The 288,358-nt window shown below is 42.4% G+C and overlaps 2 protein-coding genes and 1 long non-coding RNA gene across 4 annotated transcripts; 1 reads left to right on the top strand and 2 right to left on the bottom strand.

The window, feature by feature from the left end:
* Positions 1–15,337: 15,337 nt before the first annotated feature.
* rspo2 (R-spondin 2) lies at positions 15,338–85,539 on the bottom strand. Of its 2 annotated transcripts, none has more exons than XM_069920989.1 (5): positions 84,992–85,539; positions 48,904–49,092; positions 34,107–34,250; positions 32,596–32,784; positions 15,338–16,036 (listed from the first exon to the last, which is right to left on the bottom strand). In XM_069920989.1, exons 1-5 carry the CDS (start codon positions 85,083–85,085, stop codon positions 15,915–15,917), a joined length of 738 nt encoding a protein of 245 aa, XP_069777090.1. In that variant the 5' UTR covers positions 85,086–85,539; the 3' UTR covers positions 15,338–15,914. The 2 variants fall into 2 exon arrangements, with proteins under 2 accessions (XP_069777090.1, XP_069777091.1); XM_069920990.1 differs by lacking the exon at positions 84,992–85,539 and adding an exon at positions 60,042–60,137.
* On the top strand, positions 16,119–24,815 carry LOC138755285 (uncharacterized). The gene is made up of 2 exons (XR_011352163.1): positions 16,119–16,397; positions 24,329–24,815. It is a non-coding gene; the product is annotated as an uncharacterized lncRNA (long non-coding RNA).
* Positions 85,540–132,788: 47,249 nt separating the features above from the next.
* LOC138755282 (eukaryotic translation initiation factor 3 subunit E-A) lies at positions 132,789–288,154 on the bottom strand. The gene is made up of 13 exons (XM_069920988.1): positions 288,031–288,154; positions 282,791–282,908; positions 268,197–268,314; positions 237,887–237,929; positions 237,422–237,526; positions 229,719–229,844; positions 229,416–229,540; positions 204,811–204,937; positions 191,513–191,614; positions 168,390–168,499; positions 150,034–150,136; positions 142,100–142,234; positions 132,789–132,978 (listed from the first exon to the last, which is right to left on the bottom strand). Exons 1-13 carry the CDS (start codon positions 288,118–288,120, stop codon positions 132,940–132,942), a joined length of 1,341 nt encoding a protein of 446 aa, XP_069777089.1. The 5' UTR covers positions 288,121–288,154; the 3' UTR covers positions 132,789–132,939.
* Positions 288,155–288,358: the final 204 nt, after the last annotated feature.

Here is a 288,358-nt window from a genome sequence, read left to right as displayed (position 1 = left end):
TGTTGCTGGCCCAGCGCAACTCCTGTGGGCCCAGATCTTTTGGAAGATGAATCTGGCATATTGATGAAAATACAAACTTTGACCACTGTATAAAACAATAGTCCTCAACAGGAGAGGCAAGTCTCATGTTGACTGAAGTCGTACCAACTCAATCCTCCTCAGATCACACCATCCCGCTTTCCCTATGTCAAAATGAGAGTCTGAGATGTGAGACCTTTATCCGAATAACGAGGTAGCAGAGCGAGGAACAGAAATCCCCAGATGCTTCGTGAACTGGCTCCTTGGCAATCCACCAAAGGCTCACAAACTCCTCGAAGGTAAAGCTGAGGCTCCCAGGCCTTCGAGGTGGTGTGGAAAAGTCATCAATAATCGACTACCAAGCTAATCAGTGATGAAACGGCGGTGGAGTCACTGATGTTGAACATTTAAGTAGCAAATTAGGTGAAAGATAATAGTTCTGCAGTGGAGTAAATCCACCCTGGCAAACTGCCAGTTAATTGCTTGAACTGCATAGTTGGAGATAATCATGTTGAGGAACTTTGGGGGACATCCGATGCGCTCTAGTATTTGCCAAAGCCCTTTCCTGCTCACGGTGTCGAAGGCTTTGGTGAGGTCAACAAAGGTGATGTAGAGTCCTTTGTTTTGTTCTCTACACTTTTCTTGGAGCTGTCTGAGGGCAAAGACCATGTCAGTGGTTCCTCTGTTAGCGCGAAAGCCGCACTGTGATTCTGGGAGAATATTCTCAGCGACACTAGGTATTATTCTATTTAGTAGAATCCTAGCGAAGATTTTGCCTGCAATGGAGAGCAACGTGATTCCCCTGTAGTTTGAGCAGTCTGATTTCTCGCCTTTGTTTTTGTACAGGGTGATGATGGTGGCATCACGAAGATCCTGAGGCAGTTTACCTTGGTCCCAACAAAGCTTGAAAAACTCATGCAGTTTGGCATGCAGAGTTTTGCCGCCAGCCTTCCAGACTTCTGGGGGGATTCCATCCATACCTGCTGCTTTGCCACGAAAACCAACAAGGTCGGGTCAGATACAGCAATGAGCTCTCTGAACCCTTCTCCATTAACAATGGCGTGAAGCAAGGCTGTGTTCTCGCACCAACCCTCTTTTCAATCTTCTTCAGCATGATGCTGAACCAAGCCATGAAAGACCCCAACAATGAAGACGCTGTTTACATCCGGTACCACACGGATGGCAGTCTCTTCAATCTGAGGCGCCTGCAAGCTCACACCAAGACACAAGAGAAACTTGTCCGTGAACTACTCTTTTCAGATGATGCCGCTTTAGTTGCCCATTCAGAGCCAGCTCTTCAGCGCTTGACGTCCTGCTTTGCGGAAACTGCCAAAATGTTTGGCCTGGAAGTCAGCCTGAAGAAAACTGAGGTCCTCCATCAGCCAGCTCCCCACCATGACTACCAGCCCCCCCACATCTCCATCGGGCACACAAAACTCAAAACGGTCAACCAGTTTACCTATCTCGGCTGCACCATTTCATCAGATGCAAGGATCGACAATGAGATAGACAACAGACTCGCCAAGGCAAATAGCGCCTTTGGAAGACTACACAAAAGAGTCTGGAAAAACAACCAACTGAAAAACCTCACAAAGATAAGCGTATACAGAGCCGTTGTCATACCCACACTCCTGTTCGGCTCCGAATCATGGGTCCTCTACCGGCACCACCTACGGCTCCTAGAACGCTTCCACCAGCGTTGTCTCCGCTCCATCCTCAACATCCATTGGAGCGCTCACACCCCTAACGTCGAGGTACTCGAGATGGCAGAGGTCGACAGCATCGAGTCCACGCTGCTGAAGATCCAGCTGCGCTGGATGGGTCACGTCTCCAGAATGGAGGACCATCGCCTTCCCAAGATCGTATTATATGGCGAGCTCTCCACTGGCCACCGTGACAGAGGTGCACCAAAGAAAAGGTACAAGGACTGCCTAAAGAAATCTCTTGGTGCCTGCCACATTGACCACCGCCAGTGGGCTGATAACGCCTCAAACCGTGCATCTTGGCGCCTCACAGTTTGGCGGGCAGCAGCCTCCTTTGAAGAAGACCGCAGAGCCCACCTCACTGACAAAAGGCAAAGGAGGAAAAACCCAACACCCAACCCCAACCAACCAATTTTCCCTTGCAACCGCTGCAATCGTGTCTGCCTGTCCCGCATCGGACTGGTCAGCCACAAACGAGCCTGCAGCTGACGTGGACTTTTTACCCCCTCCATAAATCTTCGTCCGCGAAGCCAAGCCAAAGAAGAAATAGTTGGAGATAGCTGAGTTTTACTCAGAAGCAGCAGACTTCTTCTGAACAAGAAGTCTGCCCGAATACTCCCACACCATACACAGAAAGCCCCTTTTGATTCAAATCCCATTTGATTCCTACACCACTCCCCCACTGTGTACTCCAGGGTTACTCCGATAGCATCTCCCATTCCTGCGATCTCTTCCATCAGGGAGGACCAAAGCAGCAGCGCAGGAGAACACTGCCACCTGCAGGTTCACATCAAGTCAGAAACCCTCTGGCTTTGGTAATATGTTGCTGTCCTTCACTGTCAGTGGGGCTGAACCCTGACTGCATGCAAAAGGAACCTCCATATTCAATAGTTATTGCAAGATTCACAGATTGATTGTAATCTGAGCTAGGCAGTGGCCATTCTCCACACTCTCCCTCTGCTAGCTCTCCTTCACTCGTCTGTTATACTGCCTGCAGTGATTACATCTCCTCTCTGCTGAGAGGGTTAAACCTGCCCTTTGAAGTTGCCTTCAGAAACACATCCCCTTTGCTTGCTTAATATCGAAGATGCGAGAAAATCCAAATATGGGAAAAATTGAAAGCAGATGAAGCCTTTAGAAGCCTTTAGATCCACATGAACGTGTGGGAAATGGAGGGGGTGCTGTAGAAACTCAGCAGGTCACACAACATCCACAGGAAGTAAGTAAAAGGCAGTCGACATTTTGAGGTTGAGTCCTTCCTCAGGCACAACTATGGATATTGCATTCGCAAATGAGTTTCCCCAGTACTTTTGTGTACTGTACTAAATGCCAGCATTTATAGATTTTCTTGTTTTACTTGAGCAGTCAATGGTAATGTCTTGAGACCAGTTGAGGAGGTGCTGAAGGTCCTGATGCATATGAAGGTGGACAAATATCTTAGGCCTGATCAGATGTATCCAAGGACACCGTGGACACTTGAGAGGAAATTGCAAGTGGCCTGGGTGAAGTTTTTGAGTCGTTATTAAGTACAGGTGAGGTGCTAGAAACTGGAGGGTGGCAAATGTTGTTCCTCCATTCAAGAAGGGCTGCAGGAAAAGCTTGGGAACTATAGACTAGTGAGCCTAATGTCTGTGGGTGGTAAATTACAAGAGAGCATTCGGAGAGAGAAGAAAAATATGCACTTGGATAAATAATATCTGATTAGGGAGAATCAGCACAGTTTTGTAATTGGAAGGCCTTGTCTTACAACTGTGATCAAGTTTTCTCAAGCTGTGACCAAGGTTTGACAAGGGAAAATTCATAGATGTATATATGGATTCAGCAAAGCATTCGATAAGGTTCCGCATGGTAGGCTGCTCTGAAAGGTAAATCTCATGGGATCCAAGGTGAGATAGCAGAATGGATAGAAAATTTGTTTCTTGTAAGAAAGGAGAGGGTGTTGGTAGAAGGCTGTTTTTTAGGCTGGGGTCCTGTAACTAGTGGTGTGGCATAGGGTTCAGTGCTGGACCCATTGCTGTGTCATATACAGTGTATCAATGATTGAGATGAAACATACATGGTTTGAATATCAAATTTGCAGATGACATTGAAGTGTCTGGTATTGTAGATAGTGAAGAACGATGCCCAAAGTTGCAGTAGGATCTTGATCTGTGGAGCAGATGGGTAGAGGAATAGTTGATGGAATTTAACACCGAGAAATGTGAGGTGTTGCATTTTGGAAAATCTGACAGGTGGAGGACTGACAAGGTGAATCTGGGGAGTGTTGTAGAGCAGAGGGATCAAAGAGTACAGGTACATAGTACCTTGAAAGTGGTGTCATGGGTAAATAGAGGGATGAATAAAACTTTCAATACATTGGCCTTCATTAGTCAGAGCATTGCATATAGAAGTTGAGAGGTCATTTTGCAGTTGTACAAGATGTTGCTGAGGCCCCAATGGGAGTATTGTGTACAGTTTTGGTCACAATGCTATAGGAAAGATGTTGTGAAGCTGGAGAGGGGCAGAGAAGATTTACAAGGATGTTGCCAGGATTCATGGTCCTGAGCTACAGGGAGATGTTGAGCAGGTTAGGACTTTATTCCTTGGATCACAAGAGAATCAGGGGTGTACAAAATCATGAGAGGAATAAATTAACCAAATAGCCATATAACAATTACAGTTTGGAAACAAGCCACCTCGGCCCCCCCTAGTCTGTACCGATTTGTGGTCTTCTCTAGTCCCATCTATCTGCTCCCTGTCCATAACCCTCAAATCCCCTCACATCCATGCACTTATCCAACCTTCTCTCAAATGACAAAATTGACCCTGCTGCAACCACCTCTTCCAGAAGGCCATTCCACTCAGCCACCACTCTCTGAGTGAAGAAGCCCCCTCTCATGTTACTTCTAAACTTTTGCCCCCTAACCCTTAACTTATGACCCCTCGTTCCAATCTCACCTATCCTCAAGGGGAAGAGCCTATTCACATCTACTCTATCTACCCCTTCATAATTTTAAATACCTCTTTCAAATCCCCCCTCAACCTTCTACGCTCCAATGAATAAAGGCCCAATCTACTCAATCTTTCTTTGTATTCTAGATACTGCAATCCAGGCAACATTTTATTAAATCTTCTCTGCACCCTCTCTACATTATTGATATCCTTCCTATAATTTGGGGCCCAGAACTGCACACAGTATTCCAAATTTGGCCTCACAATGTCTTGAACAGTCTCAACATTACCACCCAGCTCCTATATTCTATGCTTTGATTTATAAAGGCCAGCATATCAAAAGCCTTCTTTGCCACTCTATCCACATGAGAATTCACTTTCAAAGAATGATGAACCATTATTCCAAGATCTCTCTGTTCCTCTGCATTCCTCAATACCCTCCCCTTCACCGCATATGTCCTATTTTGATTATTCTTCCCAAAATGAAGCACTTCACATGTATCGATATTAAACTGCATCTGCCACCTTTCAGCCCACTCTTCTAAACAGTCCAAATCCTTCTGCAGTCCCCGAAAACCATCCTCACTATCTATAACTCTCCCTATTTTTGTATAGTCTGCATATTTACTAACCCAATTTACCACTCCTTCAGCCAAATCATTAATGTAAATGACAAACAACAAGGGACCAAACACCGATCCCTGAGGCACACTGCTCGTCACTGGCTTCCATCCTGACAAACAGTTATCCACCGTGGCTCTCTGGCATCTACCTTCTAGCCACCATTGAACCCATCTGACTATGGGACATTAATACATTCCTTACAAACCTTCCAAGTGGAATCTTATTGAAGGCCTTACTGAAATCCATATAGACTACATCTACTGCTCTACCCTCATCAAACTTTTCCTTGTCACCTCCTCAAAAAATTCAACAAGATTTGACAAATGTGACCTTCCCTGCACAGACCCATGTTGGGTGTCCTTGATTAGTCCCTGCCTCTACAGATACTTATATATATTATCTCTAAGAATGCCTTCCATTAGTTTACCGACCACCGATGACAAACTTACTGGCCTATAATTGCTGGGCCTACACCTGGAGCCCTTTTTAAACAGAGGAACCATGTTTGCCACACGCCAATCCTGCAGAACCAAGCCCCCCTCCAGTGACTGTTGAAAAATCACTGTTAGAGCCTCCCCTATTTCCTCCCTGACTTCCCTCAAGGTCCTGGGGAAAATCCCATTGAGACCCAGAGACTTATCCACCTTTATATGCCTCAAAAGTTCCAATACCCCCTCTTTCCTAATCCCTACATTTTCCATAATCATCCCTTTTGATTCTCTTATCCTACACAATTTCATACCCTGTTCCCTTCGAATAGTGAAGAGAAGAACTCATTCAATATCTCCCCCATCTCATTCAGCTCCACACACATTTGTTCGCTCTGATTCTCTAAGGGAACAATTTTATCCTTCACTCTCCTTTTGCCATTCACATATTTGTAATATTCCTTTGGATTTACTTTCACCCTGTTTGCTATAGCCACCTCGTACCTTCTTTTCCAAGCATCTCATCCATACCTTGCTTATTGTATTTAATGTAGGTCTCCCTTTTATTTCAAACCAACTTTTTATTCTCCCTTTAAAACCATGGCTCTCTCGAACATTTGGCCCTGCCTTTTATCTTAACAGGAACATAAAGATTCTGCACCCTCAAAATCTCACTTTTAAGTGACCTCCAATTCTCCTCAACCTCCTTCCCATAAAACAAATCAGCCCAAACCAGTCCTTGCAAATCCCTTCTCATTTCATCCAATCTGGCTTTCCCCCACTCAAAAACTATCCCTTTCCATAATTATATTGAAACTAATGGTTCCATGATTGCTGGATTGCTGGATCCAAAGTGCTCCCCAACGCACACATCTCATTCCCCAACAGTAGATCCAACACTGCCCCTTCTCTAGTGGGTTCCTCAACGTATTGCTGCAAAAAAACTACCCTGCACACATTTTACAAATTCTAATCCATCCAGCCCCTTCACAGATGTGTTTCCCAATCTATATTCGGAAAACTAAAATCCGCCACTAACACAACCCTGTGCTTATTACAAATCTCAGCTATTTCCTTATAAATGTGCTCCTCTATTTCTTGATCGCCACTAAGTGGTCTATAATACACCCCTATAATTGTAACTTCTCCGTTTCCATTTTTTAATTCCACCCATACTGCCTCCCTTGATGAGCCCTCCAATCTATCTCACATCAGCACTGCTGTAATATTTTCCCTGACAATCAATGCCACACCACTCTCTCTTACCCCTCCAATTCTATCACACCTAAAGCAGTGAAATCCCAGAATATTTAGCTGCCAGTCACACCCCTCCTGCAACCACATCTCACTAATTGCCAACACGTCATACTGCCAAGTGTCTATCCACACCTTCAGCTTGTCCACCTTCCTTACAATACTCCTAGCATTAAAGTAAATGCATTTCAGAGATTTTCCACCTCTTACCTTCTGCTTATCCCTATCTTTATGGACAAATCTATTATTTATTACCATCATCCCCCCCTCCATCACGGCACTAATCCTTTTCCTTCTCGATCACCTGTCTTTCCACCCCCAAACTTTGTCTACAAGCCTTCTCTATATTTGTGGACAACCCTTCTCTTTCCTGTTCTCTTTTATATGGACCCCTTCCCCCAACCATTCTAGTTTAAAGCCCCCTTAGTAGCCCTAGCAAATGCCCTTGCTAGAATTCTGGTCCCCCTGGGATTCAGATGTAACCCATCCGTTCGGTACAGGTCCCACCTCCCCCAAAAAAGGTCCCAGTGACCCAAGAACTCGAATCTCTGCACCTTACTCCACCCCTTTAGCCATGCATTCATCCTCTATCTGATACTCTTGACCTCATTGTCGCGTGGCTCTGGAAATAATCCAGAGATTACCCCCTTTATGGTCCTTTTTAGCTCCCTACGTAACTCCCTATATTCCTTTTTTAGGACCACTTCACACTTCCTCCCTATGTCATTGGTGCCAATATGTACCATGACCTCTGGCTCATTACCCTCCCCCCTTAGGATGTCATAGACATGAGAAATTACATCCCAGACCCTGGCACCAGGGAGGCAAACCACCATCCGGTTTTCTTTATCGTATCCACAGAATCCCCTATCAATCCTCCTGACCATCGAATCCCCAATAACTATTTCCCTCCTCTTCCTTTCCCTACCCTCAGGGCTTCAGAGGCTGACCTTGTGAAGGACAGATTCAAAAGAAACTTGAGGGATGACTTTTATACGGGTGTATGGAACAGGATGCTGGAGAAGGTGGTTGAGGCAGGTACTATTCCACTATTCCAATGCTTGAGAAAAATTTGGATACATGGATAGGATAGGTTTAGAGGGATATGGACCAAATACAGGCAGGTGGGACTAGTGTGGGTGGAACACCGGACATCATGGGAAACCTGGGGTGAAGGGCCTATATCCTGGCAGTATGACTCTCTATTTGCTTATGCCTTTGATTTCCCATGCCCCTGTGAGGAATGCCACTTGATCTGACTAACCAGTCCAGTTACCACTGCTGGCCCTCCTTCAATTGTCCCTCCTCCTGATGGTCCTCCGCAGCGGAAGCTGTTCCTCCTGCAACAGTGGTGATGGACGTTGGGGAAGAGTGTGAAGCGGATGGTGGGGAGGGGTGTATTCATGTTACAGGTAGAAAGGCAAGGAGGAGAAGGAGCCAGTAGTCTCCTCTAGTCTCAACCTGAAAGGCCCAATAGTCTTTGGGGTCCATCAGGGCATTGAGGAAGTCTGGGGGAGGGATGGGTACTAGAGCCTGAGGATTCCTCAGAAATGATGGACACCGTGCCTCCACATGACAGTGGCACAAAAACAAGGAGGCATGTGTCTGCAGGGGTCTGAAGGACAGGTGTCGCCTGTTACGAGCCCAGAGGACTCCAAAAAAAACCAGCAGAAACAGAAATTCACCAAGACAATGGTTTCTTAAACAAAAATGTTTTAAATTTTCTTCATACATTATAATAAGATAAATATTTAACTATTAATTTAACTTAACTCCCTTCTAATTCTAAGCGCATGCGCATGTAATGTTTATGTGCTCAGCAAAGTTCTTTGTTTCATTCACTTTTCATTTCTCCAAGTTCACTGGTATCAGGCAATTTTCCATACTGTGCACAGAATTTAACGTTTATGATCACCACCAGGCTCTGGTGCTTTAACTTACATTGTTACTGCTCAGGAAGGTCTTTGTTGGCTTTAGAGAGATAATCATTTGTTTGTTGGACAACCACAAACTGATCTCCTTCAATCAGCCACTTCAGTGTCTTGCCGAAGAAACTTCCCCCCTTGTAGGTTTTTCCAAAAGATAACTTCTTCTTCTTGGTTACTACAAAGAGTTCTTTTTTTTCCCCTATTTTAGAAGAAACATTATTACCAGCCTCGTAATTGACTACAAGGGTTTAGAATAGGCTGAAGTCAGAACTCAAAACCCATCTTGAAATTGGGTCTTGCAGCAGGTCTGCAAAACTTGCAGTTTCACCACAAACTGCTGCAGTAAAACTGACTCTCTCGTTTGCTCTCTCTCCCCAAAGAATGGCATGTTTTTTTCTCTCTGTTTCCAAAACCACCTGACCCCTCCCAGAACAGCAGACCAACCAGAAACATGATCACTGGCTCCAGTTTAGCAATAAAAGATTAATAAATTTCTGAGCTTGGATCTCCAGTAAGTGGTCTATAATACACTATATATTTTCAAATATGTTGTTCCTTTAAAGACAATAGTCCATTTCAATTCTACAACATCAGTCCAATTAACGCCTACTTGTGAAATTTTCACAGGCACACTCAGACAGCATAGATGGAGAGAAGTGGTCAGTTAACATTTCTGGCCAGGGCCCTTTATTGAGGCTAAACTAGGAAGAGGAGATATCAAGAGAAGCTGAGAAGGGGCTAAAAGGGATGGAAAGAGACAGGTTAAGGGTGAGACCATGGTGAGGGAGGGAGGAGAAGTTAGAGAGAAAAGTATGAACAGGAGGGTAAAAAAGAGATGGAAACAGTGGAACCAGATAGTGATGGGGGTTGTCTAAAATTAGAAAAATGGATGTTCATGCTGTTGGGTTTAAGGCTGTTCAGGAGGACTAAGATATGCTGTTCCTCAAGTTTATATTTAGCCTGATCCTGACAATGGATGAGGCCTTGGACAGATGTCTACGTGGGAATAGTGGGGGGAGCTGAAACAGTGAATACTAGGAAATCCAGCTTCAACCTACACACACCGGTACTTGGTGAAGCAGTCGTCCAATCTGTGTTTTGTCTCACCGACATAGAGGAAGCCACACCAAATCCAATTGATCTGGTTGGGTGAAATGCATGCAAAATTCTGGCTCACCTGGAAGATCTTTTTGTGGCCTGGATAGAGGGGGGGGGGGGGAAAGATACAAGGACATTTTACATTTTCTGTGGTTAAGCTGGAAGTGGGTGGGGGTGGAGGAGCAGATGAGGGAGTCTCCCATGGAAAAGTGGATATGCCACAAGTAGGTTGGTGGACTGGGATATCTCAGGGTTGTACAGCAGTCTCATTCATGGTCATGGGTCTGACCTTCAGCATTTGGTTTTAATACACACTTTATAAACTCATCTATTGTTTCCACTTTCATTGTTTCATTACCCATGTTGCTGCTTCCTTCATATTTTCAATAAGAGATCAGGGTTTCGAATCCCAAGGTTGAAAGGAACATCTCTGAAATTCATGGCACTTTTCTAAAACCAGTTGGGCGAAATGGAATGGAAACGTAGAGATCAGTCACTAATGGAGGAGCAGAGGAGTGAACAATTGCACCTTTACTGGGTGTGCAGTGTTAGCCTAGATGTAAAGAAGGAATTGATTCACAGCCATGGAAGAGAATGGATCAGTGGGATGAGTCTGGGATTGATATAGTGCCGTGGGGAGTGAGTGGGGCAGCAGAATTAGAATGGGGTTGATGTAGGGCTGTAAAGAAAGAGTGAGTTAGAGGGATTATTATGGTGATTGATACAGGTCTGTGAGGTGAGAGGCAGGTTGTGGGATTAGTTTGAGATTGATATAGTGCTGTGGGGAGTGACTGGAGCAATGGAATTAATTTGGAGATATGTGTGTGTGTGTGTGTGTGTGTGTGTGTGTGTGTGTGTGTGTGTGTGTGTGTGTGTGTGTGTGTGTGTGTGTGTGTGTGTGTGTGTGTGTGTGTACTGCAGAATATTTTGAAGAATGAATTAGACAGATCTTGATGAGCAGAGAGGAGGAGATTTAGTGATGGATTGGGATACAAGAAGTTCAACCATGACCACACAAAAATATGGAGCAAGTGTGTGGGCCGGGGGGCTGATGCAGCTCTTGTTTATATGTTTTCACATGCATGTCTGTGCATAAGTGTGCGAGGGTGAGAGTACACAAGTGGACAACTGATCCAATCCAGTTCACGACCACCCAATAGGTGTGCTCTCGATGTGATGGTACTTCCTAGTAATGTGATCACTGATGCCCAGTTTACAGTTTGTGTTTCATCAGCACCACTGAGCTCACAACTTTGTCGTGCATTGACCCAATCATGGAACTGGTATCCAAAATCCAGAGGCGATACGAGACATAAAGAAGAGCCGGCACACCTGACGATAATGTGCACCACAGATTTGAGTTGTGTCAGGACATCACTGCAGGAGTCCCTCAGATCTGTGTCCTAGGACATCACGGCAGGAGTCCTCAGATCTGTGTCCCAGGACATCATGGCAGAAGACCGTCAGATCTATGTTGTAGCTTTCCAACACTATTGGCTAGAAGAGCTATTTTATTTAAATGGAAAGATTCTAATCCACCTACTTTAACTCAATGGTTCTCTCAAACGATGTCATGTTTAATTTTAGAGAAAGTTAGGAGTCGTACATTCGATATTTCTGTTAAATTTGAAGAGACTTGACGATCTTTTATAAATTATTTCCACATGACTTAGTATAATTTTATTCCCTTCTGGACTATATTTAATTTTATTTATTTTCTCTTTGTTTGTGAAGACCAGATGATTAATTTTTATTAATAAATTCTCATGATAGGCTGACCAGTCTTTTTATGCTGTTGTTTTTCTTAGATTAGGTGGGGTTTATAAAATAATTTTTTTGAAGTATTGTTTGAGGAGGTGAGAACATATTCATTAATTGAGGTTTAATGTCATATGTTATATATGATATCATTGTTTTTTCCACTTCTTGATCATGTATTCCTATTCTCCTCATGTATTAGTTACCCTATAATATGATTAATAAAAAGATTGAAAAAGAAAGGAGTCCCTCTGATCTGTGTCCCAGGACATCACTACAGGAGTCCTTCAGATCTGGGTCCCAGGACATTACTGCAGGAGTCCCTCTGATCTATGACCCAGGACATCACTGCAGGAGACCATCAGATCTGTTTCTCAGGATGTCACAGCTGGAGTCCCTCAGATCTATGACTCAGGCCACCATCTTCATCTTATTCCATAATTACCTTCATTCCATTATATCGAGGGACATTTACTGATAACTGCCCAAAGACCATGCACATTCCTGGCTTCTCGGCAAATGAAGCCACTTGGGTCTGTTCACCCCAAGGACAGATCTTGGCAAGAAGATTCATGTCACGAAAGTGCAAGTAGAGAGGTCATACCTGACAATGCATGTGACACAAATGTCACCTGCTATTGACCATCCCTTGCTATATGCTTCATTTGTATCTACCCTTATCATTTAATGGCATTAATATCCTGTGAGATCCACCACAATGCCTGGAGATCAGTCTTGTGAGTCCCTCAGCTACTAGAGCAGGCCAGAGGCTGGGTGTCCTGCAGTGAGTGACTCACCTCCTGACAACCAAAGGGCTTTCTTCCATCTGTAAGAAGGTGATGGTACTCTCTTCATTTGTGGGATGAGCAGAGCTCCAACAACTGTGAATGAATTCTATTTTATCCAGGACAAAGCAGGCCACTTGATTGGCTCCCAGACTTGAAACACTAGTGCAGTGCCAAATGTTGCAACCTAATTTTCAGCACCATTTTGGTCAGAATTTGAATGTACATGAATTTTGTACAATGGATATTACAATAAACACATTTATCATCCAACTTCCAATCTCCATTCCAATGAGACTGACTACAAGTTACAAATAATCACCTAACATTGAAACACACCACTTTCTTTTGAGAACTGGCTTTGCAATATTAAACCTGTATGCCAATTGAATTGAAAACATAGAAGAGAAATGGATAAAAGCATACAAAAGCAACTAAATGTTAATTCAATTATCAGCCTTTATGGATAAACTCTGTGTGGGGCATTAAAAGGGGGAGCTAGGTTCAGGGAGTGTGAGGCATTGGGATGGGGATGGGATTTGGGGAGTCAGGCATTGGAATGGTGGGAGTGTAGGGCATTGGGATGGGGATGGGATTTGGGGAGTGTGGGGTATTGGAACAGGAAGGGTTTGGGAAGTGTGAGCCATTGGGAAGGGGTGGATTTGGGGAGTGTGGAACATTGGGACAGGGATGGGGTTTGGGGAGTGTGAGGCATTGGAATGGTGGGAGTATGGGGTATTGGGTTTGGGGTTTGCAGAGTGTAGGCATTGAGATGGGGAGGTTGAGAAATATGGGGCCTTGGGATGGGGGTGTGTGGAGTGTGGGGCATTGGGAAGGGTTGGGGAGCATGGGGCCTTAGGACTGGGGTGGGGAGTGTGGGGCATTGAGACAGGGCTGGGGAGTGTGGGGCATTGAAATGTGGCTGGGGAGTGTGGGGCATTGAGATGGGGGGTGGTTTGGGGAGTGTGGGACATTGTGATGGGGATTGGGGAGTGTGGGGCATTGGGACGGGTTGTTGGGTGAATATAAGGGCTTCAGGTTGCAACATCCAACAACTATGCAGCTCAGGTTCATTACCAGAAACCAACCAATCCCGCCACCATATTCTCTGTACAAATTCTTTCTGGAAAGGAAGTGAGTCATATGATGGAATTCCTCCTTGGTGTCATGGCCTTAGATTTTTTAGTTTAAGCTACACTGAATCTCAGATCACTGAAGATCCCCTGTATTTTGAGAGATTTGAGGCACAGAGTGCATTTCCAATTCCGAAGATTGGTTAACGTTTACATGTGTATTTTCTGTTCTGTCAACACTTCAGTCTGTGAAATAAACTCTGGAGTCCAATCTGGGATGTGGCTGTGACCCCACCACCACTCACAACAGCTTTACAGGTCATTCAGCTTATATGCTCAGTGCTGCTCTTCTCATTCCATCCTAAACTTTTATTCCCTTCTACTTCATGCATTCAACACTCTCTCTGGATTCCTAATGAGGTTTATTTATGACCTTTATAAATTAGTCCCAATGGAATAGAGAGGTGGAATAGATGGGCTGAATGCCTGATGAATGGCCTGATTCTGCTCTCCTATGTCTTATGGTTTTATTTTATAGTGTAAGCATTCACTCCCCTATCACACAATGGATGGGTTTGCATTTAATGTGATCCCTCTGTGATCTTCCCTCTTCCACAGACTCTCCTGCAGAAGGTCATTCATACATTGATGAAGCTGGTTAATATTTTGATTCTCATTGTTCAATTCAAAATCAGTTCCCAAGACATTGAAACATCTCAGCACAGGAGTCCTTTCCTGCCATTGTGCCTGAACGAGCTGTGTGACAGAGCTCACTAATAAGTCCACTTCCCATTCTTTCTCCACACAGCTCAGTAAGTTTTCCCCTTGTATCTTTCCGCCTCCGTCCTGAATAGTTCTGTTGACTTGACTCCCCATAGCCTTCCCTGAACACAGCAACATCATTGCATGAAATCAGTCTCTCTGCCTCCTCTGTTAATCCTTTTGCTGGTCTCCTGGCCATTTCTCTTTATCCTACCCAATTTGAACCCTACCTCATTTTGAACAAGAAAATATGGCCTGCACAATTCGATGACTATGACTGACTCATAGAATTATGCAGGCCTTTCTGCCAAACATTCATGGTGACCGTGATATTTCTGGAGCTGGTCCCATTTGTCAGCATTTGGCCCTTATCCTTCTAAACTTTTCCTATGCATGTACAAATGTCTTTTAACAGTTGCAATTATTCCTGCCTTTACCACTTCATGTGGCAGCTCACTCCATGTACTTACCAGTCTCTGTGTGAAAAAGGTGTCCCTCAGTTCCCTTTTAAATCTCCCCCCCCCCCCCACCCCTCATTTTTAATGCATACCATCTTGTTTTACATTCTACCTGGTAAAAAGACTGCGACAATCCTGATTTTAGGAATCTGTGCAAGGTCACCCCTCAGCTTCCTAATCTTCAGGGAAATCAGAACCAGCCTATCCAGACTCTCTTTCTCAGTCAAGTCCGCCAGTCCCAACAACATCCTTGTGAATCTCTTCTGCGCCTTATTCCAGAACAGCTTTCAAAAGAAAAAAGCTTGTGAGTGCAAAAGGTTGGAATCAGCCAAAAGACTTCTTTGTGTTGAATTGACCTACAGCTTGGTCTCCGCAGATCCGAACCCCCCCCCCCCCCCCCCGGGCGATTGGAGTGGGGATCAGAAGTAGTGAGGCATTCCTCGACAGGCACTGCGGGGGAAGGGACGCAGCCCCGGCAAACGAGAAGCAAACTGTCAACAATTAAAGTGCAGATATGTACAGTGAATAAGTTTATTATGGATAGACTCAGCACTGTGTACACACCGTACACGGGGGGAGGGTGGGGGTGGGGTTGGGGAGCAGTCATTGCTTGGATTATATACAGTTACAGCTTTAAAGCATTTTACGTCGGTGATATCACTGAGACCTGCGCTGAGCGGCAATGCAACTGGGCAGTGGTTTGACACATGGGGAGGGGTCTTCCTGGAATGTCAGACAAACGAAAAGGCAGTCTCCATGTAACGAACAGTCCTCATCCTGCATATAAACAGACACGTCCAGTTCTCCACCTCGACAAGCAGGGGCTCACGTCGCCTGTATTAAATGGCGTTCCTGCCAACTTGCTGGACCAGTGGGTCTTCTGTAAAAAGTCTTCGCCACACCAAGCTTCACTGTCAGGTCGGACGGCGAATAGCAAAGGACTGATGTATAAATTAACAAAAAAAGCTCACGGACTTTCTCTCTCTCCCTTTCTCATCACCTGCCACTAACATCGTCCAGAGCAGTGGCACTGCCAATCGCGCAGGAAGGACGAGCAGCTTGAGGTGTTTTGTGGATTAAATGGTTGGTCCTTTTTATAGGTCAGTGATCTCTGATGGTTGCAGTGCCACAAACTGCTTCTGCTTCTGGGCCTTGCCACGAACTCTCTTCTTCCTCCTTCTGCCAGCTCCCCTCGCTTTAGCTTTAAGCTTTCTTTCTGCCAATGAAACGACCGACAGTCAGTGCATCACAATGGAGAGCAATTCACCCCACCACCCACTTCCTGTCTGAATCCCCCCCCCCCCCCCCCCCCCCGCCCACAAGGTAGTGGAAGGATTCGGACCCAGGAATCTTCCAACGATAGAAGACACCCCCCCCCCCTCCACCCCCCAGCAATAGAGAGAGAGGTTCCCCTCCAAATGTCACACGATCCCTACTGGGGAACACATTACTGTTCCTTCATGGCCCTCTGCATCCTGGCGCACCTGCTACGCTCGAAGCTCCAGCTGACAAGGAGTCCACGGACAAACGGGGCCACGATTCGTGTGTTCTCAACTCCTTGGAGCAATGGAAGCACGGTGAGCGTCGCGGTTAGTACAACAGGGCCAGCGACCCAGGACTGAATTCAGCGCTAACTCTAAGGAGTTTGAACGTTCGACCCGTGTCTGCGTGGCTTTCCTCCGGGTGCTCCGGTTTCCTCCCTCGTTGCAAAGACGTTCGGGGTTGGTAGGTTAATTGATTAAAACGAATGCAATGTGTCCACTGCCTGCTGAGAAACTCTAGGTCATTGCAGATCAGAGAGGAAGAGATTGGGGTTGGCAGGGAGTGATCTTGTCTCACAGTCCTGGTGGTCTTGACAGAGCTATGGACTGCCTCATGGTTCTGTACAACCTTGCTTGGATGAAGAGGTTCAGACAGGAGGAACCTGCCTCAACGCTAGTTTAAAAAAAGGTGTAAAAGGTGATCTCGTTGAGATCTCTCAGGGGGCTCACAGGGCGAGAGCTGAGAGCAAACTTCTACCTTTGGGGTGGAATGGTGCCACCCAGAACTAGAGGCAAAGTTTGCAAACCAGGGCAAGAGGTGGAGGACTTTCTTCCCTTAGCAACCCTTGGATAGGGGCCTGTGGAGACACTGAACATTTCGCTCTGAGACAGATGTTTGCCAATGAACTTGCCAGTGCTAATTGAGATAAAAATCACAGTCTATTTGTCCTGGGACAGAGATGGATTGGCATCCAATGGGTCCTACTAGACCCATTCTTTCCAGCTGTGGATGGGGTGGGGAGAGCAGGATGAGGGGTTTTCAGGGAGTTCAATGTGACTTGAAAGCAAATTGGCATCTCACATTGAGTGGCCCTGCCTGGAGGAATGAATTTGTAATTCACCTGACACAGGACTGTGATCCCACCCCTCACCCCTTCCCCGGGTTCACTTGTAAGCAATCTGAGGTAGCCCAGTGGGACACTCAGTTACTCCAATTCAAGGGGATTGCCTCTCAGGACATCTGACGATGGGCAGTGAAGTCTCTTGCTCCATGGAATCAGACGTAGCCTGGAAACAGAACCTTTGGCCCACTGAGTCAGTGCTAACCATTGACCACCACCCACACTAATCCCACACCAATCTCATTTTATTTTCTCTACATCCTACTCAAATGCCCCCATCTCCTGCCTATAAAAACTTATAAAACACTATGTTATATGGGAGGAAACTAAAGCACTCAGATGATCTGGAAGAATGTGCAAACTCCACACAAACAGCATCCGAGGTCAGGACTGAATTGTAAGCAGCAACTTCACTACCGTGCATAAAGCATTGGGTTCACTACCAGTCTGGGGAAAATTGGAGGGCCATTCCCCACCTTCTACTCAAGCTTCTCCTGTGGTCTGGAGGTGCAGTGAGGTATGGTACATTGGGATTCTCACACTCTGCTCCCTGCAGTGGGGACTTGGTATCAGCAGAAAACCACTAGGTGGCGACATCCTCCAGTGTCTGAGTACTGGCTTCACAGACCTGGCTCAGATTCCCATTCCCCATCCCAGCCCTAACATTCTCATCCCACTCCGACCTCTAATCCATTCCCACATTCTCACACCATACTCCAGATCACCCACAACATACACATGCAGGTACAATTCACTAACACATACATAAAGACACAAACACACACACACACACACACAAAACTAGCAGATATACACATGTACACTCACATACACATACATTGACACGTGTAGAATACAAATGTGTATGCACATGTGCATAGTTACACACTTGCAGAAACATATGCTCACACACTCACAAGCATACACACACACAAACACATACACATGTAAATGTGTTTGGAGATCCTGGGTGATTCCTGTCTGCTGTGATCCACACTTGCTCTGAGGAACTCATGCTAAGTTACATCTTGGATTCTGGGCCAAGTGCAGAGATTCCCCAGCTGTCCTGCACACTCAGAAGGAGCACTGATGAATGGCAGCAGGAATACTGAACAGGCTGGTGAGAGATCTGGCCCAGTTAGGATGGGGACAGAGAGATAGATATTCATGTCTGTAAACATTGGGACCTATCCTTAGGAGCATAGAACTCAATCCGGAGGGAATGGGGGGGGGGGGGGGAAGAGGAATTGATTTCACAAATGATAGGGAAGGATGGAGGGGAAAGTGCACCAACACTGAGCAGAAGAGCCCATGTCAGCAGTGCAGTCTGCTTCAAACACCCCAGACAGCCAGGAACCCACAGCTGCACTCACAATGCCTCCTGGCTCCTATATCTCACATAGCTGAAGAGGTTTCACCCTATGCTCAGCATCCCATCCAATCCAAGCTGTGAAGTGTCCAAGAACTATGAGCAAACAATGAGTTTTCAGAGGAACTCAGCAGGTCAGACAGCATTCATGGATACAGATGGATTGGGACCCATTATCAAGGCTAACATGGAAAGGTGAGGTTATGAATAAACAGGGGAAGGAGGCTCAGGGAAGATGGGGCACAGGACAAAAGGTGCAGAGTTGGAAGGGACAGAAAGACAGAGAGACCATTAGAAAGGGAGGAGGAGAAGAATAGTTAGAGAGGGGGGTAAAAGGAAAAGATGTTCCTGAGCTGTGCTGCTCTATGTTCATGATCTATTTTTACACTAATTGTGCTCTTTTCACAGTGTAACTCTTGTCTGGTGTCCAGTGATAACACCAGTAGCTCCTCCCAAACCCATGTTCCCCCATCTCTAAGAAGAGCAAGGGCTGCAGGCACAGGGGAACACCACCACCTGTAGATTCCCCTCTAAATCACCCACTGTCCTGACATGGAAAAGTGGCCTACTCCTTCATCATGTGGGTCTAAATTATGCAAATCCTTCCCCAGATGGACCACCTTGACCAGAAGATTAGGCAATTTCTGATCTTTCCACACAATGTAGACAAATTACCATAGTAAGGTGGTTACCAAAGATTGCAGCAGGCTCTGGATTTACAATGGGCAGAGGAATGTTTTATGGGATTTAATACAGAGAAATGTGAGATGCTGCATGTTGGGATGTCTAACATGGGTTGGACCTACACAGTGAATGATAGTGATCTGAGGGCTGTTGTAGAGCAGAGGGATCCAGGAGTACAGGCACATAGTACCTTGAAAGTGATGACACAGGTTGATAGAGCGGTCACAAACACCTTCTGCACATTGGCCTTAATCAGTGAGAGTACTGGCCACAGAAGTTGGAAGATTATGTGGCAGTGAAGCCTCGTTTGGCGTATTGTGTTCAGCCTCAGTCACCATGCTGCAGGAAAGGTGTTGCCAAGCTGGAGAGGGAGAAGTGAAGATTTACGAGGATGTTGCCAGGACCCAGAGCTACAGGGAGAGGTTGAGCAGGCTAGGGCTTTATTCCTTGGAGTGCAGGAGGATGAGGGGCGATCTCACAGAGGTGTACAACATCATGAGAGGAATAGATCTGGTGAACGCAGAGAGTGTTTTGCCCAGAGCAGGGGAATCGGTAACCAGATGACAGAGGTTTGAGATGAGGGGGAGAGATTTAACAGGAACATGAGAGGCAACTTTTTGTATATATAACGGGTAGTGGGCCTATGGAAGTGGATTGCAACATTTAAGAAACTTTTTCTGGGCCAAATGCAGGCAGATGGGAGGGACATTTGAGTTGGCGTAGACAGTTGGGTTGAAGGGCCTGTCACCACAATGTACGACTCGATGAGTCCAATGGGTATAAATGTTGGGTCCACATTTAAGCTGAAGGAACCTTAGAGAAAAGAATATCCCAGATGGGTTGCTGACATCAGCGGTTGCATGTCGTCTAGGAAGAGTGAGAATATGAAGATCCAATCACAAGTAAACACCTCAGCAAACACCCAGAGCTTTGTAATCTCTGTGCAAACGCAGAATAAAATGGGAAGGAAAATCTAGGTGGAAAGTAAAGCATTCTAATTGGAATACTTCATAAATAAGGATAAAAACAAAATGCAATTGTTCTTAATTCAATGCTCCTGTTACATTGGTTAAGTCAATTTTGTTCAAATGTTTTACTTCTTCATCTTTTCCATTGTTATTGGGATTTTTTTTTTAAACAGTGTCTAAACTTGTAAAGATTTGGAAAGGAATCCTGAAACACAAACTGTCAGTGGACATGAGGTCGTGGGACACCATCCTAAGGGTTAAATGTTCCACTCTCAGGGAAGCAAATTTTAAAAGCAAGTGGGTCTGTTGGGCAGTAGGAGGAGGAGAGAATGGAAACGCTTGCTGCTCTTGGGTCCCAAGCATTCAAATGGCATACTGTCAATGAAAACAAAAATACCAGGGCTGCCACGATCTTGCAAAGAAATACGCTGTGATTCTGATCTTCCTTCCCCCTCCCAAATTCCCCTCCAATTGCACGCATCGCAAGAAGATTGTGTGCCAAATGGTTGCTTTGAAGAGTTACATAATCCCTGCTTTTTGTTTTGAGTTATAACCCACATACTCCAGGAAGAGAGGAAAAAATAGGTACATTTGCGTGAATAACAGTCCCTGTAACTATAGGAATATTTGCACTTTCTACTGCCACAAACACAAGTGCTCCATGGAAAATTTAATCGGTCATTTGGCGCAGATTTATTCTTAGTCTCAGTGAAGTTCAGCAGTCTTGTCATGTGTTTTTGAATTTTGCAAAAAATCAAATCCATATATGGAAGTGTAAGCTCTATTCACCATGTGGAGGGTCCTATTTTGGAGAGAGCGAGGCAGAACAGAACGCATTATAGGTTTGTCAGATGTTGACATCACAACAGGATTCACAAGTGAAAGGAGAGGAGGGACCTATTGTCAGGAAAAGAGACGAGAGAGAGAGAGAGTAAAAAAAAACAAAAAAGAGTGGATCGGAGGGAAAATGATGAGACAGGCATTGATTGGGTCCAAGTGAGGGAGAAAAGTGATTCAGAGAGGAAATAGTAAAGGAGAGAGGGAAAGAAAGAGACCAAACTGAACATGTAAAAGAAAGATGGATGAGTCCCTCAGGATGTTAAGGAATATTGCATTTGAGAGAAAAGCAAGAAGTCAATAATCACAGCAGGGGAAAGGGAATGTAAGGCAGGCAGCATTCAAAAAATATGTCACATGCACGTTCACAGCCAGAAGAGACAGACAGAAACAATAACCAGCTCTATTAAATTGGAACAGAAACAGAAAACGTTTTCCAATTTCCAGCATCTGTAGTTTTATTTTTGGGGAGCAGACCTGCACTCCCCAGTTCACACAACTCACACAATGGCCAAAACACTCCTTCCTCTCCTGTCCTTCTACACTAGCAAGAGAAACACCACAATGGTTCAGGGAACAGGAGGATTTCCCTCAGCAAGTCCCAACATTCACTGAGTTCTTGACTAATTTTTGCCTCCGCTCTGTACGTAAAGGTCCATCTTGACAGATGTATGCAGTCAATTCAACCTTCTTCATTCTCAGAAGTCCAACAACCTTCCTCATCTTTCTCCTCAATATCCAACCACTACTTCTCTTCCTCAATAATCTAACAGCAACCACCTCTTCAAGAATCTGACAGCAAGCCCCTCCTCATTTAACCAATCACTACATCCCCTCCTCAATCATTCAACCACCCCTTCCTGAATCATCCAATAACTACCCCATCTCAATAATCCAACACCCCCACCCTCCACTCCCCAATCCCAACATGCCAGGTTCCTCTCCCAATCCCACAAAGGCAAGGTTTATCTCAGTAATTCCCATGTTGTGGGTATAATGGGACAAACTAGTAGAAACTAAAAGATGGAAAATGTGGTTAACCAACAATAATGAGTCAGTCATGTGAGGGACTTTTATTGCTGATAAAGATTAATCAACTACACCGTGAGTGTTGCTTGAATTCAGTTTGTCCACCACACCAATAACACACATCATAAACAGATCCACCAAACTCAGTCCCTTGCAGTAAAGACAAAGAAGTACAGAAACTATATCCACTCCTCACTACACCACCCATTCAAAGAAAACCATTTCAGTTTTGGCTTGCCCAAAACACACAGCTTCAACCTTTCAGAGGGCATTGAGTCCAACAAGTATTTTCTCTTGAAGCCCTCCGACCAGCTGGCTGCCTCACCACATTCTGCACCTTTGCACTGTGCCAGATTCCCTGTTGTAACACATCGAGACAGAGGGGGCTCCATCTTTTAATAAGTCTCTCCTCGCTGTATTTCCATTTAGCATACCAAGAGAGCATGGCATGTGACTGTGATCCCACTCCCCCTTTCCTGTAGTCATTCATACTGTTTGAAGTGGTGGTGGCACGGTTAGTGGAGCGGTTAGCACAATGCAGTTACAGCGCCAGCAATCAGGACTGGGGTTTGAATCCCACTGTGTCTGTAAGGAGTTTGTACATTCTCCTCATGTCTGCATGGGTTTCCTCTGGGGCCTCCGGTTTTCTCCCACCACTCAAAAATTTACCAAGAGTTGTAGGTCAATTGGGTGAAATTGGGCAGCATGGGTTTGCGGGCCGAAAGGATCTGTTGCCATGCTGTATTTCTATATTTAAAAATGGAGCACCAGAAAATCCTTCTGCAGCTAGCAACAGATCAAGGTGTCAGCAGGAGGTGTCAAAGCAAACCTTTGGTGGCAAGAGATCAGAACTTATGAACATCACAGTCAGCTCAGTGCTTAATTCCAGAGCTGGTCCTGGACCCCATCCCCATCTCAGCTGCCCACAAATTTCCATCAATCACTAAAATCAGTGTAAAATCTCCTTTGAACCTTGTTTTTTTGAGAGCCCTGCTTGAGATAGTCTCCATGCCTGGAAGGGAGAGAGTGGAAGATTTAAAGTTAGCCAGCCTCTTGCCCAGTAATGGTCAAGAGTGTGAAGGTGTTGAGTTTGCCCCCCCCCCCCCCATCTTACCGTATACTCCCACACCCAGAATTAATGGCAGCAGCTGGCTCAGGCCACAGTTACATGGGCTAAAAGCTGCATATAAGTGTCACAACTTCTGAAAAATGAGCTACATTATATGCATTCGGCAGCAACACGAAGTTGGACCATCTGCCCAAAAGGAAATTTGCAGGAATTAGCCAATTGAGGGAAAGGTTCAATAAAGGGTTAGCAATGTAAAAGTCTTGTGTTTCACCCAGTGAAGCTTTCATTAGGTTGTCTGCATGCGTGGTTGGTTCCTTTTAAGCACTCAACATTTGGAAGACTCACTGCAGCAGGGATAGAGCTGGTTCATTTGTTCCAATGCACTGGAGCATTTATTTCTGTGGGACAATGCTCATGATAGGGAACTGGTGAACTAGCCTGAGCTCAAAGAATAGGAACAGGAGTCAACCACCTGCCCCAACAAGCCTGCTCCACCTTTCAAGAATATCAGGGTTGATCTAGCTGTGGACTCAGCTCCACCTGCCTGTCTTCTCCCCACAACTCTTAATTCCCCTACTATGCAAAAATATATCCTACTTTGACAAATATAAGTAATAAAGCAGTATCTTCTGCTTCCTTGGACAGAAAATTCCACAGATTCACCACTCTCTGGGAGAAGTTCCTCCTCATCTCCATCATAAATCGAGCTCTCCTGAATCTTGAGGCTATTTCCCCTAGATCTAATCTCACCTATCAGTGCTCTCTTGTCTATCCCTCCCACAATGTTATATCTTTCTAGACACGAGTTTCCTCTCATTCTTCTGAATGCCACTGAGTACAGTCCCTGGCAACTCCTCATAGGCTCACCCCATAATCTCTGGAATCAACCTGGTGAACCTCCTGTGCACTGCCCCCAAAGCCACTATATCTTTTCTCAAGTAAGGAGACGAGAACTACACAGAGTGCTCTAGGAGCAGCCTCACCAGTACCCTGTACAGTTGCAACATAACCTCCCTGCTCTTAAACTCAATCCCGAGCCTTCTTAATAACCTGTTGCACCTGCAAATTAACCTTTTGTGATTTATGCACTAACACTTCCACGTCCCTCTGCACTACAGCTTGTTGCAATCTTTCATTATTTAAATAATAATCTATTTTTTCTTTCAAAGTGTGTTATGGACCATGGACTGGTCTTTTGGACTGTGGATTGTCATTATAAAGGATGGATTTCTGCTCAGAACTCTGTGCAACTTATGGTATAGCTGGGTGCTGACCCACCAATTGCTTGGAACTTTCGAGAACCAAGGGATAAGCCAGCTGTGAAGCAGAGTGCGGCATTTGGAGTGGCAGAACTGCAGTTGGAGGGGCAGAGGGCAGCTGGAGAGCTGTGTAAAATGCACATGCCTCATAAGTGAGGATTCTGAAGTTTACTGCAATGCAACATCAGTCATTTCTCCAACATTCAATATGATGTCCTTTGTTATCAGTTAAAGAACTGAACTTGGAAGTTGAACTTTGAGATTGAATACTGTGGACTGTTTTTTTTGGACTGACTGACGGGCTTTTGGGGATTTTTCCTTTTTGAATATTGGGCACAGACTGTAATGGTCTGAGTTTTTCCACATACACAGTGTTTATAAAGATATGATATCTGAATATTTGCTATAGATATTTATAGTGGGGTTAATTGTATTCAGACATTATATTGTTAATAGTCATTAATAATTATAGTGTTAAAATTTAACCCCTTTGAATTGCATCTTCTGCTGTTGCTAAGTTTGAGACAATAACAAAGTGGGGTCTCGTCTGGGATACAAACAAATTTTGGAAGCTTAGAGGTTGATTGATTAGTGATCAATCATCTGAGTCTGAATCAAGCTAGAGCTTGTTGAATGATGGAATTCCAGTCTGGTCTAAGAAATTCCTTTGGTAAAGATAATTAAAAGCTAATGTGTGCATGAAATAAACATTTTGACAAAAGGCTAAAAAGCACAAGTAGGTGACTATTGCCAACAAGTTGGCAATTGCTTCAGTTGAACTACAAATGAAAAAGGTAGAGAATGGGAGGAAAATTGCAAAATACTACATGGAAGAAGGAAGGTTTGACAACGAAGTGTTAGAGCAATTTCCCAAGAGTAAAACTTCTGAGATTAGAATTGGATGCAGCCGAGAGACCAAACAAGATTGGAATTAAGGATATTAGAACATGAGGCAGAGGAGAAAATTAAACTACCTGAGCTGGAAAATGACAGAAGAAGAGACTTGAGATCAAATTCTTGGTCATGGTGAGGGGTTTATGGCCACTAGAGAAGCAAGGTTAGTTCTTCCATTTGAGGAAGCTGAGATAGATAAATATTTTTAGCACTTTGAGAAAGTGGCTACGAATTTAAATTGACCACAAAACCAATGGTCTCTTCTGTTATAGAGGGTAATTAAAGGGAAAGATCAACAGATTGTGGAATCCCATTGTGGCCAAAGGGGTCTTGTTGCATCCCATCATGGTAAAAGGTGACTTGTAGCAAATAAAAGTCACTTCTAAAGGGAATTGTTGAACCGCATTGTGGCTAAAAGAACTGTGTTGGCCCATTGCCCAAAACCAAAGCTGGGAATCAGTATTTGTTGACAATTATGTGTGTAGCCACAATGTTTCCGGAGGTCATTCCTCTGAGAAACATTAAACCAAAGGTAATTGTGAAGGCTTTGTTAAAGCTTTTCACCTTGGTTGCCCTGCCTAGAGAAATTCAGTCAAATCCAGGAAGTAGTTTCCTGTCAAGCTTATTCCAACGAGAGGTTTATAAATTGAGAGTTAAGCAGATTGTATCTTCTGCATACGATCCAGAGAGTCAAGAGGCCTTGCAAAGGTTCCATTTGGCCCTGAAAAACATGATGAGAACTTATTGTTTTGAGAATGAAAAGGATTGGGATGAAGGGGTTCATTTGCTTGTATTTGCAGTGAGGGAGTCTGACCAAGATTCACTTGGTTTTAGTCCATTTAAATTAGTTTTTGGACATGAGATGAGAGGTCCTTTAATGTAATTAAAGGAACAGTGGGTTAATAATGATGTGCATTTAAATTTGTTGGATTATGTCTTTAAATTTAAGGATTGGTTGCATAAAGCTTGTGAAATGGCAAAGGAGAACTTAAAGGCCACTCAACAGAGTGGTATGATCGCAAGGCAAAGATGAGGAATTTTAAACCTGGTGACAAAGTGTTGGTTCTGTTTGCTACACATTCAAATCCCTTTAGGGTTAGGTTTTCAGGACCATATGAAGTTAAGTCTAAAATTAATGAGGTCACTTATGTTATTGAAACACCTAATTGCAGATGAGAAACTCAGGTCTGTTGTATAAATATGATTAAGCTATGTTTTGAGCAGGTGTCTCTCAGTGAGACTAAACTTTCACCAGAGGTGATGGTTATTGACCAGGATAATGAGGAGACAAACAAGTTTCAGAAAAAGTCACGGGACACAAAAATTGATAAGCCCGAGGTTTGAAAATTCCATGGTTTTGCAGGACCGGAAACAAAGTTACCTCATCTCCAAACTCCAGAAAGAAAAAAAAACGAAACAGATACTTTTAAAATTTGAGAATTTATTTCCAGATGTACCTCAGAGAATTTCCACAGCTTATCATGATGTGGATGTAGGTGATGCTAGACCTATTGGATTAATGTGGAAAAGCACAGACTAGTAGATCAGGAAATTGACTACATATTGAAGAATGGTATCATTAGAAAGTCTATTCAAATTGAAGTTCACCTTGTGTTTTAGAACTGTTAGGTTTTGCACTGACTATAGGAAGGTAAATGCTGTGACAAAGACAGGTGCTTATCCTCTTCTGAGAGTTAATGATTGTCTTGACAAGGAGAGGAAGGCAAATGTTCTTACTAAAATTGACTTGTTGAAAGGTTACTGGTGTCTTCTTTTAACAGATAGAAGTAAAGAGATTACTGCATTTGCAACACCTTCTGGCCTGTATGAGTACAATGTCATGCCCTTTGGAATGAAGAATGTTCTGGGGACATTTCAACAGATGATTAATTCTATAATTCAGGAGTTTAAGCCTACATTGATAATTTAGTTATAATGTCCTTGAGTTAGAAGAATTGTTTAATCGACTTTCAAAAGCAAATCTCACAGTTAATTTAAGTAAAAGTGAATTTGGTCATGCAACTGTTACTTATTTGGGTTATGACGGAGGACAGAGGCAGTTTGCGCCAGTTGAGGCAAAGGTTTTGACTGCCTTTGAGTTCCCTGTTCCAATTGGTAAGAAAAATCTTTGAAGGTTCCTGGGAATGATTGGCTACTATCACAAGTTTTGTAAAAATATTGGGCACAGACTGTAATGGCCTGGGTTTTTCCACTTACACAGTGTAAAAATATATATCTGTATACTTGCTATAGATACTTATAGTGAAATTAATTGTGTTAAACATTATACTGCTAATAGTCATTAATAAATATAGAGTTAAAACTTAACCCTTTTGAATTGTGTTTTCTGTTGTTGCTGGTTTGAGATGTAAGAAGTGGATGAATTCCTATTTACTCACATCTTAGACCATCTGCCCACTATCCACATCTCTTTCAGACTCATTTGCTTTTCCACTCAATTTAGTGTCATCAGTAAATTACATTCTGTCCTCTCTTCCAAGCTGTAAGTGTACATCGTGAAAAATTGTGGGCTCAGCACTGACCCCTGCGACACTCTGCTCACTACTGATTACAACCAGTCACACATTTTTCCCAACTTTCTAGCTTCTATTGGTTAACTAATCCTCTATCCATGTTGATACATCACATGGACAGTCCAATCCCATGCACCCTCATCTTATGCGGAAGCCTTTTATGCAGCACTTTACTGATCATCTTCTGGAAATCCAAGTGTACAACATCACCTGTTTCCCTCTGTCCACTATGTTCATCAAACGACTCCAGTAATTTTTTCAAACATGACCTTCCTTTCCTGAGTTCATGCTGCATCTGCTGAATGGAATCATTTCTATCCAAATATCTCACTATTCCTTCCTTAATGATTGTTGCAAACATTTTCCTGATAATAAACATTAATTTAAACGGTCTATAGTTACCTGTCTTTTGCCTAATTCCTTTTCTAAATGGCAGTGTGACATTCACTGACCCACACTGAGTCCAGAGAATTTTGATAAATTATCTCAAAGCCATCTATTATAACTTGAGAATCAGGAGTCAAATCTACCTTTAGACTCATTAGTTTGCTCTGCACTACCTCTTTAATGGTAGTAACTGAATCGAGATCCTCACCTCCCTTTGCATACTCAACATCTCTCTTTGGCATGGTAGAAATGTCCTCCACTGTGAAGGACAACACAAAATAATCATTTGGCCAAGGCCATTTCTACATTACTCAGTATTAATTCACCCTTCTTATCTTTCAAGGGACTTGCATTCACTTTAGCCACTCTTTTCCACTTCATATAATTATTAAAAAATACTATCTTTTTATATTTTGTGCAAGTTTACTTTCATAATCTATCTTCCTTTGTTATTGTTTGCTTTGTGATTCTTTGTTGCTTTTCTCAACCTTCCCACCACTACTGGCGAATTTCTACCCTTTTTTTGAATATTTTATCTTTGAGTTTCAAGGACTCATACGAATCCAAACAAATAACACAATCTTTCAATAATAGTATATAACATATGGAGCCTAGTTTTCCCCTACCCCTTTCCTCTCCCTCCCATACCCTAATACAACAAATAAAAAATTATATAAATTAAACAAATATAAAGAACCAAATATCGGTAAAATCACAAACCCTTAAGGGAACTTAAGAAAAACCCAAAGAAATCTAAGGAACAAAATACAAGAGCACGTCATCTGCGTCATGATCCCTTCATTGATCTCAATCATTTCATTTCACAAGTGGCATGGATTGTTGCATTTCCTTTATTCAGAAGGGGTAGAATTATATCCGCAAACTAATGTGTTATAGATGGGGATGCCGCACCCTAATGAATGTGCCATATTTCTTCCTTAAATTGTACGTGATTTTCTCCAGGGGAATACAACTCTGCATTTCCATATTCCATCGTGTAATATTTAGTTGAGAGTCAGACTTCCACATGACCGCTATACATTTCCTGACTACCGACAAGGTGACCTTCACAAACTGAATTTGGTATCTGGACAGTTTAAAGCTCGTGTCCATAATGTTCCCCAGAAGGTACACAACTCCAGATCTTGTGGAAAATCCACTTTTATAATTTTTTTCAGAATGTCCCCCAGGTTCTCCCAGAAGGAGAACCTTTGTACACTGCCAGGTTGAATGGATGGAGGTTCCAATCTCCACACCACACCTAAAGAACATTTCTGATTTAGATTTATGTAACTTTTGTGGTGTGAGGTACAGTTGATGCAAGAAATTGTATTGCACCAATCTTTGCCTGGCATTAATAACTGCTGTCATGTTGTCCAGACACAGGTCTGACCAGCACTGCTCGTGGATTGTTGTGCCCAAGCCCATCTCCCATCTTTCCCTCAATCTGCGTAAGCCTGACTTCAGGCCCTCACTTGTACATATTCCCCTTTCAAATTAGAATCTCCATGTCACTACACATGGACAGGGCCATAGACCATCCCATATTATCTGTTAAGAAAGATTTTAGCTGAAGATAGCAAAAGAATATTTTATTAGATAAATCATACTTATTCCTTAGCTGCTCGAATGACATAAGCTTCCCTTGCTCATAACAATCTTCGATAATCCTGATCCCCTTCCAACACCAGGTGTCCAGGATCTTATTATCCAGAGTCAGGGTATTAAATTTGTTCTGGGTTAAGGGTGCTTTAGGAGATATCCTCACCTTTATTCCAAGCGAATTTGTATGCTTGGATTTTTATTTAGGTGCCTTCTTTTATTTCCAAGGCTGGCTCTCCCCCCCCACCCCCCTCACCCACTGTCCTTGCTTTTTACTGGAGAATACTTTTGTTGAGCTCCCTCCTCCATGAATTTGGATTAGAAGATGGAGATACATGTTGAAGAGAAAGGAAATAGACTTGCTTCACTGTTTCAGTTAAAAAAATGCATAACTCTGTGATGCCAAGTGAAGAGCTGCAATTCCAAGACAAGAACTGCTCAGGGCCAAGTCTGGAAAAATGAGCAAATGCATCAATCGGACAAGGATAAACGTTCCCAAACTTGGCTAAATGACTTAAAGCTGTTTCATTGTCTGATACATCCTCAACTTTACAACAAAGTGGTCCGCACTCCAGCATATTCACTGGCCCCGAGAGTGACCAAATTAGCAGGTAGCAGAAGGCTGTTTTGATGACTATCTCCACTCTCTGAATGTTACCTCCCTGTTACCTGGGTATTGAAGTCATTTCTTTCAGCAGAGATGGAATTCTCTGCCAGTTGGAAATGAAAGGATAAACATTTCCAAAAAGAAGAGCTCTGGATATATGCTTTCCAAATCTGCCTGACTCCAGATGCTTTCTTCAGGAGTTACCATGACAGGGCAGCAAGCTTTACACCTGCGTTGTGTCATTGACCACCCTCTATATCCATCTTCCTCAGGAGGCCAAAAGAGGTCAAAGTTCTCTTACTCTACATTTATCCATGATCCAGGCTTTATCCTTCTAGAGCAGTACTGAGGGACTACCACACTGTCTGAGGGAGTGCTGCACAGGTAATGCGATGAGAAGGAGAGATGGGGTTCCCACCTTTGAACAAAGGCTCCACTTTTATTCTCAAACAGAAATAATATTCCATACTTCAGGAATATTGTCCTGGCTAATATTTTGTTTTAATCAAAGAGAGAATAACCCCTTGGAGTTTGCTCTGTGAAAATTAGCTGCTGCCCTTGTTAAGTGATGCCTACAGTTCACGGGATGAGATGCACTGAAATTATAGAGTTGAGTGAGCTGGTTCTGCAGACTGCCTTATATTTCCTCCCTCCAGGCGCAACTCTTCCAGGCATGATTTGGATTTTGTTAAGGAAGTATTGAACGCAGTGTGGTATTTGTATTGAGTCCCTGTACAAGTCTGAGTGGGATGAAGTGTTCTGGTAGGGACCACAGTGACCTAAATTCAATTGCATTAAATCTGATCTCACAAAAGACTGCAAATAAAACAAGCTTCCACTCCCCAGTCTTGGACAAAGGAGAACATGAATATAGCCATTGTATTTATGGGAATAAATACATCCTAAGGTGGAGAGAACAAACTCAACAGGGCCTTAATAACAGTGATCCTGGTTGGAACTTTGTTCATATCCAAAAATGTGCTGGAGAAACTTGGCAGGTCATGCAGCCTCGAAGAAGAGTAAAGGTAACCAATGTTTCCAGACTGAGCCCTTCATCGGGAATATATCTGGGTGAGCTCATGATTGTAAAGCGTGAAAGCAGAGGGGCTCTCACAGAACTCCCTTTGAAGGGAGGAAGACATCTGGGTAGCATCCCTTGGAGAGACTGGAGGTCAATAAGAACATGAGCAGCAGTGGGGTCAAGTGCATCTGACCCCAGCATTTGCAGATTTTCTTGTGTCACTCTGCTTGGAACCTTATTCCTTTACTAGGAGCACTAATACAGCCTTTGTCAGTAGGAGAGGTGAGGTTCCCACATAAATCTGTGTGCAGTACATTTTATACCTCAATGGTGGAATGATGTCCCAGTATCATAGCCCAGTGCAAAGAAATAACTGATCCAGGGAGTGAATGAAGAGAACAGTCTGCGAATTGAATTCAAAATCAGAGAAGACAAAGAGAATGGAAAATAAATCAATTGCATTTGTATAGTGGCTTTCAGAAGCTCAAGATATTCCAAGCCACCAGGTCATTCATTTGGAAGTGTACTTGGTATTATTATACAGGAAAATTTCCCACAGACTGCAATGGGTTAATGACCAAATATCTTTTTGAGTTGAGGTCTACGTATGTGTATGCAATTTGTACTTTCCCTTTACATTTGACCTCTCAAAGTGCAAACCCTCACACGTGTCCAGATCCCAATCAGTGCAGATTGGCAACATCACCTCCTCCTTACTGACCATTAACTGCTTTATTTCCTCTACAATCATAATTGCATAACCAAATTCAGCTCCAATGCAATCTGAGGCAGCCAATCCCATCGCTCTTTGGAGCTCCACATTACCACCAGAGAAAGCCACAAACCCCTGGACAGTGCTTACTCCCAGCTACAGCAAGGCCTGCAGACATATCATCTCCTCTGCCCACTGAAAATCAAGATTGGCACCCTAAGCTCTGCCCCTAGACTCTGTATGAGCAACACCCCAGCTGAGACCTCACTGAGAGGGTGAACTTAAAAAAACTGCAGATGATTAAAAATCTGAAATAAAGACATAGAAAATGGTAGAGACACTACAGGTCAGGCAGCACGTGGAGGGAGAAAGTCATTGTTTCAGTTAGAAGGGCTGCTCCTTCTTGAGAATCTGCCTTACCTCCAGGACAGTGCCGCTTTCCCATTTTACATCTCCTGGATTCTGCGATGGTTGGACAGGGAATCGTGTCCCTCGCTGGCTTCTTCACAATCTGCCGTCTTCTTGTTTCCAACCCCCACTTGTAGCCACATGTTTTGTCATTCTTTATGCAGGTTCCCCAGCTGCTCCACGGTCCAACCTCACAACCTTCTGAAGACAGGAGATGTGCAGCATTAAGAGTGGTCACAATGTATGAGGGAGTGAGGGTCCAGTTGCAACTTAGCACATTAACCAATCAAGCCCTCCCCTCCAAGGTGTGGGTATCCCAGGTGTCAGCGTACCAGACAGGGTAGGAATGAGGCAGCTAAATCTTAAGCAAATTAGTTAATGGCATGGTTAGCATTGTGGGTAGTGCAACTTGTTACAGTGCCAGCAACCCGGGTTCAAATCCCACACTGTCTGTAAGCAATTTGCATGTTCTTCCGGTGTCTGCGTGGGTTTCCTCCAGGTGCCCCGGTTTCCTTCCACTCGTCAAAACATATGGGGGTTGTAGGTTAATTGGGATATTTGGGGGCATGGGCTCATGGGCCAGAAGGGCGTGTTACCGTGCTGTATGACTAAATGTTTAAAATAATTTTTTTTTTTTTAAAGTCCTTTCATCTCGCACAACATTTGGAGCTAAATATTCCAACAGAGCACCAACAAAGGCAGGCGATTTGTCCTGCAACAAGACTCGTAGCTTTGATTTCTGAAAGTCAGCCACTGTCTCAGAAGCATTGGAGCTGACAGAGAGGAAGGAAGCAGAAGCATTATTTTATATAGCCCAGTATACGCAGCCCCAATATATGCAAGGCAGATAATACACATCCTCAGTATATGTAACTCATGTAAATGCTATCACCAGCCCTTGGGAGAAGAAGATTGGCTGTGGAGAAGGGAGAAGTTTGGACCATGAGAGAGTGCAGGAACTTGCAGGGGCTTAGAGGAGTAATCATGGTTTCATCAGCTGGGTTTTTATGCTCTCAGTTTATTAAACCATTTCAAACGATGAAGACAATCTAAAAATGAGACAGAGAAATGTTTCCTGTGTTTCTGTGAAGTTGGGCCATTTGGAGCAATGTCAGGAAAGACTTCTCCACGTAGAGAGTAGTGAGAGTTGGAACTGCCCCCTGTGAAGCTGTGGGAGACAGGGAATTTAGATCGTTCAGGGTCGATAACTATAGACTCCTGATCTATTTAGTAACTCTGAATTGTAACATGATTTGTTACAGATGTGCATTCCAGCTGTTCTGACTTTATGACAAATTCCATTCACAATATTGTTAAAACTTTAATACCAAGTCCAAATCACACTATTATCATGGCCACTGAAGTACTAATTTCCTGACTGAGCAAAACCACCATTGTTGGATGGGGCCAATTGCAAGAAAACACAACTCAATTTATTAGTCTGAATAGAAGGGTTAAACAGAACCAGTTGCTGGAAACATGCAGTATTTTCTCTGTAAGGGGTGTTACATGAAATCACTCACCCACACATTCCATGTGGTCTTGCAATGGTACAAATGCTTCAGGGCATTCTTCAAAGCAACGCCCCTTGTGCAAGTAAGAACCAGCTTTGCACTTTGTACAAAAGTCTTTGCTGAAACATGTTTCGCAATGATCTATTTTACACCCTGGAAGAGAAAGTAAAACAAATTTAAATCTACTATTGGAAGGCTGGAACAATCACGTTGAGTTTCTTGCAAGAATAAAAAGGATGAGAGAGAGAGGGGTGAGAGAGAGAGAGAGAGAGAGAGAGAGAGAGAGAGAGAGAGAGAGAGAGAGAGAAAACAAAAGTATCACCAGGTACTGAAATGGAAAGCAGCTGTTGTCTCTACCGTGCAACTTTAACTAAGCTGACCTGTCTCATACAGTATATGTATCCATGCTGCTACATCCCAGGCAGACCGACAACCTCTGGCACCACAACTTTGTAATTAAGGAAAATGGGGCACTCAGCTTTATTTTAAAACAAAAAGAGACCCGGTTCCCCTGTTCAATGCCAGTCCATGTTTAGTATTGTGAACCTGTAGGGCACTACCAGTAACCACAGAGACAAGCAGAGGAAACGATACGCTTTAATACACAGAAGAACCTTGCTGGCCCGGATTCCAGGATAGTTATGGCGGCAAGGGAAAGGTGTCTCGACCTTTATGGCCCAGGACCATGGGGGAGGAGTCATTCATGGGCGGGCCAGTTCCATATATACAAACTACAATGATAACTATATACGATGGAGGAAACATATCACCACAGAACCATCCTGGTTCTGAGAGCCACAGTGGGTAATATAACCTAAGCCATGGGCAGAGTGCAGGTCTAAGGAGCATCTCACAGAGGAAAGGGAGATGAAAGGGTACAGGGATGGGCTCCTCCAGCTTATGACCTAGAAGTGATTAAATTCAAAGTATCGATAGACCACTATTAGAAGTGCTCAGATATCGCAGAGAGCTGCAAGGATAAAGGAGGTGGGAAATGGACAGGGATGGGAATTAAAACACCAATGCATGTGCCAGACAGTGAGGGATGTGCAGGTCTATGGATTAAACACTCTTCCCCATGGTTCGAGAGGGGTGCAATAATATAGTGAGCCTGATTGGCATCTGATAGTCCCATCTGGATGGGGGACAGAAATATAGGACCCTTCTATGGTGCTAGGTGAACTGGCCATCAGCAGCCCTCAACTCCGTGGAATCTCCCTTTTTCACTGAGGCGATGGTAATGGTATGAGCTGTGCGGTCATCTCCGGCTCCTTCAGCCTCTCAGCCTCCTGTTCTCACCTCTGTGGAGAATACCAATGTTATCCACATCCAGAATTAGCAGTGGGAATGATTGAAGGATCTCGGGGACCAGTTTGAAAAGAGCTCATCACAAACTCACACATCACAGAAAAAAGCCCTTGGGCCACTGTCCACTCCAACAATCAAACATTATTCCTTTCCACTTCCCCTCATTCAACCTCTCACCCACACCCCAGGGGCAATTAATAGGGGTTGGTTAACCTACCAAACTGCATGTCTTTGGGATGTGGGAGGAAACCGAAGCACCCAGGGAAAACCCACGCATGAAAACATGCAAACTCCACAAAGTCAGTGCCTGACTTTGGGATCAAACCAGGGTCTCTGGAGCCGTAAGGCAGAGAGGATACAGGAGGTATGGAGCTTGTGTTGGATGAGATTGTGGAGGATGGTAACGAATTGGGATGCACAGTACTGAAGACATAGCTTCATTGACAGCCAATGAAGTAATGTGAGAGTGTGCTCATGGTTGAAATGGTAGGACTTCTGAAATTCAATCTGTGTAATGCAAGATCCCACAAACAATCTGAATTATAACCAGAATGTTTTGGTGATGCTGGCAGAGGGATAATAGTCTAGGTTTCATTACTCTAATAAAAGGTCTTTGGTGCCAGTGTCTCCACAGATGCTGCCTGACCTACTGAGTGTTTCCTGCCTTTTCTGTTTTGGCTTCATATTTCCTGGTGTTTCAATTTTCAGAGCTCCCATGCCTCCTGACATTGTGCCAAGGAAACCAGAGGCTAAATGGGCTAAGGGTCACCCTCTCATCTGACTTCAGATGATGCACCAATCACAGGGACATGCACTGAACAAGCCCATATCCTTCCGACAGAGTTGAGAGCATGGACCAACAGCATACCAATAAGCTCCAGAGCAAGATCAAAACTTAACATAGTTACAAGGAAGGCCTAAGATGGACTTTCACAGTAATGGTCATTCCTTGTCCAACTCCTAAATCATCTGACATGATTCAACAGACTATTTGGCACAGTGAAACATGGGCAATCCCCTACAGAGAGACATTAAAGATATGAATATAAATAGAGAAGGGAAGGGCAGGGGAAGATGGAAAAGAGTGTGTAACAGAGAGAGAGAGAGAGAGAGAGAGAGAGAGAGAGCGAGAGAGAGAGAGAGTGAGAGAGGGCGAGAGAGAGCGAGAGAGGGCGAGAGAGGGCGAGAGAGGGCGAGAGAGGGCGAGAGAGGGAGAGAGAGGGAGAGAGAGGGAGAGAGAGGGAGAGAGAGGGAGAGAGAGAGAGAAAAGTGCACAAGAGAGGTGGATAGAGAGAGTATTTATTTGAGTGTGAGTGTGTGTGTGTATTTATATGAATGTGAGAATGTGTGAGTGTGAGAGAGAGAAGAGATTAAGCAACAGAGAAATAGAGAAACAGAAAGACAGAGAGAACAGAGGTGGAGGTGGAAGGAGATTTTGAGGCAGAGAGGAAAAGAGGAGAGATGAGTCAAGGTGGGAATAAGTAATGAGGAAGTACTGTAGTTAAAAGCAAGGTAAAACACTGGGACAGCAGAGAGACAGCAAACACCACCAAAACCTAACTCTATTATAGTGCAGCTTGCAGCTGGTCTATACTTTCAGCACTGACAGTGACCCCCATAGTGACAGTGACCCACACATTGAGTGTCCGCTAGTGTGACAGTATCCCCACAGCGACCCACAGTTACATTGTCCCCCACAGTGACAGTGAAACACAGTGACAGTGACCCACTCATTGACAGTGACCACACCGTGACAGTGTTCCCACAGTTCCCCACTGTGACAGTGACACCGGAGCAACAGCAACCCCACAGCGACAGATACCCCCACAGTTAAAGTGTCCTCACTGTGACAGTGCCCCCACAGTGACAGTGCCCCCACAGTGACAGTGCCCCCACAGTGACAGTGCCCCCACAGTGACAGTGCCCCCACAGTGACAGTGCCCCCACAGTGACAGTGACCCCACAGTGAGAGTGACCCCACAGTGAGAGTGACCCCACAATGACAGTGACCTCAGAGTGACTATGTCCCCACAGTGACAGCGATCCCACAGTGACAGCATCACCCACGGTGACAGCGACCCCCACGGTGACAGCGACCCCCACGGTGACAGCGACCCCCACGGTGACAGCGACCCCACGGTGACAGCGACCCCACGGTGACAGTGTCTCCATAATGGTAGCGACCCCAGAGTGAACAGTGTCCCCCACAGTGAAAGGGTCCCCCACAGTGTCAGTGTCCCCACAGTGACAGTGTCCCGACAGTGACAGTGTCCCAACAGTGACAGTGTCCAGACAGTGACAGTGTCCAGACAGTGACAGTGTCCCGACAGTGACAGTGTCCCGACAGTGACAGTGTCCAGACAGTGACAGTGTCCAGACAGTGACAGTGTCCCGACAGTGACAGTGTCCTCCACAATGATCGTGCCCCCTATACTGACAGCATCCCCAGTGACAGTGTCCCCCACAGTGACAGTGTCCCCCACAGTGACAGTGTCCCCCACAGTGACAGTGTCCCCCACAGTGACAGTGTCTCCTCAGTGATGACGTCCCTGCAGTGATGACGTCCCTGCAGTGATGGCATCCCCACACTAACAGTATTCACCAGAGTGACAAACATCCCCAGTGACAGTGACCCACAGTGATATTGATGGAACACATCAAATCATACTTACCAGGACATTGGACCCGTTCCAGTTTACCTGCCATCTAAACTAGTCCACAGATTATGCTAATAACATTGTCCCTCCACTCTGTCCTGACCCACCTAGAAAATGATGCCTTGTATGCCAGACTGTTATTTATTGACCTCGGCGCTGTGCGCTCAGCCGCTTTGGTTCACATTGTTGACTCATAACTGCACTGCCAGATTCAGTTCCAACAGAATCAACTTTGCAAATGATACAACAGAGGTGGGTCTCAACGGCAACAACGATGAGAGGATGTTGAAGGGCTCATAAAATGATGCAAGAATAATAGCCTGAGTCTGAAAGTGGACAAGACAAAGGAGATGATTGCAGACTTCAGGAGAACAAAGGTCAACTACACTAGTTCAAGTATGTTTCTGTCATGAGAAAGTGGAGAGCACAAAGTTCCTTGGTTTGTATTTCAAGGAAAGACCTATCCTGGACCCATAACACCTCCTCATTAATCAGGAGGGCACAGCAGCACTTACACTTCCTATGGAGGTTGAGTACGGCAGGGATACCCGCCTCCATCTTGATACCATTTTATAGGAGCACTTAAGTGTGTTCTGTTTGGCAGCATCATTACATCATATGGTAGCTGCAAAGCATCAAGCTTGCAGAAAATAGAGGATAATCAAAACAGCTGAAAAGATCACTGGAGTCTTCCTTTTCTCTATTGCCGACATTTACCTGGAGTGTTTCTATATAGGACTCAAAGAATTTTTGAAGACCCTTTCCATCCAGCACACAGTATATTTGACTCATTCCCATCAAAAAGGAGGTACAGGAATGTAGATTGTGGAGGGTTATGTGACCTCCCTGTCTGGAACCTGGTCGGAATGTGGATTATGGGGTCATGTGACTACTCGACAAGCCTGACATCGGAAGTGACTTCACCTGCCAATCAAGAATTAGATCTATCCAGTTAGATCTGATCTGGCAATGGGCCTATTCCCATTCCCAAGTAGCAGTGATACTGAAAATCAGGTCCATGTGTATGTTCTTGTTTAGTTACATGGTATACAGTGCCTGTGGGTGGATGGTACTATGGAAGTTTAACCCTTGTTTATTCAAGGTGTGCGTGTGTGTGTGTGTGTGTGTGTGCGTGCGTGCGTGCGTGCGTGCGTGCGTGCACGTGCAATTTTTTTCCCCTGTGCGTAAATGATGACCACATGTCCAGCCTTGATTTTCTTTGTATCCATTGAACCTATTCTGAACACAACAAAGAGCATCAAAATCAGGACTTCCAGGCTGGGAAATAGCTTCTTCCTGCAGCTGTGACCACGTGTGTGTTGGGTTGTATACATGCAGTCAGATGATACACTTGAACCATCCAGTCAAGTCAAACATATCTAAGCTTATAAGAACAGCCTCCACCATCACATAAATGAGATCAACACAGAGCCTTGGACTATTTACTGAATAAAATTGAATCTCAGTGAACAATTAGCTAAGTTCTGGTGCAGATCAGGGTGAGGGGCTTCCAAACACAAAAACAGCCATCCGTCCTCAGCTAATGCTCCTAAATGTTCCTTCTCACTCGTACTGAACTTCACTGGGCTGCTGAACCGGAATTTGTGTTCAGAGTGTATCATGCAGTGTACAGCTAGCATGTGACCCCAGATGGAATTCCCTCCACAAGTCTGAAGATGTTTGACACCAATGATCTCTTTAACATATCTTCAATCATTCTAAACATTTATCCCCTTCATCTTCGTGATTACAGTGTTGAATCATTCTCTAAAATGCATTCAGACACTTGCCCATACTACTCTAGCCCAAACCCAGGCTCTTCAATAGGAAGCAGGTTGAGAGTAATACCACAGTGCCAGCCTCCCCTCTGAGTCACACACATCATGCTGACTTAGAAATGTATCACTGTTCCTTCACCGTTACTTGGTCTCAATCCTGAAACCCCCTCCCCAACTGTGCTGTGGGAGCACCTTCACCAGAGTTCAAGGTGGATCACTGCTTCTCCCTCAAGGGTTGTTAGGGGATGGACAATGCATTGGTCCGTCCAGAGATGCCTATACTCTGTTAAAGAACTACGTAAGAAGCAACCACAACAGCCTTGTATCAGACTCTCTTCACTAATGTTTATGAATCCCTTCCTCAACACTAATCTCATCACCTTGCTTCCTCAGACACCTCTCCTCATATCTGTCCCTGTTGACACTATTTCAGCCTGATGCTCTCTCCATCCTTCACAACTCCCATCTCACTTCCTCACAAGACCCAAGGCTGGCCATTCTCCATCCACACCCCAACCAACTTCCCACCCCATCAAAATGGGTACACCCATAGTGTCTATCCTGGACCAGCCTCTGGCATGTAGCTGCTTGTCAAGGTCATTAAATGTAGAAGGTATGGCAATTCGCAGCCACTCTCCAGGCATACCCAATCATGGGAGCAATGATGGTGCAGGGCTGTGGAAAGGAGCTGGGAAACCAAACACCACACAGCAAATCTCTGCATCTTGCAGCAGCTGAAACTATTGCCGGTGCTCAAAGCACAAGAGCACGTGAGCAGGAAATTCCCAGGCTCGCCGTGTCTCTGAAAGTGATGTTGTGGGGGGGTGGGGGGGGGTGGTTGTGATGCTGAGGTCAGTGACACAAGTCTGAGAACCCGCACTTTGGAAACCACTAACTCAGCGGTTCTCAACCTTTTTCTTTCCATCCACCTACCACCTTAAGCAATCCCTTCCTAATCACAGAGCACCGATGGCATAGGGAATACTTAAATTGGTTTGTGAGTGGAAAGAAAAAGGTTGAGACCTACTGCACTAACTTTTCCTCAGTCAGTCATTAACTGAAATCAGATGCCTTCTCCTTTGAGTGGCCCAAGCTCTGGGTGAGCAAGAATTGGTTTTACCCTTGACATGGGAGCCCAGGATGGGAAGTGTGCACCTAGTCATGAGGGAGTGGACAGTGTCAATCTGACTGTATGTTTGAACAAAAATCAAACATCGAAGTACTTTTGCTTATATTTGTCCTTCTGGACACCAGTTAGTTGAAGAAGAATCACAAAATAGTGAGAGGAACAGATGAAGTGAATGCATAGAGTCCCTTATGACTCAATGTATCTATAACTTGACTTCATGGCTCTGTGACTCCGTAGATCTGTGGCTATCACTCTATGACTCTATAGCTCTATGACTCTCTGTCTATGGCTCTATGGCTCAGTAGCAAACCCTACTGTTACAAAGCTGCAGATTCAAAGCAGCTGTTGCAGGATAATAATAAGGGGGCTTTGCCTTCTGAAGTTATTTAGCAGGCCAAGCAACCGTGCAGTTAGATGGGCCAAACTGCCACCTCAGTCGACTGACTCAAAATGGTCCCCCTTCACTCCCAAGGACAACAACATGTGTTGCTCAGAGGACATCACCACTTCCAGGTGGCGTACCACCGGTCAGGAAGTGGCGCTGTGACATGCTGACGTGACTTCCGGAAGCCGGCGCACACGTCACCGGAAGTGGGTGTTTCCCTGCACACAGAGCGAGGAATTCAAACAATAAAGTCAGTTACTAGTTCACCCTCGCACTGTGTGGACGTCTCTTGATTCCATAGCACTACCGTAGTAGACTCTACAATGGTGATTCTGACTGTTCCAACATTTCTGGAACCCACCTCGAACGCGACAGAATGCAGGATGCTACTACCACTGCAGTCACAATGGCTGCAGTCAACATGGTGGGTGGGCATTTGCTGCCCTTTTGGGCAAATTAGCTGAGGAATTGGTTACAACTGGCCGAGTCACAGTTCCACATCAGAGGCAATGTCTCGGAGGATACCAAGTTCTGGCATGTCATCAGCGCCCTGGACGCCACCATTGCAGCCAAAGTAACTCCTTCGCGGAAAATCCTCTCATGGAGTATAAGTACGAGCAAATCCAATGTTTCCTCCTCGACTCCCTGGAACTCAGTCGGCACGAATGTGCCGTTGACATCCTAAATATGCAAGGCCTGGGCAATAGAAACCCCTCTGAGCCCATGCACGAAATGGTGGCCCTAGTGGACAGACACAGGAACAGTTTCCTTTTCAAGGCCCTGTTCCTCTCCAAGCTGCTGGTACATATTTCCTTGACAATTTCTGACATGGATTTCAGAAACCCACCATGGGGATTATCTGACATTCAAACAGCTCCTGGGCCTCCCTACTGCACATGGTACAGAAGAGCTCCAGCGGCTGGCACCTGTGCAGCGACTAAACGATGCTACAGTCCCAGATAGGTACCCTATCCCAGACTTCCATGATTTCATCACGAGGTTTCAAGGTCTTTTCCAAGGTGGACCTCTCAAGGGGTGTCACCAGATTCTGGAGCATCCCAGTGACATCCTGAAAATGGCCATCGCCTTCGGCCTTTTCGAGTTCCTTCGGATGCCGTTCGGGCTAAAGAATGCAGCCATGACATTTCAGCAGCTTATGGATGTGGTCGGCAGGGACCTCGACTTCATCTTCATCTGTGCCAATTTGGCCTAGAGATAATCAATTTCCGGGGACACTGTATCACCTGATAGGGAGCAAAACCACTGTCGGACAAGGTGGAAGCCATCCAAGCCAAGCATGAACAAAGGCCTGCAAGAGTTCCTGGGGTTGGTCAACTTTTGTTATCGCTTCCTCCTGGGAGCGGCCACCCTCATGTAGCCCCTGTTCAACCTCATCAAGGTCAGCAACAACACACTCCAGTGGACTCCAGAAACCACAGAAGCTTTCCAGACCACAAAAGCAGCACTAGCACGGGCCACATTCCCAGCCCACTCAGATTCTACCTGTCAGACAGAGCAGTGGGCGCGGTGTTGGAGCAATGGGACAACAAGCAATGGCATCCCTGGCCTTCTTCAGCAAACATCTCTGGACACCAGAGCTCAAATACAGTGCGTTTGACTATGAGCTGTTGGCCTTGTACCTGGCAACGACACTTACTGTACATGTTAGAAGGAAGGGTTTTCACTGCCTATACTGACCACAAAGCACTCACCTACACACTCTGCAAGGTCTCAGACCCATGGTTGGTGAGAGAACAGCAACACCTCTCCATTTCGGAATACACAACAGACATCCGCCACGTTGCAGGCAAGTCCAACGTGGTGGCCGACACATCATCCAGACCCACAATCGCCGCCACCTCAGAGGGGCTCAATGTTGCTCAGCTGGCCAAGGACCAAACGGAGAATGCAGATGTCCAGGCCTACTGGACTCCCATCACCAGCCTGAAGGTTAGCAATTTCTGCCCCTCACTTGGGGGGGGGGGGGGGCGACGTATCCACAGGTTTCCCCAAACCCATCCTACTGCAACCTGGCGATGGCGGGTGTTCGACCAAATCCATGGCCTGTCCCATCCCACCACAAAGTCCACAGTCCACTTGCTGTCCGACAAGTTAGTGTGGCATATCCTCCGCTGCAACGTGACCCTGTGGGCTAAATCCTGTTTGCAGTGCCATTGTGCCGAAGTGCATAGGCACACCAAGGCCCTACTCCAGACTTTTGAGCAGGTGCAGCACCAATTTGAGCACGTGGACATCGTTGGCCCATTCCCCATAACCCAAGGTATGCGGTATCTGTTCACAATAATAAACCATTTTATCCATTGGCCAGAAACCCACATGCGACACAGAGCCTTGCGCCAGAGCCTTCTTGTCTACTTGGGTCACATGTTTTGGAGTCCCAACCCACATCAGCTTGGACTGAGTGACCCAGTACACTTCCTCGCTCTGGGCTGACCTAACCACGTTCTGCAGCGGCCAGGTGCACCACATCAGGGCCCACCATCCTCAGGAAAACAGTGTGGTCGAGCGTTTCCACCACCACCTGAAGGCAGCCCTTAAAGCTTGACTACAAGGCCCAAATTGGATGGACGAACTTCCATGGGCGCTGTCAGGCATCCGCACAGCACCAAAGGAAGCCTTACCAGCCTCGTCCGCTGAGATGACATAGAGCTTCCCACTTAGCATGCCCAGGGATGTTCACTTTAATTCCCCCCACCCCCCCCCCCCAGCCCACAGCTTAGCACCCTAGATGTCCTCCAGTGATTGAGGGTGCAACCGGGTAAACAGAAGTCCCCGCCACCTTCCCGGCACAGATCTCCACCTTGCCACATCCCCACCAATCTACAGCCAACTGACTACATTTTCATGCGGAGAGGACAGCAAGGAATACCCCTACAGTGCCCCTACGAAGGCCTATTCAAGGTGTTGCAGCGGGACAGTGTCATTTTTACACTGAACATTGGCAGGCAACAGGACAGCTTCATGATCAACCGCCTCAAAGCTGTGCATCTGGACTCAGGCCAGCCTGTCCCGGACCCCCAGGTTAGACACAAATGCTGCCCTCTCAACCTACTCAGAGGGTGGCAGCGATTCTGGATGGGATGGCGTAGTGGGCTGAGTGACCGCATGGTTAGATGGACAGTATAGCTGCCCCAGTCATCAGACTCAAAATGGTGCGGGTCCCCCTTCACTCCAGAGGAGAAGCCTGCAGTTAACGACATGTGTGGACTAGGGGACATCACCACTTCTGGGTGGCACACCACTGGTCAGGGAGTGACACCGCGACACGCTGATGTCAGTTCCAGAAGCTGGTGCACATGTTGTCGGAAGTGGGTGTTTCCCTGCACACAGCACGAGGAATTCAAACAATAAAGACAGTTACTAGTACACCCTCGCATCGTGTGGATGTCTCTCGATTCCGTAGCACTACTGTAGCAGACTCTACAGTGCCTTCTTTTGAGTGAGGTTGCAAACTGAGCACTTGTCTGTCATCAGCAGGGTTTTCCCCTCCCAGCACCTATTTCTGTATTAACATCCCTACAATAGATCAGCTCCTTTTCACCCTGATGTTTTGCAGTTCCTTCTGTGCACATAACTTCCTTTCTTCATCCTCCCACCTACATTCACCTATCACCTTTTAGCTCATCCTCCCTCCCCTCCCCTCACTCACCCATTTCTTATCAGGCAAGATAAAGAGTTCCAGTTGATTGTCCCATGAATGTTGCCTGACCTGCTGAGTTCCTCCAGCATGTTGTGAGCTGTTCCTACATCTTCCACTGACCACTGTGACCATGCTTCCAGCTGTGGGTTTAAGGCTCTATGGGACACCCTGAGATCGGGGATTGTGTGACCAATCACATGTTTTGGAAGGGACAAAGTCTACTTCCAGGAATGTGCTGGGTTTGACTCAGCCAACCAATCAGTTGACAGCCTCTGTCTTCAAGGATTCCCATCTGGCAACTCGCGTTCCGAATGATTCTTGGGATAAAGATGTCACCAATAAGCCTGACATTTATTGCCCGTCACCAATGCAGGGCAGACTGGAGAGCATGACTGACAGGCATGGCCCTCAATTGGAGTCCCATAAAGGTCTAAACCAGCTGCAAACTAGCTGTGTATGCCACATCAACCAGGGAGCAAACACTCAGTAACAAGTCCAGAATCAGAATCAGGTTTATGGTCATGAACACGTGTCATGTAATTTGTTGTTTTGTAGCAGCAGGACTCTGTGTGTTACAGGTGCAAACATCGCTATAAATTACATAACCGTAAATACGCTGTTTAAAAATAAATAAATAATGCAAAAGATGAGAAAAAAGTGAGGTAGTGTCTGTGATTAATGATGGCAGCCTGCCAGAATGACTACATTTCCTGCAAATACTGTCCACTCAAGCCAATAAACTACACATTAAAAGCATGGAGGAAATGATTAAAAAATATATAATTTGAATTACAAGGAAGCAAGAAATCAATGTAGGAAAGACACTGTTGTCTGCGGAGATGCCCATCATCCTGAGACACAAACGAGTGAACTGAGGGTGCTGAAGGAATGGTGTCAGGTAGAAGGGAGGGCAGGTGTGGGTGTGGGCATTGAGTCAGACCACCCTGGGTTCCGTATTCTTCCTGAGCCATGGGCATTTGGAGAAATGGAAATGAAGTCAATGCTTCCACCCATTGCTGTCACTTTGTCAAGTCTGTTCCCTCACAAGGCGGTAAAGGAATTAGAAATTTGAATTCACCCTTATTCAGGGGCTAGCACGATACCCTTCCATGGGAAAGTAACTACTGGCTGTCCAAGTATATTTGCTGGCAATGGCCATCACCCTCAAGACAGGCAGAATCTCCAGGAACCAATGGCAGGGAACCCAATGAGTAAATTCAAAGGGGGTTTAAATTAACAAAGAAAAGGGAAAAATAAATTAATACCCTTCAAGCATATTCCACTTGGGAAAGAAAAATGATTTGATTGTCTATCAATTTGTATCCAGTCAGGGAAGGAGAAGATTCTGTCTATGAAGAGGAGTCACTATGGACAATTGTTAACTTGACAATGTCTTGAAGCAAACCTCCAACTAGAGACAGCATACCAAGAGTAATATGATTAAAGTCCAACCTCTGCCAAAACCAACAAGGATAACATATTTCTTGATGTGAGCCCTGGGCTCAATGCTGATACTTTATCATCAAACATATGGGACTCCCAGAGCTAGGTTACTAGTCCTGGGACTTTGTTGTCTTCAATAAACAGTCCAAAGGAGACAGTGGTTCAAATTTGTCCTTAATTACTTGTACTAGAGTGGTACAAAGGGTTCTGAGAATGCTGGACAGAAATCATAGGAAGTTGACATGTGGGCACAACAGATAATTGGCAAGCTACTGAACATTAGAATTAATTGCAAGGAGATTTGAGTTTAAGGGTAGGGAAGACGTTGGTTTTGGGCATGATCCCTTCGTCAGGAATAGTAACGGGCCCAGGCCCAAAACTTTGGTCATCTTTTACTTCCTATTGATGCGGATGACACGAAATTTGGAAGTGGACAATTATGAAGGCTTTCAAATCTTGCAGAGGGATCTGAACCAGCTGGAAAAATGGGCTGCAGCAGATGGAATTTAATATGGATAAGTGTGAAGTGTTGTGCTTTGGAAAGACAAACCAAGGTAGGACATACACTGTAAATGGTAGAGCGCTGAAGAGTGTGGCAGAACAGAGAGATTTAGGAATACATACATAATTCCTTGAAAGTGGCGATACAGATAGACAGGGTTGTAAGAGAGCTTTTGGTACATTGGCCTTCATAAATCAAAGTATAGAGTTTCAGAGTTGGGATTTTATGCTTAAAGCATTGGTGAGACTAAATTTGGAGTATTGTGTTCAGTTTTGGTCACCTAACTACAAGAAGGTTATCAATAAGATTGAAAGAGTGCACAGGAGATTTACAAGGGTGTTGCTGGGTCTTGAAGACCTCAGTTACAGGGTTTGGACTCTATTCCCTGGAGCATTAAAGAATAAGGGAGATTTGATAGAGGTTTACAAAATTATGATGGGTATAGATAGAGTAAATGCAAACTGGCTTTCCCCTTCTGAGAAACATTAGGGAAAACTTCTTCACAGAGAGAGAGAGAGAGAGAGAGAGAGAGAGAGAGAGAGAGAGAGAGAGAGAGAGAGAGAGAGAGAGAGAGAGAGAGAGAGAGAGAGAGAGAGAGGGGATGAGGCAAAACAACAGTTGGACACAGACTATAAGGCCCAAGGGGACTGTTTCTGTGCTGTGGTGTTCTATGGTTCTATACTGCGTGTCCTGCTGAGTTTCTCCAGCACATTTGTGTTGTGTAAAGTTCACAGCTTGGGCCTGAACTCCGGAGTTTAGAAGAATGAGATGACTTGATGGATAATGTTCTGAAAGGAACTGACCAAGTGGATGATGAGATGATGTTTTCCTTATTGGGGTATCTTGAACCAGGGCATGGGTTCAGAATAAGAGGTTGCTATTCTCAGATGAAACTGAGGAGAAATTGTTTTACAGAATGGTTTAACTCTTCAAATCCTTCACCTCAGATGCTGAAGAGCACTTTGGGGAGTTGATGAAATGGGAGCTGGCAGCAAAGTGAAGGTCAGGCCAAGATCCGGTCACCCCTGGTACTGAATGGTAGCATAGCTGGAGGGGCCAAATGGCCCACTTTGCTCCAGATTCTGATGCCCTCTTTGGGTTCACACAACAGGAAGAACCAAACACAACAAACCCACTCAAGCATCACCCTCCATATCCCTGCAGCCATCCCCACTCCAGCATCACTGTCTTTATCCCTAGACCCATACAATCCCCACTCGAACATCCCCCACTATATCCCTAGACTCACCCAGCCCTACTCAAGCATCACCCTCTGTATCTACTGCTACCCGAGCCCTCTACTCCCAGCTTATTTTTCTCTGGAGACACCAACAATTAAACATCAAATGCTAGAGTCAGGGACACCAGGAACTGGAAACCCCTCAGTTTAAACATCTACTGAGGGATCACGTTGTCAGCAAAAAAATTTCAAAATGTTCAATGCCCATTTTTAACTGCTCTGGAAATGTGCCAAGTGAAAATCAGCTTCCAAACCTCATCACTCCCCAAGGAAAAGACAGAGGAACAAGCAGGTACATCCCACCATTGGAACAAGATCATACAGACCATCAAAAATATGGCAAACACATTAAGAAGGAATAAACTACCTCCAGGAATCCACAGCCCAAGAATCTAGATCGCTTCCCACCAAAACATTATGAGGGGTCTGATCAGGGCAAAACTTGGAAGCTTCTCAGGATAAAAATAGGTCAAAATATGAATAAGAAGCTGAAACAAATCTCAGAGAATTGATCTGTTCCTCTCTTCTGAATTGCTGCCCGACCTGCTGAGTATTGCCCATGTCTTCAAAAAGATTTGCTTCTTAACCGAAAATGAGAACTTTATATCTGTTTAGTGCGAAAAGTGAGTTGCCTGCAGAAGGCACAACCACAATATTAGCAGAACAAAGCTTTCCTTCCCAAACACAATAAAGTGAGACCTACTTGCACATCTGTTCATCTCTGGTGCCCGCAGACCATAGTATCCCGAGGGGCAAGAGTGAAGGCATTCACCAAACTGACGCATCCCTTGACGGCGTAGGAAAAAGAACAGCTTCTGCTGGCAGCTAAGGCATCCATTATCCTTCGAACAAAGGAGACAGCCCTTACAGATTGGGTATAGTCCAGTGTTCACTGCAGAATAACAACAAGGAGATAATCCAACAGCAGGGTCAAGAGTTGAAACAAAAGCTCACACTGAAACCACATGTAGACAAGCGTGCTGAAACCCTGCAGACAGTGCCGAAAGCATGGACAACAGGCCCTGAGTGCCCAAGGTGGCAAGGCTGTGCCTTCACACAAACCCAAGCCACATCTGGAGGCACTGGGGCAAGATTCGAGTGCACAACTGGAAAGTTGGGTTTTAAGTGGCAGCTTCAAATGTGACCGCAAAGAGGTCAGATGAAGGCATGGCTGACAATGGTGGAGAGATGGGGATCAGGAGGGTGGGGTGTGGTTTGGGGGGAGGAGTGATCGGGTGGGTGCAACAGGAGGACTGCAGTGACATGGGAGAGTTACAGGTCAGGTGGAGGGTAAAGAGATGGGGAAGGAGAAGGCAACCAGTTACTGTCAGGAAACACTGTCCATCCACCACTGGATGCACATCTTTTAATACTCTGCACCCTGGGACACAGACAGGCTTGCATTGAGAAAATGAGAGCCTTCATCTCTGGGTTTGTGAACAGTCAATGTACAGCACTGCTCTGGGTCACCCGTTCAAAAAAGCCCAGAAGAATGACTGAGAAATGTGGTGGGAGACCAGGAAAGATCTACAGGAGCAACAACTGTGAACCTGACAGGTGCAGGACCATTCTCAACTCCTTCCCCAGAGCTGGACCATGAACTTTAAATCAACCTTAAGGGGTGAATTTGGATCATTTGACTTACATTCCACTTGCATGTAGGCTTATGGAGATTGGACCACAGGCCAGAGCAAGTCAGGGTCAGGGACACAAGGGGGGGGGGGAGTTGAGGGGGGTCAGCAGTGTAGGGGGTTACACCTGCATCTGCAGAGCTTGTATATTTTATTTGTTCCATCTACCCCAGAATAGCTCCCAAGAGTCCTGGAGAAACACAGCAGGTCAGGCAGCATCCATGTAAAGCTAGGCAGTCACCGTTTTAGGCCTGAGTCCTTCTTCAGGAATTTTATTAGGAATAAAGGTCTCAGGCTTCAAAAGTTGACAGCCTATTGCTTTCCAAAGATGTTGCATAATTGCTGAATTATCCCAGCACTCGTGTATTGCTCTAGTTCACCAGCATCTGCAGACTCCTTGTTTACCTCAACTTTCCCCAATATTGCCCTGTATCCCTGCAACCTATGCTCTCCCAGACATGCCCGTCAACTCTCCTTTGCATCTTTATGCCAGTTACCTACAAAATTTAGAACAGCCATCGTCAATGGGGGTTCTACGAACTCCCCCGTCCCTAGGGGCCACAGCACATTTTTTTTTCTTTTCACCTCACGTAACACAAATATTTTTTGTTTTTTATGTAGTCGGTAAGAGAGAAGTCCAGAAGAAACCAAGACCTGACTGCTTCAAAGGGAAGTGGGGGGGGTCCTATAAACTTTGAGCAGAGCCCTAGGGGAGGATAACCGGAAAAAGGTTGAGAATGGCTGATTTAGAATCCCAAATTAAACTATCAGCACATCTCAGGATGCGGCAGGAAACCAGAGCACCTGGAGGAACCCCTCCATGTACAAACTCTACACAGCCTGAGATCAAGATTGAACTCTCTCCCTGTGACCTCGTGGTTTTCCTCCACATCGCAAAGACATGACCGATCAGTAACATTCCTCTGTGTGGGAAAGTGGCAAAAAAGATTCAAAGAAGAGCTGAAATGTGTACTAGAACATGAAATTGTGTAAAGCAGCACATTGTGCAAATCTGGGAAAGCCTGGCATTACTTAGCAGCATTCATATCCAGTTGAAGTCATTGTGAGAGACCAAAGGGATGTTCCGGAGTAGCTGAGGGTATGGAATGCACTGTTGAAGATAGCTAACAAACGAGATTCAGTAGATTCACTGAAAATACACCCATTTGACACCTGAACAGATGCAGCAAAGTTGCTGCCCAGGAGAATGTTTTGGGAGATGTGGTGAGAGTTAAACAGAGGAAACAAGGCAGTCATCATGGAAATTCAATGCAATCTGATCATTGATCACATTATATAATCCCAAAAATAGGCCAGAGGTTCATCAGTGTCAACAAGGAGATTTTGGAAAAACATGTCAATGGCTTCCAAAATAAATCAGACTTGGTCTTTGAGGCCAAGACAATAATAAAATGCACAAGGTTTGGTAACTTGTGAAGTATTGAAAAGGACAAGTAGAATTATTGAAAATAAAAATCAGTAAGCAGATATTTAAGCACTATATCTGCAAGGGCCACTGTAGTGCACCATGACACAACAGTAATGACCTGGGGTTGATTCTTATCTCAGCTGCTGTCCATGTGGAGTTTGCCTGCTCTTTCTGTGACCACGTGGTTTTCCTCTCACATTGCAAGGACATGATTGGCCAGTGTAACATGTGTCTCTGTGAGAATGTGGCAAAAAAGATTTAAAGGGGAGTTGGGAAATGCAATAGAGCAGAATTGGGTGTAGGAGGGTGCAATGGGACTGATGGGATGTCTCTTCTGCACATAATCGGCCAAATGGCCTGAATCTGTTCATTGTTGGATTAAATATATTGGGATTGTTTCTCAGATTTTATAAACAGTCACTGTTGTTAGAGTATGACACACAGCAAGATTGCACTGTTCCTGCCTCCACCACCTCCTCTGGCAGCTCATACTACATACCCCTACTCTTGATGTCAAAGATTTAACCTATCAGATTGTCATTCTCACCTTAAACCTGCCCCCTCTTGTTGTAGACATTCCTATTGTCCACATAGGGCTTAGGAAGACAGCGTGGAAACAGGCCCTTCAGCCCAACTTGCTCACACCAACCAAAATATCCCACATCCACACTAGTCTCACCTGCCTGTATTTGGCCCATATCCCTCTAAACCCATCTATCCCTCTAAAGCCACCCTATCCATCTATCTGTCCAATCAAACATTGCAGAAGTACCTGCCTCAACTACCTCCTCCAGCAGCCCATTCTATACACCCACCAGCCTCTGTGTAAAAAAGTTACCCCTCAAGTTCCTGTGAAATCTCTTTCCCTTACACTAACAGGGTGCTCCAGGGATCAGGTCTGGGATCCCAGCATTTTACAGTATATGTTAGAGACTTGGAGAAAGGAACAGATGGATGATTGCCAAACCACACAAGGATCAATGTGAAGACATAATTTGAGAAGGAATAAACAGTTGACAGAAAATTAAATCTGAAACAAAATAAAGAGGCTGATAAATAAATAGATAATTAAACAAATAGATGGAAAGGATTGCAAATGGAACAGGACTCAAATTTAGGGAATCTTGCACACAAACCAAAAAAAAAAACCTCAGGAGTGCACCAGGTAATGGAGACAGTGAAAGCAATGGAGATCCAGCAACTGGACATGCAGCCCAGAGGCAGTGGTGGAGGGAGAGACATTAGAGTTTAACTGGAAAACCTCACATCTATAAGAATTGATAAAGTATGTTATATTCAATCTACTATCTAAAGAGTTTGAATATTAATATTGAATTTCATGACTGCAGATATGTTGAATATATAATATGTTGACACTAAGATTGGGGATGTAGTGGACAGCAAGGAAGGCTCTCAAAGCTTGCAGCAGGATCTGAACCAGCTGGAAAAAAGGGGTGTAAAATAACAGATGGAATTTAATGTGGACAAGTTGAGGTGTTGCACTTTGGGACTACAAACCTAGGTAGGACATACACATTAAGCACTAGGATACTGTGTAGAGTAGCAGAACAGAGGGATCTGGGAATTCAGCAACATAATTCCTTGAAAGGGGCATCACAGGCAGATAGGGTTGTAAAAAAAGCATTTGGTTCATGGCCTTCATAAATCAAAGTATTGAGTGAGGTTCCAGGATGTAATGCTGAAATTGTATAAGAATTGGTGAGGCCAAATTTGGAGAATTCTGTGCCGTTTTGACCAGAAAAGATATCAATAAGATTGAAAAACTGCAGAGAAAATTTGCAAGGAGGTTTCCGGGGCTCGAAGGAACTGAATTGTAGGAAAGGTTGAATAAGTTAGTGCTTTATTCCCTGGAGCATTAGAGAATGAGGGGAGATTTCAGAGAGCCAAACAAAATTTTGATATATAGATCGGGTAAGTGCAAGCAGGCTTTTTCCACTGAGGTTGGTTGAGACAAGAACTAGAGGACATGGGCTAAGGGTGAAACGTGAAATGTTTAAAAATAATAGGGGGAACCTCCCAAATGGTGAGAGTGTGGAATGAGCTGCAAGTGGAGGTGGTGGATGCAGGCCAGATTTGGACATTTAAGAAAAGATTGGATAGAGACATGGATGGGAGGAGTATGGAGAGCTAGTATCTAGGTGAAGGCTGATTGAACCAGGCAGAATATTAGATTAGCATGATCTGGATGGGCTGAAAGGCTTGTTTCTATGCTGCACTGCTCTATAAAGTAGACAAGAGATGTTTTGTGTGAGATACAACTGTAACATTTACCCTGTTCTACTCTCTATCTCCCAGGCATTCAGTTCAGCGGGATCAGTTTAATGTCTCCAGAACATCTCCATCACTGGTGCACCCAGTCATTAAATGGCTGGCCTATCAAACCACTGTTAAATAACATAAGGCACCAAAAATAAAGAGCATGTCAGGCCACCTGGTGATTGTACAGCAGCAGAAGGTTTGTCCAGATGGAGGTGGCACCAGCTTAGTTTGGAAGCAAGACCTCTGTGTGCATTCTGTTCTACAAAGATAGTTGCTGAGAGAAAGCATGACCTGGACTGAAGCATGACCATTTCCCACCCATGCTCCTGTCTCCATCCTCCCACCTTCACTTTCCACCTTCACTCTGCCCTCTTCTCCTCAGGCTTCTGATCCGGCATTGGCATCCTCTCTCCCATCACCTCCACTCCAAGTCTAAAGTCACCCCGGCTTCACTCATGGAACTCATGCTGGCACTGTTTGCTGTTTTGTTCTCTGGACCAAAGGTTCTCTCCCAACCTTCCCCTCATCGTACAACTCAGTGCCATTTCTTAGATGTCAGCTCCCAGGGTGGTGATGACATTCGCCAGTCAAGACTCTGGTTTTCTAGGAAGCAGTTCTCAAACATTCCCAACTCAATACAGCAGCTCTCATGGCAGAAAGCTCACTGCCTCAAGTCATAAACATCGCCACGTATGCTGGACGTGAAAGATGCCGTGCATTGTCCAGCACAATTTGCTGGAGGAACTTGAGCAGCATCATTGGGAGAGAATGGCTGGTCAGCATTTCATCAAGACTCTAGATTCCGGTGATGAATAGATTCAGCCTGAAACAGAGACCATTCTTTTTCTCATGCGGATGCTGCTCAACTCCGAGTTCCTCCAGGAGATTGTGCATGGCTTCATATTCCAGCATCTGCAGTGTATTTAAAGAAATTAGATCTGCATCTGTATATCACTGGTTTCCTCATTAGAATCTGGAAACCCATAAGACCATAAAAGATAGGAGCAGAACTCGACTATTCAGCCCATCAAATCTGCATGCAATTCACGGGTGATCCATTTTTTTCTTAACCGCATTTTCCCGCCTTCTCCCATTACCTTTGACACCCTTACTAATCAAGAACCTATCAATGTCTGCTTTAAATACACCCAGTGATTTGGCCTCATCAATTATCTGGAGCAAAGAAACATTTCAAAGCTCTTTTGACTGTTGGAATGTCTGAACTTTAATGGTGTTTAAAAAAAATAGCCAGAGCAGGTCATGAATGAAGGTAGGACGTGCTGGTGGGGTAAAGGCCGCTGACCAGTGATGGTAAAGAATTAAACAGTAGCAATTGACTTCAGTAGCAATATTAAAAGAAAGCTACATGTGTGGACTCCTGCCCAGATATTGCTTTAGTTCAAATGAGGCTAACTCCAAACTCACTCCACTGATCTGCCTGTTATATTCCTTGTGTGACTCAGTTTTCATAGCGCAGGCTAATGTGACTTCTCTAAATTGAAGTTCAGGTCACACCAGGGAAGGTGACTGCCAGCAACCATTAACAGGCATATAGTTAGGATCTGGTTTGAAGGGCTGGGACATGCAACAAAAATTGAGGATCACAAAAGTCCACCAGAAATTGGGCCTGTGGGTGTGGCGCTCCCTCTCAACAACAGGGAAGACCCTGGTAATTAGGTGTGAGGTGCCCTTGGTACTCCTATAGGTGGCGCAGGTGTAGCCCCACACCTCTGCCTGGAGTCACTAGAGCAGTCTTCCAGTTCACAAAGTGGAAAGGATCTCAAGCAATGGGGGAAAGGGTGTAAACAATGTGGCCTTATTTCCTACCAGGTGCCCAAGAATCAGGAGCATGGGGCTGAAATGCAATCACTTTAAGTACATGCGCAAGGACTACACCCTCACCCACTCCATATCTCCACGAAACACATTCTCAACCAAGTTGCTGAAGTGACAGGCAGCTGGTGAATCCATGAATCAACTCTATTCAAGAACTAGATCAGCTGCCTTGTGTTTCATAGGCAAATCACAGATTTCCCCTCCATTTTCACATTCGCTGTAATGGCCGGGGTGCCACCTTTGCCTTTGTGTGTTTTCCAACTGTGATAGTTGGGAACAAGTATCATAATTGCATTCTCAACTTCCAGTGATGCGAAAGAATTCCTGGCCACAGGGATCATTGAAGTCATTAGCCCAGCACCACTCCTGCAGAGCCCAGTTCTTTTGGAAGACAAGCCTGGCATATTGATGAGAAACAGACAAACTATACTGCTGCACAAAACAAGTCCACAACAGGAGAGGCAACTCTTATGTTAATTGAAGTTGTGCTAACTCAGTCCTCCTCAGAGCACACCATCCCGTATTCCCTACATTGAGATGAGAGAGCAAGATGTGAGCCCTTTTCCCAGGCAATGAGATAGCAGAGTGATGAAGAGAAATCCCAAATGCTTCACAAACCGGCTCCCTGGAAATCCACAAAAGCCTCTTGAACTCTTCAAAGGTGAGCTGAGGCTCCCAGGCCTTCAAGTTGCTGTCGAAAAGTCTTCAGCAACCAACATAATCAGTGGTGAACTGGCAGTGGAGTCATTGATTTTAAATTCTTAACGAGAAAATTAGATGATAAATAGTAGTTTCGTGGTGGAGTAAATTCACCCTGGTAAGCCGCCAGCTTATTACTTGAACTATGTAGTTGGAGACAGTAGAGCTTTACTCATTAATAGTAGACTTCTGAACAAGAAGTCTGCCAGAGTACTCCCACACCACACACACAAAACCTCCTTTCAATTCAAATCCCATTTCAGCCCTTTAAATCGTTTATCTTCCTCCGTCTTCCCGGCAGCGCAGACTGTGACTTTTGCACCACTACTCCCACAGAGTGACACTTCCTCAGTACCCCATCCCAAAATGCAACACTCCCCAAAAACAGCCCCTCCCACAACACAAGGGCTCCCTTCCACTCCTCCTATAATGTGATTCTCTAATACCATATATGTCACATCAATAGCCTCAGATTTCAGAATCTCCTTCAAGAATGTGGCATCATTCTGAGTTTTATAATTGGGTCCAAGATGTTGCAGATGACCTAAAATGTAAGACAGTAGCTGGAGACGGGAGTTGTGTCCTCCAGTATCCTAAGACAATAGGTGACAAAGCCAGGATGAATATCTCTCACTGGTTACTACAGTGAACAAATTCTAAATGCAACCCACAGCAGGAGAACCTGGAACACTTTAAGCCTGAAAGCTGCAGACAACATTCAGCGGGCCAGGCAGCATCTGTGGAAAGAGAAAGGGTGAATGTTTCAGGCTAAGACCCCCGACTGGCCTGCTGAGTATCTCCAGCAATTTCTGTGCTCATTTCAGATTTGCAGCAAGTGCAGTTTTAAAAAAATATATAACCTTCTAATTTACATGAAAACCGCAATCAGTTTGTTACACAGGTCTTAACTTCAAGGTTCCAATTCAACATAGCAAGCATGGAATTCTTCCCAGTATTTTAAGGCTGCATTTGAAGCATTCGCTTGGAGATTTAGATATCTTTGCTTTGAAATATTACACAGAACCAAAAGGGAATTTAGGAATTCAGAATTAGAATTGCAATTTAGGTTTTGGAACATCACTCACTGATTGGAACCAACACATATCGCTGCAAAAATAATTCCTCAAACTTTACTTCAATCCAAATTACTAGCAAATTCCTTTGAGTTTAATCACAGGATTACAGAAGTTACTCCACACAAGGAGACCATTCAGCCCATCATTGAAAAGTACCTTGTAAGGACAAACCAGCTTCTTACTCCACAGTCCTCTCCCAATACAATTCTAAATGCTTCCCTTCAGACACCTATCTGGCTCTCTTCTGAACACATTTCAATCTGGCTTCCCTACTCCCCTATGCTGCAAAGACTGGGTTTGGAGAACACCCTTCTCCTGTGTCATCTTGAGCTCCTTTGCCAGTCATCTTTCTTTCTCTCCTTCTTCCCAACCTGTCTGCCAAAAGGAACAATTTTTTTCCCCCCAAGCTATGTCTGTACACTTCATGGTTTGACTACTTCATTCAGATCCCCTCAGAACTCACTCTGTTCCAGAAAGAAACTCTAGCTTCTCCAGACTAAAGCTCCTCTTCCTGGAATCATTCCAGTAACTCTCTTTGGCAACTTTTCTGAAGACTGATTCAAATGTTCCCTTTCCTTCCACTCCCTTTAAATTCACCACTTGCATTTGCTACTCCTGATAAATTCTGTTGATTGATTCTTTCATTGTTTCCTTAAAACTCACTGAAAAGCATTTCATTTAATTTTACTCTTTTTAAGCTCACCATGTACTGTTTCCCACATCTTGTAACCCCACTGGGACCTTTCTGCTGAGTTCCCTTTAAACTTACTGGGGCACCATTGTCTTTGTTTTAAAAAAAACTCACCATGATTTCTTTGAAACTCATCACTTTTCTTTATCCACATTCCATTTACATTATTAATATACTTTTAATGCACTTGCCAGAGATCTGAAACAAAAACAGAACATTCTGGAAACACCTAGCTGGTCAGACAGCGTCTACGGAGAGAAGAACAATGTTAGCATTTCAGGTAGAAGATCCTTCATCAGAACTGGGATACAAGAAATAAAAGTTATTTTTAAATTGAAGAGAAGGTGGGGAATGGAGGAATAGGAAACAGGAATTTCTGTGATATGGATGAAGCCTGACTTGCTGCATGGAAAAGTTGTTGTTGATGCAGTTATGACCAAAAATATGATGCTTTACAAATAAGGTCAGGCTGTGCTAATGGAGAGAGGGAATAATAACAAATAAGGTCAGGCTGTGCTAATGGAGAGAGGGAATAATAACAACCTTAAACTGAGCCAACATTACCGACAGACCTATAACCAATTTGTAATATAGCCAAAGAAAATTAGCTACCTAGAGTAAAATAATTCAATACTGACCATGGAAGACTGCAACTTCCCCAGATTGATGATGAGGTGCTATTCTTTAGCTTGTGTGGTCCTCATGATAACAGAACTGGAGGGTAGTTCAGGGAGGTGAGAGTACAAGTGGGATGGGGAATTAAAGCCTCAGGCAATTGGAAGTTCAAGGCTGTATCTGTGGATTGAATACAAGGGTAGCAATCTGCCTTCAATTTCTCCAGGACAAGGAGACCACAGCATAAGTGGAGCAGTGAACGAGGTGTACCACAAGCAGAAGTGCAAGTCAGTCTGTGTCTCACATGGAACAACCACTTCACCTAGAGGGTGAAAGGCAAGAGGTGACAGGACAGTGGTGGCCTGGGTAAGTGTGGCATGCTGGGGAGAGGTGGTGGGGATGAAAGAAAAGAATGTCGCAGTTGATGGTGGAAGCTTGGAGCTGGTGGAAATGGTGCAGAATGGAGCATTGAATGCAGAGATTGTAGGGTGGGAGGAGAGAAGCCGGGTGAACTTTATCCTTGCTCTCTCTGGTGGAGTGAAACAGTCTGCCAATCTGATAAACTTTGCTCCATGTTCACACTCTTGTCTCCTTGAATTGAGTAGGATACAAAGGACCCTGAGTTTCATGTTGCCTTTAATCCTCTATCTCCTATTCTGATCTGTCTGTCTGTGGTCTACTGAGTGACATAACAATATCTACATAAGCTTAAGGAACACACCCCGTACCATCTGTCTGGACAGACTCAATATCAAATTCTCCAACTCCTGATAACTCACTTTCACTGCCCCCAGCAGGATTAGCTGGCTTTGTCTGTAATGTTGGATGAGGATTTAGGGGGTATTTTATTTTACCACTCTCTATTAGCATAAACTAATCCACCAATTGCAACTGAATCACACCTTCTTGTCACTCTTGAGAGGCTTCATCACCATGGCATTGCTGGTCTCATCCTATCACAAATTTTTCCCCTGTCCTTCCCCCATTTCCTTCAAGATTGTTCTCCATTTCCCAAAAACACAAGACACTGGAATCTTGAGCAAATGATAGGAAGTTCTCGGACTCAACAGGTCAGGCAGCATCCATGGGGAGAAATGAACAGTCAACATTTTGGGTCTGGACCCTTGGTTGCATTTTGAAACGTTAACTATCCATTTTTCTCCACAGGTCCTTGTGGAGTCCCCTCAGCTTCTCATTGTTTTCCTCATCCTTTCCCAGTTCTGTTGAAGGATTGTCACCCAGAAAGGTTCGCCTCGATCTTCTTTCCGACCTGCAGATTCTGCCAGACCTGCAGAGTGTTTCCAGCATTCTCTGTTTGTGGTCCCTTTAATCTCACCAGGCTCTGCACCCACACTCCTGTAAAGCTTCTGTTTCTCACTCACTTCTCAATTCAGCAGGTTCTGTTTGCTTAAAGTCTCTGGGTATGTACTCTCAATGTGGTTCACTTTCCATTTCCACTCTTTGACTGACAACATCTGCTTCTTGCTGCCTTTATATTTGCTGATTTGCTTACATCTCCAATTTCTGCTTCATGCTACCTTTAAACTCAGCACGTTCACTCTCACACACTCCCTTTAAACTCACCTGTTTTCTGCATATCGTATTTTTTAAAAAATCACCATGTTCTGTTTCCCGCTCAAATAAAACAGAAAATGCTGGAAACACTCAGCAGGTCAGGCAGCATCTGTGGAGAGAGAAAGAGCGTTAACGTTTCAGGCCAAGGCTCTTAGTCAGAACTTGGAAAAAAGTTTATTTCTAAGTTTTAATGTGTAGAGAAAGTGGGGTAGGGGCAGGTAGGAAATGCCTGTGATGGAGTAAGACCCAGGACGAGTCACATCGGGGGCAGTTAGAGGGTGACAAAGAAGTGGGGTGTGTTGCAAATAACATGCCATGCTGTCATTATGGAGAAGGCAAATAAAAGCAAAAATAAACTGAGCCACAACAAAAACAAATTATTCTGCTTAGGCAAAGGAAACCAATCAATTAATCTGATTTTAAGATTGGAAGGCTGAAATGTGCCCAGACAAAAGATGAGGTGTTGTTTTCCATGCTTCTGCTGGCCCTCATCATATCGGTGCACAGATAGAAAGGTATGAGTGGGAATGGGGTAGTGAATTAAAACAGCAAACAACTGGAAGCTTAGGGTAACTGGACCGAGCTGAGGTGCCCCACAAAGTGATCACCCAATTTACATGGAGAGGAGGCCACATTGTGAACTCCAAATGCTCTACACTGGATTGGAAAGTGCACCTGGAAGGACCATTGGAGTTGCTGGAGAGTGAGAATAGAACAGCAGGTGTGGCATTTCCTGCATTGGAATGGGATGTTCTACAGCATGGGGTATCATTGGTGGGCACAGAAAGTGGGGGAGGGAGTTGCGGAGGAAGCAATCGCTTTGGCAGGGATAGGGTAAGAAAAAGTGTGTCAGGTGGTGGGATCTTGTTGGAGCTGATAGAAAGAGGGATCAGGTTGACTCGATCCTTGACCTTTCCACAAGATGACAGGAAATAGGTGAGATGCCATCAGAGAATTCTGATGTTGAGCTTTCCTTCCATTGTCTAAAATGCTAGGCCTATTTCTTTCACCAGGAGTCTTCAACCTACACTGAGAGCCATTTCCCCATCTCTATAATTCCTTCTGCACTTGGATGTCATCCTCTGGCACTCTTTAGCTCTATACATTGCTGGCAGCCAGTGAAACCTTGTCTGCCTGAGTTTTTTTACTCCCCTTACTCGAATGCACCTCACCCTGAATTTACAACACAGCCAAAATCACTGACAAACCTGCTAACAAGGGCAATGTCTTCATAGCCTGGCATATTGAGACCAAACCCTAGCTCTCAAACATATCCTCCTGGATAATATTGTTTCCAGCACTGTCACATGTGATTTCTTCAGAAAATCTTCTATACATCACTTCCAGTTTTCCAGTGGCTCAGCCCTGCACTGCTTGCTTCGACCTCCTGCCCAAGAATCTCAAGCAGGGCTGTCTGGGCAAACCTGTTCCTTCAGCCTACCCCTGAGCTAATTCCTGTCTTTGCTGTACCCTGTTGCTTCCCACTTGTTCCATGACCCTTCAGATGTCCTTGACCACTTGACAGCATCCAAAAAGATTTGCTTTCTGTAAAAATAAATGGGGATTATGATAGACAATTTAAAGCTGAACACATAAATTACTTGAGATTTGATATATCACGAAGAAAGTTGGAAATGAACGCAATGTGTCAGCATCATTATGCAATTAAACATGCTAAGTTCAAAATAACAGTTTGGGATGGGTCGGAATCAGGATCCAGGGAATTTAAAGGGAACGGGAATCACATATGAATAGAATTGCCTATTGTCATATGTACTGAGATGCAGTGAAAACTTTGTTGCATGTGCTATCCAGGCAAATCCACTTCTACAGGCACTATAATTAGTGCAGGAATATAAATACTAAATAACAAGCAAGGGACAGGGCAGGATGTAGCGTTGAAGGGAAAAGTATAGTTAAACAGTGCAGCACATCACCTTGTACTCATGGAAGGTCCACTTAAGTCTGGAAAATAAATCTATGACTATTTGAGCACAAAGCATCATGTGATTTAAAGATAGGGGAAAGCAGACTCAGACCAGTTTCAAGGAAGAGACGTTAAGTGGATAGAGTGGTAAAGAAAGGGTATGGCTTACTTGCTTTCATCAATTGGGCTTTCAGTATACATAGTAAATAGGAGCAGGAGTGGTCCACCTGGCCTGTCGTGGCTGGTCTGGCCGTGGACTCATCTCCACTTACCCGCCTTTTCCACGTTAAACTTAATTCCCCAATTCTTCAAAATTGTACCTATGTCTTAAATACTTTTAATGAGGCAGCCTCCACTATTTCAATGAGGAGAGATTTCCACCGATTCACCACACTCTGGGGTAAAGCAGTTCCTCCTCACCTCTGTTCTAAATCCACTTTCCAAATCTGGTTTCTATAAGATCCCCTCGTTCTTCTAAATTCCAGTGGCACCACTCCAGATGACTTAATCTCTCCTCATAGGCTAAACCCCTCACCTCTGGAATTAACCTGGTGAGCCACCTCTGCATCACCTCCTTCCTCAAGTAAAGAGACCAGAACTGCACACAGTACTGCAGATGTTACTTCGCACCAGTTGCACCAGAACTTCCCTGCCCTTACATTCAATCTCATGAGCAATGGCCAACATTCCATTTGCCTTCTTGATCACATGTTGCTCCTACAAACCAACTTTTTGTGATTCATGCACATGCATTCCCTCTTTATAACAGCATGCTGTATTCTTTCACCAAGTAAATAATAATCTGCTTAACTATATTTTATTCCAAAGTAGAAGACCTCACATTTACCAGACCCTTGTCCATTCACTAATACTATCTATACTATGCAGACTGCCTTTGTCTTCCACACAATTTGCTTTTCAATGCAGTTCAGTGTCATCTGCAACCTTAAATATGCTATATTTGGTCTCCTTCTTCAAATCATTAATTCAGGCCCAGCTCCGATCCCTATGGCATTTCACACACTACTGATTGCCAACCAGAGAAAAACACTCATTTATCCTATTGGCTAACCACTCCTCTATCCATACAAGTCGGGAAGTCATGCTGCTTAAAAGTTCGGTGAGGCCACATTTGGATTGTTTGTGGATTTCTGGTCACTGTATATCTGTATTAAAGGAAGGATGTGGGAGGTTTGCAGAGGGTGCAGAAGGGGTTCACCAGGATATTGCCTAGATTAGAGAGTATTAGTTGTAAGGAAAGGATGATGAGCTTGAATTATTTTCTCGAGCATCAGGAGGCATAGGAGAGACCTGATAGTTGATGAGAGACAGAGATAGGGGAGACAGTCAGTCTTTTTCCCAGGATGAAAATGTCAAATAGTAGAGGACATAGGTTTATGATGAGAGAGGAGAGTTGAAAGATGTGTGAGGCAAGCTTTATTATCGAGAGAGTGGTGGGTGGCTGGAATGTGCTACCAAGACTAGATGTGGGATAGATCCAATGGTTAGATTTAAGGGGCATTTAGACAGACACATAAACATTCAGGGAATGGAGTGATATAAACAGGCAGCAGGATTTGTTTAATTTGACATCATGGTCAGCACAGATATTGTGGGTCAAAGAATCAGTTTCTAGGTTGTATGGTTTCATGAGCTGTATAAAGTTGTGAGTTCAAGGGGAGAGAGAACAAGTACCCTCTCAAGGGAGTGGGAAACAGCATTCGGTGAGTTTAAACGGAACAGGAAATGCTATGCGGTTTGAAGGGAAAGAAAAGAGAACACAGCAACTTCAAAGTGGATGATGAACAAAACCCTGTCATTTTAACAGAGCCCAATGAATATGAAGTGTGGGGGATCAGTGCCTCACAAAACAGAATGCAGGGAAGGGGACTGTGAAAGTGAAACCAAGGAGATTAAAGGGATTGGTAAACAGAGCCTCAATGTATTTAAACAGAGCATGATGAAAAAACTGCATTTAAAGAGCAATACAGAAGATGTTGAGTTTAGACGGAGTGGGAAAGAGAAGCTGCTGAGTTTAAAGTGAGGAGTAGGCAAAAATGGTCATTCCAAGGAGAACTGAGCTAGGGCCTTTTGTGTTTTTTTTCCACATGGATGTGGGGATATGATTAGAAAGTATGCAGAAAATCTATCAGTAGTGGTGGTAGTGTAGCCCGAGGCTACAGAATGATCATGATCAGATGGTAAAATTGGGCAGAGTAATGGCAGATGGAATTTAATCCTGGTAAGCATGAGGTGATGCATTTTTGGAGGATTAATATGGGTAGGCGTGCATTTTGCATGGTCGGATCCGAGGAAGTATTGATTGACAAAGGGATGGTGTACAAGCCCAAGAATCCAGCAAGGACTGTATTCCCTTATCCCAATCTCGTTGTGAGTTGTCTCAAGGATGAGAATTTCTACACTCGATTTTGAAATGCCTACCTTCATTCTGGACAGTGGTTTACTTGGTTGGTGAGGATGGAAAAGTGGATCAGGGAGATGCACAGGGAATGGTCCCTTCAAATTGTAGAAAGAGTAGGGGAGGGAAGATGTGTGTGGTGATGGAATTGTGTTGGAGATGATGGAGAGAATGATCTGTTGAATGTGGAACCCAATAGTATAGAATGTGAGGACTAATGAAATTCAATGGTTGCTCTCTCTGGGACAGCAGAAATGCAGGACATAGACAAATGCAGTCAAGGTTTCTACGCTCTGTGATTACAGAAAGAAGGTAGACAATTGAGATAGCATGGGAATCTATAGTTTGGAATTGATTTTTGTAGCAGCCTGTTTCCTGAGATGGAGATGGAGAGATGTGGGATAGATCCGATGGTTAGATTTAAGGGCCATTTAGACAGACACATAAACATTCAGGGAATGGAGTGATATAAACCTTCTACAGGCAGCAGGATTTGTTTAATTTGACATCATGGTCAGCACAGATATTGTGGGTCAAAGAGTCAGTTTCTAGGTTGTACAGTTCCATGAGCTGTATTTAACGTAACACTGTGAGTTCAAGGGGAGCAAGAACAAGTGCAGTCTCAAGGGAGTGGAAAACAGCATCCCGTGAGTTTGACCAGAACAAGAAATGCTCTATGGTTTGAACAGAAAGAAAAGAGAACACAGCAACTTCAAAGTGGATGGTGAACAAAACCCTGTCATTTAAGAAGACATTATAACAAATTTTATGGCCCAAAGGGCAAGAGAGATGGCGTCTTGATGGATTTCAGTTGCTTTGGTGTTGTTGTCTGCTAGCTCTGGGTAAGCTCTGAAGCTCTCCTATGAGTTGTTAACCAGAGTCTGAGATGGAACATACAAAGGTGAGAGCATGATGGAAATTGGCAGCAAAGGGATGATATTTTCGAGTTCTACAGAAGTGCAATGGCTGATAGATCAGAAAAAGACTTTAGAGAGTAGGTCCACGTAGGACTAGGACAAAAATCTTTCCACAAACCCCATAAAAAGGAAAGCATAGGATTTGTTGTACCTTTTATCTGGAGAGTTGAATTGAGCAGAAGGAGAAATTGTTCAATTTGTGAATGAATTCAGCCAGGCAGTTGGTGATGGAGGAGAAGGATAGGCTTCTGTACAAGGAAGGAGGAGACAGCCATTAAAGCCTCTTGATATGGAGTGGAGAGGTAGAGGGATTGTACATCTATGGTGAAGATCAGCACATTGGTACTAATCATACTGGCAATGAAGATTTTGTTTCCTGAAAACATTTGCCTGTATTTTATGAATTTTGAGCTGCTGTTAATGAAAAACACCTTAAAATTTTCCGATCATATATTTTTTTTTAGCTATAACCTATTGTTGTGATTTCCTGTCATATTTTAAGTCTACCAATAAGCTCTTTTGGTCAGTCCAAGCATGTCTGTACATGCACTCAGTGCAGGTGCTAGTAAAATATTGTCTTATGTTTAAATATATTGTTAAGAATTTTCTTGACAACTGCAGAGCACCAAACTACATCCAGCTGATTAACAACATGCTTCAAGCATACAAAACCATGAGGTCCACGTCATTGACAATTCATTTTCTGTATTTGCGCTTGGACTTCTTCCCTGCTGATCTTGGTGCAGTCAGTGACGAACATGGTGAAAGTTTTCACCAGGACATTAGAACCATGGAAACGTGGTATCAGGGCAACTGGAATCCATCAATGCTGCCCAACTATTGTTGGACATTGACACGAGAGGCATCAGATGCTGAATTCAAATGAAAATCAACAGCAAAACATTCTTAGGTCAGTTTCAGGGGTCCTCTACTGAATCCGGAGCTCTCGTTGTAGCCTCCTCTACATTGGAGAGATTGGACTCAGGCTGGAAGATTGCTTTGTTGAGCATCGTTGGTCTGTCCACAGCAAAAACAAGTTATTTCCAGTGGCCAACCATTTCATTTTCAAACCCCATTGCCACATTGACTTGTCTGTCCATGGACTCATGCACTGCTAAACCGAGGCTACCCGTAAATTGGAGGCACGCTCTTCAACTAGATGGTCTTAACATGGACTTTACCAATTTCCATTAACCCTCTCCCCAGTCTCTCTTCCATGTCCCTCTGTCTCCTTTTCTCCAGCTCACCACCACTTTCCCTTCTCCTGAGAGCATCTATCTTAACCATCTGCCCAGGGCCGGTGCCAGACTATTTTGCACCCTGGGCAAGGCCAACTACTTGCACCCACCCCCCCCCAAAAATTAAAGTCTTACCTGCGAATGTTCAGAGGGTCACTGCGGAAATCGGAACCATCCACCCATGCTTTAGTGTTGAACAGGAGGTCCAGGGGGAAGCAGGGAGGAGGGAGCGAGGAGAGGGGGAGTGGGGAGGGGTTAGCAGGGGTGGGGGGAACCAGGGACTGAGGAAGGATGGAGAGGGGACCAGAGGAGAAGTGGGGGTGGGGTGGAAAGCAGAGACTGGGGGGGGGGGAGAAACAAGGTGGGAGAAGTAGGGAGGGATGTGTGGGGATCGGGGAGGGAGAGGGAAAAAGAGACCAGGGAGGGAAGGGGAAATGGGGACTGGGGAGGGAGGGGGAAGCAGAGACCGGCAAGGGAAGAGAAGATACCAGGGAGGGGGGGAAGCAGATATCAGGGAGGGAGGAGCTGGGAGAGAGGGAGGGCTGCAGCGGCCAGGCATCGAGCCAGTGTGGTCTGAGCTGAGCAAGGATGTTTGCACACACCCCCCCCCCCCCCACTCTCGTGGAGCCGTTATACCGTTGCCCTCTCCGAGCCCCTCACGCACTGGACAGTGTATCCCCCCAAAAAAATTAGTCTTACCTGATCGGTGTATTGGGTTGGGAGTCTGGGACACTCCACCAACACATAGCCTCACTTGAGCTGAACTTGTCTGACAGCTCAGTGTAAGTAAAGAGTGTCAAGATTTTGAAAACATTCCAAGTTTTCAAACCAGTCAGCAAAAAAGCCTGCCATGTAGGCCCAAAACAGCTGCCTGGGCCGAGGAGCAGAGCACGCACGCGTCCCAGCCTGAGAGGCAATTTCAAACCAGAATCAGTCTCCGGCAGTGAAACTCTAGCGAGGGTATAGGGCACGGAGGGGGAGGGAACCACCTGGCCCCAACAACATCGAACCGCTACTCTCACACTTACTCTTGCAGAAACATATAGACTCTGGAAAACTTCAAAGTCAAAAGCCGTACTGTCCAACCTAATGCAGGACGTCTGGCCACCCTGACTGTGCCCCTCTGAGGTCTGTGCTCTAGGTGGGTGCCTAGTTCATCTAATGGTAGCGCCGGCCCTGCCTCTGCCCCGATCACTTCACACTTTCTTTCTCTTGTTCACCCCAACCCTCTGTATACATCTATCACCTGCTAGCCCGTGCTTCTCCCCCTTCCCCATTCCTCTACATCCCGACCTTTTTATTCAGCCATCTGCCTGATTTTTGGCACTCCTGTTGAAGGGCTCATGCCCAAAACATTGCCGGCCTATTGCTTTCCTTGGATCCTGCCTGACCTGATTTTTTTCCGGCTCTTCTATAAACTGTCTTAAACTGAACCCTCATGTTCTCTGTTGATATAAAGAACTCCATGATACCAGTGGAAGAGATGGGGAGTGCTCATCAAAACGAATCCCTCAAACAACATCACAGATTTGGTGTCAGCTCAATATCACACAGCCCTTTGCTCGGGCTTGATATACACAGCTTGGCCACAAGGTTTTCTGTGTCACTCAGCAACCTAGACTAAAGAAACCCCATAGCATTTCAGGGATTCTTTGTATTTGGAATGGTAGGGTAGCAGTTAGTGCCACGTTAGTAAAGTGTCAGCAAGGCAGGTTCAAAACCAGCACTAGATGTAAGGAGTTTGTACATTCTCCTCCCATGTCTGTGTGGGTTTCCTCCGGGTGTTCTGATTTCCTCTCACATTCCAAAAACATACTGGATTTGTTGGCTAATGGGTGTGTTTGGACAGCATTGGCTTGAGGGCCAGAAGGGCCTGTTATCACGCTGTATCTCTAAAAATTAAAATTAAAAAAATTGCAAGGTTGCTACAAGTTTGGTGAAAGCTGCTATAAGCAGAAATTATATTTACACCAAAGAGCAGAATTCTGTCATTCCAGTCTCAGTTGCAAGAACAAGCCATTCACAGTGCTTTTCTCCAAACCTTGTGGAGTTTTGCCCATCCCTAAACCCTTGCGTGAAGCAGGGAAACAGTTCACGTCCCACTTGGAGAACATGGATTCTGGATGGAAGCTGCTCACAGAAAAAAATTCTTTGAGACCAGCTCAAATTAGACACAACTATATCAGTAAACAGCTTCAGAACTGTTTAATATCAATGCAGTGGGTTCAGTTACATTTCTGATCATTGATGACGGCATGTGCACATTTGGGGGTTTCAGGGATGCCTTTCATTGACTTGTGTCTAGTCAAATACTTAAATATTTTCCCTTCCCATTGTTTCCCACAGGCCACTGCCCCCAGTGTGCGCGTTGCCTATCTTGTCCATTGTATTGTGGTGTTGTAGGGAAGAATTCATGGTTTATTTCTGGAGACCTGCACATCACTTGATGATGTAAAAGACAGCCATTCCTATAACCAGATGCCTCTCATTACAGCCTTTTCTATCTCGAGTTGGAGATAAAAAAAATTTCCATTGTTATCCCCCCTAGAAACTTCTGCTTGGACTGTTACAAAAGCCCATCCACTTTTCAAAGGGTCTCTGGAGAAGGAAGTCTCACCTGGTCTGAACCTACACAGAGCCATTGAGTGATACAGGGCAAACAGGCCTTTCAGCTCACTGAGTTTATGACAACCATCACTCATTTACACTCATCCCGTGTTTGACACTTCTTAGATTTTACCCCCTCACCTAAATACTCGGGGCAATTTACTGCAGCCAATTAACCACTGACGTCACACATCTGCATATAATTCCAGCTCACCCCCAATTGCTTGACATCAAACTGACCCAGAAAAGCCATCAGGTATATTGGTCTCTGTAACACCACCTATTGCTAACCCAAGCTAGCGGTAGATGCAGTGCACAGGCTATTTCAATAGTGGTAGGCACCAGTGTTACTCTCCAGACGGATGGCATCAGCATAAACTTTTCCGGTTTCTGCTAACCTGCACCCTTATCTCCCTTCCTTCCCTTCCCCCTGTCAGCTCTCTACCCCTTTCCCTCTCCATTCACTGAGCCATCCCTCCTCCCCTTGATTGCTGCTGTGCCCTTCTTCACCTATTACCTCCTGCCTTTGCGACCACGCCTCCCTCTTACCTTTTTTATTCAGACACCTGCCAACATTTTTCCATACCTCGATGAAGGGCTCAAGCCCGAAATGTTGGTTATGCAATTTTATCTTTGCTATCTAAAGGACATTGTTTGACCTGCTGAGTTTCTCCAGCTTTGCGCTTTTACTTCAACTACAGTGTCTGCAGACTTCCATGCTTTACCAGTGTTACATTATCAATTAATTTGAGTGGCCTACTATAATATCAGCTCTATGTAATATTATAATTAGCCCAACTGTCAAGGCTTGACTGGGAGCTTTGATCATCCTGAATACCACTGGCATCCACAGAACTGTGTGACTGTAGCCTTTTCCACTCCATTCTCTTTGCAAACTAGCAAGCCTGTGAACCCTTTGGATATTTCATGTGGCTCCACCTTTGCACCAACTATTCTTGTCCACTTGAAGAGACTTTTGTTCCCAATTAACAGCCCCCACCATCCTTCTCTGTGCAGACAGAAGTGAGCAAACTGTATTTCCTTTGCACCTTCCCCAGCTCTAGGATATCGTAGGATAGCTAACAGCCAGGATAACACCAGTTGAAGATGGCCACTGTAGTTGTTAATGTGCACACAGAAAGCTCCCACTAACAATCAGTGCAGTGAAGTGGACTGAAGGGTAGATATTTGCACCAGGGCATTAAGGAGAAATCTTTTTCTCCTGGTGTCATTGGTACGAGGATCTCATATTTCCACTAAGAGAAGCGATGGGGGCTTGGCTAATGACTCTTCCAAAAGTTGGAACCTCTGACAGTTCTAGAGTATAGCTATGGGTCCATTGAGCAGCGCAGGGTGAGACTTGACTTGCAGAACACACAAGTACTGGAGAAAATCAGCAGATCATGCAGCTCCTAGAGAAAGAAAAAGTCAGTCAACATTTCCGGCCTGGGGGGACTCGACTTTCTGACTTCAAAAATATAGAACTCCCAGGGGTTAAGAAATGCTCTTCAATGGGTTTTTTTAAACTTACTTAAATTGAATGACAAAAGAATACAGTTCCAAAAACAAACACATGGGTAATCTGGACATTCAAATGTAGACTCACAGCTCAGTTAATGAGTTCCACAAGATGCTTGTGTTTGTATCCCAACTGTGACAGGCTGTTAAATAAGAACATTCTAAAAAACACCAGTAAGCCAGTGCATTTCAAGAGAAGATGGGCCAACCCTCCCTCCCTCGTCTGAGGAGATATTGTCTAATACTGGTGTGTGCTACAAGTTAGTGGCACTTCTTAGCCCACGCCTGAATGTTATCCAAGTCATACTGTGTGCATTTGCTTCATTTGCTGAGGAATTCAGAACAGAATTGAGCCTTGTGAACATCCCCTGGCCTTGTGATGAAAGGAGGGTCACTGGTGAAGCAGCTGAAATTAGTTGGGCCCAGGGCACTGCTCCGAGTTTGATGAGCAAAAATTACTCAGAACTTTGCTTTTATAACTGCAAAACAGGAAGGGGAAATACTCTGCAGGACAATATGATAAATGGTATATGGGGCATCAGCCTCTCCCCACCTTCCCCGGATAAATGGACATGGAAATGCAGTATATGGAAATGCAGATGTATCTTTAAGAGCCAACGAATCTTCAATGCATTCACAAATACTATACAACATTCCTCAGGCACAGGGACCAGATTTATACACAATATTTCAAATGTGGTTTTATCAGGCATTCATATTATTTCAAGGAAACATTTTGACTCTAATTAATAAAGGCCATCATAATATTTGATACAATTGCATGTTAACTTTCAGTGTTCTGTGCAGGTCTCTCTGATCATCAACGTTTTTCAATCTCTCATCAGTTTATAAATCTTCTCCTCTCCTCTGTTTTTTTTCCTACCAAAATAATCATCTGATATGTTTCCATATTATGTCTGCCTGGTCTTTACCCATGCATTTGCACATCTATATCCACATGAAGCTTCTCTGCATTCTCCTCAGAACTTGCATATGCCAGCCAGCTTTTTATTCACCAGGCTTGTACATATGTCACCTGATCTTCTCCTGCAAATCATTGATTCAGATTGTGAGCATCTGGTACCAAAGAACCAACCTTTGCAGCTATCATAACTATGTAAGGCATTCCTTAAACCTTCTCTCTGCTACCTGACTAAATTCAGAATCAGAATTTATTGTCATGAACAAGTCATGAAATTTGGTGTTTTGTGGCAGCAACATTGATTGTGCAGACATTCATATTATAACCATCTTATGATATTACTATAAATAATTAAAAATAGTAAATGCACGAAAAGTAAGGCAGTGTCTTTCAGGAATTGATCATTCAAGAATCTGATGGCAGTGGGGAAGAAACTGTCCTTGTGCTGTTCAGTGCTTATCTTTAGACTCCTGTACCTTTTACCCGATGGTAGCACAGTGAAGAGGGCATGATCTGTGTGGTGGGGGTGGGGGGTCTTTGAGGATAGAGGGTGCTTTTTTAAGACACTGCCTCATGTCAATGTCCTCGATGGAGTAAAGTCTGGTGCCTGTGATGTCGGAAGCCGAGTTAACAACCCTCTGGAGTTTATTCTTGTCCTGAGAGTTGGCACCTCCATACCAGGCAGTGATGCAACCAGCCAGAATGTTCTCCACAGTACACCTTTAGAAGTTTTCAAGATCTTTCGGTAACAAACTGCATCTCCTCAGACACCTCACAAAGTACAGCCAAGCCGCTGGCAAGCCTTCTTTGCGATTGCATCAAAGATGCTAACTTCTCAGTTGCTTGACTACCCCACCCCATGTGTTCCAATTCTTGTTTAATAACCTCTTGGTTTAAAAGCCTTCTGAAAGTCCAGATATACCACATCCATCGATCCTCCCTTATCTATCCTGCAGTTACAGGTTTCTCAAACATTGCTGTCATAGATCTATGATTCCAGTCAATCTCATCATTATTTTCTAATTTGTCTTTTTCTGCTACCTTTATAATAGGGTCTAGTAGTTTCCATTAACAATAGGCATTGGGGTAACAGGCTCCTGCTTCTCAGTTCTTTTCTTTAGTCATGGATTTGATCTGTTATTTCCAATCCATTGGAATCAGTCTCTAAGCTATGGAGGTTTGGAAGATTAATGCTTGCGCATTCACTCTCAAAAGTGCTTTCTTTAAACTCTTAGGATGCAAGGGTTCTGGGATCTATTACCTTTCAGTCCCATTCATCTCCAGTTTCCTGGCCATTCCCGACAAAGTGCTCAGGCCTGTGTCATCGACTGCCTTTTGCATCCTATGGATGCTGCATGAGCTGCTGAGTTTCTCCAGCAGTTTTTGTGTACTGCACTAGACCTCAGCCTCTGCAAAATTTCTTTCACTGATCCTCTCCCAGATTGTTACCATCTGGGACCAGAGAACCAACCTCTGCAGAATCCCATCAGTTGCGGCCATCCCAACCATGTCAGCTCCTTGTTCCTCAAGATCCATTGTCCACACCTAGCAAGTGGTAGTGGTGGATACAATTACATTTAAAAGATATTTCCCGGTGACTTGGATAAGAAACGTCCAGTGGGATAATGGCCAAACGCAGGAAAATGAGACTTGCTCAGGTAGACAACTTGGTCAGCATAGATGATTTGGGCTGAAAGGCCTGCTTCTGTGCCATAAAACTCCCTGACTATCCCTGCATACTTTGTATACTTTATAAGAAAATTAAATTATTCTGAAGATTTAATCAGTCCTCTACATTTGTTTCTAATTTCTTTATTTATGCCATGGTTTATATCAATTGAGTGCAGGTTTCTTCTTTGGCTTGGCTTCGCGGACGAAGATTTATGGAGGGGGTAAAAAGTCCACGTCAGCTGCAGGCTCGTTTGTGGCTGACAAGTCCGATGCGGGACAGGCAGACACGATTGCAGCGGTTGCAAGGGAAAATTGGTTGGTTGGGGTTGGGTGTTGGGTTTTTCCTCCTTAGCCTTTTATCAGTGAGGTGGGCTCTGAGGTCTTCTTCAAAGGAGGTTGCTGCCCGCCAAACTGTGAGGCGCCAAGATGCACGGTTTGAGGCGTTATCAGCCCACTGGCGGTGGTCAATGTGGCAGGCACCAAGAGATTTCTTTAGGCAGTCCTTGTACCTTTTCTTTGGTGCACCTCTGTCACGGTGGCCAGTGGAGAGCTCGCCATATAACAGGATCTTGGGAAGGCGATGGTCCTCCATTCTGGAGACGTGACCCATCCAGCGCAGCTGGATCTTCAGCAGCGTGGACTCGATGCTGTCGACCTCTGCCATCTCGAGTACAGGTTTAGATGGATGGAAACAGGTGTAAGATATAAAATAAAGGTGAGATAGAAAGGGTCATAGATTCTAAATGCTTTGTGCAATGCTACTACAGTGCCAGCAACCTGGGCTCAAACCTGGCGCCGTGTGTAAGGAGTTTGTATGTTCTCCTCATGTCTACGTGGGTTTCCTCCAGGTGCTCCAGTTTCTTCCCACCCTTCTAAAATCTACGGGGTTTGTAGGTTAATTGGTGTATTTAGGTGGCATGGGATCATGGGACGGAAGTGCCTGTTACATTGCTGTACGTCTACATTTTTTTTTAAAAGGAGTAATAAATGGCGGGGGGATACAGGAAATTTTAATTAAGTAGAGGCTGGAGGGCTTAACAGTGAAAGAAGGGAGCAGTTGCATCAGAGGGAGTAGTGTAAGGGAAAGAGGGATTAGAGTGAGGAAGTAAAACACAGAAGTCTGCAAAAATAAAAACATAATGCTGGAGAAACTCAGCAGGGCAAACAGTATACTTTATATAGCAAAGATAAAGATACATAACCAATATTTCAGACCTGAGCCCGTCATCAAGGTATGAGCAAAGTGTAGGTAGGCGTCTGAATAAAATAGTGGGGGTGGGGGAGGGGCACGGTGGGGAGCATAGACCCACAGGCAAGAGGTAATAGATGGATAAGGGAGGGAAGGTACAACAGCAAACAGAGGGAGAGGAATGGAGAGGGAAGGGAGTGGAGAGCTGGAGGAAAGAAGGCAGAGGGATCGGGAAGAGAGGCAGAATGGGGAGTCGTCTAGCAGAAAATGGAGATATCGATATTAATGCCATCTGGTTGGAGAGTACCCAGATGGAATATAAAGTGTTGCTCCTCCAATTTACAGGTAGCCTTGATTTGGCAGCACATGAGTGGGGCACAGAATTGAAATGGTTGGCCACTTTAATTGATGTGGATAAAGCGAAGATACTCAGTGAAGTGATCTCCAAGTCTGTGTCCAGTGTCTACAATCTAAGAAGGCCACAACGGGAGCACTGGATGCAGTAGATGAGTCAAGCAGTTTACAAGTTAAGAGTTGCTTCACTTGGAAGGGCTGTTTGGGACCCCAAATGGTGCTGAGAGAGGAGGTGTGGGCCCAAGCGTGGCACTTCCTGTGGTCACAGGGGAGGAAGCCAAGGGAGGGGGGGAGAAGTAGTGGGAAGGGATGAGTGAACAAGGGAGCTGACCCTATGGAAGGCAGAGAGGCGAGATGTGTCTGGTGGTGGGATCACGTTGCAGGTGATGGAAATTTAGAGAGGGAGGTCTGGAGTGGGTGCAGAGGAGTGAGGCAGTAGGTGCTGGAGGGGATACAAGGATGGGGAGGGCAGTAAGTGCTGAATAGGATACAAGGATAGGAGAAGTGCAGAGAATGGAGGGATGGAAGTGCTGGAGGTTTACAGTGTAATGCAGGACTATAGAGAATGAAGGGGTTACAGGGATAGGGAGTGGTGTAGGGGCTGAAGGGTTGACAGGGATCAGAATTGCTGGAAAATGTTACAGGTTTATGGAGGGAGTATGAAGAATGGAGGGGTTACAAAGATAGGGTGGGGTATAGGGGCTGGAGGGGTTTCAGGATTAAGAAAGGGTGAAGAAGTTGCAAGAAGTGTGAAGGATGGAGGAGGTGACAAGGTTGTAGAAATAGAGGTGTGCAGGACTTGCCTCATCCTGAAATGAAGTCCATTCCTTTGCATCTGCTGCCACACTTGCTGAGTTCCCCCAGCAGTTTGTTTTATGATCCAGATTCTTTGTGTCTCTGCACTGACAAATCGGCTAATGTTAACCAGGAAGGGTTTAAACCAGCTTGACAGTGAGAAAAGCAGCAAATGGAGGGGTTGAGAGGAAGGTAGAGGTTAGGTCGAGTGAGTCTGAAAGGAAAGCCAGGCAGGGCTTGGTTAATGAACACAGTCAGACTGATGGGCTGAAGTGTGTTTATTTCCATGCAAAGAGTATGACAGGTAAGGCAGGTGAACTCTCAGCCTGGGTTCATAGATAGAACTATGATATATAGTCTTTATAGTAACTTGGTTGAGAGAGGGGCAGGACTGGTAGCTCAACATTCCAGAGTTCAGAAGTAAAAATGGTGAGGGTATGGCATTGCTGATGAGGGAGAATATCACAGTGGCACTTAGATGGACAACCTGGAGGGTTCATCCAGTGAGGCAATATGGGGAGAACTCTGGAATAAGAAATGTGTTATCACTATGATGGAGTTTAGCAATGGGCTTCTCAACAGCCAATGGAAGATAGGACAAGGGATATGGAGCAGGATATACAGAAATGTAAATGTGTCAGGGTTGTTGGTGTTGAATTGTTTATCAAGAAACAATGATAAACCTCATCTGCCAAAGTTTCCATGCATGGTGTATTGTAATGTGTGATTTTAATTTCCGCAGCACTGAGTATCAGAAGTTTGGAAGGGGCAGTATTTGTTCATTGCATAAGGGAGGGTTGCTTGAAACAGTATGTAGTCCAACTAGGGAAGGGGACTTACTGGAACTTATATTGGGAAATGAGCCAGGCCACATAATCTGAATTTCAGTGGGGGAACATTTTGGGAATAGTGATCATAACATTGCATAATTTCAGATAGCTTTGGATAAGGATAAGTGTTACCTTTAGAGAGAAGGCAAATTACATTCATAGGCAGATGTTAGAGGGAATAGGTTGGGAGCAGGTGCTAGTGAGTAAGAACAATCTGACATATGGAGTTGTTTGTAGACCAGATGGTCAGAATTTAGGACCAACATGTTCCAATCAGAAAGAAAGACAAGGATGGCAAGATTTTGAGAATCTTGGATGATGAGAGATCTTATAAATTTCATCAAAAGAGAAAAAGAAGCATGTTTAAAGTTCAGGAAGCACAAATTCAACAGGGCTCGAGGAATGTAAAGGAAGCAGGAAAAAAAACAAATTGGGTGAAACACGAAAGTATGCAGACACTGTGATTGCAGTCAAAACACAAGAAATGCTGTAGGAACTCAGCCATCTTGCAGCATCTATAGGAGAAGATATATTACCAATGTTTTGGGCCTAAGCCCTTCCTCAAGGTATGAGTGAAAAAAAACAGGCATAGAATTTAAAGGCTGGGGTGTAATGGAATATTTGGGAGATAAATTGGTAAAATTGGAGTAGGTTACATATATACACACACTTTAAAACAGATCTTATTTGAAATATTGAAGAATTAATATTCAGTGAATTTACAGAAACTATGGAGAATGCTGTGCTCATTTCACAAATAGGTGCTAATTGAAATGACATCATTAAAGCAACAAGCAGGAGACGGTCTGGCTGTTAAAAGCTCTTTGCAAAAGTTTTGACAGACTGCATAGAAAGGTCACTCCTTGGTTTTTGTTTACCTAAAGACAACAGCTTGAGCAAGAAGATCAACTCCCATTGTTTATTGGAGAAGGTCAGGGGTTTTGCAAGTGAGAGAGTCACATGGGCTTTGAGAGAGAGAGAGAAAGGGGGACAGCTGAAACAAGCAAACAAGCAGGAGAAGCTGGTTGGAACTGAAACAAACTCCAGAGCGCCAGATGGCTGGAAGAGCTATCTGTCTGATGTTTCTCTTGGAATAAGAGGAACAGAAAGGAACTCTGTGATAACATGAAAGAAAGAGGTTATCATCTGGAGAACCCTGATGGGGCAAGTTTCATCAGCAAGACATTGAGGTGATATATGGCTGTACCTCAGTTATGGAAATCCTAGAACAACAAATCTCTCTGCAAACCCTACGAGAACCTTCCTGAGCAGTAAACATTTACCTTTCGAGCACCAAAGCCTGGTGAACTTTATACATGTTAAATTCTGTGCACAGTATAAGAATTACCTGCAACCAGAGAACTTGGAAGAATGAGAAATGAGATTGAACTGGAAACCAAAGAACTTTTCTTACATTTACACACACATCACATACATGTGCGCTTAGAATTAGAAGGGGGGTTAAATTGGGTTTAGTTAAGTTAATAGAGATAAGTTAAAGTTTGATTCTGTTTATATGTTTAAAGATAAATAAAAAATTTTTGTTTAAGTAACTACTTGTCTTGGTGAATGCATATTGCTGCTGGGTTTTGGAGTCCTTTGGGCTCGTAACAGGGGAAAGAAAGGGTTAAGAATGGGGGAGGGGGAGGAGTACAGACCAACAGATAAAAGGTATTAATTGAGATATGATATGAGGAAAGGTGAGAATTGATTTTACCTCTGTGAAAGGAGACAGGGAAAATAGAAGTGAGAGAGAGAGACAAAGCTAGCTAACATCAGTAATATTTATTTACCTCATATGGACACTGTGAGACCAGCTGAGCTCCTGCAACATTTTTGTCTTTTGAACCACAAATGGGGAATTAGGAGGGTCAAAAGGAACCATGAACTGTCCTTGGTGAATCAGATTACAGAGAATCCCAAGGTATTAAAATCAAGAGGGTAACTTATGACCATTCCAGACAAGGAGGGAATTTATGTCTCTGAGCAGAGGAAGTGGGAGAGTTGCTAATCCACATCAGAATTAACCAACGAGAAGGACATGGAGGGTAGTGACATCAGAGAGAGCTATGCTAATGTCCTAGGGCATGTAGATAAGAAGGAGAGGTTCTGAGCTCTTGAAGAATACAACTCCCCACGATTTTATGTGATCTATCTCAGGTTATTGAGAGAGGACAGGTTGATTCTGGTCAGAGATCTTTCCTTTCTCTTTAACCACATGCAATGCCCCAGAGGAGGGTAAATAAGCAATTTTGTTTATGTAGGAAGGGCAATAGGGGTAAACAAGAAGATTATAGAAAAGTGTTAAGTAAATGACTGGAGAAGATTGAAAGGGATAGGATTTACTCACATGTGGACAAGTTTTCATCAGTGGGACAGTCTTTTTATGGTACCTCTGCATCCAAAATATTATCCTCTGCAATTTCCAACACCTACAACATGATCCCACCATCAGGAACATCTTTTCCTCTCTTCTCTGCCTTCCACAGGGACTGCCCTATCTATGACTCCCTTGTCTTCTTTCCTTCCCACGAATCGCCCCCTTGGCACCTATCCCTGTGACCACACAAATGTTATGCTTGTAGTTTACAGGGGGGTTGGGGGGGGGGGTGGATTAGATGGGATAAAATATGATGTATTTACTTGTATTCTTATTGTAGGACTTATTTTGATTAATAAATAAGATTTGCAAAATAAATAAATCCTATGCTTGTGCCCATACCTCCTCCTTCACCACCATTCTGGGCTTTAAACAACTCTTCCAAGTGAAGCAACACCTCAACTGTGAAAATGCAGGGGTCATCTATTGTAGCTAGTGCTCCTATTGTAGCTTCATCTACATTGGAGAGACTGTACACAGACTGGGAGATTGTTTTGCGGAGCATCTTCAATTTCAAAGATCCTTTTATTGTCACGTAACAATACACAAAAATATTGCATACATGATTTACTTCAACTTTTGTCTGCCATAAGGCAAACAAAGAGTCACCATGAGCAATGCCCGCCACCCTAACAATAAGAGAAAGAGAAAAAGAGAGTCCCTTTAGCAACACCGAGTGTCCATGGATTTGCCTCCAGTGTGCAGTCTCATGGAGTCCTGTCCAAACCATTGGCAGCCTGAGCTCCAGATCCAAATCTCTGACATGATCAGAAAGCTTCCAGCACCTGAGGCCCTTTGGGAGCCCTTCTTGACCTCAGCACTCTCTTGAATCCCGGTTCTGACACCTGGTTCCCAAGAGCCAGTCTCCAGCAGCCCGCTACCTGTGTGAATCCTTCGACCATAAGTCACCAGCCACCCAAAGTCTACATGAATCCTTCATCCTCTGAGCCCTTCACTCATCTACTATCATGGCTATCTTCCCTGTAGGGTTGTCTCCCATGCTTCTTCTCAATAGGGAGAGTTCTCTCTGTTTCTGGTGCCCTGTACTGGTCCGTTGCTCCCCTGGAGTCTGCAACTGCTCATGTATGCTGCCCAGCACAGGCACTGCTATCTTGGGCACTTACCTATGGGCATGATTTAAAATAAAACCTTGGTTCTGTCAGCTGCAATAGTAAGAACTTCCCAGTGGCCAACCATTTCAATTCCACTCTCCACTCCCACACCGATATATTTTTCATGGCCTTAAGCAGTGGCAAACTGAGACTAACTGAAGGAACAACACCTCATATTCTGTCTGTCTGCGCACTTTCCAACAAGATCTTATTAACATCGACTTCTCTGCTTTTTCTGAGGCCCCTCTCCATTTCTCTCTCTTTATTTCCCCTATCCCTCTGTCTCCTTTTCTCCATCTCTCCACCCCCTAACCTCTCCATTAAGAGAGTTTATGCCTTACCCTTATCACTTCCCAGCTTTTTTCCCTTCTGCCCTCAAATGCATATCCATCTATGACCTCTTGCCTGTGGGCCTGTGCTCCTTCCCTATCCCTTACACCACCATTTTATTCAGGTACCTGCCTGCTTTTTGCTTCTACCTTGACCAAGGGCCCAGGCCCAAAATGTTGATTATGTATCTTTGCTACATAAAGAACGCTGCATGACTTCTGAGTTTCTCCAGGACTTTTGTGTATTAAATTACAATCACAGCATCTTCAGACTTTCTTGTCTAACTTCGATAGGGGTTGGTAATGTTTTATAAATGATTGAGTTTATTAAATAGCTGATGGATGAGGATAGGGCAGGGGATGTTCTTTACATGGACCTTAATAAAGCACTTGACAAGGTCCCTCATGGTAGGCTGATACAAAAGATTAAGGCTCATAGGATCCAAAGAGACTTGTGTACACAAAATAGCAGAACCTTTAGGAGCAATGATGTAGAGGGATCTTGGAGTGCAGGTCAATGGATTCCTGAAAGTGGCCACCACAAGTAGAGAAGGTTATAAAGAAGGTTTTATGGCATATTATCCTTCATCAGTTGGGGCATTGGGTGCAAGAGTTAATACGTCATGTCACAAATATATAGAACTTTAGTTGGGACCACGTTTGCAGTATTATGTGGCATTCTGCTCACTCCATTACAGGAAGGATATAGAGGCTTTGGAGAGTCAACCAGGATGTTGCTTGGATTAGAGGATTGACTAACTTGCATAGGTTTCTCTGAAAGCTGAGGGGAGACCTGATAAATAAAATTGAGAGGCATTGATAGTGTTTTACCTGGGATGAAGATGTCAAATGTTATTAAAGGAGGTGTGTGAGGTGAGTTTTATACAAGTGTGTGGGGTGCAGCTGGAATATTCTTCCAGGACTATAGAGGTTGGACAAACTTGGATTGTTTTCTTTCGAGCTTCAGGGGCTGAGGGAAGACCTGGTAGTTTATAATAGTGTGATAGCTCATAATAGATCATGAGATTTTTTTCCTTGGGTTGTAATGTCAAATAGCATTACAGGTGAGACATTCTAGAGTCATTTCGAGACAGATGTATGAACAGGCAAGGAATAGAGGGATATGGAGCTTGTGCAGCAGATGGGTTAAAATCAGCACAGACATCATGACCACAGCCCTCTTCTTATGCTGTACTGTTCTAGACATGGAGGAGGCTGCAAAGATAGAAGAGGTCACAGAGATAAGGAGAGGCGTAGGGGCCAGAGGAGGTTACAGAGAGGGGGGAGGGGGGAATGGAGGAGCCAGAGTTGGTTAGAGAAATAGTGAGAGTGTACGGGTAAAGGGTTACAGAGAGGGAGAGGGTTATGAGTTGGAGGTTAAAGAGCGAGTGATGAGAGATGGAGTTGGAGGGACTGGAGGGGGTTCACAGAGAGGGGTGCTGGGAGTTCACGAGAAACGTAGAGGCTGGAATGGGTTCACAGGGAAGGTGTAGGGGCTGGAGGGGGTTTACAGGGAAGGTGTAGGGGCTGGCGGGGGTTTACAAGAAGTATAAGGCTGGAGGGGTTGACAGGGAGCAGTGTATGGGCTGGAGGGAGTTGACAGGGAGTGGTGTATGGGCTGGAAGGGGTTGACAGGGAGCGGTGTAGGGGCTGAAGTGGGTTACCAGGGAAGGTGTAGGTGCTTGAGAGGGTTCACAGGGAAGGTGTAGGGGCTGGAGTGGTTTACAAGAAAGGGTTTAGGGGCTGGAAGGGGTTCAGGGAGAAGTATAGGGCTGGAGTGGGTTCACAGGGAAGGTGTTGGGGCTGGCGGGGGTTTACAAGGAGCGGTGTAGGAGCAGAAGAGGGTTTACAGGGAAGGTGTAGGAGTGGAAGAGGGTTCATAGGGAGTGGTGTAGGAGGTGGAGTGGGTTCACAGGGAAGTTGTAGGGCTGGAAGGGTTCACAGGGAAGGTGTAGGGGCTGGCGGGGGTTTACATGGAGAAGGGTAAGCCTGGAGGGAGTTCACAGGAAGCGGTGTATGGACTGGAGGGGGTCCACAGAGAGCAGTGTTGGGGCTGAAGTGGATTCACAGGGAAGGTGTAGGAGCTGAAGAGGGTTTGCAGGGAAGGTGTAGGGTTGGAGAGAGTTCACAGGTAGAGGTTTTGGGGCTGGAGGGGTTCACTGGGAGGGTGTATAGACTCCTTGGGTTCACAGGAAGAGGTGTAGGGCTGGAAGGAAGTTCAGAGGGAGAGATGTATGGGCTGGAAGTGGTTCCATTGGGAGTGTTGTTGGGGCTGGAAGGAGATTCTCAGGCTGTGGTGTAGGGGCTAGAAGGGAGTTCACGGCAAGAGGTGTAGGGGCAGGAGGCAGCTGCAGAGATAGGGAGGCCGTGTCAGGGTTGCAAGGCTAGTAAGGGAAGAGGAGAGTTATAAAGCAGTGCTGTCTGGCCAGTTTGAATCATGAACTTCTCAGACAGTCTCACAAACTAAGGAGCTGGAGCCATTTAAAACAAATATTATTAAATTGTAAAACAATCTGATTGGTGTATGATATGAATATATTTAATGGTATTAATATTAAAGGATGAGTGATGAGAGCTGCTTTCAAAAACCACTGGCCAAATGATACACTGGGATCACTGCAAGCCACTTGAGGGCAGCTGAGAGTCAGGCTCATGATATATGCCTGGCACCATAAACAGGCAGAGCTTCCTCGTGAGCACACTGCCTGTAGCTCCACTGCCACTAAATGACACAAGCTACATAACAGCGAGAAGTCCTGCCCCATATTTATCAATGGGATAATAAGCACCACACTATAAATACACATTCAATATCCAACACCTCACTCTGCTTCCATGGTTACAATAAGGACCCCAAAGCACTCTACAAATACAGTCATTACATTGTAGGAAATCAGACTGCCAACTTCTGCATTGAAAGATTCCATAAATACCCATGTAACAATGACTAGACTGTGACATTTATTCTGCAATAAATGATGGCAGTGATAAAGGGATATCTGCCTGTTCACTGTTAACAAAGTATCCTGGGATCAATTACACTCATATGAGTTGGCAAACAGGACCACAGCTAACATCTCATATCAATGACAGAACTCTTGACAGTGCAGCGCTCCCTCAGTACTGTCCCTCCCACAGAGCAGTGCCCCCTCAGTACTATCCTTCTCTCAGTGCAACATTCCCTCATTAATGCTACCTCCCATAGTGTGGGGCTCCTTAGGTATTGTCCCCCCCAAAGGACAGCACACCCTCATTCAGCCCCTCCTCCAGTACAATGCTCCATCAGCAACGCCTATGTTGCGAGGTTGGGTCCCATCCTCAATGCCAATGAACATTTTGGCCTTTGGATATCATCACTCTGCAGAGCTCACAGCTGATCACTGTTGAAAGAGCTGTAATGCTGGGAGCTGATCCCAGAAATTCCTGGCAGGGAGTGAGTACGGTACATTCCTTCATTATGGTCCTGATTGAGTTCCAACACCTTGGGTACCACTTTGAAGAAATCATTCTGTTGGAACTTTTCAGGGTCAATATTATCCATTGTCCATCTCTGAACCCACAGTGCTTAGTGGGGAGTAGGCAGGGTCTAGGGCAATGTCGAGAGGAAATGGAAGGTGGAGAAGGGATTGGAGACAGGAGAGTGGAGAATACAAGGAGCTAGTGGGAGAAGAAAGAAGATTGGGGAGAGGGAAATGGGAGCTTGATGAAGGGATGGGCAGGAAAGGTGACAGGTGAAAAGAAGATTGGACTGGAATTAAAAAGAAGGGATTGAGGAGGAGTGAAGAGGCTGAAGAAGAAGAGAGGGGGTGGAAAGTGTGGCTGACATGAAGATTGGGGAAGGGCAAGAGTGGTGTTTGGAAGGGGAGGTTGGATTAGGCAAGGGGATATCAGATTGGGGAGAAGGGGTTTAGGAACAGGAGTTGGAGAAGAGAAGAAGGGATAGGAGAAGAGGGGAAGGGGGTTGGGGAGAGGGGAAGGGGGTTGGGGAGAGGGGAAGGGGGTTGGGGAGAGGGGAAGGGGGTTGGGGAGAGGGGAAGGGGGTTGGGGAGAGGGGAAGGGGGTTGGGGAGAGGGGAAGGGGTTGAGGGAGAGGGGAAGGGGTTGGGGAAGAGGAGAAGGGGTTGAGAGAGGATTGGGGAAGGTGGTTGTGAAAGGAAGTGATCAAATTGGGGAGAGGAGAGGAGATTGGGATAGAGGAGGGAGGATTAGGAAAGGGATGAGGAGATTGGGGAGAAGGATTAGGGAAGGAGAGAGGATGTAAGGGAAGGTGGTTGAGGAAGAGAAGGTTTGATTGGGAAGAGGAGGGGATTAGGAAAAAACAGAAGGTAATAGGAGAGAAGGTTGAGAAGGATTGAGAAATCCGAGAGGGAGTTCGAGAGGGTGGTTGAAGAAGGGATGATTAGGCTGGGGAGAGGAAAGGGGATTGGGGAAGGGTGACTTGATGTGGGGCAGCCTTGGGTCGAGAGAGGTGAGGTTGGCTCTCGCCCCTCACTCGCCTTCCGTTCGGGGTAAGTGGTCGTTCCCAATCGGGGTGGGATCCGCAGCGGCTGCTGAGAGGACGGGTTGGATGCGTTGCTCAGATGGGAGGTGAACCGAGATTTGGGAGCGGAACAAGAGCTGGGTCGGCGAAGCGGGGGCGGGTGGGTGGATTCCTTCAGACACACACACACAGAGCTGCGTCTTGGGCAAACTCTCCGCGTAAATGCCCAGCGCGCTCGGTGGAAGTTTGCGGGCTCTGCCGTCAACACTGACCTTTCCGGCTCCGTTTCTCTCGGGGGTTCAGGCACTGGCCATAATCCATGCAGTTCAGTAGAAGCAGGGCAAGTGAGAAGAGTCGAGAATGCATCTGTGCTCCCTGGCAATGGGGTGAGTCGGACCTCTGCGCCCCGAGGAGTGTCCTGCTCCTTCTGAGACCCAGTCACGGGAGGTGGGAATTCTGGCCGCTCTCCCTCCGCACACAGTCTAGCGACTCCCGCACTCAAACACCGCCTCGCTGCCACATCCTCGGGCGGGAAGCCGGCGCCGAGCCTGCAGAGAAGGGCTATGGGGAGGTGGGTGCCCACCGTACGCTCAGGCTCAGTCCCCCCGAAATCCTTCTGGTTTGCCGACTGGGCGGGGAGTTGGGTCCGAGTCTGCAGCGGACACCGGAGTTTGAGGAGTTGCCTTGGGCCGCACCAGGAGCTGCGTGTCCGGAGTGCCAGTCAGGACCACACCAGCAGCCGCTGCAGATGTGACTGGTCCCTGTGGCCAGCTGTTGTCCGCCCTGCCTCTTGTAGCGGCTCCTCGGATGACGCTGGGAGCGGTGGTACTCAGGGCGGGGGGAGGAGGGGGGGGAGGAGGGGGGGGGGGTGGGGTGGGGAGCGAGCCAGGGCTTTTGATGCAAGGTGCAAAAAGGTTTCAGGACTAACGGGGGTGCTGTGCTCCCGTCTCCACCAGTTCGCACTCCAGCCTTCCTCCTGTCCGCGGGGGCGAAGGCAGCCCGAGTGATCCCACCCCCGGCTGCCTCGCCGTCGGAGCAGCCGATTCAACCACACATGCCTAGCGCCGCGTCAACGCGTGCTGAGAAACTGTCAGCCTGGAGAGGTTGGGGCTCAAGGCCGGACAGCTTCCTCGACAGCTTCCACGGTGATGGGCTCCCCACTCGCCTGGCCTCTAGCAACTTCCCAGAAGCTTCACACCATCCAGGACAAAGCCCATCTCCCCCGGACACCCACCCCCACCGTCAGCGACAGTGGCTGCCGTGTGAACTGGTGACCAAATGGACCGCACTCACACGGCGAGACACCACCTCCCGAACCCAGCCCTCACCCCCTCCCCCCACCCAGGACGAGGACAGCAGGTGCTGGGAGACACCACCGCCTGCACGTTCCCCCACTCCTGGACAGCGCTGTGTCGTCACTGGGTCTTGGTGAAGGCCATTCAACGCTTCAGGCACCCCATCCCCTCCCCTTCTTCACCAAGGGCTTCAGTGGTTCTGATTCCCACCTTCACCGGGGCAATGAAGAATATGCAGTAAATGTTGGGTTAGACCGGGATCGGCTCATTAAAATGTGCCTCAATCTGCGACCTTCCAGAACCAACACCGATCAGTTAGCCCCACAACTCCCTCCAACATTGACTGACATCCTTGGTTTTTGAGGGATTTGGGGGTATGGTTCAGAAGAAGAGGGAGGTGTATAGCAGATATAGGCAACATGGAGCAAATAAGGTACACGAGGAGTATAAAAAAGGCAAGAAAAACCTTAAGAAAGAAATCAGGAAGGCTAAAAGAAGTCATGAAGTTGGTTTGGCAGATAATGTGAAGGAAAATCCTAAGGGTTTCTACAGGTATATTAAGAGCAAAAGGATAAGGGACAAAATTGGTCCCCTTGAAGATCAGAGTGTTCGGCTTTGTATGGAGTCAAAAGAGAGGAGGAGATCTTAAATGTTTTTTTTTCATCAGTATTCATTCAGGAAATGGGCATGGGAAGTAAGGAAAACAACCAATGAGGTCATACAGATTAAAGAGGAAGAAGTGCTTGCTGTCTAAGAGCAAATAAGGGTGGACTTGAAGGAGGCTAAAATAGAAATTGCAGGGGCTCTGGCAGAAATATTTGAAATCTCCATAGCCACAGGTGTGGTGCCGAAGAATTAAAAGGCTCCAAAATTAACACAGGAAATTATTGGTCAGTGAGCCTGACATCAGTAGTAGATAAATTATTGGATGGTGTTCTAAAAGATCGGCTATACAATTATTTGGATACCCAGAAAATGATTAGGGATAATCAACATGATTTTGTGTGTGGTAGGTCAATTTTAATCAATCTTATGAAGTTTTTCGTGGAGATTATTACGAAGGTAGATGAAGGAAAGGCTTGTCTACGTGGACTTTAGGTGAAGTAGTGAATTGGATTTGACAATGCTGGATGGGAGAAGCCAGAGAGTAGTGGTGGAGGGTTGTTACTAGTCCTCAGGGATTGGTGCTGGGACCATTGTTGTTTGTTGTCTATATCAATGATCTGGATGATAATGTGGTAAATTGGATCAGCAAGTTTGTAGATGACACTAAGATTGGAGGCATTGTGGACAGTGAAGAAGGTTTTCAAAGCTTGCAGAGGGATCTGGACCAGATGGAAAAATGGGCTGAAAAATGGCAGATGGAATTTAATGCAGATAAGTGTGAGGTGTTGCATTTTGGAAGGACAAACCAAGAAATGAGTTGCACAGTAAGTGGGAGGGCATTGAGGAATGAAGTAGAACAGAGGGATCTGGGAATACAGATACATAATTCCCTGAAAGTGGCATCACAGGTGGATAGGGTTGTAAAGAAAGCTTTTGGCATATTAGCCTTCATAAATCAAAATACTGAGTATAGGAATTGGGATGTTATGGTAAAATTGCCTAAGACATTGGTGAGGCCAAATTTGGAGTATTGTGTGCAGTTCTGGTCACTTAACTACAGGAAAGATATCAATAAGATAGAAAGACTGCAGAGAATATTTCCCAGGATGTTGCCTGGACTTCAGGAACTGAGTTACAGGGAAAGGTTAAACAAGTTAGAACTTTATTCCCTGGAGTGTAGAAGAATGAGGGGAGATTTGATAGAGGTATTTAAAATTATGAGAGAGATAGACAGAGTAAATGTAGATAGGCTTTTTCCACTGAGGGTAGGTGAGGTACAAACCAGAGGTCATGGGTTAAGAGTGAAAGGGGAAATGTTTAGGGAGAACATGAGGGGAACTCATGAGTTCCTCAACTTGCTGCGGGCGAGATCAAGGGTATTTAAGTCCAGGTATCTCGATCTCTACATGAAGTCCAGGTACGACCTGCGGAAGATCATCTCTGAAACAAAGTGGCAATTCCAGAGGATGCTAGAGACAGAGACATGCCAGCTATGTCAGGGAGTGCAGGCCATTACAACTACAAAGTGAAGGTGAACACCATAAATGGCTATGATGCTTCATTACCCGATGAGCTGAACACCTTCAATGCTCGCTTTAAGAAGGAGAACCCAACAGTGCCTATGAGAATCTCTGGAAAAGTTGTGGACCCTGTGATATCTGTCTCTAAGGCCAATGTCAGAACATCATTCAAGAGGGTGAACCCTCACAAGGCATCAGGCCCTGACGGCGTACCTGGCAGGATATTGAAAATCTGTGCCAACCAACTAGCTGGAGTGTTCACAGATATTTTTAATCTCTCGTTGCTGTAGTCAGAGGTTCCCACCTGCTTAAAAAAGGCCCAAGAAGAGTAGAGGGAGCTGTCTCATTGACTATCACCCAGTAGCACTAACATCTACTGTGATGAAATGCTTTGTGAGGCTGGGTCATGGCCAGAATTAACACATACCTAAGCAAAGGTCAGGACACACTGCAATTCACTCATCGCCACAATCGCTCCACAGCAGATGCAATATTGCTGGCTCTCCACTCAGCTCTGGATCACCTCAAAAACAACAACTCTACTAATCTTCATCGACTACAGCTCAGCCTTCAACACCATTATTCCTTCAGTGCTGGTCAAGAAGCTACAAACTCTGGGCCTCTGCAACTGGATCCTTGACCTCCTTATCAGAAGACCACAGTCTTTATGAATTGGAAGCAAGGTCTCCTCTTCACTCATTATCAGCATGGGTGCACCTCAAGGATGTGTGCTTAGCCCACAGCTCTACTCACTATACACCCATGATTGTGTGGCTAGGCACATTTCCAATGCTATCTATAAATTTACTGATGACACCACAGTTGTCATCAGAATCACAAACGGCAATGAGGAAGCATACAGGAGGGAAATAGATCAGCTTGTTGAATGGTGTTAAACCAACAACCCTGTGCTCAACATTAGCAAAACCAAGGAGATGAATTTGGACTTCAGGAAGGAGTCAGGGGCTCAGTAGTGGAGAGAGTCAAGCACTTCAAATTCCTGGGTGTCAACATCTTTGAGGATCTGTCCTGGAGCCTCCATGTCAATGAAATTACAAAGACTCACCAGTGGCTATACTTTGTGAGGTGTTTAGGTGATTCGATATGTCACCAAAGACCCTTGTAAACTTCTACAGGTGTAATATGGAGAGCATTCTGGCTGGTTGCATCATTGTCTGGTATTGAGGTGCCAACTCTCAGGACAAGAAAAAGCTGCAGAGGTTTGTTAATTTGGCCTGTGACATCACAAGCACTAGATTTCACTCCATCGAGGACGTCTACATGAGGTAGTGTCTTAAAAAAGCAGCCTCTATATTCAAAGACCCTCCCACTACCCAGGCCATGTCCTCTTCACTCTTCTACCATCGGGAAAAAGATACAGGAGCTTAAAGACAAGCACTCAATGGCACAAGGACAGCTTCTTCCCCACTGCCATCAGATTCCTGAATGAAAAATGAACCAAAGTCACTGCCTTACCTTTCATGCACTATTTTTTAAAAAATTTATTGTTGTAAGGTGATTTATATGAATGTTTGCACTGTGATACTGCCGCAAAACACTGAATTTCGTGACTTGTTCATGACAATAAATTCTGATTCTGAACTTCACACAGAGAGTGGTGGGAATGTGGAATGAGTTGTCAGCTGAAGAGGTGAATGTGGGCTCAATTTTAACATTTAAGAAGAATTTGGACAGGTACATGGATGGGAAAGGTATGGAGGACTATGGACTGGGTGCAGATCAGTGGGACTAGGCAAAAAAAATGTTTGGGGCAGACTAGAAGGGCACTGTTTCTGTGCTGTAATGTTCTATGGTTCTAAACAGTGTTCTGTGCCAGCTTCAGAAGAGGTACCCAGGTTCTCTCTGTGTCTGCACAAGGGGAGATGGGTCTATTTTTGGTCTGTCACCCGACAGTTGCGCTTTGCAAGGATTCCCCAGGGAAGTCAAAGTGACAAGACATACAGCATGGTAACAGGCCCATTCGGCCCACAAGCCCGTGCTTGACCTACAATCCCAGTACATTTTGAATGGTTGGAGGAAACTGGAGCACCCAGAGGAAAGCCAAGCAGACAGGAGGAGAATGTACAAACTTCTTGCAGACAATGCGGGATCTATCTCTCCTTCCTCTACTGTCCTCTCCTTCTCTTCTCTCTTTCTGCTACCAGTCATTATCCCCTTCTTCCACCTCTCCTCCTACTGCCCCTTCCTCCTTTTCTCTCCTCCCTCAACTACCCATACTACCCTCCCTCTACTGCTCTTTCCTCCTCTCTTACCCTCCATCTACTGCCCCTTCCTCCTCTCCCTCTACTGACCCTTTTTTTCTTCTCTCCTCTTCCACTGGTCATTCCCAGGAACAGGAACCTGAGTGGTAACTTTGTTTACACAGAAGATGGTGACTGCTGGAGTGGGTGGGTGAGGCAGGTAGAATTGCAAGGTTTAACACACATTTGAATGGATAGGTGGATAAAATGAGTTTAGAGAGACATGGAACAAACAAGGGCAGGTGGGATGAGCATGCATGGGATATTTTGGTCAGTGTGGGCAAGATGGGCTGAAGGGCCTGTTTCCACACGCTACGCCTCTGTGGCTTGCAAATCTTTCTCTTTAAATCTGACAAATCTATCTCCGGAATAGAATAATAGTGAAACAGATGAGATGTTTGAGACGGATTTCTTTTAAGGATACTGTAGCTGGGATTGGGTGGGGGTGTGAAATCTCAGGGCTAATGTCAAGAAGCTGTTTATCACCAAGGAGCTGAAGGAATCTGGAACTCATTCCCTCTGTTTGGGCTGGGTCCAGTGCATCCCTGCTGGGTGTGGGGGAGTGAAGCTAAGTCAATAGACCAATCTGGATCTAATTGTATTGCACAACAGCACAAAGGGGCTGAGTAGCCTCCTCCAGCCCTCTGATCCTGGAACATATGGAGAAATGACTAGACACCAGCACGGCTCCTTCTCGACAGTCGAGTCTGCATCCTATCACATTGGTGCCACTTTTCCAGCAACCACCTCACGGAGCATGATTTACCTCTTTAATTCAACTGAAGATAAGACTGGAATGTCATTATGTTAAATTGGGATGACCCGAGCCTGAATCTGCAGAAAGTGAAGGGTGACATTTGTAATGAATGTGATCATTTATAAACTGTTCAGTTGTTTTCACATCACACAGCCACTGTCTGACAACACTGAGGTAAGAATTAACTGAGTTATTCAGGGAATGCTGGATGGTTCATTTTCAGCTGATCAAAAGGACTAGGTGGTCTATTAAAATCCAATTACAATTTTACGCACAAATCACAAGATACTGCAGGAGATTGGGGCTTGGTGCTTTGGGAAGAAACTATTCTCTACAGAACACAAGACCTTAATTTTACCCACACATTGTCACATAAGACCATAAGATATAGGAGGAAGAATAGGCTATTCAGCCCATCGAGTCTGCCCCACTATTTAATCTTGAGCAGATTCATTTTCCCACTTAGCCCCACTGCCCAGCCTTCTCCCCATTACCTTTGATGCCCCCGCTAATCCATAACCTATCAGTCTCTGCCTTAAATACAGCCAATGTCCTGGCCTCAAATGCCCGTGACAACAAATTCCACAGATTTACCACCCTGTGGTTGAAGAAATTTCTCTGCATCTCTGTTCTAAGTGAATGCCCTTCAACCCTGAAATTGTGCCTTCTTGTCCTAGACTCTCCCACAAAGGGAAACACCCTTTCAACCTCCACTCTATCCATGCCTTTCAACATTCAAAATTTTCAATGAGACCCCCTCATTCTCCTAAATTCCAATGAGTACCGGCCAAAAGCTGTCAAATGCTACTCATATGATAACCCTTTCATTCATGGAATCATCCTTGTGAGCCTCTCTTGAATCCTCTCCATTGTCAGCACATCCTTTCCTAAATGAGGAGCCCAAAACTGCTCACAATTCTCCGAGTGAGGTCTCACTAGTGTCTATTCCACTTGAAGTGAATGGCAGCATTGCATTTGCCTTCTTCACCACCGACTAAACATGTAAGTTTACCTTCAGGTTATCCTACATAAGGACTCCCAGGTCCCCTTGCATTTGGATATTTTCAATTTTCTCCCCATAAAAAAAAATATTCTGCTCATTTATTTATTTTACATCACCGTACACTTCCTGACATTGTATTTCATTTGACACTTCTCTGCCCATTCTCCTAATCTGTCTAAGTCCTTCCTGTTTCCTCAACACTATCAGTTCCTCCACCAACCTTCGTATCATCTGCAAACTTGGCCACAAAGCCATTTATTCCATAATCTAAATCATTAATGTGTAACATAAAAAGAAGCAGCTCCAACACCAACCCCACTTGCAACCGACAGCCAACCAGAATATTATTCCTTTATTCTGACTCTGCTTCCTGCCAATTAACCAATGCTCTACTCACACTAGTATGTTTCCTGTTCTACCATGGGCTCTTATCAAGTAGCCTCACGTGTGGCACCTTGTCAAAGGGCTTCTGAAAATCCAAATACACAACATCCCCTGCATCTCCTTTATCCAGCCTGCTTGTCACTTCTTCAATAGGTTTGTCAAGCCACATTTTCCCTTAAAGAAACCATGCTGGCTTTGGCCTTCTTGTCATGTGCCTCCAAATACCCTGTAACCTCATCCTTGGCAATTGACTCCAACATCTTTCCAACCACTGACATCAGGCTAACTAGTCTATAGTTTCCTTTTTGCTGCCTCCCTCCCTTCTTGAATAGTGGGGTGACATTTGTGATTTTCCAAACCTCCAGGACCAAGTTTGATTCCTTCATAATCTCTACTTCTACTTCTTTTGGAATCTTACAGTGCAATCCATCTGGTCTGGAAGACTTAGACCATTCAGCTTTCTGTGCACCTTCTCCCTTGACATACCAACTGCACTCACTTCCATTCCTCGATACCTTTGGACATCTGGCACACTGCTAATGTCTTCCACAGTGATGACTGATGCAAAATACTCATTTAGTTCTCTGACATCTTCTTTTCTCCCATTATTTCTCCAGCATCATTTTCTAATGGTTCTATATCTACTCTCACCTCTCTTTTATTCTTTATATATTTGAAGACACTTTTAGTATCCTCTTTGATATTATTTGTTTATCTACTTTCATACTTCATCTTTTCCCTCCTTATGATTTTTTTTGGTTATCTTCTACATTTTTAAAAACTTCCCAATCTTCTATCTTCCCAATAATGTTTAGTCTCCTTGTATGCTCTCTTTTTGTTTACACGTTGGCTTTGACTTTTCTTGTCAGCCACAGTTGTGACGTTTTTCCATTTGAATATTTCCCTTTTTTGGTAAGTATTTATCCTGCACCATCCTCATTTCTTGCAGAAACTTCATTCATTGCTGCTCTGCCATCTTCCCGACTAGAGCCCCCTTCCAATCTACTTTGGCCAATTCCTCTCTCAAGCCACTGTAATTCCCTTTACTCCACTATAGCCACCTCTGACTTTAGTTTCTCCTTGTTAAATCCCAAATTGAACTCACTCATATTGTGATCGCTGCCCCCTAATGGTTCTTTTACTCTATGCTCTCTAATCACTTCTGATGCATTACACAGCACCCAATCTAGTACAGCCGATCTCTTAGTGGGCTCACCAACGACCTGCTCTAAAAATTCATCTTATAGGCTTTTTACAAAGTCTCTCTTTTGCAATCATTCCATTCTGGTTTTTCCAATCTACTTGCATGTTAAAATTGCCCGTGACTGCCATAGCATTTCCATATTGTCACACCTTTTCTATTTGCTGTTATAATTTGTTGTCCACGTCCCAGCCACTGTTTGGAGATCTGTGTATAACTGCCAAAAATGTATTTTTACCATTGTCATTTCTTAACGCAACCCACATTGATTCTATATCTTCTGATCCGATGTCATCTCTTTCTCATGAATTAATATTGTACCTTATCAATAGAGCCACACCACACACTCTGCTTACCTGGCTATCATTTTTAAACACCTGTGACATTAAGCTCCCAATAAGATCCATCCTTTAGGCATGACTCCGTGGCAGCCGAAACATCATATCTGTCAATATGTAGCTAAACTCCAAGGTCATCCATTTTTTTCCACAGACCAACTTCGAACAATACATCCTTACTGAAGTGGGAATACTCTGTGAAAATCCCACCTATCCCCCTCTCTCCCCTTTAATCATTTCTGCTTACCTGTCTTAGAACATGCGTTCGTGGCTGTCAGATATTGTTCAATGACTCAGCTATAAATCAACCTGGTGTGTATTACTCTGTTCCAGGTGCTATATTGGTGTAGGTTGGAGGGTAACCCAAAGCAGTCATCAACATCATTCACTACCAACTAGATAGTTCCATTGAGGGTGCTGAGGGCTGGAGACCAGGCGGTTTCTCCACACAGAAGCAAAGCAACACCTTCCCAAGACAATAGACAGGGCCTTGCCCAAAAGAACCATCTAACCTCCAACTAGTCTGCAATGCTGGATCCATTCCATCAGCAATTCTCTCAAGACGGTCTTCAGCCCATAAGTCACTGATTCAATCTGACTCATAATTAATTTCAATATAAACTATAGAATAAGTCAGAACAGAAAGAGGGCATGGAATTTCAGTGACAGAAGTGGCAATAATGAGGACAGAATTAATAAATTAGATCCAAGTTCGCTGCATGGGAAGTGGAGAGGGGACGCATCTGGCTGAGGATTGACACCCTAGAAACCACAGTTGGAGGAATACCATTAAAGTTGTGGGCTGCCGGAGGGTCGGGAAAGGAGAGATCCTGTAGCCTTTTTCCAGCATTGGCTCCCAGAGGTCCTGAGAAAGGAACAACTGGGTGACTTGGTAGAGGTTGAGAGAGCCCATCGGACCCCCTTCCCACACCCAGGCCCCAGTCAGAGACCACGCTCCTGCGTCACCAGGATCGTGTGAAGATTTTAAGGGCAGTGGCGGTCAGGGAAAAAGTGAGGGGGGGGGGCCGATTGGGCTGGAGGGGAAAAAGATACTATTTTACCCAGATATAAGCGTGGCCCTCCTCAAGGAGAGGAAAGAACTTAAACCAATAAAAAGGTTGGCAAACAGAAAGGGTACAAATGTACAAAGGTACTTGGCAATCCTAAAAGTCATAATGCCAGGAGGTGAAAGAAAATTTTTGTCGGAGGCCAAAGAAGCCCAGGAGTTTGTGAAGTGGCTACCAGTCTGTCAGAAATAATATATGGGGGATGAGTGTTAGTGTTTTTGTTCTTTTTAAGAAAATATTGTTGAAAATAACTATATATTAAGAGAGTAACAGTAGAATTAACAGTTAGAGTTGTAAATATGCTATGGGAAGAATTTATGAAAAGGAAATAGTTCAGGGGGGGTGGGGGTGGAGAGCAGTGGGAGACAGATGGGTGCAAAATGCACAACCTTTAGAAATAAGTGGGATGGTGATAATATAGAGGGTAAAGTCACCAGAGGTTTAGGGGAGGAAGGGCTAGAGGGAATTAGAAGTGGGATGGGAAAGTATATGGGTAAGGGGCTAAAGTTTGGTGCAGTATTTTATGTTGTCTTCATCTGTTTTTTCTTTTCTTTCCTTTTGTTGAATCTTTCTCTTTTTACTTACCCTTCTGGAGCATATGGCCCTCGCCTCTGTTTTATCTTCCCAGGGTTTTGTTGTTGGCCCGGCGGGCTGGAATAAGGTTGGGTGAGGACGGACAAGGGACGGCAGAGACATGAAGGGAACACATATTTGAAGGTCTCTGGGAGAATGGTCAAGAACATAAAATATGTTAGTTTTAACATTAATGGTTTGAATGGAGAAATAAAGAGGAAACGAGTCTTGACACATATTAAAAAAATGGGAGCGGATCTGGCCTTTCTCCAAGAAACACATTTAATTGGGTGGAAACACTAAAAGTTAAAAATGGATGGGTGGGTCAGGTAATATCCTCCTCGTTCAGTTCGCATGCAAGGGGGGTGGCAATTTTGATAGGAAAGAGTGTTTCAGTGAGAGTCAGAATGTGACAAGAGACAAAATGGAAAGATTTGTAATGGTGCACTGTCAGATATATTCAGAATCCAGGACCTTAGTAAATGCATACGCCCTCAATTTTGAAGACGAAAAGTTCATACAGAGCACCTTCCTGAGATTGTCAAAGGGAAAAGAGAACATCCTCATTGGAGGAGATTTTAATTTTTGTCTGGATCCCATTTTAGATAAGTCAACAAAGAAAATAAGTAGAACAAAGATGGTGAGGACTACCATTGACTATATTCTAGAATTGACTTTTTCCTGGCTTCAGCCCATGTAGAGGGTAGGGTTAGGGTTAGGTGAGTACACGACGAGACTTCATTCACCCCTGACATTAACAATAGAAATGCCAGATAAGCAGGATATGGCATACAGATGGCGTCTTAATGGGTTGCTGTTAAAGAAGCCAGAGTTTTGTAGTTTTGTAAGAATGCAGATAGACATATTTTGCGAGGCCAACCGTTCCTCTAGTCCAGATAAATTCCTCCTATGGGATATGCTTAAAGCATAGTTGAGAGGCCAGATAACCGGATACACCAAGACAGTGAAGAAGTAATATATGAGGGAGGTGGATGAATTGGAGCAAGAAATTACTCACTTAGAAAAGGATCATCAAAAATTAGACTCAGAGGACCACTACAGGGCTCTAACAAACAAGAAAATGAAATATAATACGCTTCAAACATGTAACATGGAAAAGGCCATAATATGGTCAAAACAAAAATACTATGAATTGGGGGAGAGAATAGGCCTCAAGGACAATCAATGCAATACAAACTGGGAATGGCAGGTCCACGTATAAACCAAAGGAGATTAATGAGACCTTCAGGGAATTTTATGAGGGTTTATACAAATCAGAACCAGCGGGGGTGGGGGGGGGGGGGCGGTCTGATAAAAATTAATGGGTTCCTGTCCAAATTAGAGCTTCCAAATTTGGATCCAGAAGAACAGGGTAACTTAGATCTTCCTTTCATGGAGGAAGAGACAGGAAAAGTATTGAACTCACTGCAGACTAACAAGTCTCCAGGGGAGGATGGGTTTCCACCTAAATTCTATAAGGAATTAAAAGATTTACTGATACCCCTCTATATGGAAGTGGTGGACAAGGCAATGGAGACCCATATCCTTCTAGAATCTTTTTCCACAGCAATCATTACGACGATACTTAAAAAATACAAAGATCCATTATTGCCATCCTCCTATAAACCTATTTCACTGTTAAATAAAGATTATAAGATTCTTGGCAAGGCCCTGATGAATAGATTGTCCAATTATCTGCCAAAACTAATAAACAAAGACCAAGCGGGCTTTGTGCAAAAGAGACAGGCAGTGGACAATATTGGCAGACTGTTGAATATAATGCATCTGGCACAAACCAGGAATGAGAGGGGTCTGGCTGTGGCCCTGGATGCAGAAAAGGCATTTGATTGAATAGAAAATCCCACTCTAGCCAAATTGCTGGAAAAAGTTTGGGTTAGGGCCAACTTTTCCAAATTAGATAAGGGCACTGTACCGTGCACCCAAGGCTAAAGTTGTGACCAATGGACAAATCTCTCCAGCATTCCCAATGACAAGGTCAATTGGACAAGGATGCCCACTGTATCCAGCCCTGTTCATATTGACCATGGAGCCATTAGCTGAAACCAATAGTTGGGGCCCAGTCATTAAAGGTTTTAGAGCAGGCCAGGAAGAAGATAAAATCAACTTATTTGCAGATCATGTATTGATATATCTTATAGACCCAGTAAATTCATTGTTCAGGCTGCACTCTACACTGGAGGACCATGGGAAGATCTCTGGCTACAAGGTTAATTGGAACAATAGTGAAATTTTGCCACTCACTAAGGGGGACTACAGTCAATGTCAGTAAAGAGGTTATTTAAAGTGGCCACAAATATCAAGGAGTTAGAAAAGATAATTTGAATAATTTATATAGAGTGAGCTGTATCCCCTTGCCGGAAAGAATCGAGGAGGACTTAAACAGGTGGATGTCCCTGCCAATAACCTTGGTGGGCAGGGTCAATTGTATTAAAATGAATGTGTTGCTGAGGCTTCAGTACCTTTTTTAGACACTGCCTGTGGCATTGCCCTGGGGATTCTTCCAAAATCTGCTCTCACAGGTAAGAACCTTCCTATGTAATGGAAATGTGGCCAGGGTCTCTATGGAAAAATTTACCTGGGATTATAGTCTGGGTGGATTACAAATGGCAGACCCTTGCCCACTCACTTAACTTATCTATATCTCTCTGCAGACTCTCTATATCCTCTGCACAATTTGCTTTTCCACTCAATTTTGTGTCATCGGTACACCTAGATACACTACACTCTGACCCCTCTTCCAGATCATTTATATATACCTAGAACAGTTGTGGGCCGAGCTCTAACCCTGTGGCACCCCACTCACCAATTGCCAACCAGTAAAACACCCGTGAACCTCCTACTCTCTGTCTGCTTTCGACAGGTTAATTAATCTTTTATCCATGCTAATACATCATCCCCAATTCCATGCTTTCTTTTCTTCTGTATGTCTTTTATGTGGCACCCTAACAGTAAATCTAGGTTAAAATAAAGTTCAGATGCCTCGTTATTTCTTCTTTCACGATAGTTTCAAGTATTTCCCCAACTGCAGATGTTAAACCAACATAGTTCCCCACCTTTTTCCCTACATCCTTTTTTGAATAGTGTGACATTTTCCATCTTACAATCTACTGGGATCTGCCCAGAGTCCAGAGAATTTTAGTAAATTATCATCAAAGCCTCGATTATACCTTATGCCATTCCATCAGGACCAGGCATTTATCTGTCTTTAAACCCTTAAGTTTTCTGAGTATGACCTCTTTAGTGATAACAATTTACATCCAGGTCCTTGCCTCCCATCACATTCGACCATAACATGCGACTTTGCCATGCTTGATGTGCCCTCCACTGTGAATACCAACACAAAATAGTCCTCATTATCCAATATGAATTCCTGCTTCTCATCTTCCAGGGATCAACATTCACTTTAGCCACCCTTTTGCACTTTATATGATTATTTAAAAAAATTAATGTCAATTTTTATATTTTGTGCTAATTTTTTCTCACAGTCCACCTTCCCTTTCCTTATTCCTTGCTTATTGGTTCTTTGTGGCTTTTTAAAAGGTTTCCCACTGCTCTTGGTGACTTTGAACATGAGCTTTTAGTTTGATGCCTTCATTGATCTCCTTAGTTATCCAAGGCTGCCTACTCCCAACCTTACTGTCCTTGCTTTTAACTGGAATATACTTTTGTTGAGTACTCCTCCCTCATCCCCCTCTAGATTCCTTGCTTAGTCATAACACACTTATTTTAGACCGAACTATTGTACCTTCCATTTAAATGTTAAAGTCAATCATACTGAGATCACTCTTTCCAAGAGGTTCCCCAACTACAAGATCTCCAATTTTACCTGTCTCGTTGAACAGGACCAGATTCAAAACAGCATATTCCCTTGTAGGTTCAATAACATGCTGTTCAAGAAATTCATCCCTTATGCAATCTATAAAGTCCTCCTCTAGGTTGCTTCAACCAACATGATTCACCCAATTTAGGTGCATGTTAAAGTCCCCCACGATAACTCCTGTTCCATCCCTACATGCCTCTGATGTTTCTTGGTTTATTGCCTGTGCCACTGCAATGTTATTATACACAAGTCCCACTAGTGATTTTTTTTTTCTCTTTATTATTCCAAATCTCTACGCAAATGGACTCATCATTTTGCTCATTAGATCTTATATCATCTTTCACTATTGCCTTAACAAAGAGCGATACCCTGCCTTCCTTACCTTTCTGCCCTTATTACCTGATACGCTTGGATTTTTAATTCCTAATCCTCTCCACCCTGCAACCACCTTTCTGTAATGGCCACTAAATCATATCTCTTTGCACTGATTTGTGCGACAAGTTCCCTGACCTTGTTTTGAATACTACGGGCAATCAGATAAAGTGCCCTGATATCCAGTGAGCTTTGAAAATGTGGTCATCTTTGCCTTTTTGAACGACGTTTATCCTCTCTACTCTTAAATACCAGAGGACATCTATTTAAGGGAGATGCCAGAGGTAACTTTTCTTTCCCCACAGAGTGGTAGGTCTGTGGAATACATTGCCAGGGGTGCTGGTGGAGGCTGGTACAATATGGATATTTAAAAGACTCTTTAATAGGCTCATGGATGAAAAAATATAGTTATGGGCGTGTAGCAGGGGAAGAATTAGGTTGTTGTGGAGTAGGTTTATATAGGTCAATACAGTATTGTGCTGTACTGTTCTATTATCCATACTGGGTATGTATCAGAATCCCCAGGTTCTCCAGTGCAACGACATCATATGCAGCACACAATACAATGGCTTTGCTGGAGACCACAGGCCGCAGAGTGAAACTCCACATTCCAGAAGCCTGCGCCTCCCCTGAGGAAAGAGCTAGGAATGGTCTGCGTGAGATACAAGCAAGTTGACTATTGTGAATTGAGCTGCACACTCAGGAACCGAAGCTTTCACCAGAGTTGTTGCTGAAAGTTGACTGACTTTAATTTTGCCCACACCGCAAGTGACACTGCTGGGAGAGTTTCTCATTGGCTGCAAAGGGCTTTGGGCACTATTGTGGGATCTTCTTCTGTAGTTACACAGTCAACATTTGTGAAGTCTTTTGGCATGTTTGAGGAAGGCCTGGTTTCATCAGCGGTGAAACAGAAATCCTATTAAGATCTGCACAGAAACCATAAAAATAGTTTGTTTTAATTTACAGACCATTGAAAGCAATGATGTAACAACACTTTATGAAAATATTTTAAATGTGACTCAAGTGTTAAAATTCTTAATGCTGAAAAATTCCTCTCAAATAGTCCATGTCCAGGTGGGGTGTTGTCCCAATAACAGCTCCGGCTGGTTCTAACATATGTACACAACTGGGAGCTTCACTGCTTCTGTGCCAGAGGTGATGTCAGCGTGACATCACCTTACTCAATGGTGCAGGTTCCAGATTGGAGCCCTTGAGGGACAATGAGTTGGGAGAGGCAGACAGATGGACGGATAGATTAGAGAGAGAGAAAGAGAGAGAGTGAGAGGAAGACAAAAAGAGAAAGAAAAAGATGAATAAAGCAGAAGATGCTGGGTGAAGTGGCAAGGGTTATCTTACTATGTCCCAAAGACTTTTCCAACCAATGAAATCATTGATGGGATGTCAGAAATGCACGTATGTTTGCACAGGCAGATTCCACAAATGTATAGATCATTTTGTTTTGTGTGGCTGTGTTTTCAGGATAGATATTAGTCTCAGGTCCCCGGAGAGAAGTCCCCAAGATCACGGATCTCCTGTTTCCATTGGCAGGCTGGGCTCTCAGCTCCCTCTGAGCTCCCACTCACTGATCATATTGACAAGGTGTGACTTTGGGATGGTCAAAGTTCCTGGAAACCATGATCCCAAGACCACTCGCTGTGAAGAGAGGCTGAGTCCTGAGTACCATCCTGTCCCGTGGAATCTGAAGGTCAGCCAAGTCACTGTGGAGTGGTGGGAATATGAAAAAAATGAGAGCGGCTAGAGGGGAAACCCATCAGGGGAAGACAGATGAGCAACAAAGGTGAATTTAAGAGGATAAATGGCCATGAGAGAAAGAACATAGACAACATGGGTGACACGATTAGCATAGCAGTTAGTGCTATTACACCCTCAGTGATCCAGGTTTGAATCTACCACTGGCTGTAAGGAGTTTGCAATGTCCTGCATGGATTTCTCTGGGTTCTCTGGTTTCTTTCCACCCTCCAAAATGTATTGGGTTGGAGGTTAATTTAGTGTAATTGGGCTGCACTCTTCTCAATGGTCGGAATCATATTCTACCATGTTGTAGAATAAAATCACGAGATCAATCTACAAAGCTGGGAAAAAGGGGCATCTGAGGTTTGGGCCCATGTTTCAGATGTGTATCACCTGTCTTGGGATCCCTTGTTGGGGCTGCCCCTGGATCAAAGGGCAAACCTCTGGGGACTGAATCACAGATTTTTGATGATCCGTGCCCCTCAGACAGAGTGCCGCACTTTCACTGTGTAAAATCAGCTGTCAGCAGACTGCCCCAATGCAACTGAGAAGCAGTGGATCTTGCTACTGCCAGTGGGACCTTGCTGTGCGCTAATAGGCTCTCGCGTCCTCCCTCTCCTGGCTCTGCACCTGCCCTACCCCCGACATTGCTACTCATCACCCTAGCTTCCTCCCATGTCTCGAGCCCCACACCTGCAGCTCCTCCACTTTCAGCCACAATCTCTGGCAACTCTCACCTTCCCCCTCCTGTCCATTGCTGGGGTGCAGCAGGATCCTTGCTGCCAGTTGATCTAGAGCAGCTCAAGTTGATGTGGTCAGTGGGAACAAGGTTCTTCTCAAGTGGGAGAACCAAGCAGAAGGGCATGAGATAGCCCCCCCACCCCGCCCGCTCACTCCATTAAGTGGCTGTGTGCTGTAGGGGTTGACACCGTCTTCTCGCTATTTTCCAGCCATGGGTAAAACATTTCCTCGGTCGTAGGCAGGGAGGAAGTCAACATCATAAAGGATCCCCATCACCCTAGTTACAACCTCTCTTCACTGCTACCTTCAGGCAGAAGGCACAGAACCCTGAAGACTAGCACCTCCAGGTTTAAGAACAGGAAAGGCTGCTGAACAGACAGCAGGCACACATTCGGCTGTGATTGGCATGAAACAGATGTATATCTGGGTTCATACTGTTATGAACTCTGCAAATCTAGCTGAAATGGCACTTGGACCAGGTTCACAACAGGGTGTGATGGCATCAGGACCAGGTTCACATCTTACAGTTACAGGACTAGGAGTAGGTTCTCATCTGGCTGTGATGGCACAGGGAACATGTGGGGCAGCAGCTGGGGCTCTTCTGCTTACATACCTCAAAAGATCACATATTTTTCAAGTGAAATCTTCCCCTTCCTTCAGCATCTGGGGTTCACCCACCAGCCCAGGTCTCCCAGCAGGTTGACTTCACCTAGGACATCCCAAGTGTTATATGGATGTAGTCTTTATATTACATCCACAAAGTGTCTTCATGTGGCCCAGGCCCTGGGGAGCGGGAAAATGAGCAGGATCACAGAGGTCTGGAGAAAGGGTGGTAGATCAGTGGGACATGGGCCAGACAGTCAAAAGGCAGAGGCATTCAGTGCAGGAGGAAGACTGGAGGTGCATCACTGTTCAAAGGAGTGAGCATAGGCAGATATTGGTCCATTAAGTTCAAAGCTCTCAGACTTCAAGAGAAGCTAAAGGAGTATCTTAATAGTTGAATGTTTCCCTGCAACACCTTGCACATCCTGGCATTATCTTGAAATAAATAAAAAGGAGTTTGTCGTCAGATACTCCATCGAAAACTTACATTGTGGAAAGTATATTGACAGGTTGCATCACAGCCTCATTTGGCAATTCAATTGCCCAGGAACACTGAAAGCTGCAGAAGGAAGCAAACATACCCAAGTCCATCACAGACTCTGACCTCCCATCCATTGAAGACATCTATATGAGACGCTGCCTCAAGAAGGCAGCTAACATCATAAAATGCCCCCATCATGCTGGTCACAACCTCTTCTCACTGCTACTTTCGAGCAGAAGGTACAGAAGCCTGAAGACCAGCACCTCCAGGTTCAAGAACAGGAACGGCTACTGAACATGCCAGGCTTTAGATGTTTTGTCTGGGATAGAGAGGGAGGTAAAAGAGAAGGGGAGTGGCATTGTTGAGCACAGGTTCAGGAAAGGGGAGTAGTGGAGGGATCATCTACTAGGTCAGTGTGGGTGGAAGTCAGGAACAGGAAGGGGACAATAACCTTACTGGGTGTATTTTATAGACCCCCAATAGTAATAGAGACATGGAGTTGCAAATGGGAAAGCAGATTCTAAAATGGTGCAAAAATAACAAGATTGCAGCCATGGGTGATTTTAACTTTCCAAATATTGATTGGCACCATCTTACAGAAAAGGATTTGGCTGGAGTGGAAGTTTCTAGGTGTGTTCAGAAAGGATAGGCCAATGAGAGGAAATACTTAACCAGGTACTGGGAAATTAACCAGGACAGGTGTTAGATCTTTCAGTGGGTGAACATTTTGAAGAAAATGATCACAACTCCCTCTCCTTTAATGTAGCGCTGGAGGAGGAGAGGAATAGACAATTGTGGAAAAACATTTAATTGGGGGAGGAGGAAATATGATGCTATTAGATAGGAGCTTGGGAGCATAAATTAGAAGCAGATGTACTTTGGTGTTGGGGGGGGAGTACAGCAGAAAGGTAGCAAATGTTCAGGGAACATTCATGTAAGGTGAAAGAACCATGGTGTACTTGGGATGTAGAAAACATGGTTAAGAAGAAAAAGCTTATGAGAAGTTTCAGAAGATAGGAACTGATTAAGTTTCAGAGAATTACAAGATCACCAGGAAGGAGCTTAAGAAAGGTCTTAGGAGAGCAAGAAGGGTCCATGAAAAGGTCCTGATGAGCAGGATTAAGAAAAACTCCAAGGCATTCTACAAGTATGTGGTACAAAAAGATGACTTGTCAGAAGGTAGGACCAGTCAGGGGTGATAGTGAAAATGTGCATAAAGTCACAGGAAGTAGGAGAGGTCCTAAATGAATACTTTGCTTCAGTATTCACCAGAGAAAAGGATCTTGGCAATTGTTATGATGTCTTAAAGCGAACTGAAATGCTTGAATATGTTGACATTAAGAAAGAGTTCAAAGATGGAGTTCAAATATGCGTTGGAGCTTTTGAACAGCAGGAAGTTAGATAAATCACCAGGACCAGACGAGATCTAACTAAGCCTACTGTGGGAAGTGAGGGAGGAAATTGCTGAGCCCCTGGTGATGGTCTTCACATTGTCACGAGGGACAGGAGAATTACCAGAAGTTTGCACGGTTAGCATCGTGGTTAGTACCACTGGTTTTGAATCAAGCGCTGTCTGTCTATGTGGGGTTCCTCTAGATGCTCCAATTTCCTTCCACCCTCCAAAATGTACAGGATTTGCAGGTTTATTGGTGTATTTGGGTGACACAGGCTCATCAGCCAGAGAGCCTGTTAGCATCCTGTATGTCTAATTTTAAAATTAAATTTTTTTGTGGTTCAAGAACGGGATAGAGATAACTCAAAAAAAATTATAGACCCCTGAGCTTTACTTCAGTGGTGGGCAAACTGTTGGAGAAGATCCTGAGAGACAGGATTTACAATCATTTACAGAGGCATATTCTGAATAGGGATGGTCAGCATGTCTTTTTCAGCGGAAGGTTGTGTCTCACAAGCCTAATTGAATTATTTGAAGAAGTAACTAAGCACATTGATGAAGGTGGATCAATGGTTGTAGTGTATATGGATTTCAGTAAGACATTTGATAAGGTTCCCCATGTAAGATTCATTAAGAAAGAAAGGAGGCATGGAATCCTCGGAGGTCTTGCTTTATGGATACATAATTAGCTTACCCAGAGGAGGCAGAGGGTCATTGTACATGGTTTTCACAAGGATCTACCCCTTCTTTTGTGATTTTTATAAAGGACCTAGATGAGGAAAGGGAACACGGAGTTCATAAGTTTGCAGATGGCATAAAGGTTGGTGGTGTCAAGGATAGTCTGGATTTTAGCTTTATTCGTAGAGAAAAAATGTATTGCTAGTACGTGGAAAGATACAAATATGATTGATATTAATAGATGGCATAATGAGATTAAATATTATTTAATAATCGAAAAAATTACATATGTTTCGCATGATAATTATATTTTTTTATTAATAAGTGGCTGTTATACTCAGAATATATACATTTCAATTTATATTGATTCGATTTTAATATGTATATTTAACTTTTTTTTAATATTCTTTCTTTTTTTCTTTTTTTATGGCTCTCCTTAGGAGAGTTGGCTGTAGGGGGGGATCTTTTTTTTCTCTTTTTTTCATATATATTAAAAAAATGTTCATGTTCATGTTTAATTGCTGTATATGTCATATATTATTTGTTTTTTGAATGAATAAATAAAGTTTAAAAAAATGGATAGTCTGGAGGGTGCCAAAGATTACAAAGGGACATTGATAGGATGGAGGGGTAGGCTGAGAAGTGGCAGATTGAGCTTGACTCAGAAAACTGTAAAGTGGTTCATTTCAGTAGGTCAAGTTTGAAGTCAGAATACATTGTGAATGGAAGGACTCTGAGTAGTGTGGAAGAACTTTGAGCTTTTGGGGACCGTGATAATGATCATGGTTGCAATGTAACTAGCAATGCCTTAAGGATTATAGCTCCCATCTGATTATACTTGGCTGCCAGCAGGGGCTGACACACAGCAGGAGACTGCAGTATGTTAGATCTGTAATGGAGGCTTGCAGCCTCATGACATGCTTCATGGTGCTGTTTACAACAACCTTAAAGTAAAGAACCTTTTCCTTCATCCGTGTGTTTAAGAACTCACACATATGAATACAAGATGAAACATGGTGTCAGAAGTGGGATGAAGGAAATTAAAAGGAAATACTTTAAAATAAAAAATCTAAAGTCAGCAACTGATCAGTGAAGAAAAGCTAACAAAGTGAGAAAAAAAAGGAAGGATTACATCCACCAGTGAAACTTCAGCTGACAGGTAATGTGGCTGAAAATTGAAACAGATTTAAACAGCATTTTGGATTGTATTTAGTGCAAGTCGGAGCTGATGAGAAAAAGTGTTAAAGTGAAAGCATCAGTTTTCTTACATGTCGTGGGTGATGAAGCCCTGGAGGTGGAAAATAACTTCACATTTACTGCTGAAGGAGACAAAATGAAACTGGAAAAAATAACAGAACAGCTTCAGGTATACTGCATCTCTAAACATATCATGATGTTTGAGAGGCACAGATTTTTCACATGTATACAGAAAACAGAAGAAAGTATTGATCAGTATGTGACTGAATTGAGAAACGAAAGCAAAATGTGTGAATTTGGTGCACTGACTGACTCACTGATAAAAGACAGACTTGTGTGTTGTCTTCCAGATAATAGTCTAATGGAAAGACTGCTAAGAGACCAAAATCTATACCTGGAAAAAGCCATAGCACTCTGTCGAGCTACAAAAACTGTAAAAACACAGGAAAAAGAGCTGTTCAGTGAAACTAGCTGCAATGTGGATGCAGTGAGCAAGAACAGACATAAATTGTTTAACGAAAAGTGCACCAAAATGGAAAGAGAGGGGTGGTCAGTGAACAAAAATGAAAGGGACAATTGAAAGCCTTGTCATCGATGTGGTACATAACACCTACCAAACAATTGTCCAGCCTATGGTAAAACATGCTATATGTGCAACAAAAGCAATCATTATGCCCATTGCTGTCGGAACCAAGTGCAACAAAGCAAGGTTCATGCTGTAGATGAAAGGGAGATAGCGGAATTCTATGTAGACATTGTAACTGAAAACAAGAAAGAAAACAGAGACTGGATATTGAGATTAAAAGTGAATGACATGTACATTCAGTTAAATTGGATACTGGAGCACAAATTAATGTAATATCAGAGACTGATTTTAAGAAGATTAGACCCAAACCAAAGACGTATGGAACAAAAGTGAAGGTGACAGGATATTCAGGTAGTGATATACCAGTGGAAGGAGAATGCATGGTCAAAGTGAAACACAAGGACAAAGAGTACATGCTAGCATTCATCGTGGTACCAAAGGATGTACAGGCCATACTAGGTTTAACAGCCTGTGAGAAACTGAACCTGGCAAAAAGAGTCCTCATAGAGACAGTCTATGATGAACTCATGAAAGAGTACAATGACCTATTTCAGGGTCTACGCTGCCTTCCAGAACACACGATCAGGGTGGATAAACGTGAGCCATTGATAATACATCCATGCAGGAAAGTTCAATTTGTGCTTCAAAGGCAACTAAAAGCAGAGTTGGACAAGATGGAAAACCTGAACGTGAAGCAGAAGATAGATGAGCCAATGGAGTGGGTGAGTTCACTCGTTGTTGTGGACAAAAAGAATGGAAAGTTTAGAATTTCCCTGGATCCAAGAGATCTAAACAGAGCATAAGGAGAGAACACTTTAAGCTTCTGACGCGTGAAGAAATCATGTTACAGTTTGCAAATGCAACATTTTTCAGCAAGTTAGATGCATCATCAGGATTTTGGCAGAAAATTGGATGAAGCAAGTTCAAGACTGTGCACATTCAATAGTCCATTTGGCAGATACAGATTCCGAAGGTTACCATTCGGAATTGCCTCAGTTCCTGAAGTGCATTACAGAACTATCCATATGGTCTATTAGCACCTGGACGGAGTTGATACCTCAATGGATGACATCATAGTATGAGGAACCACGAGAATGGAGCTTGATGAGAGACTAAGTGCTGGAAGCAACAAGGAAAGCAAATCTGAAGCTGAATAGAGAGAAATTCTAGCTTGGGGTGACAGAACTAACATTTGTAGGAGGTATTATTGGCAGTGAGGGCATCAGACCAGATCCCAGAAAGGTGTCTACCATTGGGAACATGCTAAGGCCACAATGCAAAAAGGACATACAGAGGTTTAATGGAATGGTCAACTATATGGGTAAATTCATATTCAACCTCTCAGTAAAGATGGCTCCATTGAGAAGACGAACAGAAAAGAACATTGAATGGGAGTGGAATCATGAGAATGAAAAGTCATGGAGCGAACTAAAGAAACTGCTCACAGAGGAACCAGTTCTGAGGTTTTACGACCCAGCGAGACCCATCAAGATATCATCAGATGCATCATATCACTGCTCGGTGCAGTTCTTCTGCAAAAATATGATGACTGGCAACCCATTGCGTATGCATCAGGTTCAATGACAGACGCGGAGACGCGATACGTTCAAATTGAAATGGAGCTGCTCAGCATCATATACGCCTGTGAAAGATTTCATCAGTTGGTGTCAGGACAAGCAATCAGTGTAGAGACTGAACATAAACCATTGATTGCATTGTTCCAAAAGCCATTAAATGAATGTCCACTTAGAATACAAAGAATGATGATTAGGCTGCAACGTTATACACTGAATGTGGCGTACACTCTGGGTAAGATAATGTACACAGCAGATACGTTGTCTAAAGCTGTTGACACGAGAGAGCCCGCAAACACCAAAATGGACAAAGACATGAACACCTTCATGGACATGATCACATGCACTGCCCATATCAGATGCAAAATTGGAGCTCATAAAGTCAGAGAGAAACAAAGATGAAACACAGACAACTGAGAAAAAATATCTTGGATGTATGGCCCAGCATGAAGCAGGACTGCTCACCTGACATTGCAGATAACTGGAACTGCAGGGCAGAACCATCAGTGGTTGAAGATATCACCTACAAAGGAAGTAAATCCCTATCCCAAAGAGACTCTAAAAAGGATCCATGGAGGACATCTCAGAATCTAAAAGTGTAAGAAAAGAGCAAGAGAGGTGATGTACTGACCAAGAATCAACAATGATTTAATAAATGGTGTCAAATTGTACAATATGCCGGAAATATCACACAAGCAATCCTGCAGAACCACTAAAGCCACATCCAGCACCATACAGACCTTACTAGAAGGTAGGCACTGACCTATTCAAACGTCAAGGGAAGGACTATCTTGTAGTCACAGACTATTACTCCCTGTATCCAGAGATGTGTAAACTAAACACCACCACCGCAGATGCTGTAATAACAGGTATGAAAGCCATATTCTCCAGTCATGGCATGGCAAGCGAGGTCTTCACAGACTATTTAAAGTTCCATCAGTTTGCCAAAGAGTGGGACTTTGTACACACCACGTTAAGTACTCATTTTCCACAGTCCAATGGTCTAGTGGAAAAATCAGTAGAAACAGTGAACCGACTGATGTACAAGGCAAAAGATAGTGGAACAGACTTCTACCAGAGCATGCTAGTATACTGCACAACAGCACTCGAGTGTGGAACATCACCAGCATACTCCTTATGGGATGTAGTCTAAGATCAAACCTACCCATTCAGGAGAACCTCCTAAAAACAAAAGAGGGGGAGAAAGTGAGGAAGTTCAAAGAACAATAGAAAGAAAAGCAAAAGTAATATTTTGACAGAGGAACAAAAAAAAACAACCGGAACTCTACACTGGTGACCAAGTAAGACTAAAAGACGAAACAAACTTATGGACTCAGAAGGGAACTGTCCTTAGTGAAGTCCAACCAAGATCATAAACCATTCAGACAGATGAAGGTGCTGTTCTGCGAAGAAATCGTCAAGATCTTCAAATGTGACCAGCCACAGTAGGTGGAAAGACAGATACTGTTGAACAACCTAAATGCACATCTGAGAAGACTTTGTCTGTGGCAATGACTCAGATTCAAGGACAATAAATCAGGAGATCGTCAAGACACATGAATCCTCCTAAGAGACACATTGAGCAAATTTAAAGATTCCTGTTACAGAATGAAGTAGTGCTATCTTATTCGCTCTTCAAGTTTTAGTGGATGTAAATGTGAACTCACAAAACAGGTTTAAAAAAGTTAACAAAGTTGATAATAATGAAAATGTAAGTTCTTGGTGTTAAAGTTAAAATTGCAGAGTTATATAATGAAAACATGTAGTTAAAAGTAAGCTACTTTTGTTTTAAGAAAGGGAGATGTAATGATAGAGATCATGGTTGCAATGCAACTAGCAATGTCTTAAGGATTATAGTTCCCGTTTGATTAGATGGCTGCCAGCAGGGGTTGACACAGAGCAGATGACTGCAGTATGTTAGATCTGTAATGAAGGCTTACAGCCTCATGGCATGCCTCATAGTGCTGGTAAAGAACCTTTTCCTTCATCCATGTGTAACCCACACATATGAATACAAGATGAAACAGTATACATAGGACACTCAAAGTTGCTGGTTAGGTTGATGGTGTAATTAAGAAGGTATTTGGATTTGGTCTTTATTAACTGTGGGATCGAGTTCAAGGGCTGATTGGTAATGTTGTAGCTATACTGTATAAAACTTTAGTTAGACCCCATGGAATATTGTGTCCAGTTCTGGTCACCTCACTACAGGAATGATCTGGATACTATAGAAATTTACAAGGATGCTTCCTGGATTGGAGAGCATGCCTTATGAGCAAAATTTGTCTTTTGTCCTTGGAGTGATGGAGGATGAGGTGTGACCTGATAGAGGTGTACAAGATGATGAGGGACATTGATCATGCAGATGGCCAGAGGCTTTTTCTCAGGGCTGAAATGGCTAAAACTAGGGGGAATAGTTTTAAGGAGCTTGGGAGTAAGTACGGGGGGATATAATAGGCACATTTTTCACACAGACAGTGGTGGGTGCATGGAATGCGATGCCAGCAATGGTGGTGGAGGCAGGTACAATGGGATCTTTAGGACCCTATTAGAAAGGAACATGAAACTGAGAAAATGGAGGGTTATTAAGCAGGGAAATTCGAGGCAGTTGGAGTAGGTTATTAGGTCGATACAACACCGTGGGTTGAAGAGCCTGTACTGTGCTGTAGATTTCTATGTTCTTATTAACAGTTTCTTTCCAACAGCTATCAGACTCTTGAACCTCCCCAAGTTACACTAATCAGGGACCACTCCAACACCACAAAAGGGCTGCCTGCACTATTGCAAGTCATTTTATTTTGGTCTGGGATTATTGTGAATATTTATGATCTGTCTTATATATTTATTGTCTCTTTAAATTTAATTCAACTAGTTTACTATAGCCCCTTTTTCACTGGCACCTTGTCCCAGGAACTAACTGGGACAAGGACCAGTGAAAAAAGAAAACTGTCAGCACGTCATGATGTCATTTCATGCAGATTAACCGTTAATGTTGGACTAACAAACACAGTACTGGAGGAACTCAGAGGGTCAGGCAGCTTCTGCGGAAGGCAACAGACATTTTGGGCCATTACCCTTTCAGGACTGGAAATAAAAATTCATTTGTCTGCCTCCACTTTCTTGCTATTCCTGATTAAAAGTTTTCAGCCCAAAATGCTGACTGTTGATTGCCTTCCATGGATGGTGCGTGACAACTCTGAGTTCCTCCACCATTGTGTATATTTCTCCCTCTCAGAGGTTGTTTTCTGGTTCCTGCTTGGGAAGTTGCAGGCAGATTATAGAGTCAGCGGCACAGCCAGAGGGAGAATCATGCAGAGTGAGCACTGGGGTCTAATGTGGGGCATCTGTCCACAGTCCAGTCAGGCTACAGTGCGACACAATGTTGTCCATTAGTTCTGACTCTCCCATCATGAAGCCCAGGTACACCCCAGCAGCAGAATATGTGCACTAATGGTGGGGGGGGGGGGGGGGGGGAGGGCGGGTGACAGAAGTATTTCTAGGAGTCCTCAACATTGATTCCAGGTCTCATGAAATATCAGGATAAAGAACCCTCCTCCTGATCCTCACCTCCAATCCTTTCTCAGCTGATGAACATTCAAGCAAGAGCTCAAACCTGAGAGACTTGAACCATCAAGTCTTGGTGTTGGATGCAGTTTTTTTTTTGGAGCTCAAGCACAGTGACAGGCTTTTCTGGCCCACAAGCCTGGTGCCCAAATACACCAATTAACCTATAATCCACACACATTTTGGAGGGTGGAAGGAAACCGGAGCAACTGGGGAAACTCACACAGTCACAGAGAGAACATAAAAACTCCTTACAGACAGCTCTTTGGTGTTCTATGGCCTTTAGTTTTGTGTGGTGTTGTGGATGCTCAATGGCATCCTTTCTCAACTATTTTTTTATGCCCTCCTTAGGACTCTGCTCAAAGATTATGGGTCCCCTTTCCTGTGAAGCAGTCAAGTCTTTCCTACCGATTACATAAATTAAAAAAAAATATGTAAGTTACGTGAGATGAAAACAAGGCTTTTATTTAAATATGCTGTGGCTGCTCTATGGTATTCTGGTATTCTATGGTGTTTTCTACATTGGGTTCTTCAACATAATATTCTACAGTGGCATATTTATCAGATCCTACCTAAATACACTGGCTATAAGACCGGATTAGAGACTGACAACCAAAAGTATTTCCATCACATTCATCACAAATTAGAAGCGAGAAGGAATAGCTCCCACCAGCTCTAAAAACACCCCATTGAGGACAAGGTAGCCACATGTTTGACAGACCACCTGCACCTTAAACTCCACTCCCTCCATCCACCCCTGACGGACAGTGGCCGCAGAGTGCACCGACTTCAAATACGCTGCTGCCGCTCACTCAGGCCATTGCAACAGCACCAGGAAAGAGACAGAGAGCAGGCACAAGGGAGCACTTGCACCTGCAGCTTCCTCCGAGTCATACAGCACCCAGACCTGGAAATATTTTGCCAGTCCTTGGTCCCTTCCTTCCCACAGCACCCTGGAAGCACCTTCACCAGAAGGACCACAGTGGATCAAGGGGGGTACCTCACCCACCTTCACAAGGGCAGTGAACAATGGGTAATGCAGGTTGGCTTGACCAATGATGCTCATTAATAAATTTTTTTAAAGTAGTTTGATTGAAACTAGAACAGGCCATTCAGCCCACTATATCTGTGCCGACCATGATGTTAATCGAAACTCATCCTGTTTGCCTGCATGTGGTCCATCTCCCTTCATCTCCTGCCAGCCCATGGGTCTGTCCAAATGCATTCCTGAGGACGTCTGCATCAGGAACTAAGCTGCCCACCTGACTTACCTCTCCAGGACCGGTCCTGCTTCTGAAGCACACCAGGCAACCTAAGATTGACCTGCTGGTCGAGAGGGTCCGCCTCCTCCACGCTAACCCCCAGTATGCCTTTGTTGTCTTCCTTGATGGGCGCGAGGACATGGATTCGATTTGGAACCTAGCACCATCGGTTACCTCCACTGACCACCAACAGACACTTCCCCCCACTTCAACCTTAGGGGTCTCTGAGCCTGCAGCTGACCACTCTCCATCCTGGCCTCTGTTGTCACCAATAATGCACCAGCACTACACTCCTTTACCCCCTCACCTGTTCCTTCCACCCCTTACCCCCTCACCTGTTCCTCCCCGCCCCCCTGCCGACAAACTGTAACCAGTGATGACAGGCCAACCTCACAAGCTGCTCAGGACTCTTCGGCAGCACCACAACCATTACCATATTGTTCTCTGTGGCAAAGGAGACCTCTTGATAGACTTAATCTGTAAAATGTATATATGTATATTTGTTTCATCTTTTTTTTCTCACCCTACAAGACTCTTCTTTAAAAAGAAGGGTAAATGTGGTAAACCACTGTTAGGCTATGATTGGTTGCTGCCAGCTGGACACACGTCCCGAGACCGATCCTACCCGTAGCCCCTTGCATGCTCCCTATTCCACTCTGCCTTGAGGTTGATGGCTGTTCCAGCCTATAGTTAATAAAAGCCTGAGAGTTTCACAACTCCAGTTTTTTGGGATTATTGATGGTGCATCAGTCATGTTGTTGTTGAAATAAATGTTTTGTTAAAAAAAAATTAACCATTGTTATTATATCTTTCTCTGGCCCACAGGAAAAAGAATCTCAGGGCTGTGTGTGATGTCATGTATGTACTCTGACAATAAACCTGAACTTTGTTATTAAGCTGTATCGCTAAATTAATGGGCAAAAGTGTGGACAATGGAGGTGTGAAGCCATCCACAGTTTATCTTTAAATCATAGCGTAGACACTTTCTAAAGGGAATAGGGCTGTAGCTGGTGAAGTCTCTGAGGGGCCTTGCCACCCATGGATATGGAGTATTGAAATGCCGTGTGACATTACAAAATATTATCAAAAGGGATGCTGGAGGACAGAAGATTGAAATACAATGGTTTGACCGCAGAGGGAACATCACTGGGCTTCAGTATTTAGGGAAGATGGAGTGACTCTCCAGGGAAGGACAGGACCATGCTTATAGAGACAGAGAGTTTTACATCACAGAAACAGGCCCTTCGGCCCAACTTGTCCATGCCAATCAAACTAGTTCCATTTGTCTGTGTTCGGCTCTTATCCTTTTATCTGTGTATCTGTCTAAACAATACAATTGTACCACATCCTGTGGCAGCTTGTTCATATACCCACCACCTTCTGTGTGAAGATGTCCCTCAGGACCCTATCAAATCTTTCCCTCCCATCTTAAATCTATGCCTTCTTGTTCTAGACACCCACCGAGTGAAAGAGACGGTGAGTATTTATTTAAATGTGGTTCTCATGATTTTATATCTCTATAAGGTTCCCCCACAGCCTCCTAAGCCCCAGGCAGAAAAGTCCCAGCTTACTTCACCTCTATTTGTAATTCAAACACTCCAGTAACTTTCATGTTAATTTTTTTCTGCAACTTTTCCAGTTGAGAACATAGAACCATCCAGCACAGGAACAGGCCCTTCAGCCCATCTGTCTATGCCAAACGATGCCCAAATCAATCTAAACTGCTGCTTGGACCTGATATATATCCTTCCCTCCCCTTCATATTCATGGGTCTATCTTTCTTTCTCTTTGGCTTGGCTTTGCGGACGAAGATTTATGATGATAGATGGATCTATCTAGAAACCTCTTAAATGCCTCTGTTGTATTGGTGTCCATCACTACTCCTGGCAACCCATTCCAGGCGCACACAACTCTCTGTTCAAATATTTGCCCAACACATCTCCCTTAAACTTTCTTTCCCTCAGCTTCCATGTATGTTTTCTAGTGTGTGACGTTTTTACCCTGGGGTAAAGATTCTGACTGTTCCACCCTATCAATGCCTCTCATTATTTTATGGACCTCAATCAGGTCTGCCCTTAGACTCTTATGCTCTAGAGAGAAAAATTAGCCTGTCTAATCTCTCCTCATAACTTAGTCCTCTAGCAAGCAACATCCTTGTAAACCTCTTCTGTATCCTTTCCAAAGCCTCCACATGTTTCCTGTAATGACCAGAATTACACACAATATTCTAAGAGCAGCTAACCAAAGTTTTATGTGGCTGCAACATAACTTCCTTTCCTTTATCAAAAACACAATGCTGGTGAAACTTAGCAGGTCAAATAGGAAACTTCATAGAGCAAAGATAAAGATACATAACCAATGTTTCAGGCCTGAGCCCTTTATCAAGGTATGAGCAAAATGTAGGTAGACGCCTGAATAAAATGGTGGGGGATAGGAGCCCACAGGCAAGAGGTAATAGGTGGATGAGGGAGGGAGGGCACCACAGCAAACAGAAGGGTGTGGCAGGGGGGAAAGGTTGGCTCTGTGAATGGAGAAAGAAGGGGGTTGAGAGTTGAAGAAAAAGAGATAGAGGGAATGGGAAGGGAGGAAGAACAGGGAGTGGTCTAGTGGAAACTAGAAATTGATGTTAATGCCATCCGGTTGGAGGGACCCCAGACGGAATATTAGGTGTGGCTCCTTCAGCTTATGAGTGGTCTTGGTTTGCTAGACATCGACTTCTCTGGTTTCTGCTGGAACCATCCCATGAGCCTCTGCATTCAACGTATTATCATCCGCAATTTCCGTCACCTACAACACCAGTCACATCTTCTCCCTTTCCACCTTCCATAGGAACGACTCCATTTTGGAGGAAGGGAGGAGAGCGGAGCACCTGGAGGAAACCAATGCAGACAGGGGGAGAACGTACAAACTCCTTACAGACCGCACCGATTCAAACCCAGATCGTTGGCGCTGTAAATAGCATTGTGCCAACCACTACACTAACCATGCCACCATGTTCCACATTGATCGACAAGAGTGGTCTATGACTTCACAGGAGCCAGCACAAGGATAAGTTCTCCTGAAGGACAAGTTTCAGCTGAACCAAGAGGGAGCAGGGATATGACTGAAAAGATTACTCTTTAAAACAGCTAACATGCAATTAATGGGCTAAATGCCTCAGCCCCAGAAGTGCTGTTTGGCTACAGAGATTGTGAGCAGGTATAAATTTCCAGTTGTAAGAATTGATTGCTCTTTAGAGCAGCGTGAATTAAGAATTAAGTAAGTTTTAGTGGATACTGAATATCAGGTTGATGTAAACATTTTATGATAGTGAAATAAATTATTCATCCTCCCTCTCTGCTATAGCCGTGATCATGTTACCTTCTCCTAAAACCATTAAGTACCGCATGACATTTTTGGGAAGGCCTTGAGTGAGATTCAAATTGGTGTCCAATAAATTCTCTTCCATTTATCACTTGTGCTTAAATGTAACCAGATTTTTCAAACTTGCAATTATACTTCTTTAAGCTTGGATTTGCAGTTCCACAGTGACTTTTGTCAGCAAGCAGTGAATTAAAATGACAATCGAAACGGCAGAATAATAGTGAAGGAAAAATGGTGGGCACCATAATTTTAATAAGGATTTTACATGATAATTGTCAAGACATCTCAAGAGCTAAAAATTTATGTCTCAGGTTATTAATAGGCAATCCCCAAATATGAAAAAAAAAACATTTGAGGAGAATTGCAATGCTTAAGTCCTTGATGCGAGTCTATGAGATAATATGCATACTTTCAAGGGTTATTTTGATTAAAAGCAGACAACTTTTTCTGCTTAGGGTACACCATCAGTCACAGACATAAAGCACTGCCTGCAATTTGGAGAGCAATAATTCAGCAGCGACGTGAAGAGGTTTCATTCAGGCTGAGTGGAGAGGTCAGTTAATCCGATTCTGTACCATTTGGTAGATGTGTTCCCTGTTGCTCCATTTCCAGAGAACACTCTTTCATTCAGCCTCCCACATGGATTTGCCTTCTATCAGGAATCCGATGAAAGTCATGAATCAGGTCTGAAAAGACTCATCAAATACTGTGACTCCTGTTACTGGTAGGATTATTAAATCTATTTCTTTACTAAACAGGACAGCAGTTGGGTATTTCTTAAAGTCACCCTAATGGAGTGCAAAATACAAATAATTATCTCGTTCCAATGTAAGCAAAGATGCAAATCGAAGAGAAAACTGAATTGCAACTGTCCTTGTCAAGTAGGATTTAAGTATTTTTATCCTCAGCCTGAACATTCTCTGCCCTCTGGAGATGCAGAGCCACACGGCATTCGCTCCATTCTGCTGATTCGTTCATATAGTTCAACAAAGGTGCCTCACTCCATGAGACGGTTCTCGGAAGAACGGGACCCTTGGCATTGAAATGTACAGTGGACTGTCCGGAATAACAGTCACAGGATGGCCTGAAGGATTCATTTACACAAGGGGTCAGTATTTCTGTGTGATCTAATGGAAGAACAAAAAATGCAAGGAAAGATTCTATAGGGTGAATAAAAATAAACAAATAAAACACATTTCCTCGGGTGGGGCAGCTCACAGGAGAGCAACATTAGGGATAGAAGCCAGATGCAAATCCAAGAGTAGTGGAGACTCTCTCAAAAAGAGCTGCTGATGAATATACATGTTGAGAAGCAAGGTTTGGTCAGTGGGTTGAAGGAATGGGAAAGCCATGGTCTGACTTAGGCTGGAGGGAGGACAGTGACTTTCAAGCAAGGGCAGCACAAGCAACATCAAGCCAAGCCAACCTCCTGCAGCTAATGGACCAAAGTTGTCCTTAGCCTGTAAAAAAGGGATAACTGGAAGAACCTGCTGATGTTCAATGCAAGATACTTCCTGACAATGAGTGTCGGCCATATGTTCTCTCTTCACTTGTGACAATAACAATGGAAGGATAAACATCCAGGGAAGAGTAGAGGAACCCTTAGCTGAATGAAGTGTGCCTGAAAGGTGGATGAACCAAAGGCAACCAAACCTCCAGCAGGCTTTGAAGTAGGCTGCAGCAGGCCTTCACCCATTTCCTGGATGCTCCAGTGCCCATTGAGAAGGAAGGTGGAGGAACACTCAGCTAAAGGTCTGAGCCCAATATGCTGGTGTAGAATGATCAGCACAGCCCTTTAGAAGGAGAGTTGAACACATTCTCAATGGTTTAAAGATTCCAGCCCCTCAGATATCCACAGAATTGATTAAAGAAGATCCCAGACAAGATAGGTGAATGGAGCTTTCTTCTAGTTGGCCAGGGGAAAGGTTTCTGGCTATTGGGTTAAGGGCAGGTGCTAAGTTATTGACTCCCATTCCAAAGCAGCCAGTCATTTCTGGCCACCTGTCACATGCCCATCTGTAGGGGTAAGGTCACTTCAAAGAAATAATTGCATCTTCTGGATCAGACATTCAGAATCTCTACATTTTATCACTCTCCCACTCCCAACCTCTTTTATCTCACCCCCTCCAGGCTTACAGTAGACTGTTTATCTGGGTCAGATATTCTCACCATAACCTACAAGGGCAGTTGTCCCTAGACTCATCCCCTATAGATTTGGGGAACCCACTCGGGGAAAGCTGAAACCATCCATCAGCTTAGTGGCACTTGCAGAGTGCAGGATAATGCTCACCTTGTACATACTCATTGTCAGAGATTGTCCTCATTGTGCCTAGAATACACTGTACTCCATGTCATTATATTGAAGCATCACTGCTGACAGGATTAGATCAGGCCTGTGAACACGTGGCCAAGCAATTCTTTTCCTATGAAGCTCACTCTCAAACTGTGAAGTGGTGATGTACATATGTATTTATAAACCTCTCAATCTGTTCAATTCGTGAGTTGGCTTAAGCTGAGAGTGTGGAAATCTCACACCAAGAGCTTTGATTTCCCTATGTTACATCTGTGGCACAGTCTCGATTCAGGGCTACATATTTATCCTTCTGCGGGGTGAATCATCACTAAAATAAAACAGAAGATAGCCTTAAGATAAATACTTAATTTCCTCACCACAGCACCATTCTTTGGAGTAATTATGATTAAGCCTGCCACACAGTCCACCATTTGGATCAATGCTAATTCTTTGAAACAATGCTCAGTTAGTTCAACATCATACTCTTGCTCAGCCTTGTTGATGCTTTGGGTGTGTGCCCCAAACCCCCATTGAAAGTTCCCATTTGTGTGGTTTTCATTGGGCTTACATTCATCACGAATCACTCTCCTCATTCCCTCTCTGCATCCATCAACAATGTGCCTTCTGCCATGAGGATCAGCTTGCCATCGACTCGGTCTAAACCATCACTTCTATAAATTCCTCTGCCCCTCCAGGCTGACCCACCCTGGTTCTCCAGTCTCTGCCCACCTCCAGTCCCTCCTCCCTGGAACTCCATGAACCCAATGTCCTTCCCAAGGGCCAATACTTAGAACTGACCTAATGACGAGCAGAGCCACATCCTCACAGCACAGGCAATCCGAGTTCAATCCTGAACTTGGGGCCTGACTATGTGGAGGTTGCATGCTTTCCCTGGGTTTTCTCCCCACATCCCAAAGATGAGCAGGTTGGTAGGTCAAATGGCCTCTGTAAATTTCCCCTGGTGTGTTGGGGAGTGGTGGAATCTGGGAGGAGTTGAAGAGAATGTGGCATGAGTATCAATGGATACGATGGAAATGAGGAGGAATATCTTCTATCAGAAGGTTGTGAATCCTTAGATTATTCTCCTCAGAGGGTTGCAGACAGTGAACTCATTCAGGGCAGCGATTGAGAGGCATTTAATCTGTAGGGGAGTTGAGGACTAGGGATAGAGCACAGGAAATCAACACAGCCAAGGATTTTTTTGAATGGTCGAGGAAGATCAAGGGACAGGGTGGCCTACACCTGCCCATCAAAGGTCAACACCAATCTGGGTTGTCTGTCTGTTGCAGACATCTCCTTTCTTCTCCATCCCCCTCTTTCTATGTAAATTTAAGCATGTCCGCTTTTTAAACTTTCTAGTTCATCAATCTGAAATGTTAAATGTTTCTTTCCTCTCCATAGCTGCTGCCAGACCTGCTGAGTATTTCATGCAACCTTGGATTTTACTTCAGATTACCCATCATCTGTAGCCATTTGCTTTAAGTTGCCATCAACCACTGATAATAGAGTGCAAAAATATGTGGGTAGCTCTGTCAAAGTTGAGATTAAGGGGAATTGAAATATATACAGGGTCCTCCCTAATCTTTGGGGCAAAAACACTTTTTTCTTTTATTTGCCCCTGTGCTCCACAGTTTTAAATTTGTAATCTAACAATTCACATGTGATTAAAATGCAGATTCCAGATTTTATGAAAGGGTATTTGTATACATTTTGGTTTGACCATGTAGAAATAACAGCACTTTTTAAACAGTCCTTTCATTTCATAGCAATGGTATATATTAGTCATGTTTGGTATTTTGCTGCATATAGAGGCAAAGGTCTCATTATTGTCATGTAACACTACATTTACAATGTAACATACATGAAATCTTTAACTTTTGCCTACTGTAAAGCAGACAGAGAATCGCCACTTTGTCCAGTGCCCCTCACAGAAACTTACAGCACCTGGTGTTCCCCCCTCAAAATACTGACCAGTCCTGTGCCTGCTTAGCTTCCGAGATCAGATAATCCCAGGTGTATTCAGGCTATTAAGTGCATATCCCTTACATGCAATGACTGCTTGAAGTCTATGATTCATAGACATCACTTCTCTGAAGATGTTCTGCCAGGCCTCCACTGCAGCCATCTTCAGCTCCTACTTGCTTTGGGGTCTTGTCCCCTTAAGTTTTCTCCTCACCAAATGAAAGGGAAGCTCAATTGGATTTAGATTGTGTGACTGACTTGGCCATTCAAGAATTTTCCAGTTTTTAGCTTTGAAAAACTCCTTTTGTTGCTTTAGCAGTAAGTTTGGGATCATTTTCTTGCTGTAGGATTAAGTGCTGCCTCATGAGTTTGGAGGCATTTGCTTGAACTTGAGCAGATGTTTCTATACACCTCAGAATTAATTTTGCTACTGCTATCAGCAATTACATCACCAATGAAGAAAACTGCACCAATACCTGCAACAGCCATATATGGCCAGGCCCAAACACCCCCACCACCGTAGTTTACAGATGAGGTGGTATGCTTTAGATCTTGGGCAGTTCCTTTACGTATCCACACTTTGCTCTTGCCATCGCTCTGATATAGGAAAATCTTGGTGTCATCTGTCCACAAGTTCTTTTTCCAGAATTCTGAAGGCTCTTTTAAATACTTCTTGGCAAACTGTAATTGGGCCATCCTGTTTCTGTGGCTAACTAGCAGTTTGCATCTTGTGGTGTAGCCTCTGTATTTCTGTTCATGAAGTCTTCTGTGGAGAGGAGTCATTGACACATCCATACCCACCTCTGAAAGAGTGCTTCTGATCTGTCTGAGAGGCATTTAGCGATTTTTCTTCATTATGATGAAAATTCTTCTGTCATCAGTTGTGGAGGTTTTCCTTGGAAATCCAGTCCCCTTGCGATTACTGAGCTCACCAATATGCTCGTTCTTCTTAATGATGTTCCCAATTGTTGATTTTGGTCATCCTAAAGTTTGGGCGATGTCTCTTACTGTTTTATTCTTGTTTCTCAGCCTCATAATGGCTTCTTTGACTTTCCTTGGCACGACTCGGGCTCATGTTGAAAAATGGCAACGACAACTCCAAAGGTGTTGAAAAACTTAGAAGCAAGCCTAGGTCTCTTATAACCTGCACGAATGAAACAATTAAACATACCTGAGTAATCACAAATACCTGAGAAGCCAAATGTCCAAACATTATGGTGCCCTGAAATGAGGGGACAATGTATAAAAAGTGTTGTAATTTTAACATGGTCAAACCAAAATGTATATAAATAGCCTTGAATAAAATCTGAAATGTGCACTTTAATCACATATGAATTGTTTGATGACAAATTTAAAACCGTGGAGAACAGGGGCAAATAAATAAAGTGTCTTTGTTCCAAACATTATGGAAGGCACTGTATTAATGTCAAATGGGGGTTTTGATGCAATTTAACAAGGCCTGGTGAGCCTGCAGGAAGGTGGAAATGTCTAGGACACTTGCTTTGAAGTAAATTGAATGGATTTGGAGGGAGAAGAGAGTGATTTCATGCAGCAAGTCAATGAAATGTGGAATGAAGTGCCTGGAGGGGTAGAGGAAGCAGGTTCTGCAGGAGAAACACAAGAGCAAACTGGTTTTATCGGGAAGAGGGAAATGGGACTAACCAGAAAGCTCTTTCACGAGCTTATGCAGTTGTGACCAGCTGAATGGGCCTCAGTGCTGTCCTACCCACACTGAAAAATCATTAGTATTATGTCAGTAAAGCTCAGGGATTGAATGGAGTCAGACTATTTAAAAATGACACCAGGAGGGTCACTGGCAGAAATGTGGGGAAGCAAAGAATTTCAAGATATGTCACAGCCATACCTTGTTTGGTGACACAGAATACTGTAGCCAAATTCTGCACAGCAAGATCCAATACATAGCAATGATTGATGAACTATTGTGGCCTAATAGTCATGTCTATGGACTATAAATACAAAAGGTGGAACTGCACAATGGAAACTTGCCCCAGAGCCGGTGGGTGCTGGTGCTCCACTAAAACTGAAGTAGGGAGTAGTGGGTTAAACTCCACAGCTGATCTCACTCCTCACTTAGCAAGACGGCCTTGATGGGGGTCCCTCAGCCTAGTGATCCAGACCCAGCTACCTCATAATCAGCGGTATGGTTAGAACAATGCTGTTACAGCACCAGCCCACCTGTGTTTAAATCCAACGCTGTCCGTAAGGAGTTTGCACATTCTCCATGTGACTGTTTGATGCTCCTCCAGGTGTTTCAGTTTCATCATTATAGTGCTTGGTGAGGAGGCACAGGTGAGGAGTAGGTAAGGCTTTTGCAGTGGGTATATAAAAGTCATCAAATTTAAAGTAATTTAAATAAAGTAGGGATGCAGAATCAGGTGATGTGTTGTAGCTGCATGATGTGGGAGCAGGTGGACACTGTTATGGTTCCTGATGACTACATCTGCAACAAATGTTTGAATTCAAGCTCAAAATTGATGACCTGGAATCTGAGCTTCAAACACATCAGGGAGGAAGAAGTCCCTGGAAACTTTGTTTCAGGAGACAGTCACACTCATTAGAATAGCTGCCTCAAATTCAGCCTGTGGTCAGAGGGCAAGAGGGGTTGACTGTGAGTGAGGCAGGTGGTGGGACCCAAAAGAGTGCTGGAGAAGCCTGATCCTTTGATCTTGTCTCCAAAGCCTGAGATTCTTACTCCTTGTATGGATAAACGTGTGGGCTGTTGTATGGAGGAGCAACCTGGCCCGTGGTTCAGGAAGCCAGTCAAGGCCAGGGGGTGGGGGAAGGGATGTGGGGGGGGGGGGGGGGGTAAGAGACCTGTAGTGGTAATCAGGGATATTTTGCTGTTGCAGGGATAGTGCATCCCAAAGACTGTGTTGCCTGCCTGATACCCTGTTTGGGACATCTAATCTGACCTGCAGAGGAATTTGCAATGGGAGGAGAAAGATTCAGTTGTTGAGGTCCATGTGGGTATCAATGACTTATGTAGAACCAGGAAGGAGGTTCTGCTAAGGGAATTTGAGGAGCTAGGGACCAAATTTTTAAAAATCAGAATCAAAAAGGTCATCTCTGGGTTACTACCTAAGCCACTTACAAGTTGGCACAAGGTCCAGAAGATTAGAGAGTTAAATGTGTGGCTCAAGGATTGGTGTGGGAGAAGTGGGTTACTATTCATGGGAAATTGGCACCAGTATTGGGGAGAGGAACTGTTCAAAGTTGACGAGCTCCATCTGAATCATGATGGGCCCTGGATCCTAGCAAATTGCATAACTAGGACTGTGGACAGGGCTTTAAACTAAATTTTGTTCAAAAGATTGGAGAGGGATGAATAAAGTCAGAGTGTGGATAAAATAAAAGCAAAAGTTAAGAGAAAAGGGTAGAGTGGATAAAAGTCAAGTGGAAAAGAGGCAAATATTTTAAAAGCTCAATGAAGATAAGGGCACTTTATCTGAATGCCAATAATATTCAAAACAAGGTCAGAGAACTTAACATAACATATAACATAACAATTACAGCACGGAAACAGGCCATTAGGCCCTTCTAGTCCGCACCGAACCAAACACCCCTTTCTAGTCCCACCTCCCTGCACAATGCCCATAACCCTCCATCTTCTTCTCATCCATATACCTGTCCAACCTTTTCTTAAATAATACAATTGACTCCGCCGCCACTATTTCTCCCGGAAGATCATTCCACACGGCTACCACTCTCTGAGTAAAGAAGTTCCCCCTCATGTTACCTCTAAACCTCTGCCCCTTAATTCTTAACTCATGTCCTCTTGTTTTAATCTTTCCTCCTCTTAACGGAAATAGTCTATCCACATCCATTCTGTCTATCCCTTTCATAATCTTAAATACTTCTATCAAATCCCCTCTCAACCTTCTACGCTCCAAAGAATAAAGACCTAATCTGTCCAATCTCTCCCTATACTCTAGATGCTTAAACCCAGGTAACATTCTGGTAAACCTTCTCTGCACTCTCTCCACTCTGTTTATATCCTTCCTATAATTAGGCGACCAGAACTGCACACAGAACTCCAAATTAGGCCGCACCAACGTCTTATACAATCTCAACATCACCTCCCAACTCCTATATTCCATGCAATGATTGATAAAGGCCAGCATACTAAAAGCCTTCTTCACCACCCTATTCACGTGAGTTTCTACCTTCAGGGAACGATGTACCGTCACTCCTAAATCTTTCTGCTCTTCTGTATTCCTCAATGCTCTCCCATTTACCACATATGTCCTATTCTGATTCTTCTTACCAAAATGAAGCACCTCACACTTATCAGCATTAAATTCCATCTGCCATTTTTCAGCCCACTTTTCTAAGCAGCCCAAATCCCTCTGCAATCCTTGAAAACCTTCTTCATTATCCACTATTCCACCTATCTTAGTATCGTCTGCATATTTACTAATCCAATTCACCACCCCATCATCTAGATCATTAATGTATATAACGAACAACAATGGGCCCAATACAGATCCTTGAGGCACACCACTGGTCACCGGCCTCCAACCTGACAGACAATTATCCACTACCACTCTCTGGCCTCTCCCTTTCAGCCAATGTTCAATCCATTTGACTATCTTAAAATTTATACCTAAAGACTGCACCTTCCTAACTAACCTTCCATGTGGTACCTTATCGAAGGCCTTACTGAAGTCCATATAGACAACATCCACTGTGCTACCCTCATCCACATTCCTAGTCACCTCTTCAAAAAATTCAATCAGATTGGTCAAACATGACCTTCCTCCCACAAATCCATGTTGAGTGCTCCTGATCAGACCCTGTCTATCCAGATGTTTATAAGTACTATCTCTAAGAATTTTCTCCATTAATTTACCTACCACAGACGTCAAACTTACAGGCCGATAGTTGCCAGGCTTCTTCCTTGAACCCTTTTTAAATAACGGAACCACATGCGCAATGCGCCAATCCTCCGGCACTATCCCCATATCTAATGACATTTGGAAAATTACCGCCAGAGCCTCTGCTATTTCCTCCTTTACTTCTGTAATGTCCTGGGGAAGATCCCGTCTGGTCCTGGAGACTTATCCACCTTTATATTCTTCAAAAGCCTTAAAACTACACCTTTTGTAATCTCTATATTCCCCATATATACCCAATTTGCTTTTTTTTATCTCACATCTCCCAATATCCTTCTCCTGCGTGAATACTGAAGAAAAGAAACTGTTCAATATCTCCCCCATTTCTCTAGGCTCCACACAGTTTTCCGCTCTGATTTTCTAAGGGACCAATTTTGTCTCTAGCTTTCCTCTTACCATTAACATATTTGTAGAACTCTTTTGGATTAGTTTTCACCCTGCTTGCCATAGTTTTCTCGTACCTTCTTTTAGCTTTCCTAATTCCTCTCTTAAGATTCCTCTTACATTCAATGTATCTTTCAAACATCTCCTTAACTCCATGCTTCTTATATCTAATGTACGCCTCCCTTTTTCTTCGAACCAAGTTTCCAATATTCCTTGAAAACCACGGCTCTCTCAAACCTTTTGCCCCTCCTTTTAACCTAACAGGAACATAAAGCTTTTGCACTCTCAAAATCTGATCTTTAAAAGACTTCCATCTCTCTACTACATCCTGCCCATAAAACAAATTGTCCCAATGCACACCCTGCAAGTCCTTTTGCATCTCCTCAAATCTAGCTTTTCCCCAATCAAAAACCTCAATCCTTGGCCCTGATTTCTCTCTTTCCATAATGACATTGAAGCTGATGGCATTATGATCACTGGACCCGAAGTGCTCGCCAACACTAACCTCCGTCACTTGACCCATCCCATTTGCCAACAGTAGATCTAACACTGCTCCTTCTCTGGTCGGCACCTCTACATATTGTTGTAAAAAACTATCTTGCACACATTTCACAAACTCTAACCCATCCAGTCCTTTCACAGAATGTGTTTCCCAATCTATATGTGGAAAATTAAAATCTCCCATAATTACAACCCTGTGCTTATCACAAATATCTACTATCTCCCTACAGATTTGCTCCTCTAGGTCTCGGTCCCCTCCGGGTGGTCTATAATACACCCCTACAAGTGTAACCTCTCCTTTCCTACTCCTCAGTTCCACCCAAATAGCCTCCGTGGATGTGCCCTCTAATCTATCCTTCCTAGGCACCGCTGTAATATTTTCCCTGACAAGCAATGCAACCCCACCTCCTCTTGCCCCTCCGACTCTATCACACCTAAAACAACGAAACCCAGGGATATTCAGTTGCCAATCACATCCCTCCTGCAACCATGTCTCACTAATCGCTACCACATCATACTTCCAAGTATCAATCCACACCTTCAGCTCATCCACCTTTTTTACAATACTCCTGGCATTAAAATATATGAATTTCAGAGATTTCCCAATTTTTAATCCCTGTTTTCCCTCATCTTTAATAACAACATTATTTACTTTTCCTGCCAATTGCCCTTCATCTTCTTCCAGAGCATTTCCCTTCTCTATCACCTGCCCATCCATATTCAAATACTTACTACAAACTTTCTTTGTTTGCATTCTAACTTTCTCCTTACTGCTCTGTACTATTTTGTTCCCTCCCCCCAACCATTCTAATTTAAAGGATCCTGAGTAGCCCTAGCAAATACCTCTGCCAGGATTCTGGTCCCCCTGGGATTTAAGTGTAACCCGTCCTTACTGTACAGGTCACATCTCCCCCAAAAAAGGTCCCAGTTATCCAGAAACTTAAAACCCTGCCCCTTACTCCACCCCTTCAGCCACGTGTTAATCCTCCACCTCATTCTATTTCTATTCACACTGTCACGTGGCACAGGGAGTAATCCAGAGATTACCCCCTTTGCGGTTCTTCTTTTTAACTCCCTACCTAACTGCCTGTACTCACTTTTTAGGACCTCTTCTCTGATTCTCCCTATGTCATTGGTACCTACATGTACCACGACCTCTGGCTTCTGTCCCTCCCACTTTAGGATATCTGGGACACGAGCAGCAACATCCCGGATCCTGGCACCAGGGAGGCAAACCACCATCCGGTTCTCCTTGCTGCGTCCGCAGAATCCCCTATCCGTCCTCTTAACTATGGAGTCTCCATAGTTTGCACAAATCAGTGCAAAGGGGTATGATTTAGGGCCATTACAGAAAAGTGGTTGCAGGATGGAGAGGACTAGGAATTAAATATCCAAGGTTACCAGGTAATATAGAAAGACAAGCAGGAAGGGAAGGGAGGTGGGATAGTGCTCTTAGTTAAGGATGAGATCAGGACAATAGTGAGAGATTATGTAAAATCTAAGCAGCAAAATGTTGAGTCCATTTGGGTAGAGATTGGGAATAGTAAAGGCAACCAAAAAAAATCACTGGAGGGAGTTATCTATAGGCCACCAATATTAACATACAAGAAATATCAGATCCATGCAAGGATGGAACAGCAGTTATTGTAGGGGACTTTAACACAAATACTGGGTGAATAAGGTTAGTGGAGGCAATCTTGAGGAGGACTTGATAGAATGTATCCATGATGGCTTTCTTGAACAGCATGTTATTGAACTGACAAGGGAACATGCTATCTTGGATCTGATCCTGTGCAATGAGACAAGTAAAATTAATGATTTTGGAAAGTGATCACAGTACGACTGAGTTTCTCATTCAAATGGAAGGTACAATAGTTTGGTCTAAAACCAGTGCATTATGCCTAAATAAAGGAAACTACAAGGGGATGAGGGAGGAGTTGGCCAGGGTAGACTGGGAACGCAGGCTATGATTGAGAAATAGTGGAAGACCTTCAAAGATATTTTTCACAGTGCTCAACAAAAGTATATTCCAGTTAAAAGCAAGGATAGTAATGTTGGGGTCAGCCAGCCTAAGGAAATAAAGGAAGGCATGAAACTAAAAGCTCATGAATGCAAAGTCATCAAGAGCAGTAGGAAACTAGAAGAGTTAAAAAATATTAAAAAGCAACAAAGAACCACAAAGCAAGCCATAAGGAGAGGGAAGGTACACTATGAAAAAAGAATGGCACAAAATTGGACAATAAAAGTTTTTATAATTATGTGAAGCACAAAAGGGTGGCTAAAGTGAAGCTTGGTCCTTTGGAGAATGAGGAAATGGCTGAGGCTTCTTGGTGGAGGACACGTCCAACATGCTAAAGACAGATGTTATGGATGTGATGGGAGATGAGGTCCTAGATGCAATAGCAATCACTAAAGAGGTAGTACTGAGCAAACTTGTTGGTCTAAAGATAGAAAAATGTCTGGTCCTGATGGAATGCATCCCAGGGTACTGAAATAAATGGCAGAAGTTATAGTAGAGGCTTTGGTAATGATTTATCAAAATTCTCTGGCCTCTGGGCAAGTCCCGGCAGATTGGAAGATGGCGAATGTCGTGCCACTATTTAAAAAAGAATGTAGGCAAAAGGCAGGGAGTTAGTTTAACATCTGTAATTAGGAAAATACTTGAAGCTGTCATTATAAAGAAGAAATAGCAAGGAATCTGGAGAGAAATGGATCCATCAGGCAGGCACAGCATGGATTCAGCAAAGGCGGGCCTACTTGACAAAATTATCGGAGTTCTTTGAGAATATAACGAGTATGGTAGATGGAGGGGAGCTCTTTACTTGAATTTCCAGATGTTCGATAAGGTGACACATAAAAGACTTGTACATCATAAGGATGCACAAAGCTGGAGTGATCTATTAGCATGCATAGAGGATTGGTTAACCAATAGAAAATAGAGAGTTGGGATACAGGGGTTTTTCTGGTTGGAAGGGCTCAAGCCCGAAACGTTGATGTATAGATTCACATAAAGGCACTGTTTGACCTGCTGAGTTTATCCAGCATTTGTGTGTTTTTAGATAGGTTAAGTGAGTGGGAAAAGATCTGGGAGATGGAGTTTAATGTTGGCAAATGTGAGGTTATCCACTTTGGAAGAAAAAATGGAAGATTAGAATATTATTTAAATGTCAAACGATGGCAGCGTAATGAAGTGCAAAACTTGGGGGTGTTTGTGCGTGAATCGCAAAAAGTTGGTTTGCAGGTGCACAGGCTATTTAGAAGGCAAATGAAATGTTGGCCTTCAGTGCTAGAGGGATTGAATTTAGGAGCAGGGAGGTTATGCTGCAACTGTACAAGGTACTGGTGAGGCTACATCTGTGTGTAGTTCTGGTCTCCTTTCTTGAGAAAGGATGTACTGGCTTTGGAGGTGGTCCAGAGGAGATTCACCAGGTTGATTCCAGAGATGGTGGGTGAGGTGGGGGTTAGCCAATGAGGTGAGATTGAGTCATCTGGGGCAGTACTCACTTGAATTTAGAAATATAGAAATACATAAAATTATGAAAGGCATCACTAAAAGAGAAGTAGGTAAGTTGTTCCTATTGGGTGGGGGAGACTAAAACTGAGGGGCATAGGTTCAAGATCCAGGGTAGTAGATTTAGGACAGAAATGAGAAGAAACTGCTTTTCCCAGAGGGTGGTGAATTCACTGCCCATTGAAGCAGTGGAAGTTACCTCAGTAAATATTTTGAAGGTTGAATAGATTTTTACATAGAAGAGGAAATAAGGCATATGGGAAAAATGCAGGTAGGTGGAGATGAGCCTATCATTAGATCAGCCATGATCTCATTGAATGGCAGAGAAGACTCAAAGGGCCAGGTAGCTTACGTTAAACTTCTTATGTTAAAAAGGCACACAAGGTTGGTAGCCTAACGACTATATTTGAGATTCTGACATTAGTGTGTGCCATCATGCAATCAATATCCCCAGGCTAACATAAGGATATTCCTACTTTCCCTTCAGAAAAAGAAACATTAACACAGCACAAGTCAATGGTTTCCCTCCAATGACCTGGAAGCATGTGAATCTAACGCAAGTCACACCATCCAGAAGCCAGCTGCCCGTGTGATTGGTGCAGCCACCTCAATGGCATACACTCATTCCCACCATCACCACGACTGCAGTTGTTAGCCAAGTATCAACCAGCGGAAACGTCCAGATCCGTACCTCTAGCAGCTCAAAGGTGCATTGACTTGGAGTGTCTGACTGAAAGTGTTGATGGTTGAATGAAGTACTTACTCAGCCTTCCTCCTCACGACTGCTCCAGGACTGTCAGCTAGGAATGATTTGCTCATCTCGTGGACCTTCTGATGAGGATACATGAATCCTAATGCTGAATTACTTTAAAACAGTAAAATAGGTGATGGCCCAAAAAGTTGACTGCCTTTTGCTTCTTACAGCTGTTGCATGACCTGCTGAGTTTCTCCAGCACTTTTGTGGATTGCACTCAACCCCAGAATCTACAAGTTTTCTTGTGTAACTGTTTGGCTGCTCCACTGCAAAGGCTCTTTGAAGGATGCCTACTGTGAAGATGTTCTCTTCCAGTTTCTTGATGAAAGGCTCAGGCCCGAACCATTGACTGCCTTTTACTTACTGTGGATGGCACTTTTGTGTAATGTAATAACATTTCAAAAAACTGAAACTACTAAAAATGCTCAACAGATCAAGAGACATCTGTGGAGCGAGAAACGGGCTTCATGTGGCTCTAGCCTGAACTATTTCTGTGCAGGGGCTGCCTGGGGAAAATTCTTTATCCATTTCTGGGTTCCAGTGTCTTTAATACTTGGTTCTGTAAAAGTGAATGAAATCACTTTTGGAAGATAGACAGCAGTATGTAAAAACCAGCCAGGCAGTTTCCCACAGTACCAGCAAGACCTAAACACAGTATGATGAGAGCTCCTGGCTCACTGGAATTTAGAAGAATGAGTGGAGGGAAAATCTTATTGAAACCTTTTGAATACTGAAAGGACTAGAGAGCATGTTTTAAATGTGAGGAGTTTGGGACCAGAGGCCACAGCCACAAAATCATCTCTTTAGAACAGAGATGAGGTGGAATTTCTTTATCCAGTGGGTGGTGAATCTATGGAATTCATTACCATGGATGGTTGTGGAGGCCAAGTCATTGTGTAAATTTAAGATAGAGGTGGATAGGGTTTTGATTAGGAAAGGAATCAAGGGTTTCAGGGAGAAGACAGGAGAATAGGGGGGGGGGGGTGAAAAGAATAGCAAATCAGCAACGATGGAATGGCAGGATGAACTCGATGGTCTGAATGGCCAAATTCTACTCCTAGGTCTTATGCTGCTCTGAGAAATGTCCATCATCACACATCCGATGAATTTACACCACTTGTACTTCAGGTTTTGCCCCACGTTCATATTAGGTGGAGCTTGTCACAGAAGTTGAACCCAGAGTGTTTATAGATTTTCAGCAAGGATAGGGCACCACCATTTCCAGCCAGCTTTCTCTGGTACATCATCCTGAATTCTTTCAAATTCTATTCCAACAAACATGGAATGGCAGAGCCACACATAAACCACATTCAAGCACAAAAACAAATGGTCACAATAATTTTAAATTAGATTTTTATTTGATCCACAGATTCTGATCTTAAAATGTGACAGATTAAAAAAATGAATTATTGCCAAGATGAGCTTCATTTGGTCTGGTAAAAATCAGGACTGACGTGATCTTCAATTTGTAAATAATTCTGCAATTATTTTCAGTAAAAGCCAGTGTCTGTAGTGGTCCAAGAGGGAGCCTGCAAAGCAACAATAAGATCAAATCCATGAGTAACACAGGAAGGATTACTCAGCAGTTAAACTGGCAGAGCATAGAACAGCGCAGCTCAGGAACAGGCCCTTCAGCCCCACATGACTGTGCCGAACAATGTCCAAGTCAATCTAAAACTGCTGTTTGCACCCGATAAATAGCCCTCTATCCCCTTCATGTTCATGTGTTTATCTAGGCATCTTGAATGCTACTACATATATCCTTCCACCTCTACTCCTGGCAGCCTGTTCCAGGCACTCACCACTGTGTAAAAAAAAACACCTTTCTTTTAACCTTCCTCCTCCTCCTCACCTTAAACACATAACCTTTAGTGTTTGACACGTTGGCCCTAGAGAAAAGATTCTGACTGTCCACCCTATCAATGTCTCTCATCATTTTATAAACCTCAGCTTCTGATGCTCCATGATTCACACTTTCTAAACAAGGCAACATCCTAGTAAAACTCTTCTGTATGCTTTCCAAAGCTTCCACATCCTTCCTGTAATGGGACAACCAATATCTCACCCTGATTTCCTTTCTTTTATAATATTTTTAAGTTTAACGTTCAAGTATAAATACAAAATTGACAATTACATAATTCCTTTGCATACAAGTAAGCATGCACTAAAAACCCAAAAAATGTTGATAAAACTACATAAACAATTGGTTGTAATACCTCAAAAAAATTGAATTGAATTGATCCATGCAATCATGTTAAACGCTTTAATTGAAATAATGTATAAAGGAAAAAAATGAAAAAAAACCCCTAAAAACTAAAGCCAACTCTAATCTAACCTAACCCCTCCCTCTAATCAAGGTTACCTTTTGAATTAATCAAAGAAAAATAATGTGGAACCACTGATGACCCTCAAAGAACAGGCAATGAACAACTGGAACATACAATAATTATTAATTCTCCCAACTATAAAAAAATTCTAAGAATGGGCCCCACAACTTCATAGATTGAACATTTCTATCTTTAATATTATATCTCATTTTTTCTCCAAACTTAAATAGGACATTACATTATAGAACCACTGTGTATGAGTAGAGGATGAATCATCGTTCCATTTCAGTAAGATTGCTTGTCTGGCTATCAACATGGTAAAAGCTAAAACTTTTTCCTGAGATGCCGATATAAGATTATTTGAATCACAAGAAAAAACAAAGCAGTTAATGGGCAAGATTCCAAATTAATCTTAAGAATCATTGATAAAGTTTTGAAAATGTCTTTCCAGAATTTCTCTAAATTTGGACACTTTCAAAACATAATGGATCAGAGAAGCTTTAAAAATTTTACATTTCTCACAAAATGGATCAATATCTGCAATAAAATTAGATAATTTAAGTTTGGACATGTGTGTTCTATGCACCACCTTAAATTCTAATAAGCAATGCCTTGCACAAAATGAAGAGTCATTAATAAAGCTGAGAGTAGAAAATATTAAATTCAAATCTTGTTCCCAATCGCTCTTAATCCCTGCCATGGGAGCTGAATTTAAATCCAATAAATTATTATAAATAGATGATGTTAATCCACCATGAAAATAAAACTATAAATTAAAAAACAGATCAAGTATATATATTCCAAATGTGGCCTAACACAAGTTTTATACTGCTACAACGTCATCTTCTTATTCAGTGCTCTTCCCAATGAAGACAAGTATGCCATATGCCTTCTTTACCACTGTATCTATCTACTTATGACCTCTACCTTAAAATCTGAATGAACCTATTTAGTTAATATGGCCACATTGTAACATTTCCAGTTCTACTTGGCCTACTAAGAAACTGCACTGATTTAGACTGAACAATCATTACACTCTCTGGTTAGAATTCCATTCACAATCCATGCACCAGATACCCATAAACAACTAAGTATGGTTCCTGAAATGGCAATTAGATGAACCCCATCAGAGTAGGAGCCATAATAATCCTGTGTTCCCCTCTGGAAGGTGAACTGTGCAACTTACAATGGCTTCCAAACAAAACCTGCCACAGAGGGGTATCCGGCTTCATACTATTACTGTAGCTATCCACATCACAAGACCACCTAGGAACAATAGACCATAGTCCCTCAAGCCCATTCGACCATACAGTGAGACCAAAGCCAATTTTAACAAAATCAAATTTTCCTCTTTTGGACTCACAATAGTTTTCCTTACATGGGGAAAATTTATTTCTGTTGAAGAATTGGTAATAATTCAGAACACCTTGAAATCCAATTCAGACTCTTCATCCAGGTCTGCCTTGTCCCGTGCTCAAACCACGAGCACCAACTGGAGGATGACCTGAAAGACCATCATCTGCCAATCCTTGATCTGTTCAAAGTGGAGAATTAACTCCTGGTATTAGAAAGACCAAATTCAGGTAGTAAAAGTGAACACCACAATAAAGCAGAGGTGGACAAAAACACCTGTGAATAAACTAAAGATAAGCAAATGTAGGCTGCAGGAAAGCTCCCAGTCATTTAGGATGAACTTTACCAACACTAAATCCAAGCTGCAGTCTGAGGAGATGTAAGCACCTCTTGCTGGCCTCTATCTGTTGTTGCTGAAGTCCAGAATCAGAGCTGACTACTGTTGTTCAGTCCTGTTTTCTCACAGAGATAAATAAAAGCATAAATTTCCACCCAAATATGACAAACTCATGACAAGCTAGTCTGATAAACAATTGGCTGACCTCACAAACACTGTGACCTTGCTCCCTGTTCCATCTGGTACCATGCACTGTTATACAGAAACAAATCTGAGAGTAGATATCGTGGTGGGTCCATGAGAAACTAGGCTGCACAACAATGAAAAACAAGTTTGTTTCTCATCTCTGCATCATACAGTGTGGTCTCCAGAGGTGTCTTAATAATGGCCCAACCTACTATTACTAGAAGCCTGAAAGAAGTTGGCATAAACGGTCGTGTGTAATTAATTAAAGACAGATTACACCAACAAGGAGACATTATTATCCATTTCCAATTGGGGAAAAAAAAAGTTGATCAGAAAGGAGCCTTATTGAAATCAGTGGTGGGAGCTTCAGGCAATCATTTTTGCAACTGACAAACATTAAGATAATCCATGGTATTTTCAAAAATCTACCCAGTTGATTCCAAATTGTGAGGAAATTCATGTAACTCAAACTCCAGGTTAAGTATGATCCACACTCAACATGCTTCAACTTCTTTTTGGATGGTCAATGTTAGCTTGGTTAGGGAGCCATCTACTTTGGTGGAGTAATTACAGCCAATCTCTACACAGCAAGCTCCCAGGTGGAAAAATGGCTGATCATATATTTTTAGTGAATAATGTTCTTCTGCAAAGGATCATGGGGTACTTCATACATTAACACAGTTTCCACATTTTCCAAGATGTGTATAAGAAACAGCCCCATGAATTTACTACCCCACAAGTTCGACAACCAGTTGCGAGTGAGCATTTCCACTCCATCACTGGCCACAATCCTCAGGGCGCATACTGTTCTGCATTGTTGTCCAGCAGCATTATGGACCAGTCAGAAAATAGCCAGACTTACAAAATAAAACTCCATTTCCAGAGCTAGACTTTTCATTTTTCTCTTTCAAACTCTACCGAATGCTATTTTATTTGGTTTCTCTCCCTCTGACCTCTACCCATTCCCTACCCATCTTTCTGCATTTGCTCTGAAACTGCAAATTCTGCTCACAGACCAACATATGCCATCCTATATTTCTTTTCCTCTCAGGTACAATGAGCACCTGTAAGAAAGTTAAATAAGGAACATACCAGGTTTGAGAAGGAAAATGTTCTGCTCAGGAATGCATAATAAAACATTTGTATAGCTATTGGGGAAAGCACAGAGCAGACAGCTCGAGGAAAGAGCAAAGAATTGCTGGAGGAACTCAGCATGTCAGACACCATTAATGGTTCAAAAATGGTCAGTCAAGGTTTTGGGTCAGGATGGACTTGATGAAAGGTCTCAACCCAATCCAATGACTGAGCACTCTACCCCTGGATGCTGTCTGACCTACTGAGCTCCTCCTGTAAATCTTGGTCTGCTCGGGATTCTGCAGCTTTTGTGCAGTTTTCTGTAAGAGCTGGACCTGTCACAATTGACTTAATGACCTCCTTCAGGGGTCCATGTTGCTACATTTTAAGGATATAAATTAGCCTCCCATCCTCTCAAAGATGAACAGAAATATGACCAGGTTCACAGGTCAAGTTTCTCCATTCCAGTTTATTCCAGAGAAGGGGTGGCATGGTTAGTGTAGCAGTTAGTGGAACATTATTATAGCACCAACAACCTAGGTTTAAATCTGCCGCTGCTCCAAAGAGATTGAACATACTTTTCGTGACTTCATGGGTTTCCTTTGAGTGCTCCAGTTTCCTCCCATGTTCCAAAGATTCACAGTCTCGACTATAATTGGGTGGCGCGAGCTCATGCTGCATTGCTATAAATTGCCCTCGAGATGACAGGGAATGGCCAAAATGGTGATTACTGAGTAAGAGGCTCTTAGTTTTTAGCAATACCCAAAATCTGAAAGGATCCACATTAAAAAAAAATTTGAAAGGAAGCAAGAAATTCAATGTTTCAAAGAATGGAATTAAAACCTCCCATGGTGCTAAATTGAAACGATTTAAGAAGGCAACAATGTCATAAACTTTATTTTAAAAACATGCTAACACATTTGGTACAATTGCATAAAGTTTGATGCAAGCTGGAAAACTGACTTCTCAAGGCTCAGGACTGCAAAACTACACGTGCTGCAGAGCTGGACAGTTATATCCTAAGCAGTGTTAATCATCCACTGGAGGCTAAAATGCAGGCTGTAGTTTCTTTAAACTAGAATTCCAGATGAATGCATTGTACTTTTAAGGGTTGCACCAACAAGCATCAAAATCCTCAAGGCCAAGATGGAAATACTCAACTTGGGCAGAATCGAAGATTATGAGAAAGTGGAGCTGAGACCACAATCACATCAGCAGGATCTTATTGAATGTGGAGCCAGCTCAAGGAGCTACATAGTTTACTCCTGCTTCTGTCCTCATTCCCAAAATGGAGCTTGTGGTTATCCACCACTTTAACTCCTTTTCCATTCTCACCCTATGCCAGGGTGTGACCAAATACAAAGTTCATCTCTCTATAACTGGCAGCACCAACACTGAATTCTCCAACTTTAAGTGACTCGCTTGCCCTCAACCCCTTTGACTCTCCACTTAGAGCTCTAATGTGCATCCTTCTTTCCAACCCCCAGCCCCTGTGAATGAACTCCTTTCCTCTTTCCACCTGTACCCACTCTTCCCATTTGGCTACCATCCCTCCCTTGTATGGTTCCATTATCTTCTTATTGCAACAGCAGTGCCCACTTTTACCTTCCCCTCTGGGCTCCATGTGCCCATTTTCTTTCTATTTGTCAGCTTCCCTGTCTCTGCTTCCCAACTTTGCATTTCCTGCTCCAACATCTGCCTTCATCCTTCAACCACTTGGTCCATCTAACCCCCCCCCCACCCCTTTTTGCTCTGTTATATTACCCATCTTCCTGCTCTTGAAATGTTTACTATTCCACCCCTCCCCCCCCCTCCCCATGGACACTGCTTTACCCACTGAATACCTCCAGTTTTTACTTCACTTCTATTGATTGACTTCTTTAATAAGGTGAAAAGCACAACAGATAGGCAAGGCAGTGCTTTGACTGCTTGGTTTGGAAAGGTTACTTTAATCTCTGGAGGACAAACATTGTTGTTCCAATTTTATTCCTCCTTGTCCATGCTCACTCTGGCCAGGCAGCACTCAGTGACCATCCCGAACAATGTGAGCCGCTGCCATAAAGCATCAGCGAACGAGCAGTGAGGGTAGACCCCCAGTGCTGTGAAAGAATGACAAGTAAAATTTGCCAAGTGGGGCTATGTGAGAACTGGAAACAGTAACTGAAATGGGTGAATAGAACAGATAGCTAGATCATGGATAATAAAATGATATAATTCACATGCAAGGCTTAGAAATACAAAATCTAACAAATCTAACTAAATATAGATTGCTCATTGGTATTGGTAGGAAATATGGCAGAAAGAGAGATATTATCCAATTATCTGAGCCCATAATGGTTCCTTTGATCTCAACTTATTTTGTGTCCCTGAATGTGATTTTGGTTGGGAGGCAGTTAGGTGCACTGGGGAAGGAAGGGGAAAATGAATCAAATTCCAGCGAGAGATTAGCTCAATAAATAAAGGTCCAATGGTCTTTTATAATTCTGGAATAGATGATATCCGATTGACAAAGGCTAGAATCGGTGATTGGGCATGAAACTGGTTAAAACAAAAAAAAGCACATGCACAGTTCATTGTCTGGTAGCGCTTTTGTGCTTGATCTCTGAAGGAGGGACAAAGATATAATACAAAGATCTCTGGGATTTATTTGTGTTTAATTAGCAGTTCTAAAATTAAAATTTTTAAAAAAAAGTTGCTTAAATTTGTTCAATCCCAGACACACTTTACTAAGACATCTTGAGCAAACTCTACAACCTAGAAATAAATTAGACCAATTATTTTCCATAAACTACATGAAAGGAGCAGAATATTAGCTATTGCAGTTTAGACGAATGGTTGCAAGCTATTCTTTTCCTGCTAACCTGAAGAATTGCTACAATGGAACTGCTTGCTCTTTTAGAATTGAAAGATATTTAGCATTTATTCAGCTAGCTTTCAGAGAAGCAGATCACAAAATGCTTTAATTATACAAGGGAAGTCGAATGAAAACTTCCCGTTCTTTCCTTGGAAATGCACTGAAGAAGGAATATTATTTTGGTAAAAGAATACTCTCTGGACATAAATCAAATCTTGCCCAAGAGTTGCCAAAGACAGGAGTAAAAAAAAAACTAGTTTAAATCAAATGAACACCAAAAATGTAAATTATTCTCACATGCTCTCAACAAACAGGCACAAAATATCATCTAAATTATTGTTCAAGATGTTGATTATTCAGACATCAAAAATACATTAGAAACTTGCCCAAATGTTAAAACTAGAAGAAACAGCTAGCATATGAACCGAGCAAGGAAAAACTCGGTGAATTGGCAGATGTCCCATGCTGTAATAACAGATAGAGTGTCCCAGAAATCATTCCTTCTTTCCTGATCATAGCCTTTCAGTGGCTCTTGGAGAATGAGCAAGAGGATGGCTGCAGTACAAGCTGCTTGGACGAGGAGCTGAGCATGCCTACTTTGGCTGCACTGTGAAAATACGTGGCAAAGTGTAATCCTCATCACAGCTGGAGGTTTTTTGTTGACTGTTGACTGCATAGCTTTTTTATTCACATGTTTCCTCCCCTACCCCAACCCCCTGGCCCCACCCCATCCCAACATCATATTTCAGTCAGCAATGAGAACAAGGAGAAAGAAAACAGCAGCCTGACACTAGTGTTTAATCAATCATGACCAATCCTCTATCATAGTGGCATGTAGTTTTGCCACCACCCACCACAACAGCGACACTAACTTGCGTATGGAGCAGTGGACAGATCAGGGATATTATTGTTTTCATTAAAAATGTGTAGAACTGATGTACACATCTCTGTTCCTAAAGTTCCCCTTTAACACTTGCCTTTCAAATAATACTCTCAATTCCCCAAAGAAGTCTGCAGATGTTTTTTCTCTAGTCACACTTACTTCATTTTGCATTTTATAATCAACTGCAGCAAATTGAACCTGACATAACTGCGAAGCTCAGTTGTGATACTGTTATGTTAAAAACAGACTTGTCATTGAATAGCTGCTAGCATGGCTGAAGGATTTCACAGACTTCAGGCATCTGAAAAATTGCGAGATGAATCAGTGCAATACATTCACACAGCTTCACTGCTGGATCCATTATTGGAGCTAAATAAAATGGGAAGAGATATATTTTTTTAGCTGGTGGTAGAGGAAAGATGTCAGATTCCCAATTTGAAGACTCATCTAAATATGGGAAAATAAAAGAATACATCAATAGAATTTATTCAGATCAATTTGAAAGTTCCTGCCTGTACAGCGTTCCCCTAGAAGACTGCACTTTTGTCAAGCTAGTCTGGAGAAGTGAACATTATATTGACTGTGCAAGAAGCAGTTTAAGGTAGACTAATGTTATAAAGACATTTTACCTTTTTGAACAAAGTAACATAGAAATGTGAACCAGCAGGATGGGGATACAATGATGAAATGATTGTACGATGGAAATTTCATCTAATTCTTGTGGGGAATGAGGAAAGACGAGTTCAATGCTTGCACTTGTTAACTGGACATTTGTATCTTTCTTCCCATTCTTTTTGGCTCTGATAATACATCCTGAGGTGAAACTGTGCAAATCTCTCCTGTTGATTTATCAGATTCTTCAGATGAGCTGAATCTCCAGTTACATTAGCAACAATTCAATAGCATCTGTTTTTAATACAATAATAAATGCAGCACAAGGTAGCAAATGGTCGACCTGTGGCCTCAATAGGCTCAGCAACCAGGATTCGACCCCAACCTCTGTTGTTGAAAGGTGTGGAGCTTGCACATTCTCCCCTGACTACATGGGTTTTATCAAGTGCTCCAGTTGCCTCCGACATCCCAAAGACATGCAGGTTGATTGGTTAATTAGCTACTGTAAATTGTCTCTATTGTTTATGAGTGGTAGAAACTGAGGGATGTTGATGGGAATGTGGGGATAATAACATGGGATCAAGTGGAAATAAGTGCTTGATAGTTGGAATGGACTCAAAGGACTGAAAAGCACGTTTCCATGTTGTACAAGTTTCTGACAAATATTAAGTAACTACTCAGAATCATTTGCAAATGTAAAGGCCACTGTGTGGCAATTAACTTTTCTACATTGCCTTTGACTAATTGTTAAACAGAGGTGCAAGTCAATTGGAAGTTTTAGGGATTGCAGGTCACATGTTTAGAATATCACTTAATCACACATTATTTTCCATTTAAAACATTCCAGCATATGTTTTGTGTTGCGCAAGTAATAATGAACACATCATCAATTTTAAAAGCAAAATTAAGATTAAAGGCTCAGTTTAAATAATGAATAATTAATCAAACCTAGTCTGTATCGGCAGGGCCTTGAACTCTAGCTCTTAAAGGGACATTGTGGGCCACAGCAGTTCACAGTGCTCACCTCAGTCCTGTTGTTTTGATTCATCTTCTTCTCAATGTTCATAGCAAGCATCTGACTCCGAAAAGAGAGGCTCTTTGTTTTCTCGATGACCTGTTGGTATGGTGACACAGCATTGTTTCCCATGACGACATGCCCCTACAAACAAAAAAATAGTTACCTTGACCAGTGGAAATTTTCAATGGATTACATGCAACACGAAAACCAACAAGGTCGGGTCAGATACAGCAATGAGCTCTCTGAACCCTTCTCCATTAACAATGGCGTGAAGCAAGGCTGTGTTCTCGCACCAACCCTCTTTTCAATCTTCTTCAGCATGATGCTGAACCAAGCCATGAAAGACCCCAACAATGAAGACGCTGTTTACATCCGGTACCGCACGGATGGCAGTCTCTTCAATCTGAGGCGCCTGCAAGCTCACACCAAGACACAAGAGAAACTTGTCCGTGAACTACTCTTTGCAGATGATGCCGCTTTAGTTGCCCATTCAGAGCCAGCTCTTCAGCGCTTGACGTCCTGCTTTGCGGAAACTGCCAAAATGTTTGGCCTGGAAGTCAGCCTGAAGAAAACTGAGGTCCTCCATCAGCCAGCTCCCCACCATGACTACCAGCCCCCCCATATCTCCATCGGGCACACAAAACTCAAAACGGTCAACCAGTTTACCTATCTCGGCTGCACCATTTCATCAGATGCAAGGATCGACAATGAGATAGACAACAGACTCGCCAAGGCAAATAGCGCCTTTGGAAGACTACACAAAAGAGTCTGGAAAAACAACCAACTGAAAAACCTCACAAAGATAAGCGTATACAGAGCCGTTGTCATACCCACACTCCTGTTCGGCTCCGAATCATGGGTCCTCTACCGGCACCACCTACGGCTCCTAGAACGCTTCCACCAGCGTTGTCTCCGCTCCATCCTCAACATCCATTGGAGCGCTCACACCCCTAACGTCGAGGTACTCGAGATGGCAGAGGTCGACAGCATCGAGTCCACGCTGCTGAAGATCCAGCTGCGCTGGATGGGTCACGTCTCCAGAATGGAGGACCATCGCCTTCCCAAGATCGTATTATATGGCGAGCTCTCCACTGGCCACCGTGACAGAGGTGCACCAAAGAAAAGGTACAAGGACTGCCTAAAGAAATCTCTTGGTGCCTGCCACATTGACCACCGCCAGTGGGCTGATAACGCCTCAAACCGTGCATCTTGGCGCCTCACAGTTTGGCGGGCAGCAGCCTCCTTTGAAGAAGACCGCAGAGCCCACCTCACTGACAAAAGGCAAAGGAGGAAAAACCCAACACCCAACCCCAACCAACCAATTTTCCCTTGCAACCGCTGCAATCGTGTCTGCCTGTCCCGCATCGGACTGGTCAGCCACAAACGAGCCTGCAGCTGACGTGGACTTTTTACCCCCTCCATAAATCTTCGTCCGCGAAGCCAAGCCAAAGACATGCAACTAGAAATTTGCGTCAGCATACTAAAATAGTTTGTCAAACTGTTTAAATATTTCAGAATAAACTACTTGTAATAAAGGTGGAGAACTTGCATTTGAATTAATCTCTGGTTACTAGGACCAAATTTGACATTTTATCCATTTAAAACAGAGTTTGTTTAATTTGGTGATGTCCAACAACACACAATATGGCCTTCAATACAAATTCACAGAGAAGTGTATCCTTTCAAAGCAGAACCCGATGTGTGCCAATGAGCTACGTTATTTCACCAACATCCAAGCCTACCAGTTTTAACGCAGCAACATCACAAGGCTTCACTCCAGGTCATGAAGTTGCAACATTCAGAAACAGTTTACACATCGAAGTGGCTGCATTTGCAAACAAAAACCCTTGCAGGCTTAAAATGTCAAATTTTGATCTTCTTTTGTTAAGAAGGTATATTGTGAGTTGGCAGTCATTAACTGTGCGATCGAGTTCAAGGGCCATGAAGTATTGTTAGACCACTTGGAATATTATCTCATCATTACAGGAAGGATAGGTATGCAGAGGAGATTTACAATGCCTGGATTAGAGAGGATAGGTTGAGTAAACTTGATCCTTTCTCCTTGGAGCGAAGGAGGATGAGGAGTGACTTGATAAGGGGCACTGATTGTGTGGATGGCCAGAGGCTTTTCCCCAGAGCTGAAATGACGAACACCAGGGGACATAGATTTGAGGTGCTTGGGAGTAAGTACAGGGGGATGCAAGAGGCAAGTTTATTCACAAAGAATGTGTTGGGTGCATGGAATGTGCGCTGCCAGCATCAGTGATGGTGGCAGGTACAATATGATCTTTAGATAGGTACATGGAACTGAGAAAAATGGAGAGTTATGGAGTAAGAAAATTCTAGGTAGCTGTTACAGGCTTGAAAATGTTCAATTAGCAAAAGTGGGGACAATAAATTTCAGTGGGAGTAACAGGTTCAGCTGGAGGGGATCTTCAAGAAATCACACCATGTTAATACAAGACTACTATTTCACCAAAACTCAATGGAGCAAAGCCATTGCACATTTATTAGTTTACTAAAAATCTGCATGCCTAGTTTTCTAGAAATCTGCCTGATAACAAAGGGCACTTATTGAAGTTTTGTCTATCTGGAATTTTCTCGTCAGTTAAAATTTCCCCATTGAGAGCTTTAGTGAAGACAGAAACTAAAATCTGTCAACAATATTTCAATTTACAAAGGGATTTAAACTGGCTGGCACAAGACTTCAGCTCTAAAATGTTAATCTCCTCTAGCTCAATTGGGGTGAGAAAAAAGTAAGTTCAACATCAGTCAAGTTTACCTGCTCTTTTCAGCCTTGCCACAAACATGACACATGATTTATACAAAAGACACAGCACCAAATCAGGCCATTCAGCCTAATCAGTCTATGTGACATTTATTCCATTCAAGTCCCTTCTAAGCTTTATCACTAAAATCCATCACTAGTCTATCACCATTTGCTTCCCCAGTTGCCTTTTCAATGCAGCTACGCTATCCATCTCCATCATTCTATGCTGCAGCAAGCCCATGTTCTCAACATTCTTTGAATGGGGAGATTTCTTCTGAATTCCCTGCTGGATTTCTTGGTGATTATTTTATATTTTTGCCTATTCTTTTATCAGAACCTCAAATGTCATTCCTCAACTTTCCTTCTTTAAAAGGAAGTCCAGGCTAATATGTATGCCCTTGCACTTTGGATGTCTACATTGTATTCTTGCCCACTCTCCAGTGCTTCAATATCTTTTGTACAATCTGCTATCCTGAACTTTAAACAATGATCTCTCAGAACATCCTCCAATAATTTACCCACTTCTGACGTCAGGCCTCTAATTTCCTAGTTTATTTTTGGAGCCTTTTTTAAATAATGGGACAACATACTACCCTCCATTCCTCTGGTACCTCATCCATGGTTAAGAGCATTTTAAATGTTTTGGCCAGGGCCACTGCAATTTCTACACTCGTCTCCCTCAAAGCTCGAGGAAATGTCAGGCCTTTATTCGCTGTACAGCAGCAAGCACCTCCTTTTTAATCTCAATATGTTTCATGACACTACTTGTTTCCTTTCCTTCCTTATACACTATGCCAGTTTACTGAGTAAATACTGATGAAAAAAAACTGTACAAGATCTCCCTCATCTCGTGAGGCTCGATATATAGACGACCACTCTGATCTCCGTGGGGACCAATTTTGTCCTCTTACTATCCTTTTACTCTGAACATACTTGCAGAAACCCTTCGTGTTTACCTTCACATTATCTGCCAAAGCAACCTTATGTCTTCTTTTTGCCTTCCTGATTTCCTTCTTAAGTATTTTCTTACATTTTCTATACTCTTCTAGTATCATTTGCTCCTTGTGGTTGTCTATACCTACTGTATACATCTCTCTTCTTCTTTACCAGATCACCAACATCCCTTGAAAATCTAGGATCCCTGTGCCTGTTAACTTTGCCTTTAATCCTGACAGGAACATGCAAGCTCTGTACTTTCAAAGGCCTTCCACTTACTGAATACGCCCATGCCAGAAAACAACTTATCCCAATCCAATCTTCCTAGATCCTTTCTCATTTCCACAAAATTGGCCTTTCTCCAATTTAGAATTTCAACCTGAGGACCAGACCTATCCTTATCCATAATTAACTTGAAACTAATGACATTATAATCATTGAACCCAAAATGTTCACCTGCACATCCTTCTGTCACCTGACCTGTCTGCCTCCCTCATAGGTCAAGTATTGCATCCTCTCTCATTGGGACCTCTATATATTGATTTTAAAAATTCCTGAACACATTTGATAATGTTTAGTAATCTGTCTTACCCTGAGGTCATTTTAAAAAGCAAAAAAGCAATCAGTCTGGACCAGGGTCTTTTAAATTCCATTTATTTTGAATGGATTTAATCAATTATTGCCATGCATTCTCTTGCCTGGGAAATACATTGTTGTTATTTCCCTATCATTGTCTGTGGTACTGTCCTGCCTATTTCTTAATGGCCTGATAGTCATCCCAACATTTATTTCTGTGTAATTTATTCTGCTTTATTATCTTTGATAATTTAATTTTGTTTTTCACTGTTGCTTTCTTAATTGTCTCTGTTAATTTGTCAATTACTTGGTCATTGTGCAAATTTACCAATGCCTTCCTCTAACCCTACTTGTATCATCCTAACCCTTACATCAGGCGCTTCTACGTACCCTTAATTATTCCCTTGCATCTTTATTTATTCATGAAGTATCACGCTTGTTTATTTTACTCTTTCCTACAAGGGAAAATAGAATATCTGCACTGTGTCGAACACAATTTTAAATGATCTCCATCTTTCTACATCATCACTTACCAATATTGCGATCCACTTTATCCACGCAGGTTTCATGCTCAGCACCTCAAAATCAGCTTTCCACCAATCTATTGGCTGGTTTTCTTTGCATATTTACATCTTTCTCAATTGCCTTATATGGTATATGATGCTTCCATGAACCCCCATGCTATTCCCTCATGTGCTCTCATTCTTCAGTATCAAGTCAATTTGAATCTACATACAGGTTGGTTTAAAAGGAATTGTGTCTACTTTGTGAGATCTCCATTCACTTAGCCACTTTACCTCTTTGGTTCAATTAACTTCAGGGTGGTTGAGATGCCACAATTATTCTCCTTTCATAATTTCCTGAATTTGAATGCATATTTCTGCCTCCACTGGTAGGTGGTATGCTGGCTACCTCAATTCATGCAACTTTGGAGGTTCCCCCTCCCTACTTGCTCACTTAAAGCCTTCGTCACCAAGTTATTTGTTCATTTTGCTTGATCATAGGTATGATCGGGTCTATCCCATGCCATCGGACTTGCTTCTTCCTGTTTCAGAACTGGTGTTGAGGTGCTCTCTCTCACACTTGGTACCACTTGAAAAAAAAATCTTCATTATCTTTCTATATTTTCCTGCAAATTACTTTCCACCTGGCCTTGAACATTCATCAGTGTTCCTACATTGATATCCTCATCCCACAGACTGCAAGGATTCAAAACAGCTTCTTGAAAGCAATTAAGGATGGGCAATAAATATCCCACGTAAAAATAAAATATTTACTGTTTGGAAGTGCAAGACTATATTATTTATAGAGATACTCTCCTTGATTTTTCCCTATATTTGATAAAAGGCACAGATAATGAGGAAGTGAATATTCCAATCTGTCGGAATGAAGAGTCCAAAATATTTGGCTGAAATATTTCTACAAACAGATGCACTATCAAACTCAAAGAGGAAAGGCAAGTCTGCCTTCTATTTGGACTGATTGATTTCTAGTATCTGGAGACAAGGTGGAAATCGATGGTCTACTTGGTTTAATTGAGAGCATCACATCATGAGGTTTTGCAGCAATCAATGCCAGAAAAAAATTCTTATCAATAGTTAGCATGTTGATTAATATGGCAAGGCCCTTCTACCTCACGTCTACTAGTTTGTCAAAAGTCCTTCAATGGCCAGAAACAGCAGAGAGACTGCATCCGAATATCAAGGGCAACAGTTTTGTTCTGTTTGTGTCATACACCATCAAGGATTTAAAAAAAAGCACACTCTCATCAAAGCTCAGAGAATTAATTGGTATTTGTGCTATGCTGCCTGACTCGGGTCCCAAAGCACACTTAACAGTTTTAAATGTAGTCACTATAACAGTATAGACAAACACACCAGCTAAATTGTACACAGCAAGTTCCCGCAAGCAGCCATATTATATGGCCAGGTCATTGTCTTGTGATGGTAGCTGAAGCATAAATATTGGACAGTCATCAAGACAGTACCCTGTTCCTTAAATATTTCCAAAAGATCTTGTTATATTCACCCAAAATCAATAATAACTTAGTTTAAGGACTCAGCAAAAAAAAAAGCATAATTTCAGTATTGCACTGAAGTATCAGTCTGGATTAAATTCTCAGGATGGATTGAACACATGAACATTTGATACAAAACTAAAAGTATGTCTATTACATTAACTGATGGATTCCAAATTTTGATCATCTTGAAAATTTAACTTTCATCAATTTAAATTAGTGGCCTTGTCAATAACACCTTGAATTACTTCGCTAGTTTACGAATACAAATATTTATTCCACAGTGATTAAGTTAGACTCCAGCCAAAGTCTGAAGGGGTAGCTGAACAAGAGAGAACAATTGACTACAAACTCAATGAATACAACTAGTGAACTTTTGGAGATGATGAAAGAATAGGGGTATACCCCACTTGACGAAACTAGAGCTTTCCTACGAAACTTTTCGTAAGTTGAAATGGCGTAAAGCGAAGTCCCATCCACTACTATTGAAGGCTATTTTCGTAAAACTGAAAACCCATTCAAAACCTTTCGTAAAAGTGAATTTTCATAAAGCAAGAATTCGTAAAACAGGATATACCGTATCATAGTGTGCAGCAGGTGGAATCATAATTTCACACTACCCGCATGGGCTGTGAGCTGCCGTAGATTGGCTCATGGAAACTAGGTATCAGAGTCGGGATTTGAGAGGGTGCTGAGGGGAAGAAGGGCTCCTGAAAGGCCTCGGGCACTGAAGACTTCCTGATCGTGTCGGAAGTTTGGATCTGGAGCTCAGGTTGCCGATGAATTGACCAGGCATCTGCGTGGCTGCAGGAGCACTGGAGGCAAATCCACAGACACTCAGTGACTCTGAAGGGACTCTTTCTGCTCTTTTTTTCCCCTCTTTCTGTAAGGGGCATTGGGCAACAATAATGGCAAGTTTTCGTCTGTCTTATGGCAGATATAAGGGAATTTTGTGTAATATTGCATGTTCTGTACTATAACACAATAAAGGGATCCTGAATCTTAAACCATGCAGAAGCTTTATGGTGCACTGGAATAATACACACATCACCGCCAGCAAGACGGATCAAGGAGAATGATGGATAATTGATCATGACTGCCTTAAAGAGAATGGTATGCTTCCTTAGAGCTGCTACAGGGTGCCACAAATAGAAAAAAATAGAAAGAAAGCCAGAACTTAGCTGGTTTATTGAATAGTTATGGTCGCTGCAAAGTAGAGGCTATTTGCCGCTAGTTGTTCAGCAGAAAGCTGTAAGCTGGTTATTCTGTAAGTAATTTGCCTAACATTTCTTTAAGTTAAAGAAAAGTTACACCCAAGATGTGAAGTGCTTCTGCAAAACAATAAAGCTGTCTAATAATTGCACAATGCTGTTATGTACTACAGAAGTGAGATAGTCCAACACTAATTGCTGATTCACAGCCCAGCGAAAATTTCACCTGTATGCAGAGGGAGAGCAAATAAAGGATCTTTTGAGATGGACACGAGCAAGTAAAAGTTGCTAACTCAAGCCAGCAGCTCAAGTCTTTGTAACTCTGGCATGTATTTATGCGACAGCATAAATTGTTGGTTTATCAACAATACAGCATTTGTCTTGTTGATTTGGCTTTACAGCAATGCAATGATTTCAGAAACCCTCTTACCAGTTTGGAATCTATTTTTGCATCTAGTCTGGCATTTCTAATCAAGTTGACAATCCATCGCTCTGCTTCTTCAGGAGTCATATTAAGCTTCTCAGCAAGCATACTGAAATAAAGAGAAAGAATATTTAGAACAAGATAGTTCTATCATTTACATCTCTACATGAGTGCAAGTCTATAAATTGTCTTCATATATGGTAAAGTGACCATCCTTTAAATAAATAGATTGGATAAAATCAAAAACATAGCAGTGAAAAAGGCTTTAATTGTAAGCAATCACAGAAGCAAAAATCAAACATGATTTGCCATACGATTTGTTAGAGATGGTTTAAAATAGAGAAAGATCTTGACGAGCATCAACACTTAACTCTAAAGTTTATGTACAGGCTAACTCATTTGGTCCCAGTTTGGTTGCATAGTTGGAAATAGCAATATTGAACATAGAAATCTATAGCATAGTACGGGCCCTTCAGCCCACAGTGCTGAGCTAATCTAATAACCAACTCTAATATTACCCTACTGCATAACCCTCCACTTTTCCCAGTTCCATGTATCTACCTGATCATCTCTTAAAATATCCATTTGCATCTGTCCCCATGACCATTGCCATGACAGCAGCGCATTCCATGCACCCACCAGTCTGTGTGAAAATTTACTTCTTAAATCTCCCCTGTACTTACTATGAAGCACCACAAAATGATGCCCCCTCATGTTAGCCATTTCAGCCCTGGGAAAAAGCCTCCAGCTATCTCAATGCCCCTCATCATCTTATAAACATAGACATACTTATCAATGTATCATTTGAATCTGCCATTCAAACCGCACATACTCCAAATGGTTCGATTGCCACTGCATCAAGATCAGAGATTTTTTTTGTTGATTTGTCTTGCTGGCGGTGATGTGTGTATTATTCCAGTGCACCATAAAGCTTCTGCATGGTTTAAGATTCAGGATTCCTTTATTGTGTTATAGTACAGAACATGCAATGTTACACAAAATTCCCTTATATCTGCCATAAGACAGACAAAAAATTGCCATTATTGTTGCCCAATGCTCCTTACAGAAAGAGGGAAAAAAAGAGCAGAAGGAGTCCCTTCAGTCACGGAGTTGGAAACAATTGAAAACTGGCAGTAATTTTTTTTTAAATGAAAGGAGGTAGGAGGGACTCAGGCTTTTGTCCTGTGGACTCAGTGAAGGTGAGGTGGAGCTGTGCTAATTATTGGATGCATAATCTAGAGAAGAGTTCAATCCCCACTGAATTTAAATTCAATGAGTAAATTTAAATTTAAAACAAATACAATGAGAATTAGTTATGATGACCACAGTCACTGGATTGCAGTAGACCAACCTGGTTCACTGATGCTCTCTGTAGGTCTACATGTGGTTTCAACCCCTTCTCTCCCCACATTACCAAGTTGCTGATCCTGAACTGAAATGGCCAAGCAAGTTGTTGATCTGCATTCAGTGCTTCACCATGGTCTTCTCAGAGGATTACTGACATGTGGAGGATTTCCAAATCCAGATCCAAAAATATAAATAAATAAAAAGCTGGGGGGAGAAACGAGAGCTAGAGAGAGCTGGAACAAGGCCGAAAGCAAATTGTTTCAGCAATCAGACAAGGGAAAGGAGAAGGTGACACTGTGACAGTTTTGAAGTTAAACAGGAAAGTCCGCAGATGCTGTGCTTATAGTACGATACACAAAAATACTGGACAAACTCAGCAGGTCTTGCAGTTCCTCCAATTTGCAGTCGCCTTGGCTTGGCAGTCTGCAAGGCCACGAAGACATGTTGGTGTGAGAATAGTGTGTGAAAATTGAAATAGTTGGTAAGTCCCTGTTATCATAGCGGACACAGCGAAGGTGCTTTCCAATTTCTCCAACGGAGAGGAGGCCAGAACAGGGGTGCTGGATACGTCACTTGGAAGGAATGTTGGGGCATGACCTGCTGAGTTTTTCCTGCACTGTTGTCTATTACACTGTGACAGTCTTGAAGTCTAACTGTTGAGCTTTGTGCACAGGAAGAGATAAGAGAGCGCGATCTGGAGTCTGACAGGAGTGTTGGAAGAGACTAGGATTAACAATAATCCTCAGAACAGTTGTGCTAAACAGAATGCAATTTCCAGAGATTGATGGGTCAATGACAACCTGATAGTGAAAACTAAGTCAGAATGCAGAATCTGAGAAAGCGGGGTTCAGGATAGCAGAAATAACTTTGGCTGGATAACAGTTGAAGCTTTTTTATGCATCTTTGGGTAAAGGGATCAGCAAACGAGAATAAAAGCATGCGACTGAAAGCACTTTGGGAGAGTAGTTCATTGAGAATGCAGGTGGACCCACACAACTATGGGCTTCTTTCCAAGATCACCTTGTTTATCTTCAAATCAGACAGTGCTTTTGTCTCAACTTATGAAGCAAAAAAAATTTATGAAACAGGGTGACTTCAGCTGTTTCCTTTTACTAAACAGTGATATGTAAAATTGATGACAGTCACCAATTTCCCAAGAAGCTTGCTCTAGCCCCTCTTTCAAAACTCAGCTGCCAACACTCAGCTCCTTAAATTTTTTTTGTTGGCTCTGGTTCAGTGTGTAATATTCCAAGTCCAGAGTCGGTAAGTTCAAATCTGACACGAGACTTCAGCACTAAATTTAGGCAGAGAATCTTGCCTGAGGGCTGGAAGTGAATCTTCTAGGAATCTAAAGAACTGCATTCAAGAGCAGGAGAGTTGACTAAAAACAGATTGACTTGTTTTTGTGGGAGTTGCAGCGTCTAAGCTGGTTGCTGTGTTTCCAATTTCACGGTTGCAACCCATATGGGATTCTTGCGCTGAGAAAGGTGTTGAATTAGTTATTTTCCTACTATTTTCATGTTGTGAAAATAGTCTCAGCAAATCTTCATTACCAATTTCCTGTGCAGATGAACCTGGTCCTTGCATCCTGTATGACTTTAAAACCTTAACTGTTTGCCCAAAACTCGCCATGAAAAACTTTTTAAAAACTACCTGCCAATAAGGCCAAAAGTAAATTAACAACAAAAATCAGCTCTAGTCCAGGAAGCATGAGCTCTTGGATACGGGGATGAATACACTTGCAGGATGAGAATGATTTTATTTGCTAAGATTGAAACTACATCAGCTGTTGGGAGTTGTGGCTTAAATCAGGTGTTAGTAACTTATTTCAAATGGCACTGGGAAAGTGGAAGGGAAATGTAAATGTACTTGTGGCTTTTTATCCTTTAGATGTAATTATGGGGACTTTACTTATTATTGTGACCAACGGCAAGGATCATTTGATGCTAGGTATGTCCAAAAACCAACTAGCCCAAAGTTTGGGCAGCATGACACCTGATGTTAGATGAGTTTGCAATCTGACTAAAAGCATGCAATGTGAGCATTTCTGTTCAATGTTAGGCTCACACCAATAAACCATAACGAAAATTTCACCAGCAAAACCACTTCATTCTAATATAACACTAGATATACAAGATGGCCAGATAATTGCTTTTTGTTAATCCTGAAGGAACAAATGCTAAAACAGTAGGTTAGAGACTGGGATTTGCAAATATGGTTGGCAATACTCAATCCAGACAGGATCCAGTAAACCTCAGATTCCAGACCACACCTTCAACAAAGAACATCCCAGATATAAGTATCTCAAGGAAAGATGTTGTTTCTTGTTTATTTTTAATAAACCTGCTGCTGTGTGACTAGCTCCAGAGCTCAATAAATCCTCGACTATCAACGAGTGTGGATCTTGAGCAACTGCTGCGCTTTCCTCAACAGTCTAGGTCGGGCTGGCAATAAATAGTACAGAGTAAACCCCCAGGCCAAAAACCTTATAGCATCCCACCACTTCCTGCAATTAAATTTCATCAAAAGCCAACTCACTACAATTAACTGGGCTTCTGCATACACTGACTGAAACCAGTAAAGGCAATCATAGATGGTCTTCGTACTTTAAAACAGACATTCAAATTCTTCAGCCTACTTTTAGGGGAGTCATTATATGCAAATAAACCTCTAAGTCAGACCCCACTTTACACAATCATAGCACAATTGCAGGAGTGTAGCCTGGAATACTCCCCATGTTCGGACCAACTCTCATCCTTCACCCAATACCATTTTAAGCACATTATGTTTTCTTGTGTTGAAATACAAACCCATAACAATAATGGACAAGGTTGATATATCTACTCTAGTATTTCCAGTGTCATAGCATACGACCTATGCAATACAACCATGTCTTCTGCAAAATATTCCAGGTGGGAGGGAAACAAAGCAAAGGAAAACATTTCCAGCCTAGGAATCATAATGACCATGTAAAGACTTAATTTTAATTCAAATTCCTCCTTTACAGTACATAATCTGTTCCAGTCAGGATGAAGAACTCCTTACTGAAGGTGGAGTGTATTTGTCATGTACCAGAGATTCACTCTGCTTGAGGAAAGGAGGACCTTAAAATTAATTTGTACTTTTGCAATAGCATTATAGTCTTCCCATAATCTAAAGCTGGATAACTAGGCCCTTTTGCTTTTCGAAACACCTCTATCAGTCCATGCTAATCTGAATAAAATAGACACAGCTTCTCAGCTCCAAATAAGAAAGCTTCAAACCATTTCCCTTTTTTACCCTTATCCTGGTTCACTATCTGACCAACTTGTTCATGACCGTAACACTCAATTATGAATTAATTCGGATGCAAAACATTCTATGATGTCCTGAGGAGATAAAAGGCAAGGTAACATTTTAGAGAAACAATAAGTATCTTTCAACAGCTTCAAAATCTCAGTACTTTTTAAAAAAAAGTGAGCTAGATGTGTCCATGTTTTGGGCGAATGTTAAAAAATGTAATTGGCAAGAGCATGCGGATGAATTATACGCATATGGGGATTGCACAAATTAAAAGCAGTGACAGAATCCTTGTGATACAATAAGCACAATACAGCAGAGCTCTCAACTAAAAGCCATGGTATTCCAGCAAGGTGGTAAATGAAAGCCTTATGGAATGTGTGATTTATTAAACCTTTTTTAGCTGGTCTATTTCATCAGAAAAAAAACAGGGATTTACCCACAAAACTGTGCAACGTGTTCCTTGTTATACTTATTGGAGAGAAGGAAAAGAAACTGAAGCAAAACAAGAGGCAAAGCAGGTAATGAGATGGTTGGAACACTCAGGATCCACACATGCTGCGGGCTTTTGATGACTTGCATTCGAAGCACCCAAACAGGCTGCAGGCTGCTGGAGACTGGCCCATGAGAACCAGGCTATTAGAAACAGGATTCAAGAGAGGGCTGAGGGCAAGAAGGGCTCACAAAAGGCCTCAGGCACTGAAGGCTTCCTGAATGAATCGGAGTTTGGGCCTGGAGCTCAGGCTGCCAATGGTTCAAATAGGAGTCTATGCAGAGGCTGTGGGGGCACTGGAGGTGAATCCATGGGTAGTGCTTCTCTTTCTCTTATTGATAAGGGTGCTGGGCAACGCTCATACCGACTCTTGGTTTACCTTACAGCAGACAAAAGTTTAAATACATCATGTATGTTACATATTTAATGTATTATTACGTGACAATAAAAGGAATCATGAACCTCCTCTCACACCCCTCCCACGGATGCCAACTGGTCAGAACACCATATGCATAACAGGACTTCTTGTATTTCCTAAGTAAAAAGATTGTTTCCTTTGTAAATAAAACATACAACTATCTAAAGGCATCTGTTCATAATCCAATTACCTTTAGCCGTACTGTAGTGGAGAAATCACCAACTAAACCACAAGGATAAGCTAGTTTTAATCAATGCACAGATTAACAGAAAATGCCTGAAATAGACTAGGATGTGACTGAGGGTAATCTGTAATATGGACATATCTGTGGTTGATTAAGTCACCTCAGTGATTATGAGACAACCTTCAAATGCAACACTTAATATTGATGAATGTAGTTTTTCCTACACATTCCACTTTCTCAGCACTCATCAGCCAGTAGAGAACACTCCAAGGGGATCCATCAGCAAGGAGACAGATGGAGAAAGGTCTGACATTGAAAGTTTCTGCTTCCTTTCCATTTGTTCGAGAAATTATCTGAAAACAAAAAAATCTCCCCATTTTTCTTCAAATACACCAAGGCACCTTTCGAGTCCAAAGACTCAGTCTGTCATCTCTCGTTTACAATGTTGTACTGTTTCAGTACCAGAAGAGTATCAGGCTACAACAGACATCTGGCTCAAGCCTGTTGTTAGATTTTTTTTTGTTAACAAGGATGTCTCAGATAACACCCTCTGAAATGGAAGATGAAAGTAGAACAAAGCCTCAACTTAAGGATCAAATAGTGAGAAGCTGGAGGGACTAAGCAAGTAAGACACCATCCATGGGGAGAAATGGTCAATGTTTTTTTTTCCAAGACTGAAAAGGGTCCCAACCTAAAATCTGAATTTCCATTGCTCTCCATGGATGCTATCTGACTCTAAGTTCATCCAGTTTCCCTTTGTTTGCTCAAGATTCCAAAATCTCTAATTCTTGTATTTCTTGGCTTCCAGGGGAAATTTAACAAAAGTTAACTTAATACTTGTCTCTTCATACCCACCCTTTCTTTTCTCTATAAAGAGAGAAAGAACAGTGGAGTCAGACCCCAATGACAACATGTTCAGCTTAGTTTCTTGGCCAACACATTTCTAAGCTTCCTATGTTTTAATGCTGCGCTTGAGGCCTCCGACAACATGGAATGAAACCCGCTTCTGTGAATAATGATGTTGAGTGATCCATGGCTTGGGCAAGTGCCAATACATAGCCTCAAAGCATGGTAGCATACTTCTTTTCCATTTCACAATAAAAATATTTGTGGGATTGCATTTTTATTTTCTCCAGAGTGCTGAACTCCAGCCACACAATCTGCTAATGTGTATGCTCAAGAAATATGTTCATTTCAACCAATTGAATCTAAGATTTGAAAGGAAATTAATCTGATTACAATGCTTGCCAGAAAAGACCAACCTTGTTTGTATTTGAGCATATGAGTGTGATCACATAGCCATGCTCAAGTCTGTTAGGCACTGGCAAGCACTCAAGCTTGGCAATTCTACGCATCCTTAAAAGACACATTTTTAAACACTTTCCATGTGTAGCAATAATTGAATAGTGTAGACAAACAGTGCTGCCCCCTTTCTCTATTTAGCTGCAATGTGGGGCGCTTCAACTGAAACATCAGTCTGATTTATTCTGTGCACAAGATGTATTGGGGCAATTGTGGAAAGTGGCTGAGAACAGATACATGATGCAGCATGTGTCTGATCACTCTTTTAAGAATCATCATTGTTAAATTATGCACCTGCAATTTAGACAGGCTTCTTGGTAACTGACAATCACATTGGAGATGGTCTTCAAAGCTGCACATGTCAAGCAGCTTTTTTGAACTAAATTGGCATTGGTGTTGGCTCAACAAGCTGTAGAGGGAGTAAGAAAATGCACACTAATATTCAATACAAGATAATCCATGGTGGAGGAAGAGAAAATAATAATCTTATTGATAAAACTTAATATTGCAGTAGAAACTAATATTTTTAGAGCAAGTCATAATCACCAGAATACTGCGATTAGTTCTCACTAAATTGAATTTCAATCTACTTGGGTGATTCTGTCATTAATTCCAATACTCAAATAATCTTCATAAAACTCATGTGGGAAATTTGTATTGAGTGCTTTCAAAATGCTCAAATATAATTTTATTCACAGGATTTTATTTACAACATATTTGAAATCTCATCAACATCTATTAAATTTCAATTGAAGTATCAAGATATTGTAAAACAAGCAATATAGTTTCCATGATCACATGGCATTAATTTCCTCCAACAGTTTAAAAATAAAATTGAAGTGTAATTTTTATTTTAAAAATCTTTGGCTTATGATCCTTGAAAGCAGCCAATTATCTCAAATCAATTATCTAAGCAGGTTTGAAGAAGCCAATATGTGAAAGAGGAATTATTCTGGTGAACAGTGCCAACTTCCCTCCAAACCCACCCAGGCTTAGATAAAAACTTTCTGAATTGAATTGAAATTCTTGTAGCATGTACCAAAACACAATGAAAGTTTTCTTTTGCATGCTATCAAGGCAAGTCAACACATACTCAAGTACAACAAGCAGTGCAATAAAACAAAAGTGCAAGGTCTGGTGTTACACAAAGTAAAGAAAAGAAATGCAGGGTAAAGTATTAAAAGGACAATATACAAGGTAAAGAGAAAAGTACCATTAAACAGTGCAAGGGCATTATCTTTACCAATGAGAAGCAATTCAAGAGTCTGATAACAGCAGAAAAGAAACTGTCCTTGAATCTTGAGGTTTGTGTTTTTAAACCTGTGCATCTTTTGCTCGATGGAGGGAAAGAGTGAAAGACTGGGGTGGGATGGGCTCTTTAACCTACTGGCAGGTTTTCTGAAGCAGTAGGAGATCAGTTGGAGTCGGAATTTAAAGAAATCCAAGTGAAGTACTCAGGTTCAGCTTTGACAGCTGTCCTTTGCAATTTTCTTCCTTGTTGATGCAATTCTTTGCCTCTAGTAGAACTACTCCATTCTAAATTGCAGAGCTTTGGTAAATACAGGACAACATTCTTGCTATACCAGTACTGCAGATTAGGGACTGCCAAACTGGCATTGTCATTTGGTGTACAAAGAGGGCTGCGATGCCGATTTCCTCCTTACTGGTCTCAGGATGCTGCTACTTTAAGTATCCTTTTCCTTTATCAATATTCAAAACTCTTTCATAGCCACTTATATTACAAAATTACTTTGAGTGGGGAATCCTTGCAGAACAAAATAAATAGGCCTTAATTCTCAAGACTTCCTTTTACTTGCTAGCTTCACTCTCTTGCTGCAGCATTTAATTATCTTGTTTTTTAAGATCCAAAACTATTTAGCTGTTCTAAAAAGACATGAAGAGCAAGTTTCTCAAACTTGGGCTCCATTGGATGCTGTAAATGTATATTTAGACCTACGGCACGTAACAGGTTCTTCGGCCCACAAACCATGCCCCTCAAATACACCAATTAACCTACAATCCCCATACGTTTTTGAAGGATGAGAGGAAACTCAGGCAGGCATGAGGAGAACCTGCAAACTCCTTACAGACAGTGTCAAGTTCTAAACTGGGTTGCTGATGCTTTAATGTTGCACTAACAAGAACCCTCATGATGTGCCATGAACACTCAGCTCGAAGCATAGCAACTAAATAGTCAATTATCTAATCTTTAACTTTATTCTAATGCATTCGTATGACTGTTTCAACAATTTCTTCCCAAAATTACATTGAGTACAAGTATGAAATATATTCAGAGTAAAACAATCCCCCATTGCAAATTCTGCAGAAGTTTGTAAGGGCTACAGTCAAGTTTCTAAACATCTTGCAGAGATTGCAGATGAGAATCGAACAATATTGAAGCATATATAATTTTTGCCTCTTTAAAAGTACGCAAATTTGGCAAATACTGAACTCATCCAGGCAATGTGCAATACTCTAAATTCTTAACCCACAACTTGCAGTACAGGAGACTGTCCAGTCAACTGAGATGCTATCCAGGAGTAGCTCACCTTCAAACACATCATCAATAGGGTGGCCAGATGCTCGGTTACACCCCTAAATGGAGGACTAATTAAGTGGCAGAAAGGGCACTTACCTATTAAATGTGGCATGCACATCTACTGTTTCTTCTTGCGTGCATGCGTGAGTGCCGTCTCACACATGCGCGAGGGGAAAGTGTGACAGCAGCACATGAAGTGCCGGCTGGCGCATGAGCAATAAGCGGGAAGTGTGACGGCAGCAGCCCCCTCAGAGAGAGTTTCTGATGCTGTCCTCTGTTTTGATAAGTTTGAAATGGCCACCCTAATCAATGGACACAGCCTGCACAACACAGTAAAATAACGCACAACTGATCACATTCAATACCATATCGCGAATGCACACCGCCGCCCATTTATCACCTTGCCTCACAGGTGCTGGATTGTTGGAAACAGCATCCTTTACACAATATGTTTAACCAAATATTTACTTAGCTGCTTATCTGGATTTCTAAAGATCCTATGACAAAATTCCAAAGCATTTATAAATTAATGGAAATTGCTAGCTGGCAGTTAGTTCATTTGTTTATAGGCATGCCTTTGTGATTTTAAAAATGTGTTTTGAGGAAATTTAATGGGAAAGATTTAAATGAACTACAGAGGAAAAAAAGTAATGTTGCTGTAACTAAAATTATTTCTTTGGCAGTTAATTAAAAAGACAGGGAACTGTTTTCTAATTGAACAGCACCACTGATTGATCAACAAGATAATATCAATCCGAAATTTTGAGAAACCTGTTAATATTTCAGATGTCAAATGTTTCTGTTAAAGGCCAGGTTTTACTCTGCAAGAATCAGCTACAGATGTCCAAACCTGTGCTTACAGAACCTCATTAAAGAGGAAATTATATCAGTGCCCTTCTTGGAAGTGATTTATTTTCTTGCGTTGCAAATATAAACCAGGAAAGCTATTTGACAAACTTGCTACCTTATCAATGGGTTTTTCTTAATAGTTTGAAGCAGAATTTAACAAAAAGCTAGCAATATAACAGCAAAATAACATCAATTCACAGATAATCTTGAAAATAATAGAAATACCACCACTTCCCTTAAGAATGTCTAGTCTTTGGTGCAATCTTTATACTTTTTCACAACTGTACTACTTTAAAAAGACCACTAATTTTGATTTTTGTCCAGAGATTGAAGCAATACTAAAATGAATTCAGATTTAAGTGTTATCTATTTTATAAATGGTGTTTTGAAATTTGCACTGCCATTTCACATTAAGGTTTTACAATGACCTCAGAATCTACTGTTAAAATAGGTTCAAGATGACACTGCAAATTTACACACACACACTCTATGGTCTGCTCCATCCACAGTCTGAGAAAATGGCAATTTTGCAGTGTCATCCTGAACCTATTTTAATATAACAATAATATATATCTGTCACATGGTTAAAGATGACAGAAATTTACTTGTCTAGCTTCAAAATGCTGCAATCAATTGGGAAATTCTAGGGAAACTGCATGGCTTATTGTTGCAGTTTTTAAATAAGTACATCCAGCTCCTACTATCTCCCAAAATCTTCTTGCCTGCAGATGGGACTTTTTATCCATTATTTCACATTGCTCTCTCAACTGTCACAATGTACATTCTGTCTCCAGTCAAAAGCTGTCAATGTCTCTGGCAAGATTCAAATGAAACATTTTAAAACATTCATTTGAGAAGTACAACAATGTGTGATTGCAGCATTAAATATATCAATGCACTATAACCTCCAATTAATAATTGGAATCAATTCCTACATTTTTATTGCATCTTTACAATCAAATGACGATGCCAGCCAACAATATTGCTTGATTCTGGTACTGTGTTTTTGGCAAAATACTAACAGCAGAAAGATCTGCACTCAAGTGAAGCTTGGCAAGGAACTGTGGGCTGCAGGCAGGGTCCAAACAAACATTGTTATAAAACTGCCCAAGGTTTTTAGGATTATGCACCTCCCCATCAATGGGCTATTGTCACTTCAATTACTGAGAACAACCTACAATAGGCACTTCAGAGGCCCACCAATACTGCCTCTGTAAAATTCTCCAAATTCAGTGGCAAAATGGCTGAAACTAGTGTCAGTATCTTCCTCAGGTCAATATTCCTGGTGTTGAAGCCAGCTGAGATCAGTTCTGTGGGTTCTGGGTGATCGGTGAATCAGCAGACTGCCACGGGTTAGGATGGACGTTTGGACTGGTTCCTTCCACCATCTGTGCTTGGCCTCCACATGCTGCTGTGGAAAGAATCCAAATGCCCTATACCTTTCAAGATCTTTTTTTGATACATGTTGTGCTTTTTGGATTCCCAAGTGTAGTTGAGGACATTGGAATTTTTCCTTGAGACATCCTTGAATTTTTTTTTCTTTGTCCACCACTTGCACTCCAGACTCCAGAAACACAAGTTTTTCACTCAAGCAAATTTCTAGAGAACACAGAAATCACTTTTGGGGTGACTTGGGGGGGAAAAAAATAAACATCTCATCAATTCATGGAAATTCCTGCCCCCAAAGCACCTAATCTGTTAGAAAAGGTCCAGGAAAGAAGAATGTACTCTGCCACTCCAGGAAAACGTTGAGATGACACATATACAATGGAATGAGCCAACATCAATCCAAACAAGACATCCACCTGGCCACCCTTGCTCAGGAGTCTGCTTATACTTGAAGAAATTCATTGGGTGCTACGTAATTAACTCTAGAACTGGAAGCAAAGTCATCAAAAAAATGGCAGTGTCACCAGAGCTGTTGTTTCAACAGCGCTGTCTCTGATGTGAACCTGGGGAGAGCGGGGGAGTGAAGACACAGCAGTGCTCTGCAGGATTCTACTGTCCAGTCCAACTACTAACAGCTCAGTGCCAGCTTTAAACACCCTGTTAAAGAAGCTAACAGTGGTTTATTTTAAAATCCTGCAACCACTGGATCTGGGTCCAAGATGCTGGCACCTCAAGAAGTTGCAGACTACTGGGAAGCAGAGGACTGGCAAGGGCACCAGAAAATGGATAAACCAGCCTCATTTGAGAAGGTGAGCAGAGGAGACTACCCATGGGATGGTGACCACAGTAGCAGATCAATGAGGGACTCTCCGGCTGAAGAACACAGATGTGGAGGGCTGTTGGTGACTCAAGGAAAGGAATCCACACAGGCTGCAGACTGCTGGCGACTGCAGTCCAAGGACTCACACCAAAAAATAGCTGCTGGAGACTAGCTAAAGGGGTACCAGGTTACTGGAACCAGGATGTAAGAGTACTGAGGGAACCCTGAGTTCTGATCACGTCGGAAGTTTGGATCGGGAACTTGAATTGGCGATGGTTTGGATTGAAGTCTGTGTGACTGGGGGCGAATCAATCCATGGACACTTAGTGATTCTAGGGGGACTGTCTTTTGTTTTTCTTTCTCTGATTTTAAGGGGTGCTGGGAAATTTCCGCTGATGGCAAATCTTTGCCTTACAGCAGACTAAAGTCAATTTCGTGCAATATTGCATCAGTTTTACTACATGACAATAAAGGAATCTTGAATCCTTTATTCCAGGGCCCTGAACAAGATGACTGACTGGAAGATACCCTGACAGAGGTTTAAACCACCAACCTCTGCCAGTTGACACCTTTATCAACAACTACAGAAACTATGGTTTGCCAGCATGGAATTCAACCTGGCAACTACCCATATCCCATCCAGATATATGTGCTCTATGTGATGCTTTATTCAATCTTTGCCTTGCATTGGTTTCCACTCCTAATTTAAATTGCAACTTATCATTTACAGTTCTTTTCCATGAAGATATCTACCAGGAGTACCAGAGTCAGCTGTCAAAACTGCTGCATTATATATGATGTTGCTGTTACTCTTAGAATCACTTATTCCATCCCATCAGTGAATGATGCACAGATAAACAAGCATGAATTAATATCAGAGACATACAATTATGTGACACTGACACTTGTTGTAGGCATTCCTTTGCCAAACCTGTGACTGATAGCATCTTTTTGGTCTTTGTAGGATATCTCAAAGCAGGTGGTGTAAAATGCCATTTCTTCTAGTTCAAAGAAAGGTCATTCACCTCCACTTGATTGCTTAGAGTAAAAAAAATTATTTGGATCAATTTACAACTGTTCTATTGCAGATGTTTGCAACAGAAAGAAACAAAGCAGTTTCATATCTGACTTTTATACATCTTTTAGCAGGGCACATGACTTAATACGTACAACTGGAGACGTTTCTGTAGCTAATAGTTACCTATTTGCATTGGACAAGAAAACACAATTCCTTTCTCCTGAGCCAAATAGGAGATCTCAACTATGGACCCTTCCCTCACTCCCACAAAACTCAGCTATGTGGTATTATTTCAAGTTTCACTGAATAGTGCAAAAAAGTTTCAAACTGCACCAGTTGCACTGCACTATTAAATACTGTATGTGCATATTTCTTGAAAGATCCTGATCAGAAACCGACAATTTACAGGTAATTTACTAACCTTTAATTGCTTTCAGCAATTTACAAGCAGTTATTAACAATCTGCATTCTCGTAGAGGCTACTGGCCAGAGGAGCAGCTGAAACACCACTACTTTGCTCTGGGCTAAACACAAACAATTCCATAATACTTCCAGTGAGCAGGTGTTCAAATGGGATATAGTTGGAGAGGATCCTCAATCACACTTCTAACAGGGAGTATTTCTGATATACCATGAAGTTGCTATTTGCTTTCTAACCTATATTATTTTCACAATCATGTTCCTATTTTAACTAAGTCTGGCTAGTGAGAAGAGGTGAGTTAAAGTGAGGTGGGTGAAGAGGAATTTAGTTCAAACATACACAGCTTTCAATAGTCAGGTTCAATGTGAATCAGAGCTGCAGTCGGTAAAGTGACATGCTAACTGGTTATACTCCACAATTAAACCTTCTGACCTTAAAAAGGGAGTGGCTCAGTCTCATCTCTTCTGATGTACACAGCATAATATTCCATGTCACAGCTCTATATTTCAGCCAGCACAAGCAATGTGACAGGAATTTATAATCAAGATACCCCTGGAACTGGCATTTTCCTCATTATTTGGAAAAGACACATTTCTGCAAAAACTACAGTCAACTAGCTTTGATGCAAAATAAATTTGGCAATCAACCACAATTATTTTTCAAAAGGAACATTTATTCCAAATGCAAGTAGTCCCCGGATTACGAATTTCTGACGGACTACGTGTGGCTTCAGCAGTTTGTCAGCCCGAGGAAGGAGAACGCTGCTGGCCGACAATTCATAGTTAAGAGTTTCCCCAAGCAAATATCAGAGAAAGAGGGATTTCAGAACACAGAAAGCAATAGGGCTTCATCATAAGAGAAAGGAAGCCGTGTGGATCGTGGAGCAGAATGTGAGAGCTTTTAGCCTGCCTGGGATTGACAGCAGCATCTGGCCGCAACTACTGGACTTGAATAAACCTGTCTCCGTTATAGTGCGGCCTCATTCAACATCAGCTGGACACCGGCCACCAGCATCTGGCATCCTGTCTGATCCTGCCAACCTTTGGAGTGGTGCTGAAATCATGCAGGACTTATCCCACCTCAGGATCCTATATTGGAATGTCATTTAAAGTTGGTGCAGCCTGTGTGATGTCATCAATTACGTGCCTTGATTGTAGAAGGGCCATGAATATGCCCTATCTACCACATTGGGGAAAACAAAGAAAGCTGTTCAAAATTTGACTACATGGATTTGCCATGGATATTAAGATACCTGTATACTATATATTAAGACAAATATTTGACCAACTGCCACTAAATAAGAAACTAATATACCTGTTCCGACTTACCTACAAATTCGACAAAGACTGACTTAGGAACACATCTCGTTCATAACCCGGGGACTGCTTGTATGTCAGATTGCTTAATTCATCAATGTTGTGAATGTCCCACCTAATTCATTAACTAGAGTAATAGACTAGGCTAGGTAACACCTAGTGGCCAGGGTAGCCAATCTTTTAATTTTGACGTACAGTGTAGTAACAGGCCATTTCGGTGCATGCGCACGTACCAGGGTGTAGTTTAATTGGGTGGCACAGACTCGTGGGCCAAAATGGCCTGTTACCGTGCTGTATGCATAAATTAAAAATTGAATGGTTGGCTGCCACCGAGACTGAGCCCAATCTACTGGGAACCAAAATTTCAATTCAACATTTACAAATATTGCTGTAGAAGAGTTTTTTAAAAACACTGCATTATTTTCAGAGAACCTTCTTCCCCCCCCTCCCCTATAATGCTCCCACACCAGAGACTGAATGATGTAAAATAATTGTCATTTTCATCATATGCTCAGCACCAAACTTTAAAGCATTCTTTTATTAAGCATGCTTTGAGACTTCCTATTTTTACTTAATGAATTTCGTGATACTTAGAACTAACATCTTCCCAGTGCATTTCCAGGAAGTCAACTCTGTTTTTGTTTCATTAACCAGTTTATCATTGTAATTTCATATGGATGTTAATCATTAGTTTAAAAATTGCTCACAAAAGTTCAAATAGTATGTGAATTCTGCAGTGTATAAACATAGCTAGATCCTGCAGAACTACTACTTTCTGCTTTCCTCCTGCAAAACATTTAAAAAAAAAATCTTCACAGCCAAGATTCCACTGATTCTATGCCCCGTGACTTTCTGGATGAATCTCTTGTGGAGGACCTTGTCAAATGTCTTGCTAAAATCCATTTAACCACATCTTCTGCTCTACCCTCATTAATTTCTTTTGTTACCTCCTCAAAAAACTCAATTAGGCTCATGAGGCATGACTTTCTCTTCACAAAGCCATGCTGACTATCCTGGAGTAGACTGTACTTCTCCAAATGCTCACAGATCTGATCCTTAAGAATCCTCTCCTATAGTTTGAACACCACTGAAGTAAGGCTCACTGGTCTATAATTTTCAGGATTCTCCCCATTTCCTTTTTTAAACAAGGTGAATACAGTTGACATTCTCCAATCCTCCAGCACCTGCCCTACATTCAGAGGGTTCAAAGATCATAGCTATCTCTTCTCTCATTTCTTACAGCAACCTGGGATATGTCACATCCGGCCCCGGGGACTTATCAATCTTGATGTTTTAAAGAAGATGCAACATTTTCTTTTCCTTAATCTCCACAATGTCCAGCACACAAGCCTGTTCTACTCTAACCTCACCCTGATCACAGTCCTTTTCTCTTGTGAATAGGACCTCTCCAACCTCCTCCACCTCCAGGCACATGTTATGTTGCCTTCTTTATCCTTTAGCAGCCACACCTTCATTCTCATCATCCTTCTGTTCTTTACATATACATAGAACACCTCAGGGTTCTCCTTAATCCTAAATGGTAAAGCCTTCTCATGCCCACTTCGAGCTCTCCTAAGTCCTTTCTTAAGCTCCTTCCTGGCTACCATATATTTCTCATGAGCCCTTCCGGTTTCCTGCTTCGTATATCTAGTGTATGCTTCCTTCTTGATTAGTTGTCTGACCTGTTTCATTAACCATGGTTCCCTTTTCCTACTATCTTTTCCTTGCCCCATTGGGACAAACCTCCTGAACCCAGCATAAGTGGTCCCTAAACTTCCTTCACATTACTTCTTTCATCCTTGAACATTGTTTCCTATTTATTCTTACTTGTTCCTGCCCCATCCCTTCATAATTAGCCTTTCCCAGTTAAGGACTTTCCCATTTTGTCTGTTTTTATCCTTTTCCATAGCTATGTTGAAGCTAAGGGATTTGTGGTCACTCTCACCAAAATGCTCCCACTTGTTCACGACCTGACTTGGTTCATTACCCAGAACTAGATCCAGTATGGCCTCTCCTCTAGTTGGCCGGTCCACATTTTGTGTCCTGAACACACCTGACAAATTCAGCTCTATCCATCCCTCTTGTAGTCATGAAGTGCCAGCCAATATTAGGGAAGTTGAATTTACCCATAACTACAAGCCTGTATTTCTTGCACCATTCTAAAATCAAATACATTCCATTACAAATGGAAAAGAATTTGCAAGCAACATTTTGAGTTTGAGTTTCTATGGGGACATTCAAAACCCACTTCAACAATTGAGTGAGTTTAATGGAATTTATTGGGCTAGAGATTGGTTGAGGAGCCTCAGATTCAAAATAGGAATCTGGTCACAGAATGTATCTGAAATCACAAACTTGCGCAATTAACATAGTATAAAACAATACATCTCAATAAGTAGGGGCAGGTGCTATAATCAGCAAGGATCTATGAACTTTGATTCAAATGCAGCAACATGAATTCTCTCAAGGCACTGAGTTCACAGATTCAGAAATTATTTGAGTAGAAGTAAACATCTGTATAGAGAGCTGACAAATATTCATACAAAATCTATGCACAAAATTCCATGACCACTTCTCAGTTAATTTGTATTTCCATCAGTAGAGTTGATCCATTAAGGAGAATTACTCAATCATTACTCAAAAGATCAACTATTCCTAGGATCCAGGAGATGTGTTTTTTTTTGAGGGTGATGTAGTAAAAGTTGCGTTGAAAATCTAAAATAACAGAATGCTGGAAACACTCACCAAAGCAGCTGCAGAGAGAAATGGATTAACTTTTCAGGTCAGAGCGTTGAAAAGCAGTTCAGCAGTTCCTTCCCAGTTAGGAAGAAGGTCTGATATGAAACATTAATCCCTTTCTCATTCCACAGATGCAGCCTGACCTGTTTTTATTTCTAAGAAAACAATCTGCAAGTAAGTACTTTATTGTTCTCAAACTAAAATATAAGAAGTTACTTCCACTGCACAAATTAATGTGATTAACGTACCTGATGCTAATGCACTGATGAATGCGACAAAATGTCTCAAAGATAAAGAGACGAGCATTCTCTATGAAATCCTCAAGGCAGGCCACCAAAAAGAAGTCATTCACGAGCACCTGTAATGAGAATATATAAAAATATTCAATCCATGATAGACTATAATAGCAGATAATGTCATGCATTTTACACAGCCAGCTCTCCTGCCTTTGTAGAAAGTTGCAAAACATCATAATCTTAAATGATCCTCTCTTGGAAACATAAGCAAAAACAAAATCAATTTTCACCATAGCAACAATGCCCGAAAGAAATGACAGAAAATGGAAAAACTACAAGTTAACCAGTTGGATCTGTTAAGTTTTTCCAAAAGAGCATGAGAGTTCTAGTCCTAGTGGGTCTAGCAGTAAAAGATAAAGCAGATGCAAATCTTTTAAATAATTCCTTTACTCTCCTGAACTGATAGAGATAGAAGCTGAATTGTTAATGAAAGTTAATCTGAAATGTCACCTAACAGTTGACATTGGACAACGAAGAATTTTCTTCCTGAAACTTTTGGGAGTATTTGATGAATTTTGGGCTGCATTGTGTGGAAAGGTATCTTTGAAATAACATATTTATAGTAAGAAAGGAGGAAATGGAGTCAGTTGGGGTAGATAAGTGCTCCAGTTGTGGGATGTGGGAAGTCAGAGACAGCACAGCTGTTTCTGATGACGACACCTGCAAAAGATGCATCCAATTGCATATAATGAGTGACCGTGTTAGGGAGCTTGAGCTGAAATTGGATGAACTGAGGATCATAAAGGAAGCAGAGGCAGTGATAGTTACAGGGAGACAGTCACTCGTAGAAGGCAGGAGTCAGGGAATTGGGTGACTGTAAGGAAAGGAGGGAGAGTCCCTGTGGAAGTGCCACTCAGCAACATGTATTCGGCATTGGATACTGCTGGGGGGAGCAGCCTACCAGGGACGAGTCGTGGGGGTCAGGTCTCTGGCACAGGGGCTGCCCCTGAGGTTCAGAAGGGAAGGAGAGATAAGAACAGGATACTTGTAGTTGGGGACTCATTAGTCAGAGGGACAGATAGAAGGTTTGTGGGACGAGATCGGGGATCCAGGTTGGTCTGTTGCCTCCCTGGTGCCAGGGTCAGGGATATCTCTGATCAAGTTCATAGCATTCTGCAAGGGGAAGGAGAACAGCCAGAAATCGTGGTCCATGCGGGGACCAATGACTTAGTTAGAAGTGGGGATGAGGTCCTGAAACAGGATTATGTGGAATTAGGTAGGAAGTTAAAAAACAGGACCTCTAAGGTAGTAATCTCTGGATTGCTGCCGGTGCCACGTGCTAGTGAGGGTAGAAATAGGAGGATGTGGAGGATGAATGCGTGGCTAAAGAGATGGTGCAGGGGGCAAGGGATAAGATTTCTGGATCATTGGGATCTCTTCTGGGGAAGGTCGGACCTGTACAAAAGGGATGGACTCCACTTGAACTGGAGGGGGACCAATGTGCTGGCAAGCAGATTTGCGAGAGCAGTGGAGGAAGGTTTAAACTAGTTTGGCAGGGGGGTGGGGAACAGAGTGTGAGTGCAGTGTCAAGGGAGCATGGCTACCAAGATAGGAATAATAACGATAACAAAGGTAGGATGAAGATTAGGGTAAAAGGTAGAAAAGAGAATATAGGTGAGGGTCATTCTCTGAAATGCATATATTTTAATGCAAGAAGCATAGTGAACAAGGTAGATGAGCTTAGAGCATGGACAGATACTTGGGGTCATGATATTGTGGCAATTAGTGAGATCTGGCTACAGGAGGGGCAGGACGGACAATTTAATATTCCAGGATACATTTGTTTTAGATGTGATAGAGCAGGGGGTAAAAAAGGGGGAGGAATTGCTCTGCTTGTTAAGGAGGGCATTACTGCCGTGAGGTGGCAGGATGGTCTGGAGGGATCATCCAGTGAGGCTGTTTGGGTGGAATTGAGGGGTGAAGGAGGCATGAGGGTGCTAATAGGGGTGTATTACAGACCACCAAATGGGCCAAGAAAATTAGAGGAACAAATTTGTAGGGAGCTAACGTATATGTGTGAGAATCATAAGGTAGTGATCATGGGAGATTTTAACTTCCCTCACATTGATTGGGATACCCATACAGTTAGAGGGCTGGATGGGCTAGAGTTCGTTAAATGTGTTCAAGATTGTTTTCTAAATCAATTAGTAGAAGAACCGACTCGGGACAGTGTAATACTAGATCTCCTGTTAGGGAATGAGCTAGGTCAGGTATCGGACATTAATGTTGGAGAACAAATTGGGTCTAGTGATCATAACTCTCTTAGTTTTCGGGTAGTTTTAGGGAAGAGCAAAGAGGGGCCTAAAGTTGAGGTTCTGGATTAGAGAAGAGCAAATTTCAAAGGAATAAGAAGGGATTTGGGGAGTATTGAGTGGGACAGGATATTTTCAGGTAAGGATGTTAATGAAAAATGGAGGATATTCAAAAAAGAAATTTTGTGGGTACAGAGTAGATATGTCCCAGTGAGGATCAAAGGAAAGGCTGGAAGTCATAGGGAGGCTTGGTTTTCGAGGAATATTGGAAATTTGGTTAGGAGAAAAAGGGAGGTGTACAAGAGGTATAAAGAGCAGGGAGCTGTGTAGAAGGAATCTTAAGAAAGAAATTAGAAAGGCCAAAAAAAGGCACCAAGAGGCTTTGGCAGACAGAGTAAAAATAAATCCAAAGGGTTTCTATAGGTACATTAAAAGTAAAAGATTAGTGAGGGATAAAATTGGACCCTTTGTAGATAGCGAGGGTAGGCTGAGTGAGAAGTCAGAGGAAATGGGGGAAATTTTGAATGATTTCTTTGCCTCGGTATTCACTAGGGAAAAAAATATTGAACCAGTTGAAGTAAAGAAAAATAGTGGGGAGGTCATGAAGCATATAAGGATAACCGAGAAGGTAGTGATGGCTGTGTTGAAAAAGATAAAGGTGGATAAATCTCCGGGACTGGTCAAAATATTCCCAAGGACACTCAGGGAGGCTTGTGGACAGATAGTGGGGCCATTAACAGAGATATTTAGGATGTCACTGGTCACGGGGGTAGTGCCAAAGGATTGGAGGGTGGCGCATGTGGTTCCGCTGTTTAAGAAAGGGTCCTACTCTTTGCAGATGATGCCGCTTTAGTTGCCCATTCAGAGCCAGCTCTTCAGCGCTTGACGTCCTGCTTTGCGGAAACTGCCAAAATGTTTGGCCTGGAAGTCAGCCTGAAGAAAACTGAGGTCCTCCATCAGCCAGCTCCCCACCATGACTACCAGCCCCCCCACATCTCCATCGGGCACACAAAACTCAAAACGGTCAACCAGTTTACCTATCTCGGCTGCACCATTTCATCAGATGCAAGGATCGACAATGAGATAGACAACAGACTCGCCAAGGCAAATAGCGCCTTTGGAAGACTACACAAAAGAGTCTGGAAAAACAACCAACTGAAAAACCTCACAAAGATAAGCGTATACAGAGCCGTTGTCATACCCACACTCCTGTTCGGCTCCGAATCATGGGTCCTCTACCGGCACCACCTACGGCTCCTAGAACGCTTCCACCAGCGTTGTCTCCGCTCCATCCTCAACATCCATTGGAGCGCTCACACCCCTAACGTCGAGGTACTCGAGATGGCAGAGGTCGACAGCATCGAGTCCACGCTGCTGAAGATCCAGCTGCGCTGGATGGGTCACGTCTCCAGAATGGAGGACCATCGCCTTCCCAAGATCGTATTATATGGCGAGCTCTCCACTGGCCACCGTGACAGAGGTGCACCAAAGAAAAGGTACAAGGACTGCCTAAAGAAATCTCTTGGTGCCTGCCACATTGACCACCGCCAGTGGGCTGATAACGCCTCAAACCGTGCATCTTGGCGCCTCACAGTTTGGCGGGCAGCAGCCTCCTTTGAAGAAGACCGCAGAGCCCACCTCACTGACAAAAGGCAAAGGAGGAAAAACCCAACACCCAACCCCAACCAACCAATTTTCCCTTGCAACCGCTGCAATCGTGTCTGCCTGTCCCGCATCGGACTGGTCAGCCACAAACGAGCCTGCAGCTGACGTGGACTTTTTACCCCCTCCATAAATCTTCGTCCGCGAAGCCAAGCCAAAGAAAGAAATGTAAACCTTGGAATTATAGGCCCGTGAGTCTGACGTCTGTGGTGGAAAGTATTCTGAGGGATAGTATTTACAAATATTTGGAGATACAGGGATTGATGGGGAGTAATCAGCATGGTTTTGTCAGGGGTAGATCATGCTTGACAAACCTGATTGAGTTTTTTGAGGGGGTTACAAAAAAGGTTGATGAAGGGAGAGCTGTGGATGTTGTCTATTTAGACTTTAGTAAAGCTTTTGACAAAGTTCCCCACAGGAGGTTAGGAAAAAAGGTGGAGGCATTAGGTATAAATAAGGAGGTAGTGCAATGGATTCAGCAATGGTTGGATGGGAGGTGTCAGAGAGTCGTGGTGGAAAATTGTTTGTCCAATTGGAGGCCGGTGACTAGTGGAGTTCCTCAGGGATCGGTCCTGGGTCCACTATTGTTTGTTTTATATATATATTAACGATCTGGAAGTAGGGGTGGAGAATTGGATAAGCAAGTTTGCGGATGATACAAAGATTGGTGGTGTTGTGGACAGTGAGGAAGATTACCATAGATTAAAAGGTGATTTAGGAAGGCTGGAGGCTGCATTAAATGGTAGGCTATTGAGATGTGCAGAGCAACAAAGGGATTTAGGAATGATGGTAAATAGTACCCTCAAGGCTGATACTCAGGTAGATGGTGTGGTGAAGAAGGCATTTGGAATGTTGGCCTTCATAAATCGGAGTATTGAATTCAAGAGTAGGGAGGTTATGATGAAATTGTACAAGGCATTGGTGAGGCCAAATTTGGAGTACTGTGTACAGTTTTGGTCACCAAATTATAGGAAAGATATAAACAAAATAGAGAGAGTACAGAGAAGGTTCACAAGAATGTTGACAGGATTTCAAGGTTTGAGTTACAGGGAAAGGTTGTGCAGACTAGGGCTTTTTTTTCTGGAGCGTAGAAAATTGAGGGGGTCTTGATAGAGGTGTTTAAGATTTTAAAAGGGACAGACAGAGTAAATGTCGATAGGCTTTTTCAATTAAGAGTGGGGGAGATTCAAACTAGAGGGCATGGTTTAAGATTGAAGGGGGAAAATTATCAAGGGAACATGAGGGGAAATTTCTTTACGCAAAGGGTGGTAGGGATGTGGAATGAGCTTCCGGCAGATGTAATTGAGGCAGGATCATTGGTTACATTTAAGGATAGACTGGATAGTTACATGGAGAGGAGAGGACTGGAGGGGTCTGGACCGGGTGCTGGTCAGTGGGACTAGGAGGGTGGGAATTAGTTATGGCATGGACTAGTAGGGCCGAAATGGCCTGTTCTGTGCTGTAGGTGGTTATATGGTTATATGATTATATGATCATGAAAATCACCTTGAACATTTTTCTATCACATATCATTATTTAGATATAACCTACTTTTGTGAATTCTTGTAATATTTTAAATCTATTTTGGTCAGTCCAAGAATGCCTGGGCATGGACTCAGTGCTATGCAAATGTTGTCTTAGGCCTGGACATGCTTAGTCAGGATAGATACAGACAGACTATAAAAGCAGCTCACATACACAGATACTGTGCATTACATTGATATAGACTGAACAAATGTTGATGCGCATGTTCTTCAGGCAACAGCATAGTGAGTGTAATTAACAATAGCATTTATTATTTTCAGGAAGATTCAATACAGCAATAGCTGTGATAAATTGTTACTTAATAGCCTGAATATGCCTGGGATTGTCTGATCTCAGAAGCTAAGCAGGCACAGGACTGGTCAGTACTTGGAGGGGATACCGCCTTAGAACACCAGGTGCTGTAGGTTTCTGTGAGGGGCGCTGGACAAAGTGTCTTTTGATTCTGTCTTCCTTACAATAGACAAAAGTTAAAGAATTTCATGCATGTTACATTTTAAATTTAATATTAAATGGAACCTTTACCTTTGTGCCAAGTATACGCTTATGGCACAAAGACACAGCGTGTCTACACTTATTAAAAAAACCTATAAGCTCTACTTCAGTTGTAAAATTGATGACCAAGACAAACCCTGGGCTGCTCACATTTGTTGTGCAACATGTGCAGTCAATCTGATAGCTTTGCTCAGAGGTACTTGGACATCAGTGCAATATGCAGTCCCAATGATATGGCTAGAATAGAAGGATCACATGATGGACTGTTACTTCTGTCTGACCAATGTATTTGGCTTCTCTGCTAAAAATAAGAAATCTATTGAATATCCCAATCTGGCTTCAGTCAAGAAAATAGTGCCACATGAAAGAAGTTTGCCAGTTGCGAAGCCACCAGAGACATGGAGTTGTTGAGATTTTTTTTGACAACTACAGAGCACCAAACTACATCCAGCTGATTTGACAACATGCTTCATGCTGACAAAACCATGAAGTGCAACATGTCATTGAAAATTAATTTTCTGCATTCACACTTGAACGTCTTCCCTGCTAATCTTGGTACAGATGGTGACAAACATGGTGAAAGGTTTCACCAGGACATTGTGACTATGGAAAAGTGGTATCAGGGCAACTGGAATCCATCAATGCTGGCCAACTATTGTTTGACAATGGCACAAGAGGCATCAGATGCTGAGAACAAATGAAAATCAGTGGGAAAACATGCTGAATTCAATACAAATTAATTTAATGTTTTTTCAACTTCCTATGTGATACAGCAAATCTGAAGTTATCTTTGTTTTCAGCTTGAAGTTGTCTATCATAATCACTATATTTTTTCACGAAGTAAATCTTTTGAAAAAAATTCTTTAACTTTCAAATTTAAACATACAGAATGGTAACAGGTCATTTTTGGCCCAAGAGTCTGTGCTGCCCAATTATACCCAATTAACCTACAACCCCAGTACATTTTTTGAAGAGTGGAAGGAAACTGGAGTCCATGAAGGAAACTGATGCAGACACAGGGAGAATGTACAAACTCATTACTGACATCGCAGGATTCGAACTCCGGTCCTTAATGCTGGCACTGTAATAACATTGCGCTAACCATGCTGTCCAGTGTTGACAAGTGTTACCAAACATCTTAGCAGGAGTTGGGGCCCACCTGCTAAGTGGCAAGATTGGCTAAATGTCAACATAAGCAATAACTTTTTTTATTGAAAAATATTCCTAGTTATCAACATTGTACAAAAATTCACAGGGTTGTGATGTAGGAACAACCACAGGTGTGGCATTTTCCAACCCAGACAGAGTGGGTGAAGAAGAAAGTTAGATCTACAAGGTAAATGCCAAATGGTTCTGTGGTGTGAGATTTTGACTATTGGTTTATCAGTTAACACTTAAATCCATACTCCATTCATTATCCTTCTTCATCAAAGCCCCTATTTCTAGGGGAGCTAACTGCATTTAAACCATTTACCTTGCATTATAAACCTTGTTTCTGAGGAACCTTGATTCGATTATATCTGTGATTTAGTTAACATGGGGGCTCTCTTAGCTGCCTTTGACATCCACAATAACATCATGAAAGAGGACTGGCCATTACATCTACCAGTTATACATGAAATTAAGAGTAGCAACTGAGCCAACAAGTTGTCCATGATGAGTCACCTTGAGAATATTACCCACTGAGACATTTTATAAGAACTAGCCCAAGATCTTAATAACACCTAATTAAGCCCAGAATATTAAATGAATCTTTATGCAAATTGTTAACTCACAGAAGTCCACAAATTGAAATTTCATCCTCTCTCCAGGTGGTGACTAGTTCACTAAGTCATTTCACCACAACTGTTTAATAGTAAAAAATTTCAAGATACCTTCTTGCCTGAAGATGGTAAAATTGAATCATATTGTTCTCTACTTTATGACTTTTTATATTGGATCAGCATCCCAGGAAATCTGCAAATTGTCATTACTGCTTCCAGATAGCAGAATTCCCAGTTACTCTGAGCTGTTACAATGAGAAAACCTGAACAACATCAGAAACTCTGGTTTATTCGCCCTCTGGCTTCTCATTACTCAACAATTGATTCTCATTGTTGAATGCCATCAAAGTACATATACCATTGTGAAATGGCCACAAAATTACAAATCAGAAATGAAAATGTTGCCATTAATATTTAAAATGCAGTGGCATGCAAAAGCAGTTTTTAGTGAAATAACTCAACCAGCCTTTTCAGTCGAGTTTTTTTTAAAAAAAGGCAATGAAGCAACTGTTCTGGATTCAATATCATATCTGGACTGGACATCCTCCACTCTCACGTGTGCATCTTCAGTCTGTCTTTATGTTCCTCAAGCCTTAATTTAGTTGGTTCTACTCTACTGCATATAATCTTAAAAAATTAGAATTCATACTATTTTGCTTTATACTAAACATATACTGTACTAAAATTAACATTCTACTGACACTAGTCTTGGACCATATCCCAAATCAGAAGATTGTAGATTTGAGACGAAATGGGGTCAAGATGATTCATGGACTGGAAAGGCTTGGGCTTTCTTCACTGGAGCATAGGAGGCTGAGGGGTGGCCTTATAGAAGTAAATAAAATCATGAGGGGCACAGAGAAGTGAATAGCTAGTCTTATTTTTTTCCCCTCAAGGTAGGCAAGTCTACAACTGTAGGGTATAGATTTAAGAGGGAAAGATCTAAAGGGGATCTGAGGGTGTGGTGGGTATATGGAACGAGCTGCCACTGGAAACGATAGATATGGCTAGAATGACAACATTTAAAAGTCAATTGAACAGGTACGTGGATAGGAAAGGCTTAGGAGGTTATGGAACAAATGCTGGCAAATAGAATTAGTTCAGAGAAGCATCCTTGTAGGTTTCCCTGCTGTACAATTGTAAAAGCAAGGTTTATTATGAAAGGTATAATAGATAAGGTAATACAAGAATCTTTTTCCTTTCCAGAGGTGAATAGAACTAGAGAAAATAAATTTAGGGTGAGAGGATCTGAGGGGGAGCCTTTTCACCCAGAGTGGTGAGTACCTGGAATGCACAGCAAGAGAGTATGGTGAAAGCAGAGATCTGACCACATTTAAGTATCCAGATCAGGCATTCTCAATCTTTTTAAGGATATGCCCCTTAGGATCCTGCACAAAGTTTATGGGCCCCCTTACCCATGAAGCAGTCAAGTTTAGTTGGTTTCTTCCATACTTCGCTCCTACCATCTCCATTAAAAAAAATAATGATTTCGGTCCATGGCCTCCCTTAAATATGCTGTGGTCCCGGGGAGGGAGCAGCTAAGGCCCTGTTGAGAATGGCTGGTCTAGATGAGCACAAAGTCCCTCAGCAAGGCTAAGGGCCAAATGCAGAAAGATGGGAATAATAGAGGTTTATGTGGACATGGTGAGCCAAATGGCCTCTTTCCATAACGTACGATTATGACTCGAGCTTCGTCAGAAATTTGGGCCACAAATTTCAGACAGCAGATTCCAACGCAGGTCACTGGCTCTGTAGTAGCATTGTGCCAACCACTACACTAACTGTGCCACCTATATTTCAATTCACCTCATCATGAGCTGAGGATCAGTCACCGATCTTCCAACTAGGCACAAAAAAGTCTTCAGGATTCAATAATAAATTCATCAGCCATACCAGTCTTGGATTTCATTCTAAGCATTTAGTTCTTATTTTCTCTCTTCTGGTATGTCTGATTTCATTTGTTGGCTACTATTTACAATTTATAGTCACACCTTTTGTATGCATGAGCCAGCAACACCACAACTGTGTCACCCACCTGCTCCTGCTCTCCATCCCAGACCTTTACCTTTGGTTCTCTTTAGGCCATTTCAGGTGAATTCCCCATCTTAAGGCCAGCAACAGGAGTGGATTGAAAACTAAGAACTCACCTTTCAGGCAGCAGCCCTAAAAGGCTGCTCCAGCACCCAATTCGTATCAAGAGGGTCCTCGTAGCACCCTCTGGATCTGATGGAGATGGGGCAACTAGTGCTGCAGCGCCTCCCGTCATAAATATGCGGCATTGCAATGGCGGTCCTCCCTACCCATAATCCCCCATGCAGGTGGAACCGCTCTGGGTTCCCAGAACAGTTCCAGCTGCATGGGGGATTATGGGTAGAGAAGACCACTATTGCTATGCCTTGTTTTAAGCTCTGAAGACCGGTGCCCAGTGAGGAGCTGGAGCAACCAGCCAGGCTCTCACAGCCTGCACCGGCCCCTAATGTCACCCGCCGGCCGCCCCTGCGGCCCCCACAGACCTCCCCTGTCCCGGCAGCCCCCGCAGACCTCCTCTTCCTAGTGGGGTGGAGGGCTGTCAGTCAGCTCGGCAGGGGGGGGGCTGTCAGGCAGCTGGGCAGGGGAGGCTGTCAGGCAGTGGGGAGTTGGGTCGCGGGCTGATGAAGTTATTAGCCTGTCTCTAAACAGCACCTTAGCAAGGCTGTACATTCAGGTGAGTCTGCAGAGTGCTACGCTCCACCGATTATCCCTCTGCAAGGAGGGTTGGCATCAGTGCCGCTCTCGGCACATTCAGGTAGGTAAATATTTAGCCACAAGGGGGTAAAATCTTTGCCTTTACACAGAGCATTTGGTCCACCTGAAAGGGCCTTTTTCCAATTCTTCCCTTCATTTTGCAAGATGGTTTAGTTTAATCTTTGCCGGTTTTGATGGAAGATCATCAATCTAATACAGTACATTAACTTTATCTCCTTCTCTGCAAATGTTGCCTAGCCTGTCTAGTACGTCAAACATTTTCTCTTTTAAATTCAGATTTCTAGTACAAATATACTTTTCAAAATTTATTTGACAGCAACAACATTTAAAAAGGTGACTGAAAATGGATAACTCCTTCAAGGCTGATAAGGGAAAGATGCCAAGCAGATGAATGGATCTTTGTCCAAACATAATTATGTATATAAATTTACATTTTTGAGCATAATTTTGGACAAATACTACATCTTTAGCTTTAACCTTTCATAAAAGATTTAAACATGCTCACAGTCATTAGTGGATCAACAAATAGGCTAGTGAATACTAGCCACCACTTAATATTATGTAGAAAAAATACAGTTATTATGTTCCTATAAAATAAAATGACAAAGATGAATCATTAAAATTACCAAAAATTCAAAGACAAGGATACTTTTAGAACTGAAAATACATGTTTCTCACCATAGTCATAAAAGAACAGAAATATTACTTTGTCTCAGTGAACAGAGGCTTTGATGAGAATCACCTTATTTCCACAGAATACCACTGACTCCACATGAATGTACAGACATGAATTAAGCTCCCAACTACAGTGGCCATTTATATATCTAAACTTTAGGAAGCTGGTTGCAAACAGCAAAAATAATGAAAGGGAAACCATTAATCTACCTAATTCACTTTGCTCTCACTCATTTTTAGAAAAAGAGAATCATGAAAGCATTATTATTTCCTCCTTTCATCTTTTGCCAGTGTAATAATTAGCTATCATAATTAAAATCAGCTGAATTCAACACGAGTTGACGCATCAACATGCTACATTAAAGCAGGAAAAACATTATTTCCTTTATTTTGCCAACACTCTCTTTATCTTTTCTTCCAGCTGCACATTCACAACCATTGAGACTTGATCTTTCTGGGCATAAAATTAACCACATCACACAAAAATGTGAAAAGTAATAGCATGCAAACAGCAGTATCCTACTGATTGCTTAACAATTGATATCAGATTCTTTCTCCTTGGTTTGTGCATCACAACGACATATTATTCATTGGATAGGGAATGATTTGGGAAGCACAATATCTATTCCATCTTGTATGAAGAGGCAGTAACTGGGAAAACTTCTGGTCTCAAAGACATCAAAGCCTGAAATGAAGGGAGTAATTTTAGGAGGACCAATTATCATCTGAAAGTTGTGGAATTTAGACATACAGCTCAGTAACAGGCCCTTCCGGCCCACAAGCCTGTGCCTCCCAAAACCCATAATTATCCGACAACCTTGTGTATTTTGAGGGGTGGGAGGAAATCAGAGCACTCAGAGGAAACCCACTCAAACTCTGGAAGAATGTACGAACTCCTTACAGACAATGTCAGATCCAAACCCAGGTCTTTCTTTCTTCTTTGGCTTGGCTTCGCGGACGAAGATTTATGGAGGGGTATGTCCACGTCTGCTGCAGGCTCGTTGGTGACTGACAAGTCTGATGCGGGACAGACAGGCACGGTTGCAGTGGTTGCAAGGGAAAATTGGTTGGTTGGGGTTGGGTGTTGGGTTTTTCCTTCTTTGTCTTTTGTCAATGAGGTGGGCTCTGCGGTCTTCTTCAAAGGAGGTTGCTGCCCGCCGAATTGTGAAGCGCCAAGATGAACAGTTGGAGGCGATATCAACCCACTGGCGGTGGTCAATGTGGCAGGCACCGAGATTTCTTTAAGCAGTCCTTGTACCTCTTCTTTGGTGCACCTCTGTCTCGGTGGCCAGTGGAGAGCTCGCCATAGAACACGATCTTGGGAAGACGATGGTCCTCCATTCTGGAGACGTGACCCACCCAACGCAGTTGGGTCTTCAGCAGCATGGATTCGATGCTTGTGGACTCTGCCAGCTCGAGTATTTCGACGTTGGTGATGAAAGTCATTCCAATGAATGTTGAGGATGGAGCGGAGACAGCACTGATGGAAGCGTTCTAGGAGCCGTAGGTGATGCCAGTAGAGGACCCATGATTTGGAGCCGAACAGGAGTGTTGGTATGACAACGGCTCTGTACACGCTTATCTTTGTGTGTTTCTTCAGGTGGTTGTTTTTCCAGACTCTTTGTGTAGTCTTCCAAAGGTGCTATTTGCCTTGGAGAGTCTGTTGTCTATCTCTTTGTCGATCCTTGCATCAGATGAAATGGTGCAGCTGAGGTAGGTAAACTGGTTGACCGTTTTGAGTTCAGTGTGCCCAATGGAGATGTGGGGGGGCTGGTGGTCATGGTGGGGAGCTGGCTGATGGAAGATCTCAGTTTTCTTCAGGCTGACTTCCAGGCCAAACATTTTGGCAGTTTCCGCAAAACAGGACGTCATGCACTGGAGAGCTGGCTCTGAATGGGCAACTAAAGCGGCATCGTCTGCAAAGAGTAGTTCACGGACAAGTTGCTCTTGTGCCTTGGTGTGAGCTTGCAGGCGCCTCAGATTGAAGAGACTGCCATCCGTGCGGTACCGGATGTAAATATCATCTTCATTGTTGAGGTCTTTCATGGCTTGTTTCAGCATCATGCTGAAGAAAATAGTAAAGAGGGTTGGTGCGAGGACACAGCCTTGCTTCACGCCGTTGTCAATGGAGAAGGGTTCGGAGAGCTCATTGTTGTATCTGACCCAACCTTGTTGGGTTTTGTGCAGTTGAATAACCATGTTGAGGAACTTGGAGGGGCATCTGAGGCGCTCTAGTATTTGCCAAAGCCCTTTCCTGCTCACAGTGTCAAAGGCTTTGGTGAGGTCAACAAAGGTGATGTAGAGTCCTTTGTTTTGTTCTCTGCACTTTTCTTTGAGCTGTCTGAGGGCAAAGACCATGTCAGTAGTTCCTCTGTTTGCGCGAAAACCACACTGTGATTCTGGGAGAATATTCTCGGCGACACTAGGTATTAGTCTATTAAAGAGAATCCTAGCGAAGACTTTGCCTGCAATGGAGAGCAGCATGATTCCCCTTTAGTTTGAGCAGTCTGATTTCTCGCCTTTGTTTTTGTACAGGGTGATGATGATGGCATCACGAAGGTCCTGAGGCAGCTTTCCTTGGTCCCAGCAGAGCATGAAAAACTCATGCAGTTTGGTATGCAGAGTTTTGCCGCCAGCCTTCCAGACCTCTGGGGGGAATTCCATCCATACCTGCTGCTTTGCCACTTTTCAATTGTTGAATTGCCTTATATGTCTCTTCCCGGGTAAGGACCTCATCCAGCTCCAGACTCAAGGGTTGTTGAGGGAACTGGAGCAGGGCGGATTCTTGGACTGAGTGGTTGGCACTGAAAACGCTCATGGAAGTGCTTACCCCTGGATTGGGGGTGTCAGGTAAGTGGACTACTGTCAGGGGAGGGGGGAAAATTGCTAGCTCTGTGGTGAGCACCCCGGTGGCTACTGCTCTTAGCAACAAATATAGTGTATTGGTTGTAGTTGGGGAAGATAACCTGCCAGAGGTTGCACCAAGGGAACCGGTGGTGCGGAAAGGAAGGAAGGGGAACAAGGTGGTCATTGGGGACTCCATCGTCAGGGGAACAGACAAAAGATTCTGCGAACCTGACAAGTGTTCCCGTATGGTGTGTTGCCTCCCAGGAGCCAGGGTGCGAGACGTCTCGGATAGGGTTCAGAGTATCCTGGGGGGCGGGGGGGGGGGGGGGGGAAGGTGAACGGCCAGAAGTCCTGATACACGTGGGTACAAATGACGTGGATAAGATGAAGGAGGAGAACCTGAAGAGGGACTACCGTGAGCTCGGAAGGAGGTTAAAAAGCAGAACCTCCAGGATTGTAATCTCGGGGCTGCTACCTGTGCTGTACATGGGTGGGGGCAAAAATAATAAAATTAGGAGGTTAAATGTGTGGCTGGAGGAATGGTGCAGAGTGCAGGGATTCAAGTTCATTGACCATTGGGATTTCTTCTGGGGAAGACAAGACCTCTACAGGAGGGATGGTTTACACCTGAATGCAATGGGGGCCAATATACTGGCAGTTAGGTTTAAAAATGCTGTCAGATTTGATTTAAACTAATTTGGCAGGGGGAAGGGAACAGGACTGATAGGGAAGCAGATAGGAGAGTGAATATAGGGGTGTTTCCGTTAGACGGTGAAACAATAAGGAAAAAGGGAACTAAAAAGAATAGGAGAGTAGGGGCAAGTGCATCGAGAACAAAGGTGGAGGGAGAAAGGAGATATGGTATCAAGGTATTGTGTATGAATGCACGGAGTGTAAGGAATAAAATGGATGAGCTTGAGGCACAAATGGCAATGGGAGGTTATGATATTGTCGGAGTAACGGAGACATGGCTGCGGGAAGGGCAGGATTGGGAAATAAATGTTCCAGGGTACACGTCCTATAGAAAAGACAGAAAGTTAGGAAGAGGAGGTGGGGTAGCTCTGTTGGTAAGAAATGAAATTCAGGCGTTTGAAAGGAAAGACATTGAAACAGGTGGGGTAGAGTCTGTTTGGATAGAATTAAGAAATTGTAAAGGCATGAGGACCATAATGGGGGTCATTTACAGGCCTCCGAAAAGTAGCTTAGATATCAGTAGAAGTATAAATCAGGAATTAAGAGTGGCATGTCAAAGTGGTAGCAATACAGTAGTTTTGGGGGACTTTAACATGAAGGTGGACTGGGATAATCAGACGGGGGCAGGAGCACAAGAGACTGAGCTTATTGAATGTCTACGAGATACTTTCTTGGAGCAGCTAGTGGAGGAACCTACCAGGGGGAAGTCGATTCTGGACTTGGTGCTGTGCAGTGACGCAGAGTTAATAAGTGACCTCGATGTAGGGGAGCCATTAGGGAATAGTGACCATGGTATGGTTACTTTTGAGCTGCAATTAGAAAGGGAAAAAGAAAGGAAGTCGGAAGCATCTGTACTGCAGTTAAATAAAGGGAATTATGCAGCTACGAGGGAGGAGCTAGTCAAAATAAAATGGAAAGATACACTAGCTGGGAGGACAACTGGGGAAAAATGGCAGGTATTTTTGGACATTTTTCACAGGTTTCAGGACAAATTTATTCCAAAGTGGAGGAAAGGCTCTAGGAGATGCAAATGGCAGCCGTGGCTAACTAATGAAATCAAGTGTAATATCAAATCCAAAGGGAGTAAGTATAGGATAGCGAAGCGGAGTGGGAAGTTAGAGGATTGGGAAACCTTCAAAGAGCATCAGAGGGTAACTAAGAAAGTCATAAGAGAGGGGAAAATGAAGTACGAGAGGAAATTGGCAAATAATATAATGGAGGATAGCAAAAGCTTTTTTAAATATGTGAAGTGGAAGAAATTGGTTCGGTCTAAAATTGGTCCATTAAGAATGGAAAAGGGTGAAATTTTACCGGAAACAAGGAGATGGCTGAGGAATTTAACAAATACTTTGCAACTGTCTTCACCAAGGAGGATATAGGTTATGGTCAGTTAGGGGGTAGTGGTCATGCGGTATCAAGAGACTTGGGGAACTTTCCTGGGGAAGTAGGGGATCTAATGGATATCCGGATCCAGAAACAGGAGGTTGTGAGTAAATTGTTGGGACTGAGGGCTGATAAATCCCCAGGGCCTGATGGGCTGCATCCCAGGGTGCTTAAAGAAGTTGCTATGGAAATTGTGGAAGCACTGGTCGACATTTTCCAAAGTTCCATAGATTCGGGGGAGGTCCCTGAGGATTGGAGAGTGGCTGATGTGGTGCCGATTTTTAAGAAGGGAGGGAGGGAGAAAACGGGTAATTATAGACTGGTCAGCCTGATGTCGGTGGTGGGGAAGATATTGGAGTCTATCATAAAAGGAGTAATAGCAGAACACTTAGGCAGAAATAATAGTATAAGGGCTAGTCAGCATGGATTCCTTAAGGGTAAGTCATGCTTGACTAACCTTCTGGAATTTTTCGAGGCCAAAGGGCCTACTCCAGCTCCTATTGTCTATTGTCTATTGAAAAGGGATTGGAAGTGTTGTGACCATCGATTGAGGATGGAGATCTTGTCGCTGAGGAGGACTTCGCCGTCTGAGCTGCGCAGAGGGCTTTGGACTTGGGGTGAGGGGCCGTACACCGCCTTTAGTGTCTCATAAAAACCCCTGAAGTCGCCAATGTCAGCGCTAAGCTGGGTTCGTTTGGGGAGGCTAGTCCACCACTCATTTTGGATCTCCCGGATCCAAACCCAGGTCACTGCTACTGTAATAGCATGGCGCTAACCATTCTGCCAAGTTGGTGATAAACAACTGGAATGATCAAGATTTACCATCATACAATTTGCACAATGTATGCCTGAAAAGTGAAAGTAGCCAAGAACCAAAACATTAGTGTTCACCATTAGAGCTGGTTTATATCTCCTTGACTTCCTACAGAAACTGAATAACCTACTGGGTTTCTCCAGCACATTTGTGTATTGCACTCAACCCAAACATCTGCAGACTTTCTTGTTTTCTTTCAATTAAGTTTGCAAGACCAGCATAGGCTAACCACAGTTCCACGTGTAATGGTGAATATAAACCAATTCTGGTGCACTCCTTTCATTTTAACCTCTTGCACATGTCTGATTTTCTCTGCTTCGTTATTGATGGTTGCCTTGGCTCGAATCTTTGAAATTCCCCCTCCCCCACCCCTGCCAAAAGTTCTCTGCTTCTCTTTCTCTCCACTTAACAAAAAAACTAAGCTTTTAATCAGGTACTTCAATATCTCCATGTGCCTGTGAAAACTTTTGTTTTGAAATGGTCCATATGAACTAACTTGGAAAATTTAAAGCAATGCCAAATAAAAATACAAATTCTTTTTTGGTGGAGAAATAGTACAAGGATTTTAACGCTGGTCAGTTCAATGCTTGCCGAGAACCAATTTATTTGACATGTTTAAATCCTATTAATTTAATCTCGCTATTTAAAATTTTAGTAGAGAAATGCCAAAAAAACATCCTGCACTTCATAACTCATCACAAGCAGCTGAGCATTGTTCAATGGAAACCAATATATCCTGAATTTAAAGCAATATAAAATATGACAAAATAAGCTTTATTGGGTAAGTTACAGTAACTGGTATTGATTCCTCTATTAACAGCCACAGAAGGCTGATTTACATTCAAGAATGTAATGAAGACCATTTCCTCAAAACGTGTTGAATTGCTGGGAATTCTATTATCACAACCAAAATCTTCAGGTCTCAAGCAAGTCTACTCAGTTTTCAATATTCAACACTGTTTTTACAGAAACTGCTTGTATTTACAATTGCCATTCAACTTTTGATGTTCATCTTAAGTTTTTATAAAGCATAGGTCCAATGAATCAGCAACAAGCTTCTGCAAACACTCTTATGACGAAGTTGAGAGATGGTTTTTTTAAAATCATGGTACATATTAATCCATTAGTCAACAAGTCATTAGAAATAATTCCTCAGCACACTTTGAAATGGTGTCATGGGATACTTTAAAGGCAACATTGTCTTGGTTTAATGTCTCACCCAAGAATGAATGTTGATTGGAGCAGTATTTGAAATAAAAATTTGGGCACTAATACTTCTCATTTGAGAAAAGTTATCATTTAGATAAAACACTGGAAGACTTTTAACCACAAAACACTGCAAATGCTGGAAATCTTAAAATAAAAATCAGTAAATTCTGGAGGCATTCAGGTCAAGGCGTATGGGGTTGTCAATATTTCAGGTGATTGAATATGCATCATAACTGTGAGACATCAATAATGACCTACTTGAGTCATTGAGTATCTGCAATTAAACCCAATAAATATTCAAAACTCTCAGAACCCCAAGGAAAGAGCAATAATCTTGGTTAAATTTAGTCACATTTTTCTTAGAAAATTTTAAGAATTTCAGAAATATAGAAAACAGGGGCACTGCCGGTTGCTAATCACATGATATAAAAGACTACACTTATAGATCCAATCAATGAAGGTTTAAAAGTCTCCCGCAGATGGTTATAGAAATTCCCGAACTAAAGAGTATACAATATTTCCTGGATGAAATTCTTGGCCACTGCAGTGTGATAATAGTAATTTAATTGAAAACTAAATGCTGTTCTCAAATATAAATGAAGTTAATAAAATATGTATGGTGCTAATTTTAAGAGTGAAATCCAGTTCTGCTAGTTTCAAAGCCTATTATAATGAAAACATAATTTTTATTGAGAAAGCCATAAAGGCAAGGGAAGGCGGGGAAGTCAAAAGTGAAGCCCTGAGGAGAATCCATATTATAGAAGTAGGTAATGAAAATCTTCTTGAGTTATATTGAATATATATATATATATATATAATATCTTCTCTTTTTTTTTATAATATATATCTTCCTTCTTTGGCTTGGCTTCGCGGACGAAGATTTATGGAGGGGGTAAAAAGTCCACGTCAGCTGCAGGCTCGTTTGTGGCTGACCAGTCCGATGCGGGACAGGCAGACACGATTGCAGCGGTTGCAAGGGAAAATTGGTTGGTTGGGGTTGGGTGTTGGGTTTTTCCTCCTTTGCCTTTTGTCAGTGAGGTGGGCTCTGCGGTCTTCTTCAAAGGAGGCTGCTGCCCGCCAAACTGTGAGGCGCCAAGATGCACGGTTTGAGGCGTTATCAGCCCACTGGCGGTGGTCAATGTGGCAGGCACCAAGAGATTTCTTTAGGCAGTTCTTGTACCTTTTCTTTGGTGCACCTCTGTCACGGTGGCCAGTGGAGAGCTCGCCATATAATACGATCTTGGGAAGGCGATGGTCTTCCATTCTGGAGACGTGACCCATCCAGCGCAGCTGGATCTTCAGCAGCGTGGACTCGATGCTGTCGACCTCTGCCATCTCGAGTACCTCGACGTTAGGGGTGTGAGCGCTCCAATGGATGTTGAGGATGGAGCGGAGACAACGCTGGTGGAAGCGTTCTAGGAGCCGTAGGTGGTGCCGGTAGAGGACCCATGATTCGGAGCCGAACAGGAGTGTGGGTATGACAACGGCTCTGTATACGCTTATCTTTGTGAGGTTTTTCAGTTGGTTGTTTTTCCAGACTCTTTTGTGTAGTCTTCCAAAGGCGCTATTTGCCTTGGCGAGTCTGTTGTCTATCTCATTGTCGATCCTTGCATCTGATGAAATGGTGCAGCCGAGATAGGTAAACTGGTTGACCGTTTTGAGTTTTGTGTGCCCGATGGAGATAGGTAGAGGGATAGGAAAGGTTTCCAAAGATAGGCAAATAGGACTCTTAGATGGCCATCAGAGTCAACATGGATAAGTTTGGTCGTAGGACCTGTTTCTGTGCAACTAACTTTATGAATCCACTTAAAACCATCGTCATTGATAACTTTCAAGCATTCTGCCCTCTAGTTCAATTGCATGCAAGAAACTATTTACATCAGAGCCCAAATTCCCTTCATTATTTTGAACAATATTTGTAGAGAGTTTGTGCTTTCTCCTCTTAACTTAATTTTATCCACAACTTCAGAAGCTACAATCTCTTGATAATGGAATTCTTCACCTTGGTCTATATTTTATCAAGACAGCCAGATCCAGAAAATCCAAATATTCACAAAAATAATTAACATTACTTGCAGAGACAACAATTTGCTGATGCCATTTATATTCTTCCTTTGAGAAATTCAGTCAGAAGCAATGTACTAAACATTGTTACTTTGACTGGGTCACAAATTACCCTGAAAGCAGAGTTGATCATTCTAGAATTACAATCCCAAGTCTGCTTGTTGGACAGTCTTCAAAATATCTCAACAGACTATAGACAAAGCAGGCTTACTCACTTCACTTTCACTTTCCCATCACTCTTCTTGGAAAACCAAAGACTCTCAACATGCCATAAACTGAGCCCTCCGTCCCCATTAAAACCAGTAAGCTTCAAGTTCAAAATTACAGGCATTACAATTGTTTTGTGATGTCTACTTGACTGCATTCAATGACAAACCATACTTGTAATACATGGTTACAGCATGCTACAGAAAATTGGAAACGGCCTGCATTTCTTACGCTCTGCAGCATATTGTCTGAGTAGATGATACTACTTCAACAGCACCTGCCTCTACCATAGACACTATTTAGGAATACAAGGCTGAGCAGTTATATTATATTTCATATTATCCAGAGAGCCTAACCTTGATGAATTTTGTTGACTTCACTATGTTCGAAAGTTCAGCAATTCCCACAGATTGGTGACATTTAATGAGGTTGAAGATGAGTCAATAGCACAGGGGAATGCTGAGAGCAGGATGACATGGTGTGAAGCATTAAGCAGAAAATTGTCACCCAAACAGCATGGAGGTAAGAGGAGCAGCAACCATCTCATTGCAGCTAGAAGAGGAAATGAGAGGTGAATCTAGATGTTGTAATGCACAATAGAATCAGCAATATAGGCAGAATCAGGAATGAAATGCTGTCAAGAGAGCTCGGGAAGCAATGATCTTAGCTAAAACACAGAATCCCATGGGAATGCACTGTGCCATATCAGGTTACATGTGTGGCTGAAATGGCCACATGTAAAATATTGGTATTGTATTGCTTCATGGGGCAGTGACATTAGATTTGGAGAAAGAGCACTATCTTTCAGGGAAGGTGTACCTTAAACTGGGCTGAGATCTCCGGACAGATTCAGCAATAAACAGGTCACACTGATAAAGTAAGGCTTGGGCAAGAGTTAATACAAAAATAGAAAGAGGAAAGTCAAGGAAATATAGTGAAAGAGCATCCCCTACCTGCATGGAATGAACTTTTGAGGCAGACTACAACATGTTAATACCATTGTATCATGCAAGAGGATCCAACAAATGTAAGAACACATTAAGTTCTAATGTCTCCTCAGGGAAAAATATAAACTTGTTAAAGCTTATAATCAGAATAAAGAATTTTTTTTTTAAAACAGGTTAATTCACAAGAAATAAATAGGCTTGAGCTAAAAAAAATTGGAGACATCATTGCAACATGACAGTGCAATAAAAATTTTTCAATAAAAAAATCTTGAGAAAGGTTGATTATATTGATCATTATTTAGTTGTCCAAATCACCAGTGTAAGGGAAGAGATGGCCAATATGGTTTGTGAAATCAGATTAACACTGGTAAAAATGCTGGGTGACACAGTTAACATAGTGGTTAGAGCAATGCTGTTACAGTGCCAGCAACCAGAGTTTGAATTTGTGCTTTCTTCCTGTGACCTGAGTGGGGTTTCTCCATTTTCCTCCCACATTCCAAAACGTCCAGGGTTTGTAGGTTAATTGGGTGTATTTGGGTTGCATGCGTTTCACGGGGCAGAATGGCCTCCTGTGGTGCTGCATCATTAAAGTAAACAAAAAATTAAGAAAATAATTCATAATCTGTAAGAAATAAAGGTGGTATACATGGTCTAACTGTAGCTAACCAGATTAGATTAAATGAAGAGTTTTATAATGCCACCAGAGAAACGACACAAGCTTGAGTGGACCATTTGGAGCTTTCCAAAGTATGATACAGAGATAGACAGGAACCTGACATAAGGACATAAGAAAGAAATCTTAAAGACAGAAGGCAAAACCTTCCCTAGCTATGAGAAGGACAAAAGTGAGCATAAACATGGGTCTCCTACAGGCTGAGCCAGGAAAAATTATGATTGACATAAAAGGAAGTAAGAATGATAATACACCATTTATATTCACATTTGGGGACTAGATGTTCATAAAATAGATTGGAACCAAGTATCTAGCCATGGTGGGGAATGTAAATAAATTATTATTAACAAAAAGTACTAAAAGAATCTAATTAGACTAATCAACAAATTCTGTTGATAAGATGCCCTACATTCAAGTTTTAAAGAGGCAGTGGCAGTGATTGGGCTTAAAATGGCTGCAATATTACATTTTAAAGTAATTCCTTATAAGAAACAATCTCACCATTTAGAAGGGAGCAAGAGGGAAATCAGAATCCTAGGCCGATCTGTACCAGGAGAGAGCAAGGACCTTGCTGTCAGGGTTGTGGTACAAAATCTTTGTGTGCTTAGTACAGCTTTGTTACACAACACTAACACATCAAATCAAATAAGGCAGTAGTTTTTTTTAAATAAGCTACATTTAATGAAAACAATATTGTTTTATTACAATACCATTTACAAAGGACAGAGGAACTTGATTATATACCATGAACTCAAATAGCTCTGGCATCTCAGTATCCTTAAAGATGCTTGTTACCAATCTAATTTATATTGGGCAAATTTTAGAAGCCTTTCAAAACTGGCTGAAGCTACTAGGAACTCACTCTGAATGAAGGATACTATATAGCTTGGTACAAATGCATACTCTGCTACTCAATTCCAGCCCATGTTCCCAAAGACAAGATTCTGGGAGAGACAAGAAAATGAAAACAGGATTCGTGTTTTTCCTAAATGGCAACAATCCTAAAAGCAGTCTTCAAAGATTTTGAACAACTTATGTTGGTGCTTGTGGTGAAGGATAACACACGTGGAATTAATACTTCAACAAGTTTTGAAACAAACTTACCGATTCACACTCTCTGAGCTTCTTCTGTGCACCATCAAAATCAAAATTCACATACAGGCATTCCACAAATTCAGTAATGGGGTCTTTATACGTGTAGGATTCCTGCAACAATCAAGAAATAGTTACTCAAGTAGCCCTCAAGTACTCGTAATTATGAAAGTTTGTATATTTACTCTTCACTATCATGTAGGTGACTAAGCAGGCTGGAGTAATTTCAAACCGAAGGACAGTGCAGATAGATAGCATGACACACCTTTATATCTGGTACAAGGTTCTTCCAGTATAATCAATTCCTTTTTCAGAGCCATTAGGAGAAGAAAAATCAATTGTTCCAGTTCACATGAAACCTATTCCAGGATTATTTAGCTGGCTCTAATACCGTAAAAGCTCACACAAAGTTCATTGTTGGATATTAAAATATTAATAACCCAGACTGTAAACACCAAACAGCTAAAGAGGCTCAGCACAGTTATTTTAAGTACTGAAAGATACCAATTACTCTTTTTCTTTAAACTATCAGCCCACAATAGGAACACTAATGTATACTTTTGTTTTTGTATTTAAGGTTATTTTTATTAGTTTTTTTTCCTACAAAGACTTCCAATCTTGCAAATTAAAATAATTAGAATTTTAGAATTCAAACCCTTGGTGGGTTTGAAGCATCATCAGAAGTTTGTTCAGTGGGTATCACAGACCTTTATGTCAAAGCCAGGGAGATCAGCAAGCGGCTGCTGTTCCCTTTCCAAATGGAAGAATATGGACATCAGTATTGAGACTATTGTCTGGTGAAAGCCATCACACTCCATTAATGGACAGAGAAACAGAGCATGTTCCAGGAAGTTAAAGTCACAATAGAACAGTAAGCCAAGCAACAGGAGAAATATGCCAATCATTTGTGAAGATAATATGGAATGAATACATTCATTGCATGCAGTTAGGTGAATAGCTTGGGGTTATGCTCTATTATTTTGTGTTGTAATCTCAGGAGGAAAATGCAGATTTAGTCTGCATCATTAATGGAAAAAATAGCTATTGATGAAACAAGAACATCAATTGGATCACCTGATAGGGATGAACCAAGAGTGACCAACTCAGACAGACTGTGGTTCCTCAATGACACCTTCCCTTCAACAGTATCAAGTTCTCTTTAGTTACCATCATTCAATTCCCAACAAAATTACAGTGGGGAAAAAAGTAGGTGAGACTAAGATAAAAAGTGAACCGGTGAAAATAATAGTACTCCACAAACGTTGCAGATCAAATAAAAATGTCCCTTATTCCTGAACAAAGTGCATCATGATCTGAGCAGATGCAATATGAAGTAGAGAGTACTCCATACAGAGCCAGCTGGTCAATTCTCTAGATAACCACAAAGTGCAACAAGTTTGACTAGAACCCCAGCCATGGTAGATTATAGAATTATCTCTGAAGCTATTCTCCATTCTCTGTAATCTTTTTCACAGCCTTCACTCAGTGCAGCAACCTGGGTTTCTGCCATTTGTCCAAAGTTCAGGTGCAGAACTGGTCATCATATGCTGAGGCAAGGTACTGAAGCCATTCAGTCACTGGAATCACCAGCCATTCAATGAGCTCTCTTTTTAAATTTCCACAGAATCCTCTGAAGTAACAAACATTTCTTGGTCATGGCAGATCCATTCAAATCCTCATTTAGCAAATAATCCAATGCTGGGAATAATTAATTTGCTTAGCAAACTTAAAGATGGAGTTAGTGATATTTGTCTATGCAGTTGTGGTTGTTGAAAGAGTATAGTAGAGAGCTGAGCACACATCCTTGCAGGGCAGTGGAGATGCTTCCCATCTCCACTGACTGTAGTTTGTTAGGCAGGAAGTGAAAATTCTAGCTACAATGCTGAAACTAAGGTTTCAAAGTTTGGATATGAGTTTGCTGGTTTTCGAAAGAAGAAATGTAGTCTGTCATTGGTGTCCTTGTTATCCAAGTGTTCCAGGAGTGAGTGGAGGGCTGGGAAATGGCACCTATCACAGACCTGTTTGGATGTTGGGCAAATTGAAGTGGGTCAAGGCTGATTAGATGGCTTGAGTTGATGCGAGTCATGTCTCAGCTCTCAAAGCATTTCACGATGGCAGATGTCAAAGTTCAAAATTATTGTCAGAGTTCAATATACACATAAAACCCTGAGATTCTTCATCCCTAGGGCCAGGAAGAATTTCTACCTAATGATAGTGCAAAAATCTGTACTCAAGAGATATATATATAAAAACTGATACAGAAAATAAATATTTAATAATAAATAATGTGCAAAGCAAGAATCCTTAAATGAGACTCTAATTGAATCTGTTGTTTCAGAGTCTGATGGTGGAGATAGCAACTATTCCTGAAGCTGGTTGTACCACTCTTATGGCACCAATACCTCTTCTCTGATGATAGCAGCAAGGACAGAGCATTTCCTGGGTAATGTGGATCCGCAATGAATGCGGCTGCTCTTCTTCAGCGGTGTTCTATGTAGATTTTCTCGATGGTGAGGAGAGTTTTGCCTGTGATATACTGGGCCATGTCCCCTACCATTTGCAGGGCTTTCCACTCAGTGGTATTGGTGCACCCAAACCAGGCCATGATATAGCCAGTCAGCACACTTTCCATTACACATCTGAAGAAGGTCATCAGTTGGCACAATTTACAGTTGTTATTCTGCTTTTCTTTGGTACAGGTACGATGTTGGTCTTCTTGAAGCAGTAAAGAACTAGTCTGATGCAGGGCGAGATTAAAGATCTCTGTGAATGTACCCTCCTGCTGATGCGCACGTGCACAGAAGACACTTCCAAGAACTTGAGCTGGGTCTGCCACTTTCCAAGAATTTGTAACAGCACTGATTTGACACAGCATACAAACAAATAAAGAATACACTCACTAGTTTCTTTCAGCACACCATGAAGTCAACTTTCTTTTTATTAATCACTAGACCCAACACTGCATTCTTCAACTCCCCAAACACCACGCAGTTAAACTCCTCTGATCTTCTCATTAGCTCACTGCCACATGGGTGATCCTGACACTCACTCTCCTCCTCCCAATGAAGGTAAATACACGACCGTAACAGCAGCCCCCCAACCCCCCCAGCCTCCAAGCCAAGCGAGGTGACTGATTGAAACTGTCCCGTGATGTAGCGTCCGGAGGGCTGACAGTTCGGCCTGACCTCTACGATAGTACAAGACAAGCAATACACGGTCCAAATTGTAAGGGTGCTACTGGTCCTCTGCCTTTGTCTCCAACGCAAAACATGGACCATCAATATACTCCGGCTTCAACCTGTTGATGGAAACCGTACACAGCATACCAATCCCGATCTCATCTGGTATCACCTAATTAACTCTGGTCTCCATCTTCAAGATGTGACCCTGTAAGCTGTGTTAAATCAGTGCCGTTACAAGTTCACTCTCCAAGGCCCATCTCACATAAGTAGCAGTAACTACAGGTACAACAGCACATCAAGTAGATGAAGTGGATGCAGCTGCTTCACTGGCTCCCTGATCAATGTGAATGCATTGTGCTGTTTCATGCTATGCTGTCCAGCTTTGCCTTGTACTTTTTGGTAGGATGCATGCCTTCATTATCCAAGGTCAACTCCTGAGTTTTCAGAACAGCTGTAATTTCCATCCTTGATTTTGAACCAAATGGCACAATACCAGGTTAAGTCAATGCCTGTATTTCACTGGAATGGGCCTGTGTAATGATTCCTCTTGGAGAAGACTCCAAGATCTGACACTCAAAGGTTATGGAATGGTTTAGGCTGCCAAAAAGTTGAATGGGAGTACTTTTAACAAATTGTAATTCATTTTACTTCTTTTCTTCCACAATGAGTGTGATCATACTTGGCTGTGTTTTTCTACACAAGTTCTTGTATGCTATTACATGCATTTAAAGAAAAACAGGCAAGCCCATGGAAACTGAAAACTTTTCAACATTATCCCCAAATTTCCAGGATCACAGTTAAGCTGCATAGTAATCTATCAAATGCTACTTCATTACTACGTGGCTTGCAGATAGTTGAACTATTAAATGGTGGATCACTGAAATCATCATGGATTTGTGCCAGAGAAGAATAACCAAAACCAAACAGGAAAATGGGAGAACTCATCACAGGAACCTCAAAGAAGGAATTGCAGGATATACTGATGAATTCCCAGAGATGAAACCCCATACAAAAAGAAACGACAATGGCATAAGTTAACAAAACATAACTTTTGCAATGGGAAAAGTTATTAGAGAGAGTGAACGAAAGACAGTCGATTGGTTGGGTTGTTATTTAATAACTTTTCTCCCAAGCTTTTTGATTTCCAAAAAAAGGCCCCAAAGAGCAGGGAAAATACAGGAGTGGATCAAATTCAGTGATGACCATAAAACCAACCTAAAACTTAAAAACGGGACGATCGTCAAGACTAAAGATGGACAATAAATCCTGAGCTTGCCAGTACGGTCTACGACCATAAATAAGCATCAAAGCCTCTTGAAAACTTCTTATCCATTTGAAAGATTAATTTTGGTTCCCTCTCTCCATGGACAATAATAACAGAAAAAGGCCACTCAGCCCTCAAATTTATCCTAGCACTCAATGAGATATTACCTCAGCTCCATTTTCTGCCTAATCCGAGGTTTAATTTTTTAAAAATTTAAACATACAGCATGGTAATAGGCCATTTCACCCCACAATCCATGCCGCCCAATTTATACCCCACTAATCTACACTCCAGTACGTTTTGAACGGCGGGAGGGAACCGGAGCTCCCGGAGACACGAGGAGAATGTACAAACTCCTTATAGACAGTGCATGACTCGACCCCTCCCCCACCCCTGAATGATTGCCAGCACTGTAAAGGTGTTGTGCCAACTGCTAATGCCAACCGTGCCGCCCTTGAATCAAGATTCCTTGATTTCTCTTTATATCCTCAAAATCTTTAGATTGATGGCTTAAAAAACGTCAATGACTGCCTCCACAACCTTTATGTATAGAATTTCAAGGCACCACCTCCTGAGATAATTCTTCCTCCAGTCTTCCTCACAAAAGGATGAGCTGTAACCAAGAGTATATAATTTTGGCAAGATGTTTTACACTTGAAAACAAATCCTTTTTTTTCACAACCAATATTCCATTGGTCTTTACAATTGCTTGCTCTACTTGAGTAATTTGTGTACAAGGTCACCAAGCCACTGCTTTACACCACTTCTGTTATTTCTACCAAAGAGGATGGCCTCGATTCTTTCCACAAAGTCCTCACATTTTTTCATATCCCTCTGAACCCTCTTATACACTCTCAGAATCCACTCTGGCACCCAGCAAGCTTTATTATTCTAATTAACATCGTCAATATAATTGATAAATTGAGGCCTCACCACCACATCATGAAGTACCTGTTTGTAATCAGCATCAGGAGGGATATAAACTCCAGTGAGAATCACTGATAAGAGCTCTCAGGGTAGATGCGCTTTCTTCATGATGAAGTATGGACATTGTCTCAAACCCGCCCATTCTGGTCAGTTTCTTGTCCATTGAACCTTCCTCAGTCTAAACCAGAATATTATTCCTAATCCCTTGTTCTTGTTTTGTGACCACATCGGAATGCCCAAACAAATCATTTCCATTGGTTTTCCTTTGTGCATTTCATGACTTACAACTACAAAGAGGTTTGAATCAATTTGCCAAAATTGATTTTCCTTTCTTAAATCCATGGTGGTTGTTTTGTGTTTTTATTTCAGATTCCCGCATATGCTGGATTTTGCATTTTAATATGAACAGCTTCCATCCACAATATTCAGGGAAAAACAAGCCAAAGAATTCAAAGCAGTCACAAGTGAACTCAAATATGATGGAAATATTTGTCAAAACTTGGCTTTAACTTTTCATTTCATTTCAGCCAACCCTTGGCATTCAAAACCTTTTCCACTTTCTACTAACCCATCCATAAATCTGCCACTGATTTCATTGCCCAAAAGGCTCACATTTTCTAGAATTGTTTGTTATTTTTCCAAGTCTTCTACAATTGACAATTATATTGAATCATGAAGAGCAGGAGAAAAAAAACTCCACAGCACTGAACAGGAGTTTAATCAGACCAAGCAAAAAGCCAACCAGCAAAGGGAGTAACTTTTGAACATTTAACTACATTCTTATCTGACGTGGATTCAGGGCAGATCCAAGCACCTTAAATGTTACCAATGAAACTAGAAAATGCTAGAAATACTCATTCTGGAGATAATAAATGGAGTTAACATTACAGTTTGACAAGTAGGTGGAGGAACTAAACATTAAGTGATTGCTTTGCAGTAGATTGGATTGATGTGTATTCAATTTGAAGAACGCCTCAGAATGCAACTGCTTCAGGTGTTGCCAACGTGCAAAGGCAGAAATGTGTTTTAGGTACTAAAAGGTCTTGGACATTAGCTATGGTAATAGGAAAACAGAACAAGGTGATCTGGAATTGGCCAAAATGGGAAGCTACAAACATGAAGAAAAGGAAGCATTATTTCATGCACGATGATCCACCTTTGGAATGGTTTCCCTGAGAGAAGTAAGAAAGATCAGAATGTAACTCGGATCCCCTTAGTTAAACTGAACCAGTATCGTGGAGAAAACAGTCCACTTTTAGCATTTGGATCTCAGAATGATGGACAAGCTTAGAGGCTATGGATGCTAACTAAATTTAATTTTATGTGAATTGAAATATAGCACATCAAGAGCTAACTTCACTGGGTGCATATGTGAACTTTGCTCATGACGAACTGTAAAAAATTACATTCCTTTGCTGGAGATTAAAATGTTGTCACCTGCTCTGCATTGTAGATATTTAATACATCACATGGCAGAAGCAAGACTTTATCGAAGGGCAACATTAAAAAGCCCAATATAAGGCAGAACAGAAATTAATGCACAATAGTGAGAAATGTTGTAGCACCCAAATATGTACTAGGGAACTAGTGTTTCCATTTTGTTTGTAAATTTGCAGCAGAATATGGGTTAATTTGTCAAACATTCCAAAAATTATTTTGTAAGCTGTTGTCTCCAACCAATAACTACTTGCAACATCATCACTAAAATGCCAGAACAAACTGCATGGATTATGCCACCAAATGGCAACAAACACTCTTAAAGCACTGCATTCGTGCAAGCTCACATGGAATTCTTATGATCCACATCCTCAGAAGACAGGTAAGAATTTGCAACAGTGAAATTATTTCTTCCTGCATTTTTCAGCCGCTCGAGGATGAGGAACCACTGCTGCATGCTCCATTTCGATGGCTAAGGAGCAGGCTAACCACATTTGATAAGAAGCATTTGGACAAACAGATATCCTGGAGCTTTTCAGGTATAGATGAAACAAAAAGTTCTACACATTAGTAAAATATGAATAGTTATTTTCATATAAATGAATCATTGGAGACTTGCCACCGATAAATGGTCTCGACAAGAGCAAACAAATACTTTGTTCCAGTAAACTGATGTTTCACACCAAGGCCTTTGTCCTTTTCTTCCTGTTTGCCATATAATAGAATTGATACAGCAAAGTAAATAGACAGAGGTCATGGAATATATGCTTGCTTTCTACAAGAAGTTATTAGTCCGTTTCCTGGCTCTTTTGCCATAGCCTTGCAAATCATTCCCCTCAAGTATCAAACATGTTCCTCCATTTTTAAAACCAGATCTTATCTAGTTCTGCCATCAAATGCTCCGGCTCAGGAGAGATTGTAGGATCAGGTGGGACCATACTCAAGAATCATCCTGTGTAGATACAAGTCAGCTCAAGAGTAATATTTTGCACGAACATACTCAAGGAGTCGTCCTTAGTACAGTACTTAGTGCTAACTTAGTACAGTTAGCTGAAAGGCAGCTGAAAATAACAAAGCCTGGACAACTCAGTTACATGTCAGATCTTAACTGCCAACAGAGTCAGATAGACCATGTAACACTCTACGATGTTTAAAAGGCCCCAAAGGATTAGATTTCCATCAATACTTGCTGCAGAGAATGAGATCATCGTTCATATTTTACAATACAGAAAGTCAGATGATTATTGAGCACTGCACTTTCTTCTACATGCACTTTAGAAAATTGCGTGCACAAGTATTCATGAGTATGAATATGGTCAAAGGAAATCAGTCATCCAAGAAACACCAATTAAAACAACTATATAGATTGGAAGATGTCATTGCTGCTGAGTAAATTTATATCTGCTTTCTCTTCGAGTAAAAAAATAAGAATGTCATAATGTAAAGAAAGAAAATTAAACTGCCAGAATAGCAGCAGGAGGTTCCACAAATCCTGCCTGGTAAGCAGGTGCATGAAATTTCAACTACTCAATAGCATCCAGCTAAAAGATTGGCAAGACCTCCACCATTCTAAATATTAATTTCCTCCTCCACTAATCATTGCAGTGTATATTATTCATAAAGATTATTCTGAAAACAGCTCTCAAACCTACAATCGCTTCAATGAAAGGGGGCAGGAGCACGAGGTACATGGAAATGCCAACACCTGTACATTTACCATCAACATATACACATACACATTCCTTCATTGCTGTGAAACATGAAAGTCTGCAGACACTGACAATGCAGTAAAAACACAGAAATGCAGAAGGAACAGAACAGGTCTCACAGCATCTGTATGAGGTAAAGATACTGTATAAACAGATGTTTGGACCTGAGCCCTTCAAGTTATAAGTTGAAAGCTGGCAGGTGTCTGAATTAAAAGGCTGGGGAGAAGGAAGGAAAGAGCAAGGGTAGGAATGATGGGGATCTCCCAGTGGCCAATAATTTTAATTCCATATCCCTATGACATGTCTGTCCATGGTCTCAGGCATTGCCAAACCAAGGTCACCTGTAAATTGGAGGAGCAGCATCAAATATTTAGTTGGACTCTCTTCAATCAACTTCTCCAGTTTTCGTTAAGCCACTCCACTCTCTCTCTCCTCCTCATTCCTCCGGATCCTTTCCTCCAGCTCTCCTCTCCATTCAGAGAACGATTCACTCCTCTTATCACTTCCCAGCTTTGTTTCTTGTGCCCTTCCTCCAATATCCACTTATGACCCCTTGCCTGTGCTCCTCTCCCCACCATTTTATTCAGATCTACCTGCATTTTGCTCATACCTTGGCGATGGGCTCAGGCCCAAAATAATGGCTATGTGTCTTAATGTTTCCTATATAAAGAACAATATGTGATTGCTGACTTTCTCCAGCAATTTTGTGTAATCAACAAAAAAAAAACTACTCGAGTTCTTACATTAACATGCAGTGTGCCAATTTCAAGCCATCTTGGTCTAATGTTTTAAACACAAGGGATTTAAGCCAAGTATTAAGCTGGTGAAGCAATGGGAGGTTAGTCTAATAAACAGCTGAGGAACACTGCATTAGATGAAGTTGAAGGACAGAAGTCTAATGTTACAGGAGATAAGCACTATAAAACAAGTGATGTAATGAGGACACATTATTTCTTGTAATATTACCCAAATAATTTAATACTCCAGTTGCTGCAGAACAGATTGACTAACACAGGCAGTATTGTTTTCAAACCCTTTCGCCATATCTGATACACAATCTATACATCAAATAAAGCTTGATCGGCACATAATAAGGCAATGTCACTAGAATTCAAAGCCACATATTTTCCATTAATTTTAAAATCAGTTCTAGATGTGGAAGTATTAAGATGGTCTGCGTAATGGTCGTTCAACTTTTTCCTCATTCATAGTTGTCTGGAAATCAGACCTTTGACTTCTGAATCAAAATAAAATGTTATCCTCAATTTTCTCTCCAACGGGGTGGCACAGTTGGCGCAGTAGTTAACACAACGCTGTTTACAGGGCCAGCGATCGGGACCAAGGTTCAAATCCAACACTGTCTTTAAGGAGTTGGTACGTTCTCCCTGAGTCTGTGTGGGTTATCCCCAGAGATTCCAGTTTCCTCCCACTGTTGGAAACGTAACAGGGTTGTAGGTTAATCGGGTGTAATTGGGCTGTACAGGCTCATGGGCCAAAATGGCCAGTTAGAGTGGTGTATGTCTAAATTTAAAAAAAAAATTAAAAAATTTAATACTAAAAAAAAGTACAAAATCAACCTGAGCATCTCTGAACTTAGTTTTACTCAAATTCAAATACAGAAACTTCTATACGCCATACATACACAAGAAGTTGATAACTCTAGTACAATGGCCTCTTGGTGTTCTCTACTATGTTGATTGCCTAACCAATCTTCCACTCTCCTCAAACCAAGCTTGTCCAGAATTCTGTTGTTTGCATTCCATCCGTACATCACTCAATATTTAGTCCTCCAATGGCTCTTAATCTAGAAACATACCCACTTTTAAATTCTCAACCCCATGAAGTCAGATTCAGATTTATTGTCAGAGAACAAACATGACATACAACCCTGAGATTCTTTTTACTGCAGCCCACGCAGAAGTACAAGAGTCCTTAAATTCATTTCTGATGGAGCTCATTGTTTAGGATTCTGATGGTGGAGGGCAGCATCTCTTCCTACACCTGATGGTAAGAGTCTTGTGGCACCTATACCTCTTTCTTGATGATAGCAGCGGGGATAGAGTATGTGCTAGGTGTCGTGGATCCTTGATGATTGCTGCTGGTCTCTGACAGCAGCATTCCCTGTAGATGTTCTCGATGGTGGGGAGGGTTTTGCCTGTGATGTCCGGTCTGTGTCCACTACCTTTCGCAGGGCTTTACGCTCGGGGAATTGGTGTCCCTATACCAGACGTTGATGCAGCCCAACAACATGTTTTCCACCACACATCTGAAGAAATTTGCTAGGGCTTCTGGTGTCATACCAAACCTCCTGTAATGGAGGATTTAGACCATGCTTTTGCTTTTACAAGTTTAAGTATCAGAAGCCTACTTGGAGAATAATGTATGAAGAAGACATAATCTAATTTACACCATGAGGCTCAGAGATGCAGTTGTCTTTTGTTGGTCACAGACTGTCAGGAGACCTTGAAGATAAGTAAACCATTTATTCAGGGTGATGGGCTATGAGTAAACAATTTTTGGGTAATATAAGCCATGGTCCCGCTGCTGAAGTTTCAGACTCTCTGAGGGGTGGAAACGTCTCTCAACAAGAAGAACTTCTAGAGTCCAACCAACGTCCCGGTTGAGGGAGGTGAAGAAGCTGCGGCGCCCCGACAACCTACTACAAGTGTGCAGTTGTTGCCTCGCTTCGGCAGTTGGGACCAGTCCAGGCGTTGATAAATATAATTGGGAAGGGCTTGCATATTGTAGTTTGAAATCAACTTTAGATTTAGTAATAAAGATTTGTATAAACTGAGGTGCTCTCAGCATGTGTCTCTGTTTTCTTTCGGTAGCTCAAACACTGTGACCAATCTAAAACGAACAAAGTGAGAGGTACAAGTTTACCCAGGATACCTCCACAAACTCCTGAGGAAGTAGAGATGCTGGCATTCTTTCTTCATGACGCCATTAGCTTTGGATCGAGGAAAGATACTCTGAGATAGCGACTCCTAAAACTTTAAATTTGTTCACGCTCTCCACCTCTGATCTCCTAATGGTCACTGGACTGTACACCTCTGGTTTTCCTTTCCTGAAGTTAACAATCATCTCCTTGATTTTGGTGACTTTGATTGCAAGGTTGTTATTGATGAACCATTCAGCTATGTTTTCAATCTCCCTCCTGTCTGCTGACTCATCACCCCTTTTTATACAACCCAGTACTGTGGCATTGTCAGAGAACTTGTAGATGGTGGTGCTGTTGTACTGAGCCACACAATCATAGAAGTGAGTAGAGCAAGGGGCTAAGAACACAGCCTTGTGGTGCTCCAGTATTAATGAAAATTGTGGAGATTTTCTTTCTAATCTTCACTGATTGTGGTCTGGAGGTGAAGAAATTCAGGATCCAATTACATAGTGGGCTTTTGAGTCCAGGTCTTGGAGTTTGCTGATCAATTTTGAGGGGATGATGGTGTTAAATGCCAAACCGTAAGCAATAAAGAGCATCCTGAGGTATGCATCTTTGCTGTCCAGGTACTCCAGGGCTTTGTATAGAGCCAGTGCGATGGCATCTACTGTCGGCCTGCTGATATGACAGATGAATTTGAATGGATCCATGTCACTGCTCAGAGCGGAGCTGATGTGTTTCAATACCAGCCTTCGGATCACTTCATCATGTTGATAGTCATTTAGGCAGGTTACCACATTCTTCCTGGGCACTGGTATGATTGATGCCTGTTTGAAACTGATGGGTCCCTCCCCCTGCTGGAGTGAGATGTTGAAGCTATCCATGGATACAATGATAAGTTGGTCAGCATAGAATTTTAATACTTGCCCAAGTACTTCATCCAGACCAGATGCTTTTCTCGGATTCACTCTCTTGAAGGCAGGCCATACATCATCCTCGGTTGTGGACAGGAGAGGATCATCAGGAGACATGGGGATGCGCAGTGGTGGTTCTTTCTTGTTCTTGTGGTTGAGTTGGGCATATAGACCAGCTCAGCTCCCTTTGTGCTGCTCAAAACATTTTAAAATTCATCTCATAGAGAGACCTTGGGTGGCAAATATAAAACTCACTGAAAGCGGTGACATAGCTGAACGGGGGAGTGAAGAAGGCACTTGGTGTGCTTGGCTTGTACACGGAGGCATTTAGGATTAAGAGTTGGGACACCATGTTGCAAATGTACAAAACACTGGTCAGGCCGTACTTGGATTACATATGAAGGATGTGGCAGCAATGGAGAGAGTGATGAAGAGATTCACCAGAATACTGTCTGGAATGGAAGGCTGTAGTTACAAGGGCAGTTTGGATAGGTTGAGTTTATTCTTACTAGAATATAAAAAGCTGAGGGGTGACCATAGAAGATTACAGCACAGAAAACAGGCTTTTCTGCCCTTCTAGTCTGTCCAAAACTATTATTCTGCCTTGTTCTACTAAATATCAAGCTTATGAACCTTCCTGATTAACCTACAATGTGGGACCTTGTCAAAGGCCTTACTAAAGTCCATGTACACATAGTTTAATGATCTTAGATGTTTACTAAATTACAAGAGGCACAGATACAACAGATACTCTAAATCTTTTTTGCAAGGCAGCGAGTCAGATACCGATAAGATGCAGGCAAATGGGATTAGTTTGGATGGGCAATATGGTCAGCATGGACAGGTTTATCTGGCAGTACTAAGCTGGATTTATGAAGACTGAAGATCCCAAAAGGTAGGAAAAAAAAAAGGTAGAAAGACTGACAAGAAGTAAAATGCTTCCTAATTTAGGGTCATAAAAAACAGGTATATACAAATTTTTAAATAAGTACTCACTTGCTGAATAACCTTCACTAAATCTTTTAGGACCTGTCTACGTTTTCGGACATCCTTGTTGGTGATCACTGCTGTGGTAAGGTAGCGAAGAATGTGTGGACACATTGTCTGAATGGCATTTAGATATCTAGATAGCAAAGAGACAAAGACAAGTCAGCCTAGGAGATCTTCTGCTTTAAATACACAAAGAACACAGCAAGAAATAACCTTTTTTTGTATGACAATGCCAACCACTAACAGTTCTGAGTCTTTAACAAATGTTCCATTGTTATGATATTCATATCTGGATGTCATCTATAAGTAAAAATCAGGACAAAAACCTCAATACTGAACAGCTATATAGCGAGGTTGTTTCAACTTCCTTTTCTCTTTCAAGGAGAGAAATATAAAATGACTATGAGCAGTTTAATAAGAGCAATCAGAAAAGTGCCCTGTTCATCTGAAAATGTTGTTCAAATCTTGTTCCCAATCGTTCGATCCCAGCCACAGGAACTGAATTTAAATACAATAAATTATTATAAATACATGATGTTAATCTACCATGAAAATAAAACCATCAATTAAAAAACAAATCAAGAACATTAGTGTTGGAAATTCACAGAAAATCCAAAACCTTAGACTGAACAAAATGTCTAATTTGTAAATATCTGAAAAAGTGTGAGTTGGAAAGATTACACTGAGCTGATAATTTTTCGAAAGAGCCAAAATTATCTCAAATAAAGAGATCATTAAAACTTTGAATACCTATTCTATACCATTTCTTAAAACCTGCGACCAATGAAGACCGTTGAAAAAGAGGGTTATCTATAATGGGACTAGCCAGTGAAATTCTGAAGAATTTCCTAAATTGAGCCCAACTTCTCAACCTATTTCTCATTAACAGATTACATGTTAATTTGGAAAAGGAAAATTGTAAAAAAAAAATCCTAAAATCGCCAACATAGAAGTTTTTTTTGAGAATTTCAATTCATTTCCACCCAAGGGGAAATTCATCGACTTATCCAAATGTAATATTAAAAGTAAATTACAAATGTTATTATATGTATATTTTACATATGCTCTACTCTCATTTTGTGCAAGACACTACTTATCACAATTTAAGGTGGCACCCTGAACTCATATGTCCAAACATAAATAATCTTATTTTTATAAAAATATTGATCCATTATGTGAGAAATGTAAAATTTTTTAAGTTTCTCTGATCCATATGTTTTGGGAGTGCCCAAATTTAGAGAGACTCCGGAAAAACATTTTCCAAAATTTTTCAATAATTCTTAAGATAAATTTGGAATCTTGCCTGTTAATTGCTTTGTTTGGTTTTTCCTTGTGATTCAGATAAACTTGTATTGGCATCTCAGAAAAAGGTTTTAGCCTTTACTACATTGAAAGCCAGACAAGCATTTTATTGAAATGGAAAGTTGATTCATCCCCTACTCTTTCACAGTGGTCATACCTGAATGACATAATGTCCTATTTAAGTTTAGAGAAAATTAGATGTAATATTTAAGATAGAAAGTTTCAATTTATGAAATTGTGGGGCCCATTCTTAGAATTTTTTTTATAATTGGAAGAATTAACAATTATTGTATATTCCAGTTCTCCAGGAGTCATCAGTAGTTCCACATTATTGATTTTTTTTTAAATTTATACAGTGACCTCGATTAGTGGGAGGGGATGGATTAAATTTAGTTTTAAGCTTTTTTTTTCTTTTTTACGTTATTTTATACAGGTACACAATCATTTATCCGGAACCCTTGGGGACAGTGTGTACTAAATTTCGAATTTTTCCAGATTTCAGAAAACCAGATTTTAAGCCCACCCAAATTGTGCTGCCATATCCACCCCCCCCCTTCCAGTCCCTACTGCCATCTCTCCACCCCCCCCCGCTCTCTCAAACTTGCATCGCCGGTCTCTCCCCTCACCCGCCTGACTTGCGCTACCAGTCTCCCCACTCACTCGCCCGACTCACGCTGCCGGTCTCCCCCCCCTTCGCCCACCTGACTCGCGCTGCTGGTTCCCCCCCCCCCCACCCGCTTGGCTCGCGCTGCCGGTCTTTCCTCCTTGCCCGCCCAACTCGCGCTGCCTTCTCTCTCCCACTTGCCAGATTTTGGAGCTTTCCGGATTTTAGATATCTGGATAAAGGATTGTGTACCTGTACATCATTTCAACAAATGGGTATAAATCAAAAATTTTTGAGGTATTATAAGCAATTATTAATGTAGTTTTATCCACTCATTGGCCTTTTGTTTTTTGTGCTTGCTTATTTGTATACAAATGAATTATTGTGTAATTGTCAATTATGTATTTATGTTTATCTGTTAAACTCAATAAAAATATTTTAAAAGAGATGTGCTCTCAAAATTAAAATGCAGAATAATGGCAAAAATCAGAGCTAGACCACAGAATACTTTTGCATCAAATGGCATTAGTATGCTCATTTCCATAACACAGCTGCATGAAATGGGATCAATTTCTTCCTAAAACTCAAACTTCTGTCAATAATCCAAGAATAATATTTTAGCTTTTAGCCTATCTTTCTGTGACAAGAGTATTTTAAAATCATCAACGAGAGAAGAAGCTGAAGCAATGCGCATATATTAACAAAGAATTGTGTCAAACTCAAGTTCAGCAATTATATTAAAAACTCTGCAGTATTAAGCAGATTTGGACAGAGCAGCTTAAATATAAAACTCAATACCTTATATAGTCTGATTCTGACTCAATCATTCTAATATTTTGCTGGAACTGTTAAAATTCACCCTTTGGATGATGGATACAGTGCCATGCATTCGGGATTACAATGGCTAAGTGGAAAATACTCAAGCACAACACATTCCTGTTTAAGATAATGCCAATAATGTTCTGATAACCAGAAGGGTATCTAAAAACTGTTATTTTCATGTCTTTAAATAAGTGAATTTCACAACACTGGGATTATGACATTTCATCGAGGCCATATCTGAACATTTGCACCCAATCTTTTCACCATCTCTCCACCATCTAAACTTACCAATTTTCCTCCTGAGTTACTAGAGTGTTCCCAAACTCATTTTGAAAGTTATGTTATAATATCAAGTTCAAATTTTTCATCATTCAATTGTACAAATACAACCCAATGAAAGTATTCTCCAGTCCTCAGGGCAAAAACATGCAAATATACATACAGACATAATACACAGACAAATGAAGCACATGCAGTATGTATATTCACATATAAAAATAAATAAATAGTAGAGTCTCAGAGGGTTTTGTATGAGTAGTTCATGAGTCGTTCAGTAGTCTCACTGCCCATGGTAAGAACCTGTTTCTCTGCCTGGTAGTTCTGGCTCTGATACTCCTGTACCTCTTGTCTGATTGGACTAGATGCTGCATGCGGGTGAAAGGGGCCCTCAATTATGTTGTGAGCCATCTTTGAACAACAATTCTGATAGAGCACATTGATTGGGTGGGGGGGGGGGAAAGAGGAGTGGTGGGGAGTGAGACCCCAATAATAATTTCTTTTTTTTAAATTTTTTTATTTTTTATACAATAAACTATATTGATCAAAATACATACAGACCTTTTTCTCTTGAATATATAGTGTCATTTTCTCCCCTTTTTCCCCCCTCCCTTCCCTCCCTCCCTCCCTCTCCCCCTTCCCATTTATTCAAAGTTCAATCTAAGATATATTAAATCCGTTAAACAATGTTGTCACTTAATAAAATAAACAATAAATTTTTATCTTTTACTTTTATATACTGAGTCAGTTCATTTTGTTGTCTTCTTCTGTCATTTTAGGTGGTGGAGGTTCATTGTAGGATTTCTCTATTGTATTTCATGTATGGTTCCCATATTTGTTCGAATATTGTGATGTTATTTCTTAAATTATATGTTATTTTTTCTAATGGAATACATTTATTTATTTCTATGTACCATTGTTGTATTCTCAAGTTGTCTTCTAATTTCCAGGTTGACATAATACATTTTTTTGCTACAGCTAGGGCTATCATAATAAATCTTTTCTGTGCTCCATCCAAATCGAGTCCAAATTGTTTATTTCTTATATTAATAGGAGGAAGATCTCTGGGTTTTTTTGGTATATTGCTTTTTGTGATTTTATTTAATATCTGGTTTAGATCTTCCCAAAATTTTTCCACTTTCTCACATGTCCAAATTGCATGTATTGTTGTTCCCGTTTCCTTTTTACAGCGAAAACATCTGTCTGATACTGTTGGGTCCCATTTATTTAACTTTTGGGGTGTGATGTATAGCCTGTGTATAACCAATTATATTGTATCATGCGTAATCTCGTGCTTATTGTATTTCTCATGGTTCCGGAGCATAGCTTTCCCATGTTTCATTCTTTATCTTTATGTTTAGATCTTGTTCCCATTTTTGTTTAGGTTTACAGTTTGTTTCCTTGTTCTCCTTTTCTTGCAGTTTGATGTACATGTTTGTTATAAATTTTTTAATTATCATTGTGTCTGTAATCACATATTCAAAATTGCTTCCTTCTGGTAACCTCAGACTGTTTCCCAATTTGTCCTTCAAGTACGTTTTCAGTTGGTATGCAAAGTTATATTATATTTGTCCTTCATTTGTTCAAAAGATAATAATTTATTTCCCGAAAAACAATTTTCTATTCTTTTGATCCCTTTTCTCTCCCATTCTCTGAAGGAAAGGATATTTATTGTGAAAGGGATTAGTTGATTTTGTGTCAATATTAATTTTGGTAGTTGATAATTTATTTTATTCCTTTCTACGTGAATCTTCTTCCAAATGTTGAGCAGATGGTGTAATACTGGTGAATTCCTACGTTGCACCAATTTTTCACCCAATTTTTCAATGCTCAGGTATCCTCTCCCCTATTTTATCTAGCTTTAATCTGGTCCAATCTGGTTTTTCCCTTGTTTGATTAAAAATCTGATAGGTATCTTAATTGTGCTGCTCTATAATAATTCTTAAAGTTTGGTAGTTGTAAACCTCCTTGTTTGTAACATTGTGTTAATTTACCTAGTGCTATCCTCGGTTTTCCCCACTTCCATAGGAATTTCCTTATTATTTTCTTTAGCTCCTTGAAGAATTTCTCTGTTAGGTGAATTGGTAATGATTGAAATAGGTATTGTATCCTTGGGAAGATGTTCATTTTAATACAGTTTATCCTTCCTATCAGTGTTAGTGGTAAGTCTTTCCAGTGCTCTAAGTCGTCTTGTAATTTTTTCATTAATGGCTGATAATTTAGTTTATATAGATGGCAAAGATTATTATTTAGTTGTATACCTAGGTATCGAATTGCTTGTGTTTGCCATCTAAATGGTGATTTTGTGAAATCTGCATTATTCATTGCCATTGCTTCACTTTTATTTGCATTGATCTTGTACCCCGATACTTCTCCATATTCCTTCAATTTCTTATGTAATTCTTTTATTGATATTTCTGGTTCTGTTAAGTATATTATAACGTCATCTGCAAATAGACTGATTTTATATTCCTTCTCTTTTATTTTTATCCCTCGTATTTTATTTTCTGTTCTTATCAGTTCTGCTAGTGGTTCTATAGCTAACGCGAACAGTGAGGGAGATAGTGGACATCCCTGCCTTGTTGATCTGCTTAATTTAAATTGGTTTGATATATATCCATTTACTGTCACTTTCGCCAATGGTCCCTTATATAATGCTTTAATCCAATTAATATATTTCTCTGGTAGGTTGAATTTTTGTAGTATTTTGAATAAATAATTCCATTCTACTCTGTCAAAGGCCTTCTCTGCGTCTAAAGCAACCGCTACTGTTGAATTTTGTTTCCTTGTACTGCATGGATTAAGTTAATGAATTTACAGATATTGTCCGTTGTTTGTCTTTTTTTTAATAAATCCAGTTTGGTCTAGTTTTACTATTTTTGGTACACAGTCGGCCAATCTGTTTACTAATAATTTAGCTATTATCTTATAATCTGTGTTAAGTAGAGATATTGGTCTATACGATGCTGGTGTTAGTGGATCTTTCCCCGTCTTTGGTATTACTGTAATTATTGCTGTTTTGCATGAATCTGGTATGTTTTGTGTTTTTTCAATCTGGTTCATTACTTCCAGGAGAGGAGGAATTAATAAGTCTTTGAATGTTTTATAGAATTCTATTGGGAGTCCATCCTCTCCTGGTGTTTTATTGTTCGGTAGTTTTTTTTAATATCTCCTGTATTTCTTCTATTTCAAATGGTTTTATTAATTTATTTTGCTCCTCTGTTTGTAATTTCGGTAGTTAAATTTTAGTTAGAAATTCATCTGTTTTGTCTTCTTTCCCTTCGTTTTCAGTTTGATATAATTGTTCGTAGAATTCCCTGAAGTTTTCGTTGATCTCCGTTGGGTTATATGTAATTTGTTTGTCCTTTTTCCTTGATGCCAATACCGTTCTTTTAGTTTGTTCTGTCTTAAGCTGCCACGCTAGTATTTTGTGCGTTTTTTCTCCTAGCTCATAATATTTCTGTTTTGTCTTCATTATGTTCTTCTCCACCTTATATGTTTGTAGTGTTTCATATTTTATTTTCTTGTCTGTCAATTCTCTTCTTTTAGTTGTATCTTCCTTTATTGCTAATTCTTTTTCTGTATTTGTTATTTCCCTTTCCAACTGTTCTATTTCTCGATTGTAGTCCTTCTTCATCTTAGTTACATAACTTATTATCTGTCCTCTGATGAATGCTTTCATTGCATCCCATAGTATAAATTTATTTTTCACTGATTCCGTATTTATTTCAAAGTACATTTTAATTTGTCGCTCAATTAATTCTCTAAAATCCTGTCTTTTAAGTAGCATGGAGTTTATTCTCTATCTATACATTCTTGGTGGGATGTCCTCTAGCTCTATTGCCAATAACAGGGGTGAGTGATCTGATAACAATCTAGCTTTATGTTCCGTTTTCTTAACTCTTCCTTGAATGTGGGCTGATAACAGGAATAGGTCTATCCTTGAGTATGTTTTATGTCTATCTGAATAATATGAATATTCCTTTTCCTTTGGGTGTTGTTTCCTCCTTATATCCAAAAGTTGCATTTCCTGCATCGATTTAATTATAAATTTGATTACTTTGTTCTTTCTGTTAGTCTTTTTTCCAGTTTTATCCATACTTGAGTCCAAATTAAGGTTAAAATCCCCTCCTATTAGTATATTCCCTTGCGTATCTGCAATCTTCAAAAAGATATCTTGCATAAATTTTTGATCTTCTTCATTAGGTGCGTATACATTGAGTAAATTCCAAAATTCTGAATATATCTGACATTTTATCATTACATATCTCCCTGCTGGATCTATTATCTCCTCAATCAGACAAGAGGTACAGGAGTATCAGAGCCAGAACTACCATGCAGTTCAGCAGTCACGCAGCGTCATAGGAGGTAAAGATATATTAACAATGTTTCGGGCCTGAGTCCTTCGTCAAGACGTGTGTCCAGATTAGGTCACTTCTTTAGTGGCCTCCAAGGAACTTGGTGCTTTCTTCTCTTACAACTGCCAAGCTATTAACGGGTAGTGGAGGGTGGTTGCCCCTGGTCCTCCTGAAATTCACAATCATCTCCTTTGTATTGTCATTCCTGCACCATTTCACTTGATTTTTCACCTCTTCTCTATCGTACAATTACTCGCTGTTGCTGATGAGGTCATGTCATCTGCAAACTTGATGACTCTATTGGAGCTGCATCTGGCTTTGGGAGTCGTGGCTCACACAGTTTTGAGGTGCCCCAGTGCTCAGCATCAATGTGCAACATTTTGCTGCTGACCTGGACGGACTGTGACCTTTCTGTTAAGAAGTCCAGAATCCAGTTGGAGAGGTGTGTTGAGTCCCAGCAATGACAGCTTCTCCTCAGCCTCTAGAGAATAATTGTACTGAACACTGAATATTAATGACAATATACAAATGGAAGTTAATTCACGAACTGGAACTCCTGTGCTTTCTTTATGGTGGCATAGAATGGCATTCAGGGTGCTCACTTTTTATCATGACTGGAAACCATGTGACTGCACATAAACAGTCACACTGTGGGGCTTTGAGGTCAGAACAATGTCACTTTAGTGGCAATTGAAGATTTAGCATTTGTTAAAACAAAAGTTTCTAGTTATCTAGTAAGTATGGCACCAAATTTGCATTCAACTGTGAGCTATATCACATTATATAAACCTCAAACTTTATCTACAGAGACATGAATATTGTAATCAAAATGGTGCAGCTATTACATCTATATCTAGTGTTGTATTGCAGTGAGTGAACTGTTTATAAAACCTCAAAGCACTTAAGTGAAGAGTTTGCAGGTGTTTGAGCTGAGTCTTTAGCCAAATGTGATACAGTATTTAGCTAGTGTGGTAATTTATCAAAAGTTCAGTAACTGTCAACCATAGACAATTCACTGCCACAAAGTATCTAAGCAGTCAATTTTACTAAGCATTTTTTAATTTTTAAGCATTGTTTAATTATGGATATTATTTCACCTCAAATTATCAAAGCTCTCAATATCCAACTTCAAATATACTTCAGCAGAGAGGCAAAATTTGCACTAGGTAATGATACAACTGTAGTATCTCCATATAGTCTGCTTTCCCTGCTATTTCAGATCCTTAATTGGTCAAGGACCCCTAATCACATTACACAATCTACCTTATCTCAACAGGCTTATAAGGAGGAGTTTACATTTAGCTCAATGTCATCGTTGTTCCATGTTTAATCTCAACACACATGAACTATATTATTTATATGATTAATTCCAAGGATGATGAATCTCAGTACATGGATGATCTAGAAAAATTAGGTTTGTTCTCCTCATTGCTGACAAGAAACGAGCAGATTTCAGATATTTAAAATAAGTAATCTCCAACCATCTGTTTCTTGCAGAAAATGAAAATCAAAAGAAAACTGCAGATGCTGGAAATCCAAAGCAAATACTCTCAACCTTTTTACCCCACTCGCATACCACTTTAAGCAATCCCTTACTAATAACAGAGGAAAGAAAAAGTTTGAAAACCATTGCTCTAAACCTTTCCCATCCACATTTCTGCTTATTTTATTTTAAATGGTGTACATAAACCACTCATTTGGCAGCTCATTCCATTTACCCATGTCCTCAGGTCTCCTTTGATTCTTTCCTCTAGCATGTTAAATCTGTGCCCTGTAGTGCTAGACTCCTCTATCCTGCATAAATACCATCAACCTCATTTATGCCCTGCCATAATTTCATAAACCTTAGTAAGGTCATCCCTTGGCTCTTTTGTTCCAAAAAAAAACAGCTAAAAATATCCAATCTCTTCTTATAACACAAGCCCCCCAGTCCAGGCAATATCCTTGTGAGACTTTTCTTCACCTTCTCAAGCTGAACCACAATCTTCCTATAGCCAGGAAATCACACAACATTCCAAATGCAAACAATGTTTTGTACAACTGTAACATGGTATCCCAACTGGTGCTTGGGCCAATGAAGACAAGAGTGTCAAACAAACTCTTCACATTACCCAAGTTTCCACTTCCAGGGAATTTTGTACTTGTAGCCCAAGATCTTGCTGTTCAATAACCCTCCCCATGAAGCCTTCCTTTCTCCTTGCATGTCCTGGCCTGGTTTAATTTCCCAAAATGGATCACTACACACTTGTCTAAATTTGATTTACCCACTTGATCTACAGTGTATCCTGTTACAACATTAGCAAACCTTCTTCAATGACCACTAAATTAGTCATTAGTAATGATGCCACCTCTATTCTCTTCCAGATCATAATATATATATATATATGTACACACATATATAAAAGCAAATGGGTTACCAGCAACAGTTACGTTTTTGGTTATACCTGCTCATCCACTTGTTTTGATCACTTACATCTTTTGCGACTTCTCAGGCTTGAAACTGCAACAACTTAACAGAATATACCTCTGATTTTTTTGGAATGGTAATCTTCCTTGCTCTTTCTCCATATTCCTACATTTTTCCTTTCCATTAATTCCATCTTCAAAATTATCAATAAAGCCTGTCATGCAAATTGCACCCACCACACTAGTGAGGCAATGACTTCAAAACCTTAACTATATTGAAAGAGAATATATTTTGTCACACCTGTTGCAGTAAGGTAGGGTTGTACAATGTGAATATTGTTCTTGACCTATCAAAGGACGAAATTGCATCTGGGTCTTTTGCTACACAACTTTAAATTGGGGATATTTTGTCCCTTAAGGGTTGGAAGCAAAATCAATCATTTTTAATCTTAGCCATTAGGGCTAGTCTTAAATCCAATAAATCAATATAAATACGTGATATCAATCTGTTGTGAACAAATTGTACATCAAAAAGCATATCAAGAATATTTCAGTCTGCTATTTGAGGAAAAGTGTTTAATTTAGACTGAACAAAATTCCTAACTTGCAAATATCTAAAAAAAATTCTATCAGAGAGCTTATGTGTTACTGACAATTGTTTAAAAGAAGCAGTTATTTTGAATAAATAAATATTTAAAATTTTTAATACCAAATCTGTACCATTCCTTAAAGCCTTTTCACACTGCACTGTAAAATGGAGAATCCTGGAAATTTTCACAGGAACCCTCCTGTAAACGTGTGGTGTGAAAAGGTCGGCCCTTGAATTTTAAATGGGTTCGTGACCTACCTTGTAATTTTCCCAGACCACCCATTCACTGCGGTGTGAAGAGCCAAATGGCCAAGCAGGGAAGCCTTGTGACATCAGTGTTTGTGTGCTGTATCATGTAGGCGATTAAAATTAAAAGATAATTATCGCCTGACAACAGCGGGCCACTTCAACACGTCACAACAGCACCACAATGCGGGATGAATAGCCATCCTCGTTAACTATAATCCCTCGCACAACTGGATTCCCAGAGCAGTTCCATCTGTGTGAGGGATTATGGGAAACTAAGTCAGCCACTCATCCCACATTGTGCTGCCAATGCTACATGCCGAAGCGCAGGGTGGGAGGGAGGTCGATGGGCAGCTGGGGAGGGGGAAAGGGGGAGCGGGGAGTGGGTGGGCAAGCAACCGATGGACGGATGGGGGGAGTGAACTTGCATAATGTGTCATCAATTGGGGGAAGGACCCCTCCAAAATTGTCAGGGAGGGCAAATTCCCTGGAATTTGGACTGTGGTGTGAAAGGCCCAGGAGGTCCTAAATTCCTGGGAATTTCACCAGGACAAAGTAGGTTCACTGCTACCCTGTGGTATGAAAATGGTTATAATAGGGCTAGTCAGAGAAAAATTATTATAACCAGCTCTTCTTGCAACCTTTCCAGTAAGTCTTGCATTCTGATAATCCTCTTGCTCTTCCACCCATGCCTGCACAGCCTCCTCTTGAATGTATCAAGCTACTCATCTCCACCATTCATTGAAGTAGCAAGCTTCCATCTGAATTCCCCAATTGATTCATGGGTGACAGCCCTACATCAATGCCCTCCAGTTTTGTTCTTCTATCCAAGCATTTAAATTTTTGAAATTTTTTAGTACTCACTCATCTTCCTCTTTGCAAGATCTTTCTTTTACTAAAAGTGGTAACTTTTTGATTAGCCTCCAGTATGGCTACATCAGTGGTTCTCAACCTTTTTCTTTCCACTCACATACCACTAAGTAATCCCTATGCCATCAGTGCTCTGTGATTAGTAAGGGATTACTTAAAGTGGTACGTGAGTGGTGAGAGTCACTGCTCTAGATCCAATTGTACCTGAAATATTTTGCTTGAAAAAAATTGTCATTGGCCCATTTTCTTTGGAGTTATGAAACTGAGCACATAACAAGTCAATTAGGTACAATTAAAACAGTGGTTTTCAAATTTTTCCTTCTACTCACATACCACCTTAAGCAATCCCTTACTAATCACAGAGCACCTATGGCATAGATAATATTTAAAGTGGTATGTGAGTAGAAAGAAAAAGGTTGAGAACTACTGGTCTACATCCTTATTGTAATATGAAGTCCAGATTATAGGAAACTAACAATACAGAAGTATTCACTCATCAGAAGTAGATGTCAAAAATTAACAACATCCAGGAAGGTATGAAAACTTTGCACACTTCTCTCAAACATACATTTCTAATGAATGGAGCAAGTGCAGCTTCACAAACTTAGCTTTTCAAATTAAGCAGCAATGCACATCAAGGAATCCAACAAACTGTCAAACATAGTCTGCTTTTCGTCTAAAATAAATTAAATTAACTTGGTCACCGGTATTATGTTACATTGACAATAACTCAATGAGCAACTTCTACAGAACCTCAGAAATCGTGCAGCAATAACATGCACTTATACAAACACCTTCAACAGAGAGAGCCAACCCAAGGTGCAATGTTGTGATTCTTACTAACAATTCACTCAAGGCCAAAGCCTTCTGAGTCAACCAACCTTGTTTTTCTAAAGGTGCCTCAAAAAAGTTACAATATGAAAAGACAGGAAAGTATGACAAATGCAACAGCCCTTGAATACCCACAAGCATTTTCAGAAGGCACTGGCTGAAGGAGAATGATTTGCTCAGTCACCAACTAAAAAGAAAGCTGGAAATAACAATATTGCAAAAATGGGGCAGCATGGTTAATGCAAAGCCGTTACAGCACCAGTTGGTTTTCGTGCAGTTGGATAATCATGTTGAGGAACTTTGGGGGACATCCGATGCGCTCTAGTATTTGCCAAAGCCCTTTCCTGCTCACGGTGTCGAAGGCTTTGGTGAGGTCAACAAAGGTGATGTAGAGTCCTTTGTTTTGTTCTCTGCACTTTTCTTGGAGCTGTCTGAGGGCAAAGACCATGTCAGTAGTTCCTCTGTTTGCGCGAAAGCCGCACTGTGATTCTGGGAGAATATTCTCGGCGACACTAGGTATTATTCTATTTAGTAGAATCACGTCTCCAGAATGGAGGACCATCGCCTTCCCAAGATCGTATTATATGGCGAGCTCTCCACTGGCCACCGTGACAGAGGTGCACCAAAGAAAAGGTACAAGGACTGCCTAAAGAAATCTCTTGGTGCCTGCCACATTGACCACCACCAGTGGGCTGATAACGCCTCAAACCGTGCATCTTGGCGCCTCACAGTTTGGCGGGCAGCAACCTCCTTTGAAGAAGACCGCAGAGCCCACCTCACTGACAAAAGGCAAAGGAGGAAAAACCCAACACCCAACCCCAACCAACCAATTTTCCCTTGCAACCGCTGCAATCGTGTCTGCCTGTCCCGCATCGGACTTGTCAGCCACAAACGAGCCTGCAGCTGACGTGGACTTTTTTACCCCCTCCATAAATCTTCGTCCGCGAAGCCAAGCCAAAGAAAGACAGCACCAGTGATTCAAGTTCAAATCCAGCACCATTTGTGAGGAACTTGTACATCCTTCCTGTGTCTGCACAAGTTTCCTCTGGGTGCTCCAGCTTTTACCCACCCTGCAAAACGTACAAGGGTTGTAGATTAATTGGGTATTTGGGCAACAGCGGCTCAAGGGCTAGAAGGCCCTCTTACCCTGCTCCATGTCTAAATTTAAATTTTATAATCTTTTTGGAATATAAAATCAGGAGGGGCCTGATTAACGTGATTGTTCACAGTCTTACCCTACCCAGGGTGGACGTGATGATCAGTGATGGTGTGTGAGATGTTTGATGTTTCAGAGTGGAGTCCTGTTTGAGGGGGAAATAAGACGTGTCTGACAGATATCATCTGGTCTCAACAAGGTAGAAGTCAGTCCGCCCTTGTCTGCAGGTTTGAGATAGGTTGGGATTGGTGCAGAAAGAATGAAGATCAGTGTTCCAAGATGGTGAGATTAGAAAAAGTGAGGGAAGGTGAAGGTGAGTTGGAAATAAAAAGATCCAGAGAAAGCAGAAGGCCAGAATGGGGTATCCAAGGAAAGGAAGAAGGGTTAAGGAGGGAGAAAGGGTCTTCAGTGGAGGGTGGAGAATCCAAGTTGAAGAAGTAGGCATGGAGATTATGGAATAAGTTTTTGGCATTGTGGCATGCGCAGAACTCGTTGAGGTGTGGGCAGCAAGGTCAGAGCATTATATCACCGAGAGGGTAAATCAGAAGTGAAAGTCAATAATAAGGAATAAGTAATAAGGACCTAGCAGGGGATAGAGCAGGGGTCAGTGGGATGGAGGAGGTCAGCGAGAATCGGCAGATGATTGAAAGTTGAGGGTAAAGAGGGTCTGAAGGAGAAGGTGGGAGGTCAGAGTGGAGAGGTGGAGAGTTGTTGTCAGAAGGGATTTGGGAGAGATGAGAGGGTCAGCAGGGCAGATGGTTTGGGAAGGGGGGGGGAACTCAAAGGAATAGATGAGTGGTTAAGAGCCAGAAGAGGTGCAAGGGAATATAGAAGGAGAATGAGTTGTGGGGGAGGTGGGTACAAGGATAACTGTGGGATCCAGCAGCAGAGGCAATCAAGGTATCAGCCTGGAGGAGGTCAGGATGGGAACTAGTGGTGGAGTCAGCGTGAATGCTGGAACGGGGTTGGTTGGGACGGTCTAGTGGGAGTTAGATGCTCTGGTGGCTCCAGCTGGAAGGCAGCCAATCAGGATGAAAGTTAGCGACAGGGTCAACGGGCTGTAGCCTGTGGGAGGCCGGGGTGAGGATTGGCAACAGAGGCATCAAGGGCTATAAAAGACAGTAATGTTGGACCCTGACTCAATCAGCACATATATGCCGATTTCCCTAATCAGATGCAAAATGATTTTGATTTCAATTAATCTAACTTTGAAAGTAACACACTGAATGCCACAAGCAACAAATTAGAGATGAAACATTGCTCCTGTGAACAAAAAGCAGATAAAGTTAACAAGCAATTAACTTTACCAAGATCAACACTTACTGAAACACAAATTAAGAATCAGTTACACACTATCAAAAGCTAAGAACAGCATGCAATGGTCAAGGCATCTTTTAATTTAAGAGAATTCCTCAACAATACATACTGCAATAAGCATGTGGCACTTATGTGGTCTACATTAGAAGCTTCCCATATGTCTCTGATAGAATGCAGACCAAATATTCACAGGAGCTCTTTGAGCAGATACACAAGTTCACACTGCCTATGGCTGGACAATTAGTTTAAAACTCCAGCAAGTTCTAAACTCCAAACAATTTCATCATCTACCCTCATGCCTGTTAGAAATTTGCAGACAGTTTGCAGGCTGCTCAGGTTGTTCATTTTTATCTTATGTTTGAAAATAAAATCTTCTAACCTTTCAATATAAAGATGGTTTATGTTCAAAATATAAAATACATTAGTATAGGTACACAATCCTTTAACTGGACATCTAAAATCCGGAAAGCTCCAAAAACCAGCATTTTTTTTCCCCTGGTGGTGGTACAGCAGGGTGGGGGGTTTGGGGGGGAGGGAGAGGGGGAGAGGGGGAGAGAGAGAGAGAGAGAGAGAGAGAAGCGCAACGAGGTTAGGTGGGAGGGGGAAGACAGCAGCGCGACTTGGGCGGGTGAAGCGGGAGAGAGATGGCAGAGCCCCTTAGAGGAACAGAATTAGGCCATTCAGCCCATTGAGCCAACCCAGCATTCTATTGTAGCTGATTTATGATATTTTCAACCCCAATCTCCTGTCTTCTTCCCTTAACTTGATTCACTTCCTAATCAAAAAACTATGTACCCAACATACTTCCACAGTCATCCACACCCACGAAGTCCATAGATTCACCATCCTCAGAGTAAAGAAATTCCTCCTCATCTATGTTCTAATGAGTTTTTTTTGTATTCTGAGGCTGTGCCCTCTGGTCCTAGACTTGCCCACCCTGGGAAACATCCTCTCCACATCCACTCTCTCCAGTTCTCTCAGTTTTTGATAGATTTTAATGACATCTCCCCTCATTTTTTCTAAACTCCAGCAAGTATAGTCCCAGCACTATCACTCATAGCAAACCTCCTCTGGTCCCTCTCCAATGCCAACTCATCTTTTCTTGGATAAGGAGCTCAAAACTGCTCACAAAACTAAGTGCATCTGGCCAATACCTTAAAAAGCCTCAACATTATATCCATGCTTTTACGTGGTATTCCACTTGAAATAAATGCCAGCATTCTATTTGCTGACCTTACTATTCATATCTCTCTCTTTCAGTGACATCTCAGCACTATTTCAAAGCACTAACCCCATATACTGTAATTCTTTTATTATCTAGAAATTTATCAATTTCTTCAGTAGATTGAGCCTCCACAGATTCTGGGTAATTTTTCATCTCAATCCTCACTCCCTATTTTGAGGGCTTTCACCCCGAGCTCCAAACACTCCAGCATATGAAAATTTTAGCTCCTGACAAGTTCACGTGAATATTTTACATTTCAATTAGATCACCTCACATTCATCTAAACCCAAGAGATGATGGATTGCTCCTAATATAATAGGCCTATATAATCTGTTTGGTACTCACACTTGCAAGGTTATATTCTTTCTTGAGTTGGAAGACTAGACCTATACACAATATTCCAGGTATAGTTCCTTTGCCTTCCCATTGCTTTATGAAGCTGCATGTTGAATATTCATGCAAAAGTACACTCATAGTTCTTTCTCTTGAGTATGGTTTACACTATTGATAAGTAAAAAGGAGAAAGAATCTCAGGATCATGTGATGTCATGTATGTACTTTGACAATAAATTTGAACTTGAACCTCTCATTATTTTAAAAATACCCTACTTGGTATTGGAAATAATATTCCAAGGATCCATGAGGGATTGGTGCTGCAGCTCCAGTGGTTAATGTTCCATCAGTTATTTGGATGAGGGAACCAAGAGATGTCTTAGAATGTTTTACTCTCTACTACAGAGTTGTTGAATGTTTAGGGGAGGGTGGTCACTCTTGATCCTCCTGAAGTCCATGATGATCTCCTTAGTCTCGTCCACATTGTGACTCAGATTGTTACTTTCGTACCATTTCACAAGATTTTCCATTTTTTCTCTGTAGTGCAACTCGTTGATGATGAGGCCAACTACTGTTGTCACCTGCAAACTTGATGACATTGTTGGAGTTAGATCTGGCAATGCAGTAGTGGGTCAGTAGCGTGAACAGGAATGGGCTGCACCCACAATGCCAGTGCTCGATATTCTGCTACTGACCCGGACAGACTGTGGTCTTTCCCTTGGGAAGTCCAGGATCCACTTACAGAGAGGGGTGTTGAGGACAGCTTCTTCACCAGCCTCTGGGGAATGTTCATATTAAATGCTGAACTGAAGTCAATGAACAGCAGCCTGGCATATCAGGCATCATTTTTCTGGTGGGCTAGGATGGAGTGAAGCAACAAGCCCTCCATACCCCTCCCATCCATGTACCTGTCCAAATTCTTCTCAAATATTATTGAGCTTGCATTTACTACTTTAGCTGGCAGTTTGTTCCATACTCCCATTTTTCCAGCTGGTCAAGATCCCTACACAAGATCTGGAAGGTCACCTCACTGCCCACAATATCTTAAATCTTTGTGTCATCTGCAAACTTGCTGATCCAATTTACCACATTATCATCCAGATCACTGATAAAGATGAGAAACAACAATGGTCCCAGCACCGATCCCTGAGGCACACCACTAATCTCAGGCCTCCAGTCTGAGAAGCAATCATTCATTCCAACTCTGACTTCTCCTATATAGCCAATGTTGAATTCTGCTTACTACCTCACCATAAATACTGAGTGTTTGAACCTTCCTGACTAACCTCCCACTTGGGACCTTGTCAGACGCCTTACTAAAGTTCATGTAGACAACATCCTGGTAACCTCCTCGAAAAACTCTACAAGATAGATTAAACACAACCTACCACATACAAAGCCATGTTGACTATCCCTAATCAATCCCTGACTATCCAAGTACATCCGATCTCTTAGAACACATTCCAATAATCAACCTAAAACTGATGTCAGGTGCACTGGCTTATTATTTCCTGGGTTACCTTTAGAGCCTTTTTTAAACAACAGAACAACATGAACTACCCTCCAATCATCTGGCACCACACATGTGGCAAAGGACATTTTAAATACTTCTGCCGGAACCCCTGCAATTTCTACACAATCCTCCCTCAAGGCCCAAGGGAATAACTTGTCAGGCCTTAGGGATTTATCCACCCTTATTTGCTTTAAGACAGCAAACACTTCCACTTCTTTAATCTGTATCACTGCTTGTTTTCCTTACTTCCCTCAACTCTGCGCCAGTTTCCTGAGTAAATAATGAAGCATAAAACCCATTTATGCTCTCCAGAGTCTCTGACAGCTCGGTGGCTCAGCTGGGGCCTTATTTCTGTGAGGGGTGCTGGACAAAATGGCGACTCTGTCTTCTTTACAGAAAACAAAGTTAAAGAATTTCATGCATGTTACATTCTAAATGCAGTATTACATGACAATAATGGAATTTTTACCTTTTTTTACCCCATCTCTTCTGGCTCCATTCCTAGTCAACCACTCTGATCTTCAATGGGACCAATTTTGTCCGTTACTATCCTTTGCCACCTGAGACTCACATTTGTACAAAACAATATTTATTTATGTTTATGGATATAATACTTGTCCTGCATATGTATTATTCATCTGGTTGCATCTCTGCATGTTTTTGCACCGAGAGCTAGAGAACGGTTTCGTCAGGTTGTCCTTGTACAATAAGATGACAATAAACTTGACTTGCTCTTAATATACTTGTAGAAACCCTTAGGATTTTGTTCACATTGTTTGGCAAAGCAACTTCACGTCTTCTTTTAGCCTTACCGATTTATATCTTGCCTCTTTTTCTTGCATTTTATATACTCATGAACCTCATTTAATGCCCATACCAGCTATACAGCTTTCTCTTCTTCTGAACTAAATCCCCAATTTCTCTCAAAAATCAAAGCTTCCCAATGCTTGTTAACTTTGACTTTAATCCTGACAGGAACATACAAACTCTGTACTCTCAAAATTTCACCTTTAAAGATCTTCCACTTACCTCACACATCCTTGCCCAAAAACAATTTATCCCAATCCATTCTAGATCCTTTTTCATTTCCTCAAAATTGGCCTTATGCCAATTTAGAATCTCAATCCGAGGCCCAGGCCTATCCCTCTCCATAATTAGCTTAAAACTAATGGCATTATGATCATTAGACCCAAAATGGCCCCTGCACATACTTCGTTTGCCTCTCTTGTCTCGTTCCCAAATAACCAACCCACTATTGCATTCTCTCTAGTTGGTACAGGTACACAATCCTTTATCCGGAACCCTCGGGGGACAGTGTATTCCGAATTTTGGATTTTTCTGGATTTCAGAAAGGCAGATTTAAGCCAACCCGACATGCCGCCATATCCATCCCCACCCCCTTCCAGTGATGCTGCCATCTCTCCCCCCTCCCTCGCCTGCCTAACTCGCGCTGACAGTCTCTCCCCCTCGCCCGCCGACTTGCACTGCTGTCTCTCTCCCCTCTTGCTGGATTTTGGAGCTTTCAAGATTTTAGACGTCCGGATAAAGGATTATGTACCCGTACCTCTATATATTGATTTAAAAAACCTTCCTGAACATATTTGACAAACTCCAAGCCATCCAGCCCTTTTACAGTATGGAAGTCCCAGTCAATATGTGGAAAATTAAAATCTCCTACTATCACAACCTTATGTTTTGTGCACCTGACCCCACAGGTTTGCTCCTCCAATTCTTGCTGACTATTGGGCAGACTATAATACAACCACATGTGTGGTCATACCTTTCCTATTCCTCAACTTCACCCATATAGCCTCAGTAGACAAGCCCTCTAGACTACCCTTTGAGCATTTGTGATATATTTCTAGATGTGCAATGCCACTCTTCCATCTTTTATTCCCCCCTACTCTATCGTGTCTGAAACAACGTAAACCCAGAACATTGAGCTGCCAGTCCTCCCCTTCCTGCAACTAAGCTTCACTCTTAGTCAATTCCATGTGTCAATCTACATTCTTAAGTTCATCTGCCTTTCCTACAATACTTCTTGCATTGAAATCGATGCATGTGAGAAAATTTCCACCACATACAACCCTTTTACTTCTGACATTGCATGCAATCTTCACTTCATCTTTTTCCTTCTCCAATCCCTTCTCTTCTGTCACTAGATGTCATCCTCCTGCATATCTAGTTTAAACATCCCTCCTCAGACCACCCGGAACAGCACTAGCAACTTCCCCACAAGGATATTACTCCCCCTCCTGTTCAGATGCAAACTGTCCTGGCGGAACTGGACCCACCTTCCTGGAAGAGCCCAATGATCCAGAAACCTGAAGTTCTCCATCCTGCACCATATTTTTAGTTACATGTTAAGCTTCATTATTCTCCTTTTTCTAACCTCATTAGCATATGCCACAGGTAAATCCTGGAGGTCACATCCTTAAACTTAGCATATAACACCCTGAACTCTCTTTGTAGGATCTCATCGGCCTTCCTACCCACGTCATTGGTCCCTACATGGATCACAACATCTGGCTACTCACCTTCCCTCTGAGAATGCTGTGAACTCGATCTGAGATAGTCCCGGGAACCGGGGGGGGGGGGGGGGGCAACATACCATCCAATAAATTCAGTCCCTTTTATCTATCCCCCTAACTATGGAATCCCCTATCATTACAGCCCACCTCTTTTTCTCCCTTCCCTTCTTTGCCACCAGACCATGCCAGGAACCTGATCGTCGTGGCTTGTCCCTGGTAGGTCGTCCTTCCAAACAGTATCAAAAATGGTAAACTTGTTTTTGAGGGGAACGACAACAGGGGTGCCCTGCCCTGACTGCCGTTCCCTTTCCTTTTCCTGACTGTCACGCAGCGACCCTTCTCATGCCTCCTAGGTGTGATAGCATCCCTGTAACTCCTATTTCCCCCTCAGCCTCTGGAGTGCATCCAACTCCAGTTCCAATTCCTTAACTTGGTTTGTAATGTGCTGTAGCTGGATGCACTTTACGCATATTAAGTAGTCAGGGATACTGCTAGCTTCCCTAATGACCCACATTCTGCGAGAGGAGCATTCCCCTGCCCTGGCTCCCATTCCTTTTGTCTATGACTTGTGGAAAAAAAATATAGAAGATAAATAAAAACCTGCCCTTAACTGTGTCATTCTGCTAATCCTTTTTGTTCCTCAAAAAAGGAGGCCCTTACTTACTTCCACTTCTGTACCACCACCTCAGCCTCTTCTTGCCAAGCCAATTGAGCCAAATCCTCAAAGTCTCACTCCTACCCTGAGCCACTCACACACTGGCCGCTCTGCTTGTGCTTCCTCTCTTTTTATTGGCTGGAGCTAATTGGCCAATGGAGAGATCCAAAAGAATAATTACTGATCCCATTGCCTATTTAACTGCTTGGAATCTGCTCGCCTCACCCCTCGCATGAAGCTTTTACCCCACAGTCTCTAATTGAGATCCAAAAGAATACTTACTGATCCCTTTGCCTATTCCATCATTGTCCATTTATTCTAACCCAAATTGAGTGCAGGGTCAGTATTATCATCCAAAATAACATGATTAATTAACCTCCAAACAATTCAATCTTTGTAGTGGGTTACATTAAGTTTTCCTTGTGGCAGGTTTTCAACCACTGCCAAGCTAATGGACCCATTCTTGACAACCTTTCACAGGACCACAATTGTGAATGTTCTATCTGGCTGCATCATGTGGTATGGTAACTGCAAAGCATCAGACCAGAAGTCAAAACAGAGGATCATTAAAAAGCCGAGATTACTGGGATCTCCCTTTCCTTTGTTGACAACATTTAATGTGAGCATTATCCAAATTGGGCTCAAGGAATTATAGAAGACCCTATCGATCCAGTGCTCAGTACCATTCACACTACTATCAAAGAGCATGCACAAAAGCATCAAAATCAGGAAAGCCAGGCTGGGTTATGACTTCTTCCCTCAAGCTGTGAGATGGAAAAACAGTATCCTGCAATCATGTTGATCATGTATATATTTATTTTGATTATGTACTGTATATTGTGTGTTTTTGTGTACACCATGGTTTGGAGAGATGTTATTGCAACAGATTGTATATGTACAGATAATAATAAACTTGAAATTGAATATGCAATTCAGCACTACCCTTGCAATTCCTGCTGCACGTTTTCAAATTCATTGGAATAATATCCAAGTTACAAAAAAAAAATCAAAATTGTAGCACGTACTACTGCAGGGCGTGAAAGCAAGACAATTACACGAGGTGAGTATTGACAGTTTGGCCTGCCTTACATAGGCCCGCTGGGCCTATTTGTCCTGCCACTTCTGGTGAAAATGACATTACTGGCTTGCTGGCGCTGATAGGCCAGAGTCCCCACTGGTGCACTATGCGGCCTACAGCCCTTGAAGAAAGGCCATTTAATCAGCATGGTCCTTGCAGGATCATTGCATTCGGCCACCATCTTGTGTGCCAGGATGCCTACCGAGCCCCCCCACCCACCCAACCCCGATTCGGGCGCTGTCCTTGGTTTTGGGTGGCCTGCCTCTGCGGCATGGAGGTGGTGGGTTGATCAGCAGGCTAGTGACCAAGTGTGCTGGTTTGAGGCAGTCAATAGTAAACGTCCAGCACATATGTCATCCCATTATACCTGACCACTCAAGAGGGCCCCTCGTCTGGCCACTGTAGTGGCCCCGGGGCGCCCCTCATCATATGAAGATATATTTGCAGCTTCTCAGGTAGCCGGGGATGAACGTCTTGGTCTGGCCATGCGATGGAGGCTGTGCTGGGCCCAGCATGTCCATTGGTTCCCTCAATCTCTCGAGGGCTATAGCTGGTGGTTAGTCCGTTTCCCTGGTGGCAGCCAGGAATTCCCTGGGGATAACCAGGGTGCGCCATACACTATCTCCAATGCTGAGGCATTGAAGTCTTCCTTTGGTGCGGTGTGGATCCCCAGGACCCACAGCAATTCGTCGACCCAGTTTGGACGTTTGAGTCAGGCCATCAATGCCGCTTTAAAGTGTCCGTCGAACCTCTCTACCATCTCGTTGGCCTGGGGATGGTATGATGTGATGTGGTGGAGTTGGTTTTCCAGGAGGCTGGATAAGGCCGCCCAGAGCCCTCGGGTAAATTGTACACCCCTGTCCAATGTCAGGTGCTCCAGGACTCCAAATTGGGCCACCCACATGTTTATTAGGGCTCTGTTGAGATTTCTGCCAACAGGACTGCATTTAGCCACCTTGTGAGATGGTCTACCATCGTCAACAAGTACTATGCCCTTTGTGACATCAGCAGGAGTTGTTACATTGCTGCTAGGGTGAATGTCCACGTGAATCAGCTGTTCCCAAAGCGAAGCAGAATGGTACAGATGACAAAGTTTTGAATGTTGGAATTGTTCGTGGCCCTCAGGGCTGGGCCCAGTTTCATGAGCTGAAGGTGGCAGGATGCTGATCTCGGCCCCAGTGTCGACTAGGAACCATAGCCCCGGTAGGGAGTCCCACATGTGGAGAAGACTGTCTTTTTGGCCAGCAACCGCAGCCACTAGTGACAGTCGGCTGTAGCATTTACCTGAAACGTTCAGCAAGGGCAGGATCGATGGCTTCCAAACCTCACCATTGGTGATAGAAATAGTACTGCTCACCCTAAAGCGGGGTGGTGGGGTTTCCGTTGGCCTTCTGGTAGGCTATGGCGATCTAGCTGTCCACTGCACATGAGACCTTGTGACTTGGTCTACCACCATGATGGAGTCTCTCTTCGCAGAGGACGTCTGCTCAAGCTGCAACCTTCCTGGGGTCGCTGAAGTCCTCCTCAGCGATCAGCAGTCGGGTATCCTCCGGTAGATCTATTCAGAGAGCAAGTAAGGCTTGTGGCCATCTGATAATGCTAATGTGTCATTCATGAGAGCAGAAGGGGCCCTATTCCCCAAACCGTCCATGTGCAAGTCGGGCCACGTTCTTGCATTTCGAGACCCTGAAAATAATAGCTCCTTATGGCCACAGTTGCAACAGGCAATGAGGAAAGCGAATGGTATGTTGGCATTCATAGCAAGAGGATTTGAGTACAGAAGAGAGGTTCTACTGCAGCTGTTCAGAGCTTTGGTGAGACCACACCTTGAGTATTGTGTAGTTTTAGTCTCCTTGCCATTTGAGGGAGTGCAAAGAGGGTTCACTAGATTGATACCAGGGATGTCAGGACTTACATATGAAGAAAGGCTGGATTGACTAGGCTTATACTCACTGGAATTTAGAAGATTGAGGGGGGGATCTTATAAAATTATTAAGGAATTGGACAGGCTAGATTCAGGAAGGTTGATCCTAATGTTGGAGAAAACCAGAACCAGGGGTCACAGTTTTAGGATAAGGGGGAAGTCTTTTAGGACTGAGATGAGAAAAAAAATCTCTCAGAGTGGTGAATCTGTGGAATTCTTTCCCATAGAAAGTAGTTGAAGCCAGTTCTTTATCTGTATTTGAGGGAGTTAGATTTGGCCCTTGTGGCTAAGGGGATCAGGGGGTATGGGGAGAAGGCAGGTACTGAGTAGACGATCAGCCTTGATCAAAATGAATGGCGATGTAGGCTTGAAGGGCCAAATGACCTACTCCTACACCTATTTTCTACGTTTCTATGTTCCTGCTGAAACATCACCAGGTTGCATTGGAAAGCAAAGAACATTCATAACTCACAATTAAAAAACACACACCACCACAAGAGGAGCCATTTAAAGCCAGATGACTGTGATTTTCATATTGGTCTGATTCTGTGTGACTTTGTACATGCGGTACTCACTGTGGTTGATACAGGAAAAGGTCAATGATATTGTCTCTGCCTTTGGGATGGTTGAAGAACACAAACAGTGACCAATGAATTAACCATGTCCTCTGCTGGAGAGATTGAAGAGGAGAACTGACCGTCTGAGAAGAAAAGACAAAACGAGTATTTGATCGGAAGGTTGAATCTGGTGGGAAATCAATCTATCTCAAAGTGCCTCAAATCAAATATACTATGGTCTATCTCTGAAATTTGAAAAATACTCTCTTCAGCGCACAATTCAAACATTGACAGGGGAATGGAATACTGAAAAATGCTCACATTATTGTCAATGGTTTCTTTGAGTCGTGTTAAATCTTCCATTGCAGCTTCCCAGTTTTGCATCAGTATCTCTGATGCTAGTTTCCCCCAGAGTGAACTCAGGGCATTCCTGTCAGTTGAAGGAACCTATAGAAATAGGAAAAAAGGCATGATTCTAATTGGATATTTCAATCTAATGAACTTGAACCCTTGCATATCTGTTGAGACAGAGTTTATACGGTATGTGGAGGCCAATTAGAACCAGGATTAAAGATATTCAATAACCTCTCTCTTACAGTGCACAATTGTGTACAAATACACTGTATAATTTCATGTTTGCACAGTAACACTTGTTATTAAGTAAAAAAAGAGATGAAATAGCCAAACAGCCTTGCTAGAGTTGGTCCAGTTACCACAAATTTCAATATGACAATTTAACAGCTTCAGAAACCAGTTACATTAAACAAATAGATTTGTTGATTGTTAACCAGTATTTGTTTTGCATTTTTTTTGAACATTGATGATGCCTGCCCACAGTGAATTAGCAGTTGATTAAATCAGCAAGGAGCTTTAGGGCAACACTGCATTAAAGCTAGCAATGCCTCTGCATCACAGTGTCAGACTCCTAGGTTGTTCCATTCTGACCTCTGATACTATCTGTACAGAGCTTGCACATTCTCCTCCCAACATCCCAGACACATGGGTCAGAGGTTAATTGCCCCAATGTGTTGGTGAGTGCAAGAATCTGTGAGGAACTGATGAGAAAATAGAGAGAAAATAAAACAGAGGAATAGTGTCAATGAGCAGTGTGGACTCATTGAGTCAAAGGAACTGTTCCTGCACTGTATCACTTCACAATTATAACGAGAAAATACCAAACAGATGGAGTGGTGACAGCCAATGAGCATTTCACAATTCAAATGTAGAAAACTGTTCAGAAAAATAGCCAAACATTGATCTATTTTGCATTCCCAATACAGGAGTCAAGATTCAAGACCTGGTTTCGAAAAGGGAAAAAAAACTAGATTTAAAAAAAAAGTCAGGTTGCACTTGTGGAGAGAGAAAATGTATCTTTTATTCCCCCCAAGTTCTGTTGAAAGGTCATTTGGTGTGATAAATTAGAGCATAGAATGTTTTAGACTGCAGAGCACATGCGAAGCTAGAAAGTACAAAGCAAATATCTGTGACAAGATAAGAGTCCAAAGGGGTCTTGTTAACTGAAGCTGGAGAAGAGGAAGATGATTGGGGACACAGTCACATTGTAGGCACAAACTCAGAAACACCCAATGGGTCGGGAATGCCCAAAAAAGATAAAACCAAATTGATTTTACAAAGTTGGCAACTTGGATCAAAATGAGCTAGTTCTGATCCAAGACTCATTATCTGAAATTACTTAATTTAAATTCAAAAGATTAGGTGCTGTTCCTCGATCTTACATTTGAGAATATTTGAAAGCCAAAGACAAATGGGTCAAAATGGGAGCAAAATGGAGAATTGAACTAATGGGAAACTTCCTCATGGAATGAACAGAGGTTCCACAAAGCAGTCACCCAATCTATGCTTGGTTTCTCCAACGTAGAGAAAATTGCACTGATAACACTAAAAACAATACACCGAACTGTATGCACAATTTAATTACTACTTCACCTTGACGCTTTGAACCTGGATTGGGGGCTGCAGTTGCATGGGAAGGTGCAGCAGAAGAAAATTACAGAAGGACAAACCAGGCTATTTCAGAGGAAACAATCCTTCAGTATGCCAAAAAGGGGGAGGAAAGAGTAGATGAGTCTTTTGGTGGCATCATGTTGAAAGTGATGGAATTTACAGAAGATGATCCATTGAACAAGGAGCCTAGTGGGATTGAAGGCAAGAACAAGAGGCTCCAACATCTTCTCCTGCAGACTGAGCTGAGTTTGACCTGCTGAGTTTCTCCAGCTTTTTGTGTTTTTATTACCCCTAATTCTTGCTCTGAATGGGAGGAGAGTGAGTGAGAAGAGAGCAGAAAATGGAACGGATGCAATTGAGGGCCCTGTCAATAATGGTAGTGGGCAAACAGGAGTTAAGGAAAACATCTTGAAAATGGAAAGCTCCTTCTTCAGAACAGATAGGATGAAGACACAGCAACAGGAAGAATGGAATGGTCTACACCAGTTGGGGGAGGAAGAAAATGTCATAAAGATATCAGTGGCTCTGCAGGCATTCAAATCCATTGGAAATGATCAGAGATGGAGATCAGATGCAGAAGAAATTTGCAAAGCCATTGAATTCTTTAAATTTGAAATTATATAATCAATCATCAACAGTCATCAAAGTAATGGAGAAAGAGTCCACAGAATCAGAGAAAATCACAGCATAGAAAACAGGCACTTCAGTCCTTCTAATCTGTGCCAAACTATTATTCTGTCTAGTCCCACTAACCTGCACCCATCTCATAACCCTCCACCACACTCCCATCCATAGACCTGTCCAAATTTTTCTTAAATGTTAAAATTGAGACTGCATTCACCACTTCAGTTGGCAGCACGTGGCATATTCCCACCACTCTATGCATGAAGAAATTCCCCTAATATTCCTCCTAAACCTCCCCTTTCACCTTTAACCCATGTCTTCTGGTTTGTATCTCACTTCTTCTTTCGCTTGTCTTCGCGGACGAAGATTTATGGAGGGGTAAATGTCCACGTCAGCTGCAGGCTCATTTGTGGCTGACAAGTCCGATGCGGGACAGGCAGACACGGTTGCAGGGGAAAATTGGTTGGTTGGGGTTGGGTTTTTCCTCCTTTGTCTTTTGTCAGTGAGGTGGGCTCTGCGGTCTTCTTCAAAGGAGGTTGCTGCCCGCCGAACTGTGAGGCGCCAAGATGCACAGTTTAAGGTGATATCAGCCCACTGGCGGTGGTCAATGTGGCAGGCACCAAGAGATTTCTTTAGGCAGTCCTTGTATCTCTTCTTTGGTGCACCTCTGTCACGGTGGCCAGTGGAGAGCTCGCCATATAACACGATCTTGGGAAGGCGATAGTCCTCCATTCTGGAAATGTGACCTACCCAGCGCAGTTGGATCTTCAGCAGCGTGGATTCGATGCTGTCGACCTCTGCCATCTCGAGTTCTTCGATGTTAGGCATCACCTACGGCTCCTAGAACGCTTCCACCAGTGTTGTCTCCGCTCCATCCTCAACATTCATTGGAGCGACTTCATCCCTATCTCACTTACCCTCTGTGGAAAAAACCTACTTGCATTTACTCCATCCATACCCAAAATAATTTTGTATACCTCTATTAAATCTTTCTTCATTCTATGCACCAGGGAAAAAAGTCCTAACCTCTCCTGTAACTCAGTTCCTCAAGTCCCAGCAACATCCTAGTATATCACATCTGCACTCTTTCAATTTTATTGATACTTTTTTGGTAGATAAGTGATCAAAACTGCACACAATATACCAAATTTGGCCACACAAATGTTTTAGACAACTTTATCTTAATACCTAAACTCAATACTTTGATTTATGAAGGCCAATGTGCCAAAAGCTCCCTTTACAACCCTATCTACCTATGACGCCACATTTTGAGAATTATGTACCTAAATTGCCAGATCCCTCTGTTCTTCCTGTTTCAAGCCCAAAAAACCAGCACCAACAGAAATTCACCAAGACAATGGCTATTTAAACAAAACTGGTTTTATTTTCTTAATACATAATAATAAGATCAATACTTAACTTATTACTATTACTTTAGCTCTCTTCTAATTCTAAGCCTACGTGGCTGTAATGTGTATGTGTTTAGGAAAGTTCTTTTTCACTGTCCAGTCATTCACTTTTTACTTCTCCAAGTTCACTGGTATTAGGCAATTTTCATACTGTGCACAGAATTGAGCAGATATTATATTCACCAGGCTCTGGTGATTTAACTTAAGTTGTTACCACTCAGGAAGGTCTTTGTTGGTTTCAGAGAGATATTTGTTGTTTGTTGGACACACAAACTGATCTCCTTCAATCAGCAACTGAAGTGCTTTACCGAAGAAACTTGCCTCCTCTTGGGTTTTTCCAAAAGATAACCTCTCCTTCCAGGTTACCATGAGTTCTTTTTCTCCTATTCCATGAGAAACACAATAACCAGCCACAACCTCTGCAATTGACTACAGAGATTTAGAATAAGCTGAACTCGGAACTCAAAACCCATCTTGAAATGGGGTCGCACAGCAGGTCTGTCAACTTGCAGCGTTCATCACAAACTGCTGAAGAATACTATCCCAAGCAATGGACGTTTTCTCTATGTTTGAAAACCATGTGGCCCCTCTTTGGACAACAAACTTCAACCAGAAATTTAAAACTGACTCCAGTCTAGCAGCCAAAAGATGCTATTCAAACATGTTTCACCTACTTGTACAAACTCTCATAAGCACTTCCCATTGTCTCTGCAAAGCCTACTGTAGACACAAAGTCTACCCTTGCATAGCTTTTGCATGGCAAATGAGATGTTTGTTTGTGAAATGTGACACGTTAACTAAACCTCGCACTTTTCATTGTCCATTCATTACCTATGCCTACTTGTGGAATGTTTTTGTTCTTATAATGTTCTTATAATGGAAAGGACCAAGAGGAATAGTATAAGATTAGCATTGGATTAATATCAATGAGTAGGCACAAAGTTGCAGGGTTCTTTTCTGTGGTGTACAACTCTATGTCTGTTCTAATACAATCACAGCTTAGACCCATCTGGGTTCCCTGAGATTGACATTTGTTCAAGAAAGTAAATGGATCTCCAGGCTATCCTAATATGGTGTGAAGGTCCCAAGGAAATAAACATCCATGGTGAAATGAGCACTATGAAATAGAAAAATGGCTAAAACTTAAGAATTGTTATAGAGCTGGATCACAAGAGAGTGGACCAAGGGAGAAATGGTGAAACAATGTCAAAAGAAATGTATTCTGTGCAACATAACAGGCTGAAATGATGAGACCAGCAGGGCAGTTCTGAACAGAAATCTTGATGAGGACATTAAAGTGGACCATGGCTGGTTAGGGCACACGTGGCTGAAGACATTTTAAGAACTCTAAAGTACAAATTGCTTTGTACCATAGAGTTCTTTAAATGTATGACAGACAAAATACATAGGGAAGCACATTTGTTAAACATTTTTATTTTCCCTACTGGACTTCTAATTTCGCAGCAATCACATAACAGGGAGTGCAACCCAGCTATTCCTTTACAACTGAACTGTTGTAACAACTGATGAACTGATAGCTGCTTAGAGGAATATTTCAGGCATTTTTGGATTCTAGAATTTATTTGAGACATTCGAAAGTAACAGCTGAGCTGCATCATTAACTTCACTACTAGGAGGAACTGGAATTGATTTTCAACTTAAACCAAGATGTGGTCTCAGCAAAAGTTGTTTGCATTCTTAGTTTACTCTGCCCTGTAAAGACAGTTTGGGTCATGATTTTATTCATAAACTTGCATTGGAAATAAATGTAATCTTCTTAGAAATAAAATACAGGCTTTTATTTCAGCTTATTAAATTATAAAATCCTGGTTCATGTCCAGTGTTACATTACATAATGTGTCATCAACCTTGGAGAAGCACTGAAACTTCTCCTGCTATCCTATCACGTATCGACACTTATGATTCTATTAATCAATTAGGCTGATGATGTTTGATAGAGAAAGGTATTACTGTTGATAACAGCATCACTTTTGACACCTGTGGACCACTTTCCAACCTCTCTTTCCTTCCATGAAAACTGCCATTAAAAACCATTTCGGAACCAGAAAGAACATAACAATAGCAGAATAGTTAAATATCTAAATATCTCATGAATCAAATCCTCCTTGGCAGCTGGAGAAATTAGTTAAATTCAGTTAATAAAATAACCTGCAATAGTGACGCTGAAACCTTCTCATGTACACTGGCTGCATTGTCTACGATTTGGCCACTGTAGAAACAATTCATTTCTCAACACCAGATAAACAAATCAGAATTCTCCTCCAGAATGAGAAGGATTGTGGGCTCAATGGAACACCACCACCAGTTCCCATTCAAGACACATAATATGGAATATATCAAAGTTAATTTATAGTATCTACCCAAGATTGGGTAGTCTTTCCACACAAACTAGGAGGATCAAGACAGCTACTTGCAACCATCTTCCAAAGCAATAATAAATGCTGGTTTTGCTACCAACCCCTATGGAACATGAATGATTACGATAACTATTTCAATAAAAAAATGATCCTATTGGCCACCTCTCATCAGCTTGGAAATAAATAAAAACATAAACCTTGCTCTGGCCTCTTTCACTCACTTGCTACTAATGCTTCCTGCAGCAGCTTTCCAATTCATTATTTCTCCTAAAACATGGTTTACTGAGTTTTAAGTATCAATATGGATAGATTAATATTAATTCTGAAAATTAATCTTTTACTGATTATTCTTTTAACATAGTTACCTAGATTCCAAACTCCACTCTAAACCTATTGTAACTGGACCCACCCAAGTCCACTTCAAATTTATCCCATTAAAAAAATTACGGCACATGATTGCAACTCCAGCTATTTCTTTATGTAAACTTTTGCAAAAGGAAATAAAGGATTGTTAAATTCTGTCCCGCCCATTGTCAATACACCAGATAGCAAAGTCTGTAATGTCTTTTCTAGTAACATCAGAACGTGCTCTGGGTATTGGTATATTTGTTACAATCACAAACTTGTAGAGATTGCATATCAAGTACAAGTACACAATCCTTTATCCGGAATCCTTAGGGGACAGTGTGTTCCGAATTTCGGAAAGCCAGATTTAAGCTCACCCGAATTGTGCTACTGTATCCACCTCCACCCCTTCCAATTGCGCTCCTGTCTCCACCCCCACCCCTCGCCCATCTGACTCGTGCTGCCGGTCTCCCCCCCGCCCGCCCTACTCGCGCTGCCAGTCTCTCACCTGCCCTACTCGCACTGCCGGTCTCTCACCTGCCCTACTCGCGCTGCCGGTCTCTCACCTGCCCTACTCGTGCTGCCGTTCTCTCACCTGCCCTACTCGCGCTGCCGGTCTCTCACCTGCCCTACTTGCGCTGCCGGTCTCTCACCCTCGCCCGCCCGACTCGCGCTGCCAGTCTCTCGCCCCACTTGCTTTGGAGCTTTCCGGATTTTAGATGTCCGGATAAAGGATTGTGTACCTGTACATCTTTCCAAGCATGTAGCTGCTGAACAGATGTTTTTAAACAGAGCTTCAATCATGGTTCAAGAAAGTCAAGTGAAAAGGACAATTCAAACTTCCACTTCACACATGATTCAGCTGGGGGTACAAGTTACCATAGAACAGTCCTCAACATTGTAATTCCTAAGTTTAAAATGGCCAAGCATGATTATCATTAGTCTTTAACATCAATTACTATGGTTCTGGTATAGGCATCAGGAACATTGCCTTTATTTCTTTCAATCAAAAAGGATGCTTTCTTTCTGGTTTGAAAACTATCCACAATCGATTATATTGTTATCAAGTACCTAAGTATTCATGGTCTGGATCAACAGAGTAAATTTTTCATCTAGTTTTAGAACCAAAGGCACAGTCAACAAGGTTATCAAATCTCCCTCGGGGGGGGGGGGGGGGGGAGAAATAGCAGAGATTAAAATTCTTGCTCATGCACATGGTTAGCATGGATGTTTCTGCCACAGATCTAGAACTCTAGGACAGTAGAGCAACGAGCTTCACTTACCTTTAGGAAAAGGTACTCACCAGAACACGAAAAAAGTAGAGGTATTCTGCTGCACCTGAATAATTACCACACTCGTACTGGAATTTAGCATATCGGTACAAAGTGTCTAAATATTCCTGACGAAACTACAGAAAAAAATACACAATAGACAAAAGTGAGCTGAAGGAAAGCAAGACCTTTGTAAGTTAAAACACTACCTTCTTCATTGGAAAATAAATGCAAAATTCTGCATGATTTTACAAAGTTTGCAGCATTTTTAAAAAATCATGAACTTTCCCTCTTATAACGCAGTTATAGCATTAAATCATGAAATCAGCTTCCCCAATGCAAACCTTGACAGATCAATCACATCCCAGGGCAAGGGTAAAAAAGGTTCTACTGCACTGTTTCAACCATTACTCACGATCACCATCACTCATTTCTCACCAGCTAAGTGATATCACTAGCTATAAATATTCATGATAATAAACAAATCCATCTCTTACCCCATGCTTTTCTGCTAAATAATCAAACAGCATTCGTCCATCCCTATTTGAGAATAGAGAAGTTTTATTAGATACACATTCCTTCAGGAATAATAAAAACCTAAGGACACAAGAAATCACATCTCGTGGCACTTCAAGTTGAGATTCTTTTTTTAAAAAAAAGCACAATATTTCTTGAGATCAAGATCAGAATCAGCTTTTAGAACTATCTGACATCTTTTGGTGAATACATGGTGATGGGAATTTGATCAAATTCACCCTAAACTCTCTGGTCAAAATGAATTACAGGACAAAAGAGATTTCAAATTAGACTATATCCTTACTAGGGTCCTCACAAATTGAAACAATAGCTTGGTTTCATTACTGCAGCACATTTGGATTAACAATTCAAGTGTTTTGGCTGGCAGTGTGATGAACTCTAGCCAGTTGTTTTTTTTGGAATAATCACTCAATGTATGCAGTCATAAAGCATGCATGACTGCAGTGTAACCAGGGTCCCAGCACATTCAAGTGTGATTTGTGCTGAAGAGGTGAATCTCAGATTTTTTTGAGGCACACCTGAGACAAGGACCTGCATTCCTGTCCTGTGAATCATTCCATGTTCCTGTCACTCTGAATTTCAAATGTGCCATAAAAAGAGAAACAAAGACATCGGTTGAATGTGGGGAAAATAGTGAGGCAACCTTGGTGTAAAAAGAACAGGGGTTCTCCATTTCTCTGCCACTGTCCCTCATGAAGACACAAAACTCTTTGGATAAAGAATTCTGGAAACCTCAGCTTTTTTCGTTGAGGGATTTTTTTCTTCATAAATTACTTGTCTCATGTCGACAGTAGTTTAGCCTCAACGGTCCATAAAACAAACAGACAGCAGCAGCAGAGATAAGTTTTTCTTCAATTTGACTGACAAATATTTCATTCTTGCAAAGTTCATAACTTTTATTTGGATTTGATTTTAAAAATATCAGAATGTTTAAATACAGGTACACAATCCTTTATCTGAACATCTAAAATCCAGAAAGCTCCAAAAACTGGCATTTTTTCCTGGTGCTAGTATAGCAGAGGGAGAGAAAGAGAGAGAGAGAGACAGCAGTGTGACTAGGTTGGGCAGGGGGAAAGAGAAGGCAGCACAACTTGGGCAGGGGGAGAGAGAGACGGCAGTGCGACTCGGGCGGGTAGGAGGAGAGAGGGGGGCAGTGCGACTTGTGCGGGCGGGAGGAGAGAGGCAGCAGTGCAACTCGGGCGGGCGGGAGGAGAGAGGCAGCAGTGCGACTCAGGCAGGCGGGAGGAGAGAGGCAGCAGTGTGACTCAGGCGGGCGGGAGGAGAGAGAAGGCAGCACGACTCAGGTGGGTGAGGGGGAAGAGAGACGCCAGCGCGAATGGAAGGGGGTGGATACGGCAGCACAATTCAGGTGGGCTTAAATCTGGGGCAGCTGGCTTTTATTCTGAAATCCAGAAAAATCAAAAATTTGGAACACACTGCACCCAAGGGGTCTGAATAAAGGATTGTGTACCTGTACTATGGGTTTCAATTGACCATTTTTACCATTCAACTGCACAAATGATCCTCTCTTCATTTGGGTACTTGCGCTGTTTCCAAGAAATTTATGCAAGTGACAAAAAACTGAATTCACAAAGACCCAAGGCAGCCTCCACCAGGCAGTGGGTTGGAGGGTGGTGATAGCAGATAATAAGGAGCATCAAGAACCAATGACCATTCTCCCTTCCCCAGCAAGAAAATACCTGGGCAAAACAAAACAATCCCTTGGTTGTTCTCAGTGAAAACATAGGTAATCATGAAAAATCATGCCTATTTTGAACCGTATAAACAATCATCTGCAACTGCAAGGGTGGTCCCATTTCCATCATGCTTTTACCTGCATCCTAAATGCAATTAACCCAGTATTTCTACAACATACACTTACTGATGCAAAAAGGATCACTGACAATACATATGCATCACAGATGCTTGTAATTATGGCTGAGCTATTTTATAGAACTTACTTCAGATGCACAGTTAATTCTGAGTATCCGGCTTAATTTGCTTGGTGTGCTCTGGGCACTTCATAAGTTGGCTGCAACAATACCCACCATGTTTCTCTCATACAAAATGTGACTGTAGCAAGTTAACATTCTGTGAATCTACAGTCCCTTTCACATTTGCAAGTGGTCATACAATCAGCCTTTAGAGTGCCTAGTGAGAAAGGAAAATTGTCTCAATGCTAGCGTCAGATGACGCCATCTCACACCAGGGATTGACAGGCTTAACGAGCTGGCGTTGCAATCAGGCAAGTGTAGAGTGGGCAATTGCATTGTGGGATTGAAATGACCCAAGCTTTTGAACGAGTGCAGAAACGTGAAGGAAGAAAAGATTTTTTAAAAATTAAGGTATAAACCTTGCTGCGGCAAAGTCACGGGGGGGGGGGGGGGTGGGAGGGAGAAAAGAGAGAGAAAAGAAATAAATAGCAATAGAGGGCAATTTTTAAACAGCATGAGAAAGTTGGTAGCACGATAGGATACAATTTCTAAAGACTGAGAAAAAGCGATGACAGAGCTGACTTCCCAGAATACTGTGCGGCAGAGAAACCCTTCCATGAGTGCTCCATGCATGCAGCCGTGCACACAGCCCTTTCTCTGCAACACGGAATTCTAGGAGGGCAGGTCCACCATCTCTTTTTACCCCAAGGTATTTAGAAATTACACACAATCGTGCTACCAATCTTCCCACGCTGTATAAATTGTGTGGACCACCAACTTTCCCAGGCTGTTTATAAATTGTCCACCATTGCTATTTATTGATAGCACTTTCCCACAGTCCCTTATAAAGGTCTATATAGGTTGGCACAACAACAGGGGCTGAAGGACTCATACTGTGCTGTACATTAAGCTTAATTATGTTATAGTTAGGCATGATTAATTTTGTTCAAATATACATTGATCAGGATTTAGGGCAGATCCACCATCACGCGATGTGTCAAGATGTCACCAGTAGAAGGTAGGACAGTCCTAACTCCAGGTATGGCTCCTTCCAGTATGAAAGTGTTCAGTGTCGCAGTTAGGAGTGGTCAAGTGTGAAAAACCAAACCCCCATTCCTATCCCGGGACACTGAACAGCCAATTGAGAGGGACACGAGTGTGAAAGGGGTATTACATTCACAGCCAACTCCCAAGTTACAGACAAGGGAGAGACCTGCACGGGGTACCACAATAGTATTCATAACCACAAATGTCCAATCACTACACATTTTTCATACATACATCATACCGAATGTTTTAAATTAGCTATCAGCAACTCCAGGTTTTGGATAATAATATACCCAAATCTGCTCATGATCCATACATGGTTAGCAGTACAAGATGTGGGGAGGATAAGCTTCAGGACATAACTAGGCAAACTGAATGGGTACAAGCACGTCAAAGGGAATATCATGAGGAAAAATGCGATGTGCGTTTTTAAAATGATGAGGGATTGTTTTTTTGGACAGGCGTGTATGCCCTTGAATGCAAACAACTGAAAGTAAACAAAGTTACAGCAAGTATGTTGACATGAAATGCAACAGCCTGAGAAAAAAAAACACTGCAGTTGCACTGGTCATTGGAGAAAACACATCTGGAATACTATGTACAGATTCTGGTTTCCCTATCGAAGATGTATAAGCTTGCAACAAAGGGGAATAAGTTCTTGATTGGGAGTGAAGAGGCAGTATCCTGTTGAATGAGCGACGATCACACTGAAACATTAAATTAATAGACCACATATCCACGAGGTCAAACAGCCTACACTGCTTTATTTATGTACTTATGTCTGTAATTAATTCCTTCAAATATTTGAAACTGCAAGATATTTTAAAATTATATTTTAACAAAGTAACAATGTTTCAATTTTTAACCGAATGATGTGTTCAAATCTTTATTTAACATAAAAATGTTTAAAGTCAAAAAGTTAATTAGAGACTGTAATTTTACTTTCTTGGTTTGCAGTTCAAGCATCTTTAATGTGATTAACTGCCCAACTAGTTTAATGATAGCACAATTGCATAGTGCCAGGGATACTTCAAAACTAACATTGGAAAAGTAGAAGCTCTCAACACAAAGGTCACTCTATTTTTCTGGATCGCCACAAAGATCAGAGCAAAGTCCATGGTCTCATTTTGGAATAAAATCTTTTTTTTTAACTTGCAAAGAAACAGAGCTTTTACTACATAGTTTCTGTCCTCTGCTAATTGTGTCCACCACTAGTTTTTTCAGCAGACATCGGTCTAGGTCCACATATCTTTCAAGGTTGCCACACAAGTTGAGAGAGTGGTTAAGAAGGTGCATTGTATGCTGGCCTTCATTAGTCAGGGGAATTCAAGAGCCACGAGGTAATGTTGTAGCTCCCTAAAACTCTGTTAAGACCACACTTAGAATATTCAATTTAGCTCTGGTCACCTCATTACAAGAATGTAGATCCTTTGAAGAGGGTGCAGAGGAGATTTACCAGGATCTTGCCTGAATTGGAGATCATGTCATATGAAGCAAGGGTAAAAGAGCTCGAGATTTTCTCTTTGGAGCAACAAAAGATGACAGACCAATTAACAGGAGTTAGAAGAGATTATGAGGGGCTGAGATAAAGAGTACAGCCAGCACATTTTTCCTGGGGCGACAATTGGTTTCAGGAAAATAGGGAAAACGTTCAGGGGAGATATCAGAGGCAAATTTTTAAAACTCGGAGAGTGGTATATACTTGTAATGCATTGCCAGGGGTGGTGGTGGAGGCTGGTTCAATAAGATTCTTAGATAGGCTCATAGATGTAAGAAAACTAGGTTATGGATGTGAGGTAGGGGAAAAAATATTGTTGTGGTGTGGGTTTCCATAGATTGGCACAATGTGGACTGAAGAGCCTGTATGGTGCTGCTATGATCTAACAGGCAAGAATGGCAACAAAACCAAGGCCATGCCTTTGCAGTTTGTTGTTGGACAGATACAAAATCTCATTAATGCAAAATTGCCTCCTTCAGCCAACTTTTTGACACCAAACCTTGCCACAGAATTTAGATAGCACCTTAAAGACCCAGAAAGAGGCAGAGATGGTCAAGGAAGATTTTTCAGAGCCAAGGGCCTCAGGAACTGAAGGAACAACCACAGGAGGTAGAAAATTTTTTTAAGTGATGATGCTCAAGCTGATTTTTAAACGTTTAAACAGCTAGCAGAAAAAAAATCATTAAGCTAATTAGCAGGTGCTAACAGGGGAGATGATAAAATTTAACAGGGTAATGCGCTGTAGCAGTATTTTATCTAATTCTCAGCAGCCTTATGAACATTTGCCCAAAGCCTGTCTTTATTCATTCAGACTTCTAATCTGCTTGAAAGATTGACTCAATTAAGATCAAACTTCAAAAGTATAATCATTCCTAGTTCTTTCAAACAAACCCATCTTTCTATGGGTAGTGTTGTAGGAAGTTGTATTTCCCTTAACTTGTGCAACCACCAGCAACCAGCATGGGTAAGAAATTATGATAATTATAGGCAGACATTGTCAGTGCAATAACCCTGGAACACCATTAAAGTTCAAAGCCAACTTGCTTCAGCCTTATGACATTACCCCTGTCCTGAAGCACAATTATACAAGGACTTAACTTCAAACATCCAGGCAGCATGGGGCACCTAAATTACCCTGAGATGACAGCAAGAACAACCGGATGAGCACAACTGGTTGTCATATAAAATAGTAGTCACCGTTCAATTCTTTCTTTCAGGACCTCTCCACACTAAAAATTATGATCCATGTGCATCAGAGTATGTAATTTATAAATATTTTCCAAACATGAAAAAGGAAATGAAGACCACCTGTTCAGTATGTGACCATCATCCCACAATCTGAACTTAATGAATACATTTTAGTCCAATCCTCAGTTACTGTATGATTTATTTTAAATGTGCTTCCTTTCAATGAAATAAAAGGCAAACTAAACAGATTTGTTTCAATTGCAGATTTATGATTTGTAAATTTTTCCCACTGACCCTTTAGATATGCACCAAATAGTTAAATGATCCAAATGACTGCAGTAACTGTACAGAATCTAACAGTTTTTGAGATTTTTACAAGTTCCAACCTGCTAGTATTTCATGCAACTTAATCACCTGAAAGAATTTTTCACCATTTTATTAAGCTAACATTTTTGCCATTTGTAACCTTTTTTATTTTTTATTTTTCACACTATAAACCATATTGACCAAGATACATAGACATTTTTCTTCTTAAACATATAGTGTCATTTTCTCCCCCTTTTTCCCCCCTCCCTCCCTCAACCCCTTCCCCATTTATTTGAAGTTCAATCTATAAGATACATTAAACCCGTTAAACAATGTTGTCACTTAATAAAAATAAACAAGAAATTTTACTGAGTCATTTCTTTTCGTTGTCTTCTCCTTCTGTCATTTTAGGTGGTGGAAGTCCATGGCAGGATTTCTCTATTGTGTTTCATGTATGGCTCCCATATTGGTTCAAATATTGTGATGTTATTTCTTAAATTATATGTTATTTTTTTCTAATGGAATACACTTATTCATTTCTATATACCATTGTTATATTCTCAAGTTGTTTTCTAATTTCCAGGTTGACATAATACATTTTTTTGCTACAGCTAGGGCTATCACAACAAATCTTTTTTGTGTCCCATCCAAATCGAGTCCAAATTCTTTATTTCTTATATTAATAGGAGGAAGATCTCTGGGTTTTTTGGTATATTGCTTTTTGTGATTTTAATATCTGGTTTAGATCTTCCCAAAATTTTTCCACTTTCTCACATGTCCAAATTGCATGAATTGTTGTTCCCGTTTCCTTTTTACAGCGAAAACATCTGTCTGATACTGTTGGGTCCCATTTATTTAACTTTTGGGGTGTGATGTATAGCCTGTGTATCCAGTTATATTGTATCAAGCGTAACCTCGTGTTTATATTCTCATAGTTCTGGAGCATAGCTTCTCCCATGTTTCATTCTTTATCTTTATGTTTAGATCTTGTTCCCATTTTTGTTTAGGTTTACCGTTTGTTTCCTCGTTCTCCTTTTCTTGCAGTTTGATGTACATGTTTGTTACAAATTTTTTAATTATCATTGTGTCTGTAATCACATATTCAAAATTGCTTCCTTCTGGTAACCTCAGACTGTTTCCCAATTTGTCCTTCAAGTAGGTTTTCAGTTGGTAGTATGCAAACATTGTATCGTGAGTTATATTATATATGTCCTTCATTTGTTCGAAAGATAATAATTTATTTCCCGAAAAACAATTTTCTATTCTTTTGATCCCTTTTCTCTCCCATTCTCTGAAGGAAAGGATATTTATTGTGAAAGGGATTAGCTGATTTTGTGTCAATATTAATTTTGGTAGTTGATAATTTATTTTATTCCTTTCTACGTGAATCTTCTTCCAAATGTTGAGCAGATGGTGTAATACTGGTGAATTCCTACGTTGCACCAATTTTTCATCCCACTTATAGAGTATATGCTCTCCCCTATTTTATCTAGCTCTAATCTGGTCCAATCTGGTTTTTCCCTTGTTTGATAAAAATCTGATAGGTATCTTAATTGTGCTGCTCTATAATAATTCTTAAAGCTTGGTAGTTGTAAGCCTCCTTGTTTGTAACATTGTGTTAATTTATCTAGTGCTATCCTCGGTTTTCCCCACATCCATAAGAATTTCATTATTATTTTCTTTAGCTCCTTGAAGAATTTCTGTTAGGTGAATTGGTAATGATTGAAATAGGTATTGTATCCTTGGGAAGATGTTCATTTTAATACAGTTTATCCTTCCTATCAGTGTTAGTCTTTCCAGTGCTCTAAGTCGTCTTGTAATTTTTTCATTAATGGCTGATAATTTAGTTTATATAGATGGCCAAGATTATTATTTAGTTGTATACCTAGGTATCGAATTGCTTGTGTTTGCCATCTAAATGGTGATTCTTCCTTAAACTTTGTGAAATCCGCATTATTCATTGGCATTGCCTCACTTTTATTTGCGTTGATCTTGTACACCGATACGTCTCCATATTCCTTCAATTTCTTATGTAATTCTTTTATTGATATTTCTGGTTCTGTTAAGTATATTATAACGTCATCTGCAAATAGACTGATTTTATATTCCTTCTCTTTTATTTTTATCCCTCGTATTTTATTTTCTGTTCTTATCAGTTCTGCTAGTGGTTCTATAGCTAACGCGAACAGTGAGAGAGATAGTGGACATCCCTGCCTTGTTGATCTGCTTAATTTAAATTGGTTTGATATATCCATTTACTGTCACTTTCGCCAATGGTCCCTTATATAATGCTTTAATCCAATTAATATATTTCTCTGGTAGGTTGAATTTTTGTAGTACTTTGAATAAATAATTCCATTCTACTCTGTCAAAGGCCTTCTCTGCGTCTAAAGCAACCACTACTGTTGGAGTTATGTTTCCTTGTACTGCATGGATTAAGTTAATGAATTTACAGATATTGTCCGTTGTTTGTCTTTTTTTTAATAAATCCAGTTTGGTCTAGTTTTACTATTTTTGGTACACAGTCGGCCAATCTGTTTACTAATAATTTAGCTATTATCTTATATTCTGTGTTAAGTAGAGATATTGGTCTATACGATGCTGGTGCAAGTGGATCTTTCCCTGTCTTTGGTATTACTGTAATTATTGCTGTTTTGCATGAATCTGGTATGCTTTGTGTTTTATCAATCTGGTTCATTACTTCCAGGAGGGGAGGAATTAATAAGTCTTTAAATGTTTTATAGAATTCTATTGGGAATCCATCCTCTCCTGCTGTTTTATTGTTCAGTAGTTTTTTTAATATCTCCTGTAATTCTTCTATTTCAAATGGTTTTATTAATTTATTTTGCTCCTCTGTTTGTAATTTCAGTAGTTCAATTTTAGTTAGAAATTCATCTATTTTGTCTTCTTTCCCTTCGTTTTCAGTTTGATATAGTTGCTCGTAGAATTCCCTGAAGTTTTCATTGATCTCCGTTGGATTATATGTAATTTTTTTGTCCTTTTCCCTTAACACCAATACCATTCTTTTAGTTTGTTCTGTCTTAAGCTGCTACGCTATAATTTTGTGCGTTTTTCTCCTAGCTGATATTTCTGTTTTGTCTTCATTATGTTCTTCTCCACCTTATATGTTTGTAGTGTTTCGCATTTTATTTTTTTATCTGTCAATTCTCTTCTTTTAGCTGTATCTTCCTTTATTGCTAATTCTTTTTCTATATTTGTTATTTCCCTTTCCAACTGTTCTGTTTCCCGATTGTAGTCCTTCATCTTAGTTATATAACTTATTATTTGCCCTCTGATGAATGCTTTCATTGCATCCCATAGTATAAACTTATCTTTCACTGATTCCGTATTTATTTCAAAGTACATTTTAATTTGTCGTTCAATGAATTCTCTAAAATCCTGTCTTTTAAGTAGCATGGAGTTTAATCTCCATCTATACATTCTTGGTGGGATGTCCTCAAGCTCTATTGCCAATAACAGGGGTGAGTGGTCCGATAATAGTCTAGCTTTATATTCCATTTTCCTAACTCTCCCTTGAATGTGGGCTGATAACAGGAATAGGTCTATCCTTGAGTATGTTTTATGTCTACTCGAATAATATGAATATTCCTTTTCCTTTGGGTGTTGTTTCCTCCATATATCCAAAAGTTGCATTTCCTGCATCGATTTAATTATAAATTTGATTACTTTGTTCTGAATTTTTGCCTACACCTTGTAGCAACAGTAATCTGTTTAATATGATTGTCACTTAAAAAATGAAGAATGCCTTACTATTGTATTAGAAAATATAAACTGTTATTCATATGGAGTGTTATTGTGACCAGTCCATCTGAAGAAAATAATGATCTAGGTATTGTCAACATTTCATTCTCTTTATGGACACCCAACATGTACATTTAAGTAGAAAACTATTCAAGGTCCCAATAATGCTCATGAAAATTATCAAATCTGGGTAGGCTTCAGAAACAATGTAAATACATTCCACAAATTTACTAAGATTGTAGGGCTTCATCTCCCTGCTACTCAAGGAAATATTGACAGAAAATTAAATAAAACAACGCTACATATGAAGTACTGCAGTGATTTAAAATAATTAAGGGAGGACATTGTCATAAAAATAATCTTGGGCACAAGTGACTGTAAAGTTGCAAATAGGCAAGACCACAAAGGGCAACAAATAAGTAAACAAACTCACCACCTACATTTCTTGACAAGACTCCATGAACTACACCCCTTTGTTGCCTCCACTTAGCATTTACCAGCCTGTCATTAGCTCCTTTTCACCTACACATGGCTCTATCTTCCCATCAATACCTCCTCTGCTGGATCTACCTATCAGTTGCCAACTCCTGCCCCACCCCTCCCCTTCATCTCTTAAAACTGCAACCTTCCCTTTACAATTCCTGATTCAAGATGTCAACTGACGCTGCCTCACTTGCGTCCCTCTAGAAGTTTGTTTTTTTGGGTCCAGATTCTAGCATCTCCAATCACTTTCATCTCCACATTAATGCAATGACACAGACCTGGCTATGAGCAGCTGTGAGATCAACATTATAAATGTCTTGGAAATGCACAAAGACACTTAAAAAAATAATGCAACAACAGCAAAGTTGGAGCACTGTCCTGCAGGTTTTATACTGAAGCTTTTCTGATCACTACACTGAGCATATAACATTTTGAAAGTTTTATTTACAGTTTTACAGACTAGTACTTTACAAGCATTGTAGGGGAACAATCCTCCCCTCCCAGCTAATAATATCTTTGTTTAGATCTTAATATCGCTCTTTACTTGAGCTTTTTATTTATTAACATTCTGTACTTCCCCCTAAGAGCCTGATTTTTGGAAGTAGTTTTCCATTGAGTTATTTCTTATTCCAATTCATTGACCTCCCTCATGTATTCTATTTTAATATTTTTAGTGTATCCAATTATTTGTCCTCTCAGATAAGCTTTTAATGTATCCCATAGCAGAAATTTGTTGGCAGTAGAGATACAGCTTATCTTGCAAAATATTTTTATTTGAGCTCTAATAAAACTACAAAATTTCATGTTCTTCAATAGCAACAGATTAAGGCACCACCAATACACTGTACTTGCATATCTGGCATGACAATAGTTAAGGTCAAAAGCAAATGTACTCAGTTTCTACAATTCTGCCCTCTAGTTGGGCTGAGGCAAGAAACAAGTCAATTCTGTGTAAGAATCATATTGTTTTTAGTAGAAGAAATAGTTCTTCTCCCTCGGATGCCATCATCTCCAAGTGTCCACCAGATTTAACTCTTTTATGAAGGCTTATGCTGCCCTGGCTCTTGTCACTTTCTTGGATGATTTATCCGTAACTGGATCCAGGCAAAAATCAAAATCCCCTCCAATGAAGTCATTTTTATCCCCTTCTGCCAATTACAAAAAGACATTTTATATAAACTTTTGATCATCAAAACTGGAGGCATATATATTCATTAAAGTCCAGGAGTCGGAATAGATTTGACAGTGTAACATTATGAATCTTCCCATTGGGTCTATGACCATGTCTTCCACCTTTACTGGGAAATTTTTCATTATTAAAATAGATACTCCCCTGGTCTTGGAGCTAAAGGCAGGTACCATCATTTGTCCCACCCAACCACTTTAGTTTTTGATGCTCACCACTCATAAGATGGGTCTCTGGTAAAAAGGCCACAACCACCTGGATTTTTTTTTTTAAAAACATGAGCTAAAACTCCCTTCCTCTTCACCTTCCAGTTAAGCCATTAACATTAAAACTTAAAAATGTAATTGTTTCATCCATTGCCCCAGTGCTCTCTCCCCCAAATCTTTCCCTTTATCTCTCTCTCTCTCTCTCTCTCTCTCGAGACATTTACATTTCACCCAGTGCCTGATGCTCTTCCTTTTGGTTCTGCCAGCCGTGGTCAAAATAAATTCTGGGAAACTAAAACAGAAAATAAGAAACAACCAAACAGAAACATATAACCCTCACACCTTCACCCATTGGCACCAAGTCTAAACCTCTTGGTGACTCTACCCTTCTCATCCTGGAGTGTGCTTATTGCACCCTTCTTCGCATCTTATCACCTCTTTTTAAAAATTTTTATTAATCAAAATAAGTCATACAATCAAAATACAAGTAGATACATAATATTTGTCCCCTATTATCCCCCACCCCTCCCAACCCCTCCTCTAATCTACCCCAAAAGACAAAAGAAAGAATAGAAAATAGAAGAGGAGATCAACCTGCATAACAATCATCAACTATTGCCATGGTTTGATGCAACCCCAACACCCATGGGAAGAAAAATTATTACAAATTCATACCCATATATCTTGTATATGGGCTCCAAACTTTAATAAGGAATGGATAATTATGTAAATTTTATACATTATCCTTTCCAATGGAATACAATACCTCATTTCCAAATTTCACCGTTGAATACTTAAATCAGTCTCTTTTTTCCAAGTAATTGCCAAACATTTTTTTGCTACAGCTAATTCCAATTTCAAAAAAGCACTTTGAGACTTTTCTAGTTTTAATTCCAAACTCAATTTCTTAATATAACCCAATAAAAATACCATAAGAACAAGCAAAATTTTAAATTTAAATAAAACTTCTAAAAGTTCCTTAATTTTATTCCAATGTTTCACATAACCAAGTTGAATGCAAAAAAGAGCCAACTTGCTTATGGCACCTAAAACATAAATCAGAAGAAATAAACTTGTATTTCCTTCATTTCTCAGAAGTTAAATATAACTGAAGTATAAAATTATAATGAGCCAATCTATATCTTACATTTACTATTTTAGTCATACTATCCTCACATATAATCATCCAATCATCCTGAGAAATAGATATAGACAAATATTTTTCCCATTTTAACTTAGATTTATAAATATCCATCTTAAGAATTTTATGCTGTAATAAGGCATACATCTCAGATATAAATCCTTTCTTACCCTTCAGTAAGTAAACTTTCAAATTTAGACCGCCTAGGCAACCATAACGTACATCCAAAATTATCCAACAGTAAGGCTCTAACCTGATAAGAAATTTCATATTTCTCTTTCATTCTTAAAATGAGATAAAATACCCAGCTTCATAACAATCCTCTACCAACTTAATTCCTTTCTGTTCCCACATTTTCTAAAGCTGATTATTTAATGAAAAAAAAGCTTATTTTGAAACAAAGGAGTTTTCATTGAAATTTGTCTTGGAAGTGTGCTTGAGGAGGATTGCAACTTCCTCAATTTCAAAATTATTATGAATCGGTGCAATTGAAAATTATTGACAGAATGCTTGAAGAGGATAAACATTTGGTTTGGGCCAAGATTGGATTGTCTCAGATTAACGAGAAGAGGCTGGATCAGTTTATTTATAAGTGGAATTCTCAGCTTTTACAGAGTTACAATTGAAGCATTTAATGGAGTTACGGACTAAGAAGAATGGAATTATAGGTACGGAAGCTCGTCACCTTCTCGGTTGCTCCAGGGATCACAATAAACATTTTCTCTCAAAAAAATTTGACTTTTTTTTCGTTAAACAAAGTATAGTACTTGTTTCCATTGTACTTACATTATTTACAAGGCCATCTTTTCTCATCTCCCTTAAGATATTTACATATTTTAATGCCTCTTTGGCCTCAGTAAAAAGAAATTAATTCCTCCATCAGACAGAAATATTTTCAGGGTTGTTGGGTAAAGTAGATCAAATTCCCTTATTTCTTAACATTTTTTTCTTAAAACTGTTTCAAACTGGGTTTTTTTAAAGAGCGCCAAAGTAATATCTGGATGAAAAAAGGATTTTACCCACTTCATAGAATCTTATCCTTGTCCTGGTATTTTGCAAGTCTAATCAGGACAAAGCAAGGTCTCTGTCCCGGACCTGGATTTGGATAGGGAGAACGACAAGCTCTTTCTATATGAATTTTCCCCTCTCCCCCCTAATTCTTTCTCTCCCCAATATCTTCGGGATCCATTCCCAAAAGAACGCTATCGGATCCCTCCCGTCTACCTCCACTTTTACCCCTACAATTTTTATATTATTTATTTTATTTATATTTTCAAGTGTAATCTAATTTTCCCCATATTCTTTCTTTCTCCATTACCCTGGCATCCCTGTCACTTTCCAATCTTTCCATGTTATCTTCCATCCGTTCGACCTTTTCTTCTACTATAGACATCCTTCCTGATAATTCTCCCATAGCTTTCCTGACTTCTCCCAATTCCATTGATAAATCTTTTAAAACTTTTTTTAATTCTATTTTCTGAAGCATCTACTACAGTCTCCATCATTGGTGGTTTTCATAAAAGTCTCCAGGCCCTCTTTTTCTCTCTGTCCTATTTTTCTTCTCCTGTCTGTCTGTGAAGACAGGCTGTTCAATTCATCTCCGCTACTTCCTACACTGCTGCTTCCCAACATCCTCACTGTTGGATCGGAATCGTCCTCACCACTGTTGCAATGTTGCCATTGCGCCTGGAATTTTCCCCATTCTGCCGGTAAGGTCATGTTTGTGGTGCTTCCTGAACCTTTTCTTTGTTCTCTCTGTTTTTTTTGGCGCTGGGTCTTGAACACTTGCGTCTCCCTTCATCCCTCCATCGTTCTCTGCACTGGCACCATCTTTGGCCTTTTTTCCTCTCTACATGCAGAGCTCACCTTGCTGAGCATCGTCTTCTCTGTGGCTGTGCCCAGTGTTTCCTCCGGACCCATCAGCAAACTTGGCTCAGCCTCCTTAAGATCTCCAGAGGGTGAATTCAGTGGGCCATTCACCTTCGGGGTGGGCTGTGACTCAATCGTCATCTTCTCCCCCGACCCCCCCACACCCGGGTAAGCTCCATCATTTTTGTCGCCACAAGGCCACTGCTCAGGATCTTGCAGGGTATTGGGGTTGTTTGTATTCATCTTTTTGTCCTTTTTCCCCAATTACTTTAGCGATTACTTGCTTCTTCTTGTACTTCTTTTAGTTTTTAAAAATTTTTTTGGCCTTTTTTTCCTTACAGGTTCATTTAGTTTTCCCTGGGGCTCCAGTTTTTTTGCTTCTACTTCCTCCTCGGTATCAGATGACTCCACATTTTGAAATGACAAATAAAATTTTGGTCACCTTCACAAGATAAATGCACACTCTGGAGAAAATTCAGAGTCAGAGGAACAATTAGTGTAAATACGTGAAGGAGAAAAAGAGAAAAGATCAAGCAGAAAGAAGGCAAATGCCACATACCTGTATATAGGCTTGGAGAACAAAGTATCTCTCTCATTCTCCTGCATTCCCTGGTACCTATTCTCTCTGACAAGGCATAGCATATATCCCATTCTGATTCTCCTGTCATCCAGATGCACCAAGAGGTTATTTGCAGTGTCCAATTAACCTACAAAGAAGTTGAGATGCCAGAGGAAACCAAAACACTCAGAGAAAACCCACGTGTTAACAGGGAGTACAAACACCACATTGATAGCACCCAAGATCACAATAAAATTCAGAGCTGCAAATTTCAAAGTTGAGATTTATTGTCAGATTACATACACATCATCACATACATCCCTGAGGGATTACTTAGTTCAGTATTTTGGATTACAGGCCCTCTAACTGGATCACAATTGGTCCCACGTTGATTTGTAATTTGTGTACTTGAGATCAGGTCTCTGGAGAATTTAAATACGATAGCATACACTTAGATACTAAATTAACCATTGAATGGAATAGAGGGAGGAATGCAAAGCTGCAGGCCAGGCAGAATTTCTACTTGTCAGTAGTGCAAAAAACTGGACACAAGAAACAAAACTGAGAAATGTAAACAAAAGGAAAAGCAAACTGCAATACGGAAAATAAATATTCAATCATAAATAATGTGCAAAGAAAGAATCCTTAAATGAGTCCCTGATAGAGTTTGTTGTTGAGGAGTCTGATGGTGGAGGGTTAGCATCTATTCCTGAACCTGGTGGTACAAGTCTTAGAGCACATATACCTCTTTCTTGATGGCAGAAGAGAGAACAGAGCACGTCCTGGTTGATATGGATCCTTGATGACTACTGCTGCTGCTCCGTCAGCAGTGTTCCATGTAGATTTTCTCAATAGTGGGGAGAATTTTGGATGTTCTTGGCTGTATCCACTACCTTTTGTATGGCTTTCTGCTCAGAGGTATTGGTGCCTCCAAACCATAGAACGATGCAGCCTGTCAGCACACTTTCCACTAGACATCTGTAGAAGCTTGCCAAGGCATTTCTATCTCCCAAGTCATTGGGCCACTCTAGGTCATTGAACAATAATTCCTAAAACCCACATAAAACATACCAATTCATTTTCACACTCTTTATTGTCCATGGATATTAAAAATATTAATTTAAGGAAGTATATTATTCAGCATATTTTGATTTTAAAAGATCTAAAGTCCAATATGAGCAATACCCAAGCTTAAATGTTACCACAGCACAAGAAATTTATCAACCTTTAACTTCAATGGAACTTTATTCTTTAATTTCAGCCTCTGAAGAACATTGCATTTATGCACCTGCAAATCAAACTATAATATTCACACAAATCAGGCCATCGCCTCTAATCTTCTCCAGGCCACTGGACTTCCTTGGCCTGGTCACAAGTGTCACAGTCAGGAACATATTACTCTTCAGAGACTTGACCAAGTAAATCCAGAACTTTTAGCAGAGTTGTAAGGAAACCTGCAGCTAACTCTTTCAAGCCTTCAATTTTGTGTTCTATTTGGCTCTCACAGGAAGCACTACATTCAGATTTCAAACTGAAGTCATAAACGAAGGATACCTCTGCTGCAAACTGGAAAATTTTGGCAAACAGCTTGCAATGTCATTATTCTGCAGTTTTGGAAGTAACATCTAATGAACCAACCGACCTGCAGGAGGTTTCATAGTACAGTACATCTGGATGTTTACACGTCCAATTTGAAAACAAACTAACAAAGAGCCTCACTATTAAGTTTTCCTTTCAAGCAGTTACAAAGAGTTGCATGCTCCAGTGCACTATTCTTTAAAGGCTGAAGTGAGCACTCAGCACATCAGCAGGGGACCAGCCTGAAGGAGCTGCCAAATCAGGCCACGCGAGGGAGCTTACCATCAGTCAACTGAAGCTGCAGGCATAAATCATCTTGTTCCAACAGAGATGTTAAACTCCACTTATTTAGTGTCAAACTCATTAACTGTTCAAAACCAATTCCGCTGATACTCAGTGCCCATGAATGGCATGCTTTACTTCAGCCCATCTATTTACCTTTTTTGTGACTGGTGAGTTCAGCTTTGCATTCCTCCCTCTATTCCATTCAATGGTTAATTTAGTATCTAAGTGTATGCTATCGTATTTAAATTCTCCAGAGACCTGATCTCAAGTACACAAATTACAAATCAACGTGGGACCAATTGTGATCCAGTTAGAGGGCCTGTAATCCAAAATACTGAACTAAGGATTCAAAAGATTCCAATCCCACAAGGGGGTTATTTAAATTTAGTTGATTAAATAATCTGAAATTAAATATCCAAAACAATTCTCTGTTTTATAAATCATACAGCTCATCAACATCCTTCAGAGATCTTAACCAGTGTTTAAAACAATCCTGGAGAGACATCTTACACAGAGCTTAGGTGCATCATCCAGCCTACCTGTCCCATCTCTTAGGCTCAGTGTATTTCCCATATCGAAGGGCCATGTGGTTCCATTAAAGGTTGAGGCTTCAGTGATGTGGGCAACATTGGAGATAAAAAGAAATTAGCTCCAAGCCATCCAAAAAAAATGCAGGAATGGTTGAGCAGTGTAATACACAATTCCAGTGTTTGAAGGTTGACCTTGTCAGAAGAGGGTTGGGTAATCTACACTTCATGAGCTCAAACTCCATTCCACTAAGCTATTGGTCACACACATGTATTATTTTAATATAGTTGCATTGCAATGAATTTTTAAAAAATAAGTGTGAGATTTTGATAGATTACTCAGGCTGTTCCTGAATTTCTGGGAATGTTAAAAACCTACAAATTGATTTCAAAATAATTGTGTAATCTAATACCAGCACAATTCCCTAACCTTCAATGCGAAAACTATTAAGCAGTTGTTGCTTGGTCGAAATCTAACCAAAAAATAACTTTTCACAAATTTTAATATTTATACCTTCATTTACTCAAGTTAATAAAGAGTCAGTGCCTGACTAAAATGGTAGTTCTCAGAAGGTTCATATCATCAGTGGTCTGCATGCTTTTTCACCAATGGTCTTATGAGCCACATGGATAAGCTTAAAAATCTTTGTTTAATACTTTTGTGGGTTGTGGGCAATGACCGTGAGCAAAATAATTCAAACTGGATCCAACAAATAATGTACCAAAGGACGAAAAATGAGTCATTTCACTAACACTTAACAAAAAACAAAATAAAATTGTACTCTCACAATATTAACATTTTACACAAGAGCATATATCATCTGATATTCTCCTGTTTCAGACACAAAGCAGATAAGGTCACTTTTCATGTTTCACATTACTTACAGCATAGAAGGCAGCCTAAGTCGACCATGTTGATGACAGCTCTCAGATCAATCTTATCATTTCTAATCCTCCACTCATAACCCAGCAACCACATAGTCACATACATCCAAGGTCAAGGTTCCTTTATTGTCATGTTCACAAAGACACCATATTTATTTCATTTTGTTTGCCCTTGTAAACGCACAGATGCACAACTGGTTTAGCGCCCCTATCAAGAAAGCAAATAGAATCCTTTCTGGGGTCATCAAATGCCCATGGATCCTGCCACCTCCTCCAATTCCTCTTTTTCCTGCCCACCAGTAACCTCCGTGGGTGCCTGGCGTCCTGTCTGTTCCATCTGTGAATTCAAGCACCCAGCATTGACCACCTCTCCTCAGCTCCTGGCTCCAAAACGCTGATACTAATAAGAAGCTGCCATCTCCACCCTTCAGGAGCCCTGCTCGCCATGGCACCCTCACAGATGCTGATCCCTAGTTCCCATGAGCCAATCTCCTGCAGCCCACAGTCTTGTATGAGTCCTTCACTCTCTGAGCCACTCACTGGATCATTGCTTCTCCTCCCAGGCTTCTCCTTCTAGACAGGTGGTGCTCTCCTGCTTCTGGTGCCCTATGCTAGTCCGCTACTCCGCACGAGCCCACATTCCTTGCAGTCTGGGCTGCAAAGCATAGGCATCGCCATCTTGGATGCAAACCTCGATGGGTTTCTCCAGTGGAAAAAAGAATGCTGCCAGCCCCATTCTTCAGAAAGTCTAAACCTGTATGGGACTGACAGAAGCGACAATAGGCCTGTAGGACCCTGTGGAGGAGCACTGGAAGATGCTTGTCCACTCCTTTCAGGTTGTACCACCAGCAAATTTGCTGTTACAGCACCACCACCTTTTTTTATTAAAAAAAAAGAAAAAAAAACTCACTCCACTGATTTTCCTCTGACCCATCTACACTGAAGGTAATTTAGAGTAGCGAATTAACCTCCAAACCAATGAATCTTGAGGACTTTAGAGTAAACCAGAGCACCCGCAGGAAACCCACGAACTCCATACAGAACCACTGAAGGGGACAATTCAACCAAGATCGTTGTCATTATGTCATAGCAGCACTAATCCTCAGAGCTATGTTACCATCCATTGCTTTTACATATGAAGTTTGGAATGAAGCAAATTTACTGTATATGTTACAAACATTGACAAATGTGAATAACGTTTTCTGGTACAAGCATAAAGCTAAAATTACCCACACTAGAAAACGAGGAGCAGCTGCAGTTTTCTGCAGTGTTGCTATACCATGAATTTGTACCCAAGTGTCATGGAACCAAATCCTCCAGTAAACCTATTCTCTGGCCATTTCATTATAGCAGTTATTCACACTGCTCGCTCAATGATTCATTCATCTAAAAATAATTTCACCAGAGACATGATCATATTTGAGTGCAATCACAAGGAAATAATGGTCCTTGGATAGATGGGCTTGAGACCTGTTGAGTTCAAGACTAGGATTGAAGGGTTCAAAGAGAATCAAGGTGGGACACGTTATCAATAAACAATGGGCTTTATTTACACACAGGGGAATTCACAAAAGAGCATACACAGAACACAGGCATGGTCTACCCAGAAATGAGGATTTAACATCCTCAGCACCCACCACCTACAGGCATGATATACCGATAACTAATAAGTGCATACACATGAACCTGATCTCCAGTGCTACTGCTGCCCGGAGAGTTGGCCCTCACGAGCTGCCCATGGCTTGTAGCCTGGAGTCCAGCAATGGTCACAATAAACAAACACATACACAGCAATTACACACAAATACCTACAAATCGGGTGCGAATAAATCACTGCTAAACATTCTCAACTCTCAACTGAGAATGCAAGAATTAAACACACAGTACCATCAACTCTATCACTAGCAGGCACAGCACACCAATAAACAGTAAATTACAACTAACAAGTATATCAAATTAATCTGATCTCCAGCATTGCCCAAGGCTTGGATCCAGAATGGGCCCAATGCATTTAGCCCTCTGGAGCTGCCCATGGTCTGGAGTTCAGTGACGGTCTCCAAGCAGCAGCAGCAAACACAAAAGAGAGCACAGACTGTACTCACTCGGCTTTTTCAATGCAAGACCTAGCCACATGACCTGCAAGGACCAATCGTGCATCAGCCTCACCTGCGAGCAGATCTAACCCTTGATTGTCAGGTGACTTCCTACTAGGCTTGAGCCAGAGAGGTCACATGACTCTCTGCAATCCACTTTCCCACCAGAATCCAGAGAGGCTACATTATCCTCACAATCTGCACTCCCACCAGATTCCAGATGGAGAGGCCACATGACCATCCACAATCCACACAAGACAGAGGTTATTATCAAAAGGATAAACAAGCTAATAATAGGCAAAAATCAACAGAAACCTGATATTCAACACACACAAGTCTTAGCTTTTGGATATCCAACCAGTTTAGAGAGCACCCTGTTAGCCATGGGCAGGGGTCACTATTTGTGCAACACCCTCCTGAGTCCTATTGGTCTGCTGTCCTCGCCATTCCAATATCTGAATTGGAGATTAGTGAGTGACAGCTAAATATTCCAATGTTTTCTTACTCTTCCACTTGTTGCCCAGTGATGGAGGGGATGGGGAAGTCAGGGAGGTATGTGGCTGTTGAGGCTGTCTCCCTGGGGAACTTGCAAGGACAAATAACAAAAGATGTGGTGCATGGCTTTGCCGGAGAAAGTGAACATCAATGGGAGTAAACAGAACAGCTGCTTCATCAAGATAACAATAATGAGTGTATTGTTATAAATATATGTACAATGTACATATGGTCTAAAATAGTTACTTGCTGCAGATACACAGGTGCTGCTCAACCCGCTGAGTCCCTCCAGAAGGTTTCATTTGCCTTCAGGTTCCTGCATCTGGAGTCTCCGGTGCATCTCTCAAAGCAGTTCATCGCCGTGGTAAAGTGCCACTGGCCGAAAGAAGTTGAGAAAAGTCACTTCGTTTTTCTTGGCCACCAGTATGCTGGATGTCCTTTTGAAGCAGTTGGGGGACCTAGATGGTGGCAGCAAGAGGTTTTAAAAAAAAGTCTGCAAAAACTCCAGCCAATTGTCTACATAGATTTTAAGGTTATGGGAAAGTGCACCTTGTGGGCTGGATGCTTTCTGAGGATTTGCCCTTCTCAAGGTTCTTTTCATGTCATCCGCAAAAACTGGTAGCACAGAGTCACTGGGGGGGCCATTGAGCTCATCTGGAAAAGATGTATCACAGTTAATGATACTGCTTTGTTTCACCTTTGATGGATGTGCAAGCCCTGCCTGTTTGAGACTACAGCTTGGACTGGACTTCAGATTTTTTTTTTGGACTTGTCTTTTGTCTTGCCTGGTCTTTCTGTGCATTTCGAAATTGCCTGATAGGAACACCACAGATTTGGTCTTCAATAGCTCATTCACGATTTCTGGTTAGGATACATCTGGATGGCCTTCATAGGAACATGTCTGTCCAAGCATTTCCTGATAAAGTCTATAACCACTGTATCATATTCATTCAGATCTACTGCAGAGTCCTTGAATATGGGCCAGTCGACAGAGTCACAAAACCACGCCAGCTCTGATTTTGCTTGTACAATGAAAAGGCTTGAAAGAGACTAAAGTATTCTAAAGGAACACATGATATACACAGGCCACACATACTGATAGCTTCCTACCCCATTTAGTTCTGGACATCACTCAAAATAAGGATCTGGAGAAGGTAAGGTGCAGAATCACCACTTGCCATGAGCAGGACCTTCATTCCTAACTTGGCCAGAGCTTGAAAGAACCATTCCACTCTCCACCCCCCACCCTAACTCTAATCACTGACCAAATGGATTCAACCTTTTATTGATCCACCACTCTTGTCTTTCTTGATCTATGGGAGGGCCTCAAGCCAGAGTATCAGAATACCGTGGCCTAACATCAGGACGTTTGAGGAGTTGGAAGTGTCAAAAGTTCTCACAGTGACGTCAAGTATGATCTTGGTAGCTTTTGCTGCAGTGTTCCATAATTTGCATGGCTTACCTTCTAGTGGAACTCATCCATCACCTTCTTCCAACTATCAGGAGGCTTTAAACTAGACTGGCAGAGGGATAGGATCCAAGATGCATTGAAAAGGTAGGGATAGCAAGGAAGGCAAAAAAAAATGTATTAAAACAGAAAGGCATGGTGGAGGATAAGTATTCAAGTTAGAAGGATTGTTTGTGGTCTTTATTTTAACAAGACACCTGATGTGGAAAGTGGACAACAATCATTTCCTTCATCAAGTCCATTTTGAGACTCAGGTTGTTATTCTCACACCATATCACGTTTTTCCACCTCTTTTCTGTAGTGCAACTCATCGTTGTTGCTGATGAGATCATTTGCTGTTGTGTCAACTACAAACCTGATGACTCTGTTGGATATGGATCTGGCGTTGAAGTCGTGGGTCAGTAGTGTGAACAGAAGCGCGCTGAGCAGACAGTCCTGAGGTGTGCCTGTGATCAGCATGACGATGCTCGATGTTTTGCTGCCAACCTGGAATCTTTTTGTTAGGAAGTCCAGGATCCAATTACAGAGCGGGTTGTTGGACAAGGGTGAGGACAGGCAAGAGTTAACAATTGCTGACAGAATGCAAATGCTAAAGGGTAAAAGCATGACTGTCAAATGGTAGGCATTTAAGAGTGTGACAAAGAAGGCCTAGGATGAGCACATTCCCTATAGGATAAAGGGCAGGAATGACAATGTGAAGGAACCCTGCTTAACAAGTTTTATCAAGGCACAAATCAGAAAGAAAAAGGAGGCAAATATTAGGTACTGGCAGGCAATTTTGAGAATCCCTTAAGGAATACAAGAAGCAGAGTGAAGTGGACAATAAGGAGAGGTAAAAGAGATGGCTTTGACAGACAGCATAAGGTAGAATCCAAAGAGATTTTACGTAGGTTAAGAACAAAAGTTTCACTCATATAGGTCTCCTTTATGATCACAATGGGAATCCATCCTTATCTCCAAGGACTGGGTGAAGTTCCAGAGGTCTGGAGGGTGGCAAATTTGGGGCTGTTATTTAAAAAGTGCAACAAGTTTAATCAGATTAGATGCTATTTTATTGCCATGTAATAAAACAGAAATATAATATTACACAAAATTGTCTTTAGTCCACCATAGACAAAGATTTGTCATTAACATTGCCCGGAGCTCCTAACAATCAGAGAAAGAGAAGCAAATGTTGAATCTGTCTTTCTTTCCAACAAAGTCTCACAGTTACCATTTTATAGGTAACTACAGACTTGTTAGTCTGATGCCAGTGGTAGGGAAACTGCTGGAATTCCGAGATAGAATCTATCAACATTTGGATCATCAGGGGAAAATTAAGAAGAGCCAGCATGGATTTGAGCAAGGAAAATATTGTCTCAAAGACAATAGAATTTTTTGGAGGTTACAAAGTGGGCAAGGCAGTTGATGTTATTGATATGGATTTTGTTGAAGTGTTTATTGAGGTCTCATATGGGAGGTTGGTAAGAAAGGTTAGGTCACACAGGATTGGAGGCCAATTAGCAAATCGGATTTTAAAAACTGGTTTAGTGATAGGAGACAAAGAGTGGTTGTAGAGGGTAGATTTTTGGACTAGAGGACAATGTGGAGAAGAGTGTCATGGGATTTGGTACTAGGAGCCCTTTGCTTTTTATATTTTACATGTATAATTTGGACAAAGATGTTTGTGGCAAGATGTTTATTGATGATGTGAAAATATGTGCTACAGTGAAGAAAGTTACATGGATGGAGAACAGAGCTAAAGAAAGGCAAATTCAATTTAACTTGGACAAGTGAGAGGTACTGCGTTTGGGTAAAGTGAACCAGGACAGATTTTACTCTATTAACAGAGTGCTATGAACCAAGGAGTGCAGGTACATAGCTCTTTCAAGATGATAGAGTAGCGAAGAGAGCGTGTGGAACACTTGCCTTCATTGGTCATGTTGGGACATAATGTTGAAGTTATCAAGATGTTGGTGAGCCAACACTTGGAATATTGTGTCCAATTTAGTTTGCTAACAATATGAAGGATATCATAAAGTTGGAAATGGTACAGAACAGGTTGATAATATCATTGCCAGGATTAGGGAAGAGCTATCGTATGAGATTGAAAAAAAACAGGGCCTGTTTTTCATTAGGCAATGAAGATTGAAAAGGGATCTTATTGAGGTCTAAAATAATGAGAGGCACAGTTATACTGAATAGTGACAGTCTGTTTTCTAAAGTAGGAGAATCTAAGATAATAACCATATGGTGAGGGGGATAGGATTTAGAACAGACAATTCTTTGCTCAAAGGGTAGTGGGGACATGGAACGAGCTGGCAGACAGAGTGGTAGAGCAGTACATGAGCTTCAATTAAGAAATACGTTGATGATGACATGGATGGGAGTGGAATGGAAGGATATTGGCCTAATACAGAATGGCACGTAGTTCAGTATGCTGGGACTATGGGGCTATTTCCATGCTGCAAGACTCTATGGCTCTCTTGACCATGCCCCTGGAAGACCTCCTGGAATGCTGGCATGCAGCACCATCCATACCCTTCATCCACCAGGACTGTCATCCCAGGTAAAAGGTGCTGGCTGTCCATCCTATCTAAGCCCTTCATAACCTTATATCCCTCTATTAAGTCACCTCTCATCCTTTGTAGCTTCAAAGAGAAAAGCCCAAGTATCTCTCATTACCATTTTACAACCCATTGTTCTGTGTATTAGTTATCTGCTTCATCTTGGAATCCAAACACCCACAACACATTTCCTTCTACACTGTCTTGCCAAAAACCTAACATGAACATGTCTTTGCACTCCAATAAAACAATCGTCATGTTGCCATACAGCTCAGCGCGAAGTGAACTATTCAAGCAGTGAGGCCTGGTATTAGGGAGACTGGGCTGGATCCTGCAGTCTAGGCTTCCTGTTGGACATAATGAAAACTGTTGTTTGTGCCATTCTGATTAGCTCCATAACTCTCCCAACCTGCTGATTTCTCTTTGGCAACAAGCCATTGAGCTTATTATCATAGATAAGTTTTAGGGTTAGGGAGAACTGTAGAGCAGAACAAAGAAACTTAGAGAGCAGTTTTCAATGTGACCTAATGAGGAAGAAAGCAGTGGACACTGCCACCACCACCCTTACCCCAGTCCACATCCAGTGCAATAGCAACATGGCCACTTCACACCCCTCCCCCCCCCACCCCACACCCCAACTCATCCAACACCAGTCCCCAGAAATATCAGTGGTTCAATCCTCACCAAGCCATGAGGCAATTTGATCACTTTCACCATTTCATTGCTGCAGAAGTACCAGAGGACAGCTGAGCCCCCAGTAGGTTCCCAAAATAGTAACCCTCAGCACAGGTTGGACAGAGGCTCATGCCAGGTTCCTGATGGACCAATGAATTCAGTGATATATCTCTATATTGGTGCAACAATGGCCTCTTTTTGTGCCGATTCCACTAACAGGTAGTTGGGACAAGAGTGATGTCACCAACTCCACCAATCATAGAACACTTCCCCAAAACATTTTCACATAGACCTACCAAAGTTACAAGAAATGTGGTTCTCTAACCTTTCATTTCAAGTCAAGCTTTCGAATTCTGATCACGCAAACAGAGAACATTAGCCTGCCTCTGTCTGAGGCTGATGTGGCTTGTCAAACCTACCAACGTCAAGTTTCACAGTCTGTTTTTCACCTTTGATCCGCTTACACACTACCATAGCCTTTCATTTGATCTCCTGAAAATGTCAACTGCTGGTAGTTCATGGAGCCAGCCCTTCAATAAAAATAAACGTTAATGCATCTACTTTGAACAATAATTATGTAAATTGTTTATTTTATTTATACCAGTTATCCACATGCAAAAATTATTATTGTATTATTCATAATTAAAAACAATTACCACTCAGGGTGCACACTGAATGACATTCAAAGTTACAAATGAAAATTATTTAAATAGTTTTATTATAAAGCACCATTATTAATTTGGAAATAAAAATTTGTACTATCACAACATCTTTCAGAACCAAGACATCTCAGTGAACTATTTCCTTTTCAATTGAAGTCTTTATTTAATCCAAGAAATGTGGTTCTCAATTTGCCCACAGCAAGCTCCCACAAGCAACCAGATTATACGTGAAATATGTTGACTAAAGCATAAATATTGACCATGACATCTGAGAAAACTTCCCTATTTTTGTAAAATCATGATACTTTCAGTGAGAAAGCAGATGAGACCTCAGTTTAATGTCTCCAAAAGGATGGCACTTCTGACATTGCAGCTCTCTGTTCTGGAGGGTTAGGCTTGATTTATATGCTCATGTATTTGTGCAGGAAGTTGAACCAACATCCTTCAGATAGAGGTAAGTGAACCAGACTTAATTACTGTATTTGACGGCATACAAGACTCACAGACATTAAAGACACCCTCCCATTTTAGTGGGAGATTTTAGACGCCAAAGCCTCCTTGCGCATGAGCAACAACACATCCTCCTACCCGCCGCATACCTATTCCAGGTCTCATTCAATTTTCTTAGGGGGTTGTGTTGATCAAACAAAGGATCAGCGAGGAGCCTGATCACCGAGGCCTAGCGCTCCCCTCAAAGCAAGCAATCAATTGTACCATCAGTGTGTAGTACAAACACGGCCAACGCACTGCCACTATGATTGGCCTTTTCACTGGGAGAAGTGAATGGTGGCTCTGGAAAGCACGGACCACGCGAGGGAAGATGGTTCACAAAGCTGTGGGCCCACTTCCTGGACAGCCACAGCACCTCCACAGGCTTCTTGAAGCTGGGTGAGAGCTGGTGACCTACTAAATGTCAACTCCGCCTACAAGACCCAGGAAGTATTTTTGAGCCAATTTTTGGGGAAAAAAGGGTGTCTTGTATGCCGTCAAATATAGTATAGAAAAATAAATTGAAAATAAAATAAAGTAATCAAATGCATAAAACATCAACATTAAAGGAGCCTTCTTTTCACAATATATTCTCAGTTTGTAATATTTCTGACACCATTTAGCTCTTAAAATTATTCACATGAAAATAAAAAAAATTACAATTGATTGCCCTGAAATAATCACTATGTATGTTTGGTAATACACATATAAGAGGCCATTCTGTCATTCTTCTCTTTAAAGAGCTTTCCAGTCAAGTCTTTACTCAAAACCCTTCATAATTTCCCTTTTCAAGTTTACATACTATATTATTTTTGGCAGTTATTAAATCATTTTCTATTTCAGGAATTATATTTAAAATTAGATCAAAGTAAAAACCTTACATTTGTTTTGTCAGTTATATTAAAATGTTTACTTTTTTTTTAAACAGCAAATTGACCAAGAGGAGAATTATTATCACACCTTGCCCTCAGATATCATGAAGCTGAGGGGACTGAACTGCAGTTGTTGGCACAATAATATACTGTAGTACTGCAGCTGCAGATTGGTAGTTGTCACTTCAAGGAAGTAGAAGAAACATTTTGATTTTTTAATAGTAAAACTGCTTCAAGAGCTTTCCATTTTCATAATGCCAGCAATAATAGCTCACATCTCAAATCCAAACCAATTTATCTCAGTCAACTTCTGAAAACATTATTTAAAAATCAAAGCAATAAATAAACTATTTGACAAATTTGAAAGTTCACTGAGACCATTTTAGTTTGTTGCAGAATACCATGTTCCAATATCAATCCAAGCACTGAGACGAAGACAGTGCACATCCAACTGCATGCCAGTGTCCCTTATGTCAGGCACCCTGCTCCACCCACCAATTTAGTCCTTAATAGCACCTCTCCTGCCAACCATCAAACATACACTAAAGCAAGCTTACTAATCAAGCAATGATGGTTTTACAATGCTATGACTTAAATTCATACAACACCCACCAACAAATGAACTCCTTTTAAGAGGTCAAAATGCAGTAAATTCTTTCAAATCCCTTTGATTTTTCCTTCCTTAATCAGTGACATGAAGAATGATCATCACAAACTATAAATCAATCTTCTCATCATCTCAAACCCCAGAGACAGTTAACCTAGATGCATCTGGGCATGCAGTTACTGATTACTTCCTAACCACATTAGAACTGGACACCATCTGTGTAGCTGAAATCTACACCAATGGGACTTCCACAGTGACAACAAATACTTGGATTGCAACAATGAACAATATGCATTAATGACTTGAAGGAAGGAAATAAACGTATGACAGTCAAATCTTAAGATGACACAAAAATATGTAGTAATGCGAACACAAAAACAGATAATGATAGAGCAAGATATTGGAATATGGAACAAATGGAATATTATGTGGAAAAATTAAGTTATTCACTTTGGAAGAGAGAGCAAAAGGTCAGATTATTTCTTAAATGGAGAAAAACTGCAGAAACCTGCAGCATGTAAAGAACCTGGAAATCCTTGTGCATGAAATGCAAAAAATGCCAGCAGGTACTTGGGAAGGTTAATGCTCGTTGGAAAATAGGGGAGGCTACTTGGCCCTTGGTTCAAGGTATGGCTGACACCACAACTAAAGCATTACAAATAGTTCTGATCTCCCTAAGGGACCTTTATCTCTACTCCTATTTCACACAGAGAAAAGCAAGTGGACATCACGGACTTCGAAAGAATAAATTTAAGAGCCCTGAAACTCAGCAAATAATAATGTGAAAACTTAACTGGTTTGTGAGGTAGGAGGAAGGAAAATTACAGAAGGATGCCAGAATGATAAATTGAATGCATTTTACATTTCATTCAAAAATATATACAAACAAATGGCAAATAGATGTTTATTTCAATGTGTATTTGAGTGCCACTAATTTACACTAGGCTACATATAATGAATGCCAAAGCATAGAGAATTAAGATTACTCAGTAATATAGGTACACGATCCTTTATCCGGACACCTAAAATCCGGCAAGCTCCAAAATCCGGCAAGTGGGGACCAGTGGTCGGGGCCGGCCCGGGCGAGTCAGCCGGGGCGGCCCGGGCGAGTCAGCCGGGGCGGCCCGGGCGAGTCAGCCGGGGCGGCCCGGGCGAGTCAGCCGGGGCGGCCCGGGCGAGTCAGCCGGGGCGGCCCGGGCGAGTCAGCCGGGGCGGCCCGGGCGAGTCAGCCGGGGCGGCCCGGGCGAGTCAGCCGGGGCGGCCCGGGCGAGTCAGCCGGGGCGGCCCGGGCGAGTCAGCCGGGGCGGCCGAGGGACCGGCGGTTGAGGGAGACATCAGGGCAGCCGAGGGATCGCGATTGGGGGAGATGTTCAGGCAGACCAGGGACCGGCGGTGGGGTGAGACGGTCGGGCGACTGGAAGGGGATGGGGGTGGATACGGCAGGAAAATTCGTGCGGGCTTTCCGAAATCTGGAAAAATCCAAAATTCGGAACTCACTGTCCCCCAGGGGTTCCAGATAAAGGATCGTGTACCTGTACTCTCAAAATTTCACTTAACTCACACATCCTTGCCCAAAAACAGCTTATCCTACTGCATGCATTCCAGATCCCTTCTCAAATTTAGAATCTCAAACCGAAGCCCAGACCTATCCTTCTCCATTACCAACTTCAAACTAACCTTGTGAGGAACCTACTTACCTTTCCTTATTCAGCATATTTAATAAATTAAGCATATTCAAATGAGGTATTCATCATAAGACCAATCTCAATTAACAGCTTATCATCATGTTGATCCTTCAGGTTTTGAGGCCAAGTTAGACACTTGGCATGAAATACATCTCCATTTAATTTACATAAATGGATACAAGGTAAATTAAAACAGTCTATAACAAGGTCTTAGCTTTGCCTACCTGGTCGACTGCATTTGCCGTGTCGTTTCTGGATCCTCAAACATCTTCACAATTGGTTCAGTTTCTGACTGGAGCTGTTTCAGTTGAGCAACGACAGTTGTACGCTTTTCCCTAAGAGCTAAAAATTCAAACAGGTCCTTATTTACAAAAATAGCCATAGATACATTTTGATAAAAGTAATATCTTCTCAGTTATGTTGACCAACTTTTCTTAGTTCTTTAAAAAAGTCCATTGAAGGCTTTAATAAGGGGCTGTGGGAAATCAATAACTTAAGGACAAATGGCCTCATTTCAATGCCAAACACCCTTTACTTCCTGGACTCCTTTTCAAGAAAAAAGGCCTGCTTCAGGTACTGAAAATGCTGAAACCTCTCAGCCATTAGCAGGTACAAAAAGAAAAACAGATAATAGTTCTGGTCATAAAAACATTCATCAAAATTTGACGAACCCCTGAAAGGTTCATTTGCTTTTACTTTACAGTGATGCTGCTACTTTCATAGATTCTAAAAAATCTAACTTTTAAAAAAATATCGTTACCATTTTGGATAAGACTCAGTGACATCATCTTACGGAGGTTCGACTGATAGGATCACAGAATATTCCAATATTATTTCATTGGTTGTAAAGCTCTTGGGAGTGGGGAAAAGTGCACACAAGTGAATATGTTCTTTTCTTCTGTGGCTATCAATATACAACAGCAAATCTGCCATTCAGATAAATAAAGTATTGCGATCTTAAAAAATCTTTTTTAAAGGATTGTTCAGAAAATATTTTGTTTTAAATAAAGCTTAGTTTACATGCACATTATATATATAAATTCCCTTTCTCGATGTGGCAACATAAAGCCAATACTTCAGAAATTGACAAATCCTAGTGCAGATGACATCGCAGAAGCTGCTTGCAAAACCAAAATCCTTTGCTACTGGGCTCCTAAGATTCCTTAATTAGGTGCCTTTAAGTGTGAGATCAATCATGCTTAAAATTGCTTGCAGCCTGTAAGTACACAGAAAAAAATTGCTTGGGATTTTTCAACTTGATTCTGAAATAAGTAAAGAAGCACTTAGAACCTTCAGATGATGGGCTTTGTTAAGGTGTCTGGCACTGATTTCACTGCATTTACCATCAAACACTTCATGTTGAAAACTTTTAAGCCTTGAAATCCTGAAGCAACCGTAATGAGAATTAAACACTAAAACATGTTAGAAATCAGGACTTCAAATCTTATAAGTCATTGTTCAACAGACCTGACTGCAAAAATAACAAGATATACAAAAAGGCTAGCATGCACTCCAGGAGATTTGAAGCAGCCAAGCAGTGGAGCATATGAACAACCCACACACTGGAAGGAAGAGATGTTGTTCGATTTTCAACGAAAAAACTACCTATGGATCCTGTGGGAGAAAAAAAGATTTAAAACAAAGAGGCATCAAAATAATTAAAATAAAAAACAATCACCAAGTTTGACTCTTATTTGCAAAGAGAAACAGTTAATTTCAAGGTCAAAGACCCTTCTCAGAATGGACCTCTACCGCCTAAAATGACAGGAGAAGACGATGAAATGGACTGACCCAGTGTGTAAAAGTAGAAGACACAAATTTCTTGTTTATTTTCATTGTGTGATGACATTGTTTAATGCATCATATATGTTGAACATTGAGTGAGTGGGGGTGGGGGGGGTGAAGGAGGGAGGGAAGGGATGGGGGAAAAAGGGGAGAAAAATGACAGTGTGTATATTCAAGAGGGAAATGTTTGTGTATTTTTGTCAGTATGGTTCATAGTGTGAAAATATTTTTTTTTTTAATTAAAAAAAACTTTCATATTGAAAGATCTCAGACCAAAAACATCAACTCCATTTCTCTTTCCAGAAGACATACTGCCTGACATGCTTTCCATATTTTTTTGTTCAAAGGTTTTAGAACATAAAACATTGCAGCACGGTACTAGCCCTTTAACTTATGATGCGCTGAAACATATACAGTGCCCTCCATAATGTTCCTTCATTTACCCCTGTGCTCCACAGTTTTAAATTTGTAATCAAACAATTCACATGTGATTGAAGAAAGCATTCCATATTTTATTCAAGCTTATTTGTTTAAATGTTGGTTTGACCATGTAAAATTACAGCACCATAATGTTTGGGACATTTGGCTCCACAGGTATTTGTGATTACTGACGTATGTTTAATTGTTTCATTAATGCAGGTATAAGAGAGCTCGGCTTGCTTCTAAGCTTTTGATCATACTTGGAGTCTGTATAACCATTTTTCAACATGAGGACCAGAGTTGTGCCAATGAAAGCTGAAGAAGCCATTATGAGGCTGAAAACCAAAAAAAGGTAAGAGACATCGCCCAGTCTTGACGATTACCAAAACCATCAGTTTGGAACATCATTAAAAAGAAAAAGTATACTGGTGAGCTCAAAGGAACAGATACTCCAAGGAAGACCTCCACAAATGATAACAGAAGAATTCTCATCCTGATAAATAAAATTCCCAAAATACCTGTCCAACAGATCAGAAACACTCTTCAGGAGGCAGATGTGCTTATGTCAATTACTAATGTAAAGGTAAAGGGTAAAGGCTCTGTTATTGTCACATAATACTACCTTCAGAATATAACATACATGAAATGCTTTAGCCTTAGGTCCTTTTATAAAGCAAAACAAAATGGAATGTAAAGATGGAGATTCTCTGCACCCACATCAGAAAATTCACCTTCTTAAATGGTCCGTGAGCAGCTGCAGGTGGTGACTCCAATCCCACTCCAAGATAGTGCCAGAGGTGGAACTCTGCACTCCACCTCGCTGCATAAAGGTACATCTGCTGCAAGCGACTGGCTGGGGCAGGCTGATGGCATCGCGATAATGCCATCAACCTGCAAACCATCTCACGTCTGTCTCTCCCCAACTCATTCGCCCCTCTCCCTCCATAACCTCGTCATGGCATGGGCAACCGGGACAGTCTGTGACGGCCCCGCCGGCACCTCACTGGGTTGCTTCAGTGCCAGGAGCTCAATAAGTGGCAGAGTAATGGCCATCTACCCTACCCATAATCCTCACAAAGCTGGAACCGTTCTGGGAAATGCAGAGCATTCCAGCAGTATGCAGTATGAGGGATTATGGGTAGGGAAAACGACCATTGCTCTGCCGCGTATGCATGATGGGCGGTACAGAGGCAACAGTTTCCCTGCCTACAATGGATCCAGACAACACATCGAGGTGCTGCTCCGCATAAAAGCAGTGCTGGAGTAGCCTTTTAGGGCTGCTCCATAAACAGGTAAGTTTAAAATTTTTTATCCTTGTTTTAAGCCAGCCTCGAAGCAGAGGCCAGGTATAAAAACACCTTTTGTCTACCTTAAGGAAGACAGATAATTGTCAATTTATCAAGCGCCCCACCCAGAAAGGAGGCCCCAGTGAGGAATGAACTCACAACTGCCAGTTTACAAGACCAGTGCTCCAACCACTGAGCTATCAGAGCCTCACCAGTGAGCTCATCAGAGAAGCCACAGAAGACTTCAGGAACAGAAATACAGAGGCACTGCAAGATATAAATCACTAGTTAGCCATAGAAACAGGATGGCCAAATTGTAGTTTGCCAGGAAGTATTTAAGGGAGCCTGCAGAATTCTGCAAAAAAGTCTTGTGGACAGATGGGATCAAGATTAACCAGTATCAGAGTGATGGCACTTGATCAAAGTATGGAGGTGTAAAGGAATTGCCCAAAATCAAAAGCTCGACACCTCTTCTGTGAAATATGGTTGTAGGGATGTTATGGCCTGAGTACGTTTGACTGCCACAGGTATTGGCGCATTTATCTTCATTGATGATGTATCTGCTGATAGAAGCAACATATTGAATTCTGAGGTGTATAGAAACATCTTATCTGCTCAAGTTCAAGCAAATGCCTCCAAACTCATTGAACAACACTTCATCCTACACCAAGACAATGATCCCAAACATAGGGCGATAGCAACAAAGGAGTTTATCAAAGCTAAAAACTGGAAAGTTCTTGAATGACCAAGTCAGTCACCCAATCTAAATCCAATTGAGCATGCCTTCCATAGGCCAAAGAGAAAACTTAAAGGGACAAGCCCCCAAAACAAGCAGGAGCTGAAGATGGCTGCAGTAGAGCCTGACAGAGCATCACCAGAGAAGATACTCAGCACCTGGCGATCACAGTCTTCAAGCAGTCATTGCATGCAAGTGATAGCAACAAAGTACTTTAATAACATAACATTGCTATGTCCCAAATATTATGGTGCCCTGAAATGAGGGGACTATGTATAAAAAATGCATGTAATTTTTACATGGCCAAACCAAAATATATAAATACCTTTGAATATCTAAATGTGCACTGCAAACACAGGTGCATTGTTTGATTACAAATATTAGACTATGGAGCACTGAGGAAAATAAAGGAAAAAGTGTCTTTGTCCCAAACATTATGGAGGACATTGTAAACCTACTCAACAATCTCATCCTTCCCTATCTCACACCATTCATCCTCTATTTTTCTTGCATCCATGTGTCAATCTAGGTCTTTTAAATGTCTACTTTATACCAACCTCTACCACCATCCCTGGTAATGCATTTCAGATATCTACCACTATGTTAATAAAAATCTTGCCCCTGACATCTCCCCTGAACTTTCCTCCCCTCACCCTAAACCAATGTCCTCTGGTATTTGCTACCGTCCCCCCAGGAAAAAGGTATTGACTGTCCACCCCATCTATGCCTCTCATCGTCCAGCAATGGCCAGGTTCCAGTGTCGCCAGATTAAAGAGGTACAACCTGTACTACATTCCCCTTACTGCAGACAAACTAACTATGAATCCACACAGCCATGTCCCAATGGATCCTATGCCTCAGGACTTTTTGAATGAGTCTACCATGTCAAAACGCCTCAGCGAAATCCATACACATCACATCTACCGCTTTACCTTCTTCAATTTATTTTGTCACTTACTCAAAAAAACTCAGTTAGGCTCGTGAGGCATGACACGTCCAAAGAATAACAAGCTGACTATCCCGGAGAAGACAATGCTTCTTTAAATGCTCGTTAATCCTGTCCCTAAGAATCCTCTTCAATAATTTGCCCACCACTGCCATAAGACTCACTGATCTATAGTTCCCAAGATTCTACCTTTTTGAACAAGTGGATTACATTTGCCATTCGCCAATCTTCCAGTACCTCCCGAGGGAGGAAGCAAAGATCATTGCCAACATCCAAGCAATTTCTTCCCTCTCTTCTTGTAGTAACCTGGAGTATATCTCATCTGGCTTCTGGGCACTTATCAAGAATGTTTTCAGAAAATCCAGTACTTCCTCTTTCTTAACTTCAGAAATGTATTCTATGCTTACCTCACATTGGCCAAGGTCCATCTCTCTGGTGAATACTCAAGCAAAGTATTCATGTAGGACCTCCCCCTACCTCCAGGCAGTGTTCCCTCCTTTGTCTATAAATGCCAATACCTCTGTTATACATACAAGCATAGAATGCCTTAGGGTTTTCACTAATTTTACTTGCCATGGTCTTCTTATGCCCCTTCTAGCTCTCCCAAATCCTTTCTTCAGTTCCTTCCTGGCTACCATATAATTCTCATGACCCCTTCCTGACTTTTCCTTCTTCCTCTTAACTAGCTGCCGCACCTCTTTTGTTAACCACAGTTCCCTTATCCTACCATCTTTTTGCCTCAGTGAGATAAACCTATCCAAAGTCATGCAGGTGGTCCCTAATCATCCTCCAAATTTACTTCTGTGCCAAAAACTTCTGTCCACAATTTACACTCCCAAGTTTTTGCCGAATCATATCATAATTAACCCCACCCCAATTAAAGACTTTACCATTTCTTCTAATTCTATCCCTGACCCGGCACACCATCATTGTCAGTGTCTATGCACCAACTCTTGTGAGTACAAAGACAAGGAAAGTTTCTACGAGGACCTGGACCAGACTATTCCGACAACCCTTGCCAGCAACAAACTTGTCATCTTGAGCGACTTCAACGCTAGGGTGGGGATTGATAGCAACAACTGGGACAGAGTCCTTCGGAGACATGGAGTGGGTAAATCAAACATCAATGGCCTGCTGCTTCTGAGTAAATGTGCCAAGCACAACCCATGCATCACCAACACAATGTTCAGACTTGCAAACAAGTACAAAACAACCTAGGTCCAAACACTGGCACCTACTTGACTACGTCATAGTATGCCAGTGTGACCTTCAAGTCGTCACCACCACCCAGGCCATGCGAAGTACTGAGTGTTGAATAGATCACAAGCTGGTTTGGTCAGTCCTCAACCTGTATGTAGCCCCTTGGCATCGTAAACAATCAAAGACTGTCAGTGTCATTCAACATTGACAGACCACAAGATCCAGGTCAAGTCCAATGTTTCAAGATGTACTTAATGAAAAACTCTCCAGCAATTCACCACTTGTGGGAACCTGTTCTAAAAAGTGGAAGCAGTTCAAAGATGTTGTCACGCAGACTGCAACAACTATACTCAGAATGAAAACCCGAGTGCATCAAGATTGGATTGATGAAAACCACGAGACCATTTCAGAAGCCCTTAGGGCCAAGAACAAAAATGACCCGTCATCTGTCTCAAAGAAAGGCGTTTAAACATCTGCAGTCCAAAATACAAGCAGAACTGCAAGGAATGAGGGACAAGTGGTGGCAGAGAAAAGCTGAGCAGATGGAAACACTATGCAGACATGCAGCCACCAGAGAGTTATTCAGCACCATAAAGTCAGTTTATGATCCTTCTAAATTAAGATGCTCCCCCTTGCTATCATCAGACAAGTCAAAGAAGGACTGAAAAACCGCTGGACTGAATACTTTTCCAACCTACTCAATATGCTGTCCATAGTTGATCCTGATGTCTTACAGCAGATCCATCAACAGCCAGTCCTGAATGACCAAGACCTGTCGCCATCTACTAATGAGATCAATAAAGTGATCTTGCAGATGAATTCAAATAAAGCAACGGGGCAGGAAGGTATTCCTGCAGAGATCTACAAAGTTCTAAGCCCAATGGCATTATAGACATTCCAAGACATCTGGATCACTGAGGAGTTGCCTGACGACTTCCGCAATGCCCTCATTGTGGCTCACTACCAAAATAAGAGAAGCAAATCAAACTGCGGAAACAACAGGGGTATCTCACTGCTGTCCAACAAAGGCAAGATTTTCACCCGCATCCTCCTGAACAGACTTGTCACTGCTTCAGAAAGAAATCTCCTGGCGGTGCAGTGGGCTTTCAGCCAGAACGGAGTACAGTGGACATGATATTTGCCATGAGACAAGTTCAGAAGAAGTGCATCGTGCTTCTTCACTCCGTCTTCACTGACCTGACAAAGGCATTTGACACTGTAATCAGGGAGGCTCTCTGGATGATCCGAAGACGTTACGGATGCCCAAGAGGAAATTCATAAAAATGATTCAGCTTCTCCACAATGGAATGATAGGACAGGTCCTTTGCAGTGGTGATACATCAGCTGCATTTGCCATTTCTAATGGGGTGAACAGGGCTATGTACTAGCCCAAGTCTTGTTCAATCTGTTCTTCACTTGCATATTGTCACAGGCTGAACAAGGTCTAGAGGAGGGAGTGTACTTCAGGTACTGACTGGACAGCTCTCTCTGACCTTCGCCACTTGAACGCAAGGATGAAGTGTTTCTACACAGTCATTCAAGAAACCCTTTTTGCTGATGACTATGCGCTCTTGGCACACAAAGAGAGTGATCTATAATTAATGCTGAACAAATTCTCAAGATGCTGCTATGCTCTTTGGCCTGACCATCAACCTAAACAATACTGAAGTACTCCATCAGTCTTTGCCAAACACCAACAAGATAGAACCAAAATTCACTGTTGACGACACCCAGCTGACAAATGTAAACAGCTTCAAATACTTGGGGAGCTTCATCTCGAGTGATGGGTCTTTGGACTAAGAAAATGACTCCAGGATCAGCAAGGCTGGGGAGGCTGTATACCAGAGTGCTCATTCAACACAATGTCCATATCTCCACAAAGCTGAAAGTCTACAGTGCTGTGATCATCCCTTCTCTTCTACATGGATGTGAGATCTGCTTCTCTAACTATTTCATTGCCTATCACTACCACTCACCCAGTTCTCTCTCCTTCCCTTCTGAGCCACAGAGCCAGGCTAAATGCTGGAGTCATTGTCACTGCGGCTTTACCCTGGTAGGTCACTCCCTCCCCAACAATATTTTATTTCAGGTGTTCAATATCTGCAGTTCATTTTATTTTTTTGACAAGGAAATATCTATGATTATTATGGACACAAACTTCCAGAAAATACTCCCAAGAAGATGTTAATTAAAAAGTAAAGCTTTTGAAGACTTATTATTGTCCTGGTTAAAAATGTCAGAGTTGTAGAAAGAGTGAAGATAATATGCCACATGCACTTAAGTCATGATTAATTTTGTTACCATATTCAAGGAATTTTCTTGTGGATCCAAAACGATGCTGACTGTGGCATTTTTTTTAATGAACTGCCTCCATGGCACACGAAACCATGCATCTCCATACATGACAATCAGAAAGAGCCTGGGCTGACTTCATTAAAGGTCAACAGACGATACCATCTCACTGGCCCTCTGTTCTGCATTAGGTCAACTGGACCACCAGGCTGTTACTCATTCACTATAGCTCATTGTTTAACACCATCATGCCAGAAAAGCAAATAATCAAACTCAGATCTAGGACTCTGTTCCTCTCTTTGCAGCTGAATTCCAAATTTCCTCATCAGCAGACACCAATCAGTTCAGGTTAGCGACATCATCGCCTCTTCACTGACGATCAACACCGAGACCTCAAGGTTGCATACTCAATTTCTTGCTCTATTTTCTCAATACATACAATTGTGAACACCATCATTGTTGGCGAAATAATATGAGTCAAGAGTATAGGATGGAGATCAAGAATCTGGTTACATGGTGCCAAAACAATAATAACACTGATCTGAACATCAACAAGGTCAAGGAGGTTATTGTGGAATTTAGCAAGGAAAGGTAGAGGCCCATGCACCTGTCTACAAAGACAAGACAGCAGTGGAGAGGGTTAGCGCCTTCAAGTTCAAAGGAGTCCACATATCAGAGGACCTCTCCTGGAGAGCCAGCACATCAAGGCAACTGTGAAAAAGATACAGCAATGCCTCAAATTTCTAAGAAATCTGAGGAGATTATGCATGGTATTGAATATACTCTCGAACCTTTGCAAGTGTACTGTATATTAACTAGTTGCACCTCAATCCTGTTTGGAAACTCAAGTGCTTAGAAATACAGAAGGCTGCAGAAAATGGCCAACAGCCAAGTCCATCATGGGCATGGTCCTTCCTATTGTCAAGAAGACACCTAACATCAGAACGGATCCCAATCACTCTGGTATACAAATTTGATATATAGCATGACATACCACAATTGTTAACAAATATAGTGAATACCAAGAGATTGTCAAGGAAACTTCTGCCAATTTGAGTGCCTGCACATTATTGCCACAATCAGAAAAAAAATTCTAACTCGATCAATCGTTGCCTTAAATAGGAGTTTTAACTTCTCCTACAAGTTCTGAATAAGGGATGTAATAAATGAATTTAAAAAGCCATTGACTGTTCCCTGTATACCACTTCAATAAAGTTAATCAGACAATTGTGAACAATTTACAAATCCTTGTTACTTTTGCTGAAAACTTTCAAGATATTCATTAAATATATGGAATCCAGTACTTTCCACAGAGTGGCAATATAACTGGTCAATGATTCTATTTTAATCAGTGGGATGGTAGTTGTTTTTATTAACCATTAACTAAACAAGAATGTTTGGAAAGTTACTTGGGCATCCACAAGAGAACATGGAAATCTGATCTCAAAACCTGCCCCTTCCCCTTGATCATTAGCTGAGAAATCAGTCCTTCTGTATATTGAACAAACCTTCTCCAAGTCTACAGTCTTGACATATGCCACCATTTGCTACAACAGGGCAACCTGAACTATAAAGAGTTGCCAGCATGTGGCCACTACTCAACACAAGGAATAAAACCTAAAAGGCACTACCCAATACAGATGTCTGTGTACAGTGGTGAAAATGACATGTGGATACAACATTTGGTTTTCACAAAGCACACATGGTTTATGACATATACCATTAAAAAATAATCAAATCCACAAAATATTTTACAGTTCAGATTGAAAGACCATTGAATTCTAGAAGCCAGATAACCCTCTGTCCTTAACACCATGAGTGAAAATGAAGCATTGGCTGGAGTTAAACCTCACAAAGAAGAATGGTTATGGTGGACCAAGGCCTCTCCAGAATTTCCTTGGAGAAGTATCCGAATCTTCAGCTGCTTCATTCGTGGCCTTCTCACAAACCACAGTGAGGGTTGAGAATTTTGACTTATAATTGCATCATGATCAATTTCATTCACAATTCAGACAACAACCGCAAGCAAAAAGAATTGGACAATATTTAGGCACAGCCTGTTGGGTGACAATTGGTATCTGCATCTTCTAACTGTCAGACAAGAAAGATTCAACCACATGGCATTCGCAACAGCAGCAAACACCTGCGAATAAAATGAACTAGCCAAATAAATAGGGCACCAACACATAGCAGGGATCTCAAAGTTCAAAGTTAAAATTTATTGTCAAGAGTACATATATGACATCACAAGAATCTCAATGAGATTCTTTTTCCTGCAATTACCAGTAACTGTAAACTGTCCTCAAAAGAAAGAAATGTTAAAAAACTGACTGCAAATACAGAAGGAAATATTCAGTAATAAATAATGAGCAAAGTCCTTAAATGAGTCTATGAATGTGTTGTTTAGGAGTCTGATGGTTGAAGGGTAGCAGCTATTCATGAACCTGGAGGTATGAGTATTGTGGGGCCTATACCCCTTTCCTGATGGCAGCATGTCCTGGGTGGTGTGGATCTTTGATGATTGTTGCTGCTCTCTGGCAGCAGTGTTCCATGTAGCAGTTCTCAATTATGTTCTGGGCTGTATCCACCATCTTTTGCAGGGATTTCCATTCTGAAGTATTGGTGTTCCCATACCAGGCCATGATGCAACCAATCAGGACACTTGCCTTTAGACATTTGTAGAAGTTTGCCAAGGTTTCCGATGAAATACCAAACCTCTGCAAGCTTCTGAGGAAGTAGAGGTGCTAATGTGCTTTCTTTACAATGACATTAGTATGAATGGTCCAGAATCAAGATACACAGAAATTTAAATTTGTTCACCTCTGATCCCCCAATGATCACTCCGTCATACACTTCTGAATTTCCCTTCTAAAAGTCTACAATCAGCTTCTTAGTCTTCATGACATTGAATGTTGTTATCAGTACATCATTCAGCCAAATTTTCAATCCCCCTCCTGCATGCTGACTCATCACCTCTTTTTATACAGCCCACAACAGCGGTGTGATCAGCAAATTTGTATATGGTGCTGTTGTCATACCGAGCCACATAGTCATAGGCGTTGAGTGAGTAGAACAGGGGGCTAATTACACAACCCTGGGATGCTCCAGACAGAATCAATGGAAATTGTGGAGGAGGTTTGTTGTCTGGAGGTGAGGAAATCCAGGATCCAATTGCACAAGGTCTTGGACTTTGCTGATTAGTTTTCAGGTGATGGTGCTGAATGTCAAATTGTAGTTAATAAAGAACATCCTGATGTACGCATCTTTGCTGTCCAGGTGTTCCATGGTTTATGTAGAGCATCAGACAGGAGCTGATATGCTTCAACATTAGCCTCTCAATCCACTTCATCACTGATCAGTGAGTGCCACTGATTGATAGTCATTTTAGCAGGTTACTCCACTCTGCTTGGACACCAGTACAATTGAAGCATATTTGAAGTAGATGGGTACCACACTGTATCAGAGAGAAATGTTGAGGATATCTATGAATACACTAACCAGTTGGTCGACACAGGTTTTCAGTACTTGGACGGCTACTCCATCTAGACTGGATGCTTTCCTTCGATTCACTCTCCATTAGGCAACCAAAATGCTATCTTCAGATACTGACAATCGATATCATCAAGGGGTTGTGGGGATGGACAGTGGTTCTTCTTTGTTCTGGTGGTCAAATCTGGCATGAAAGGCTTTGAGCTCATCTGGGAGTGGAGCTTTTCTGTCTCCTACTCCACCGAATTTGGTTTTCTAGCAGGTTATTCCATTTAGGTCATACCACAGCTGTCAGGTATCTTTGTTGTTTTCATTCTTCTCCAGAATCACCACTCCATCTGGGAAATGGGTTTTCTTAGGTCGTGTATTCAACATAGTACGATATGCCGTTCTACATAGTACAACGGATGATTTACCTCATGGCTCCGTAAACCTTTTCCATCCTCAATAATAGACAAATCAAGGATGTTGTGGAATATTTTCCACTGTCCTCAAAAAATGTTCTAAAAAAAACATTCACAAAGATTATCATCCAGGGCAAAGCAACCAACACAATCTGAATATTAATTTCCTCTAATCAAGTGTGCACTGTCTCTGCAATATTACCAATCATAAGGTACACATGAACTCACCAAGATTTCTTCAACAGGATCTCCCAAATATAAAACCTCTATTGCTATTAAAGAAGAGGGCAGTCAGCACACGAGAACATCATTACCCACAGATTATTCAAACCAAAGGCTCATCACTCTCAAAAGCAAAAGTGAATGCCAATAACCCAGCTTTAAATTAAAAACTGACTAGAAATACTTGTGGAATGACTGAACACATATTTATTCCCAAAGTTCCTCTGAACATAATTATCCAGTTATGGTCACTTCAAAGCAGATGACCTTGTAACTCCCATTCTTCCTGAACACAATCTGCTGGAAGAACTCATCAGGTCAAGCAGCATTTGTGGAAAAGAATGGTCGATGTTTCACACTGTCACACGTTTCAAAGGAGTCGACCATTCTTTTTCTCCCTCTAATGCTGCTCAACCCACTGAGTTCCTCCAGAAAGATTGTGTTTATCATCAGGTTCCAACATCTGCAGTCTCCTATTCCTCTTGCATTTTCCAGATTGCAGAAAAGTCACTAAATCTAATGCAAGGGCAAAACTGTCAGGGTGGAAACATGCTCTTTGGCCCAAAACCCATATTGACCAAAATGTTCCACCTACACTAGTTCCACCTGCCTGCAATTGACCCATATCCCTCTAAATCCATCCAATTCAATTCATGAAGTCGTCCCAAAGTTTCTTAATACTACAATAATATCTGCCCAACCATCTCCTCCAACAGCCCGTTCCATACGATCATTCCATCATCCGACGATTAAAAAAAAGTTAACACTCAGATTCCAGTTAAATCTCTCCCCCTCATCTTAAACCTACAATCCTCTGATTACCAATTCCCCTACTCTGAGCAAAATATTCACTGCGTTCACCTGATCTATTCCACTCATGATTTTGTACAACCCTCATGAGGAGATCACCCCCTCATTCTCATGGACTGAGGAAGAAAGCCCAAGCCTGCTGAAACCTCCCCCTATGGCTCAGCACATCGCACCCCCCCACCCGAGTCCAGGCAAGATCCTCATAAATCTTCTCTACATTCCTCTCCAGTTGGATAACATCTTTTCTATAAGATTGACCAAATCTGAACACAGCACTCCTACATCTTGTACAACTGCAACATAACCTCTCAACTTCTATACTCAATATTCTGATGAAGGCCAATGTGCTGAAAGCCTTTTTTGACCTTTCTGACCCTATCTACCTGTGTCACCACTTTCAAGGTACTACATACCTGCTCTCCCAAGTCCTTCTGCTCTGCAACACTACCCAGATCTCTTCCATTCACTGTTTAGATCCTACTCACGTTCAACCTCCCAAAATGCAGCTTATCACATTTCTCTGTATTAAATTCCATCCAATCAAAATTGTGCTGCAATCTTTTGCAACCATTCACAACACCAGACCCTTTAGTGTCATTCGCAAACCTGCTGATCATGCCATGTATGTTTTCATCGAAATCAATGATATAGGTGGCAAAGAGCAATGGGCCCAGCACCAAACCTTGTGGCACACCACTAGTCACAGGCCTCCAATCCAAGAAACAACCTTCCACCATCACCCTCTGCTTTCTTTCATGAAGCCAATATTTTGCTCATTCAGATTTCTCTTCTTACATCCTTCTGGAGCAGCCTACTGTTCAGAACCTTATCGAATGCCTTGTTGCAATCCACATACCATCAACTTTCTTGGTCACATCTTCAAAAACTCAATTCAATTTTTGAGACATGACCTCATTTACAAACCAGTGTTATCCTAAATTAATGCTTGTACATCTAAGTTCAAGTATATCTCCTCCCTCAGAATACTTTCCAATAACTGACTAGCCACAGATGTTAGGCAATAATTAGTGATTTGACATGGTTGCATCTGGACTTGTTAATCACCATGGAGGAACAGACTTCCAGTGAATAAAAATACAAATCTAATCCAAATGCAAAACTGGAATAAGATATGAATCCACAAAGTACCTCCATCGGTGCAGTTGTGAATGCTGCTTATGCATTGTGATGTGCAACATTAAAAAATATACAATTGCATAAAACTCACCTTGGGGGATCTCTTTATCAAGATACAAGTTCTTGTACACATCCATAGCAAAGTCAACCATGTTTGTGTCACTGAGAAGGTCCAGTTTCCCTTGGAGAAGTTCTTTTTCATTGTAAATCTGAAATCAAAACATGTCAAATGCAAGTGCAGAACTCTTTAAAAAAAAAATAGATCACTATGTCCAGTCAGGCACACTTTGAACGTTCCATCGAATTCAAAAAATTCAAGAAATTACAGGCTGGTGAGCCTAACATTAGTAGTAGGTATATTATTCAAGGGTATACTGAAAGATAGGATATACAAGTATTTAGACAGCCAAGGGCTGATTAAGGATAGTCAGCACGGCTTTGTGCGTGGTAGGTATGTTTAACAAATGTTATTGAGTTTTTAAGAGGAGGTTACCAGGAAAGTAGATGAAGGTAAGGCTGTGGATGTTGTCTACATGGACTTTAGTAAAGCCTTTGACAAGGTCTCACATGGGAGGTTAGTTCAGAAAGTTCAGACACGAGGTATCCATGAAGATGTGGTAAACTGGATTCGAAATTGGCTGAATGGAAGAAGAGAGTGGTAGTGGTAATCAGAGGATTGCTTCTCAGACTGGAGGCCTGAGATTTGTGGTGTGCCTCAGGACCATTATTGTTTGTTGTTTATATCTAGATGATAATTTGGGAAACTGGATAGCAAATTTGCTGAGGACACTAAAATTGGAGGTGTTGTGGATAGTAGGAAGTCTTTCAAAGCACGCAGAGGGATTTGGACCAGCTGGAAAAAATGGGCCAGAAAATGGCAGATGGAACTTAATGCAGACAAGTTATGAGGTGTTGCATTTTGGAAGAACTAAGCAAGTTAGGTCATACATAGTAAATGGTAGGGCACTGAGAAATGTGGTGGAACAAAAAGATCCAGGAATATAGATACATAATTCCCTAAAAGTGGCATCACATGTAGACAGGGTTGTAAAGAAAGCTTATGGCACCTTGGCCTTCATAAATCAAAATATTGAGTATAGGAGTTGGGATGTTATGTACAAGACATTGGTGAGGCCAAATTTAGAGTATTGTGTGCAGTTCTGGTTGCCAAACTATTGGAAGGATATCAGTAAGATCAAATGAGTGCAGAGAAGATTTACTAGGATGTTGCTAGGTCTTCAGGAGTTGAGCTACAGGGAAAGATTAAAAAGACAGGGACTTTATTCCATACAGTGCAGAAGAATGAGGAGAGATAAGATAGAGGTTTACAAAATTATGAGTGGAATAGACAGAGTAAATGCTTAGGCTCTTTCCACTTAGATTGGGAAAGATAAATATAAGGACGTGGCTTTAGGGTGAAAGGTTTTGGGGGGAACTTCTCTCAGAGAGTGGTGGGTATTAGGAACGAGCTGCTATTTGACGTGGTAAATGTTGGCTTACTCTTAAGTTTAAAGAATAAATTGTATATATATATGGATCGGAATGGTCAAGAGGGTTATGGAATGCATGCAGGTCAGTGGGACAAGAGAAATGACGTTTCAGCAGACTAGAAGGGCGAGTGGTCGGTTTTCTGTGTTGCAGTTTTCTATGGTTTCAGAACAAACCCCAGCCCATTGTGCCCAGTAACACACAGTGCCCAATTCTGGTATGAAGCAATAAACAGACCAGCTAGCTTTGGCAAGAGTGCATAATATCCAGTTCAGGTCAGCAAAGTTCAATGAGACCTTTCCTACATTTAAAAAGCATGCCAGTATTTAATGTTTAAACTTCCAAGTGAAGAAAGGAAAATTGGATGAGGGAGTTGCGGCTTGCTCAAAAAAGCTAAAGAACGGTCTAATTGCTGTAATCACTTCAGCAAAATTATTATTTTATGTATTACAATGACTGCTCACTTTCTCCAGTGAAAAACATATACCATTCTGAATGCGTACTTTGTAGCAGATTACCAGCATAGAGGGAGTTCATTCAGGCATTGTCCCCATGAAGAGTTGCTCAATGCAGGCGCAAAACATTTTTTTTACATTGCACATCCCTTGTATTTTCCTTTGACAAAACTGCAGGACATTCAGCCCACAAGTTTATGCCTGCTCTCAAAGCAATTCTGCTTGTCCTATTTTTGTCACTTTGTTCCCTGAAATTTGCAACTCATGCAAACAGTACACAAACCCCATTTGCTCAAGCTATGAGACAGCAGCTGCATTATTGTAAAATAAGTTTAAGAACTAATTCAATTGCTATTTGAGAGGGCTTGTAAAATCCTACTCTGCTACTTTCAAACAATGCATTCACAGAGCTGTGAAGAAGGTATAAAGCATCTTGCAAAGGATTGAGACAGAATGGGAAAGAAAACACAGTTAATGGGGAAGAAGGTGGGGTGATGTGAAATTATTCATTTTGCTTGGAAAATAGATGAGCAGAGAATATCATCTTTTGATCGGAGCACTTTTGTTCACTGAAGGTGACCCTGATTTGCCAGTCTTTTCAATTCTTTTCACTCCAACCTCTTATGCAGTTCCAATGAAGCCCAACAAGAACAGCATTTCACCTTCCAATTGAGGTATGTTACAGCCCTCAGGACTTAAAGTCAAATAGTTATCCTTTCAAAACAAGAGATCTAAAGGAAGGTCATGCATCTGAAAAATTAACTATTTCTTTCTTCAATGATGCTAACTGCCCTAAGTATTTCCAGCATTCTCTGCATTTACTTTTGGGTTTTGCCTCTCCAAAGTGCATTTTGCATTTAGCAACTTTAAAAAAAATCTTTATTTTGTTTTCATTCATTTCCTCATCAGATTTTTTCCACACATATCAGCTTCAATTACCAAGCCCTCACAAACCCCACAGCTGTAACCAGCATGGTCCCTTCTGAACCCTACTCCAATCCGCCACCGTCTCTGCAATAAAAACTGCATTTGATGGAAGGGGAAGGATGAAGAGGAGGTGCGTGGGCCGTGGAAGTGAGTGGGCTGCAGAAGGGGGGGGGGGGAGGGGGTCTTGGTTGAGATGCCTGAGAGTGATGGATGGGCCTGTGGAGTGAACCAGGAGGAGTTAGGGGAGTGGGAGAAAACAGGGGGAGGTCCATGAGGAGGGTGGCGTGGGGGCCAATGGGCGGGGTGCGTGTGGGGCACAGGGAAGGAAGCTGGAGGAGGGGGCGCTATGGGAGCAGAAGGAAGAGGATAGGGCGCCGTGGAAGCAGGATGCGCCGTGGAATCAGGAAGAGGAGGTGGGGAAGAGGGCCACCGTGGGGGGAGCAGGTGGAGGAGGGGAGCACCGTGGGGGGGAGCAGGAGGAGGAGGGGGGACACTGTGGGGGAAGCAGGAAGAGGAGGGAGGACACCGGGGGGGGGGAGCAGGAGGAGGAGGGGGGACACCGTGGGGGGAGCAGGAAGAGGAGGGGGGACACCGGGGGGGAGCAGGAAGAGGAGGGGGAGGGGGCCCTGGGGGGGGGAGGGGGCCCTGGGGGGGGGAGGGGGCCCTGGGGGGGGGAGGGGGCCCTGGGGGGGGGAGGGGGCCCTGGGGGGGGGAGGGGGCCCTGGGGGGGGGAGGGGGCCCTGGGGGGGGGAGGGGGCCCTGGGGGGGGGAGGGGGCCCTGGGGGGGGGAGGGGGCCCTGGGGGGGGGAGGGGGCCCTGGGGGGGGGAGGGGGCCCTGGGGGGGGGAGGGGGCCCTGGGGGGGGGAGGGGGCCCTGGGGGGGGGAGGGGGCCCTGGGGGGGGGAGGGGGCCCTGGGGGGGGGAGGGGGCCCTGGGGGGGGGAGGGGGCCCTGGGGGGGGGAGGGGGCCCTGGGGGGGGGAGGGGGCCCTGGGGGGGGGAGGGGGCCCTGGGGGGGGGAGGGGGCCCTGGGGGGGGGAGGGGGCCCTGGGGGGGGGAGGGGGCCCTGGGGGGGGGAGGGGGCCCTGGGGGGGGGAGGGGGCCCTGGGGGGGGGAGGGGGCCCTGGGGGGGGGAGGGGGCCCTGGGGGGGGGAGGGGGCCCTGGGGGGGGGAGGGGGCCCTGGGGGGGGGAGGGGGCCCTGGGGGGGGGAGGGGGCCCTGGGGGGGGGAGGGGGCCCTGGGGGGGGGAGGGGGCCCTGGGGGGGGGAGGGGGCCCTGGGGGGGGGAGGGGGCCCTGGGGGGGGGAGGGGGCCCTGGGGGGGGGAGGGGGCCCTGGGGGGGGGGAGGGGGCCCTGGGGGGGGGAGGGGGCCCTGGGGGGGGGAGGGGGCCCTGGGGGGGGGAGGGGGCCCTGGGGGGGGGGAGGGGGCCCTGGGGGGGGGGAGGGGGCCCTGGGGGGGGGAGGGGGCCCTGGGGGGGGGAGGGGGCCCTGGGGGGGGGAGGGGGCCCTGGGGGGGGAGGGGGCCCTGGGGGGGGGAGGGGGCCCTGGGGGGGGGAGGGGGCCCGGGGGGGGAGGGGGCCCGGGGGGGGGAGGGGGCCCGGGGGGGGGAGGGGGCCCGGGGGGGGAGGGGGCCCTGGGGGGGGAGGGGGCCCTGGGGGGGGAGGGGGCCCTGGGGGGGGGGAGGGGGCCCTGGGGGGGGGGAGGGGGCCCTGGGGGGGGGAGGGGGCCCTGGGGGGGGGAGGGGGCCCTGGGGGGGGGAGGGGGCCCTGGGGGGGGGAGGGGGCCCTGGGGGGGGGAGGGGGCCCTGGGGGGGGGAGGGGGCCCTGGGGGGGGGAGGGGGCCCTGGGGGGGGGAGGGGGCCCTGGGGGGGGGAGGGGGCCCTGGGGGGGGGAGGGGGCCCTGGGGGGGGGAGGGGGCCCTGGGGGGGGAGGGGGCCCTGGGGGGGGAGGGGGCCCTGGGGGGGGGAGGGGGCCCTGGGGGGGGAGGGGGCCCTGGGGGTGGGAGGGGGCCCTGGGGGGGGAGGGGGCCGTGAGTGGGGGGGTGGGGGCCGTGGGGGGGGGCCGTGGGGGGGGCCGTGGGGGGGGGCCGTGGGGGGGGGCCGTGGGGGGGGGCCGTGGGGGGGGGGGCCGTGGGGGGGGGGCCGTGGGGGGGGCCGTGGGGGGGGCGTGGGGGGGGCCGTGGGGGAGGGGTCGTGGGGGAGGGGTGGGGGGCCGTGGGAAGGGTGGGGGGGCCGTTGGCGGGTGGGGGGGGGTTGCGGTGGCCGTTGGAGGATGGGTGGCCGTGGGAGGGAGGGAGTGGGATGTGGGAGCCGTGAGAGGGTGGGGATTTTCTTCCACTCTCCAGCCGCCGCAGCGGCCTTGTCTGTAGGCCCCGGCTCGAGGCCGCCTCACGTGAGCGCCATGCGGATCCCCGGAGCTGCCGCCTGAGTGCACACAGAGCTGTGCGGCGGCGACCGTCGCCTTTACCTCCTTGACCGACAGGAACTCGAGCAGCGGGAAAACCAGGTGACGGTCCAGGAAATTAGCGATTCTCATCGTTAGATCGTAATCCGCCATCTTGGCCAGAAAGCGATTCAAAGCGGTACAACTTTATCAAAAAGATACTGTCCGCGAACACTCCCGCCCCTCCGCCACCCATTGGGCATTCATGTCTGTCAATCATTCACTCAGGCGGCGTAGCTCGGTGTCTGTTCCTTCCAGCCGCCCGCATTCAGGGGACATCTTCAAAGCCAAGACAAGTAAGGGAGGTGGGATTGATGATCAGGTATTGAGGGAGGTATCCGACAAGTTTCAA

This window comes from Narcine bancroftii, chromosome 2 (assembly GCF_036971445.1).
Source record: "Narcine bancroftii isolate sNarBan1 chromosome 2, sNarBan1.hap1, whole genome shotgun sequence".
Lineage (NCBI taxonomy): Eukaryota > Metazoa > Chordata > Chondrichthyes > Torpediniformes > Narcinidae > Narcine > Narcine bancroftii.
Note: the sequence above shows the minus strand (reverse complement) of the source record. Positions and strands in the feature narration are given on the sequence as shown.

Coding starts and splice junctions, on each gene's coding strand:
- rspo2 (XM_069920989.1), bottom strand. CDS start 85,085: ATGCATTCTCGACTCTTCTCACTTGCCCTGCTTCTACTGAACTGCATG. Junction 49,093..84,991: donor AGAGAAACGGAGCCGGAAAG/GTCAGTGTTGAC, acceptor GTTATTCTGCAG/TGAACACTGGACTATACCCA. Junction 34,251..48,903: donor AGAGATGAACAGATGTGCAA/GTAGGTCTCACT, acceptor TTTCTCTTCCAG/GGTGTAAAATAGATCATTGC.
- LOC138755282 (XM_069920988.1), bottom strand. CDS start 288,120: ATGGCGGATTACGATCTAACGATGAGAATCGCTAATTTCCTGGACCGT. Junction 229,845..237,421: donor TCTACTTTTTTCGTGTTCTG/GTGAGTACCTTT, acceptor CTATTTCTATAG/GTTCCTTCAACTGACAGGAA. Junction 229,541..229,718: donor AAGAAACCATTGACAATAAT/GTGAGCATTTTT, acceptor TTTTCTTCTCAG/ACGGTCAGTTCTCCTCTTCA.